The sequence below is a fragment of the Eretmochelys imbricata genome, chromosome 8, assembly GCF_965152235.1.
Source record: "Eretmochelys imbricata isolate rEreImb1 chromosome 8, rEreImb1.hap1, whole genome shotgun sequence".
NCBI classification, from domain to species: domain Eukaryota; kingdom Metazoa; phylum Chordata; order Testudines; family Cheloniidae; genus Eretmochelys; species Eretmochelys imbricata.
This window is the reverse complement of record NC_135579.1, coordinates 44,339,830-44,597,923: the sequence shown is the minus strand read 5'-3', so window position 1 is coordinate 44,597,923 and position 258,094 is coordinate 44,339,830. Positions and strand designations below refer to the sequence as shown.

The window sequence follows — 258,094 nt, the reverse complement described above, 5'->3', positions numbered from 1 at the left end:
GACTGCTGTTAACTTGCCACCAAAAGGGGGTGTGTCTGGAGTAGTGGGCACTGTCAGAGGGCAGTGTCCTGAAGCGGACACCGCTGAGTGGGGAGCAACGCAGGTCCCAGGGCAGCAGAACAGGCAAGACACCATGCGCTGAGGATGCTCTGCAGCAGACAGAGCTATTCCTGGAACAACCACTGGGAGGTGCCAGCGGTGGTGAGTCTTGGCCCTGTCACGCTACTATTCCTAGTTTGTTATTTATATCTCTATCAACTTCCCCCTTAGTCTGGGTGGGATTGGAGCACAGAGCAGTTTTGTGGGAGTTCTGAAAGGGATGCTAGCTCTGCAAGCTAGAGTGTGTCCTCTTCTCCCTGTCCAAGAGGAGTATGTCCATCTCAACTCCTTCTCCCCTAGTAAGGAAATAACCCACTCCTGTAACCCAGTCTCTTCTGGTCATTTGGAAGCCACAACACTGCTCATTGAGCTGGCACAGGCCAAAGGCACAAAAGGCTACAGGCTCCAGAGAAGATCAAAGAGCTCCGAGAGTTGAAGCTTCAGTCCCAACCAACCCATCAAATCACTCTCCACCCAGCAAGCTTCATGTGGATCCAGGAGGCACTTCAGTGCAAAACAGAGGCTGCACAGGGCTGTGAAGATGAGGCTCAGCATGGTTGGGACTCCTCAGAACCACTATTATATGCTTCCAGCAATGGATGATGCCAGAAAGCAACAGGAGCTCACAGAGATGCAAAGGGAATTGGGACAGACCTTGATGAGAGAAATAATACAAGGCCCTAAACAAATAATCTGAGCCAGCAGACAAAAGAGCAAGGTAAACATCACATTAACTGTCCTGTTTGCAATAGGAATAACAGGCTGGGTCTGCAGTCCCCCATGTTATCCAGCCCTTGCACCTGCAAAGTTCCTATCAACATCAGGACAAGTTTGGCCCCAGAGTGGGACTTACCTTCTCAAAATCTCGCAGGGTTTGGGTCTGCACTACAGGGCCCATCTCCAGGCCAGTGAGGACATGAGTCTGCATTAGAGGGCTCTTCTCAAGGCCTGGCGGAGTCTGAGCCGGCACTGGGTGACGGGCCGTCTCAAAGCCTCCCAACATAGGTGTCTGCCTCAGGGGATCCTCATCGGAGATGTCTAGGGTCCCCTGCTCTGGGGCATCGCAGAGAACAGCTGGAAAGGGAGCACAGAGGAAACGCAGGTGAAGTGTCTGTTTCATACACACGCTTAGCGAGCAAACTGGATCATACCTCCAGATAATAACTGCATCAAGCTGGAGTTAAAGCACCTATCAGTAATTTAAAAGTAAATACCCTCAGATGATGGCTAACATTGCCTTACAGGAATGCTGAAATTTTCCCACTTAATCATTGGAAATTCAGAGTCAAGGTTAAATTACAAAGCGAGGCTAATATATGAAATTATGGAAATGCACTAGTTAGGCACCCAAACAACCTTTACTCTTCCCTGGAGCGAGCCACAGATCTTAAGGTTAGAAGGGACCATTGCACTCATCCACTCTGACCTCCTCCATCATGCAGGCCAGAGAACCTCACCCTGGGATTCCTGCATCAGGAATGCCAGCCTCTAAACCTCCCTTGCTATATCCCTCACACATCTAGGCTTAGAGCTGGATTTGACACGCCATCATTCACGCCAGCAAGTGTTTGCAGCATCACATCGGTACAACATAAACTGGGTTATTTTGGGATCCAAGAGCTTTTCGTGTGGGCTGGGAGAAGTTCCTAGAGAACGGTCATGGCCATTTTAATTCTCTGAGGCTGGTGCACTGGTACAGGGGTCACGCCATGCCCATCTCCCAGTTACCCCATCAGTTTTTCATAAGGGCTTTACAAAGCCAACAGTCTGTTGCTGCAAAAACACCTACAATTTAGAGTAGACCCTGTCCTGGCACCTCCAATCTCTGTCACTCAACTAATCCCTTTATTCTCATCAAGCAAGTGCTATAATATCATGATTGGGGTCTGGGAGTATTGTCTCTGTAGATACAGTAAATACTGTGTATAACTGGTGCCTTAGTGAAGAACAGGGAATTACAGCCTGCAGGACTAATCAGGAATTTAGAAAGTCCAGCTTTTTCTGCACCCAGATTTTGCAAGCTGTACAACTAAGAGTAATTTGTTATGCTTGAGGATGTTGGTAGCTGCCAAAAAGCAGGTCTTTGATCTATGGACAGTCACAGACTTTGCGGAAGTTGATGGGTATGCTAGCTGTCCTCCATTCTGGCTAAATGGAAGAAGTATTTAAGCTTCTTTATGGAGAAAGATAGCTGAACTAGACACCACCCTGCAAAGCACTGGCCACATGGAAGACCTGAGCAAGAACTAACTCAGGGAATATAGGAGTTTCCCTGGGAACTGATGGCAAATGCCAAGGGCTGGGGCAGTAGCAGATTTAAAGTTCGAGGGGCCCTGTGTGCAACTTCAATCCCCCCCTCCAAGAAAAAGAACATTCTCTTTTATCTCCCCCTTACCCCCCATTTTTCATACTTTTATTTTCATTTACTTCCCATTACTTTATAATATAGAAGGATGAAGGAAAAAAAAAAAAAGGTACCTTATTGGGGCAGGGGGAGGCAGGCAGGGGGGCGGTGCTTACCTTGGGCAGCATGGCTCCCAAAGCGACCGGCACACCCCTCTGGCAGTGGCTCCTAGGCAGAGGGGGGCAGGGAGTCTCCATGCACCACTGCCCGCAGGCACTGCCCAGACAGCTCCCATTGGCCGCAGTTCCCGGCCAATGGGAGCTGCAGAGTCGGCGCTTGGGGTGGGGTCAGCGTGCAGAGACACCCGCCCCCACCCCCTCCAGGGGCTGCAGGAACATGCCGGCTGCTTCCAGGAGCGAAGCAGCACAGAGGAAGGGAGGCAGAGCAGGCAGGGAACCACCTTAGCCCTGCTGTGCTGCAGCTGCTTGCACATCTCTGCGCACCCCTTGGGGGGAGGGGGGCAGCAGGTCTCCATGCACTGCCCGGGGTAGGGGCAGAGCATGGAGCCACCTCCCCACCCCCGGCCCGGGGCACGCAGAGACCTGCTAGCAGCCGGCCGCTTCCAGGAGCAGTGTGGGGCCACAGCATGCAGGCATCCACCAGCTGGGACTCAGGGGCAGGCTGTCAGATATTTGTCCTGCATTTTGGGGGCTCCCCTGTCATTGGGGGCCCCGTGCCACTGCACGGTCTGTTTCATGGTAAATCCGCTCCTGGGCTGGGGCACTAATTGAATGGCAGAGATGAGTGTGAGAAGCCAGGAGAAAGTCAGAGAAGCAGGGGTCATGTGTCCCCGAAAGGAAGCCAAAAGAGCTTCTTTGGCACAGAGTGCTGGCTGGCAGCAGGCTTAGTATTGTCAGCCAGTAACTCCCTGCTGTTGGTTGGCCCCAAATACAAATTTGCATTCTTTGTAAATAAACAGGGTTGCACCAAGGAAACATTTGATTTGTATCATCAGTTTCTCCTCCTTAGGGAAACAACCCGACAAGACCCCATATATTGACTAACCACTCAAGCTTAAAGGGCCAATATTATCTAGCCTTTGTGCTCACCCAGGAGTTGAAATGCTTTGATGGATGGATAAGGTGGTCTCTGAGTTCCTGCGTGGTTTCTCAGGGCATCACTATAGGGGTCAGTTAAGGCTGTTTACTTGACCTTCTCTGGATTTCATGGGCTTGTTTTGTTTATAACTACAGTAAAGAACAGAATTACCGGACACGTAGATAAACACAATATGTTGGGGAAGAGACAGCATGGCTTTTGTAAAGGGAAATCATGCTTCACCAAACAAGCACATGGACAAGGGTGATCAGGAGGATATAGTGTACTTGGACTTTCAGAAAGCCTTTGACAAGGTCCTTCACCAAAGCCTCTTAAAGTAAGCAGTCATGGAATAAGAGGAAAGGTCCATTCATGGATCAGTAACTCGTCAAAAGATAGGAAACAAAGGGTAGGAATAAATGGAGAGAGGTAAATAGTTGGGTCCCCCAAGGATCCATACTGAGACCAGTGCTGTTCAACATACTCATAAGTGATTTGGAAAAGGGGGTGAGCAGTGAGGTGGCAAAATTGCAGATAATACAAAATTATTCAGAATAGTTAAGTTCAAAGATGACTGCAAAGAGTTATAAAGGGATCTCACAAAACTGGGTGACAAAATGGCAGATGCAATTCAGTGTTCAAAAGTGCAAAGTAATGCTCATTGGAAAAAATAAGCCCAATTATACATACAAAATGATGGGGTCTAAGTTAGCTGTTACCACTCAAGAAAAAGATCTTGGAGTTATTGTGAATACTTCTCAGAAAACATCCACTCAATCTGCAGCAGCAGTCAAAAAAGTGAACAGAATGTTGAAAATCCTTAAGAAAGGGATAGATAATAAAACAGAAAATTCATAATGCCAAAACTGAAATCCCTGGTATGCCCACACCTTGCATACTGCCTGCAGTTCTGGTCACCCCTTTCTCAAAAAAAGATATATTAGAACTGGAAAAGGTACAGAGAAGGGAAACAAATTTGATTAGGCGTATAGAACAGCTTTCTTCTGAGAAGAGATTAAAAAGACTGGAACTGTTCATCTTAGAAAAAAGAGATGCCTAAGGGGCAGATATGACAGATCTATAAAAATCATAAATGTTATGGAGAAAATGAATAGGGAAGTGTTATTTAGCACATCACAAACACAGGAACTAGGGGTCACCCGATGAAATTAATAGTCATCAAATTAAAAACATACATAAGGAAGTAGTTCTTCACAGAACACAGTTAACCTGTGGAACTCTTCATGGATGTTGTGAAGGCCAAAAGTATAACTTGTTCAAAAAAGAACTAGATAAGTTCATGGAGGATAGGTCCATCAATGGCTATTAGCCAAGATGGTCAGGGACATGACCCCATGCTCTGGGTGTCCCTAAACCTCTGACTGCCAGAAGCTGGGATTGGACAATGGGAGGGATCACTCCATAAATTGCCCTGTTCTGTTAACTCCCTCAGAAGCATCTGGCACCAGTCATTGTCAGAAGGCAGGATACTAGGCTAGCTGAACCATTGGTCAGACCCGCTATGGCCATTCTGATGTGATTACATTACAGCATTGTTTCAGGGTTTTTTATCCTGAGCTCACTGATAGTAACCCTCAGCTTTACCCAAAGCGTCAAGTATTTTGTCTGAAGTCATCCTTATGTCCTTGGCAGTTTGAATTGTCTGACATGTACCGGAAACAGATCAGCTTGGGGAGCCCCTGAGCTCTGCTATCCAATGGGACCAGCTGAGCCAGGCTGCTCTGCAAGTCACAGGTACCAGAGAGCCAGGAAGCACGGACACCTATGAAGCGTCAGAGGTTGGCATGGTACTCAGCCAGCTTCTTATTGCACGTCCCTGCTTCCTCAGGCGCCATACCTTGACTCCAGCCCCTGCCCCTGCAGCACCCCTGAAGCCCACAGGCCCTGCTGCAGGCCTCAGTGGGCCAGCAGGAACCATACGCACAACACAGACAGTACTAGGGTCCCCAGCAGCTCCTGGGGACTTTCAGGAGCCCACAGGGAAAGAAATCTGGGCCTGGGCCTGGAATCAAGGTCTGGACAGGGAGCCGGGAAGCAGGGGAAATGGTTGTGAGAAGTGCACTCGTTCCCAAGCCAAAGAAACAGAACATGGGCAAGAACTCTCTCTTATGTACCAGAGCACCTCACACTCGGATGTATTTCCCTGGGGGGAAGGGTGAAAATCCCCATTGTGCAGCTGGGAACCGAGACACAGAGACACTAAATGACTTGGCCAAGTCACACAGGAAGTCTTTGGTGGGGCAGGGTGGATCAAGGTCTCTCAAGCCTCCTGCTAGCACCCTAAACCACTGAGCCACCCTTGCTCTCCTATCTCATAAGGGTTATAATGGAAGATTGGTCACTATGCAGAGACAGAGTCTGCATGATCACATGACAACACATTAAGAGGAAAAGAGATCTAAAAACAGCTGGAGGGTAATGGAAGCATGAGTAATGTGCTGGAGTCTGTAACTAACTAGCTATCCCAGACCAACTGGATTGCTTTGCTGAGGGAATCACAAAGTTAGTGGATCAAGGTTACAGCGTACTCAAAAGAATAACATGAATTAGCTAGAATACATGTGCTGCCAGATGAGGTGGAAGCTGGCTGAACGACCACAGCGGAAGGGTCATTATAAATGGCCACGAATTGCGCTGGAGAGAGGTGACCAGTGGGGTACACCAAAGTTTGCTGCTAGACCTCCAGTGCTAACTGGGATGGGGGACACACAGCACATTCCTGACATTTACAAGGGTCTTGAGAGTGGGCGGAGCGAAGAACACAGACAGCAGGGCCATGCCCGACCTGGGAGCAGGCCAGCTCTTCAATACAGGGCAGTGCTCCTTACCTGTCAAGTGACTGGCTCCGGGCACCATCTCCTTCCCATCACCATCACAGCAAGCCCTGCGGAGAAGAACACATGGGGCGATGTCAATAGACAGCACTGCACAGCAGGGCTGGGTTCCCAAGGCAGAAAGCTTCCCTTCTTTTACTGACCGAGACCCCAATAATGACCTGTGGCACTGTCCCCTATCCACAGAAACCACCCCGCCGGCCACAGATCCAGAGAAATCCCGATACAAAATCCCAGCATCCCCATTCAGAGTGTCCCCAGCACCGTCCTCCCCAAGTATCTCCATACGGGGAGTTCCAAGCACTCAATGCATTCCCCATCCCACAGCACTATTAGAGCAGTTCTGTGCCCACAGTTCACTCTAGGGTTGTTCACGTCATGTTCAAGTAGTCCTGCTAGCAACACTGCCCAGTTGTTTATTTCTGACTTTGGTTTACTGTCTCATCGACGCTGGGAACTCTGGCATGGTACACTGACAACAGACTTATCAGCCACTTTCTCTCGGCCTGTCCCGAAGTGGGGCTTGGGGAAGCTCCAGCATGTGGCATAAATAGGATGTCTCCCCGAGGAGAGAAGCCTGACATCTCCTAAAGGGTGTAGGTGCTGTGACAGAAATGGAGTGATACACAATGTTGTGGACACCGTAGGAGCTGCAATGTACAAATCTTATAATATTTATACTTGGAGACATTCTGGGACCCACCAGACCACAGGGCTACGAACAGTTTCGAAGTGCTGTGATTACTCCAGAGAGGAGGCACTGTCAGCAGCTGTCTAGGCGTTCAAGCTGGCACAAAGGGATGCAAAGGTTACATCTGCACAGCAGTCGGAGGGGTGACTGCAGCCTAGGGCACACTTGTGCTAGCTTTGCTCTAGGTAGCATGGCTAAAAATGGTAGTGAAAACGTGGCAGCCTGGACCTCAGCAGAGGCTGCACAAGCCTCCCTGGAACTCCGGGTATGTACTCACATTGCCCCATGTAGTGATGGGCTAGACCCCCCATCTTCACTGCTGCTTTTAGCCATGCTAGCTAGATTCCAGCTCATGCAGGTGTGCCTACCCAAGCTGGAGTCACCCTGCTCCGAGCTGCAATGTGGACATATCCAGGCCCCATGGAATGGTGCTTTCCCAGTCAAGGGAATGGCAAGCATCAGGGGAAAACACCCATTGCATTGAGCTTGCTCCATTATTTTAAGATCTGTTCTCTCTCAAATGCTTTTGTTCTAAACAAATGCTAATTAAAGGAAGCTGTTGGGTCACTAATTCTCACTGTCCTGTCCTGGAGGGACAGAATTGCAGAGTCTGGGCATACACCAGACCTGCTGAGGTACTCACAGTGGGCTGAACCCAGCTCCTGCTCTGAGAGTGGCAGGATCGCCTGACCCCACCCTGAGAGGTGATGGCCAGAGCTCCCATGGGGTGCTCTCGGAGACACCAGGAGGGCTCAGAGGTGCAGTCCGCCTGATAACCGGGACAGGCACTACAATTAAGGTAAGAGCTGCTGCAGTTGAGGCTGTCATGCAAGAGGAAGAAATTCAGGTCCTGATCCCACACTGAGTGCTGTGCGAGCAGACCTCTGAGCCCATGCAGTGTTCACTGCAAAATGAGGGCCTTGGCACATGGGGCTGGGTCATGCATTATGAACTGGCTGCAATTCACGGAGATTCCTCCTCCATGAGCCGGCTGAACGCCCAGCGCTGCTGAGTTTGCAGCCTGCCTAGTCCTGTGCATGGCAAGAACCTTCTGTCTTCAGTTGCTTATAACTTTGCTAAACTGTAACCTTGGGGGCTGAAATGTACCACATTTCGGCTCTGCTGCAGCTTTCCATTTATTGCTGATACGTTTGATTTTCCAGCAGCTCTGCCAGTTTTGAGAACTGACATAGAGGGGCAGGCGGGAGGCAGCACTGCCAGTGTTTATAAAGGTTATCTGCAACCTTTCCTCAGAGCAGCTCAGGGTTTGACAGCAGGAAGTTAGAAACCTGGCAGGGGTAGGAGGACAGGTCTGGGATCAGAGCCGCCCGGACCTTTTGCTGCTCCAGGAAAGTCTGTCCAGACCTGGCCAAATTACAAGCCACAGAAAAGTGTTTGTGTGTGTGGTCCCTAATCCCATGAGGGGCCCTGTCTGGCGCCAGACAATAAGTGTAAGGACAGCGAAGCCATTGCAGGTGGATGGAAGAGTTGAGATGGAAATGGAGGTGCCCTCAGGACAGAGTCACTCTAGACCCATGAGCAGCTCAGATTCCCTCAACTCAGACTTGAGTGGGTCTATGTGAGCTTCTGGCAAAGAGAAGAGAAATCCAAGCCCCCCTTGGGAGGGGAGGGAGGAGGGCACAGAAGGCTCCTCCTGAGCAGGGCCGGCTCTAGGATTTTTGCCGCCCCAAGCGAAAAAATTTTTGGCAGCTCCCACTTTTTTTTTGTGCCCCCCTCCCAGCTCCACCCCAACTCCACCCCTTCCCAACCCCTTCCCCAAATCCCCGGCCCCACCTCCTCCCCCAGGCGTGCCACATTTCCCCCCCCCCATTGCTTCCTGCAGCTCCCCCCCCTGCAAGCCCCCGCCCTAGCTCACCTTCGCTCCGCCTCTTCCCCTGAACACGCCGCTGCTCCACTTCTCCCCCCTCCCTCTCAGGTGAGGGAGAGGCCGCGCGTTCAGGGGAGCAGGTGGAGAGGAGGTGAGCAAGGGTAGGGGGAGCACAGGAAGTAATGGGGGGGTAGAGGAACCGCTCCCCGCTCCAGATTGCCTCCGCTCCACCACAGTCACCTCCCCCGAGCTTGCCGCTGCTCAGCTTCTCCTCCCTCCCTCCCAGACTTGCAGCACGAAACAGCTGTTCCGCATGCAGCAAGCCTGGGAGGGAGCAGGGAGAAGCAGAGCGGTGGCAACGCGCTCAGGGGAGCGGGCGGAGGCGGAGCGGAGGCGAGCTGGGGCAGCGGGGGCACATTTCTAGGGGTGGCAGGGCCAGCGCCGGAATGACACCCCTAGAAATGTGCCGCCCCAAGCACCTGCTTGTTTTGCTGGTGCCTAGAGCCAGCCCTGCTCCTGAGCAGAAACTCCTGCTACCCATCGGACTCAGCCTTCTGCCTTTTCTGCACCACTGCATTAACCTCTTCTGGCAGCACGCCCCACCTGCATGGTGAGCTCTGCTCCTTCCTCATTTGAGGGGCCCTGCTCAGATGCTATGCGAGCAAACTAACACAGAGCACGGTGCTGGCCCAACCCCCCAGCAGGGCGCTTGTGCCCAAGGCAGTGGAGGTGCATATGTCCCGGTGAGCAGAGCTCATGCACCCAGGAGCATGAGGCTGGGCTTGTGGCCCGGCTTTGATACAGAACCAAACACTGCATTGGCAAACTTTTCTGCAGGAGGAATCTTCCAAAGAAAACATGGCAGGCTCCAGGCGGAGCTACCAGTGACCTGATGTCCCGGGACAGAGACACACGGGAGTCACTAACTTCCTGCCTGTTTGCGTATTCCTTTAATAAGCCCTGTGCCCCCAGGGCTGGGTGGGATCGCTGGGTGGGCAGTGGAAGGCGATGGTGTCTATTACAGCTGGAAGGGCAGCAGCTCCTCCTGGCGCTCAGGATTCCTGCCTCGGCCAGGCCGGTCATTGCATCAATAAGCAGTGAGTTACGGGATGGGAAGAATGAATACACTTGGGGGATGGATTTCTTGGGGGCAGTGAGGATTGGACAGCTGGGGACACAGGGGAACCCCCCCTCCCCAATTTATGGTGGGGGACACACAGAGCTGCTGCCTCCCCCATGGAAAGAGCTGGGGAGATCCCCCAACCATGCCCTACTCCCCAGTGGAGAGATAGGTCAGTAGATGCTGGGGAAGTGGGCCTGCTGCTCCCCCTGGAGACTGCAGGGTGCAAGAGAGAGAAATCTCAAGCCACTGGCCTCCCACCAAGAACAGGGCATGCCCCTTCATGCAGCCTCGCTCTGGATCTCCACTGCAGAAAGACAGACTGAGACCCAGGGCTAGAGACAGCAGCAACCTGCTTGGAACTGGGAGGGCGGAGCCCGAGTTGCAGGAGGGAAAGGTTAGGAGGAATCAGTCCGCGTGCACGTGGTTGGCAGGCTGGCTGCAGTTGCAGCACCTCTGTAAATAGATCTCTTGACGAAGAGCCAGTTTCATTTCAGAAACAAGGAGCCCTTTCATGCTATTGCCCAGTCGGCAGGACGTCAAAGAACGTCTGTACCTGCATGAGCCACAGACACACCCCACTCCCGGCTCGTCCCTACCTTTGACTGCTTTAACTTTGCAGCCCTCACAGTCTCCTAACACAGCGTCACCACATCTCTTGGGAAATGCCGTGATGTGGATTCATTGGCCCAGCCACCCCCAGACCGCCCTTCTCTACACAGGCTGAGCTCCCCTCCCATGAGGTCACCGTCCATGCCTATGCAAAGCCAACAAGGGACATGGCTCTGACCTGGTAGTGTCTTAACTTCCCTTTGCACAGGTGTAAGTGACTCTGCAAAATGCAGGGCAGTGGGGCCCGTTAGGAGCTGCCCTGTGTACCTCCGGAAGTCACAGGAGAGAGTTAGGAGCTACGAGGCAGGAGCTTACGCAGGGCACTGCTTCCCCTGTCAGACACACACACACACGCAGTGTGACCTTCCCCAGTTCATGTACAATTCATGAGCTGAGGAAGAAAGCTCCATACCAGAGGTACTGCACATGCACAACTCTTATAAATCCCACAGCAAGGGTATACACAGGAAATCAATGTAATCGATTATTTACCAATTAAATAAATACACACACACACCCCCCAACAGAGAGAAGGGAATGCTCATCACTTTACACAGCATTAGACAAGTACATAGGCAATGAGTTCCCTAAAGGAGAAACAGCATTACAATTTACTAAGCTAAAGCACATTAGTAGGGGAATAAAAGAGAAAAACTATCTGCCTGGCAGCTGCAGAAGGAAGAAATTCAAAATGAAACTAGGATGAAATTTACCCTCATGTCCAAGCAGCTGATCCATGCACCTCCTCTCAAGCCAGGGCTGATGCAGTGGGGTCCCTGAATTGGGGTGAACTGTCTTTCATTCACCACACACAAAGAGAAGTTAGCATATTTTATGTTTTTATGTTTCAGGAAGGTTTCCATGACTTCACTGCTTTGCATCCAGAAACTTAACACATAGGAACCAAAAACACAAAGAGACAAAGCAGGCTGCTCCCTAAGGCAGAGCGGCACAACTCACCCCCCTTGCTCTTTGCAGACTGCCTGCTGAAGGCCCAGATTACATGCTTCTCTACAGAGCCCCTTAGCCTGCAAGCAGGCCTGGGAAACACGCTTAAAGTGATAGCTAGTCATTTTAACCCGATTCTCAATACACCACAAACTGCACCCTTAATGAACTATTAGACGAATCAAGAAATTAACACCACATCCCCCTCACACGGTTTGAAACGTTTTATCACACTGTCCAAACTGTAACACAAGAACCTATACAGACGTAGAGAGCATACTTAGCTGAGACCAGTTCTCTTCCACTGTAAGAGAGGATAACTGGAACTAGGCAAAATGCTAACTGTAGCGGGGCAGTTACCCCGCTCCGGTGGAAAAAGCTAGGCTGAGTGGGGGAGCAGCCACAGCTGGGGCCATTCCCAATCAGGCCACAGCTGGCCCTATAAAAGGGCTGTGAACTAGGAGCTGGACTAGTCTCTCTCCAGCCTGGGAGGGAGAAGGACCTAGCTGCCTGGAATTAGGGTACGCAGAGCAGAGCAGAGCAGAGCAGAGGCAAGGCAAGGCAAGGCAAGGCAAGGCAAGGCAAGGCAAGGCAAGAGGAGCTGGGGAGCTCCACCCTGGCAACTCCCCAGGCTGTAGGCCTTGTTAAAGGCCAAAGGCAGGTACTGGGGCTAAAGAGGTGTAGCCCGGGGTTAGCCAGAGGCAGCTGCTCCAACCCCCTTGCCGACGATGAGTGGCCATTACAGACTGCAGTTTGTCCCAGTGAGAGGGGCTGGATGATGACTAGTAGTAGCCACTGAGGCAAGGTGGGTGTAGAGGGTTGGGGGTTCCCTTGGGAGGGGAGACCCAGAGTGTGGGGGCACTGCAGGGAGGCAGCACCCTGAGGTAAGGGACACCGGGGTCCGGGAGGGACATGGGGGCCTGAGGCAGGTGAGACATCGGCCAGAAGCAGGCGCTCCAAGGCTGGAAAGAGCTAATGCCCAGAACGGCCAGCAGGAGGTGCCACACCAGTGAGTCAAACAACCTGCTTCACTAACATTTGCATGTTTCCAAAGCTACATTCCTCTTCACTTGGGGAAGCTCCTGGGGAGCTAACCCAAACATTAGGAGGTTCCTAGATCACTCCTGCATTCACCAAAGCATCAAGCTCTGTGATTAAAACACCAGGAAGAAATGAAGCACACAAATCAAGAGATTTCAAGAGCTAAGCTGTGACAGCAATGTTCCATTTTTGGTACTTTTTATTCCTATTAGCCCTGCGGAGCCAATGCGCTGAGGGTCTGTCTTTGTGGCAAAAAAGGGTGTAACGTGTAGAGCTGGGGAGAGCTCAATTGCTGTGAAATCCTACTGGAGACAATTACCAGGCACAGGTAATTCTCAGCGTAGCTAGTTGCACTCAGCCTAACTCCTCCATGTGGCATTTATCTCAACTAGCTATGTCAAAGTAAGCACTACCAGTGCCTTATCTCCACTAGGATTTTACATGGAGTTAGGTTTTAGGGGCAGAGAAGACACAGGGTACATCAACACTGCAAGTTCAGGGTCCTATTTCCAGCTCAAGGAGACACACTCAGCTAGCCCTCATCGAGCTAGTGTGGTAAAAATACAGAGCAGCTACTGCAGCACAAGCAGTGGGAGCAGGTAGCCACCCTGTGGATGTACCTAGCGTCTCCGCTGGGCACACACTTGCCATCTGTGAGGATGTGACGCAGCAAGGAGGGGAGAGTGTTGACCTGGGAATGTGCCCTGGGGATGGGAGACCTGAGAGCCTGTAACCTGAGGGGGAGGGGGCAGTAACACCTCTGCCCAGGAATGTGAACAGAGGCTGCAGAAGGGAACCTGCTGGGGGGGTTTAGTTTCAGTTTGGTGCTGGGTGGAGGAACGCAGGGAACCCCAGGGCTGGGGTCTAAGCTCCCTGTCCCCCAGAAGGACTTGACTGAGGGGTCCTGGTTGTACCCACAAGCTCTGTTTTGGACTGTGTTCCTGTTGTCCAATAAACCTTCCATTTTACTGGCTGGCTGAGAGTTTCAGTGAATCCCAGGAAGACGGGTGCAGGGCCCGGACTCCCCCACACTCCGTGACACCATCTCACCGCTCGTGCTCCACAGCTACAGTCTAGTTTTAGCACCCGAGCTCCAGGAGAGTTAGCGTGATTCTGTCTCCTCACGGGGCATTGTCCACCCAGCTCCAAGGGTAGATACAGTGTATATCCATAGGTGCCAACTCCATGGGTGCTCCAAGGCTCAAGCACCCACTGAAAAAAATAGGGGGTGCTCAGCACCCACAGGGCCAGATTAATCTTTTGTGGGCCCCGTGCTCTGCCCCCAGGCCCTTCCCCCACTCAGCCTCTTTCCCCCAAGGCCCCGCCCACCACTCTGCCCCTAGACCCCACCCAAACTGTTCACCATATCTCCGTCAGACAACCCCACTGAGGGCACTGGGCCTCCGCAGGGAACTGATGGGCTCATTCAAAGACAGTGGGGTTGCACAGATGTCCCCGAGGGGCTGGCGTGGCGCTGCCGAGCTACACTTCACCTGGGATTCTGCTGAAGGAAGGAAGGATCCCATTCAGCTCACAGCCTTTGCTACATGGGGTCTTTCTGGTCAAACATTTCCCATCATTGCTGCCTTGGGCTCAGCTCCCTCCAATGGTCGCAACAGCGAGAGCTCCAGCGGTGACAAGGCAACAGAGGCTGGAGGGTGGAGACCTGCTCTAAGCAGGGTCAGACAAGGTAGGGAGAGATTCCCGACCGGGGCAGGAGAGAATTCCCCCAGTGCAGGAGCAGCACATGGCACGGGAGCCAGGAGGGCAGGGGCTAGTCAGCACAACTGATGTGGCTGGAGTGTTTCCACCCATCTTTTGCTCTAGGTGCAGTACAGAGCGCTGGACACAGAGGATGCAGCTGAGAGACACGCAAAAACAGCTTCCTCCCGCTCCATCCCCAGCGCCCCACCAACGCAAGCCTCCAGCCCAACTCCTCCCCCATTCTCTCTCCCATGCAAAGGCTAGCAGAACGGGGGGCTGGGACAAGCATGGTCTCAAGGTTACAATCAAGGCTCCAGTGAGGCCAGGTGGGAAGCCCGTTTGACAGCCATGCACCCCTCCCCAAGAACGCCCTGCACCAGGGGATTAAATGGGCGATGCTTAGCTTACCGTAGTGCAATTGTCTATGGCACTCAAGCTGAGGCACAACCAGACCTAAACATGACATGTCTGGTCTCATTTCCTCACGTCACCTTCACCCCTACAAATCCACCTTCTTAAGAGCCCTCTCCCCCGCAGCCTTCACGCCTGCTCCCACTCCTCCTGGGAGCACATAACGGATCAGTGCCAGCCTCGGACACTACATCAGTGCAATGCTACGGCTCTCACTGAAACACAGAATTAATGCTTTCCTGGGAACTTTCCCGTGCCCACCTTGTCTGCCTTGGAAAGGTCCCAAAACAGCTACGCCGGAATAAGAGTAAACCCACACAGGGCTTACAATGAAATAACTATTCCAGTCAATGCTCAAGCGTATGCCAGCGCTTAGAAACTAATCCACAAACTTTATACAAGGACGGCTACACCCACCACTGAACCAGCAGCCAGGGCTCTGATATGGAACCTGCCAGATGTCAGCCAGCCCAGCACTTCCTGAAGCATCTAGGTGTTCCTTCGGTCACCCATCCACCAGCTGAGAGCGCCCCCTTCCAACTACTGATCCCGACCAGCCCAGGTAGCCAGTGAGGTCTGGCAGCCTCACAGCTTCAAGTATGGCTTCAGGACACCAAGCACTACCTTATCTGACTTGTCTATGGATCGGCCTGGGGTAAAATGCTGCGTTAGCGGGAGAGGAGCTTTGCTGGTGACACAAATGGTTCTAACAGGCCTGCCGTGCTAGCCCTCTGTCCAGTGCACATGGACTAGAGCTAAGGTGCGCGTGAGCTACCATGGGGAGTGTGTGCTGCAGCCAGCAATGGGGCTCCCACCCACATGGCATGCTGTAGGGGGCAGCACAGCCCGGGATGGCAGGGTGAGGCAGAGAGGGATCCCAAGAGCCGCTCTGGGAGGCAGCCTGCATGGGGTTTGCACAGGAAAGTCACATTTACAGCCCGTCTGTGCTAAGTCAGCTTAGGAGGCGAGAGGGAGAAGCCAGACCCAACACTTACTTTTTCCTTGTCGCAGCCCCTTCCATCTTGCGGCCCCTCTGCTTGCTCCTGGGGACAGCACCTCACCGATCCGCATAGGGAGAAGGGCCCAGGTGTTTCTAGCTAAAAGCACAGCATCTCCCTGCAGAGGAGCCAGTCTCCTTCCTGCCTGGTTTGGCGCAGAGAGTCTCTATCCGAATCACAGAGCACAGGCTGTCCCAAAGCAGCACACCTTGGAGCAGGCAGGCCAGGAGAGCAGCTGAGCACAGAGGACTCACACAGACTCCCAGATGACTGGCTGGCACGGGTTTCTCAGCACAGGCTGAGCTGTCAGCTCTGCCGGAGGTGGAGCCTCGGACAGTCATCAAACAACTGCACTAGCGCCCTGTGTGCTGTGCACAGCTACTCCCCAACCAGCGTAGAGCAACAAGGATTCCATTGAAGGGGAGCAAGACCCGAGGCACCTGGAGCCCACGGCATTATGCAAGCTCCTGGGGTGGAAAGCACAGCCTCCAGCCCCACGAGTGCAGAGCTGCGAATGCTGCCACGCTGATGAGCAAGAGAGCCAGCCTGCTTTCTAAGCCCCCTGCCCACACACATCAGATGCCCAGAAAGGAGAATCTTGAGTCCCCCAGTGGGTCCCTGCTGGATCCGCCACCCTCCCAGCCTTTGTTCCCCCCTTGCCGTGCAGGATCCTGTCTGAAGACGCCATGCACCCGTGACATGTGCACACTAGGTTCTGGGGGTAAATGGACAGCATTACCCAGAGAAGCCCAGCTGATTATTACACCTGTGTCACAACTCCATGGAAACGGTCTCCAGTGGGGGGGTCACGTCTCAGCAGCGCGTTGTTTCGAAGCAGGCTGCCCCCCCTCAACACCCCATGCTGCACATTCCAGCACTCCGGGCAGGCTATTCTTGGTCTGGTCTCAGCCTGTGGTCTGGACAGGAACTGGGCCTGCAGTAGTCTGGAATTATCCGAAGGACGGCCACAAATCCTGCCGCCCACAGAGGGGGGACAGTGAAAACGCACTCCGAATGGTGGAGACGCAGAGAGCAAGACAGCCAGACGTCGGCTTTGTTACACAGCTGCTTTCTCTGCATCCCCAGCCTCCCTGCTGGTGCGTCGCTGGCTGCAAACGACAGAGGCTTCTGTCCAATGCCATCACCCCTGAACAAACGCAGCTCACTCTCCAAGTCAGCCGGACTGATTAGCAGGCTGTGGCGGCTGTACATTCCCATCCCGGGGCTACCAAGTCCATCTCCACAAGCAGTACATGCGGAAGAGATGCAGGCCTATGTCTGCACACTCGGGTTCCCAGAGTTCGGCACCTCAGCATCAGGGGCCCAGTGAGCAGAGATGCTGGCACCTGCAGCTCCCCCAGCTCAGATGGGAGCTGTGGGTCCCAGCATCTCGGAGATCACGCTGCTTCTGTTCTGATGCCTAAATGCAGGGCAAAGGGCCTAGGCTTAGCCCCCACATTTGAAAGGTCTTGGGGAAGTGACTTGTCCTAGGTCACTGTCAGAGGGCAGAGGAGCCCCCAGCCAGGTTCCTGGCCTCCAGCCCCAAGAGCACCAAGCTGTCTCCAGGGGGAAGAGGCAGGCCGCATAGCGCTGTGCCCCTGAACTAGTGGATCCCACCAGCCTGTCACTGGGTGCAAACCCCAAGGGCCTGGACTTGGGTCACCAAAGCATAGGAAGCCACGTGGCTGACTGAGCCCAAATAGAGGCCTGGGGAGCAGGCACCCTGGGACCCTTTTAACAGGGGCTGGGCCAGGAGAGTTGCACTCGCCTGGAGCATGGTGGCCAGAAAGAAACTAACCTCCTTTCCCCCAGCACAGCTGGGCCTGAGGAGGTGGCAAGAGAGGCCCAACGCCAGCAAGGAGCCAAGCAGAGAGGTGTCACAATGCTGCTGAAGGGAGGCTGGGTGGCCGGGCTGGGGGAACCCACCCAGCAGCTGTAAGGGGCAGACACGGGTCCAAGCGGGAGGTGGGAATTCAAGGCAGCCTGGCAATAGAAGCAGTGGGAGCAGTGGATGAGTCACTGCTGCAGAGAACCCAGGGAGGGGCTACCAGGGAACCGTGCCATTCTGTGACAGGCCAAGGGCAGCGCCCAGGCTCCGAGGGGCAGCTCCAGACATGGGTCACAGCAGGCAGCTGGGCAGCTGTGGGGCTGTAGCTCAGGGAATCAGGGGAAATCACCAGGAGGGGAAGGACTTGGGGGAGGCAGCCCAGCTGCTGCAACAGGAGAAGTCTGGTCCCCCAGATCCGTCTGGGGGAGTCAGGTCAGTGGCAGGGTAGCAGTGGCCTCTGCCATCAGCAGCTGCAGGGGGACCCTTGGGGGAAGCAGAAGAAGGAGCTGAGCAGCTACTGCGGGACCGAGTTTCAATACAAACCCCAGTGCAGCTGGCCTGAGCTTTTCACAGGGGGAGGGCAGCAGCGGGGGCTGGAGGAAGAGTTGGACTCATGTCCTCAAGGCGGGGAGAGATGAGAGGAGTTGGTCATGGAGTCAGCGCAGCTTGGAAGAACCTGTCTAGCAGGACAGGGTAGCCAGAGTCCCGTCTGGACAAGCCAGACATCATCATGTACGGCTGCCAGACAAGCTACTGAGCTACACATGTCCAGGATATCAGACAACCCTACTAGCCCCACAAGCCAGAAGATTTCTGCCCGCAGAGAGAGGCCCATGCTCTCTGTATAGGGGCAGCACAGGCCTGTAGGAAAAGCTCACCCTTATACCCACCATTGAACCTCTACTCAATAACCGGACTGGCATGTGTGTGACTCTGGTTCAGAGCCAGTTATACCTGTCAGCGAATCATAGAAGTGTAGGACTGGAAGGGACCTCGAGAGGTCATCTAGTCCAGTCCCTTGCACTCAAGGCAGGACTAAGTATTATCAGATTCTAGACCATTTCTGACAGGTGTTTGTCTACCCTGCTCTTAAAAATCTACCACTTTCCCACCCATCTACAAGGCTTGTTACCATGTCAAAGAAAGCTATTAGGTTGGTTTGACATGATTTGTTCTTGATAAATCCATGCTGACTGTTACTTATCTTCTTATTATCTTCTAGGTGTTTGCAAATTGATTGCTTTATCTTTCCGGGTACTGCAGTTAAGCTAAATTCCCTGGATTGTCCTTATTTCCCTTTTTATAGATGGGCACTATATTTGCCCTCTTCTAGTCCTTGGAAATCTCTCCCGTCTTCCATGATTTTTCAAAAATAATCACTAATGGGATATCTCCTCAGTCAGCTCCTTGAGTATTCTAGGCTGCATTTCATCAGGCCCTGCTGCCTTGAAAACATCTAATTTATCTAAGTAATTTTTAACATGTTCTTTCCCTATTTTAGCATCAGATCATACCTAATTTTCACTGACGTTCATTATGTTAATCGCTTCTAACCTTTTTGGTGAAAACTGAAACAAAAAAAGTCATTTAGCACTTCTGCCATTTCCACGTTTTCTGTTATTGTCTTCCCCCCTCATTGAATAATGGGCCTACCCTGACCTTTGTCTTCCTCTTGCTTCTAATGTATTTGTAGACAAATGTCTACAAATGTCTTTATGTCTCTAGCTAGTTTAATCTTGTGTTGTGTTTAGGCTTTCTAATGTTGTTCCTACATGATCGTGTTGTTTATTTATATTCATCCTTCAAAATTTGACCTAGTTCCCACTTTTTATAAAAGACTCTCTTTTTGAGTTTCAGATCACTGGAGATCTCCTGGTTAAGCCAGGGTATTCTCTTGCCATACTTCCTATCTTTCCTACGCAGTGGGCTAGTTTGCTCTTGTGCCTTTAATAAAGTCTCTTTGAAAAACTGCCAGCTTTCTTGAGCTGTTTTTCCCCTTTGACTTGCTTCCCATGGGATCTTACCTACCAACTCCCTGAGTTTGCTAAAGTCTGCCTTCTTGAAATCCATTATCTTTATTGGTCTGTTTTCCCTCCTACCATTCCTTAGAATCATGAACTCGATCATTTCATGATCACTTTCACCCAAGGTGCCTTCCACTTCCAAATTCTCAGCCAGTTCCTCCCCGTTTGTCAAAATTAAATATAGAACAAATTGACTCCAACACATTCCAAGAACTTGTTGGATAATCTGTGCCTTGCTGTATTATTTTCCCCAAGAGATGGCTGGGTAGCTGAAGTCCCCCATCTCCACCAAATCCTGTGCTTTGGATGATTTTATTAGTTGTTTAAAAGGAGCCTCATCCACCTTCTCTTCCTGGTTAGGTGGTCTGTAGTAGACCCCCCACCATGACATCACCCTTGTTTTTTACCCCTTTTATCCTTACCCAGAGACTTTCAGAGACTGTCCTAGCAGCCTGCCCCTAAGAAAAGCACCTGCATTGTAAGACCATGGGTACCACTACAAGGGCTTGCCTTGTTATCACGCCAGCTGTGGCAGGAGCCATGTACCCCGAGGGGGTTCCCAGAGGAGGGTATACACCACAGCACTGAGAGCAGCTTACGCCCCGAGGCCGGGGGCGTCACCGTCACTGAGCCTGTAAGGAACACTGGCATTCACCATTGGCCTGCTCCCATTGCCTCTCACGGCGAAGGATCGAGCCACATGTGCAGCTATGGGAGCAGAGAAAGAAAAGGCTGGCTGTGAGAGTGACCCCACCCACCTGCACTCCTCTGAGCAAGGAGGCCAACCACCGCAGAGATGGGTTCTCAAGGGCAGAACAAGGAAACCTTGCCAGTCCCAGCCTGAGCTCACTCACCCTTCACACACACCAGGAGAGCGCCTTGGCCAAGGAGGCATGGAATCAGGCAGGCAGTTTGGTCAGGAGCGGTACAGAAAGAACACCGGGCTCGTGGCACCAGCTCCAGTTATTGGCCCAGCTTACGTGGTATCCTGTCTGCAATGCTGTACATGGGTGCTGGGGGAGGAGAATCCCTCTCTGACCCCCACAAGGGGCAGCTGATGCATCGAGCTGTGCATAGGAAACGGTCCACCACAGAGTGAGAACCTAGTGCCAGCACTCTCCCTGCTTCCCAGCCGGGGAGAGTGATCTGCCAATGGCCTCAGAGCGGCAGCAGCTGCTTCGGCCTTTCTAGGTGCGGGTGACAGCCAGCGGCATGGAACTGGGTGCGTGTCAGAGATCAAATCCACTAGCAAACCCCATTGCAATGCAACCAGACAGGTGTTCCACACAGCCAGTCTTTGAGGAGCTCACCCCATCACCCTCAGAGACAGAGCTCTCCTCTCTAGGCTCAGCTCCATCATGTGTCAACTGCAGAGAGTCACAGAAAGAAGCCTGTGGTGCTAACACTGAGCCAGGTACTCTGCTTGTTTCCCTTATTCCAGTGACATTTCAACACATTGATTTTAAACATCCGTGAATCTCCTGAAACTATTTTCTTCAGTCTGGGCTTGACTCTGCTGTCAGGGAAACAGTCACAAAACACACAAAGCCTAAAGGAAATGGGCTCCGGAGTTTTGAAGCCAGGAGTGGTTGAAGTTGACATGCCAGTTGTCATGCTGGCCACGAAGGCACTGCAGACCTCTCTGTAGGCACGCACCTACTGACAGTGAAAAATGTACACCGCATGCTCCGTAAGTAACTTTCAGACTGTAACCAGGCCAGCTACCTCCCGTGTGCCTCCTCGTGGCACTGGGTCATGCTACAGGCAGCCTGCCTCAGTTTCCCCTCTTGGTCTGTTCAAATAAACTTCAATTGAGGCTTTTTCCTGGTCAAAAAATACCCCTCCTTGGAGACTGGGCTTATGAATACACAATAAACCATAAATAAAACTCAAAACACCAAAACCAAGTCCACGCATAGATCCATACAACCTAAGATGTCTCTTCCTCTTCCCAGGACTTTCTGTCTGGGGCTTCTGCAGCCTCCGCTCTGCTTGGTCAGGGTCTCTCCCAGGCCACTGTACCTAGAGAGCTTTCCTCCCTCTCCACAGGCTCTGCCACAGCTGCCAGGAGCTTTTTCCCCTTCAGTGCAACTTCCAGCTGCTTTTACATTGGAATCCCTGATTCCCCCCAGATGGGGCTCATCCTCCTTGTCAAGGCTGGCTCAGCCCCAGGCTCTCCAGCCCTGGGGAGGCCACCCTGTTGCACAGACCTTCAGCCAATGTTTTTTAAACCAAGCTAGTCTTCAACAGTGTCACATGTCATCTGTTTTTTCAGCATGCCCCTCCCTAAAGTGTGACTATTTTGAAACAGAAAAATGTTTTCTTCTCCCCCTCATTCAACTCAAAAACAGCAGAAGAGGAATTTTGCTCAAACTGTGCAGGAAAAAAAGAAGCAGCACTTTTGGCGAGAAATTGAGCATGACAATTTTCAGCCCCAAAAGGTGAATGTCTCCAAAAACGAAGCATGTAACAGCAGGGAGAATCGAACAGAGTCAAAACTCTTCTGTAACCTTAACTATAGCAAAGGCCACTGAGCACTCCCTGAAATCAGAACCATCCCTTTGCACCTCCTGACTTTGGGTGCAATAGAAATGCTCATCCTTCCTCTTACATTAGGAGATATAGCTAGACAGGCAAGTGTGGGAGCTGTGCTGGGGGGACAGGAGACAATCAACTAGGGCATGGGGAGTTGCTGTTCTCCCCTGCAACGTTTTGAGAGGCCAGGTGCAATCTGCTGCCTTTTAGAGGACCAAGGCATTTCAAAATACTAATGCTACGCAAATCAAAAGGCAGGATCTAATGCTCTGAGCTAGGGTAACTTGCCAGTGGCACGTTACGTCCTGTTAAACCCAGCAGCAAGCTTTGCACACCCCATCACAGGCCTTCAGAGGCCCTCATGCTTTCCCCAAAATACCCGCACACATTCAACTAGCCAACACAGGGGTGCTGGAGCCAATGCCCATGCCCCATTCACAAGCAGAGCGGTCTGAGGAACTTGAAGATGCACTCGCACCAGGAACTTGAAGCCCAGACAGAACGATGTTACCAATATTGCTTCCTCGGCAAAACCTTACAGCGTCTGACCCCAAGCCTATTCAGAGGGTGAGGGAGGGACTCTGCAGCAGGGACAGCGCTGACGGTTGCTGTAAGGAGGGAGGCAGGAGGAGGGTCCCTGTGAGTGGCAGTGGGCCACTGGGATCAGGAAGATGCAGCTGGCAGTTCTTGGAGGGCAGGTGGAGGAATCCCAGGAGCTGAGTGAGGTGGAGCAGGGCTCTGAGGTGGTGCAGCAATGAGGGAGGGAGGCAGGGTGCTGTGAACCACATGCTGCCCTAGCTGGCTGAGAAGAGAACCCACAGGTGGGTCCCAGCAGCAAAGGGCCCGCTTCTCTGCCTGCACACTATGCATCAATGAGCTCAGCTCCTGAGCTTCGGGGGCCAGCTGTGGGGAGGTCTGAGAGCGGTCACAGTGGCACTATGTTGGGGCACTTGGTTACAACACAGCAATCCCCTCCTGCCCAGCCGCTGAGACCAAGCCCCATCCCCACACCTTTGCAGGCTGCAGCCCAGTGGAGTGACATGGTGATCCCGCAGCGTGGGCTCGCACCGATAGGGGAGCAGGGAGATTGTGCTACAGCCGGCATAGCACCAGCCCCGCCGAGGACAGAGCGGGAATCCAAGGAGATACGGGTCAGCAGCTGCGGCACGAACTAGCCCCCTGCAGGGCAGGAGGCCTCAGAGGTGCAAAAAGGGACTTTGCCCTTATCCCAGCCTGCAGGGCAGCAGCAGAGGGCCCCAGTTTGTGCAGCCCCAGCACAGAGCACATCCCTGACAGTAAGAGCTGACACAGGGACTCGGGCCTCCCAACACAGCTGCCTAGGAAAGGGCCCAACGTGCAGAAAGGCTGGCTGGCTCTGCCTGCAGGAACCACAGCAGCATGGGATCCCCAGATCACACCCCCACTGGGAGCCAATAGTCCTTCTGTGGCTTCCTCCAGCATATCAGCTCTCTCCCATCTGCTGCAATGCCAGTCTGCTCCGGTCACCTCCAGCCTTGGCCCCAATTGCCGCCCGCCAGCCCCTCCGCTGGCTCCCTCTGGCCCTCCTTAAACTATGGCCCATCGCAGCCCCATCCTCATCTCTGGACCCTGGGCATCACTGCCCTGCTCCCCCACCAGTGATGCCAGCCTCTTGGTCGCCATCCCACCTTGGGCCACCCTTCCTGCCCCTGCTGAACCTTTTCCCCAGCTCCTGGAGGGCAGTGCCCCCACCCCTGTTAGTAGAGAGGGAGAGTAGGGGGAAGCAGACACCTGCAAACTAGACATCATCCTGACAGTGCACCCCCATACTGCCCCTCTGCCCCCATCCATGTCACCCTGCCCCCATCGCACTGACTGTCCCCCAGTCCGGATCACCCTGCCCCCCATTGCACTGACTGCCCCCCCAATCCAGATCACCCTGCCCCCCATCATACTGACTGCACCCCATCACACTGACTGCCCCCCAGTCCGGATCACCCTGGCCCCCATCGCACTGACCACCCCAATCCAGATCACCCTGCCCCCCATCGCACTGACTGCACCCCACCGCACTGACTGCCCCCCTATCCAGATCACTTTGCCCCCCATCACACTGACTGCCCCCCAGTCCGAATCAGCCCGAGCCCATAGCTCACCTGCGGCCCGGAGTCCACATCTCGGCTAGATCCAGCCCAGGCGCTTCCCGGGAGCAGCAGCAGCAGCAGCCGGGGCCACGCGAGGCAGGAGCCCAGGCTGTGCCGGCCCCGGCTGGGCTCCTCATGGGCTGCTCCGGGAGCCGGGCTCCGCTCGCGCGTCGGCTGGGAAGGCGGCTCCGCAGCCGGCGCCCTCGGCTCGGCCCAGCATCCTCCAGCCAGGCATCCCCCAGCATCCGCCCGGCATCCTCCAGCCGGCATCCCCTCCTCACCCCTCCCCCGGCAGCTCTCACCCGTTCCCCCGCCCCGCCAGCATCCCGCATCCCCCCGCCCCGGCCCAGCATCCCCCCTCCCCCTGCCTCCTACTCCCCAGGGTCCCTCTGCCCCCTCCTCCCCATCCCGCATCCCCCGGCTCCAGCCCAGCATCCCCCCTCCCCCTGCCTCCTACTCCCCAGGGTCCCTCTGCCCCCTCCTCCCCATCCCGCATCCCCCGGCTCCGGCCCAGCATCCCCCCTCCCCCTGCCTCCTACTCCCCAGGGTCCCTCTGCCCCCTCCTCCCCATCCCGCATCCCCCGGCTCTGGCCCAGCATCCCCCCTCCCCCTGCCTCCTACTCCCCAGGGTCCCTCTGCCCCCTCCTCCCCATCCCGCATCCCCCGGCTCCGGCCCAGCATCCCCCCTCCCCCTGCCTCCTACTCCCCAGGGTCCCTCTGCCCCCTCCTCCCCATCCCGCATCCCCCGGCTCTGGCCCAGCATCCCCTCCCCACCACATCCCTCTTCCCCCCTCTTCCCCCCAGCATCCCCCACTCCCACGGTCCCCAGAATCTTCTCCAACGCCTCTCCCTGCACCCCCCCCCCAGCATCCCCTTCCCCCACCCCTCTCCCCTGCACCCAGGCATCCCACATCCCCACTTCCCCTGGCCTCCCCAGCATCCTGCATCCTCCTGGCATCACCAACCCCTACCCCACCCAGGACCCTGCCTGCATGCCCCTTCCCCCACCCCCGGCATCCTGCATCCCCCCACTCCCTTCTCCCACCCTGTTCTAGCATCCCCCATCCCTTTCCCTCCCCCATCATCCCGCATCATCCTGTCCCTACTGTCTTCCCCTACCATCCCCCTCAGCATCCCCCACCACATCTTCATTTCTCTTACCATCCCCACCCAGCATCCCACCCTACCAGTCCCCCAGAACATCCTGGCCCCCGCATCCCCCTTCCCCATATGTCTTCCACCCCTCACAGCAACCCCTTCCATCCCCTGCCCAGCATACCTCCCCCTACCATCCTCTGCCCCCATCCCACCAGGCCCTCACTTCCCAGGCACACTGAGCCATGCATGGCCCAGGCCAGACCCCATTATAGGCGCCTGCACTGCGGCTCACAGAAGACACCACTCCCCTGGTCTTACAGCTTGGAAGGGATGGCAAGGGACAGCTCAGGGAAATGCCCAGCTTTCTGGCACCAGGTGCCTTAGGGGCATGGGAAGCTGCCTAGGCTCCTGCGGGGTCTGCACTGTGATGAGTCCCATGCAGCCCAGCCAAGGGCAGTGCTGAGCCTGCAGGATCCGCAGTTCTGCTAGTGACCCAGCCATCCCTGCCAGCTCCTGGCTATAGAACGGGGGTCCTTGCTCAGGGATGCTGAGGATGCCCTGGGTGAGGAGGCCTCATCCTCTCACATCACTTTCCCTTGTACAAGATGCTCCCAGAAGGCTGTGCAACGGGAAGGGCAGAGGTTTGGGGACTCACCATCTCTATCCTCTCCTGTGAAACCTAGGGAAGCCAAATTCTGTAATCTCCAGGCTTTTCCACCCCTGGCCAGAAAGGGGAGAGGATCTGCAGCAGTATGAACCGGGGTGACATCCGGAGTGGCCTGCTATTCCCCCAGCCCACAGAGGGTGGTGTGGAGTCAGGGCCTTTGCTCGCAGGCCATCCCAGTGGAAACTCTCCTCCAGGAGCAGGACAAGCAGCAATGATGGCATTCCCACCTGCATGTTAGTGATCTCTCTCTCTCTCTCTCTCTCTCCTTCTCTCTGATATTTCTGGGGCCTTTGGGCTCTACCATCTACTGGACTGAAATCCAAGCCCCCAGCCTCCAAAGCACTGTATTAGCCAGAGTGGCAAAGCAGACAGTTAAACAACATTTTCAGATGTGGTCTCTGGTTTTGGAGTGCCCAGTGCAAGATCCCCGAGGGCTGCTTTCCAGCAGTGTTGACCACCCCTCTTCTGTCCCGCACAGAATCACACACACCAGATGCCTCTGTTGCGAGCGTTGGCCTTCCAGCTGAATTGCACGGATGCGACTGAGGGTCTGGCCATGCTCCCTGCCATCCAGGGCTGCCCTGGGAGAGAGCGCCGCCGCATGGAGAGAGCACTCTTCCCTTCACTATGAGAGGGGAGGCTAGCTGAAACACAAGGGATGCGATTGTGTTTTGTTAGCGCTGGGTTAAATGCAGCATCCTAACAGTTTGAATGTGGCCAAATGCCAAGGGAATTGTACATTGTTATAGGGGCCAAAGACATTTCAGACCAACCCAGCATTTAAACAACAGGGACACAGCATAGCAAGCTATAAATCTCTGACCACATGCTAGTACAGTGCTATGCGACCACAATTTCAGCATGGGGCTCCCTAGCATGAGGTCTGCCCCACAGTGACATGACAGTCCCCACTCAGAACACACATCCATCAATCCAGTACTCTCCCCTACCCCAAAAGGCCCATCTGTCCTTCCAGCATCAGCCCCTTGGGGAAGTTCCCAGGCTGGGAGCCAGCAGAGGAGGTGTGTACAGATGCGACATCCCCCCGGGGGCAATAGGCAGATGATCGTGCAGCAACAGACGCAGCTGGGGACTGAGTCCTATGCCTGTGATGGGTCTGCAAAGCAGCCTGCAGGGTTATGGTGCTGTAGCCACATTGACATTAACTGCTGTGTAAGTGAGCTGATGTTTTGCTCTAGGAGCCTGACCTCAGCATCCGAGGCTGGTTAGAGTCTAGCACTGGTCAAGAAATGCCAAACCTTTTCCACGGGAAATTCATGTTCATCTACATTTCCAATGAAAACTGATCTTTTTTTCCAATGAAAACAAGGAAATAAAAAAGGAAAAATTGGGGGGTTGAAAATGATTTTCTTACAATTTGGGAAAAAAATTCAATAAAAACTTAACATAATAAAAATGAAATTTTATTGCATAAAAGGATGAATTTTCAAAGAAAAGCCAATGTACATTGCAGTTACATTTTGACAGAAAAACGTCAGCCAACTCCCACAGCGTCTGAGGGAGACCCTTGTAATAATAACATCCCGTCGCTCGTTTCAGCTGTAGATCTCCAAGCACTTCCCAGAGCAGGGGAGTACCATTAACTCCATTTTACAGATAGTGGCTGGCCCAGGGCCACGCAGCAGGCCAGTGACAGAGCAGGGACTAGCATCCAGATAACACCTAAGGCTAGCGTAAGCAGAGTCAGAATGAGCTCTACCCTGACATCTGGTGGTGAGCTGTGGAAAAGGACTTCAGGGGCTGATCTCGTTTGCATGGGCACACCCACAGTGCCTAGACTGCTTGCCCAAATGGTCACTTTGGCTGCTGTGGGATCCCCAGTTTCTCTGTTATTGGGGCAGGAGTAGTAAAGGGTTGTTATCCTGGTTATGTGAATCAAGGACAGTAGAACTGTACTTGGCATTTTATAACGGAGGGACTCACCCTCAACGAAGTAGCACTTGCTAGGCAAGGGACATGGGTTCCAAACCGCCAGAGAATTGAAAGAGGTTGGAAACAAGTATGTGTACCTGGTAGTCCTCTCCTTCTGAAAACCCTAAACACTATTTTAACCCCCTTTTTTCCTTTCTCTCTCCCCACAGCGTAATAACTAGAGCTAATTTTGGCTCTATTAGGAGTCTTGTTATATGCTACAGAGCTGAAATTGCTGATACTTAGGTCTAATCATTAGATTTACTTTGGGCGAGTGGTGCACTAGCACTGATAGTTCCCTATACTACCAGCTAAAATTCACTGAGAGCTGAACTCACTAAAGAGCTGAAGTTGCTGGGGCGGGGGTTGAAGATAAGTTGGTGACTGGATGGCTGGTGAGCAGAGTGGATAGCTGGGCAGCCGGTGGAGAGGCGTGACTGGCGGTGAAGACTACAGCAGAACCCCATGGAGAGGTGTGGCACTTGGCCGTTGACCCAAGAGCAGTGGAGCATGTAGGATGCCCCCCATACCTCCCTCCACTTCGACCCAGGCTGAGAGGTAAACTCTGCAAATGAACTTCTGAATTCTGGGGGAGCTGCACTGACCAAGGACAGAAACTGGGGTGGGGGGGAATTGGGTTGCTGGACTTAAGATCCTGAGGGGAAAAGGACACTGCCAAACTTACTTGGGGTGGGTCTTTTGCTCATGGTTGGTGTTATGAATCCTGTTTGTGGTGTTTCCCCAACATAATGCTGCATTGTTTCCCTCCTTTATTAAAAGGCTTTTGCTACACTCAGACTCTGTGCTTGCAAGAGGGGAAGTATTGCCTCTTAGAGGCACCCAGTGGGGTGGTATGTAATTGTCCCAGGTCATTGGGTGGGGGCTCGAGCCGGTTTTGCATTGTGTTATTGAAACAGAACCCCTAGATACTGAATGCAGCCCTTTTAGCTGCCAACTCTGACGGGCAGAAGGGTTACACTAGATTGCAGCACGTCTGACATCCCTGGCCAGGGAGAGTTCTCCAGATAACCCAGGGCCCAGGAAAACCCTGCTCCACCTACCCACAGAGCTGCACCCCTCCCCTTCTGCCTTTTCCCTTGCACCCAACGCAGATGCTACTGTGGAGGGAACAGGACCAAGTGGCACCCGTGTCCCCCAGAGTGAGGGAAGCATTCCCACCAGCGCTCCCTGCACAGGGGAATGAAGAGTGAGGAAGAAGATGCCTGCTCTATAATGTGCCCCACTATTGAGGGCACCTGCCCTCAGCTCAGCCGCTCCATCTCCCTTCTGGGCCCTTCAGTGCCACTGCCCATGTAGCTATGGCAACAAGGGACCCATGTCCCTCTGCTACCTGCCAGAAGGTGGCGCCCGGTCCTAGCAGACACAGACCCGGCCTCAGTGACCCATGCATGTGTACCTGAGCTCCGGGCACCCATTATGGCAACTCAGCTGCCCTAGGAATGAAGCCTCATGCCCCCAGCTAATCTGTCTAGCTACACAGAGATCCCCCCAGTGCTGCACTGCCTCCCGAGCTAGGGTAATCACAGCCCCCATGGACTTGGCACTAGCTCCCGGGCATCAGCTCTCCCTGCATGAGCATGACCTCCCCCAAATACTACCTCCCACCAGAACGATGCCACTAGCGGCCAGTGGGAGAGTCTGGCGCATGTGGGACACAGAGCAGTGGACTGTGGAAGTCACGGACACAAGAGAGAAGAGACCACAGGCCTCAATGCATACAGAACTAAATGCAACAGTCAGCTCTGAGTCTTAGCTCTCCACACTCTGCACCACAAATACACATACACACAAACCCATGAAACGAATCTACCTATTTCTGCTAGAGGTGGGGACGGCAGAGAAAGAGATTGTTGTTGTTATTTCTGGTTTATAAGGCTTGAGCGGTGTCCCGTACTATGTGGGGGTGGGGGGGGATCGTGGCAGACAGACAGAGGGATAGACAGACATTTAATCCACAAGCACTGGCCAGTGAATGCAGTCAGGGGCCTGGGCAGCCATACAGGGCCAAAGCAGGAACTGCCCAAGAGGTACCTGTAACAATAATGTGGTTTTATGGCTGTAACGTTAAACCAAACAGTTATTTACCCTTCTAACTCCCACCCATGGGACTGCTGGTCTCAAAGTCCTGCACTGAACACATTCCCCTGTGGGCTGAGCAGCAGGGTCAACAAGAGAAGTTTAATATTAACCACTGCAGCCAGCTCCTGCACAAGTGTCCAAGGAGCTGTGTAATTTGGCTGGGGTATTCGTTCAAATGTCAGGCAAGAGGGAGCTGCTAGCTTGAGAAGCACAGCCCAGTGGTTAGGGCACGAGCCTGGGACATTGGAGTGCTGGGTTCAAGTCTCTGCTCTGCAATAGACTCTCTGGGTGACCTTGGGCAAGTCAATTAGCCTGTCTGTGCCTCAGTTTCCCCTCTGTACAATGCGGCTAATAGCACTGCCCTCCCTCTCAGAGGGGTTGTGTTGAGGATAAACACAGATACTATTCAGACACTACAGTGATGCAGGCCAGATAAATACCTAAAACAGAGCAGCAGTCTCAGGTTCTGTCCTGCAGATAGACTCCCCTGTCACTGGTCAGCGATGTGAAGGCACATCCTGGTGCTCAGGCTGAGATGCCTTAGCCCAGGGAGCTGTAACCCACATTAACCTGGTCTGTGCCCCCCTCTAGTGGCTAGACAACACAAAGCAGTGAGGTCACTACAGCCTCAGTGCTACCAGACCCGCTCCTATATCTGAGAGAAGTGGTAGATACACTGGCGGGTCGGGATAGGATACAGAGGGACCTAGAAAAATTAGAGGATTGGGCCAAAAGAAATGTGATGAGGTTCAACAAGGACAAGTGCAGAGTCCTGCACTTACGAAGGAAGAATCCCATGCACCCCTACAGACTAGGGACCGAATGGCTCAGCAGCAGTTCTGCAGAAAGGATCTAGGGGTGACAGTGGACAAGAAGCTGGATATGAGTCAGCAGTGTGCCCTTGTTGCCAAGAAGGCCAAAGGCATTTTGGGATGTATAAGTAGGGGCATTGCCTGCAGATCGAGGGACGTGATCGTTCCCCTCTATTTGGCATTGGTGAGGCCTCATCTGGAGTATTGCATCCAGTTTTGGGCCCCACACTACAAGAAGGGTGTGGAAAAATTGGAAAGAGTCCAGCGGAGGGCAACAAAAATGATCAGGGGGCTGGAGCACGTCTTACGAGGAGAGGCTGAGGGAACTGGGATTATTTAGTCTGCAGAAGAGAAGAGTGAGGGAGGATTTGATAGCTGCTTTCAACTACCTGAAAGGGGGTTCCAAAGAGGATGGATCGAGGCTGTTCTCAGTGGTAGCTGATGACAGAACAAGGAGTAATGGTCTCAAGTTGCAGGGGGGGAGGTTTAGGTTGGATATTAGGAAAAACTTTTTCACTAGGAGGGTGGTGAAGCACTGGGTTACCTAGGGAGGTGGTGGAATCTCCTTCCTTAGAAGTTTTTAAGCTCAGGCTTGACAAAGCCCTGGCTGGGATGATTTAGTTGGGGATTGGTCCTGCTTTGAGTAGGGGGTTGGACTAGATGACCTCCTGAGGTCCCTTCCAACCCTGATATTCTATGATTCTATGATCTCCTGCAGCAATACTAGCTTCTATTTGGAGACCCACAGCTGCTGCCATTCCAGCAAGGGAGGGGGGCAGAGCCCCCCTTGCCCCATCGATCAGGCCAGAGGGCAGCACCCAAACCCTGTGTGGATTGCCAGGACCATTTGCACAGAGGATCCCTGAAGTCTTCCTTTGCTGCTGCCAGGGAAGGCCCTGTTAAAGGGGCATTTCCCCATCCTGGGGCTGGTGGCAGGGCAACTTCCATCCTGACCCCCGCACCCCATCCCCAGCTCACAGCCCTGCAGGGCACTCTCTGCGGAAGGGGAGAGGGTAGGGAGATGCACTGCCCGCAGGGCGATTTCTTGTGGGATGGGGAGAGTGGTGCCATGGAGGTAGGTGACAAGAGGGATGGGGGAAGGATCCCATGTGGAAGGCCTCTTCCCCTGAAGGAGGCAAGAGTTACACCCTCTATGCGCTGTCCACCCTTTGCACAGCTGGGCTGGCTCACCTCACTGGTGCACCAGCATGAATTCAGTGCAAGGCTGTCTCCTGCTGTGGGCTTGCTCTGAGTTCACACACCTGGAGCACTGCAAACAGCATTGAACTAAGCAGGAGGCATAGAACCGCAAAGCCCCTGCTTTTTCACTACAGACCCTTGTGCTACTCACTGAGTACTGTCCTGCCTGCACCCTGGATGAGGCTGGCACCTGTGGAAACAATGGCATGAGATCCTCCAACTGGGCACTGGATCCTAATGCCCATAAGAAAGTGCAGAGTGAAGGCTGCGAGTGCCACCTTAACTGCAGCATTTCCTGGCTTGGCAGGCTTCCCCCCCCCCCCCCCGGATGTTCCTAACAGAGTCTTTTTTAAACATACTTTGCTTGCTTTTGCTTAAAAAACATTGACAGAGAAAGGAACGACATGTGCCATGACCTGCACTGGAGCAGAATTCACCCAATGCAGAAAGGCAACACCACACAAGGCCTCTGCACCTCCGGCATCCTGCTTCAGTCCATAGGACACTCACAGCCTTCAATGGGAGTTGGATCAGGTCTATAGTCCCTAGTGAGGACTGTGCCCAGGCCAGGATTCCAGCCTCAGTTTCACTTTTTGCAGGAGTCCTGTTGGAAAGGGATTGGTTAGAATTGTTTTCATCATTATAAAAGCAGATTCCCTTCCCCTGCCACCCCCCACACTCTCCCTTAAGTCAAAAGTGGGTCGAAGTCTAAAAACCAGTCCCTAGGGGTTGAGCCCTAGCATGGGAAATTACACCTTGAATGGTGAATTACTTGGAAAGCACAAATGTGGGGAAACAGGCATTTATCACTGGAACTGCTCTGCAGTTCTAACTGTGGCTGGCATGGTCTTCTTTTTATACCTAGTCACCTCCAGTGGTTGATTAAAACTCCTGGAGCCTTTCTTCACTGAGCGACTGAACTTTGGAGTCCACAGACAAGGGCCAAACTTTCCTTTCAGTTACTCCTGATTTCTACCATTAGGAGAGCACAATTTCCACAGCTCCCCCCACCCCCGCTCCTCAGCCAACAGATTGGAGCAGGAACTGAGGTTATTTCAGGCAAATCTGGGCTGGGTCTCCTCAGCAAGATATCTGAACTGGGCTTTAAAGTTAAACCTTCCCTGGATTAAAGGAGTACATCTTTGTTGTGTCTTCAGTGTTTCCAAGGAAAGGGCTAGGACAGAAGACACTTAAAAGCAGCAATCTCACTGCCAGACACAAATAGTTTAGTTTGGTTTCCCCACTCCCTCAGGAGCAGCTTCCTCCCCCACGTAGGTCAAGGGGTCAAGCCTCCTCTCACTGAGGGTAGCCAGCCCTAGCTGCTTCTGAGGTCAGGGAGGGAATAACCTGCCCAAAGGGTCAGTTTCCTCCTGACCCCTATCATCTAGTGGTTGGTTTATAGCCTGCACGGGAGGGTCTATGGCCCTGATGGTTTTGTCTCCTGGTCCGTGTAGCTGTGGATGTTCTCACTAGCCATATAAAAGTCTAAATCTATTTTGAATATTCCTAAGAGCTTGGTCTCAATGAGATCTAGTGGCAATGAGTTCCATAGACAATGCTTGGTGTAAAATGTATTTCCTTGTATCAATTTCACATTTGTTGCCTTTCAATTTCTTTGACTTTCCCCTTGTTCCTGGATTGTGAGTGTGGGTGATCAGGAGCATGTCATTTGCCTTCTCTGAGTTGCTCCGCACACCTCTAGCGTCTCCTCTGGAACCTGCATGGGGCCAGCCTTTTCAGTCTCTCCACAGGAAAGTCATTCCAGGCCTCTGTCCATTTTTGCCAGCTGCCTATGAACCCCTCTATTTCTGCTCTCTTCTTTTGGACAACAGGAGCTGAGTACTGTACTGCACTCGTGTCAAGGAGAGTGCGTCCCATTGGTTTCTATAATGGCATTGTTCTCGTCTCAGTCTTATTCTCCATCCCATTCATTCTGTGTTCATCCTGTTCTCCCTCCCAGCTGGGATACAGTCCAGCCCCAGATTGTACCGCTGCACCACATCCAAGAGAAGGCTGCGGAGGGACCTGATAACAGTCTTCAGACATGTTATAAAAGACAGTGATCAGCTGCTCTCCACGTCCACTGAAGGGAGGACAAGAAGTGATGGGCTTTATCTGCAGCCAGGGAGATTCAGGCTAGATAACAGGAAAAACCTCCTGATTTTAAGGATGTGTCATGGGGTGCTCCACTCACTGCTGGTCTGGTGCCTCCTCCTGGTCGCTCTGGGGATTAGCTCTCGAGGCAGACGCCCCCCCTGCGGTTTGGACATCATCACTCTGACTCAGGTCTGCGGCTCCTCTCACTCCAGGACCCTCAGCATCCTCTTTGTGATTTAGCCCTCTTGCTAGGTCACTCAGCGTTCCCCCTTCCAGGTTTCAGACCATCAGCAGTCCTAGGCAGTCAGCCCATTCACTGCCCCAGCGTCACTCCCTCAGTGGCTGGCCTGCTCCCTCCAGGTTCCGGTCCTGGGACCCTCAGCTCAGCAGTTCTGGGCTCTACCCTCTCTGCTCCTTCCCTGGACTGCTTCCTCCCACACCTGGTTCCCCTTCTCTCTGGGAGTACCAGCTCCAAGAATCCTCCTCCCAGCGAGGGACTGCCCTTTCTCTGCAGCCCGCTACCTGGCTTTATACGCCCTGCCTGTCCCTACACACCTGAGCCTGTTCTCTAAGTAGCTGTCTCCAGCCAAAAGCTCCCCTGTTTACAGCCTAATTAGCTGCTGGCCCCATCTGGCCCAATTCCTTCTTGGAGAGCCAGTGTGGGGATTTCACCCATCACAGGAAGGTTAAGATCTGGACTAGGCTCCCAAAGGAGATTGTGGAATCCCCATCATGGGAGGTTTTTAAGAACTAACAGCTGCCAGAGATGGTCTACGGCTAGGTTTACTCAGCCCTGCCTCAGCACAGGGGGCTGGACTTGATGACCTCTCGAGGTCCCTTCCATTTCTATGATTCTACAATACACCCAGCTAATCCCAGGTCCAATCCTGCTCCTGTTGGTGTCACAGGAGAAACCCCCATTGAGTTATCTGGGAGCAGGGGCAGGCCCCGTGTATTTAGACACTGGGAGTGGCTGCTGCATTGAGAATCTGACAGGGGGACCAGTCTGGCCTCTGCCATCATGACCCAAGTGTATAAACTACCAGGCACTGCTCAACAACATGTGTAGCTCACCAGCCCCACTCCACAGCCAGGTGAAGAATGCCACTGCAAGAGTCTTTATCCAAAGCTGACGTAACAGCCGCGGAGACTCAACAATTACCCCCGCTGCGGAAGCAAGTCAGTCTGCACCCAGGGATTACCCTTGGGATTAGCAACTAGTCCTGCCATGGTCCTGCCTTTACATACTTTCTAGCAGGCGCTAAAGGCTAGCTCACAGCAGCTTGCAGGTAGTTACACAGCAGGGGAAGGGAGCGGGGTGCAAGGCAAGTACAGCAGTAGGATCTCACGGCCGAGGCTGGTTCTGCAATTGTAGCTGTAAAGACACATTTTCTGGGAAGGGAAGGCAGAGCTGAAAGGGTTGCAAGACATTTCCTGGGCTTGCCCTGGGAAGCCATCTCCTCCAGTGCGCAGCACCCCTGCTCAGTGGGCAGGAGAGCTCCCGGGGAACAGTGGAGGGTGGCTGGCCCATTCTACCCTGCCCTTTGCTCAGCAGCTCTGCTCCTCGCAGCATTCCAGGGCAGCGCTGTTACACCAGTGTCCGAGACAGGCCAGCATTTTTAAACTCAACAGTCCAAAGTCCAGCTCCTCAGTCCACGTGCAGACACCTGGCTTAGTGGCCTAACTCCCATGGGGCTGCCAGTGACAGCAGCAGAAAGTGCTGCACTCAGCATTTCTGGAATCCCATCCGCATGGTCGGGTGCCCAAATACCCATGAGCTGAGCTTTAGGCACCTGCATCTGGCAGTGCTGGCCTCGTTTTGCACTCCTGTCAGCCCTTCAGCCCCATACAGCTCGGGGAGAGCAAACAGGACCCCTCACAGGGCCTGCATCAGTGACAGAATTGTTAACTCAGGCCACCTACGTGACCCCATTGTCGTCAACTCCTGCCCCCAGTTACACAGCTACACCCCCCTGGAGGCAAGGGGTTGCCCCTGTGTGCCTGGCAGCCGCCCATGAACTTAGATTGCAAATTCTTTGCCCCGATGCACAAGCTGCTGATGGCAAGAAAACAGAGGATGGGAACTGGGCAGTAGCTGGGTCACAGTTTGCTCTTGGAGGGGGGTGAGGGAGTGAGAGAACCTGGATTTGTGCAGGAAATGGCCTAACTTCATTATCATGCACATTGTGTAAAGAGTTGTCACTTTGGATGGGCTATCACCAGCAGGAGAGTGAATTTGTGGGGGGGGGGGTGGAGGGTGAGAAAACCTGGATTTGTGCTGGAAATGGCCTAACCTGAAGATTACTTTAGATAAGCTATTACCAGCAGGACAGTGGGGTGGGAGGAGGTATTGTTTCATATTCTCTGTGTATATATAAAGTCTGCTGCAGTTTCCACGGTATGCATCTGATGAAGTGAGCTGTAGCTCACGAAAGCTCATGCTCAAATAAATTGGTTAGTCTCTAAGGTGCCACAAGTACTCCTTTTCTTTTTGCGAATACAGACTAACACGGCTGTTACTCTGAAATCTAAACAAATGGTGACAACAGCTGCATCGGAACTTCTCACCCTACAACCAGGAAATGGGGCAGCAGAGTTGCCAACCCGAAACATTCAATAAATCATGAGCCAGGCTCAAAAGAATTGTGAGACTGGCTTAGAAAATCATGAGATTTGAAAGTAAATCTTTCTGTATTGGCCCTCTTGACATCTGAGCCCCTGGCATCACATTTGCAAGCTTCTCTCTGCAACCAGCAGGACCAGCAACTTTTTTGAAAAACGAAAGCCAAGATTCACTCGCGTGGCTGTGGGCTTTCAGACAAACACCAACTATTGTGTGAAACTTGTAATCAGATTCACAAGTCAGTAACACAGAACATCCCATCTAAATATGTTCCAATTAATATACATTAAAAAAAAGACACACAGTGAAGGTTTTACAATTAGGATCCAGATCTGATTGTTAGAAGTTGTATTGGGTAAAAAAGCCACATTGCAGCCATTCAGCAGGCAGATTTGAGCTCACTTTAAAAGCCATCAATGACCTACAGATGCTCCCCCCTGCCCCACTCCCAAAGTGTCACTTCCCAGTGAACCAGCCACAGGCTCTGATCCTTCAAATGCCTTATGCATGTGAGTAACTTTACACAGGTGAGCAATCCAACTGGAACAGGACTGTGCCCACTGACTTCAAATGGGACCCACTCAGTGCTTGCAGGATCAGGGCCTGGGCATCCGGATCTGCTCCCACTGAAGTCAGTAGGGCCCAGATCCTCCTGGGAATTACACACTCCAATGCTTTTGAGGATCTGAGCCTGGGTGTTTTACCACTGGTTTCCACTGGAGCAGGACTGGACCTGACATGTAAATATACCATGTAACTGGCTGCAGTCTGGTTAAAGAAACAGAAATTTGAATCCTAATGAATAATGTTCTTGTCTTTTCATAGATTCCAAGGCCAGAAGGGACCATTGTGATCAACTAGTCTGAGCTCCTGGGTAACAGTCTGTTGAAAACCCTCTTTCCTCCTGGCTAGCCCCGCATGGGCCATAGGGAAGCTTATGACCTGTAGATATCAAAGGGGGCTTTGTTTTTTCCTGAGTGGCCGGTGGGCATGACTGGCAGGTCATGTGGACGTCTAACTGGGGAGATTGGACTGTGCATGCCCTGCCCAATTGGAAGCTTGTGATGGGAGATATTAGAACCGGCCTTGATTTTACAAATGGGTCAGTGGTGGCCAATGGTGGGAGGGATGAATCATGTGGATCCTTATCTGGAAGGCAGCGTGTTTTCTTTGTGCAACTCACCCATCCTGGACAAGAGTTTCCTTTGCAATGGCAGAGATGATGGACAAATCACCTTTACTGGGGATTCCTTCTTGCCGTTCCTACTGTTCACAGCATTCGACCTTGTCACAAGCACGAGGAGCCAAGAATGATGACTCTTCTATGGCATGGAGGAGAAAATGGAGCTTTGGACAATCTACTCTGGTCCTTCAATTTTTAAGACGAGAGGCAGAGAAGGCCGTCCAGCCACAAAATAGAAATTCTTAACAGCATGCTTTGCCTCAAATCACAGCAAAAGTAATTGGGAGGAATACGAGTTCCTAATCTAGAGGGATCCTGATCTCAGTTACACCCACGTACTGCTGGAGGGACACTGGTGACCACAGTGGAGTGACTCCAGATTTACCCCAGCATCACTGAGGACAGAATCTGGCCCTGGTTGCCGACTGTCAGATGCTTGCCCTTCTCCTGAGCGGTTTTCCAACTCACTTTGCAAGAACGGGCAAGTGATGGGTGTGCTGCACTTGAAAGGGGGAGGGTTTCGCTAGTGTAAAGCTACACACCCACCCCAATGAGCTTTGCATAAGCCCAAATCCTGCCAGGACCTGAATCCCGACTGGCCTCCGGGGGCTGGTTTTCAGCCAGAGGAATCAAGTCCCAGAGGCCTTCAGTGAGACTGAGAGTAATAACACTCCTACCATAGCACTGATCTCACAGCCCTTCCATGGGAGGCTCTCTACACAGACAGGGGATGTGTAGGCCCCTGCCAGGGAGGGAGACCTTATTAACCCCACTTTGCAGACAGACCAACTGAGGCCTGGGGGAGCTGAGCTGCTGGCCGGGTCTCTCTTCCTCCACAGGGCACAGACCATCTCCAGGGGAAGGGCCCCTCCCCGTTGTCAGGAGGCAGAGCCTGGGTCCTGCTGTGCAGGGCAGCCCCAGCCCAGGTGCAGGGCAGGCAGCGGGCTCCTGTGCGCTCTTACGGGTCCCCGAACGCCTGCTCCCGGGCCCGGGCCGGGACGATGTGCCCGCGGCTGGCAGGGCAGCGCTGTCCCGCTTGCTGGGCTGGGGGAGGCAGGGGCGGGGGTGCTGCGGAGCCGGGGAGTGACAGACCGGGGCGGAGCTAGCCGGGTTTAGGGAGAGCTGCGAAGCTGGAGGCGCAGCTCCCGGATTGCCAAACGTGCAGCCGCCCGTCCCTGGCTGGTCGCAGCCGTTGCGCTCGCCATGGCCTTCGCCACGCTGAGCAAGGTGCTGCTCAGCGACAGCCTGGACCCCTGCTGCAAGCAGCTGCTGCAGGCCGGCGGCATCCAGGCGCTGGACAAGCCCAACCTCAGCCGGGAGCAGCTGCTGGCGGAGATCCAGGTGGGGGCTGCCGGGGAGCTGCCTTGCTCGGTGGGGTGCAGGCTGGGCAGAGGACGCGGGCTGCTCCCGGGTGCCAGCTGGCCCGTGCCCGGCACAGGGCCCCCGAGTCCTGGCTGGCTCGGGCTCCGTGCCGCGCTCCCCGCCCCGCGCCTGATGCAACAGCCGTGGGTTTTGCGCGGCGCGGGGACTGGAGGCCTGGGCCGGGGGGGGGGGCCGGGGCAGGAGCTGAGGCGACCGTCCAGCCAAGGGCTGCACGTGCGGGGTCGGGTCCAGCCTCTGCTGGGGAGCCCTGCCCCCCCCCCGCACCGCCCCAGCCAGAACCCCCCAGAGCCAGTGGGCCCCCCAGCTCCCGTGCCCGGGGTGGGGGCTAGGCACGCTCAGCGGGCATGGGCGGGGAGAGGGGCTCCAGGAGAGAGGCAGGGCGCCAGCTGGGGGCAGAGCAGAGGCTTTGGTGTGACCTGGGGCAGGAGGAACCAGGGCTCCTGCAGGCAGGACAGCCAAGGCTCCCCCCTGTTGGGACGTGTGGGTCTCTGCCCCTGGGGCAGCAAAACCCTGGGGGAGGGGGCAGAGTCAGACTGGAACCTCGCCCAGGGACGGGGTAGAGTCTCTGACACTTTGCACCCGGCTTGGGGCGTCTCTGTCTAAACCCCAGGCTCTGGGCTGGAACCCCTGGGGATGGCTCCTGGGGGCCTGCTATACTGGGGTCAGGCTGGCTAGGGGCCCTTCTGGCCTTAAGACCCACACTAGGGGGTGGGGGGAGCAGTGGTTTATGGAAGCGGGGGGAGGGCTCTGGCCTCCTCTTCCCATGCGCTCCAGCGCTCACTCCTTCAGGACTGCGATGGGCTCATCGTCCGCTCGGCGACCAAAGTAACCGCAGACATCATCCAGGCCGCTGAGAAGCTGCGGGTGATCGGTCGGGCCGGCACCGGTGTCGACAACGTGGATGTGGAGGCAGCTACGAGGAAGGGCATCCTGGTGATGAAGTAAGAGCAGTGTGACTCCAGGACAGAGCTGCTTCTTCCCGCACAATGGCTATGCTGGCCTTGGCAACGTGTGTCCAGTTTCTGGACACGTGTGTCCGAGGTCAGCGCTTGTGTGCATGGGAGGGGGGCAGCATCTGAGCAGATCCAGGGTGCATACCTGCAGATGTGTGGGCATGTGGTTCCCCTGCTGCCACGCCATTACTTAGAAAAGGCTCCAGGGACTAGACAGGAGTTGAAAGGGGCACAGTTCCATTCCCATTCTCTCTGAGCATGTCTCGTGGGGGGCACAGGGCTCTGGGTCAGGTCCCAGAGGTTTAGCAGCGCAGCTGGCTCTGAGGGTGCTCCTGGGTGGTCCGCCTAGGGCCACGTACCTTTTTTTTTGTACTTAGTTTTCTGCTGAAAATGCAGTTTGGGGCCAAATTCAGCAAATTGATTCAGCCAAAAATGGAGTGAAACTTTGAAAACATTTCGCTTTGACTTTTGCAATGGAGCCTTTTGACTTTCTGTTTTGAAACAACTTCTGAAATCCAGCTGAACTTGGTTAAAAAGCAAAAGTTAAAAAAACTCTGAATATTAAATGACGAATTCATTTTTGAGTCAAACAAAATGTTTTGTTTTTCTGGGTTTTTCATGTTGGCCACCAGACTGACAGATTGGTTATTCACTCATGCTCCAGCCCCCCCTTGCTCTGATGGGCCACTTGGGGGAGGGGGCAGTGTCCCCCAGGGCAGATCCCCCAATGTGAGTAGGTTGTGGCAGGCCCCCAAGAACCGATCCCAACTGCAGAGCCTATGCAGTGGGGCATGGGAACAAAACGAGATGCAGTTGGGGAAACACAGCTACCATGGGGATGGTGGGGGTTAGAATTGACCCAACCCAGCTGTTCAGCAGGAGGGAGAAAGTGGGGGGCAGCACGGCTGGAAGAGACTAGATGTCGCAGGCTGACGTGACAGCGGCAGACGGAGCCAGCGAAGCACTGAGTTCTGTGCCCGGAGGCCCCTGCCTTGGAGTGACAGTATAGTTAGTGCTGCCAGTTCAAAGCCATCATGGCTAGGAATGTTGGCAAGTCTCATTCAGGCTGAGTGTCCGCAAGCCCTGGGAAAGTGACTGCAAGGAGCACTCCCAGGCCTGCCCCGTGGGGCCCACCAGGGCTCCCCTGTCCCCGATGTCTGTGCTAACCCCAGTGTGCTCTGCTCTGCCCTCAGCACGCCCACCGGGAACAGCCTGAGCGCAGCGGAGCTCACCTGCGGGATGATCCTGAGCCTGGCTAGGTGAGCACGTCTGCCCCCCAGGGCAACCGTCACCCATCATCCCCTGTCACTGCTTGGGGATCTCAGGAATAGCACACAGCCCAAGTCCTCCACACATGCACTGTGCTTGGCTCATCTGTGCTCGGCCCCAGCATGTGCCTCTTCCCCATGGCCCCTTCCCTCAGCATCCAGCTCCCACCCCACCCCTGCCTCGGAGCCCTGGGACGTCCCCTCTGACCTGCCCCAGGCACAAAGCCAGAGCACCGACTCCCCATCTCCTCCACTGATCCATAAGCCCTGTCTCCCCATCACCCCTGCCAGCACGGAGCCTCCGGACCCACTGCCCCCAGCATAGGGCCCTGGGTACTCGGCTCCCACCCACTCCCTGGCACTGCCAGCCACCCTGCAGAGAGCACCAGACATCCAGAAGCCACTGGCTCCCCATCCCCAGCCATGTGGCTCTGAGCTCCACACCCAGCAGGGAGCCACGGGACCCTGCCTGTGTCCCACTGGCATGCTCCTCCCCACCACTGAAAGGCAGCTTCGAGTCCCTCTGCACTGCCCACTTCAGTCACGCTGGCATGCAGCCACCATTACCTGCTCCTCATCATTGCACCCACCCACCCCATCGCTGCACCTGTCTTCCCCCGCCAAGAGCCCCCAGGGCATCCACCCCCCCATCACTGCTCTTATCCCTCCCACACAGAGCCCCCAGGGCACCCCCTAGTCCCTACCATTGATTCAGCCCCTACCTAGAGCCCTGGCACCTGGCTGTTCCCTGCTCACAATCACTGCCACTGGCCCCCAACTCCAAACTACCCACCCATGTGCCCAGGTCCTTCCACAGCCCGCGACCCCCACACACCAGCTGGGGAAGGGTGGAAAGGAACAAAGCCACCGCCCTGTAGCCCTGCAGAGCATGGACCCTGGGGTGAGTCGACACCCACAAAGCACCTCTCGTCCCCCCCACACACCTCCCCCTGGGGCTCATATGCTCTGCAGGGCACTGACCCCACAGTGGGCATGCCCCATGCCGGGGGCACAGACACAAGAAGCGCCCCCTACCAGGCCCCACAGCCCCCTGGGGTGCTGGAAGCCCCCATGGAGTGTGGATTGCCCCGGGTGGCTCAGCCAGGGGCTGCAGGCTCTGCTGACCACGATGCTGTTGGTGTTTCAGGCAAATCCCCCAAGCAGCCGCCTCGATGAAGGAGGGGAAGTGGGACCGTAAGAAGGTAAGAGTCCGGTGCCATCTCCGTGGCACTGCTGGGGGGGTGGGTTGCCCTGGAGCCTCTAGTCACAGCCCTGTCTGCGTTCTTTGCTCTAGTTCATGGGAATGGAGCTTTATGGGAAAACCCTGGGCATCCTGGGCCTGGGCCGCATCGGGAGAGAAGTGGCCACCAGGATGCAGGCCTTCGGGATGAAGGTAAGGGTGGGAGCAGGGAAGGGAAAGGGTTAACCTGCCCAGAGGCTCGGTTGGGTTGGTGAGGCACAGGGCAGGTCGTGCCCAGGGAGGGGGAGAGCGAGGGTTAATGTGTCCCATGCTCCTCCCGCAGTACACACAGGTAGTGGGGGGAGGAGGGGATTAATTCTCCCTCCAGCCAGGGGAATGGAGGAGAAAGGGTTAATCTGCTTCTCCGTGCAGCTGCAGCCCCTGGGGGGCGCTAAGGAGGGGGCTGCTCTGTCTGTACCTGCCCGGAGCCTCTCTGGGGACATGGGCATCTCGTGTGCCTCAGACTGATGTGACTATGGAGCAGTGCCCAGCCAGGAAAGGCAATGGGGGAAGCTCCCCTTAACTCTGCCCCTTGCACTCCTACGCCACAGCGCATCCGTGGGGCCGTGGGCGGCTGGGAAGGCAGAGACTTGCCCTGTTAGCCAGCAGTGTGCGATGGGAAGGCTGGGAGCACGGTGCTGACGCTGTGGGGGAAGCTCCCTGTGCCTGGGTGCTGTGCGGATTCTCTGGCGAGAGCAAAGGGGCGTTAGTTACTACGCGGGGCGCGCGCCGCTTCAGGCAGCAAAGGCAGCCTCCAGCCAGGATGCAGCCATGGCCCAAGTTGGACTAGAGCCCAGCCAGCCGGGACAGGGCTCTGGGTCTGCTCAGTAAGGAGCGCCGGGTCAGGGCTGCCTCTTGCCCCCTGTGCATTGGTAGCTATTCCCCCTTCCGCCCCCAGGGGGCGCCCTACCGAGCCCCCTCCCCCCGGCCTTTTGCCCGCTGGGCTTTTTCCCTGCTGCACCTCGGAAAAGGCAGGGCAGCCCTCAGGACGGGCCCCCTACTGCCCAAGGTCCCCTCCCCCAGGGCTTGGGGGGCCTGTCACCCAAAGCTGAGGAGGTCAGCTTGGGCTGTGCGAGTGGCTGTGGCTGTGCTTAGACCATAGGGTACGATCCCATCATCACACCCGAGGACTCGGCTGCCTTCGGTGTGCAGCAGCTACCCTTGGAGCAGATCTGGCCCCTGTGCGACTTCATCACAGTACACACGCCGCTCCTGCCCTCCACCACAGGTAGGGGAGCAGGGCCCAGAGCAGCCACGCCAGCCTCTGCCTCTCCCCTCTGAAGGCCGTGGGATTAACAGGGCTTGGGGGCTGGAGGGGAAAACAGGCCTAGGGGGAGAGTCAGATACAACCCCATGCAGGACAAGATGAGGGCCCCATAGCAGGAGATCTGGATAACAGTGGTCATGGGAGCGGCGGGCTGGCAGAGCTGTGCCAGAGGGATGGGGGGCAGCAGTAAGGGGGCTGGCGCATTGGCAGAGCCATGCCAAGGGGCAGGGCTGGAATGGCAGGGGCAGCAGTCAGGAGGGTGGCAGGTTGGCAGAGCCATGGTAGCCCAGTGCACAAGCTCCCATCCTCCTTCTGCCAATAGCGGAGCCCAGGCAGGGTGAAGGGGGGTCCTGTCACGCTGACTGCGGGCTCACAGCTAGGCCCTCCAAGGAGAACGCCCCAGCAGTGAAGGGAGATGGAGGCAGGGGGATGCTGAGGCGGAGGATGGGATCGCAGAAGAGAGGACTCTAAGGGACACTCCCCTAGAGCACTCCCTCTGGCCTGGACTGGGGTGTGTCCCTCCCAGGGCTCAGGCCAGTAGATGTGTGCTCTGCTGCCAGCCGGGACCAGCTGCACACAGTTAACTGGGATTCCCTGGGGGGTGCGGGTGGGTCCAGGGCAGCCCACGCTGGGAGGAGAGCCAGGCTGGCTAGCTTGTTGTCAGACTCTACCCCCCTGCTATCTCTCCCCAGGGTTACTGAACGACAGCACCTTTGCCAAGTGCCGGCGGGGGGTGCAGGTGGTGAACTGTGCTCGAGGGGGCATTGTGGATGAGGGGGCGCTGCTCCGGGCGCTGCAGTCTGGCCAGTGTGGGGGAGCCGGCCTCGACGTCTTCACCGAGGTAGGTAAATGGGGCCTTGGGCGGAGGCGGGACCCAGAGCACATTCCCCCATGGAACTGCCACAGCAGATGGGGGCCCTGGCCCCAAGCCAAGGCCTGCTGTCCTAGGAGAGGGGTGGGCACAGAAACAGAGGGTCCGTCCCAGATGCATGACCTTGGGCCAGGCCTGAGAGGTGCAAAGGAGCCTGCCCCTTGTTCATCCCCACTCTGCTGCCCAGGGTGGGTTACTCCTGGCCCATGTAATGGTCTTGTAGCTCCTTGGGGGTAACGGGTGCAGAGCCCTGGCCCCATGCCCTGGCTCGTTCACTGGCCATGGGCTCCACTCCACCAGGGCTCAGGGCCCTGTGCCTGCTGTTGGGTTTGACACCAGGGTTCAGCTGCTTGGAGAGCATTACGTTCCAGCCCTCGCAGCCACCCTTGCTGTTGTAGCCCTGAGCCCAAGACCTGTAGGCCTGGGCTGACTCTGCTTCCCCCTACCCAGCTGTGACACTCACTTCCCTGGCCCCTGGCAGTCAGCCCCCACCATGCAGAAGCAGCCCGCCTGCTCATCTGCACCCGGCTCTGGGGAGGAGCTGGGGCCCAACCTTGCCAGGCCCTCAGAAATGGCCCAATGGAAACTCCGTAACATTCCCAAACCAGCCTTAATTCTGTGCTCTGCGTGGGAGCGAAGTCTCCCCCACCCTGTGCAGGCCATAGGGACGGGACACACCCCCCTCATGCTGGGTACTACACCCCTGCTGTGCGCCAGCTGTACCCTCCCCACCTGTATCAGCCGTTGGGACTGAAATGCCACTCAGGCTACTCAACCAGCCTGCAGCCCAGGAGCTGTGCCCACGTCTCCACCGTGCTTCGCTGCAATGCCCCTTCAGGCAGGGCTACTCACCTGGAGGGCGGCTCGGGCTAATGGGACAGGCTGTGTCTGCAGGAGCCGCCACAGGACCGCACCCTGGTGAACCATCCCAACGTGATCAGCTGCCCCCACCTGGGCGCCAGCACCCGGGAAGCACAGAGCCGCTGTGGCAAAGAAATCGCCCTTCAGTTTGTGGACCTGGCCCAGGGGAAGGTGCTGGCTGGCGTGGTGAGTGAGGGGGCACGGGGAGGGACGCAGGCTGGGGGCGAGGATGGGCGCTGCCTCAGCAGAGCTCTGAGCAAGCAGACAGCCCTGCCAACAGTTAACTGAGCATCTCATGCTGCCTCAGGTCCTGCCTCTGCTCCAGGACTCAGATTGTGTGTGGCCTAGTTGCTAGAGCACTGGACCGGGACTCAGGAGAACTGGGTTCAATTACTGGCTCTGCCAGCTGGCTGACCTTGGGCAAGTCACCGCCCTGCTGTGTGCCTCAGTTTCCCCATCTGTACAGTGGGGGTAATGCTATTGCCCTCCCCTGTAAAGTGCTGGCAGATCACTGGGTAAAAAGTGCTTTACAGGAGCTAGCGAGTGGCATTCTCCCTTCCCATCAGCCCACTATGTATTCAGCCCCCTTTCCTCTTCCTCCCCCTGCCCACAGGTAAACGGCCAGGCTCTCAGCAGTGCCTTGGAACCTCAGACTAAGCCCTGGATCGCCCTGGCTAAAGCCCTGGGTGTGCTGCTGCAGACATTGGCCAGCCCAGTGAAGGGAAGCGTGCAGGTCTCCACACTGGGTGAGCTCGCAGGGCTGGGTGGCAGAGCTGGGTTGCTCCTCTCAAGTGGTGGTGCTCTCCAAGAGCTGGGTGGGCAGCATGCTGGCCTTGTGTCTCTGCCCTTGTGCTGACACAGCAGTGCCGCAGAGAGGGGGTGCTGTGCAGTGCCAGGGCTGCCCTGGGCGGGGCAGGACAAGGCATGTGGCAGCTGAAGCTATGTCTACACTGCATTGTGGTCCCGGGCTTAGTGTTTCTAAGTCCATGCTTGAGCATCCAGTCCACCCTGTACTGTAAACCTGCATTTACAATTGCTGGAGCCAGGTCTCACCTGGCCATACTGCACTACACAAACCTTCTGGCTTGACCTGCGTCCTCACTGCAAAATGTCGGTTTTACAATGCAGTGTAGACATCCCCTAAGGGCCCAGGCCAGGGACTAACCAGCAATATCCTCTCTGCTCCCCCCCCACCCCCCCGTCTCCCCTTTGAGGGAGAAGAGGAGAGTGGGCTGGAAACTTTTCATCAACTCGTTTTGAGGGGGAAAATTCCACTTTTGTCTAAATTAAAATTTTTTTAAAATATCACTTTCAACAAGTTCTCACACGGGGAAAAATTTTCATTTTGTAACATTTCCAAATTTTGTTTGTTAACTTCAAAACCTCTTCGCACATTACTGGATGGGGTTTTTGATCGTTATATTTGTACATCGTGCACTACTGCTCCAGCCCCGTCGTGAAATGATGTACAAACGTAACAATCAAAAACCCCATCCAATAAAACTGGAAGAGGTTTGGAAGTCATGTTGTGAAATAATGCACAAACAAAACACTTCAAATTCCCCAGACACTCTTCCCAAACCTGTTTGAAATTCACATTTCACGGGAAATCTTGAAAACGTTTGTTTTCAGTCAGATTTGGAACACAAATACATTTAGAAATGTCAAAACTTCCTGCAAAATGGAAATTCTGAGTGTCCACCAGCTCTAGGAAGGAGCAGAGTGGGGTTTGGTGGGGGGCGGCTGGACCTGCCCTGGCTTCACACAGTGCGGTGGAGGAACAGCAGCAGGAAAGGGGAAGCCAAGCTGGGGAATAGTCTCCAGGGGAAATGGCAGACACCCACTTGCTCTGGAGTTATGAAACCAGGTTGGCCAAAACTCTGAAGCAGAGGCTCCCAAGCTGGAAGGCAGTGAGCGCGGGTGGACCTATGGTGCTGGCTGCTCATTTACATTTGTTACTCTGCTCCTGTCACTTCTCCAGGGGAGCAGCTGCTGGAGCTGATGGGATGGGAGGTGATGGCGATAGGCAGGGCTGGGCCACATGAGTGGGAGCGGGACAGCAGAGTCCTTGTATTAAAACGTGGCCTCTGGCAGGAAGCGGTGAGAGGAGCCTGGCATGGGGTGGGGATCTACTGCGGCTGGGGCTCTGCTAGCGTGTCTGTGTAACCCTCATGGCTCCCCGCACCTGCAGGAGTGCCCTTGCAGAAGGCCGGGAGTTACCTGAGCCCTGCTGTGGCTACTGGCCTGCTAGAAGGAGCAGCACAGAAGGATGTGAACCTGGTGAATGGGCTGCTGCTTGTCCAGGAGGCTGGACTGAAGGTACACGGCTTGCCTGGGACCCCAGTCACACAGCCAGGAGTCAGTGCACATGGAGTCTCCTCCCTAGGTCTCTTCACTGGGCCTGCCTGGTGTGGGGCAAACTCTCCACTGGCCCGTCTGCCAACACCAGAGCCCACCTCTATTTCGTCATATCCCCCAGCAGGCACTCCCTGCCCCTGCACTAGCGGGGCACCCTCCCACCTCACCCCTTACACGTAGGCAGGGACACCTGGCATCTGCTGGATGGTCTCCCCCTGTAGGACCCCTAGAGGGGGCCCTGACAAGCCCCAGCCCCTGGCTAGCACCAACTGGGTGTTCTCTGGCCTGCAGCCCCTTCAGATGGTGAGAGGGAAAGGATGGTCCAGGGCTAGGGCTTCAGAGACCTGGGTTCAATTCCCTGCACTGCCACAGATTCCCAGGGAGACCATGGGCAAGTCACTTTGCTGTACCCTGGGGATAGCTGTACCTCCTGGGGGCGTGGAAGTACCACCGCGATGACATGCGGCTGCTGAGCGGTCATCTCCCCTCTCCCCTTCAGGTCACAACCACTCACAGCAACGCAGTGCCGGAACTGTACACCGGTGACAGCCTCCTGCAGGTCACCTTACAGGGGACCCCCTCCAGTCTAGTGGGCTCAGTCCAAGGCAGCACCCCCGTCCTGCAGGAGCTCAACGGAGCCAACTTCAAGCAGCCGGTTCCTCTCACTGGCCACCTGCTGCTCTACAGAGCCAAAGCTGCCAACGCCAGCACGCTGCCTGCAGTGATCGGTGAGGAAGGAGCCTGCCTGTGCCACCCCCAGTCCATGAGTTACAGTTAGGCCCTGAATGTCCCACCTCACCAAGGGGAGGGGTAAGATCCCACCCTGACTGCTGCTGCCTCTCTGGGGCCAGCATTGTGCCGGGCTGAGTTAAGAGGCTGCAGGGCCGTCGGAGTTACCAGGGGGAGCGGTGTGCCCTGGCGGGGAGTCCTGGCTCAGACAAAGCCTCAGTCCTGAGAAGCAGGAATGTAGGGGGCTACAGGTCCATGATCCACCTGCACCAGTGATGGGCTCCCGGTCTCTTGGACCCCACCTTGTGCTCCTCATCCAAGGCATTCGGTTGGGAAGATACAGGGGAAAGGGTACAGTGGGGGGATTACAGGGGAGTTCCCGGCAGTCGTTTGGGAATGGGGAGGGGAGCGGAGCATGATGGGAACTGAGGGCCAGGGGTTGTGAGAAGGCAACCTACGGCTGTAATGAGGCCACCTGCCTCTGGCAGGCAACGGCTGCAGCAGGAGGTGGGGGAGTGACAGGGAAGGCAGGGGCCGGGTATTGCTTTGCCATTAAACATCCCCTGCTCCTGAAACAGGTTTGACAGACAATGGGCCTGGTGTCCCAGAGGACCTGTCTGCACCAGCCTGGGCTGCTTGGCCATGCTGGCCAGAGGGCGGGCTGAGTTTTCCATTGATTATGAGGGAAGGCTCAGGGGCTGCCAGCTCCATAGCCACAAGGGACTGCTGCTCTCAGCCTTGTCCTGCCCCCGCAGGAATGTTCAGTGGGGTGCTAAGTCACGGCAGGGCAGAGCCAAGGGCTGTGTTGCTGCTGGGTGCCCTTGCCCCAGCAGGCACACAGCATGAGCTCTCTGTGCTGTTCCCATCTGCAGGGCTGCTGGGGATGGCTCGGGTACAGCTCCAGTCCTACCACAGCTCCTGTGCTGTGGCGGGAGAAGAGTGGAGCATCTTGGGAATCTCTTCAGCAGTCGGGGCCCTCGGTGACGTGAAGCAGCATGTGACAGAGGCCTTCCAGCTCACACTCTAGCCCTTTACTGTGAGCTTGCAGCTGCTTCCCAGGGGAGCTGTTCTCCCAACAAAGCCAGGCCGGGTTCAAGACCAGCATGCAACCCCTCCCCTGGCAGCACTGTGCCAGCCAGCAAGCTCAGCTGGGGCCAGGCACAGCATTGGTTGTAGTTAGGAAATCCCAGCACAGTCAATACAGCATTTGGGAGGAGAGCGTGTGCTTGTGTCTTGTGTTCAGTGTCCTGCAGCGGCCCAGGGCGGGAGGGGAAGAGGTCACAGGGTATGCTGGGGGTGAAGCAGGAGTTTGCCCGCAGGGAGAATGTCTTTGCGCGCTCCTGTTCCCCTGGCAAGGTCACTGTTACACTGGCACCACAGCATGCCCACGGTGCAGGCTGGCACTTTACAGCCCTGCCCTGGCAGCACAGACTCCAGCCTCTCTCCAGCTGCTTAGATGCACCCAAAGGAGAGGGGCCAGGAACACCTCCAGACTTGGCCCCAGCCCCTGCTTGTGGGACTGTAAAAGGGGCAGCTGCCTCCCAAGTGACCCTTCATGGTCGCTATAGAGCGGCCCTGCATCCGTTTACCCGCTGCAGGGCTCCTTAAATAAACTCCAGACCTCAGCCCTTAATACATTCCCCTTGTGAGTCTCATTGGTTTATGTAGAATTCATACCACCACTCAACGCTGGGGCTTCCCAACCTTCTAGCTGCAGCCTAGTTCTTCCCTGCATTTGGCAGGCCCCTACTTGGGTGGAGTCTGACATCACACATGTTCCTGCAGCCTTCTGCTCTCTGCAGCTTCCTCTTCTGCTGCTGTAGACCCCAGGTGCCTTGTCTTAAGACCGACTGGACAGCAGGTAATCAGCCACAGGTGCACTGGACACCACCCCCACCCACTCTTAAAGGGACCAGTCAGCCTGTGACAAGGATTCAGCCACCAGTCCCAAACTGGAACAGATGCTTTGCTGGACTGACATGCCAACGTTCGCAACACCCCTGCCCTTGCCGAGTTTGGTTCAGACACTCTGTAAGTCAAACTCCTGTGCCAGTTTTCTTCAAAAGTGGTTTGGTTGGAGATGTGGTTGAAATTTAAAAACCAAGCCCTGCTTGAAGTCTAGGTGAAGCTGGCTAGAAGTGCTTGTTTATACTACAGGCTGAGCTAGTGCAAGTGCCAGAGTTAAGGTTACAGAAACTGTTTCTATTAGAATCCTATTTGCATGTCCTTGTGCTTTTTGCAATGCTCATGTTATGGGGCTGAACTATTCTAGACTTGACCTCAGGGCCATGCTTGATTGTAGGAGACTAACCTACATCTCTCCAGCCATATTCAAGTTAAGAAGGGGGGAGTTGGAAAAAAGTTTTGCCCATTTTTAACATGCTGAGAGGGCCTTGGCACCTCCTCTCTCTCCCTGAAAGAGAGATGGTGCAAAAACAACTGGCCCTTTCCATAGCAAATTTGTCACACAGCTCTTCCCTGTCAAGTTCACGCTTTGCTGGACTTTAGCATATTCTACTGTAAAATGAGAGTTCGGACCATTAGAAAACCTAGCGAGTGCATATACTGCAGAACACATGCATAAGGTGACCTGCAAGGGGGGCTGAGCCCTCGTTTTCTGGCTCCATAGAGAAGGCCTGACAGCGTTTCTGCCTCTCCCATCCCTAAAAAGGGGAGGCGTTCTGCAGCGGTACACCTTTTTGTGTATTAGACTGCAAGGAGGAGCAAGCCTGCACAAGCCCTAGAGCAAGGGTGGGCAAACTACAGCCTGAGGGCCAGATACAGCCTGCGAGCCGCACTACACTGCTCAGCCCCCTTGTGTCTGGGGGCTGGACCACTCGGCTCGGCCCCGCTCCAGCCGAGACGCTGGGTCGGGGGCCACAAAACGCGGCTCTCGGAAGCCACGACATGGCCCTACTCCAGCTCCTACGTGCTCCAATGGGAGCTGCAGTGGATGGGGCAGTGTGCAGAACCACCTGGCCGTACCTCTGTGTAGGAGCTGGAGAAGGGACTGCTCCGGGAGCTACTTGAGGTAAGCGCCGCTCGGAGCCTGCACCCCTCAGCCTCTCCCTATGCCCCAACTCCCTGCCCCAGTCCTGATCCTCCTCCCGCTCTCCACTATCCTCGATTCCAGCCCAAATCACCCTCCTGCACCCCAAATCCACCCCAGAGCCCGCACCCCCTCCTGCACCCCAACCCCAATTTTGTGAGTATTCATGGCCCACCATACAATTTGTATTGCCCAATCTGGCCCTCGGCCCAAAAAGTTTGCCCACCCTTGCCCTAGAGATTAAGCTGTGTAACGCTTTCCATTATACCTCTTGTTTTCATCTGTTTAGAATGTCATCAAACTAACCCCTCAGGCTGAAGTTTCCCCAGCTGGTCACTGCCACTGGTTATTTTTTTGAGGAAAAAATTAGGTCATCCTTTCAGAATTAGGTTTAAAAATCTTCTCATTTCCTCTTAATATATGTATAAGTTTTAAACCCATTTGAGCATCACCATCCTTGGCGCAGGAGCGTGACAATTTGGCCAGGGGCAAGTCATGCGCTCAGAGGTGCTGCTTCCTATCCTCATGGACAGCTGTGATCAAGTTAGAGGCTGCAGAAATTTACCATTTGCACGTGCTCAGTAGAACTTGCTAGACACTTGCTCTTAGTCTCCTGGGCATTCTAAGTGCACTGAGCTGGCTCCTAAGCCCCAGGCAGCCTCCTGCATCATTACCAAGCCGTTGCACAGACAAGCGCAGAATTATTTTTCCACCATCGAAGTATTCTTTGGCTAAGGGAAAGGTGGGCAAGGTTGCGAGCCTGGAGAAGACTGAGTTCTAATCACAGCTCTTCCAGTGACTGGAATTAGTTGTCTGCACTGCACAGCCTAGCCCTTATTACAGAGCAAGATCTCCTAGTGCTTGCTGAAGTGGCAGGGCAGGAACATTCTCCTCCATACCCATTTTGCAAGCCTGGGAAATCCAGATCTCAAATATGGCAGATCCCAGAATCCTTCACTTTGCCATACTGTCTCTCAGATGGAATGTGCCAAATCTGTGTGCTGGACTATGACGTCTACAATAAGACTGACTCCTGCACAGCCAGCATCACAAAATGCTGGAGGATGCAATAATGAATGGACACCATATAAATGCAAAGAATAATTAAACACAGCACTTAGCCGCCCCCATCTCCTTCCAGAGCCAGGAATAGAAGTCAGGAGTTCTGATTCCCAGCCTCCTACTGTCTAGCAAAGAGCTGTGCAGCCCACTGGTCCAGCCTGTTGCCTCCCCTTTAGGGGCTCACACACACAACCTGAGACTCCACAGCACTGTCTGAAGAACAGCCTCACCAGCATGACCAGATAATTGCACCACCTGGTGGCAGTAACGCTGTCACCCCCCCCCCACAGATGGGGGCCTCTCATTTAACTGTGGCTTTTGGTTTCCCTTCAGTGTGATGTCGCTGTGTTTGTCTCCGCTATTCATAATGGCTTTATTTCTGTATGCAATATAAAAGCATATGGAATACAAAGTAGTACAGCACTATGCAAAGTGACATCGTCTGAGCCATTCTTCGTAGGCCAGTTCAGCCAAAGGAAAGCTAGCACCACCCCTGGAGGGAGGAGCTAAGGGCCGCTAGGGGAAAGCTCTGAAGAAAGGAAGAGAACAAAAAATCTATTGAATTTTAAGCCACCCTAGAGGAGCATTTCAAACAAAACCTGCGGACAGGCTCTGGCTCTGTTCAGCCTAGATCAGCATTGCTCTGAAGGCTTATGGAATTTATTTCTTTTCAATAGCACCCTGTGGTTTGCTCCCATTGAGTCTATTGGAGCTGGCCAAAGGGCGGGGGGGCGATCCGCACACACCCAGGTTATCACCCTGCCACTGCAGAAATGTACTCCTCCAGCAAAGGGGTGCCAAACGGGAGGAACAGAATGAGCGCCTGGCATCAGAGAAAATCCTAAACCAGGCACTGACATGGTCGAATGGTGTGAAGCTCTCAGCCAGGCATGCAGGGCTGCATTAGCTCTATGGGGTCCTTCAGCCAGGTATGCAGTCCCTGGGAAAAGCAATCAGTCTTTCCGTTTGCGATAATGGAGCCAGGGTGTTTGCAGTTGGTGCGGTGGGAGCCTGTGGGCTCTGTGTTGGTGGTTTGGCCATTGCCTTGGGATCTGCTCTGACGAGGCTGGGCAGGTCTACAGGGACAGAGCAATAAGAGTGGATTAATTTGCTGTCTCTCTCCCACCCCTGATGGTAGCTCACAGCCTTGGTACAGACCCCAGCTCCCCACCTAGGACACCAGCCCAATAACTGGGGCGGGGGGGGGCGCTCTTTCCTCCTTCAGAACCCGTTCAACCCCAGCCACTTCAACAGACAGGAGCAGGCCCATGTTCTGGACACTTGACAGTTTGCTCCCCCCTTTGGGGAAGGCGTTAGCCCCTCCCACAGCTCACAGTGCACAGCAACAGTTTGTTTGTAGCACACTTGCTCCAGGAGAGCTAGCGCAGATATATCTCTTCCAGCTGGGAATCACCCCCCCAGCTCCAAGTGCAAATAGGCATGCAGCATATGCGGGTAGAGGGACCAGAGAACCAGAGTCCTGCTGCCCCAAAGTGCCAGCTAAGCCCCTCCCCCAGGGTCCGTCAGCCCCACCCAACTGCTAAGCCCCTCCCCCAGGGTCTGTCAGCCCCACCTAGCTGCTAAGCCTCTCCCTCTGAGGAGTTCTGTTGAGTCCTGGCACTGAGTCCTACCATCCTCCTAGAGCTGGCTGGGAATTTGTCTGCATGATTTTCCAATGGAAAATACAGTTCTGGAAACTTTTCAGTTTTCCCTTGTGAAAAATCTAAGCAAAATATTTCATTTCAGGTTGGTTCGAACCAAATCAGAATATTTCAGTTTTGAACTGACCCAAAATGTTTAATTCTGTAGCAGTTCAATAAAACATAAAGCTGTATTTACATGTCGTGGCACGTTGCCTTATGGGAGTGGTAGTTCTGGCCCCTTTCTCTCCCATGGGCTGGGCCCCTGGAGCACTACATCTCCCATAAGGCATGAATTTCACACTGACCAAGCTATGTGGTGGCTCATGGGAATCACATGCTGTTATGGGAGATGTAATCTGACCAGGGAGCCTGGCCCCCAGTGAGGACAGGTGACCCCCACAAGGCAATGTGCCACTGTAAGGAAATACAGTTTAATGTTGAAATGACTCAGAATAGAAGCATTTTGATGTGAGGAACGTTGAAAAGTTTTGCTTTATTCAATAACGCTGAAACGCAATGTTTAGACCAGGGTGGGCAAACTTTTTGGCCCGAGGGCCACATCTGGATGGGGAAATTGCAGGCAAGGCCATGAATGTAGGGCTGGGGCAGGGGGTGGGGTGCAGGAGGGAGTGCGAGATGTGGGAGGGGGTGCAGTGTGCAGGAAGGGGCTCAGGGCAAGGCGGTGCAGAGTGCGGGAGGGGGCTTAGGGGCTCAGGGCAGGAGATTGGGGTGCAGGAGGGGTGTGGCAGGGGGTTGGGGTGCAGGAGGGGTGTGGGGTGCGGCAGGGGGCTCGGCGCAGGAGGGGTGTGGCAGGGGGCTCAGGGCAGGGGGTTGAGGTGCAAGAGGGGTGCAGGGTGCTGCAGGAGGCTCAGGACATGGAGTTGGAGTGCAAGAGGGGTGCAGGGTGCGGCGGGGGCTCAAGGCAGGGGGTTGGAGTGCAGGGTGCAGGAGGGGTTTGAGCTGCGGGCTCCGGCCCAGCGCAGCTTACCTTACCTTGAGTGGCTCTGGGATGGCAGCAGCATGCAGCCTGCCTGCCCTGGCCCCACGCCACTCCCAATAGCGGCCGGCACCATGTCCCTGCAGCCCCTGCAGGAGGAGGGCGGGGGCAGAGGACTCCGCACGCTGCCCTCGCCTGCGGGTACCTCCCCCGAAGCTCCCATTGGCTGCCGTTCCCTGTTCCCGGCCAATGGGGGCTTCAGGGGGTGGTGCCTGTAGGAGAGGGCAGTGTGCAACCCTCTGTCCCCTCTCCCTCAGGGGCCGCAGGGACATGGTGCCGGCCGCTTCCGGAAGCTGGGCCAGGGCAGGCAGGGAGCCTGCCTTAGCCCCGCAGCACCACAGGGGTGGCAATCCCGCAAGCCAGATCCAAAGCCCTAATGGGTCAGATGCGGCCCGCGGGCCATAGTTTGCCCACTCCTGATTTAGACCTTGCTGTTCAATGGGAAATTCCAACCTTTTGTCCCATTTCAGGACCAAACAAAAGGTTGAAATGTCAAGATGGAAATTCCCAATTTCACTCAGCTCCCCTCTGTGAGCTCCTCTCTCCAAGGGCATTTTCCCCCTGCTAAACCCTGCCCAGATTTAGAACAGTGTTGCATGTTGCTGGGTAAGGAGTGAGAAACTCAGGCTCTATGCTGGCAGCAGCTGCTGGGTCACTAGCACTGAGTAAGGCAGCAGGTGGAGCTGCCCTCAAAGAGCAGGTGTAGACCGAGAGGTGTTAATGCACTGAAGTGTCTACACACACATGCAAGGAACATGTGAAACGAGGAAGAAGAACTAGAAGAGCTCAGACTGACCACCAGCCAGTCCCTTTTTGCATCTTGCCAAGGATTTCACAGAACTCAAAGAGGGACTAGACCTTTATCTGTCTATCAGGGGAATCCAGACATATGATCAGCAATGACAAACATTTGGGATGGGACACCAAACCTCCTGCCTACGGGCGTAAGCCAATCTCCAACTGCTGGAGACCAGGATGAGACCCAGTATGGTGGGGAGATTACATGACCTCTGCCTGTTGTGAGGTTCTTACACCTTCCTCTGAAGCAACTGGCTCTGGCCACTGTCCAAGACAGGAGATTGGGCTGGCTGGACCAGGGGTCTGGCCATTCCTAATGTTCTGATGAGCACCCCGCTGCTGGATGGTCCCAGACCTTCTCTGTTCCCACTGGAATCATCCTTGCCTTGTGGAAATCTCCAGAGTCCCTGTTCTTCCCATGCCCCAGGAGAAATGGACTCAGAAAGGAAGTTCCTCCAAGTACTGCCTTGATTCCCTGTTCCTCCACCCCATTCGCCCAACTCCCCATCTGCCTTTGTTTGTCTTGCAATCACCAGGCCCCCAAGGAGGATTCAGACCCACCTGGCAGCCTGTCCCCCCTAGAGTGGCCTCCTGGCATACTGCCGGCGGTGTTTGTCATCAACTCGCTCCAGGTACCAGGTGCCAGGGAACAGGTCATCCTTAGAGCCCTGGGGAGTGTGGCTTACTGCAGAGAGAGGAACGGGATTGAAGCGTGGCTGCTCCAGGGTGCTGCAACTGTGGGGCAGGATCCCCTGGTGCTGGGGCTGTAAACAACCTGGCAGCATTGCCACGGGGAGAGGGGCAGCTGCTGGAGGCGTGACCCTGAGGTCTGGATCTCCCTGCAGGCTCCCAGCGCAGTTCTGGCTGGGCAGCCCTGGCAGGGATGAGATGATATGAATGCTACAACTGGGAACAGCTGCCAGGTCTCCTGACTTCCAGTCCTGGGCTCCAGCTACTGGCCCCCGCTGCCTGCAAATACACTACTTGGGAGCCGGAAGGCGCTCTGGCCAGACTGGCTTCAGAAAGCTCCAGCCAGCCAGCTCTCCAGCACAGACACTAGATGATGGATGCAGCACATCTGAGCTTAGTAAGGCTCCTGGCAGGTGAGGGCCTCAAATGATCCTCCAAAGCCTTGGCCTGCACCTCCACTCAGAGGCTGCGGGAGAGAGGGGGGTCCCATGCTTCCCCAGCAGGGAAGAAGGGTACTTAGGGCAGAAGAGACCTTGTTTCCCTGGACTTAGTTTGTACAGAATCAAAAGAAAAAGGAGGGCCAGTGGTAAGGGAGCATTGCCAGGTAATTAACGAAGGGATGTGTGTGTCCAGCTGTTCATGGTGGTTTAGCAAGGGGGCCAGTGTCTATTGCAGGATTAGGATGTCAGTAGGAATTTCTCCATCGTGCCTGGGACACTGAATCTAAGGCCAGCCTGGGTGAAGAGACACCTGCCCTTTTTCTGTTACCCCAAGGGTTTTCAGGCATGTCCCTAGAGGGGACCATGTGCGGTTCCATGTGTATTGTCTGCCAGTGACTTGCAGCTGCCGGAGTTCACTGATATGCACTGATGTTTCCTGGATGGCCATCACGCAGACTCCACTCGGATTCAGCCCCCCCAAGCAGCAGCAGGGGCTTCCCAGTAATAGTCGCCATGGGCAGGGGTCGCAGGCCTGAACCTGCACCCTCCTCCACTCCCACCCACCCTTTGAGAGGAGCTGGAGGTGCTCAGCATGACTGAAAATCAGGCTCCTTCCTGAGGATTTAGAGGCCCAACATTAGGAAGTCCAGCCCCACTGAGGTGTCAGCACCAGAGTGCTGGCTGCAGCTGGGCCCTCTGACTGTGCTTCCTCACCCAGGTGATGGGTTTCCTCTCTCTGCTTCATGATTTCTGCAAACTCCTCTGGGGGGACCTGCTTCCGGGCATCCAGGCGAGTCTGCAGGTCAGAGAGGCTGGAGAGCAGCTTGTCCAGGGGGGAACCTGGCAAAGAGAGAGTCTCCTGGTGAGAGAGCGAGCAAATCAGGGCTAGGGAAGCCGAGAGTACCCAAGGAATCCATAACCAATGAACACTGCCCCATTAGGTCGCAGATCCCCTGCAGGGGACGGGTGTCCAGATAATTCCCCCTGCAGACCAAGGCTGTCCCCACAGGCCCTGTACACCATCTGTCTCCTTCCCCAGGTGGGCAAAGCCATTCAGAAGCCGACAAAGAATCCCTAATGAATCTCACCTCACCACACTGTGTGGTGGCCTGAGCTCCGATCCCAGCACCCAGCTCGGGATGAGGGTGGAAGCCCAGCTGGGACAGTGTCCCTCCCTAGGGCTTTCTGAAGTCACACTGTGAGTCAGGTCACATTCCAATCTTAGCCAGCTGCTGAGGGGCCTGCCCACACCCACACCACGGACAAGCAACCCCTTAACTGCCCCCCGGGTTTGTGCACCTGCCTCTGGAGCAGTGGGTGCTGGCCGCTATATCAGTCAAGAGTGGCTGGATTCTGGATCAGGTTTGCTGTGGCAGTTCCAGGGTCCCCCTTTACTGCTGCCCACTGGAAGGCAACCCCCCCCAAAACCTGTTCAACACGGGGGTCGTCCAGGCCCACTCTCCGGCCCCCACCCTGCACTATCTGCTCCTGCACTCAGGATATTTACAACCATGTCCGGGCTGGGGACTCAGGAGCTCCCCAGGCTTAGGGCTGGGCTGGGAACCGAAGCCTCATCCCCAGGCCAGAGCAGGCAGGATGACCCTCCACAGCCATCACTGCCACCTAAGGCGTCCGATGACAAGCGAGGGGAGGAAATAGGAAGGGACTCACCCGGGGCAGCATCCTGCGAGACACGCATGGAAAACAAGCTTGCAGCCAATCCCGAGCCATAGGAGAAGGCCCCGATCCTGGAGCCAGCCAGCTGCTGAGCAGAGTATCTGTGGCAATTCAAACCAAGCTGTCAGTGGAGAACATCCGTGCTAAAGGGCAGACGCCTCAAATCCTGGGCGCTACCCACACGGCCTGGCAAGCTGACGTCCCAGGGGGCAGTGTGCGGGCTGTAGGTGAGCTACTCTGACCCAGGACATGCTGGAAATCAGAGATTTTATTTTAAATCAGTGGGGGGCAACCAGAAACGGCCCCCGGGCTGAACCTAGGCTGTACCTCCATAAAATAGAAAAGATCCCCCTGCATGACAGCAGGTAACCCCAGGAAGCGGGCAGAGAAGGGCAGAAGAGTTTTGCCTCCTGCTCCTGTCACTGGCGTTAAGGACTGTGGGATCCAGGCGAGGAGCAGAAGCAGGTTTTGGAGTTGCAAGTGGGCACCGCTGTGGGCTGATTTGGTGATGACGAGTGAGGTAAGGGAGCGTCACCTGCATCTGAGCCACCAGGAAACCAGATCTGCAGTTACTGCAGGGAGAAACTGTCTCCAGGCTTTCCATACCAGCAGGCTCCCTGAAGTGGGGCCTAGAAGGATCAGGTTCAGACATGCCTCAAGACAGCAGCTGGGAGAGCATGCATGAGGAGCCAAGATACCCTGGTGATGGGTGTGATATAAAAACCAGAGGCTAGACGAGCAGCACTGCGGGGAGCATTAGTGTGCATGGCAGTCACTACTGAGAGCAGGGAGAGCAGGGGACGCTGCTGTGTCTTGGGCAGAACTAGGAGCTGTGGGGGAGAGAGTGCGCTAAGGGCCAGGCGCAGGCAGGCTCTGTAAAGCACAGTTAGCACCATCATCCTTGAAGTGCACGATTGCCAACCTGCAGGAGCAGGGTCTACCCCACCCTCAGAGGGGCTGAGTCTTTTCTTTCCCCTCTGCCTCTGACACACACGGGGTCTGGTTAAACGGCACCGATAACTTGGATTTAATTGAAATTCCTGTGGCTGCCCTCGCTGCTGGGAGAGAAAGCCTCTGCTCTCTGAGGGGGGCAGGGAGCAAGCAGATGGAGCCACCCATCTAGCTCCATGAAGCCCACCCAAGGAGGGTGTCTCTGGGGCGTGGTCTCCCTCCCCTGACAGGTGCACAGAGCTGGGCATGCAGTTCCAGGCAACTCTATGCAAGGAATGAAATAAAAAGACCTTTAAAGTTGCAGAGTGAAGCACTGAAAGGGAAAAACCCACAGACAGGTCATGGCAGGGAAAAGGTCACTGTGCAACCCTGCAATGTGCCCCCTTCTCGGGCCGAGCTCTCCTGATGGGGAGTAACTGCAAGTCAGGAGAAGGTTGCAAGAACAAATATTTTATAATGGCAAACCGCGCCCCCCCGCCCCACACCTGCTCATGTGTGCACACATACCCATTCTCACACACATGCATGCACTCAAGCATCTGCCCACTCACACGCACGCACGTGAACGACTGAGCACACGTACCCCGCTGCTCTCAAACACGCACATGCTCGCACGCCTGCCTGCTCGCACGCCTGCACGCACGCACACACAGCTTTGGTACTCAAATGGCTGAGTCATTTTTGCTCCAGTTTTTAAAAAAACGTAACCCCAGGCAGAGACCTGGAAAAATCACAGCTCTTCTTTCAGTCTTCCCTGCGTTGCGGCTCAGTAGCTGAGAAAGACCCTTTGGACGAGGAGTAACTGCTGCTCAGCACAAAGGCTGCAGGCTCAGACCCCAACTGAGTGTCGGCTTTGTGCCCAACCCTTTGGCTTGTTCTCTGCCGGGCTGTGGGAGTCCCAAGGCCTGGGGACGCAGGGGTGGGGCAGGGCTCGGCGGAAAGGGAGGCTTGGAGCTGGCACTCACTGTGCGAGGAGGGAGGCGAGGCAGCCATACATAGACGGGGTGTACATGTTGCCATTGCGAGAGGAGAGGAGCAGCGAGGGCTTGGTTTTCTGGCTGAACATTTCCAAGCTAGCTTTCTGAAAGGCCTTCTCCACATCCTTGTCGGAGTAGGTGTCTTCCAGCTTCACCCCCCTGGGAAGAGGGAGGAGCAGGTTCACTCGTGGGTTCAGCAGCCAAGGGGACCAACTGCACTGAGAAAATGCACCAGCTGCCCAGCACGAATCCCCTCTGGCTATCCGTCTCCCCACAGCGGACTGTGTGGATAACAGCAAGGGTCGATGGCTGGCAGCTCTGCAAATATCGGCTACTGAAGTGCCGCCAGCCTGAAGTCCTGCAGCCCTGTCTACTCACATTGCACCCTGCTTGAATTTGCACAGTCCCTACTGGGGAATCGCTCCCCTTCCTGGACAGTCGCTGCCCCCGGAAGAGAATCTCACCTGCCTGATGGGCCATGGCACCAGCTAGGGAAATCTCACACTCCCCGGAGCCCGGCTAGAAAGTCTTGAGCCCCTCGAACAGCTGCTGCTCCCACACCCGCTTTGTGTTTCCATTTTTAGCAATCGAGCTGGGTGACATGATACTCATCATGCCTTTGCTGCCAGTGCAGACATAGACCTGCTGTGTTCAGCCTCATGCCAGTCACTCAGTAGGGATGCAGAGCAGCAAGGAGCACTCGGCATTATCTGGGGAGACGCCTGCAGCTGGCATTAGAGAAACCTCAATACCCCCGACACAGAACTGTCATTCACCAAACAGCTACCATCCCCCCATGGAAATCTGACCTGCTGCAAAAGCCCACGTGCCCTTTAGGGACACCTCTGTGCCCCACGTGGTCATGGCCTCCGTGGGAAATCTCACCTGCCGTAGCAGTAGTACAGCTCCCAGACAGCAAACAATTCCATCAAGGCTGGGAGTGCAGACCTGTTACTTGGGGTGAAATACAAGTGGGATGGTGGCGTTCTCCCAAACTCAGGAAATTCAGAAGGTAGGGTAAAGTCAAACAAATCCACACACGTTACAGTCTGGAAATGCAGCTAGGCACCCAAACAGCCTGAACTTTGCCCCGTCTTGGCCTCTCCCCAGACAGTGAACTCTTGGACACAGGGTGTACTTGAATGTGTTATTTTTAACAGCGGAACTAAATCTCTCTGCGGCAGCGAAAAGCTGAACTCTGCCCCATGCTGACAACACAAGAACCGTAGGTGACAGATGTGGCAATTACCTGTGTATCCTCACCAAGCTTGACTGAATCAGGTTGAAGCATTTTAGGAGTTCACTGTATTAAAAATGAAAATGTTCATGTATTCCTGGGGGGTTGTCTGGAATGTCTCTAGTAGGGAGCCGGGACAAATGCAAACCCTGGCAGTGTTCTGATCTTCAAGGGACTCTTTGAAACAATGGGCCTGTCATAAATATAAAGGGAAGGGTAACCACCTTTCTGTATACAGTGCTATAAAATCCCTCCTGGCCAGAGGCAAAACCCCTTCACCTGTAAAGGGTTAAGAAGCTAAGGTAACCTCACTGGCACCTGACCCAAAATGACCAATGAGGGGACAAGATATTTTCAAATCGGCGGGGGACAAAGGATCTGTCTGTGTGATGCTTTTGCCAGGAACAGATCAGGAATAAAGCCTTACAACTCCTGTTAAATTAGTAAGTAATCCAGCTAGAAATGTGTTAGATTTCCTTTTGTTTAATGGCTGGTAAAATAAGCTGTGCTGGATGGAATGTATATTCCTGTTTTTGTGTCTTTTTGTAACTTGAGGTTTTGCCTAGGGGGATTCTCTATGTTTTGAATCTGATTACGCTGTAAGGTATTTACCATCCTGATTTTACAGAGGTGATTCTTTTACTTTTTCTTTAATTAAAATTCTTCTTTTAAGAACCTGATTGCTTTTTCATTGTTCTTAAGATCCAAGGGTTTGGGTCTGTGTTCACCTATGCAAATTGGTGAGGATTTTTAATCAAGCCTTCCCCAGGAAAGGGGGTAAAGGGTTTGGGGGGATATTTTGGGGAAAGACGTCTCCAAGTGGGCTCTTTCCCTGTTCTTTGTTTAACACGCTTGGTGGTGGCAGCATAGGGTTCAAGGACAAGGCAAAGTTTGTACCTTGAGGAAGTTTTTAACCTAAGCTGGTAAGAATAAGCTTAGGGGGTCTTTCATGCAGGTCCCCACATCTGTACCCTAGAGTTCAGAGTGGGGAAGGAAACTTGACAGGGCCAGACAAGGCTGAACTTTTAGTTGAGTAGGTTTCCCAGGAAATACTTGTGGGGGGAGGCAACTTCTCATCTCTGGCCTTTCTCTTAACTGTGCCCTCAGGAGTAACCTATTGTCTGCAGCTCACCTGTTATAGGAGGACAAGATGAGAGGTCCCAGCTGGATAAAAGAGGGACTCACAGATTCACTGGTGGGCTTGCTCTCAGCCAAGGTGGTTATGGACCTATAACCACAGAAAAGCCACTTGGAGGGGCTTGAATGACTGTTTGCCTGCTAGAGCCCTTGCTAGAGACAGGGGGTGATCTCTGGTGAGCTTATTAGCTTGAGCATAGGTTCCTTTATTGTTTGCAGTGTTTTCTCTGTAACACTTTTATCTTAAGAATAAATGTTCTTGCTTAGAAAGAGCTAGGTGGTAACTCAGCTGTGAACAATTACACTGATCAGAGCCTTTGAGGAGAAAAACAAACCAGGTGTGTTTAGGCCACCTGACTTGCTGGGGGATTCACAGTGTAGGCAGGGAATGATGCAGCCAGAAAAGACAGGAGGGAGAGAAACACGTGTCTCTGCCCCAGAGAGGTGACGGCTGGGGAGCAAGAAGCCTGAGAGTGAGTGCCCTGGCTGGACCATGGAAGGGGAATACAGGTGCAATTGCCCTTAACTGTGAGATCGCACAAGTATGATTGAGGCTTTTTCATGTTTATTGACTCAGATAAGATTAAACTGATTTTAAAAGGCATATAGTGTCCTTGTAGCTGTGTCGGTCCCGGGATATCAGAGAGACAAGGTGGTTGAAGTCATATCTTTTATTGGACCAGCTTCCAAAAGATATTACCTCCCCCGCCTTGTCTCTTTAAAAGCCTTATTGTTGTTTTTCCCCCCATTTTTGGCATCCCTTATGTGGGATTGGGATGGTCTCAGCTGCATATACACACACCCTGCACAAACACACAAACGCCCTAGTTCCTGCCCCCGAAATCTGACCTTTCTGTTGAGTAGAGCTGATGCAATGGGCAGTTTTTAAAAAGCTATTTAGAGTGATGGCCATGTTTTGCCCCTATTTCTCATAACTGAAAGACTGTCACAAGGAATTTGCCCCATTTCGAAATGGCTCCCATCTCCCATTGTTCTCCATAGGACTGAAACTACAGCAGCACTCAGGGAAGATGGCGCTCCCCCAGGGTGTGCGGGGGCACTTCCGTCCTACTGAGGACAATAGGAGGTAGCAGCCATTTTGAAAAAGGGTAGTTCATGGACTTCTCTAGTAGACCACTAACCTTCAGCTAGGGTGGCCAGATATCCCAATTTTATAGGGACAGTTCCGATATTTGGGGCTTTGTCCCATATAGTTTCCTATTTCCTGCCCCCGGTCCTGATTTTTCACACGTGCTACCTGGTCACCCTACCTTCAGCCTCTGCAGAAGGAGAAACCTTCAGTTATGAAGAATGATGGGGTTGAAATTATCATGAATCCAATTATTTACCTTCCTCTGCAGCATGGGGCATGGGTCTCTTGCAGGTTTAAACTAGTGTAAATGGTGGATTCCCTGTAACCTGAAGTCTTTAAACCATGATTTGAGGACTTCAGTAACTCAGCCAGAGGTTAGGGATCTGTTACAGGAGTGGGTGGGCAAGGTTCTGTGGCCTGCCATGTGCAGGAGGTCAGACTAAATGATCACCATGGTCCCTCCTGGCCTTAAAGTCTATAAGCTGGAGCCTGTGCACAAGATTCCAGGGCGTTTTAACTCCATGGGAAGTTTGAAGAGTCAGTGTTATTCTGTTACTGAGATTATTAGGGGCAAAAAAAAGTCTGGTGTAAAATTAAAAATACCTCCTTTAAGAAATGCGATTCCTAAACTAATAGATTGCCTTGTAAATTCTCTGAAAGTTCATTCTGCTCTCAGAGAGCAGCTACTCCAGGGATGGGAGGAGCTGCTGTATTTTCATACATAACAAAGTGGTTGAATCCCTGCTTTCAGTGCACAGCTCCGCTCAGGCTTCATTACTGAGTTGCTACCAATGCTTCCTTGGCAAACGACAATCTGTAGCTCTTCGATAACAATCCTCATCTCTCAAGAGAAAAACGATTCTCCCAAAGAATCATTAGCCCCAATCCAGCCAGGATAGCCAATTTGCCACGATGCCTGCAAAACACCTGACGCAGCTAGGCAGTCGGTGTGCTGAGACCCCTGCTCATCACACTGACCAGCATTGTCTCACTGTTTCCTTCTGCTCCCCGACTGTATCCACCTCTTGTCCTTTGTCTCACACTTAGACTGGAACTCTTTGGAGCGGCTCTTTGTTCCGTGTCTGTGTGGCACCTAGCACAGTGGGGTCCTGGTCCATGACTGGGGATCTCTCGGTGCTGCTGCTACATTCCTGTCCACTGACTCTGGCTCTATGGTCACATGCACTCAGCGCTCCCCCAAACCTCAACACAGCAAATAGCAGAGAGCCACGTCCCACCTGACCGCAGGCATCCCTTGAGGTAGGAGCCCTACTCGTCCCAACATCCACTAGCTAGAGGACTCAGACCCCTCTGAATGTCTGCAGCTCCCGTGCGAGCCTTGCCCCCACCCCACCCTCCATGTGCCAGCCTCCCCAGCTTACAGAGTCGAGTGTCTGCAGACCCTCACACTGAAATGCTGCCTGCCATAATGCATCAGCCCCTGCCAGAGGAGCAAGACGTACTCTGACGCCCAACACCCTGCCAGGGCACCCTTTGCCTCCCCATCACCTGCTGCCCTCGCTAAGGAAATCACACACTCACCCCAAAAATCTTCCTGCAATAACCTCCCCGCTGAGCGTCCGCAGCGCCCCAAGGAAAAAACAGTTCCCACCAAGATGCTCCTAACATGGCCTAGTGGATGGAGCATGAGACTGGAACTCAGGGGACCAGGTTCTATTCCTGGCCCTGCCACTGGCCTGCTGGTTAAGTCACTTCCCCTCTCGGAGCCTCAGTTTCACCATCTGTAAAATTGGGAGAATGCTGCTGAACTGCTTTGTACAGCTCTGCAGATGACAAGTGCTAACTTAAAGCTGGGTATCGTTATCAACAGACATTGAAAAAGAATCTTTCCCTGCACAGTCCCTATGTGGGGATGTACCACAGATGTGTGGATCACACTCCAATTTTCTGCAGCCCCCACTAGCGGAATTGCCCCTCCATGGATGTCGGCAGCCCAGGGACTCCCACACCCCTGGCAGAGGCCACTCCTGCTCTGTAGCGCTCACCCACCTGAAGGCCTGCAGCCCTTTGTAGAGGCCGCTCTGTGTGTCGGGGTTGGGAGCTGCTAGGAAGTCGTTGAGCATCATTCGCCCCACAGACTTCTGCACCAGTTTGCAGAAGGGCGTGTGGAAGATCATGAACTGGAAGTCTTCCAGGGTAAAAGGTTTGTCCACCCCCACTGCAGCAGAACAGGAGACAGAAGCCACCCATTAGAGACCCATCAGTCCCACTCTGCACAGAGAGCCGCAGCACTTGCAGCAGGTACTGAAGGCAAAGACCCATAGACCTGCCCCACAGAAGGCAATCGGATGGGTGGGTGGGGAAGAGACCCACAGCCTTCCAATGCTGCATAAGGAGACACCAGCAACCCCATGGATGCCAGAAATGGGGACAATATGGGGAGATATATTCACCCTCATACTAAACTAGGGCAGGAGAGTTCCTCACAGCTCTCTGGCACAGAGTCTCACCCTTCCTGCTGCAGGAGCTGCCTTGAAAAGGGACTGGCCCCTGGAGCTGGAAGGGCTCTCTCGATCCAGCAAACTATGAGTGCTGCCGACTCAGCTACCACTACCTGGGCTCAGTCTAGGGGCCTGTTCTGTTCTGGGGCAGTGGGCTGGTTACAATGGCTATTCAGCACAAGCCCATGCAGCCAGGCGCTCACACTTTTGTCCGATGGGGAAGGCCCTCATGGCTCTGGCATGCTGCCGCCAGCGAGCTCCCCGGGCACAGAGCCCTGGATGGGTCACAGCAGGGAAACATGGGTTATAAACTCTCCTCAGATGGAGGAAACAGCACCCACCATTTCAACATGTGCTGTCTGTCTGATCACCCAGCCAGGCCTGGCCCCTGGCCTCGCATTAACTAGTTTCTTTCCAACCGCTCTCCCACCACTTTGTCTACCAGCCTGGTCAGAGGCTAACAAATTACAGGTTCATGGACTTCTGGTGTCTCCACTTCCTATCCCCACCAATGCATTCCCATCACTCTTGGCCCCTTCAGTCTCTGACCTCTTTGTCCTCTTACCCAGAAATCCACAGGCCCTACAACATGGGGTGGGGTGGGGGAGACAGACACAACGGGGGTGGTGGGGGAGACAGAGAGACATACTGTGAGCTCCACAGAGGCAGAGGAGCAGGTACCCCAGCTGACATGGAATAATAGAAATGTCCAGCAGGAAGGGACCTTGAGAGGCCATCTAATCCAGCCCCCTGCACTGAGACAGGACGAAGGAAACCTAGACCATCCCTTACAGGTGTTTGTCTAACCTGTCGCACACACAAGATTTCCCACTTCACTTGTAGGCTCTGTACCTTTCTGCCATTGGCTCTGGATTTTCTTGCGGTAGATAGAATAGCATTGATCCAGGGCCCGGAAATAGCACTGGATAGAGAGTTTCCCATCCACCATGGGATACTCTGAAGCCAGGTCTGGTTTGTAGAAATCATATACATGTTCCATGTGGGTTCCCCGAACACCTTGGAGGAGAGAAAACAGGCTCACCATTGCGTATTGGAGACAGCAGGGGAACAGAACCTCAAACCCTCTCCATACCAGCCCCCCACCTGCAACGAACCTCTCAGCCAAAACCCACCACAGCCCTTTACACACAAAATATTCATCCCGTAAAATTCACAAAATTATATTTCATGAGCCACTTTTCCACCTCCTCTTCCTGCTCTGACCTCATTCTATAGCCTGCATATTTGAGATCTTTTCTATGAAGAGAACCTTCTCTGGATACACTGGAAAGGTAGGTAGATTCTTCTACCATCCCTGTCAGTGTAGTATCTGAGCACCTTCCAGTTGTGCATAACGCAACACGACTAACATCTTGTGCGTGTGGCCCACTTTCTCTTAGCCTCCCTCTAAAGGGGAAATTCTGAGTGTGGCGGAGTGCTTGGAGTGTTTTTATATAAATATGTACGTGCTGCTCTGTGCTTATAACAGAGAAGACAGATCAAAGAAATGTGTTGGGCACTGGGAAGGGAAGGTGGTGAAGGATGGGATGGTCCTGGGTTCCTAGGGGAGTTCATTCCAGCCCAGCCCCCAAGAAAGCTCAGTCTCCAACACACACACGAGCTTTCCCTTATAGTAGGGAGGGAGGCCTGAGGTGCAAAGTTGTCGACCACAGTCCTCATCCTGGAGCTTTAAGCCTGGCCTCTTAGATACCCTGGGACAAAGCAGAGATTGAGCACCTGGAAGGTAAGGACTGAGGCAGTGTCATAAATATAAAAAGAAGGGTAACCACCTTTCTGTATATAGTGCTATAAAATCTCTCCTGGCCAGAGGCAAAACCCTTTCACCTGTAAAGGGTTAAGAAGCTAAGATAACCTCACTGGCACCTGACCAAAATGATCAATGAGGAGACAAGATACTTTTAAAGCTGGGGAGGGACAAAGGGTCTGGCTGTCTGTGTGATACTTTTTCCGGGAACAGATCAGGAATGCTCTTCATAACTCCTTAAGTTAGTAAGTAATCTAGCTAGAAATGCGTTATATTTCCTTTTGTTTAATGGCTGGTAAAATAGCTGTGCTGAATGGAATGTATATTCCTGTTTTTGTGTCTTTTTGTAACTTAAGGTTTTGCCTAGAGGGATTCTCTATGTTTTGGATCTGATTACCCTGTAAGGTATTTACCATCCTGATTTTACAGAGGTGATTCTTTTACTTTTTCTTTAATTAAAATTCTTCTTTTAAGAACCTGATTGCTTTTTCATTGTTCTTAAGATCCAAGGGTTTGGGTCTGTGTTCACCTATGCAAATTGGTGAGGATTTTTAATCAAGCCCTCCCCAGGAAAGGGGGTAAAGGGTTTGGGGGGATATTTTGGGGAAAGACGTCTCCAAGTGGGCTCTTTCCCTGTTCTTTGTTTAACACGCTTGGTGGTGGCAGCATAGGGTTCAAGGACAAGGCAAAGTTTGTACCTTGAGGAAGTTTTTAACCTAAGCTAGCAAGAATAACTTTAGGGGGTCTTTCATGAAGGTCCCCACATCTGTACCCTAGAGTTCAGAGTGGGGAAGGAACCTTGACATGGTGGCAGAGCGGTGGGATCATTTTGAGATTTTTTATTTTTTTTGAGAACATTTTGAACCAGAAGCACAGCAGGATTTTAAAAGGGTTTTGTAAAAGAGGATAGCAGCAAGCATAACAAAGGGATCTTCCTTTTGTGAGCTGGAGTTTTCTCTACCTAAAGGCAGGGTAGTTAACCTCCTGCAGGGAAATTCACAAGTTTTTCCCAGACCTGAAGAGGTTTTTTTTTTAGCTAAGAGCAGCTAGAGGATTTTTCTGTAAGCTGAGAATAGCTATCACAGAACATAGGTATCAGGTTACAGCACAACTAAATTTTACAAGCCAGGGGTTTTGTTTTTTTTTTAAACTCTCGGGTGTAAAGTTAGTTAAAAACAGAGAGGCTAAGATGACAGAACCCAAGGCAGAAAAAGCCAAAGAGGCTGCCCACAGGAGAGAAATGGAGGCAAAGGAAAATTAAATGGAGGCTGCCCACAGGAGAGCTATGGAGGTAAAGGAAAAAGAATGGAAGCATGCTGAAGAGGAAAAGGAAAAAGAATGGAAGCATGCTGAGGAGGAAAAGGAAAAAGAAAGGAAGCATGCACTGGAGATGGAAAAGGCAAAGGCTCAGCAGAATATACCAACAAACCCTAGCAATCCTTCTCCAGGTACCGCTTCACATCCCAGGAAGTTCCCCACCTACAAAGCAGGCAATGATACTGAGGCCTTCTTAGAAAACTTCGAAAGGGCCTGACTTGGGTACAGCATCTCTACAGACCAGTACATGGTAGAGCTGAGGCCGCAGCTCAGTGGACCCTTAGCAGAGATGGTGGCTGAAATGCCTAAGGAACACATGAACAAGTATGAACTGTTTAAAACCAAGGCGAGAATCAGAATGGGGCTAACATCCGAGCATTCCCGTTGGCGGTTCAGAGCCATAAGGTGGAAACCAGACCTCTCATTTACCCGACATGCCTACTACATTGGGAAACATTGGGATGTCTGGATATCAGGAGCAAGTGTTAAATCTCCAGAAGAGTTTCCCTTCCTAATGCAAATGGGGCAGTTCTTAGAGGGTGTTCCTGAGGAAATAGAAAGATACATCCTAGATGGGAAGCCCCAAACTGTAATCGAGGTGCGGGAGATTGGAGCCAAATGGGTGGAGATGGCAGAAAAGAAAAAAACTAGTAGCAGTTGCGGCGAATATCAGAAGGGGCAAACTGGAACAAAACGGGTGGAGGGAGGAGAGAGGAACAATCCTGGTCGCAGTTGGAGCGGAGACCAGAAGGGACAACCTCCGAACTCACCCTACTACCGGGGACAGCCCAAGACCCCAACTACACACCAAGGAATGCTCCAGACACCTTATCGTCCTGCCACACCGTTCTCCAGCAACCCACCTCGTCCCAATGACCCATCAATGATGTTTAAATGTAACGAGTCGGGGCATGTAAAGGCCAACTGCCCCAAGAACCCCAACAGATTACAGTTCATTGCACCGGAATCACACCAGAGGTCCTCAGGCCCAGATGCCTCCCAGATACCCTCGGAGCAGAGGGAAACTGTGAGTGTGGGTGGAAAGAAGGTCACTGCGTGGAGGGACACCGGAGCGCAAGTGTCGGCTATCCATGCTTCTTAGTGGACCCCAATTTAATCGACCCAGAGATCCAAGTGACAATTCAACCTTTCAAGTCCAACTCTTTCAATTTGCCTACAGCCAAGTTGCATGTCCAGTACAAGGGCTGGTCAGGAACATGGACTTTTGCTGTCTATGATGATTATCCCATCCCCATGCTGTTGGGGGAAGACTTGGCCAATCATGTGAAGCTAGCCAAGAGGGTGGGAATGGTCACCCGCAGCCAGGCTAAGCAAGCTGACATGCCTAGCTCTGTTCCAGAAACTTCTACCAGGACCCGGCCAGAGGTAATGGAACCGGACCCCATGCCAACGTCTGCAATGGCAGTAGTGGATCCAGTCCCAGAGACCCAGACAGAGCCAGTGCCAGAACCGGAACTGGTGGAACAACCAGCACCAGAACCATTGCCAGCACTGAATCCATTACTTGCAACCCCAACACCAGAGGGCCCCACCGAACCTGCACTGGCAGCAGCAGATAACCCTACACAAGAGGCTCAGCCAGAGCCTGAACCTCAATGTACCAGCGGAAAGTGGTTCACAGTCAATGGAAACAGCCCCATCCCCTACATCGCTTCCAGAGGTACCAAGCCCAAATCCACAATCCAATGAGGAATTGATGTCTCCAGCCTCAAGGGAACAGTTCCAGAGCAAACAGGAAGCAGATGAAAGCCTCCAAAGAGCTTGGACGATGGCACGGATCAACCCACCGCCTCTCAGCTCTTCTAATTGATCCAGGTTTGTTGTAGAAAGAGGATTTTTATGCAAGGAAACTCTTTCTGGTGGACACCAGGAAGACTGGCATTCTCAAAGACAGTTGGTAGTTCCAACTAAGTACTGGGTAAAGCTATTAAGCTTAGCCCACGATCATCCTAGTGACCTTGCCGGGGTGAACAGAACCAAAGACCACTTGGGAAAGTTGTTCCACTGGGAGGGAATGGGAAAGGATTTTTCTACCTATGTCCAGTCTTGTGAGGTGTGCCAAAGAGTGGGAAAACCCCAAGACCAGGTCAAAGCCCCTCTCCAGCCACTCCCCATCACTGAGGTTCCATTTCAGCAAGTAGCTGTGGATATTCTGGATCATTTTCTGAAAAAGACACCCAGAGGAAAGCAGCACATACTGACTTTCATAGATTTTGCCACCTGATCGCCGGAAGCAGTAGCTCTAAGCAACACTAGGGCTAAAAGTGTGTGCCAGGCACTAACAGACATTTTTGCCAGGGTAGGTTGGCCCTCCGACATCCTCACAGATGCAGGAACTAATTTCCTGGCAGGAACTATGGAAAGCCTTTGGGAAGCTCATGGGGTAAATCACTTGGTTGCCACTCCTTACCACCATCAAACAAATGGCATGGTGGAGAAGTTTAATGGAACTTTGGGGGCCATGATGAGTAAATTCGTAAATGAGCACTCCAGTGTTTGGGACCTAGTGTTGCAGCAGTTGCTCCTTGCCTACAGAGCTGTACCACATCCTAGTTTAGGGTTTTCACCATTTGAACTTGTATATGGCCGCGAGGTTAAGGGGCCATTACAATTGGTGAAGCAGCAATGGGAGGGGTTTACACCTTCTCCAGGAACTAACATTCTGGACTTTGTAACTAACATACAAAACACCCTCTGAACCTCTCTAGCCCTTGCTAAAGAAAACCTACAGGATGCTCAAAAAGAGCAAAAAGCCTGGTATGATAAACATGCCAGAGAGCATTCCTTCAAAGTAGGGGACCAGGTCATGGTCTTAAAGGCGCTCCTGGCCCATAAAATGGAAGCATCGTGGGAAGGGCCATTCATGGTCCAAGAGTGCTTGGGAGCTGTTAATTATCTCATAGCATTCCCCACCTCCAAACAAAAGCCTAAGGTGTACCATATTAATTCTCTAAAGCTCTTTTATTCCGGAGAATTAAAGGTTTGTTATTTTACATCCCAGGGAAGAGATGACGCTGAATGGCCTGAAGGCGTCTACTACAAAGGGAAAAGTGCTGGTGGCATGGAAGAGGTGAACCTCTCCATGACCCTTGGGCGTATGCAGCGACAGCAGATCAAGGAGCTGTGCACTAGCTATGCGCCGATGTTCTCAGCCACCCTGGGACTGACTGAACAGGCATACCACTCCATTGACACAGGTAATGCTCACCCAATTAAAGTCCAACCTTACCGGGTGTCTCCTCAAGCTAAAACTGCTATACAATGGGAGATCCAGGATATGTTACAGATGGGTGTAATCCGCCCCTCTGGCAGTGCATGGGTATCTCCAGTGGTTCTAGTTCCCAAACCAGATGGGGAGATACATTTTTGCGTGGACTACCATAAGCTAAATGCTGTAACTCGCCCAGACAACTATCCAATGCCACACACAGATGAACTATTAGAGAAACTGGGATGGGCCCAGTTCATCTCTACCTTGGACTTAACCAAGGGGTACTGGCAGGTACCGCTAGATGAATCCGCCAAGGAAAGGTCAGCCTTCACCACACATGTCGGGCTGTATGAATTTAATGTGCTCCCTTTCAGGCTGTGGAATGCACCCGCCACCTTCCAAAGACTTGTAGATGGTCTCCTAGCAGGACTGGGAGACTATGCAGTCGCCTGTCTTGACGATGTGGCCATATTTTCGGATTCCTGGGCAGAACACCTGGAACATCTACAAAAAGTCTTTAAGCGCAGAAGGGAGGCAGGACTAACTGTTAAGGCTAAGAAGTGTCAAATAGGCCTAAAAAGAGTGACTTACCTTGGACACCAAGTGGGTCAAGGAACTATCAACCCCCTTCAGGCCAAAGTTGATGCTATCCAAAAGTGGCCTGTCCCAAAGTCAAAGAAACAGGTCCAATCCTTCTTAGGCTTGGCCGGATATTACAGGTGATTTGTACCTCAATACAGTCAAATCACCGCCCCACTGACAGACCTAACCAAAAAGAAACAGCCAAATGCCATTCAGTGGACCGAAGAGTGTCAGAAGGCCTTTAACCAGCTTAAAGCGACACTCATGATTTAATTGGGGATTGGTCCTGCTTTTGAGCAGGGGGTTGGACTAGATGACCTCCTGAGGTCCCTTCCAACCCTGATATTCTATGATTCTATGATTCATGTCTGACCCTGTGCTAAGGGCCCCAGACTTTGACAAACCATTCCTAGTAATCACAGATGCATCCGAGCGTGGTGTGGGAGCAGTTTTAATGCAGGAAGGACCAGATCAAGTATCTATCCTGTCGTGTTTCTCAGCAAGAAGCTGTCTGAGAGGGAAAGCGACTGGTCAATCAGTGAAAAGGAATGTTATGCCACTGTCTACGCTCTGGAAAAGCTGCACCCATACGTTTGGGGATGGTGTTTCCACCTGCAAACTGACTATGCTGCGCTACAGTGGATTCAAACAGCCACAGGAAATAACAAAAAACTTATTCGGTGGAGTTTAGCTCTCCAAGATTTTGATTTTGACATGTAACACATCTCAGGAGCTTCTAACAAAGTGGCTGATGCACTCTCCCATGAAAGTTTCCCAGAATCAACTGGTTAAAATCGTCCTTGAGATGTGGAAAATATTGTTAGTCTTTATATACTTGGTAGTATATTTAGAGGTGCACGTGTCTTATTAACTCTGTTTTCTCCTAGAGCTCCAAGAAGAAATCACAGCCAGCATTTCACCATAGCTATGATTTGGGGGGCGTGTCATAAATATAAAGGGAAGGGTAACCACCTTTCTGTATACAGTGCTATAAAATCCCTCCTGGCCAGAGGCAAAACCCTTTCACCTGTAAAGGGTTAAGAAGCTAAGATAACCTCACTGGCACCTGACCAAAATGATCAATGAGGAGAAAAGATACTTTTAAAGCTGGGGGGGACAAAGGGTCTGGCTGTCTGTGTGATACTTTTTCCGGGAACAGATCAGGAATGCTCTTCATAACTCCTTAAGTTAGTAAGTAATCTAGCTAGTAATGCGTTAGATTTCCTTTTGTTTAATGGCTGGTAAAATAGCTGTGTTGAATGGAATGTATATTCCTGTTTTTGTGTCTTTTTGTAACTTAAGGTTTTGCCTAGAGGGATTCTCTATGTTTTGGATCTGATTACCCTGTAAGGTATTTACCATCCTGATTTTACAGAGGTGATTCTTTTACTTTTTCTTTAATTAAAATTCTTCTTTTAAGAACCTGATTGCTTTTTCATTGTTCTTAAGATCCAAGGGTTTGGGTCTGTGTTCACCTATGCAAATTGGTGAGGATTTTTAATCAAGCCTTCCCCAGGAAAGGGGGTAAAGGGTTCGGGGGGATATTTTGGGGAAAGACGTCTCCAAGTGGGCTCTTTCCCTGTTCTTTGTTTAACACGCTTGGTGGTGGCAGCATAGGGTTCAAGGACAAGGCAAAGTTTGTACCTTGAGAAAGTTTTTAACCTAAGCTGGCAAGAATAACTTTAGGGGGTCTTTCATGCAGGTCCCCACATCTGTACCCTAGAGTTCAGAGTGGGGAAGGAACCTTGACAGGCAGTGAACCTGATATTCTATGGGAAGCTGGCATAGGGGGCAGAGGATGGTTTGTTGGGCCCATGGCATCCCATGTTGCTGAGGAGATGTGATGCCCTATCCTATATTAGCTTGAGTTTACTAAGTGCTGCCGGTTTCATGGCCAGGTGTACCACACTGCTGCAGCCCATCCGAGAGGTGATGAAGGTGTGTACAACTGGGGCCAGGCTGTCATCTGCCAGCATGGGGCAGAGTTCCCCAGCCAGATGGAGATAGCAGAAAGTGTTTCTCATGGACACTGCCACATGAGAGCTCAGCGTCAGCAAGGAATTCAGGAGCTTCCTAAGCTATGGACTAAGCTCACCAGTTGTGCCACCATGGCTGCAAACTCCTCAAAGTGCTTCCTCTGGCCGCCAGCACTGGCCATCCTGGTGACAGTGGTGTGGTTGTATGTGGTGAAGGAGAGGCAGAGCGGTGTGTCATCTGCATATCGCTGCACTTGAGTCTATGTCCTCTGACCAATTCACCTAGGGGCTGCATGTAGATGCTGACTTAGGATCAGGGACTCCACCAGCGATGGGTTCAGAGGCAGCAGTGCAGTTTCCTATCACTGCTGCTTGAGTGTGTCCCTACCGGATGAATTTAAACCATTTTAGTGCGCTCCCTGGGACCTGTCACCTCTCAGAGGCAGGACAGCTGTACCTCACGGCTGACCGTGGGGAATGCTGCAGAGAAATCAAGGAGGCTGAGATTGGATGTCTGCCCTCTATCCACTGACAGCAGGAGTTCATCCAGCAGTGCCACTGAAGCACTTTCAGGCTCATATCCTGCCCCGAATCCAGATTATGCCAGGTCTGGAATATTAGCTTCAGTTAGATGGGCATATAGTTGGCCTTTGGTTAATGACTCTGCGAGGTTGCTCAGGAGTGGGAGATTGATACTAGACAGTGCCCAGCTAGAACCGATGTGTCCAGGGCAGGTTTCTTCAGTGCTGCTTGGACGGTTGCGTGTTTGAAGGGGGAAGGGAAGATTCCTTCCCTGAATGAGGCTGGTTGCTCAGGACTCTCCTTCACAAGCCAGGAAGGGCCTGGGGTGGATTCAAGCTGCTGTAGGGTTTCTAGCCTTCCCCGAGGAGTGAATGTGCTGAACTCCAGGAATGGGCTGCTAGTGGCTGGATACAGGCAGAGAGGGCCCTGTTTTGAAGCCTTCCTGAACGGGCATTAACATTTCAGTGCAGCAGGACAATGGTTCTTTGCAGTCCTTGGCGCTGGGCTCTGGTGCAGGCTGTAGGCCCTCAGGATTGAGGAAGCTGTTTACCATCCTGGACAGCTCCTTAAGGCAGCTACTATGGAGGCAGATAGGACAGTTCAGGGCCTGTAATACAGCCTCAGCTTAGGCCTGGGGCAGCTGTGTGTTTCAATCTGCTTCAGCCTTCATTTTCTGCCATCCACACTCGAGATTCCGATCCCCCATCCAGCTCAGAGTTGGGAACAGCTGGGTGACAGAGATGGAGGGGCTGTGGGGGTGGGGAGACAGTGTGTCAGAGGTCAAGGTGGAAGTACCAGGATGATGATTCACCGGTTCCTCGACTCCCCATTCTGTGCTGGGCGGGCGGCTGTGCTGGAATTCAACAGCATCTAAGAGGTTGTGTGATCAGGTCAGGCTCATGGGCCTTGTCAGAGCTCTCACAGCTCCCAGGTCGCTGCCTGACGGAGGTGAAGTTCCAGCCCAGCCAGCGACTGGGCTGTGATGTGATCAGCAGCGAATCGACTCCAAAGACCTAGGTGTGACCCACTGTGTGGGTTGGACCAGAGACAGCCTGTGAGATCCGAGGGCTGCAAGTGAGGACTTTAGGCTTTAGCATTGGAGGCCTTGTCAGCACGCATGTTAACGTCTCCCAGGACACCAAGTCTGGGGCATGCGCCAGCATTGTTAACAAGGGTCAGTGTAGTGAACCCGTAGTCTGTCTGTGAACGTGAGCTCTAGGTTAGCAATGGCTCCTGGTTCTAGCATCCGGTAAGACAAGGTCATCTAAAGCCATTCATCAGAGGTACCTCATTTGAACCTGACCTTTTCAGAGAAGACAAATGAAGTGCCACCTGGTTCCTGGCCCTGAGACAGGCTGGGGGAGACAGTGAGCCAGCTGTGATGAAGTGGGGATTCTCTTGGGTTTTTCTTGGTTTTTCAATGGTTTGCAATGCAGACAGGGTTGGACTCAGTTTCCCTGGGTGTTACTGGTTTAATGAGATGATGGGAGAGGGAGTTTGTTGTTACAGAGGACCAGCAACAGAACTTGGGACCCAAGCCAATGGCCTGGAGAACGGATACCCCAGCGACTGGTGACCAGGAGGCCCAGCTTGGGAATCTCAGCCAGTTCTAGCCAGTGGGAGGTCAATGGGCTGCAGAGAGAGAACCCCAGTGACCTGACCAGTCAGTTCCAGCCAGTGGGGAGCAAAGGACGGCTGAGAGGAGAGGAGGCCCAGGCCACATTGTTTACCACGACAGAAGACAAAGGACAGAGGCGGGACTTGGGGGAGGTGATATTGGATGCCCAGCTGGAAAGCACGGGGGCTCGGGACTGGAGGGAGAGAGCAGGCAGAGCCCACCTGGATGCAGGGGAGACTTAGATGTACTGTGCTGAGGGAGGGCCCTGAGAGTTTCCTATGCTGCATTCAGATGCTCAATAAACTCTCCTGTTTTACACTGGCTGAGAGTCGCTCTGGTCTAGAGAACAGAGTTGCATTATTCCCTCTGGGAGCGGAGGACCCGGGGGTCCAGAGCGAGTGGACTCCCTGAGGGGGCCCACGGTGAGAGACAGGCGTGCTAAGGCTCAGAGAGGTGTGATTCCAGGAGGGGGAGGGGTTTAACCCCGGAGAGAGAGTGGACCCCTGAGAACGGCTGTCACACTGAACGGGGTTCTCCCCAGGGACCGTACGGGGCCCAGCGTGGGCACGACCTGTGAGTCCGTGACACCAGCGCGCCCACCCAACCTGGTCTCTGTGACACAGGCGGTCTCTGGGACTACATCACTGACAAGGACATGTATTGTTTGCTGGCAGTGGATCTCACACAGATCAGCATCAGTCTGAGTTCATACAGCTTCGCGCTGCCTGCTTCAGGCCTGCGGCTAGGAAGCTTCCTGAGCTGTGCACAGGCAGCAGGAGTCTGATATCCGCGCTCTTAGATTGCTCTGTTTTCTTGTATGTTTTCTTGTGTGATTCATCCCAGCTTGGACAGTGACGGGTAAGACAGAGGGCTGTGTAGTGCCTGCTCCATTTGCCAAATGTCAGGGAAAAGGTGTGTTTGAACCATAACACACTTGAGTCCTGGGAATGGGCACAGCTAAAGTAGCCTGTTCCTGGATCAGTCATGTTGGCCAGATTATGGAAAGATCTCAGCTTCTCTGGATCTTTGTATTTATTTATTTTATATCTCTTGTATACTTCCAGTCCTTTGTTGTTAATTAGGTCAAGCCACATGTGTACTGGGCCTGGGACAGTTGTGTCCATGGTTTGTAATTTGGCAAGATCTTCCAAAAAACCCTTTATTTGTTTTTGCAAATTTAGTGTCTCTTAGTAAAATCCTTTGTTGCCTAAACCATATGCTCTGTTTCCATCAAAGCCCTTATGCTTATGACAAGTTTCACCACACTTATGCTAGCTGGATGGAAATGCACAGACACAGGGCCAGCGTCTCAGCTGGTGAAAGGTGACATAGCTACACTGCCCTCAGTGCAGCCAGGCCGATTCACACTTGACACATAGTTTCTCTGAGAATGCCACCATATATTTTTGAAGCTGGGGCTTCAATCAGTCTCTCTTTATTTAGCCAACCACGAGGCTGATGGCGGCTGTGGAAATTCAGCAATTCTTCGCAATTAGCTTTAAGACCATGTTACATGTTGCGTCATGTCATGGGGCGTGTAGATCCCATGTGGACCTGGCAACCAAGGAGTTACTAGAGGAACTGCTGATCAACCTTGATCAGCAGCCTCACAGCAGTTAGGAGAATAACAGAGCTAAAAAGCAGAGCGGTTGGTGGCTGCCAGAGAAGGCAAGCAGGCCAGGGACCGAGGGTCCTGCCAGGAAGCTAGTGAGAGGCTGCCCCAGAATGACAATGACCCAGAGACAAAATAGCCAGAGCCACAGGCTGCAGAAACCGACAGACCCAAGGGAGGTAGGAAGAAGCTCAGGGCACAGCAGGAGAATTGTGGAGGACTGATTCTGCCTGCCTGGATTCAGGGCCCTGAGTTGGACCCAGCGGACTGGGCGGGCTCGGGTTCCCACACCTACCCCTTAACAGCCAAAGGGGGTTCTCGGCCCCTTGAGGACAAGGCCCAGCTAACCCCGCCAAGCATAAGGGGAAGTCCATAAACCCCAGTAGGATGGAAATTAACGTCTTCGACCCCAGAACAGGACTACAGAGAGTCAGAGAAGAAGAGTGGACTGACCACCCCGCTGATCCAAGCGGACTTTGTGCAGTGCCCTGTCTGGCCAAAGGGAGGCACTGACGCACTGGGGCACCACTCCAAATGTCTCTTTCCATGAGGTTTAAGTAGTTCCGAGGAGCCAGACATCAGGCTTGTAAGATGACTGCACCTGAGAAGTTCTTTCCTCTTTTACATTTTATTTTCATGAAGGCCTCCTTTGCACAATTCACCTCTGCATGGAGGAGACTGCAGCAGCTTGGACTTGGTACTCGACAATTTTCTTTTCATACACAGACTTAGTGGCCAAGATTTTGAAAAAAGGAGCCTAGAATTAGGCTCTTAGGTGCCTACTTATGAATTAACCCAAGTTGAGTGGGTGCTGAGCACACAGCAGCTCCCACTGACTTCAGACCAAAACCATAGCCCTTACTCATTACTGATCATCTTATTAAGAGCCATGAAGTGCCCCATGTCCCTCCCTCATCCTGAAATATGAATTCCACAGGAGACCAATTGCTGCAAGGCTCAGGAAGGATTGATGTCCAGAGACACAACCTGGGACCATGTGTCTCCAGGGCTAAGCTGCCCCTGGACAGTGGCCTATTCCTAGAACCCTGGGCAGCTCTGGCCAAGCACCAAACACTCCTAGGAAAGACAAAGTCATTCTATTAACAGTACCAACCTCTCTCTAGCACCAGGGGGGCCTCTGGTCCAACCAGCATCGCTACAGCTCCTGCCCCTCCTGTGGGACGGGCATTGCCAGTGGCATAGACTGCAATGTCACCACAGACCACCACTGCATAGCGCCCTAGGATAGGATGAGAACACAGAATTGGTTAGGCATAAACATGAAAAAAATCACATACAAGTCTAAAACTCTGTTTATCCCTCTGCCAAAAGTTACACTGTGGTAAAGTTTGCATATATGTAAGGTGGAAAAATCCCTTGAGACTTGTAACCTGCAAGGGAAACAAAACTGAGCATGTACCCTTTTCACCACCACCGCCTTGCTTTGATGGATAGACCCTTTGATGGATAAAGGGGGCCTGACATGTTTAAGTTTTTTATTTAAAAAGGTTTCTTCCTCCTTGTTTGTATGTTACAAATTCAGAGCGGCCTAGCCAGGAAGGCTGGGATGCTGCCAGACAACTTGTGCAGTCAGGACATTACAAGACTCAAAAAAGTGGCACCCAAGGTGAGATGAAGGGTTTAGTCCATGTTTGCTTTTGTTAGCATCGACTTCACTTCAGCAAGTAACGTGTCGGGGGAAGGAAGCCTTTGCTAAATATGCAACATCCCTGCAAGAGAGAACAACAGACATCCTCTGAAATAGCCAAGAGGTCCTACAACCAAACCAGGGAAGCCCAGAGCCAGCACTGAGTCCGGATCCTTTTAAGGCAAGGACACAAGGATAACTTTAGAAGCCTTTCCAGCCCTCTTTACATCCTAAAAATCAAGAAAAGGGCACAAGTGCAATTTTGCGGGGGAAGAAAGCTTTAAAAGTCACCTTTAAAGTCCCAATCTGCCAAGCAGACGTTTACAGGGTCCCCTGTGCAGAAAGGGGCATGGCCAAACTGCCATGGTGACATGGTTTCAGATGTCGCCTGCTGCCTTACTGTCACAGATGTGCATCTACCTACCCCACAAAAAGGGGGCAGGGGTTAGGACTATGGAGACAGGACTGTGGAGCTCTGGGACTACAGAGGCCGGGCTGCTTGCCTGGCGCTTGGCCATGTTCCTCATTATGGGAGACAACAGGGCTCAACTCTTTCAGCCTGAGGGCTGAACATGCTTAAAAAACATCAAGTGGCCCCAACCAGCACAGAGCAGCCCATCCCCTGCTATTGCACTGCTTGGGATGTCTGCTCTGCATTAAAGCAACTAGAACTTGTACTGAACAACTCTGCTTCCATCTGACACTGATTTAACGGCAACAGAAGCCGGAGCCTCCTGTTCCCTACAGCACTCTCTGAGGCTGCAGGCCGAGCCGGCATCCCCGCCGCAAGACAGAGTTGGACCTTTGATCTCTGCAGACACTCCCCAAGTCCTTAGGTAATAGTAGCTGCTCCACACCCACGGAGCAGAAACCCTGGGCAAGCACCTTGCTGGTGATTCCCCGACCATGAGGAGGATTCCCCAGTGAGTGTAGCTAATTCCTGTGCCTCCCTCCTCGCAGCTCCTGGTGCAGCCAAGCTCCCAGCCTGCTCTCCCTGTAGCTCCAATGCAGCAATGGGATAGTCAGAGCTGTTTTCCTCCCTCCTGTGATACTGCAGGTAGCCAGCGGGGGAGCTGCTGAGCAGCTGCACCAGGCAAGGCCCAATGGCTGCTCAGGGGGCTCCCAGCAAGGCTGCAGTAAGAGAAGCCATGGGGAGACAGGGAGGCCAGCCACAGCACCAGACCTGATTCAGACACTTCAGTTCCAGTATAGCAGGTCCAGCCCAGAGAGCACACTGCCAGTTTGTAACCAAACTAGGGTTGCCAACTTTCTGATGGCAGAAACCAGAACAACCTTGCCCTGCCCCTTCCCTGAGGCCCTGCCCTTGCTCCACCCCTTCTCCAATGCCCACTCCCACTCACTCCATCACCCCTCCCTCTCCTCCTCCCTTGCTCACTCGCTCATTTTCACCCGGCTGGGGCAAGGCGTTGGGGTGCGGGAGGAAGTGAGGGCTCCAGCTGGGAGTGTGGGCTCTGGGGTGGGGCTAGGGATGAGGGGTTTGGGGTTCAGGAGGGGGTTCAGGGCTGGGGAGGGGGTTGGGGTGTAGGAAGGGATGAGGATCCAGCTGGGGGTACGGGCTCTGGGGTGGGGCCAGAAATGAGGGGTTCAGGGTGCAGGAGGAGGCTCCAGACTGAGGTGGGGGTTGGGGTGTGGGCTCTGGCTCAGGGTGCGAGCTTTGCAGTGGGGCCAGGGTTGAGGGGTTTGGGGTGCAGGAAGGGATGTGGGCTATGGGCTACGGCTGGGCAGGGCTTACCTCAGATGACTCCCTGAAGCGGCAGCATGTCTGGCAGCTGTGGAGCAGTGCTCGGGATGGGGGCAGCGCGCGGAGCCTCCCTCACCGCCCCTGCGCCTTGGGGTCAGACATGCCACCACTTCTGGGAGCCGCGCAGAGCCACGGCAGGCAGGGAGCCTGCCTTAGCCCCGCTGTGCCACCAACTGGACTTTTAACATTCCGGTCAAAAATCAGACACCTGGCAACCCTAAACCAAACCCCCACTATCTTCTAAACACTGTCTCCCTCAAGGCCTCAGTTCAGAGCCTGGAAGGCCACTAGTCTGGGGTATCAACCACTGTGAAGCTGGGGCAGCCATTCCCCCAAGAACCTGCCCTACTGCCACTGGCCATCTCTCACTGGCAGCCCTGGCTGGGCCCCGGGTGGCAGAGCAGTGGCATCTACACCCATGCTAGCTGGATGTCACTCACCGTCCCAGGAGCTGGACTCCACCCAGTCAGCAGAGTTGAAGAGGGAGGCTGTGCCTCCATAGCAGGCGTTGGTGGTGTCGATGCCTTCAACGTCCGTGTTCCCCGAGTCCTGGAAGAGCTGCATTAGGACAGTCTTGACGGCCTTGGACTTGTCAATGATGGTCTCTGTGCCGACCTCCAGCCGTCCAATGGAGTCCCAGGAGAGGCGGCTGCGTTCCACAAGGCGCTGCACCACGGTCAGGCATAGGGAGTTAATGTCCTCGTGGGCCGAGCAGAAGCCCATCTGCTTCTGGCCCAGGCCCAGGGTGTACTTCCCGGCTTCCACACCATCATACTTCTCCAGCTCCACTTGTTCTACGTACTGCGAAGGGAAGTAAACCTCCAGCGCGAGAATCCCCACGTCCTTTGGCCATGAATCCGACCGAGACAAGTGCTCCACAGAAGCAGTGGAGAAACTGAAAGAGAAGGAGAGTGCTGAGCGTCCTCCAACATGTGGTGGGAGGAGATCACAGACTCCCCAGGGGCACAGCCAGCTGCATGCGTGCACGCACAGACCTAGTGCAGGCCACGGAGGCCATACCAGACACCTGAGACTGTGACAGCATATAACACGCTGTCCCAAGACAGACCCCAGAGGAGACAGCAGACCCCTCACGAGCAGTGATATCTGGCTGCACACCCTCACCCAACACAGACTGGAGAGCCAAGAGAGGGCACAGCAGCCTCCTCGCAGGCAGCAATCTGTTAACTACACAGCCCGTCTCAGAGATGTCCCCATTTGCAGATGTCTGCAAAGCAGCAGCAGGGGCCCTCTCCACACATGCACAGAGCTGCTTTGATTCGTGCTCCAGAAGGGAATCTGCATGTTATAGAACTTGTCTTCCCCCCCCCCAGGCAGTGTTTGTTTTATTCCAAGACACCCCTTGTTTTCAGTTACAGCTAACTAGAGTTGCCAACCCTCCGGAATTGGCCTGGAGTCTCCAGGAATTAAAGATTATGTCATGCAATGAAATCTCCAGGAATACATCCAACCAAAATTGGCAACCCTATTACTAACAGCTCTGTTTGTTACTCTACTTGGAGAAGAACAAGCTTTTTTGCAGCTCTGAGTAGTCCGTTCCCCCAGCTGGTGAAGGATTGTTCCCTCCAGTCCTCTTGCCAGTCGTGTGTTAAATGGACAAACTCAGGGGGCTCCCTTCTGCTCCTTGGGGTGTTATTCCATGGCCTAACAGATCTCCTTATACTCCATTACATTGCCTTTACCTACATTCCCTACCACTACTCCCAGCTCTCTAGTCCTCTCCTGCTCTGTTGTTTACACCCTAATTAGTTCACGTATAAAAGGGATCAATTCATAGGCCATGGTCAATGGAGAGGCTCTCATTGTCTTCACTGGCTTGGCATCAGGCCCAAAGTGCTCTGTACAGTGAGTGCTCCATGTTACTATTCAAATCACGTCACTATTCAAATAATCTTCGCAGCTTTCCCTCAGCTCCAGCCTGTTGCTGCCCTTCTCTGAAATGCTTCCAAAAATTGTCATCCTTCTCTTTGGGGTCCAGCTGGATGCCCCTCTGCATGGATACTGCAGATGTAGCTGCACCACGGCTGCAGAGAGAGGCTCTCTCCCCGCTCTGATGTGGGACAGGGTGGCTTTGCATGTGCAGCCAACCCAGACTGCAAACTTGGGTCTAGTTAGCTGCCACCCTCCCGCCCAGGTCTTCCACCCGTCCTGGGTCCCAGCACTCTCCCTCCCCCTGCATACCTGCCTTTGGGATTATGTCCCTCCACTCTGTTATTGTCAAACCCCGGGCCCTTTGTATTACTGCTCTGTCCTCACCCTGCTCACATCCCCTCCTAATGCAGTACCAGCTTTGCACTGCGCTCCCTTCTCCCAGATCTCAGTGTGGCTGTTGTGTCAGACCCCCATTCCCTGGCAGTGCCAAAGCCTCCCTCATGCTGGAGTGCAGAGTACAGCAAGTCAGGTCAGTCCCCAGCAGAGAGCTATTCAAACACATTCCCAGCTGACTGGGACTGAGCTGTCAGGATTCCCAGAGCGTCCCAGAAGGGGCAAAGGAGAGTGCCCCATGTCCCGACCCTCAGGCCTAGCTCCCCAGTCTGCCCCTCACCTGGCCTGCTGTGCGGCAGCTGTGAGGTGTGCTGGCCGAAGAGGCCACTCCTGCCTCTTAAGCGCTCGCTTCACTTGCAAACAGCGCCTGGTTTGACTGAAGAGGCGGAACATTTTCCCCAGGCTGATGGGCAAGTAGCAGCAGCGAGGTCTCTTCCCTAGCCCCGCCAGCACTTATATAGATTCCCTGCAGCAGGGCCAGGCAAAGTCCCTCCCTGTACTTATCAAGGGAGCGAACTGTGTGTGCTTCACTCATTGCTCAACCAAAGGTCACCGCACACTGGCCAACACGACAAAACAGGAGCACCCTTTCCCCACAGCCCCCAGGCCCTCCTTCACCACTGCCTCCTGCACGGCCTTGCTCCCCTCCTCACCTCCTTTCCCAGCGCTGCATCTCCCTGCAGGGCTTGACTCCCTCGTCACCACCCCTGCCCACCCCACGCTCTGGGAGGAGGGAGGGCTGCTGAAGGTTCCAGTCTGCACCTGTTACCCCCCCCCCCAAAAAAAGCTCCCCCAGCACCTGAGATAGGGTCAGGTACCTCAGGGGATGGGACACGCCAGGGAAAGCTGCATGCTCCATGGTGTCCAACTCAAACTCATCCAGCTGAATGTTTGCCAGAGGGGCTCTTTCCCCAGCGTGTTCTCTGGCACGCGGAGAGGTCCAGGGGCAGCGGCTGGGGAACTGTCAGTGGAGAAAGACAAAGCTAGACACTTTTCCAGAAGGAAAAAATCTGTCCAATTTCTCCATCCCGGCTCTGAGAACCAGCTTGTCAAGTTTCCCCAGCCTACAGCTAAGCAGGGGCCTGTTACACAAGAAGGCAGTGCCTGTGTCAATTGGTTGTGTCTGAAACACTGTGGGTCTTTGCATGGAAACAGTCTTAGGTCTCCAGACCCCCTGACAGCTGAGTCATGGTCGCAGCTTGGCACGCCTTTGTACTGTACATGGCACCCTGCCTATGGCCCAGCCCCACAGGAGGATTCAGGCTCCTAATTCCTACTGATTCCAATGGGAGTTAAGAACCTGGATCCGGGCCTGTGTCCCCAGCCAAACTGAACCTGTCCCATCCAGGGCCCTGCATGGAGTGTAACTGTGCAGCCACCAAGATGGTCGCATCATTCCCGCCTCTTTGGAATTGCTGGTTAAGAGCCTCCTGGTCCTCTACACCAGGCTGGTGTTCTGTGACCTCCCACTCCAGCACCCTCACACCCTCTGGCTACCCAGGGTCTCTCTGCCCAGGGACTGGCTGAGGTGGGTGGGAGGCAAGGACATGTAAGAGATGAGAAGTTGCTTGCTCCAGGGTTCTCCCTAGAGCCCTCGGGTGGGTGGCCAGCCAGGGAGGCTGGGAAACCCAAGGGGCTGTGTGTGAAGTGGTAGCTGGGGTGATGTGCAGGGGAGGCAGGTGACCCTGTGGAGATCTGGCCCTGCAGATGGATAAGGGCTGGCCTGGGACTTAGCCACAGTTCTCATTTATTGTCTGTTATAGCAGTGCCCTGCAGCCTCCCGCTGCCCCCCCCCCGCCCCCCCCCGAGATCAGGGCTCCACTTAGGACATCTGTTTTATGATCCAGCAAGGGAGCACCACCTGCAGGGGGAGAAGCAGCCAGAGGGAGAGGGCAACAGATGGGCCAGCAGAGCGCCCCATCTGAGCACTAGCAATCACTGTAAACACGGAGTGACCGGTGCTTATGTCAGGGTGTGTGCGTGATTGTTAAACGACCCCTGTCTATGCTGGGAGTAGGGGAGGGGAGTTGCTTTTAGAATCTCAGCCTGTTTCAATTATTCTGGTTAACGTGCTTCCTCCCTTCCCTCCCCCCCGCACCCTTCCAGATCTCTGCCTGGGGCATTTCCAAGGCTTTGGCCCAGATATGGCCTGCTCTAGAGCTCCTTGAAGTCCAGGCGAGTCTTTCCATTGCCTTACAGGTGCCAGGTCCTCAGGGCAGAGGACTAAGCTCCCCTTTGTACTGCAGTGGGAGCCAGGCCGTAACTGCACTCCCCTGTCATGGTTGTAATTCTAGCTCTCACTGTGCATTAATCTGTAACCACGATAGCTGCTCTCCCAGGTCTTGTGCCCAGGTGATGACCCTTCCTATCACGGCAGCTTGTCTTCCTGCTACTTCTACGCTTGGGAGCTCCCGAGCCGTCGGCCACTCATCTTTGCTTCCTAGTTGGGGGGTTGGCAGGGAGGGGGCTGTGGGCACATGCAGCACGGGGCAGTGGTGCCCCGCAGGCCAGTCTGTGAGGGAAGCCTGCACACCCCCACGGCAGCGCTAACCGGCTCCGGGAGGGGAGGGGTTGTTTTGCTGCTGGGGGTTCTGTTGACAGCAGAGTTCAGGCCAAAGGTCTCCTTTTGTTGTCTCACAGTCCCCGGGTGGATGTTTACAACAGGCAGCCTCAGCGCTGGCATTTCTGAATTTCTGAGGGGATGGCTTTGCCACCGGCATGTTTCCTACCTCAGGCTGGTGGCTATAATGCGTTCGCATACACATCTCACAGCTGAAGAAACACGTGATTATGTTTGCAAAGCCAAGCATGCAAAAGTTAGGAAATGCCACAGTTACGGATACTTGTGCAACCTTAATTCAGCCCCTTTGTGCATATTCATTATGACACGGTCTTTAATTACATGACCACATGCCGTCTTCCCCACAGTCAGTAGATGGGCAGTTATTCAGTATTTCCTTATTCTCTCCTCAGACTTTATTTGCCACATACCATTCAAACCTTGCTCAGACAAAGAATTATTCATGTCCTTCCCAGTGCTCTCCCCACGGCATCTGAGTGCTTCAGAGTCAGCACTGGAGCTATCTTCACAACAGCCCTGTGAAGGGGTGGGGAGGGTGATATTACCCCACTGTACAAAAGGGGAACCGAGGCACAGAGAGAGTAAAGCCAAAATTGTCAAAAGTGGCCACTAATTTTGGGTGCCGACCTTGAGACGCTTTGGGCCTGATTTTCCAGGGGACTAGCTGTTTGAGAGCCCTTGATATGTTCAAAGTGCAACTGCCATTGATGTCATTGAGTGCTCAGCTATTCTGCAAACCTGGCCTCAGGGACCCACACCACTAGAAAGTGAAGAACACACACTGAGTGGACACCTGTGAACATTTTGGTTTAAATGACTTGCCCAGCATCACACAGGAACTCTGTGGCAGAGGCAGAGATAGACTCCAAATTTCCAGGGCAGCATTCGACTGCCTAACCCATGAAACAACCTGCAACCCCCTGCCTTGTGTGTGACACCCCTGCCAAATTCTGCAACAAATGAGGCAGGAGTGCTGCAGACAACAGCCCCCTTCACGACACAGCCCTGATTCATCCCCAGAGCAGGTCCATGCAGGAACAAGGCAGGGTTCCCTGGAAAAGATAGTATGTGATTCTGTAATTACAGACTGCATCAATATGCATATATACAAGAGGTCAAATTAAGGTCAAATGGGCAACCCTAATACTGGCATTCCCTGACTTTTGAGTGCTTGGGCTTTGCAACCTTAATAGTTTTTAATGTAGTCTCCTAATTTTAAAAGCCTGAAATTCAAACATGTCAAACCAGACTGACCCCCAGCTTAGGTCATCAGAGGGGTTCGGCCCTTTGGATCCACACCACAGATTTCTACCACTTGATCTAATGGAGTAATCAGCAGCAGTAGACTGTTATCCTCTCTAGGCATCAGGCAGTATAGGGGGATGACACACACTTTGCCAGGAGTTTCACAGATGTTTGAAAAGTAGTGTAGACACTCAGGGTTCCTGGGTTCAGTTCCAGGTTCTGGAGGAGAGTGTGCTTTAGTGGATAGACTCCCCTGCCCCTATCCTTCCCCACATCTCGCCTTCTGTCCTTCTATCTGCCCCCAACGTTCTCCTGCTCCATCCCTCTGCTCCTGTACTCCCGCTATCTGCCTATGTAGCCCCGAGATGCTGACTCCTCTCTTGGCTCCTATCCAATCCCCTGGCTCCTGCCCCTCTGCCGCCCCACTAGCTCCTGCTTCCTGCTGTTCTCCCCCAACCTTCCAGCCAGTGTCTCCCAGCCCCCTCTGGCTTTTGCAACCCCCTCTCCCCAGGTCATTCCACTCATTTCTCACCCTGCATTCTAAGTGAGACTGCACCCTCCCCGTCCTCACTGCTTTGGCACCAGTAGAGGGAAAGCACTGCACCCAGGAGAGAGTCTCCCTGCTTCCAGTTCTGGTGCTCAGCACCACAGCGGCTCTCAGCAGCAATTGCAGAGAAAGTCCTGCTCAGCCCATGCAACCCTGGGCTGGAGCGTGCTCAGTCGCTCTGTGGGGATAGCACCTGCGCAGCCTGGTCACACGTAGGAGCTATGAGGGGCTGGAGCATGCTCAGTGCAGATGGAACGTTCAGAGACTTCAGCTCCCAAGCGCAAACCAATCTCTGCTGAGCACGTGACCGAGACCTTGCTGATGTTGGCAACTTGGCCACATTTGGGCGGCTTTTCATGGGAAACCCAGATGGCACCTTCCAGACACACAGGCTACACCCTGCCAAGAAAAATCTCACTACCCATTTGCAGTTAACATGGGCAAAACAACATATTATCACCTCCTCTACCCCTTGGAAATGGCTGAACCTTCCCCAAACTATTCCGCTCGAGGCAGGCACCTGGCACAGGAAATATCACTTTAAAATTTGGTAAAGTTACAAGCCACTGAAAACCGAGGGTTTTAATAGGAAGTGTTGGGCAAACGAATAGCTAGGCGTTGCCGCCTGTGGCACCTAGAATATGGAACCCACTCTTACATTAACACTTCCTGGGGCACACCCGTGCCTGACAAATGGGCTGCGGAGCCTTGAACCTCTAAGTGACCAGTTTGGATCCAGTCAGGAGGGTGGGTGGCTGTCAACTCCAGCTCCCACATCACCAATTCACCGCCATGCTTAGCACCCATTGGCAGACCCAGCAGAGTGGCCAAGAACCGCATGGCCCATGGAGACTGAACTACTCCATTCCCAGGACAGCGGCTCAAACCAGGGACCAGGCCTGCTGGCAGGGCAGCATGTGGGGGATGGATGCTTGTTCTGTAGCTAAATCTCAGCTAGCTCCGCCAGTACAAACCTCTCTGCGCGTCCTTGTTTATGCTCAGGAATCAGCACCAGTACAGCTACAGGGATCCCTGACTTGGGGCTAATCTCCTGCCTTGGCAAGGCTGCGGCCGCAGAGAGGAATATCAGCATTCCATTCCACAGACTGCTCATCAGCAAGGGCTAGCAGAGCCACTGAGAAATAAACTGGCTTCACAGCACACACCACTGCACTCCAGTTTCCCGACACAAATCCAAAACTCTAGGCTCACATTATTATTGGCAGCACAAGAAACCCATTTTCAAAAGACATGCCCCGCTAGAAGGTGGAAGCATTTAGGATTCCTGAATACCACAGCTGTCCAGAGAGCAGATTTTACTGGAACTGAACAAAAGCAGATCAATTCTAGATATCTTACAGTTTGCTCCATTAAATGTATGGTTCAGGCTCACCTCAAGAAAGTAATGGATTATGGTGCCATTCCTTTTTGCAAAACATTTGTGATATTAAAGATGTCCACAGCTATTGCATATTGTGGTGTATTGAAAAGTGTGTTAAAATTACAAGCGATCACTTTGGGGTTTCCTGATCATGCTTGCTGGTGAGGGGGCTTTGTAGGGAAGCGAGCCACCTGGGTCTTCAGCAGACACTCTGCAAAGATTTCCAGGAAGGGCATGTTCAGCGAAAGGACAGCTGCCTGTGAAAGGGTACTGTGACAGGGTTCTGGAAACTGCTCCCTCCCTCCAGCCCCAGCTGCTAATGTTTCACTTCCCAGCAAACCTGGAGAAACGTTACTTTCACAGGGAGCTGTTTTCCCGAGGTCACAACTGCAGGCCAGCCCATGAATGTACAAGGGGAAAACACAAGGGCTCATTCTCCCACCAGTGAGCCAACAAGTTGCCATAGAAACCCAGGCAGGGCTCTGACGAAAGGCCACGCTGGCATGGCCCTGGAACCTTTGAAAGGTTCTTGTCTGGTTTGGAGTACTGCCGAGTTCCCTGAAAGGGAGTGCCCACTTTGCTGCTCACCCTCATGCACGGCCCCTCAGCCTTAGAACCACACTTACGCTCAGATGGATATATTTTGCATGCGTGCACACAACTACACCCACACCCACCCACCTCTCACTGAGGTGTACCAATCGTTTCACCCACAGGTTCCTATGCTCAGAAATGCAGAACCCTGGAGCCAAGGTTAGAGAGCTAGTTACAATCCCCAGCCTGGTCAGTTTCCTGATGAACAGATTGCATGCCTCCGTTTGGCTCCTTGTAAAATCACCCCACCTTTAGCCCTTTGCAGGTTGAACGCCATGAATGCCTGAGATCAGACTGGGATCTAACACTGGTAAAGCCAGCCTGATTCACTCCCAAACTCTACAGCCTAGCTGCTCCACAAGGGACTCCGTGCCCATTACAAATTTCAACAGCCAAACTTTCTTTGCAACCCCGTTCGGCGAAAGGACTGTGTGGATTTAACAAAACCAAAACCAAGGAAAGGGGCTTTCGCTTCCTAAGGCAGCAGACCCATTTCATTTCAAAGAGTGCCCTTCAGCCCATGACCCAGCAATTCCAGCCCAGAAGGGGCCTTGCTTGGAAAGCTCTGCGGCATTCATCATGGACCTAGCTGCTCATCATGGTTTGGTGCATACTAGGGACAAAGGGTCTCAGGCTTCTGGCCTGGTGGGTGGAGCCAAGTCCAAGCTCTGCGGCTGTGCTGGGACAATGCTGGAGAACGTGGTAGCAAACGCTTTCAGTAGCTTTTCCTGGGTAAATGCTGCCAGTGAGGCTTCCAGGAACATGTGCCCCGTTTCCAGAGTGACAGGCACAGCAGCACACATCAGCTGACATCTGAACATGCCTGGCTTCCCATCAGGGGAGGACCAAGGCCAGCACTGTTCCCGGCGTGGTGCAGTAGTCACGCATTGCTTCTTTGGCCAGGCGCACGCCTATAATCAAGCTCCTGTTCACTGGCTGCACCCAGCAATTCTGGGCCCAGCTTCTCCATGGCTGTTGAGATCTTTCAAGTTAAGCCAGGTGGCAAAATGCAACTCTGGGAGCCCTCCATCCCATTTCAACCCAGGTGAGAGACATACTGGGGAAAAGGACGTGATGGGAGACACATACACACCTGCATCTGCTCTGAAGGCCCCAGCATTCCTGGGTCACATATGCCACGGGGCTGACTTTTTCACCCTTACAATGACAGCACCAACACAACCATAGCAAAGGAATCTGATGAGGCTACAAAAAAAAGTGATCGGGAACAGTCAACATGGATTCACCAAGGGCAAGTCATGCCTGACCAACCTGATTGCCTTCTATGATGAGATAACTGGCTCTGTGGATATGGGGAAAGCGGTGGATGTGATAGATCTTGACTATAGCTAAGCTTTTGATACGGTCTCCCAAAGTATTCTTGCCAGCAAGTTAAAAAAGTATGGATTGGATGAATGGACTATAAGGTGGACAGAAAGCTGGCTAGATTGTCGGGCTCAATGGGTAATGACCTATGGCTCGATGTCTAGTTGGCAGACGGTATCAAGCAGAGTGCCCCACGGGTTGGTCCTGGGGCCGATTTTGTTCAACATCTTTATTAATGATCTAGATAATGGGATTAATTGCACCCTCAGCAAGTTTGCAGATGACACTAAGGTGAGGGGAGAGGTAGATACAATGAAGGGTAGGGATAGGGTCCAGAGCGACTTAGACAAATTGGAGGATTGGGCCAAAAGAAATCTGATGAGGTTCAACAAGGACAAGTGCAGAATTCTACACTTAGGAAGGAAGAATCCCATGCACTGCTACAGGCTGGGGACCGAATGGCTAAGCAGCAGTTCTGCAGAAAAGGACCTGGGGATTACAGTGGACGAGAAGCTGGATATGAGTCAGCAGTGTGCCCTTGTTGACAAGAAAGCTAACGGCATATTGGGCTGCATTAGTAGGAGCATTGCCAGCAGATCGAGGGAAGTGATTATTCCCCTCAATTCAGCACTGGTGAGGCCACACCTGGAGTACTGTGTCCAGTTTTGGGCCCCACACTACAAGAAGGATGTGGATAAATTGGAGAGAGTCCAGCGGAGGGCAACCAAAATGATTAGGGGGCTGGAGCACATGACTTATGAGGAGAGGCTGAAGGAACTTAGGTTATTTAGTCTGCTGACGAGAAGAGCAAGGGGGGATTTGATAGCAGCCTTCAATTACCTGAAGGGGGGTTCCAAAGAGGATGGAGCTCGGCTGTTCTCAGTGGTGGCAGATGACAGAACAAGGAGCAATGGTCTCAAGTTGCAGTGGGGGAGGTCTAGGTTGGATATTAGGAAACACTATTTCACTAGCAGGGTGGTGAAGCACTGGAATGGGTTATCTAGGGAGGTGGTAGAATTTTCATCTTTAGAGGTTTTTAAGGCCCGGTTTGACAAAGCCTTGGCTGGGATGATTTAGTTGGTGTTGGTCCTGCTTTGAGCAGGGGGTTGGACTAGATGACCTCCTGAGGTCTCTTCCAACCCTAATATTCTATGATTCTATGAAAATAGAGAGAACTAGAAAGAGCACGTGCAGTCCCTGCAAGAGTCCCATGGCCCATACCCCACAGGCTTAGACGGAAGCGCTAAGTGTCTGCATGTTGGTGCTGGTGCAGCCCAGAGGGTTGATCTGCAGGGTGAGGAGGAACCAGTCTGCGCAGCTCTGAGCCCTGTTGCAATGTAGGTGAGAGGCCACAGAGAAATGTGTGCAAAAGGGCAAGGCCTGAAGGAAAGACTCATAGAAAGCCTTGGAATTAAACTAAGCTGGGGCATGGAGGGTTCAGGGGATTTGGAAGGCAGGCAGGCTGCTGTAGGCATGGCGTTATGGAAGTTCACCCTAGCTCCAGCATGCAGACCCTGGCTCGACTGAAAGCAGGGAGAAAAGGCTGGCGTTAAGGTTTTCCTAGGAATATTGACTGAGTCATGTTGCACCTCTGGAGGATTTTCCAGCCCCCTCTGTCTTGTTACATGCAGTTTAATATATTTCTGTTTCTATTCTAGTAATAGGATTTTATGTTTGTATTTTGTATAATTTAGAATGAAGGATAAAGAATAATAATGTAGCATGTGTTTAATGTATTGGTGTATGATTTGACCATATCCCACCAGCAACCCTTTCTGAAAGCAGAAAGGAATGGCCTAATACACCATTGGTAGAGATGCATCAGCCAGAATCTGTGTCTGAGCTGATTTCAAGGCAGTGTCAGTCCTTTAAGGGTCACCACTTAGTTGTAGGTTTAGCATTTTCAAATAAATAAAAGAATGCAATGGTTGTTTATCTCTTGCATTGCAATTTGATGTTCCTGTTCAAATGTTCTGTGTAAATCAGTTCTGTTTTGTGTGTGAATGAGGAATGTGTGTGTTTAGAGATAAGTGTGAAGGCCATCACCAGACCAGATGTTCTAGGGAGGAACCGAAGACAGATGTAAAGGTGCCAGGAGGTTGCAAACGCCACTATTGAAATGTCAGAGGAGGGCAGATTAACGATTTTAAAGATGAGACAGGCACCTATCAATGGGGACAAGAGAGCTGTGATCAAAACCAGCATGGGGTAACTCCCTGGGAAACTTTATGAAAGAACGAGATAAAGGATGAGAAGAACAATTTAAGAAAACAAGCACTCGTTAAACTACAATTGATTACAGCATGACGGTGCAAAACTCACTGATCCCAGTGAAGGAAAATCACTATATAAACAGGGTACCTTGCCATGAAACTTTGGGTTCATCCTGCCAAGACTTCCCCGGACCATTGTGTCGCGACCAACAGAACCTGGCTCCCTCCTATCCGTGCATAGGCGCCAACTCCGTGGGTGCTCCGCGGCTGGAGCACCTACAGGGAAAAATTGGTGGGTGCTCTGCACCCACCGGCAACTCCTCGCCCCAGCTCACAGCTGCCTCCTCCCTTGAGCGCACCATCCCTGCCTCTCCTCCCAGTGCTTGCCACCACAAAACAGCATCACAAGCTGTGGGAGGGAGAGGGGAGGAGAGGGAAAATGGCACGCTCAGGGAAGGAGGTGGGGAAATGGCGGGGCCGGGGCGGGGATTTGGGGAAGGAGTCCAGTAGGGGCAAGGACGGGGCAGAGTTGGGGCGGGGACTTTGGGGAAGGGGTTGGAATGGGGGCGGGGCAGTGGGGGGAGGGGGCAGGGCAGGGTGGAGTTGGGGTTGGGCCAGGGGGATGCGAGTACCCACTGGCGCCAGAAGAAGTTGGTGCCTATGTACCTGTGATCAACCTAGCTGGCCACTAAATTAATCTGGACTCTGGACTGGTAACTATAACATTGACTGGCGGGACAGTGTGTATGTAATTGAATACATATGCTAATTGTTGTATCTTCAATAAATGCAGCGTATTGCCTTTTCCCCTGAAAAAGATCCTTTGTGCTTCTTATAAGCATAACATTTTTGGTGGAGAATTGCGAAAGGGGGAAGACATGCACTGTGATGGTTGAAAATACTGCTAAAAGGTATACCATATGTATAAAGTGATTGATCATTCTGGTGAGCGCACCCCCAGCTGTAGAGGTGCCAGACAATAGGGGAAGGATTAGAGTCCTTGCTCCGACCTGTCTGTCGGGGAAAACTATATATAAACTGTTTGTACAAACTCTCTAGGTTTATAAACTTCTGGTCGTAGAGAGGGAGGATTAGGTTTCTTTGCTCCTACCTGTCTGTTGGGGAAAAATAGCATGGGTGAATATACCCTCGGTTGTAGCAGGGTCGAGCCCAAAAGGTAGGGGGCTTAGCATTCCCCCTTCTGCTCTCTCAGGCAGAGTTTTTAGTGGGTATAGACTTTTTGTGTTGTCTAAGTCCCAGCACGAGCACGGGCATGGAAAAGAGATTCATAAAGAAAATATGTTCAAGTGGTATTTTCTACGTGAGACCCAACTTGGAAGGATATAGGAGTTATGGGCAAATACTTTTTGTGAGACCCTGAACTCTGAAGGATATAGGAGTGTGGGCAGATAGTGATAGCACCTGGGTACAAATGTTTAACAGGAAGCAATCCAAAGGCGAAACCTCCAAGGGAGGAGGACAAGGATCACTACCTTTTGTTCAAGAGATTGCTCCTTTTAAACAGATCTTGCTGTGTTAAACCAAACTCTGAAGGATATAGGAGTTTGGGTAGGGTAGGTTTAAGTAATATTGTTGTGATTTTACAATTTTAAGAAAAATGTTTAAGAAAAGGGACCAGGAGGTGCGGGGGCTAGTTGAGGAGCCCACCCTCCTTGCTAAATGGTTAGTGGGACAAAGCTTGTGACCATCCGAAGGGACGGTTCAGCGAGGAAAGCAGGATCGAGCCCAGACAAGCAGGCAGGCAACAGATAAAAAGATTGGAAAACAGGTTGGGAGCCCTGAGGGGCCTAGTGGCAGGAGTAAGTAAGTACAGGCATGAGGATTTAGATCCCTGGGACAATACTTGGAACTGATGTCTAGGCTGATGGAGGGGTCATTTTGGGAGCTAAGGAAGTGATTTAAGCAACGAGAGCAAGACATTAACTCTGCAGAGGCTGGAGGGAACTGAGCAGTTGTATGTTAAAAAAGAAAAGTGTTATAGGAAGAGAATTCTTGGTTTGTTTGCAGACATTCTGAAGAAAAAATGGGCCGGCCCTTTTCCGAAAAAATGTCTGTAAATAATTCAGGCAAAGAGACAGTCTGATTTAAATAATTTGACTATGGACAATTTAGTCAAATTCACTAAAAGAACATAAGGGGTTTCTATTGAAACTTAATTACCCCCAAATGTATACAAATGTAATCTATGTACAGCTATGTAAAAAATTAAAGCAGTGTAAGAAATGTTAAGCAAAAGAGTATGTATGCATCTCTCTGTGTGTGTATAAATATATTGTGTAAATATGTGAGGTTTTAAGAACCTAAATCAACACTCCTGGTTTCTAGCTTTAAAATAAATTGGTTTTGTTTTGTTTTGAAATAATACCACTAAAATCCATTTGAATCTTTCATTCAAGGTTGCAAAACTGAGAAATACTTTTTGCCAGACACAGGTAACCAGTGTTGTTTGGCTTTGGTATTTAGCATTTAACCCTTAAGGTACCTTAATGCTTTATAATGTTAAATATCTTTTTAAAGACCAAAGTCGTGGCTGCAGCAGGGCAGTAAAAACCAGAAGAATGGGAAAAAATTCTGGATTTGTTTTTTGGTAACGAAATAGCAGATAAGAGCTGAAGTAAAAGAATGACAAAATTTAAAAAAACAGTGTCCCTTTGGAACAACAGCAAGGGTGAAGTGCACACAAAAAAAGCAATGTTAGAAACACTGAGCCTTAAGGTGGCTCTGAGTAATCAGACTGTCACTTTAATAAAGGTACATAAAAACTCTGTGAGCACAAAAGAAACAGTTACACCTTATGTAAAAATTGATATGGCTAATATAATATTATGGAAGTTGAACTATGAAAGGAATGTGCACTTTTCCCAGGACATGTGCAGTGTATATTATAGAAGGGGTAAAATAAATGCAAACAAAATATGCTACTTAATTAAAATCCTCTTAGGGCTCCAAAGGGAGCCACAATAGGTTGTGTTTTCTTTTTCAGATCGCTGTGTGTTTTGGAAACAGGAGTTGAAAGTGGAAAGAAATCAAAACTCTGGTGGAAGTTGATTGTGTCCCCTTTAAGACAGAGTCTCTGAACTGCTGATGGCTTTAGATCCAAAAGCAAGCCAGAAAGCACCTGTGTTGATGCAAATTAACTAAACTGAGAGAATTGCCCATGAAGGGCAGCACAAAGGAGCAGCACATAAAGGACATACCTGCTCAGCAAACAAAGTACCTGAAACCAAAAGGCTCAAATTACTATCCTCCAAAGGAAGGTGGAAAAAGGAGTCAAACCTAAAAATAAGAGAGGGACAGGTTAACCCTAAATGTGTGTATATATATATACACACACATACATACACACACACTTTGTGTATGCAGTGCTAAAATCTGAAGACAGATACAAAAGGGGTCTGTTTATCTGCATGACACCCCTACCTTTTAATTCACCCAAAACCCAAGGCTATAATTAAATTTAAAAGCCTATGCAAAGATTTCAAGGGGACATTGAACACACTGGCTTCAAAAACAAATTGTCTCAATAAAAGGCATGGTATAACAAGATACTTTTAATAGATTTCTTGTTAATATTAAACATTAGTAAGCATAATACTATTACACAGGCACCACATCTGACCTACACCTGCCAGGCAGGCATGCTAACATTGCTACAAAACCCTGCACTTTTGCATCCTTTCCATTGAATATGCTGTTGCCACTGCACAGTTAAAATGTGACAGGGCTGGCCTGGAAACCCATATCTGAACCCCATACACACCATTTGGCTGAGTTCATCTTCACAGCTCAGCCCCATCTCCAGCACAATCACAGATCGTTGTGTGGGGGAAGGGGTTGCTCACAAGTAAAGTGTTATAACTTCGTTCCAGTTATACTTCAGTGAATGGGGTTAGGGACACAGGGTTTCCCACACTGCGCCCTGCCAACCAATAGCAGCAGTGGTTTACTGCAAAGCAGGATTAGCAACACATTGGTTTCTGCTGTGGGGTTGTCAATTATCTGTTTACAAGTCATGTGCTATTCAGCCACTAGAGCCCTATGCACTGTAGAGTTTCAAAAGCAGGACATGGTTCTTGGTAAACAAAAGGAAACAAAGCAGGAACTCAAGCTGTGTGGAAGCCTGTTTGTTTGCAGCTGTAGTAATTTTCCTCTAACTTCATCCCATATAAGGTGGGGCCTTGTCCACATATAAAAGTTGTACTACTTTAACTATAGTGTGGACTCAGGCTATGTCTATGCTACAGACCTTTTGCCACCTTACCTCTGTCAGCTTAGCTATGTTGGCATAGCCCCCAGCATCAGTACAGCCTTTACCGCCAGGAGTTTTTCTGATGATGTGCATCTGAAGAAGTGGGGTTTTTACCCATGAAAGCTTATGCTCAAATAAATATGTTGGTCTTTAAGGTGCCACCGGACTCCTTGTTGTTTTTTTGGATACAGACTAACATGGCTACCTCCTGATATCTGATGATGTAGGAACCCTCCTTCCCCGAACGATGTTAGCTATGTTTATAGAAGCACTCTTTTGCTGACATAGCTCCATCTACAGTGGGGCTTTTGCCAGCATAACTGTGTCACTAAGGGATGTGTATTTTCACCCCCTGACTGTCACAGAGTCCCTGGGTGATGCTCTGGAACTGCTCCCTATGAAGCCAGTCAGGACTCTGGGGAAGTCTCCTTTCTGTGAGCAGACTGTCTTCAAGACACCCAGCTCACACAACTTCCACGTTCCTGGGTCTGACCTCGGAGCATTCAGCATCCTCTGCCCCTCTGTGCGCTTCCTACAGCGAGTCCACCCAGGCGGGCTCCTGGGGAAACCAGAGGGTCCTGCACCCCAACTTCACAGTCAGACTTGACTCTCAGCCAGCCAGTAAAACAGAAGATTTATTAGACGACAGGAACACGGTCTAAAACAGAGCTTGTAGGTGCAGAGAGCATGACCCCTCAGCTGGGTCCATTTTGGGGGGCAGTGAGCTCTCCTCCTCTGGGCTTTGTCCCTTTCCCTGACCAGGAGATCACCTGATTCCTTTGTTCTCCAACCCTTTAGCTACCACCTTGCAGGGGGGAAGGGCCAGGCCATCAGTTGCCAGGAAACAGGGTGTCGGCCATTCTCTGTGTCCAGACCCCTGCACACACCTGCCCTCTAGGGCTCTGCAACGATCATACACCCTTATCCCACCACCTAGATACTTAAGAACTGCATAGGGGAAACTGAGGCACCCCCACACTATTCAGAGGAAGCATTAAGAACAGTCCCGCTTCGTCACACTGACCAACAGAGCTATGCCAGTACCAGTTTTACAGTGTAGCCCAAGCTTCAGTTATATCAGTATACGGGTGCTTTATAACAGTATAGCTATTCCTTTATAGAAAAGCAAATGAGCCAGCATGGCATAAATGTGTCCACATTAGAGCTGTTACTAGCATATTTCAGGGGGGAGGTGGGGAATTACCCTCTTAATGCCCTTTGATGGACTGATCCCAGCTGTCACAATGAGGGCTGTATCTTTGCAGCCCTTTTTAGTTTTTTTAAATGAGAGCTCAGAATTTGCAGAGCGTCATTAAAATTGCAGACGTGATTTTTTTGTAATTCCTCCAATTCTCTCTCCCCCTGCTGCTATTTTGTTGCAGAGGAGTCTGCAACTGCGTGTTTCAATGTGACATTGACAATCTCCTTCCTGCGAACTCTCTCAGCAGCAGCTCACAGAGGGAATATGTAGGGACAGGGAAAATATGTGGGGGTGTGACTGAAAGATCCAGAGCAAAAGCCTCTACGTAAAGAGGACTGACCTCTGGAAAAAAAGCCAGGGTATACAGAAAACCAATCACCGGCTCAGCCCTGGCTAATCCAGCTCACACCTTGGTGGGGGAGAAGGGTGGATTGAAATTGTTGGAGCTGATGAAAACATTTCCAGTGGAATATTGTTCCAGTGGAAATGATGTTCTGTGTATTTGTCTTGGGAATGCATCAGTTTCATTTAGCTAAAATGAAAAGAGCATTCCGATTGGGGCAAAACTTCCCGTTTTGACAGTTTTGAAACAGAATGGTTTGACTTTTTATTTCAAAAAGACTGCTCATTTTGCAATTTATTTTATATTATAAAATATGTATTTGATGTGGAAATCAAATCTAAATATGAAATGAATCAAACACCATTTTGGGGAAATTTTATTTCACAAGAAATTTTGAAATTCTTTGGTTTTGTTCCAGATTTGGAACTAAACACATTTTGAAATCCTTGAATTGCCCATGAAATGGAAATTCCAGTTCCTGCCCTGCTCTATTTCTGTATTTACCCAGAAGAGAGAATTCCAGGTGCAGCAACGTTTTACTGCTTAAAATCCATTGTACCCAGGTCCGCAGGGGACGAACAGCCCTATGGTCTGGCAGTCAGTTGGAATATGGGAGCTTGTACCCCGGAGGCAGACCCATGGGGTGCTGGTCACCCAAATCAACTCTGCAGTGACAACACAGCCTTAGAACATTTCCTCAAAGAGCCCCACCTGGACCTCTGCAGCAATGACGGACTCCATTTACTTTTCCAAGCTACTCTACGTACCACCCAGCAGGACGCTGGGCCCTATCCCTCTGCTCCAGGGACACAGGGGGTACCGCTGCAATGCCCAGGCTCTTTGGTCTGAGCCACACGGTGCCTCCCACAGCCCACCCCAGATAAATTTGGTCCTAACAGTTATCAAATAGGCCATGCACACCCAACCATTGGTGAAAGCCAAAGTTTCCCCCCTGCTACCTGACCACCTCACCCCCACACCAGACCCAAAGCAGTATGCCTCCCGGCTAGCCCTGACACTGGCTGACCCACAGCTCCTCCCTCACTCTGATCCACCCCAGCCGTTAGGGGGCTTATTCCTTCACCCACTTACTTCCCTGGTCCTTCTCGCATGAACAGAGAACAACAATACCCGAAGTCCAAAGGTGCAAACAATTCAATGTTTATTGGGGTGAACTTCCAGCAAGCATGATTCCAGTTTCCGTCCTTAGTGTTCCCCTTCCCAGCTCTGACACCACAGAAGCTTACCTGTGTCCCTGTTCCCATTTCCCCCTTTAGCTAAACATGATTCCAATTTCCTCACCCCCATTCCCTGTTCCCATTTTCCCCACCCACTTCCTGATTGACTGCAGACCATATAGTAAAACTTGAGTTCTGCTTAGCTATACCTTAACCAATCATTTTCCTGAAATTTAACTAACCAATCCTAACATACTGTAAAATGATTATTTAACCAGTTATATCCAACCACCTTAATTAGTTTACACCCAGCAAAATTAATTATACAGCAGACAGAAACAATCACAGAACTAGACAGAGATTATGTAGACAAACAATAGGGAAATGGGGACTACAATGATAGAACAAACACAGAAATGAGGATTTCACATCCCAGCTATCGATAGGTGAGTTCTTGCCAGACAGGAGGATGCTATCAAACTAAGTTTCCTTTTACATCTTCTAGGCTCTTCCCTTTCTCTGGAGCCGATAGGCACTATCAGGACAGGACTGTATTCCTAACAGCCCAATAGCACCTTATTTCAATGTGACTAGGTTGGAATGTGAGGATGTGACCGGTCGCTTCCCAGCTTATGGCTGCCTCTGTTGCTTAGCCAAAGGCTTTAGCCTAAGAACAGGGCCTCAGACTGTCACAGTAAGAGAAGGCCCTTACACCAGCAGACAGTGATTTTAATTCTTTCTTTTATACCTTTAACTAGCCAAGTGATAAGAATACATCTAATTTCTTAGAGTGTAGACCTTTACAGACAGGCCTGAATATCTATATCCTAACACTCCACCCCTTTTTTTCCCTTTTTCTTTTGGGATCCTCCTGCCCATGTATCCCTGGAAAAGCATAGGACATATGGCGACACATTTCCTGATAGGGCCAAGCATCAAGGTGCAAGGTGTCGATATTCCATTTGTCCCACTGCCCCTTGTGTAGTATAGTGCCCTGGACCTTCTCTCATACGGGCATACCACACCTATTCCAATTAATGTTCCAGACTTCCCATTACAGTGGGCCCGAGAAGGTTGGGTCCAGGTTGTCTAGTACAGCGTAGGGTTTGGAGGGCTTATTACTTATAGGTTATCTCCATATGCAACGTTAACACAAGCACAGTTAACAATACAAAATCCACAGCAACACCGAGTCCTGACCACTGCAGTATGGTCCAACATCCGAGACACCCCCAAAACACTGCCTCTCCTCCTTTGACAGGGTCATGATCTTATGTGTCCAGTTGCTGGCAGTTGCAACAAGCTGTCCCTACAGGTTTTGCTTGCTTTTGTCCATATCATAAGTCCATTGAATGTTCACAGAGAAATGGGATATTGTCCAAACCAGCTTGACCACTTGGTATGGAATCAGGCCGTATGCCCTGGTTTAATTATTCACAGCAATAAGATTCACAGATTCATTTGTGCACCAAAGTCCAGAGAGCAGCGTATAGATGGGTGTATTTTGGTTATGGGCTGGTGTAATTGTGCCCCCAGTAATATGTACATTCCCGGCAAAACACCTGATACACAGTACACCCAATTGTCCACCCCTTGCATAGGCCATTGATCCTGCTCCTCCATAGTCATAGGAAAGGGGCACATCCAAACATCTCCTGTTGATTTACACTATTTTATACACCCCTCCATTGATTCCCAGTGAGCTCCTCCCCTTCTCATTATTTCCATAGGGCTTGTGGGGGCCACCTTAGTTGCCGTTCCATTTCCAGGTCCCATGGTAGCTATTACACAGGTGCTGGCCTCCTAGTTGAGCATTTTGCATTCCCATACACATCTCCCCCCCAGGGTCAGTCTTTTGAAGCCATCCCCCACCCATGTCATGAGGTTTTCTGTTCATTAAAACACAACAATGCTAGCAACAAGACAAATACAAAACACAGATCAATGGTATTCTGGGTTATTTTTCCCGCTGGCGCCAGCTTGCTTGTAGTGTGTCTGAAAAACAAAAGAAATAATTTCCATCCCCCTGGTGGGGACAGATTATTGCTTAATAATAATAATACCACCACTTTCTTTTACAAATTTCCTTGCTAATTGCAGGAAAAACAGAAGAATCACCTCCAGGCTGTCCTTATTTTGTTCTATAGTCAGGCTAGTGAATTACCCCACTTACTGCTACCTGGTCATTTATGAAATTCATGAGGTGGTGTACCTCAGTTTCCTCTCTTGTACAACAGACCATGTTTGTAATAGTTTCTCTGCTGTACCCAGCTTTCAGTTTATTCTCAGGTAATAGCTGAGACACAGCTTCAGATTTTAGCACTGTACGTACACACACACACCCCCCTTAAGGTTAACCTGTCCTTATTTTCAGGCTTGACTTGTTTTTTCACCTCCCTTTCCTGGAGGGCCATAATCTGAGTCTTCTAGTAGCTTGTTTGCTGACCAGATGTATTCATTATTTGCAGCTCCTTTGTGCCCATCAGCTAGGTAATCTGCATTTACACAGAGACTTACTAGCTTGCTTTTGGATCCAAAGCTATTAGCAGCTCAGAGACTGTCTTAAAAGTGAAACATTCCACTTCCACTAGAGTTCTGATTACTTTCCACTTTTATCTCCTGATCCAAAACACACAGAGATCCGAAAAAGAAAGCACAACCTATTGTGGCCCCTTTTGGAGCCCTAATAGGATTTTAATGAAGTACCATGTTTTGTTTGCATTTCTTTTACCCCCTTCTCCAATATACACTGCATATGTCCTGGGAAAATGCACATTTCTTCCATATAGTTTAACCTCCATAACATTATATTAGCCATATTAATTTTACACAAGGTGTAACAGTCTCCCCCATGCCCACAGAGTTTTCATGCACACCCACCAAAGCAACAATCTGATCCCCCAGAGCCACCCCAAGGCTCAGTGTTCCCATCATTCCTCCCCTTTTCCTTTTCTTTTTCCTGTGCACACACACAAAGTTCTCTTTTGCCTAACATCCCTTGCACTGTGATTACCAAAAGCCAAAGTTCCCCCTCTGCTACCTGACCACCTCACCCCCACACCAGACCCAAAGCAGTATGCCTCCCGGCTAGCCCTGACACTGGCTGACCCACAACTCCTCCCTCACTCTGATCCACCCCAGCCACCAGAGGGGCTCCCCTCCAGCTTCAGAAACCCTCTGCAGCAGGGACTGGCACATTTGCCGGACCAGCTGCCAGCTAACCCTGATTTCAGATCGAGCACCCACAGCTGCAGAAAGTGTCCCCACCTTCCGGAGCCGAGGGGCCCAACACACACAGCCGCAGTCAGAACTGAGGGGACTCAGGGCTGGCTCTCACACTGCTGGCAGCCTGGGGCTCTCAAACCCTTCAGGGCTCTGCGTGGAGCTCTGCCTCCTGCAAGCCTGAGCTGCCCAGTGCCTGCCTTTCAGCAGCTGCTGGGCCCGGGTGCCCGCCCCTGTGTGGAAGGGTGTCTGCTGCCATCTCATGGGCACCCTCAAGATTTTGTGGGATATTATTTCTAGGACAAGACAGCCCGGGGGCCAGGGGAGGTCCAGACACCCAGCACGTCTGCAGCATTCTGCACATGGCACATCATGTTCAGGGAACACCTCTGGCCACAGTGCCATACGGGAGGTCAGCCGAGATAGCCCAGTGGCCCCTTCTGGCTTTGGAATCTAGGAATCTGTAAGTTGGGCAGCCAAAACTTGAGGCCCCTGAAAATCAGTAGCTACTTTTGGAAACCTGGCTTTTATTTTTGAAAGAGCTTGGTGAGTGATTATTCCCCGGCCTTCCTCACAGAACCAGGAGCGCAAACGCTGCTCCCTCCCAGGGCTTCTGGCTGTGGACTGGCTAGGTCACAAGCAATAGCCAGAAAAACTCTTGGAACAATTCTAGGAAAAGTTAGGATCTAGGTAAGAGCCTGCAGTGAAACCAGACCCCCCAGGCTCCGTCCTTCAGAGCCCAAGCAACACCTGCAATATCCAGTGTCTGCACCGCTCTGTTCAGTGCGTGAACCCGAGTCTGTCGAGCCAGGCTGGGTGGCTCGCTCCCGCTGGCTCCAAAGCTTTCGAAAAATGTGCAAGCCTGTGGCGGAGGTCATAAGTAACTGAAAAAAACAGGGGCTTACAATGGGAAGTGCCAGGCCACATCGAGAGGAGACCATTCCACTAGCACTGCCTATCATTAGCCAGAATAATTCCCTCCCCGCATGTATTTGAAGCCAGGGAAGTCTGTGCAAATCTAACCCACATCCTGCACCACAGGTGCTCTGATATGAGAGCCATGGACACAGCATAGAGTCCTGGATTTGGGGAACGGACTGTTCTGGGACACCGGGTGGGATCCCCCCTCAGGCACATGTGGGATGTGACTGAATTGGGATGCTCTTCTGGGTCTATTGATAGTGGGATGGCCAGTGGGACCTTGCCGGAGTAGCTGCCCTTAGATGGAGAGAGTCCTTACCTCAGCGCCAGCCCACCTCCGGAGCACCCGGATGTATGTGTAGCAGCTGGACTTTTGGGAGACCCATCCGGCAGGACAGTCAGTTAAGTGTACAGCTTCTGCGTACGAAAACAGCAATAGAGGGTTACCCATGGCAACTGCATCCTCCCGCTCACTGAGCATGCTGTGTGTGGCGGAGTTAATCGCCAAGTGTCAACCTGAGCAAAGCAGAGCTGGACGTCAGGCCCCCACTCCTGGATTACATCTATGCTCTGCTCTACAGTTACACACTGAAAGGAGCGCTGCAGAACTTGCTTCCTCCAACAAGCCCCAACGACTGACACTATATACCCCCCTCTCAAATTCAAGTAGCTCCTGACTCCGATAGCCATTGAAGCATTAACTGATGCCCACCCTGCAGCAGTGGCCACAAATACTTCCTAGCTCAGCTGGCCAGAAACCCAAGCCCATTCCTCTTGGATGCAGACTTGGCCACGGAGACCCATGCTTGTGTCACCTCTGGATACCCCTGAAGGCTATCCAGACAAGGCAGCCTGTTTACTGTCCATTACTTCAGATCCAGGAAGCGTTCACGATTCTGGGCCTTTATCTTCAAAACCGACAAGGGCTGAGCTCTGTCAAAACTCAGCTCTCCCTACCCTTCTCCACAGCAGCTGTGCCTCTTGGGAAGACAATGGCTGGGGGAGCCCAGCCACCATGAGAGGGATGGCAAAGGGCATTGTTTGTGGCTTGCACCATGCTGTGGAGCGAACTCCCATCCAAGGACAGGCATAGTAAATCTGTACTGCGGGGCATGATTAGACTCTATTGGGCGACATTCCTTTAACAGGAAGTGGGAAAGACTCTGCAACCTGCCTCTTGGGCAGTAGGGTTTATGTGGTGTATTCCAGGACACTCTGCTTAGAAGCATGGGGAAGGGAGCAGGAGTTTGAACACGAGCTCTCCACTGTAGGACTGTTGTGGTTTCTTTGTCAACCTTGCTCCGGAAATGTGCAATAACTCAATTTGATGATGTGATCTCTTGTTGCCTATAATGACCAGGAATGTTCTCCCCTGAGTACCCCATTAAGGAGGCACTCCATGAATTTTGCATAGTTCCTTTTCCAGGAAATACAGAGCTGTGCAATAACTCAATCACTCATTAACTGTAAGGCTTGGAGCAGATCTCCAAATATTTTAATATTAACTCGTGTCTTGTTACTCTGTTTTGGAGTAATTCCCACTTCCCCTCTAGATGAACTAGCCCATTTTCCTAGATGAACCTTGACCATGTATGGAGTGTATGGTTATTGACAAGATCTGGTTCCATCGAGTACCTCAGATAAAGCTTCCTCCCCTAATTCAGAGCTTTGCCATGAGGGGGAACTAGCTGACAAGGCCAACTCCTGCCCCCAAGTGGAATGGGTCAGAGTGCTGGAGTGCTCTGCATGGGGCTAAGGGAAGGACTCTTCTACCCTGAGCCATGGTCCCATCTGTGACAGTTGCAGCCTGGGCCAGCAGCATTCCCTACAGCTGCTGCACTCTGCAGGGCAGTGGAGCGGGGACTGTGTCCTTGTATATTCACCAGCCCAGGACACCCTACCCCATCCCCAAATCCACCCTCTTACTGCAGGCAGAAAGCCTCCTACCCCAGCACTGTGGGCCTCATTCCCCTTCAGATCACGGCGCTTTATCCTCTCCCAGATCTATCCTCCCTCCACTGCACAAACCCCCATCCTCTCCCATGGGTCGCACAGCTCAGATCTTCTCTTGCTCTAGAGGAATGTGCAGGAAGCAGCTTGTTCTCGTTGGGGGGACCTCACCACTCTGAGGCCAGATCTACACTAAAGAGCCTATGCCAGAAGAGCCCTTTGGTGGAGAGGGGATTCACAGGGAGTGGAGTGCGGGCCGCTCAACAGGAGACTGAGACCCAGGCCCCAGAAGCTGCGGAGCAGCCCCATCAGGTACCAGTGGGTAGTAGCCCAGGGAAAAGAAACACTGGTCCTGTTGTGTTGCCAGGAGGTGAGGCAGTGACCCCACATTTCCCCGCCAATCCTGTGACGGGATCACCTGTCATGTCTAGGGCCCGGGCTGGGACACAGTGGAGCAGGGTGGGCCTAGGTCCTCCTGCTCCCGGCCCTGCACGAGCGCTAGCCCCTTAGGCCAGAAAGCCTGGGCCGCTACTCAGCCGTCTTTGCTCAGCCCTCAGCCAAGAGGCCTGAGCTACTACTTGTTCAGTTGTCCAGCCACAAGCCAGGATGCTCGATAGAATAACCCAGCGTGAGCGCTGATTCCCTGATGCCGCAAAAGGGGGAGCCCCTGGCTCTGTGACCCTGGAACTTTACAGAGATCTGAACCGATCAGGGGACCAACATGTTGTCAAAACTGATGAAGGCGCTATAGACCTTAAAGACATCATTCTATCACCCTCAGATGGACAGGCTAGTGGAGTGCTTCAATAAAACCCTAAAAGGGATGCTGCAGAAGTTCGACGCTGAGAACTCGTGGCATTGGGATCGGTTGCTCCCACCCCTCCTTTCTGCTTTCTGTGAGGTGCTGCAAGCCTCCACGGGGTTCTCACCATTTGAGCTTCTGCACAGGAGACAACCCTGGGGGTGAAGGACATCCTCTGGGAGATGTGGGAAGAGCAGCTACCCCTTAAGCCCAATGTGGTCCAGTTTGTAATCCACCTGTGAGAGGATGTGGACAGGCTAGGGACATTTGCCCAGGCAAACTTGCTGCAGGCCCAACAGAACCAAGAACGAACCTAAAACAGAAGGGCCCAGATGAGAGAGTTCAGGCCTGGGGATAGGATTCTGTAGCTTCTTCCGACCTTGGAGTTGAAACTGATGATTTGATGGCAAGGCCCATTTGAGGTAGTGAGGAAGGTAGGGGCAGTTAATTATCAGCTACACCAGTCGGAAAATGAAGGAAGACATAAATTTATTACTTCAACCTGCTAAAAGCCTAGTGTGAGCAGGAGGGACTCCTCACATCTCTACCTGAGTCAGAATTTGGCCCACCCATGCCCCCAGGACAAGACCCTGGACCAGTTCCACTGGAAGAGAACCTCCAGCTGGAGAAAGAGTGCCAGTCGCAGCTGCTGACAGAAGTCTATCCCTGGGCATTCACTGTGCTGAACGTTCACCTGAGAACGCCCAGCCCCTGCTGAGGAAGATGTGGGAGGTGGTCCGCCAGGAACTACAGACTATGTTGAAGATGGGGGTAGTCAAGGAGTCCCGTAACGAGTGGTCAATCCACTTCTGCATTGATTTCCGGAGGGTGAACACTATATCAAAGTTTGACATGTACCCTATGCTCCAGGTCAATGAGCTACTAGCCAGACTGGGGGACACCAAGTATATATCTACCCTTGACGTAACAAAAGGTTACTGGCAGATTCCCCTAACTCCCAAGTTGCAAGAAAAGACTCTCTTCTCCATGGTGATTCCAATTTAAGACCATGCCCTTCAGCCTACATGAGGCTATGGCCACCTTTCAGTGCCTAATGGATAAAGTGCTCCACCTGCATGTCACATACACTGACAATATCATCATTTACAGTCGGAACTGGAATGGCCACCTAAGGCACATGATGGTGATATTACAGGCCCTCCAGGAGGCAGAGCTAATACCTAACCTGGTCAAATGCAAGCTGGCCAGTTGGGAGGTGACATACATAGGCTACCGAGTGGGGGGCGGGCATCAAAGACTGCTAGTCAGTGAAGTACAGGCCCAAAAGCAATGTGCCACAATAAAGCAGGTGCATCACTTCGTAGGCCTTGCCAAACACTACAGATTCTTTGTGCCCAATTTTACCACCATTGTAGCACCCCTGACTGATGTAATAAAGGACACCAGCCCAAAGCAGATCAGGTTGTCCACAGTCAGTGATAAGGCATTCCGGGAGCTAAAAGAGCATCCTGAGCTCACCAAGAGGTTCACACTACATATGGATGCCTCCGATATCGACGGAGAGGAGCACCCTGTACTGTATATCAGTCGGAAGCTGTTCCCATGAGAAACAACCTATTCAGTCACTGAGAAGGAGGCTGTCAAGGTTCCTTCCCCACTCTAAACTCTAGGGTTCAGATGTGGGGACACTCATGAAAGACCCCCTAAGCTTATTTCTACCAGCTTAAGTTAAAACTTCCCCAAGACACAAAGTCTTTGCCCTTGGATTAGGTAAAACGCTGCCACCATCAAGTGTTTTAGACAAAACAGGGAAAGGACCACTTGGTCCTATTCCCCCAAAATATTCCCCCAAGCTCTACACCCCCTTTCCTGGGGAAGGCTTGATAATAATATTCTCACAAATTGGTACAGGTGAACACAGACCCAAACCCTTGGATTTTAAGAACAATGAAAAATTAATCAGGTTCTTAAAAGAAGAAATTTATTTAAAGAAAAGGTAAAAGAACCACCTCTGTAAAATCAGGATGGTAAATACTTTACAGGGTAATCGGATTTAAAACATAGAGAATCCCTCTAGGCAAAACCTTAAGTTACAAAAACACACAAAAACAGGAATATACATTCCCTCCAGCACAGTGAATTTACAAGCCAAAACAAAGAAAAACCTAACGCATTTTCTAGCTAGATTACTTACTAACTTTACAGGAGTTGAAGGGCCTGCATTCTTGATCTGTTCCTGGCAAAGGTATCACACAGACAGACAAAAACCTTTGTCCCCCCACCTCCAGATTTGAAAGTATCTTGTCCCCTCATTGGCCATTTTGGGTCAGGTGCCAGCGAGGTTACCTTAGCTTCTTAACCCTTTACAGATTAAAGGGTTTTGCCTCTGGCCAGGAGGGATTTTATAGCACTGTATACAGAAAGCTAGTTACCCTTCCCTTTATATTTATGAGCAGCGAACAGCAGAGAGGCTAACAGAGGGAGTTTGCCTGGGATCTGTCTGAGAGGAGGTATGCTAAGGGCTGCATTAAGGAGACTGTGTTAGTGAGTATCTGAGTGTCTGTTATGGGGACAATTTGACAGTTTTACCGTGTGCTTCATTGGTTGTTTGAAAAGTGTGAATTGGGAGTGCTTTGTTCCAGGTGAGCCTTGAGTGAGCCTGACTGTTATAAAAAGCCAGTCAGCTGTGAACCAGCTGAGCAGTGAACAGCAGAGAGGCTAACAGAGGGAGTTTGCCTGGGGAGAGCCCACTGAGGCTTACATCTTGCCGGCTTCTCTGAGTAGTTACTACAACTTCTGAGGAAGCTCGTAGAAGGAAGGTAATATGGATGGGGAGTGTTCAGCTGTTGTGACCTGCACTGGATGTGCCATGTTTGTCTTTCTTCCACAGGACAGAAGTGACTTTGTCTGTACAAAATGCAAGCTGGTCTCCATATTGGAAGAGAAAGTTCAAGGTCTGGAGCAACAGGTATCGACCCTGTGTTGCATAAGAGAAACTGAAGATTTCCTGGACAGATGTCAGGATATATTTCTACGGACACAATGTTCTGAAGATTCAGAGCAGGCTGCACTGCAGGGACAGGAGGAGGGTGAAGAAATTTGGCTGCATGTGACCTCCAGAAGAAGAAAGGGGAGCGTCCATGTACCAGCAACGCAGATACAGGTAAGTAACCGTTTTCATGTTCTCTCCACAGGTACTAATGCGGAGAGTGGACTAGATGATATATCTGAGGGAAGGGAACAGAAGGAGACACCGCTGACTGGAAGGCATGAGATGCACTGTCCTAGGGTTGGGGGTTCCACGACCACCGCTCCCAAGAGAAGGAGGCGGGTGGTGGTGGTGGTCAGGGACTCTCTCCTCAGGGGGACTGAGTCATCTATCTGCCGTCCCAACTGGGAAAGCCGAGAAGTCTGCTGCTTGCCAGGAGCTAGGATTCACGATGTGATGGAGAGACTGCCGAGACTCACCAAGCCCTTGGATCGCTACCCCTTCCTGCTTCTCCACGTGGGCACCAATGATACTGCCAAGAATGACCTTGAGCGGATCACTGCAGACTACGTAGCTCTGGGAAGAAGGATAAAGGAGTTTGAGGAGCAAGTGGTCTTCTCGTCCATCCTCCCCGTGGAAGGAAAAGGCCTGGGTAGAGACCGTCGAATTGTGGAAGTCAACGAATGGCTATACAGGTGGTGTCGGAGAGAAGGCTTTGGATTCTTTGACCATGGGATGGTGTTCCAAGAAGGAGGAGTGCTAGGCAGAGACGGGCTCCACCTAACGAAGAGAGGGCAGAGCATCTTCGCAAACAGGCTGGCTAACCTAGTGAGGAGAGCTTTAAACTAGGTTCACCGGGGGAAGGAGACCAAAGCCCTGAGGTAAGTGGGGAAGTGGGATACCGGGAGGAAGCACGAGCAGAAGCGCGCGAGAGGGGAGGGCTCCTGCCTCAGACTGAGAAAAAGGGACAATCAGCGAGTTATCTCAAGTGCCTATACACAAATGCAAGAAGCCTGGGAAACAAGCAGGGAGAACTGGAAGTCCTGGCACAGTCAAGGAATTATGATGTGATTGGAATAACAGAGATTTGGTGGGATAACTCACATGACTGGAGTACTGTCATGAATGGATATAAGCTGTTCAGGAAGGATGGGCAGGGCAGAAAAGGTGGGGGAGTTGCATTGTATGTAAGGGGGCAGTATGTCTGCTCAGAGCTCTGGTATGAAACTGCAGAAAAACCTGAGAGTCTCTTGATTAAGTTTAGAAGTGTAAGCAACAAGGGTGATGTCGTGGTGGGAGTCTGCTATAGACCACCGGACCAGGGGGATGAGGTGGACGAGGCTTTCTTCCAGCAACTAACGGAAGTTACTAGATCGCAGGACCTGGTTCTCATTGGAGACTTCAATCACCCTGATATCTGCTGGGAGAGCAATACAGCGGTGCACAGACAATCCAGGAAGTTTTTGGAAAGTATAGGGGACAATTTCCTGGTGCAAGTGCTGGAGGAACCAACCAGGGGCAGAGCTCTTCTTGACCTGCTGCTCACAAACAGGGAAGAATTAGTAGGGGAAGCAAAAGTGGATGGGAACCTGGGAGGCAGTGACCATGAGATGGTCAAATTCAGGATTCTGACACAGGGAAGAAAGGAGAGCAGCAGAATACGGACTCTGGACTTCAAAAAAGCAGATTTTGACTCCCTCAGGGAACTGATGGGCAGGATCCCCTGGGAGAATAACATGAGGGGGAAAGGAGTCCAGGAGAGCTGGCTGTATTTTAAAGAATCCTTATTGAGGTTACAGGGACAAACCATCCCGATGTGTAGAAAGAATAGTAAATATGGCATGCGACCAGCTTGGCTTAACAGTGAAATCCTTGCTGATCTTAAACACAAAAAAGAAGCTCACACAAGAAGTGGAAGATTGGACAAATGACCAGGGAGGAGTATAAAAATATTGCTCGGGCATGCAGGAGTGAAATCAGGAAGGCCAAATCACACCTGGAGTTGCAGCTAGCAAGAGATGTTAAGAGTAACAAGAAGGGTTGCTTCAGGTATGTTAGCAACAAGAAGAAAGCCAAGGAAAGTGTGGGCCCCTTACTGGATGAGGGCGGCAACCTAGTGACAGAGGATGTGGAAAAAGCTAATGTACCTAATGCTTTTTTTGCCTCTGTCTTCACGAACAAGGTCAGCTCCCAGACTACTGCAATGAGCAGCACAGCATGGGGAGGAGGTGACCAGGCCTCTGTGGAGAAAGAAGTGGTTTGGGACTATTTAGAAAAACTGGACAAGCACAAGTCCATGAGGCCAGATGCGCTACATCCGAGAGTGCTAAAGGAGTTGGTGGATGTGATTGCAGAGCCATTGGCCATTATCTTTGAAAACTCATGGCGATCGGGGGAAGTCCCGGATGACTGGAAAAAGGCTAATGTAGTGCCCATCTTTAAAAAAGGGAAGGAGGAGGATCCTGGGAACTACAGGCCAGTCAGCCTCACCTCAGTTCCTGGAAAAATCATGGAGCAGGTCCTCAAGGAATCAATTCTGATACACTTAGAGGAGAGGAAAGTGATCAGGAACAGTCAGCATGGATTCACCAAGGGCAAGTCATGCCTGACTAATCTAATTGCCTTCTATGACGAGATAACTGGCTCTGTGGATGAGGGGAAAGCAGTGGACGTGTTGCTCCTTGACTTTAGCAAAGCTTTTGACACGGTCTCCCACAGTATTCTTGTCAGCAAGTTAAAGTAGTATGGGCTGGATGAATGGACTATAAGGTGGATAGAAAGTTGGCTAGATTGTCGGGCTCAACGGATAGTGACCAATGGCTCCATGTCTAGCTGGCAGCCAGTATCAAGTGGAGTGCCCCAAGGGTCGGTCCTTGGGCCGGTTTTGTTCAATATCTTCATAAATGATCTGGAGGATGGTGTGGATTGCACCCTCAGCAAGTTTGCAGATGACACTAAACTGGGAGGAGAGGTAGATACGCTGGAGGGTAGGGATTTTTTAGGATACAGAGGGACCTAGACAAATTAGAGGATTGGGCTAAAAGATATCTGATGAGGTTCAACAAGGAGAAGTGCAGAGTCCTCCACTTAGGACGGAAGAATCCCGTGCACAGCTACAGACTAGGGACCGAATGGCTAGGCAGCAGTTCTGCAGAAAAGGACCTAGGGGTTACAGTGGACGAGAAGCTGGATATGAGTCAACAGTGTGCCCTTGTTGCCAAGAAGGCCAATGGCATTTTGGGCTGTATAAGTAGGGGCATTGCCAGCAGATCGAGGGACATGATTGTTCCCCTCTATTTGACATTGGTGAGGCCTCATCTGGAGTACTGTGTCCAGTTTTGGGCCCCACACTACAAGAAGGATGTGGAAAAATTGGAAAGCGTCCAGCAGAGGGCAACAAAAGATTAGGGGACTGGAACACGTGAGTTATGAGGAGAGGCTGAGGGAACTGGGATTGTTTAGTCTGCGGAAGAGAAGAATGAGGGGGGATTTGATAGCTGCTTTCAACTACCTGAAAGGGGGTTCCAAAGAGGATGGCTCTAGACTGTTCTCAGTGGTGGCAGATGACAGAACAAGGAGTAATGGTCTCAAGTTGCAATGGGGGAGGTTTAGGTTGGATATTAGGAAAAACTTTTTCACTAGGAGGGTGGTGAAACACTGGAATGCGTTACCTAGGGAGGTGGTGGAATCTCCTTCCTTAGAAGTTTTTAAGGTCAGGCTTGACAAAGCCCTGGCTGGGATGATTTAGTTGGGGTTGGTCCTGCTTTGAGCAGGGGGTTGGACTAGATGACCTCCTGAGGTCCCTTCCAACCCTGATATTCTATGACAGAGGCTCTGACAGTAAAATGGGCTGTGGATGCCTTAAAATATTATTTGTGGGGGAACCCCTTTCTCTTAGTGGCAGACCATGCACCATTACAGTGATTACATTCTATCAAGGATACCAACCCCAGGATCATGTATAGGTACCTCTGCTTGCTACCTTGCAGCTTCCAGACATGTCACAGGGCTGTGAAGAACCATAAAAACAGACTTTTTTTTGAGAGCCGGGGGTGGTGGTAGTGCAAGGACCACAAGGCAATGCCCCGGCACCTGATCTGAGGAGGAGGGTCTTCGATGGGGTGTATAATCTCCTCTTGGACAACAGAAGGTTAAAAAGCAGCTCTGAGCTCAGGAGGCCCTACCCTTCCGAACCCTTCTGAGCACACTCCAGTTGGAGGCAAGATTTAAAAGGGAGCCGGCCGACTCAGTTTTGGGTGGATAGAACAGGGAGAAGAACCTGCTCTGAGAGCTCCGGAGGGGGACATAGACAGATTCAGATCAGAAAAAGGAGCACTGGTGTGTAGCAGCTCTCACAGGTCTAAGACGGATAGTCCACCTGCAAGGTAGTGCTTGCAGGGACAAATTGCACCACACTATGGGGAAGCGGGAGATACGAAGTGGCCCAGGGAGGCTGACTTGAGGCACTGCAAGGTGAAAGATGCTGGCCAGGCCTCACAGGGCACAAGGTCAGAACCTGGTGGAACGGGAGGGCCCAGGTTCCCTATCCCTCCTAGGTGACTACTAGGCAGAGTGACCACCAGCGGCGGCGAACACTAGGTGGCAGACAGCAGACTCGTTCACACTGCCCTTTAACTATCTGGTGGCAATCACCTTTATGTATATTCCACACTTTAGCTTCCTCTCAGAGCTAAAGAGTCAATAGGCCCGTCCCAACAGGTGAGACATCTTGTCTGGTGAGCATTTATTAAGCTAAGGCTAAAACACACCATTCCCAGGAAAGGAAGGCTCTGATGCTTGATAAGGAAATTTTCCAACTATTGTTAGTTTCTCAATCCAAACTCCCATAATTCATGGATGAATTTATAGCTAAGGAGAACCCCTGCTGGGTGACAGACTAGAGTAACTTCACCTAGCCACACTTGCCCTTTGGTCTCCTTTATGCTAATTAAGAGCCAGAGGAGAGAGAAAACAAAATGTGTGTTTAAAGCACTTCGGAGTAACTTGCTCGTGACCCAAGAACCTGAAACTTCCAGAGGTCAAACATCCAGATACCTCAGGAAGCCTAAATATATAAAATCTTTCACCCCAGCTTAGAAACTGTACATTTGTTTGCTGTGTGACTCAGATCTATGTCCCTCTGTGAAAAATCTGTCATGTTCCTCTTCTAATGTAATGTCTCATATCCGATGCTAAACCTTGAAAGATGTGAAGTGAAGAGTGTTAGATATAATCAAACAACATATGCACCATGTCCACTAGACTTACAAGACTATAAGGGGGTTTACTTGTTTTCCTTGTAAATGACTTTGGCACCTAAAAAATGATGCAAATTGTATTGCACAAACAGGAAGGTTGAAAGATATAATCACTTCACCAGAGTATAACTTTTGGATTTTAAGAGAAATCGCTTAGAAAGGGGGATCCAATTGATAGTCAGGGCTAATAATGAAATACAATCCATGAAATGAATCAAACCCTCAAACTAATGAAGAAATTTGTTATACACTGATGCCGTCTACTGGATATTGCCAGAAGCAGCAGAGGAAGTAAGGAAGCTGAAAGACAAGAGCCATTTGGTTAATGGCCAATAGGAATCAGAGGGTTGCCCCCAGCAAGCTCTGAAATCAAGGAATTTACAGCTGAGGTCAACTTGTGGAACCCCAGAGCCTGCTGAGTTCCCATGCGGGAAGGACTCGCCCTCTTCCAGGGTCACAGAACTAAGCAGAGCTCGCTGAGCCCTGTGTGGAAAGAACTCTCCCCCATTCCAGGGTTACAGGATAAGAAGTGCTGAGATTTCATTTCAGACTGTACTTCTTCTGCTATTCTTTAACATAAATAAGTGAAGTTACCTGATTAGTCTACACTATCTAATGAACATCAAGTAGCTGTACAGTATTTTAGATTGTAACTAATGCTGTATGAACATTTTCCTTTATAAGTCCAAGCAAATTGGCCAAACAGAGATCTGAACCAAAACTTTAACCAATCGCTTTTAATAGTCTAAATTTGTCCCTTTCAGAGCAAACCATTAACATGTTGCACTGTCTCCCAGCTTCAACAACAAAGCTGCTGCTGTCTTTTTTTGTAGCATCTGTACTTTCCAGCATCAGGCAGTCAACAGAGTGACACTAGCAGAGGGAGCAGAAGACAAAAGCCAAGTATGGGTAAGATCAGAACCATGTTTTCAAATTACAGATGAGCGGAGTGTACAGGATGGAATCATATTTCGAGGACACAGAGCTGTTGTCCCTGCCTCACTACATAGGGATATTATGCAAACAGTACATGCCTCACACCTGGGCATCGATAGCCTGCTGACACAAGCTCTAGAGTAGGTTTACTGTCCAGGAATGAATACACAGCTCCGTCCCTTGGTAGACACCTGCCGGTAGTGTGAGAACCACCAGCAGAAAGAGACTGTTACCACAGGAGCTGCACCCCCGACCATGGGAAAAGGTGGGAGCCAACTTATTGCCCTTCAAGGAAAAGCAGTCCTTGATTACAGTGGACTACAGTTCTGATTTTTGGGAGGATGATGTCTTGTCTGATACAAGAAGTAAGTCAATGACTGGCAAATGGAAGTCCACTTTGTGAGAGGCCTGTATTCACCGACAATGGACCTCAGTTTGCCTCAGAAGCAGTCAGGGAAATTGGACTCAAAGGGGTGTTTGACCACCACACCTCCCTCCCTCCCCAGCTACCTGTGGACTAATGGGAAGGTGGAATCTTCTGTGAAAATAGCCACAAGACTATTTGTTACACAAGGCTGTTTCTTCTGGTTCAGTCATCTGGCTAGCATTGTTGGCACACAGGAATACCCCATCACAGGGTGCCAACACAGTCCAGAGCAGGCAGAGATGGGTCAATGGACCAAAACCCTCCTACCAATGAGGAGAGGCCTGTTGTAGCTAGAAGGATGAGGATACTGCTGTGATGGCCAATAATCAGAGCATGCAGGTGCTAGAGTACGACAGGTCAGCCAAGGACCTACCGGCCCTGGAGACAGGCACTTGTGTGAGGATCCAGCCATTAGAGAGACACCAGAAGGAGAAGCCTGAAGGAGCTGTGAGGGATGCAGTGGCACCCAGGTCATATGAGGGGACTACACCAGAAGGAGTCCTCTGAAGGAATGGGAGACATTAGCCATCAGACACAGTTCCCAGAGACTGCCTCCAGAGACCATACCAGAATGGAGAGCCAATACCCTCCGGATGCCAGCCACGCAGGGAGGGAGGAGACTCCACAGAAACAAAGTTTGCTAGACTTGGAGACAGACGACAGAGACAGGTCACTGCTGGTGTGGTCACCGGTTGAGGAGCTCACATTCTCTGAAAGACTATGTAACCAGCTGAGTCTGTGGCAAAGATGAGACTCCAACTTGGCTCTGTGTTAGGAACCTCTGGCTAAAGCCACATGGGGGGTGGGCATCACTTATTTGTGTTTAATGTTTATATTAAAATGGTTGTAACCAGTGAACTGGAGTCAGAGGGCCTTTGCTCCCTGGAGGGGCTGTTATTGATGGGACAAAAAGTGGAACAGGGAAGCAATTTAGCCACATGGATGGAGCAGGGGACGGGTTTAATAAAGTTTAATTTGCTCAACCTAACCTGCGTTTAGTGTTCAGCTTCAGCTCTGCGAATTCCCATACAGACGTCCCCTTCCTGCAGGGAGCTTAGAAGCGCTAGGACTGGCTCTCTGGTCTCCCTCCAGGGACAGCAGCCTGCTCAGGGCAAGGCCAATACTTGATGACACAGGACAAACACCTATGAACTGTTTAATACACTCACGAGCCCAACCAGGAAGTGGTGCCTGGCAATTCCGCACATTCACACATTTTATTGGGGTGGCTGGAAACTCAGCCAGCCTGCCACCCTCAAGAGAGAGGACCTGACAGACTAGCATCCTGTGACTGGCGTTTGTGAAGGTCTGAGAGAGCCAGGAACAAAGACCCACTACACGTGATACAACACCACAACACTAGCAGAGATTAAGAACAGTCAGAACAGCAGCTCTGTTTAACACTGGGGCCACTTTAGAGGGACTGGATTTGGACACCTGGCATCTTTTTACAGTTGGAAGAATCAATGCAGCTGAGGTTCTCCGGGGCAGCCTTCAGAAGCCTGCAGGCCGGGGCCCTGTGACAGAAGAAGCTGGCCAGTCTTCCCATTGTGTGTTTCTACAACGCCTAGTACAGTGCGGTCCTGGTCCATGGCGGGGCTCCAAGACGGTGCCACCATACCAACACATCTGGCTGAAGAGACCTGCACTTCAGCTCTCCAGTGCTTAGAGATTTAGGCACATGGCCATTTACAGGCTGAAGTAGCGGGGCCAGAAATCCCACAAAGTGCTGTCTTGCTGAGTACATAGCCTTAACTCTCTGATTGCAACAGCTGGCTACTGTTGAGTCAAGTCCTTATTAACTTCTCACAGTAAGTGTGACAAGTGTCTGGGGAACGGGATTGCAAAGGGCTGAACAGAACCTGATCGCTCAGGCACACAGGAAGCTGGCGGAATGAGCTTGGAGGGAATGTGTCAGCAAGCCGGATGGGGAAGCTCAGGGAGTTAAGTGGTTTGTATGGGAAAAGTTCACAGCAGATCACAGACCTTTGCAAGCAGAAAGTTACACAAACTGTGCAGGGAGAACTAGGTAAGTGTCAGAGAATCAAACAGTCATGGCGGAAATTCACAGTTCTCTTCAATAAACTCTAATGTCAATAAGGGAAATGGATACTTGAGGGCTCTCTTCCCTTGACCCTCAAGGGCTATGCCAAAGTAGTTTGCCTTAGTGCTGGGGCTCCAATCACCAACCAGTGCCCCAGTGGACTAAGGAGCCTAATGAAAATGGTGATATTTGCACAGTGGGGCCTGGCCCACGATTAGGGCTCTGAGACGCTATGATAATACAAATAATTAATAATAATACCCTGCTTTAAATGATATATTTCTAGATATTCCAGAAATATCCAATTCCATGGGGCTTTTAAAATCAGCAATCTCCTCCTTTCCTTGGGCCAGCCGTACCATTATGTACAAAACTGTGAATATCTGGGGAATCTGTACATGTGCAATTTATGAACTCTGTGGGAGATCATGAACTCTGTATCTTTACCCAAACTGCAAACTCCATTTTAATATGCAGTTTAAATTGTATTCTCTGTTCTCTTACCTCCATGGTGGGCTGAAATACCAAGGGGTGGTGACCCTGCTAGCAAGGAAGGGTCACATTTTCCAGAGCTCTAAGAAAATTTTAACTTAAATTCCATGTGCACAAAAATACAAAACAACACGAGACTCTGTCTCTGATAAACAAGCCATTTCAAATGTCAGAAAAAAGCACAACAGCCACAGATAGGCTCTGGCAAGACGTAGTGAAACTGGCTCAGCTTTGATAGGATGCCACCAAATCCAGCCCTTTTGGATCAAAGTTTCCTCTTTCATCCCAGCACTAGCTATGCTATGGAAACCTGCAGCCTCTCCACTAGTATCACCAGTCACAGTGTTATAGAGCGTCACTGATTTCTCAGCGGCTGGTGGCTGCAGAGCAGATTGCAGAAGCCCACTGGAGAGTGAACAGTCCAGAGTCCATCTGGATGGCCAGAATATGGAACACACGAGTAATGGAAAAATTGACACGTGAAGAAAAGGAGCCTTCCTTGAAATGTGCCCCCCTTTCTTAGAATGCTCTGCAAAGGAATTCTCACTTACCTCCAGGCCACAGAGACTGCGCTACATACTACATATAGAAACTGAAGGGGGAAATGGGTGTTAGTAAAATAAGTTTTAACAGTGAGTTCATCTTTTCAAGTGGGCTGTCCTCAGGATTTGGTTCCACAAACTGCTGAGCGGCTGCAATTCACCACCACAGGAGCTGCAGGTGCTGTCTCAGCATTTGGCCCAAGGAGGGTACAACTGAAAAGGCTGAGATGCTGTAACAGCCTTCATAGAAAAACAATGAGACTCTAGCATGAGGGCCAGCTCTGAGAGAACACAAAGTCTGCCTGCTGAGCACTGCCCATGCATCAGCTGGGAGAGGGATGAATCCTTTAGATTACTGCCTGGGTGGGACCAGAACTTGTGGTGGCTCTGTTCCATTTCCAGACCACACAGACTGGACCGTGTGTGTGTATATTGTGGGGCTGCCGGAGTGCTGCACAAGTGGATGAATTCCCAGCCCTTCCTTACCTTGCCTCTTCTCCCTCCTTTGTCTATCTCCAAGGAGGAAAGGAAGTAGTGGGGGAAAGAGGGGATGGGTTGTCTTGGGTCACTAATTCCAAGTCCCAGGAGATTTCTCTGCAGCTCTAAGTTGCAAGGAGCCAGCTAGACTCAAGATCTAGCTTACAGGGAAGGAAAAGGAAGATGGCTTCCATACTTTGCTTAGAGGCAGAGAATTCCAAGGAAGTCCAAAGTCCCAGAGCCCAGAACTGGTTCTGCATTCCAAGGGGGAAGAGAGTCCTGGACACCCAAAGATCTAGAGCAAACAGCAAGTTACGCTTTCTTTAAAGGGGTCTGCTTCATTGACTGCTTGTGGCTGGAATACTAAGACTTACTGTACTTAAGTTGGAAACTCTAAACTCTCCATGTGTTGAGTCCCCACAGAATTACTAACGCGGTGGGGAACTTGCCAGGGTTTAGGATTTGAAGAGTCACACATTGTATTAGTATTAAAAGGCCTCTCAGACAACAAAGTGAGGAGGCTGCTTCCAAGTCCACCAAAGAGCCCTCCACCTATGAGCCGGGAGGACTAACAAATACAACGAGGGGAACGCGGAGGCACTTTTGAAAACACACCTATGTTCAAAAACAAAATGAAACCTTTGGGTTTGTTTTTGCCACAAAAGAAGTGTGTGAAATCTTAGTGGAGACCGGCAAAGGGAGCTCTTACCTTTACTGGGGATGAAGCAGACGTACTCACTCTGACATGAGGTTCTCCGTGAGGAAGCAGGGGAGGCAGCACCATAGGAAGCAGTCATTGCTGTGGGCCAAGTCCGTGCTCTGTTGAACTTATTGGGGCCACTAATACTGTTCATCAAAGTGAGGAAGGGTCATGCAACCTGGCTTTGTACCGCTGGATTCAAGACAGGTAATGGCTCAGAGAAAAGGAAGCCATGAAACCATGGGTGGTTACACTGGAGAGGGATGGTCTACAGTGGAAAACTGATTACTTCCAGGAATTTCATAGCTGAAATATGGGAGAAATACAGCACCTGGAGGATTCCTGGAAACCTCTCAGAGGAGTGGTTGGTTAGTTGTCTCTTCTAGAAGATAACACTGCTGTTTTGTTTGACTATTAAACCCTGACCATGACTCCTATCACCCTTATCACTGTGGGGTGATATTACATGGTTACCAGTTTCAGCATGTCACGATAAGCTGATTTCCTTTGTTTTCTTTCTCAGCTCTTCCCTGGAGGGAGGGTGAAAGGGCTTGAGGTAACCCACAGGAAGGAATTCCCAAGTGCGCCTTCCTGGGTTCTCAAAAGGGGGGGAGTGGGTTTGCACTGGAGTGGTGGCAGCATCTACCCATCCAAGGTCAGAGAGAAGCTGTGACTTTGGGAGTTTAATACCAGCCTGGAGTGGCCAGTATTAATTTTTAGAATACTTGTGTGCCCTCACCTTCTGCACTCCAAGTGCCAGAGTGGGGAATCAGCCTTGACACTGCTCCAGCCCATCGTAACTAATGTCTTCTCTTGTCACCAAAAAGGACCATTATTACCACCTTCGATACCATCTAAAAGACTGTCAAACAAAGGGTTTTTCCCCTTCTAAAAACTCTATCAAGCTGAAGGGCACAAAGGATGCTGTTAAAATGAAAGCCTTATTTAATCCTTTACATTTCAAATGCTTTAGCTCTTTTCTCTTCCTTTCTGTATCTTTAATAAAAGGATTTGTAATGGTGTGTTTGCCATGGTACTAAGCAGGCTGAGGTCTGTGTATAAAGCCCCAAACCTTGTTTAAAACTGTTTAATGCTGGACAGTGACTGGATTATGTTAACACCTTTGACCCAGATAGTCCATCTAAATTAATACAACAGTAGCAACTAATACAAGTAGACCCACCAACATCCGTGATTCTACTCAGGATAAGACGCCACGCAACAGGAGTAAGGCTGGAAAAACCAGGCCTTGAATATCAATATATCCTTCAATTTTCAGGTCTTCTCTTCAGCTTACTTGCTCTGAATGGAAAAGGAACATACATTTTTTTGAAGAGCACAAGACACACCAGGATAAAAGACAACCCCAGAGGTGAACAAAATGGTACTGTAGGAGGCAGATGGCCTGCTGGTGACAGCACAGGCATGGGCATCACTAGACTCACAGAACCCCTATTTTATGAACTGATTGAGGAGTTAATAAAATTGAAAAGTTCATAAAATCCAACATTTCAAAATGACAGTAGTTATGTTGCATAAATTGCAGAACAGTGCACCGCGTCGCTTTCTTCTTGTTCTTCAAACCACAGCAAAGCAACTTGTAATGCACTGAGGCACGAGACTGCAAAGGAACATTGGCTTGCTCTTCATCGACATCACTTTCATTACGTGATTGTCCCCACCGTCCGGGGATAATTTCTTCATATAACTGGTTGTTGGTGAGATCGAGCTTCTCCTGCACTATCCCCTCTGCCACAGGCTTCTTCTGAACCAGGGCAAGTTAGTTCGCCACTCACTGCCTCAGTTTCCTCACCTGTATGGTGGGAATGATAATTCTTGCCTCTCTCACCTGGGGATGAGATGCTCTGATATTCTCAACTGGAAGGAGCTGTCTAAAGTACAAATCATTATGGGCCCAGATGTACCTCCTACATCCATGCATGTAGTCCCTCTGCACTACTTTTTCCGTCATGAAGATCGCACTGGGTTGGCTGGTGGATGCACATCATCTCCTCACCATCCCCACTGTCTTTTTGGTCTGTGTTTGTACAGCGCCTAGCACAATGGGCTCCTGGTCTGTGACTAGGGCTCCTATGCACTATAGTAATGGAAATAAGAACACTACTACAACTACCTGGGTAAAAGATATTATAACATGGGACGGTGTGATCCAAGGACTGGATGCCTCTGGATGCCAACTGGCAAAGGGCATGGGGTACACAGATCCTCTGGGTCCCCCAAAAGAATACCATGTAAGGTATCTAATGAAAGCCTGTGTCACACTGATCATCATAATCATTGCGAGATGTATGGATGGAAAATGGGAGTTATGGATATACACTGAAAGCTATAATCTCGAGGCCTTGTAGTTAAAGGTAGGTCATTCAAAGGTATTGTGCCCAGTGATAAACTTCTCCAGACAGGAGGTGGGAGATGCTTACCTCCCCTGTGCACTATTGTGTCTTACAAGAAGTCTATTAGCATACTGAGTTACATGCTAATGAAGAGCTGGCAGAAAGAGGTAAACAGTGGAGGGGGGGACACTTTTTTCAGGTGAAGCTCAAAGGTCTGGTATATCTGGGTGTATAGAAACATACCCTCACATCCTTCTCTCTGCAAAGACAGGCTGCCAGTGAGCTTAATCTTATGAAAGGGAGATCTCAGCCATCCTAGTTGAAAATGCTGGGAAAAGGAGTTGGGGTAAACGATCCCACCGGAGGCAGGGGAATGTCTTGAGAGTTACGTTTAGGCTTTAGAAAGCATATTATAATTGTGTTTTATATGTAGTCATTTGTTTCCAATATTCTTACCTACGTTCACTTGACTCTCTGTCTGTTGATGATAAACTGATTCTTGTTTTCACTAGAGAGAGAGACCACGCGCGCGAGAGAGACAGAGAGCAAGCTGTGTGTTAAGCAGAGCGGGGATCCTGAGTTGAATCTAGTAAGCTGGTGTGTGCTGTTCCTTTGGGAGGAGAGAATCAGAGCTCTGTGTATGTTCAGTGAATCGGGGGCTGGGCACCGCAGAGGGATGCTTGGGGATGGCGTGTACCTATCGCTAACCTGTACAGAGAGCGAGGCCTGCAGAGGCCTGGCAGGCAGTGCTGGTGCTGCCAGAGGCTGGCGTTTTCAGGGAGCTGATCCACAGTAGGCATAGACATGATGCCCTCATGCCAAGGGCAGGTGGTGGTGAGGTGCCTCACAACTCTGGGTACCCCTGAGACGCGTCATAGGACACCCCATCCAGGACAGAAGCCCTTTTTTAAGGGGGATCCCAAGTGCAGCTGACACCAGGGTGGTTGGGAATGGATGGGCCTAGTTTCCTGCCAATCCCTGGCTGGGGATCTGTGGGGTTTGGGTATAGGCCACAGGGTCTGTTGTGCAGTGATGGTGGTGCCCTTCCTAACACCAGTCTGGGAGAAGTCTGACGGGAACCTTGGAGATTTCCTCCCCCTTAGAAGGGGATAAGGGTTTCATCAGGGGAGGAGTGAACACTGAATACTGTGTGGGCTCTTTGTGCCCTGGCCCGAGATGGAGGTGCAGGGGACACCATGCAGAATTGGCCAAGTGAGACCATGTATAAGTTCGGGCAGAGTGGCAGCTCACAGCTATGGCAACGAGTGAAAACACCGGTACGCAGACACTGGACATATACTCTTTATTTTGGGGATAAAAAATGCTTATACATTTTGTAGCAATTATTTTCATAATAGACTTTTTTTTTAAATGTAAAAATAAGCACATATTTTCCTGTTATTACTGTAGGAAAATGCTGCTGTGTGAATGGTTACTGCTTATGAGATAAAATACCACCTTAAGGAGATCTCAGCTTTACCAGAAGTATAAAAGAGGCAGAAAGGGACATCGTTCGAACACACCAGATGCAAAGAACATACCTGTCTTGAAATGGCTGCCAAAGTTTAAAAGGCACTTGGGGTTATTTAGGGCTAAAAGGCAAAAGCCCTTGGTTTCTTTGGCATTTATTTAAGCAATCCTTGATTATTTCAGTCCCAAGCCCCCAAAAGGCTGAGTTCTATCTCCTTCACAGTACACACCTCAGTGTGGGCGGGGAAGAGAGGCTGTGTGCGTCAAAAAGCATTAAACAAAAGAATCAGCAACTTCAGCCCAGAAAGGTGGCCCACGGAATGATTCCTGCCAGGGCCCTGCCTTCATGTACCTTTGAGTCAAAAATCAAAAGAAAATGCATTGTGCTCCTAACTTTACTAGGACAAAAGTATCACTCGAAATACTGTACCTGGTAAAATGTGCAGTAACTGCTGCTCAGAGAGGAGCAGACTCCCTATCTTTTGTTGGCAGCAAAATAGTGCTCAAAAATCTCCTTGGAATGTTCATTTGCAGGGATCTCCTGAAGAGGTAGAATTAATGCGACTTCTAGGAATTTACACTTCTACCCTTGACTTGTCCAGAACCCTGCAGGGAAGTGTTCTCACAGGGCAGTACAGAGATCTGGACAAGAGGAGAAGCAGCTCTGTTGTCCAGTTAAGGCTCGATGAAAGCTGGGTTTTGTAAATCCACTAAAAATTTAGAGGAAGCTGCAGTATAATTCCTACTTGTCTTGTGGGATCACATGGGCAACAGCATCACAAGTGTGCAGTTTTGGTATGTGCTGAAGCATATTGCAGAATCAATGAATCCATCTGCTCAGATGCTTCAGATGATGGTTTCTGAACTATTTGGTCTCCAACTTAACCAACTTCCAATTTTAGATGAGGTGCAACTAACTAAAGCCTAGGAAGAAGACTCTAGCATTCTTGCCTTCTAGTGGACAGCACTATATTAGGCTGTTCTGATCACCTCCAAAGGGCATAAAAGGGTCAATATGCCCTATCCCCAGGATTGAGGGTCACATTAACACAGGTGAATGGTACAAAAGGACAAAAATGCTGCATATACATGATTACAACCTAGCCACCTCATGATACAGCACAGAGAGACACAGCACCCAACCTGCAGGACTCGAGAGCACCACAGTCAAACACATTTGACTCTTAGCTGTGATACTGTGTAATGGGATCAGGAATTTGTGGTGTGGCGTCAGGAAACTTCCTCATGCTTAAGCTGAGGGTTTTCCTGAACTACGGCTTCTTTTCTGGGCAGTTTCCTCTTTGAGAAAAGGTGCCTCTGTGGGCCGGCCCTGAGCCCTGGCATTCACGGCAGAGTAGTGTGAAGGAGGGGTCTGACTTGTCTGTGGAAGGTGGGAGCGTGGAGGGTAGAAGCTGAGGTAGAAGTCTGACCAGGTACTCGGAGGAGGAGAATGCCATGTAGACTTGTCTGAGAATAAGTCAGGGGCTGCCTGCTGGAAGAGTCAACATTGTACAAGCACTCATGTAGGCGAGGGTTCAGGAGGGCCTAGGCACTGCATTAGGGAAGAGCTAGGCAGTGGCGGGAGGTGGTTCTAGACAGTTGTCCTCATGTCTATGGCGGCGATTTGGTTAATGGACAGGGGGAGTTCAGGACATTGGTCTAGGGGAGCCATGGGAGGGTGACAGCTCAGATCACAGTCAGAACCAGTAGTTGTGGGGAAAAGGGAAGAATCTGGGATGGTACCAAGGGGGTGTCAGAAGAGCAATAGGGTAAAATTACAGTTATTTGAGGTTGACTATGAGGAAGCTGTAACCAGAAGAAGGATTAAGCTGAGCAACAGTCTCTCAAAGAAAGTGGCGGAATAAGTTTAAAAGCAGACTGGACAAAGTCTAGAGAATATCATATAGAGAGCAATCACGCACTAGTCCCTGGGGAACTGGCTAGAGGTGGGCCAACACATCTTCCCCATCCCCAGCTTCTCTGATTCGGGAAGCGTAAAACCTACAGCAATCACAGTTCTTCCAACGGAAGGCGGGTGGTGGATGGGCGCATTCAGACTTTTGAACACTAAAATGGTTCTTCATTTCCATCCTGGGTGACTGTCATGGGAACCGCAGTCAGCTCAGCTTCAGCAGCCATTTTAACCTCTTCAGGCATAAACCTGCATGTTGCTCCGCTGCTGCTCTGACATATGTGCTGCAGGCCCTCGCTGGTTGCTGCCGAGGCTAGGGCTGGTGGCCACATCAGACCAATCTGAGGCAGAGTGTGGGGACGAGCTTGACCATTGATCAGGTGACTCAGGTGATGGAGTCAGATATGGGTGTTCCCCTGGCAAGTGCCTGGTATGGCTGGGAGTCCTCTCTGTGGCAGAGGAGGAGTAGCTGTGCTGAGATGGCGGAGTGGGGTACTTTCCCACTGAGCTCTGAAACTGGTGATAGGCTGGGAGGTTTGTCTGAGCTACTTGTCCATCCTGCTGAGGGATCACTGCCATGGGAAAGGAGGCACTTGGCAACTGAGCTAGATCTGGTACCTGGTACATGGAACTAAGAGGACCAGCTATATTCTGAGCACAGTTTACCTGTGCCTGCTGGGGCATTGCCTGCTGGTTTATGCCACCTTTGGGAACCAGCTGGAAAGTCATAATAGGTGGCAGTGACACTCTGGAGACTCCGCCGTGCTTCACATCGGTTTGAATCATGCCACTCTGCTGAGGCATGCTGGGGTGAGAATGCACTACCTGGGGGACCATGCCAAACATCTCATTATACTGTGATTCATTCATTTCCATACGACTCATCCATTCAGCAGAAATGTTAACCGGCCTGAGCCGATCGAGCCCACAGTTTGGAGGGGTGATTCTGTGCTGAGAAAGCAGCTGGCTGACTGAAGGAAGCATAGTGCTGGATCCACATCCCAGGGGCTGCTGCTCATGGAGGTTGGAGAAGGACATGGTGTGTGCAGCCTGTACTGATGTGGCAGTGTGCTGCGTGTGTGGGGACGAAGGTAAAACCCCTGGTGATGGCATCACGGGAGACGGTGTTGGTTCAGATACAAAAGCATGGGGGGATTCCAGGGAATCAACTGGTGAGAGGGTCACTGAGCTCTCAGAAAACTGCCCCTTGCTTTCACTCACAGATTTCTTCCCCTTCCTCTTTGCATCCTTGGAGAGATTGGTGGGCACCAGGCCCTTGGCACTTGGTTTTCTTGGCTTCTTGCTTAAGGAAGCATGTTTCAAATTGAGGAAGGATCTATTTGGGCCACAGATCACTGGCGAGAGGGCTGAGCTCAGCATGGTGCCAGGATGCCCAGAAGGGCTATGGGTCAGGTTGTACTCATTCAGAAGGTGCACAATGTCATGGTGCATCCGGTCCTGTGCCACATCTCGGGGAAGGCGATCCATGTGGTCTGTGATGTCTCGATTGGCAAAATGGTCCAACAGGATTTTAGCTGCTTCAAAACTCCCTTCCCGTGCTGCCAGGAAAAGCGGTGTCTCCTCCTGAAAACACAAAGAGGAGACATCTCAACAGCTTTTGTGATTACTGTGGATCTAGGGGAAACAATGTCGACTGAGCAAGGGGCAATAGGAGGAACTGCAATCTGTGAGTGGGGAACAGAGTTGGAATACTCCACACACAAAATTCACTACAATTCCACTGAGAGGAACTAGCCAGCACGGCTTCAGGAGGGACTGCTCAGTGAACTATGGGAGAAAAACTCCCTGCATTGGAAACAGGGGAGTGAGAAGGGAACCAAACAAGAATACAGTCAGCAAAGGCTTGTGTGGGAAAGAAATGAGCCCCCAGCTGAAAGAATGGCCTGTCGTTAGACACTACTGGAATGTGGGAGACCTGGGCTCACCTGTGAAACAGTCTGAGTCCTGGCTAAGGGGGAGTGAGAAGTGGGACTTGAGGTCAATAAGAGCTTCTGGGTACCTGGCACTTTTGAAGAGTCAGGTCACTTAATTCCTAAGTGTAGATTTAGAAGCTTTGCTTCAAGCACCTAGTTTTGAAAAATCTTGGCCTAAATCATTTCCAACGGCAACGGCCCAGCTGCAAAGCATGGAGCTAGTTGGAGAGAGACGGGGCTGAGTGACCAGCGGTGCGGACCATGTGTGAAGGGACACCCCTACTGAGCATACACAGCTGTACCTTGTTGTCCTGCATGTCTCTGTTGGCTCCGTTTTTCAGCAGCACTAATGTTGCCTCCACATTGTTAACAGCAGCAGCCCAGTGAAGAGCAGATTTACCTATGGGGAAATTCAGTCCCTTCAGCAATAAACCAATGAGCAAAGTGGGAGAGGTGTAATACAGCATGCCCAGGGAACAGCCGAGCCTGGCAACCTACAAATCTTCCCAGTACAGTAGTCAGCCCTGCAGCCTCCATGATGTGCTACACCTTGGTATGACCACCTGTGATACACCCATCTGTCCCCACAAAGCTGCAGAAAGTCCTAGCAGGCTCCCTCCATGACACCCAGAACCACCAGGCGTGTTGCAGAAAGTCTCAGTCCAACCTCCCATGAGACTCCATCTCACTACATGCAATGGGACAGTCTCTCTAGGAGTCTCATGTTCTGTACGCTTGTGAGATGCTGCAGAAAGTCTCAGCACAACCGTCACCACTGTCCCCCCGCACAACTCTCCTCCATACATTTCAGGCATCTCCAAACAACCCACCCTATGTTGGCCAGTCATTCTGCAGTGTGCTGCACTTAATCACTACAAAACCCACCTGTACAGGATACCCTCTACCCTGTTTATTCTTCTAGCTCCAGTGTTATCAACAGTGCAGGTTTTAGCGCTTTGTTCCCATTCTACACCCTGAGAAATGGTCTGAATACAGAAGCCCTCAACCCCCAAGGCCCCGCAATACCATGATCATCCACTGCATTGACATCAGCCTGACAGTTGATCAGCTCGGCCACCATTCCTTCCACAGCCAGTCGGGCAGCCAGAATTAGTGGGGTTGTGCCATCGTTCATCCGCACATCCAGGTCCGTCACTCTGTTACGGATCAGGATCTGAGGCACAGGGGAAGGGTGATTTTTCAATTCCATTAAGAAACAAGACTGAGAATTAATGAGAAACTTCAGAGAAATGTTGTATTCATGTAGCAATATCAGGGCTGAAATATGAGGACTCAGAATAGGCAAGATATTAACAAAAAAGCAAGTGAAAACTGAATAATTACGTGCAACATAATTACGTGTGTGTGGAATCCTGAGTTACTAATATCAGAAAAAACTAGACCTACAAAGAACCTTCATCCTTTTACCCTTGGTCCAATGCATTGCTCACAGTCTGAGAGCAGCATGGCCAAGGACACAGTACATGCCCAGATGCATCCTTCTGGGTGGGCAGGCAGATGTGCCATGCATTGCAGTTGCCTAACGCCACTATCTCAGCTAGTGTCCTAAAAGGGATTCCTTAAATGGTTTACCTGGAAGACACCCTGTGCATCAGCTGCCACAGCTGCATGAAGGGGAGACCGGCCCATGTTGTCTCGTGCATTAGCATCAGCACCAGCGTCTAGTAAGCGTTTTGCTGCATCTGCTCTTGAATAGCGGGCTGCTAAATGCAGTGCCATCTCCCCAGTACGGTCTGTTTGGGCTTGCAGGTTGGCACCTTGATAAATCAAGTCTGTTATTATATTTGCTGAAGAATCTTCCATTTCTTCATCTTCGTCAGAGCTGCCCACACGGAGAGATGCCAACATGAGTGGAGTGCACCCATCTGCAACAGAAGAGAAGTTTGAATGGTAACACCTGCATAACAGCAAAGGAAAGCAGATTGTGCCTGTTCCTAGCACCATATATCCTCTCCTTTTGTGCACTTGCACTGGGCCAGTGACAATCCCTTCCTTCCACGTCAGTGCATGCAGCTCCCTTTTACCTGTTCGCGCTGTGTTATGCTGTTCACATTTGGAAGGCTTTCTTCCCAACCACAGGGCTAGGAACTTAGTTCAAATGAAAGCTTAGAGACTGCAGAATCTGATTGTTTAGGCCCCATGCTCACCAAGGAAACTTTCCTGCTCATAACTGTTTCCCACTTAGTAGCTATCACGGGGGTCAGAAAGGAAATATGATGATGTTACAACAGCAATAAAATAAGGGGGATCCAATAATCATTACAATTGATGAAAAGATTTCCACACATTTGGATGAGAAAACTGGACCAGGCCCTGAGTAAGAACGTCCCAGAACATGCTGCAGATATTACAGTATACGAATGAAAATGATCTTTAGTGCTGTACTAACCAGAATAAAAGTCAGAGCCAATTCTCTTGCTCCCAGGAATCACTTCAGCATAGAACAGATCACACAGGGCCATGCAAGCTGATGAGAGAGCTTCAACTAACCACTTCAAAGGCCAGCAGAACACTCCCAGTGCATCTAGTCAACCGGGAAATACTGGAGCATAAGGGGAAAGTTTCTTCCTAAACTTAAGTGATCACTTGATGCTCTAGTTAGGAGACTGCAGGTAACAGAAAAGATGAAAGTCACAAGGGCTGTCTGAGTTATGGTGACCAAAACTGATCTCAGTACTCAAGGTGAGGACATATCAGAGAACATAAGACCACTACAGTATCAGCTGTAATATTATTCCTCTGTCCCTAGGAGACAGCAGAATGTCATATACACACAGCTGACCAAGGCTGCTTGTTAAGTAGATGTCTTCTTGTTTGTGCAGATTAATGGTATAAACTCATGCTCTAATGTCAGAAGGAAATCCTCCCCCCAACTTCTATGCAGACTACATGCTCTTGTGGAGTATAACCCTGCTCAACTGCCTCTCAGCAACTGCTGGCACAGATCAGTGCAGTAACACCGCTACCAGACTAGATGAGCTCTTGGTCATAGGCGCAGAAACTAGGGGTGCAGGGGATGCTACAGCACCCCCAGGTGTTACGCGGGGCCAGTAGCCCCACACCCAGGCCTCCACTCCCCAGCCCAGGGCTTGGGTCCCGGCTGCCAGCCCTGCTTCCCGGCTGCTGGCCATGTGCTGGGGGTCCCCCTCCCAGGGCTCTGCTCTTGGGGTGCTGGCCCCGCTCCCTGGCCACTGGCCCTGTGCCCACGCACATAGCTCCTGGGGCTCTGCTCCCAGGGTCCTGGCCGCTGACCCCACAGCTGGGGCTCTGCTACTGGCCCCACATGCAGGGTCCTGGCTGCAGGCCCCATGCCCAGGGCTCCACTCCTGGCCCTGTGCCCGTCCCCAGCCTTTGCCCCCTTACCGCTGTCCGGGTCCCCCACCTCCTGGAGACACGGCACTGCTCCCAGCCCCAGCTGGGGAGAGCACGCCGACAGGGGTAAGGGGGCTGGCTTTTAGCACCCCCACTATTAAAGGGTTCCAGCGCCACCACTCTTGGTTATTTCCAGGATAGCAATTCATCCTTCATCTCTGCTGCCATGGTACCTTGACCACCACCTCTGGGAGTTTTAGTGCCTAATGGGCTTCCTAGACTGTCTTTATGTATTGTTCCTTGTCCTACCATTTTCTGATACTGTGAATTCCCTTCCTTTATTTCACGCTATACTCCAAGCAATGCAGACCACGAGTGTCTTCCCGGAGTCTTTTTTCTAGACTGCATAGTAGGTCTCTCTCTCTAGCCTTAGCTCTTGGTCAAACTTTGTGTAATTTTGCTGGTGTCTCTGCATGTTCTGCATCTTTACCCTGCATGAGGACTACAAGTTCTCACTGTTTTAGGTGTGGTTGTTCTAATGTTGGGAGAAGCTGGCAGGAGCCCTGGGGAGAGTTCTCTTTTCATAGTGCTACAGTTTACTCCAGACTGACCTGGACCTCTGACATTGACATCCAGCCCATCCACTTCCTGATCCTCCTGCGGTGGTGTAAGGGCTAGAGATGGGGTCCTACAGATGTCAGCTGCTTCTAGATGTTGCTGTGTCCACTGGCGCTGATCTACCTGCTCCTCTCCATCTGACAGCAAAGCTTGGTCTTCAGCCTGCACAGGGAAAATAAAAGTTTATTTCAAAACCCAGTCAAATAGCAGCAGACACTTTCAACACTGGTTTTTAAAACAAGCGTCTCCATTTACACAGCGTGGCATTCTTGAAGTTGAAGTTCCCACTGTGCAAGAACTGACCTGGATTTACAAAGAGATTAGCATTGCCAAAGCTTCTCTTTTCTCCTTTAGAGTCTGGAGGTCTGTACAGGAAGGGGCTCTGGCATGAAGTGATTTTGTTCCTGTTCTGCACTGGAGCAGTTACCCTGATTTTAAGATTTGCGGTTTGGACAGTGTTAACTTTTAGAAGGTTTTTAGATGTTCAGGATTAAGGGGGTATTTTGGGGGAGGGGCATGTTACAGAAGTACCAAACCTTATCCCAGGTAGAACAAGAAGAGTCTCAGTGGTTAGAAGGCAGTGTTCAATGCCTAGCACCTCTTACCTTTGCTCTCTTAGGCAGAGGTCCTCCATTGCCAGTCCAGTGCTCGCTGGGACTGCAGTCAGTCAAATTACCCTCTGTAGCTTGAACAGACAGATTCCTAAATAAATGGGAGAATGTGTGTCACATTGCAGACTGACAAAGTGAGAGCGGGATCACTAACACTCTAAATTTAACTAGTTGTGTGTATGTGTGATGGGGCATCTGCCTCACACTGGCTGGTAAGGGGTTAATGAAGCCCTAGGGAGGCTGTGTGGAAAGCAGACAATAGGAGAGGGGCTGTTCAGAAAGCAGCCAATCAGGGCCGGATAGGCCCATATAAGAAGAGCTCAGGGCAGAAAGCAAGTTCAGTTGCTCCCTGGAGCTCAAGGAGGGAGAATTGGCTGCCTTGCAGGAGGAAAAAAAGCTAGCACTTTGGACAAGATAAGGGGAGTGAGAGCAAGCTCCTGGCTGACTGCTAGCCTGCTGAGGCCCTGAGGTAAGGACGAAGATAGTGCTGGGCTGCGGGGAAGTGGCAGGGAAGTAGACTAAGAGGTTGGAAGGGATGCAGCATGTGACTGCCATCTATAGGGTCCCTGGGTGGGGAATTGGAGTAGTGGGTCCCTCCCCCACTCGCCACTGAGGAAGTGGCTGGACAGTCAAACTGCGGTACTGTCCCCCAGAAGGGGGAGCACAGTGTATGGCACAACCGGAGGGCTGTGTCCTGAAGAGGATGCCGTGGTCCTTGGAGCGACATGGGTCCAGAAGCAGAAGTGACAGTGTGTGAGGCACCACCGAAAGAGGGCCCACTGGCTAGCAGTGCTGATCCCTGGGACGGCCAGCAGGCGGTGTCAGACTGGTGAGTCACACCCTGTCACACGTGGTGGAGAATGTGGGCAGATGGTCACCCCCGACGTAAGGGAAGGATAGAGGCTGCGGGGACAATTGCCCATCACAGAGATTGCAGAGACTATTTGAGAGACGGTGGAGGTGGAGACGCAATGGAGATGCAATATGTGGAAGCATGTTTTGCTGAGGGCTTATATACCCTCCCAGACTGGACTTCAAAGTCCATGCCCCTGCGAAAAGGGGCCAAAAAGCAGCAAGGGCAGCTTCAAGTCCTGCTGCTCCAGGTACTCGAAACCCAACAGAGACAATGGGAGGCACAAGAGTACCTGCAGACCTATGACCCAGTTAGCAGAGCAGCAGCTGAACCTATTCAAGTTGCTGCGAAGGGGAGTCCATAGAAACTGCACGGAGCAAGAGGGGATGCAAGGCACCTGGAACAGGAGGCTAGGAGGATGCTATGCCTGTGGGCAACAAGTACACTGGAAGGCAGAGTGCCCCTACAGGGATAGGGGACCGAAACCTCACCCAGAGAACAGGAGGAAGGTAGGACCCAGGAGAGCCCCACCTGTGGGGAGAACAGGGAAGGGATGGGCGTGTTGGGCCTGTGAGCAACAGGTGCACCTGTGAAGGGAGTGTCCGGACCTCAGCTGTGACATCAAGACTGGCCCCGGGGAAGCGGCTAAGCAAGGGAAGGAACATGGGAGGCCCATGGCCAAAAGAAGGCAAAGGGCTTCCTGTTGATGCCATGAGGAGGGCTGTGTAAGAAGATATTACCCCCTTAGGAGAAGGTGGATTGAAAAGGACTGTGTCAGAGACTGCCCAGATGGATGAGGCAGGGAGGACTGTGGACCTGGTAGTATGGAGAATAACATGACTGGGACAGAGGGAGCCTGACCTGTTAAGTGGGAAATACTCTCCTAGATAAACTTTAAACACTCTTTACATCTGATTTAATCACCCTTGCAAAGGTGGCATCCATAGCCTTGCATAACAGACTTCCATTGAACTGGAGACTGGTAAAGGCTTTTTGCCATCTAGCCAGGGATGAGATCTCAGAAATTGTCCTGCAGCAAGCAGGCTGGAGACCTGGTGGAATCCAGAGTGGCCCTTATGAGGGGTAGGATGTAAAATGGGATGAATGCAGATTTAACTTCAGATCTGAAGGTGGTGCAGGTCTCCTGCAGCAGTGTGAACTACCCTGCTGTTAGACTGAGCTCTTATGAGCCATTTGCCCAGATATGGATACTCCTGCAACAGATGAGTCACAATCGCTTCCACGCACCATGTCAATACCCAGTGTGCAGGGAAGGATCTTGCACTGTTCATTTCTTGCCCACCGAGAACGTGACATGTTTCTTCCATTTTGGGAGGTAAAAGCAAGCACTTTTAAGGCCGAGGGCCTAAAACCCACATGGGGCTTGTAAGCAGGGATTATGGTGCACAGAGAAGCCACACAGAATGAGACTTTCCTCAGTTATTCATGCCATTTGGAGAAGGCCAGAATAGGGGCTAGGCTATGATTTTTTTTGTTGATGCACAATCACGCTTCATGATTTAAAATTCACAGAGTCAGACACCAACCCTGATAGGTAACATCTAGTTTATCCCCTAGAGTGTAGTGCAAGACTGTTACCTACAATGGGTTTTCTGGTGCTTTATGCAATCTAGTTTTAAATTTATCCATGGGCTGGGACTTCCATCTGTGACATTATATGAGTTATCAAATGAAAGACCATCTCACCTGAACATCTGAACAGAGAAAAAGCATGAGAAATTTTAGACTGACATGTAAATTCACCCCACCCCCCAAAGTTTTAAGTACCTTTAATTAGGGACTTATGCACTACATGGTGGTTTGGTTGGCTCCCAAAAACCTAGCATGCATTAGCATAAAGGCATTCAATGACCCAGTAGAGACTTACTTCAGTCCAACTGCATCTTCCCCAACTGGCTCTCTGCGCTTGTGGTTACTGGGGTCCCGGCGTAGAACAAAACCCTCCGGAAGCCAGAGGGAGCCATGTTTGCGCTTTCTCTTTGCCACAAGCACACCCAACAACAGGATGAAAAGGATGATCACAGCTGCCACAGCAAGTAGGTAAAGCAACTGGGTTTTCTTTGGTAGCCATGGTTCACCTAAAAATCCCAATTAAAATACAGCAAGGTAAGTGCTTTTTTGGAGAGCAGTCTTCAATCCTCCTTTGCTCTTTTAGTACATAGGGTTTCCCTCTTCATGAAGGCAGTGATTTTTCTCTACTTCACAGTGGGTTTAGAACAAAGGACGCCAAGGCCTTAGGAAGTTCAGACTTTGGCTATGCACAGTAAGTTCTGACAAGCCAGTATAACTGTACAATGAACACAGCACTTTCATTCTATCGTCTAGCCTTTGTTATATGTTTTTCAGAGTGCGTTTTAAAAGGTTGTAGGGCTGCAGAAAGCAAATTCTGAAGAAGTGTAACACTGCTTGGAGTTCCTGAACAAGCTGCACACGGCTTCATGAACAAGATCTTTAATGGTGCACTCAGTTGTTTTGACGAAGATCCTGTTCTTTTTAAAAAGATCCTGTTCTTTGCTCATCTGGTTCAAGATATCCATTCCCAAATCAAGTTTGAGAGATCAGATTTTAAAGTCACAACACTACTAGGTATAAAGAAGTTGTTTCTGGTCAAGTGCTGAATCTTGTAACTAGGGCTCAGGTTCTGGTGGAATCTAGGGAAATTCTGATTTGGAGAAGAGGAAATTTCTGGCAGGCTGAATTTTTATTAAAGGCGCCTATTTAAATATCAGCTCAGGGGGGTTGGAATGTTTGAATGAGTTCTAGCAGACAGATGTGATGGTCAAAGGTGTGTGACAAATCTCTCACATGGCTCTGCAACTTATCACCTCCACATATGCATTTTACAACTCGTTTTACACTCCACACTATAAAATGTAAAAAAAATTCATCACATGAAGCGTACCACACATGCACATAATGGCCACACATACCTGTAAGGGGGGGTCAGTAAATTAGCCCGCAATATGACTAAGTTTTTTGCAGGATTCAAGAAGCTGTATTTGAACAGTAAGGTGCAGGCAGGTGTTGAAGTGCTAATCAACAATTAAAACATGCCATTTCATACATTAAATCAAGCATTTACTTCTTTCATGAGCCAGACATATCCCCCATCTCTTCCAACGTTACTTACTTTGGACAGACACAAAGGGGTAGGGCAGCATGCCCTTGATGGCCTGAGCTGCTAAGAGAGCTGCAGCGGCTTCTGTGCTCTTAAAGCACTGGTCTGAATCTTCAATACATTGGCGGTTGTCAATTTCCAGGAACACCTTTGTGCTGCAGGAACAGAATTAAAGTGCAGAGAAGTAAGCAAAGGAAGAGAGAATTGGTCCTTCTAAATGGTGCATCCCTAAGTTAAAATTTAGTCTCCCAGGTTAATTCTTCCAGCCTAGCATTGTATTTAGATCTCCAACAATCTCCATAGTTTTATACTTCTCCTGTGGCAGAACATAGACATATTTTAGGCCACAAATACTGCATACATCTGAGCACACCTCACACCCACAGTACCTATCAATACAGTCTCACTAGTGATGCACAAAGGAATTCACTCACCCAATGACCTCCTGTTCAAGTTCTCTGGGCTTGCGAGTGCCCGAGAGCGATCGCCGACTCCGTGATGCCAGGCTCTCCCCATAGTACGGGTACACCATGGGGTTTCCCTGCGAGTCCAGTTTTATTCTCAGGTTGGTATGAAGAAGGGATCCTAAAGTCCGCAGGAAACTGCGGGCATCACTGAGCAGCTCATCGGGGGGCATCAATACCACAATAATAAGGGTCCCTTCTGCCAGTTTCTCAGCTTTGTCACCAGCGCAGTCCAGGCCATCCCAGCCACACTCCTCACTGTTACAGCCCTGGTCACAGCGCCTGTCTGCATAGTGATCTGCACAGTACTTATCATACCTAGGAGAGGGGCATGGGGTTACAAACAGCAGCACACCAGTGTTTCATTATACCTCTAGTCTGGGGCCTGCAGAACAGGATACAAACCTTTCCCCACTAGCTAATCAGTGCCAGTCTGGGTTCAGATTGAGGAGAAGACTGGAGGGGCTGTGGCATATCGGGTGAGGTATTTCACCTCTGGGGTGAAGCTGGCCCCAACTCTGGTTCTGAGTGGGTGGAGGAGACGTAATACCTGTAGGTCATCTGGTTTCGTTAAAGGGAGAGAATTGCTCAGTCCAGTAAACGGTCCTGCACCCAGCATGGGGATCAAGCGACTGGTTACCATGGTGAAGCTGCAGCACCTGCTGCCTGCTAGTGATTAGAAAGGAGCACCCCAGGAGTTCAGCTGTGGGTCTCACTCCTGTGCCAAGTTTGTATGGGGTAGGAGTCAGAACACGAAAAGACACCTATAAGTTCATTTTCCCCAGGACCTCAAGAAACACTCTGCTCTGGTTGGAGGGGTTTGCTCTAGTTTGAGTTTCTTTGGGAAGTAGGAGAGAGGTGCAGACTTTGCACTACGTTCAGTAAGCTGCTTTGCATGCGGTGTCACTGAGCAGACTATGTAACTTTGCCCGTAAACACACATCTTCCAAAAGTTATTTCCAAAGAAAGCTGAAAAACAGATGAGAGAGGGAGAGTTCTTTGATGCGGGGGGCCTAGCGAGGGTGCAGAGAACACGCGCCCTTCCCAGGGCTGCGGGGGGAGAGGCAGCACAGGCCAAGCATTCAAGCTGTTAGAAGCACTAGCGAGAACTTTGTGTTAGTTACAGAGATCTCAGCAGTCAGGAGCAGGCCTTACTTGCATAGCTTGCTATTCTGCTGACACTTGAAGTTGTCGAAAAGGCACTCGGGTGTGTTACAGAGCTCGTCGCACTGGCCATTGAAGTGCTGCCAGCAGTTCAGCGAGGAAGAGCATTTGGCCCAGGGATCCTCCACTGTCAGGGAACAGTCACCTCCATCCCACTGGCAGGCGTGCGTGTTACAGTCCTCGTCGCAGTAGCCATCTTTTGCTCTTTCTGCACAGTGTTGGCCCAGACAGCCCAGCGGCTGTTGGCTGGGGCGCACTGAGTGTTCACACTGGCTGCCTTCAGACTGATCTGGACACTGGCAGTAGTAGTAAGGTGGCTGAGTCCTGGGATAGCAGCTTCCACCATTCTGGCACGGCGCACTGGCACAGCCTGTACCAGTCTGGCATGCCGTGCCAGCTGAGAGCTTTGGGCAGTAACATCGGGGCCCAGAGGATGTCTGGATGCATTGCTCCCCTTTCTTGCATTTCACTTGCCCACAGGCACTGTGGCTGCCAAACTCACATTTAAACCCAGAATAACCCTATGAGAAAAGTGGGGAGATCAGACTGATTAATGTTCTTAGGGCTGGTGAAGAGATTTTGGTTATGTCATGCACAAGGGTGCACAAACATGAGTTTATCTATTTCACAGACCCAACCCCCATGTCAACTCCTGTATCCCTACCCCAGGAACTTGTGGAGCTTTCCTAGATCTAACCACAGACACACTGGTTCCTGGAACCTCCAGGACTTTGAGCAGAAAGCCCACTAAGGAACTGGTCCCTACACCAAGAAGCTTATCTATCTGGCCTTGCCTTACAAGTCCATAGTGCACCCTTGAAGTGCATGTGCTATAGTTAAGGTTGCAAGACAATCTCCATCAGAATCTCATTTTCTCACAAGATGATAATTGTCAAGAATTTTCACACCTTTGGGGCTGACATTTCCCAGGATTGATCACTGAATGGAGTTGCGGGTGTACCTGGTTTTGACAAGCTGGAATACATTTTCTTTTGTTTTTTATTCATGAAAAGGGCTCAGTGGAGTTCTGTGTAAACAAGTACTCAACGGAGCAGCAAAAAACCTAACATTAAATGTCTAAAACTATCTTTAGGACAGAGAAGTTGGCTAAGCTTTCTCAGAAGGGTACTACTTGGGATGGGAATGGCAAATCTCAGCTTACCACCTGTGGCATCCAGAAGGAACTGACTGGTGGGTGGGGCTGCACGCCTATGCTCAGCTGGGAGGCACATGGATACTAGTGCAGCTCCAATGGACACAGCTTCCCACAAAGTTCAGAGGGTGCACACTTCCCCTACAGCAGGGATCAGTGCTCGCCATACTCAAAGAATAAGCAGTTTGATGGATGCTTTGAGGATCTTTGCGCTGCTCATGAGCGGACGCTAACTGACGGGGCTCACTACCTGTTGCCACCGGGACTTACTGTACAATAAAGCCAGAAAATGTGGGGATGTCTGAGCTAAAACATGCCGTGTAAGGGCATGGCACTTACTGGAGGACACTGGCAGATGAACCCATCAGGCACGTGACTGGCAACAGCACAAGTACCACCATTCTGACAAGGCTGCTGGGGACACACATCTGTTACGGTCTCACAGCGACGACCTGAGAAGCAGACACACAAGGGAAGGAGAGCACACACAGTTAAAATCAAATGGCTGCTCAATCCTCCCTTTATTTTTCAAGAAGAGACACTGACAAAAGATCCTCCACCAATCCGCAAGCGTCATTCACACTGTGATTCTAAGTGTCCCTGAACTGTGGCACCTGGGGTGGAGCTGCAGAACGCCCTCTGGACAGTACCTAGCGGTACAACGTAGCTCGTGTTCCACATTCAATTCTGGCCATATCACCAAAATGGTATCAAAGAATTGGAAGCAGTCAAGAAAAGGACAAAAAATTTGATCATGGATTTGGATGGAGCGATTTATGGAGAAAGTTAAATATGTATGGCTTGTTTAAGATGGCAGTGTGCAGAGAAGTAGAAATGAGAGTTGTGCACCCCTCAGATAACTGTAAACACTAAGGAGGGAAAGGATTTAGGGTAATGAATTGGGAAAAACTAGGAATATGAGATTAGGATAGATGAGATGAATATCAGGAAAGATGAATATCAGGAAAGAACTTCCTGGCAGTGAAGTGTATCAGGCTGTGGAATTCTCTCCAGCGGTATTTACGGAAGTCCCATTGCTCTAAGATCTTAAAACCAGACTGGCTAAAACAGCAGAAGTCTGTGGGGTGAACAATCATGGATTGTCATGGAAATGGACCGGATAACCTATCAACTCCTAGAGAAGGGCAGGACAATAAGGATAATGTTTTGATCAAGTCAATGGGAAACTGGGATAGCATTTCCAGATACTCACCAGTGAAGGCACTGCGGCATACGCATGTATAATCATTGACCAGCTGAATGCAGTCTAGGCTACCATGAGGGCTACAAGGGTTGGAAAGGCACTCATTAATATCCCCCTCGCAGCGCTCGCCTGCAAAGCCTGGGAGACAGTGGCACCTGTAGCCCCCAATTTGATCAATGCATTGTCCTCCATTAAAGCAAAGGGGTCCTCCCAGATCTGAAGCACAGTCATCAATGTTCTCCTCACAAAGATGGCCTGTTAAAACAAGTGAGAGAAACCAAACCCTCAGGCATCACGGCCTCATTTCTTATAGTTAATTAAATTACCAAAGTCGACCTTCCATTTAATACCAGATTCACCTCGGTTAGGATCCCTGCCCAATGCATTTACTTCAGCCTCAGATCATCCCCAATGAATGTGTGGGTTAGATCGAGCCAGGTCTCAGTGGCTTTCGTTTAATTTAGGGTATATATATTTTTTAGAAAATTTGATTTAGTCCTATGGTTGAGGAATTATCTTTCAAAGCGATTGTTTGCTGAAACTGCCAGACAGGTCTGTATTGTCACTTGAAAGGCTAAAAACTACCAATATTAATTTAGTTTGATGGTAACCCTTAAACCTGATGACGAGAGTTTGGATCAACATACTTCAAATCATCAGCAATGGAACAAGTTGACAGAAGTGTCTGTGGATAGAATACAGACTCACGACTGGCAGGGCACCACTGCTGGGCATCTAGGACAAGCCTTGGACATTGCTAGGGATGGTAGTTCCACAAGTTCCCCTCAGCAGCTTGTTCTGTTTAACCTATTCTATCTGAGGGTCAGATACTGTAGGGAAAGTGTACTAAATCCATTACTGGTTCTGCCTCAGATAATAAGATATAGGATTCAGTTGAAGAACCAACCTGTAACTAATCCAGTTGAACCATATTTTCCTCATGCTTTACACAGAATACTCCAATTTATGTAACTCACTAGAATATTTGCTCTTTTGTAACACCCTGATATTACTGACTCATTTGTTATCCACTATAAGACCCAAAGGCCAGCCAGCATCCCAGTTTTTATTTGGGAATTTGGCTATTCCTTCCAACATGGACCATTTTACTCATATAACTAGCATGCATGCCCCGCTTTTATCCATTAAACTTGTGACCCTAGCAAAAAGCTGGTTGGACATGATGTATTAGTACCTGTTGCAAGAGGCATGAAAGGATGAGAGAACGAACAGTGGTGATGAAGGAAGCCAAAGAGCCTAGGTGAAAGAAACTGTGATAGGAACACAAACAAACAGAATCCACAAGAATTCTTTCCTCCCTAGCACTTCAACAATGTAGTTAATGCTGCATACCCTTCACAGGGGAAGAAGTTAATGGGGCAAGAAATGTCTGCTCTCATATGCAAGCTTGTATTGAAAGCTATGTTTTGAAAAACAGGTGACAAAGAAGAAGCCAGAACGGAAGTAGTATGTTGTTAAACCTTAACTCTACTATAATGCGATTTTGTTTAAGAATTTCCTTTAGGGAAGTTCAATATATGAAGACTTTAAAAAAAAAAAAGAAAAAAGAGAGAGAAAAAAAAAAAAGAATTCTACCATGTACTCTCTAATGGGTTCAGTAGTAGCAACCTTACATTTTTTTCCATTTAACTTTTGGGGATAGATTCAGTTACAGCAGCAGATTTGAGCCCCACTGGAGCAGTGAAAAGTAGCTGCAGTGTATTGGTCAAATAACAGAAAGCAGCTGCAAATCTGACTTATCAGAACAGCACAAAGAAGCCAGAGTGCACTGCTGCACTGGGCCCTTAATTTGCAATTAAACTGTAAATGAGGGTCGCCGGAAGATGCCCAGAGCGCTCTGCGAAGCCCAAAAGCTCGTGCCTGGGACTGTCTCTAACGCAAACCTGGTGGACCAGACCTCAGTGGATCTGTAAAAGATCCTCACAAAGGGGGCTGTCTCTGCATGGCATCGCTCAACAAACAGCCTGCCTGGGTCTAAGGTTGTGTGCCTCTGAACTCATTCCTTTGAACTCAGAACTCATTTTCCTTTGGACATTTTCCTCAGGATTAGCCACTCAGCAGCATCTGCAAGTTAAAGAACTCCAGGAGAATGTGTATGAACTCAGATACACAATGTCCAAAAAGCAAGGCTTGAAAACAGCTGGCATCTATACATACGTTGTACCAGCAACTCTGAATGAAAGCTGAGCTTCTGACGATAAAGGGCAGGTCTGCACTAAAGAATTATTTCAGTATAAGGAAGGAGGGTGATGCTCTCCCGCCAACATAGTGCTGTGCACACGAATGCTTATGTTGGTGCACCCCCGAGTGACAAATTTTGCTGACATAAGTGCTCATGTGGCCTGAGTACCTTTCCCAGACCTGAAGAAGAGCTCTGTGTAGCTCAAAAACATCTCTCTTTCTCCAACAGAAGTTGGTCCAATCAAAGATATTATCTCCCCCACCTTGTCTCTCTAAGTATCTAGACAGGCAGACAAAGGCCATGTCTATATGTACAGAGCTGTAGCAGCGATACAGCTGCACCGCTGTAGCACATCTGTCAAGGTTCCCTCCCCACTCTAAACTCTAGGGTACAGATGTGGGGACCTGCATGAAAAACCCCCCTAAGCTTATTTCTACCAGCTTAGGTTAAAAACTTCCCCAACTTCCACAAATCTCGGTTTGTCTTTGGACTGAGGTATGCTGCCACCACCAAGTGATTTAGACAAAGAATCAGGGAAAGGACCACTTGGAGTTCCTATTCGTACAAAATATCCTCCCAAGCCTACACCCCTTTTCTTGGGGAGGCTTGAAAAATAAACAAGGTGAGCACAAACCAGACCCTTAGATTTATAGGACACTAAAAACCCAATCAGATTCTTAAAAAACAGAACTTTATTATAAAGAAAAAAAAGTAAAAGAAGCACCTCTGTAAAATCGGGATGGAAGGTAATTTTACAGGGTAATAAGATTTAAAAAAACAGAGGATTTCCCTGTAGGCAAAACTTAAAAGTTACAAAAACCAGGGATAAACCTCCCTCTAGCACAGGAAAAATTCACAAGCTAAAACAAAAAATAAACTAACGCATTTCCTTGCTTTACTTACAATTTTTGTAATCTAGATGCTTAGTTCAAGTAGGGCTTTGGGAGATGTATTTTCCCTGTCCTGATTCCTCGCTGACCGGATAGAACCAACAAAGAGAACAAAGCAAAAACCTTCCCCCACAGATCTGAAAGTATCTTCTCCCCTTATTGGTCCTTTTGGTCAGGTGCCAACCAGGTTACCTGAGCTTCTTAACCCTTTACAGGTAAGGAGGGATTTTATGATACCCTTAGCTGTATGTTTATGACAACATCTGATGAAGATGCTCTCTGCCAATGGTAGAGAGTTCTCCCATCAGCAGAATAAAACCACTTCCACGAGCAGCAGAACTCTTTCGCCGACACAGTGCCGTGTAAATGATTGCTTATGTCGGTGTAACTTATGTCACGCGTGGGGGGGAGGGTGTTTTTTCACACCCCTGAGCGACATAAGTTATGCCAACATAGCCTAATACTTAGGTGTATAGGATTGAAATTCAAAATGATCTTTGAACTGGAGTAATGGGCTGAAAACAATAAATGGAATTAAATAAAAATATAAAGTGGTTCACATAGGAATAAGTGATTATCTAGACTGGGGATCCTTGCTGGGCACTCATACTAGTGTGTGATCTGAGTTGGAGTAGAGTTTAATAACACACAGCAAGTGGTTTATGTAGTTATATAATCCTGTTTAAGGTCTGAGTCATCTATTCAGCTCTACCTGGCACAAATTTGGCCTTACCTGGAGAACTGTGCTCCAGTAAGGGCATCACATTTCAGAAAAGAAACTGAAGAAGATTCAGAGGAAGATAAAAAGTTTAAAACTGGTTTGGGAAACAAAATCTATGCAGAAAAGCTGAATGAACTGGGCATGTTTAGTTTGGAAAATGACTAAGCGAGATAAATATTTGCTGACTAGTGAAAACATTTGATCCCATGTGCACTTTATAACACCTTTATCTATATCTACTATGGCAAAACTAACAGTAGTAGCTTAATGTACAGCAGGGAAAATGGAGATTAAATTGAGCAAACGTTATATCAAACACGCTATCAATGGAGGTTATGGAATCACCATCACTGAAATATACAAGCTTGCCAACTATTAGATGACTATGGGGTAATCAAAATCAGTCTGGCTGCAGTGGAACAAGTTAGACCAGTTTTGTTCAAACTTCCTTCCCAAAAAAGGATTCCGCGACTGAGGTTAAGTGGAGGCTGAAATCTTAAGAACTTGAAGAAGAAAGGACACTGGAGTTATGCAAGCACTAAACACACTTTTTATACAGCTAATACCATCCTGGTTAAAATAGTCCTGATGTTATAATTTATCCAGTTCCTTTTTTAAAGGTAACAGGGAAGATGTGTGTCTCTCTCAGGCACTCAGAGCGCTTGACTTGACAGCCCTCTTCAGGAGGAAGTACAATAAGCCCTGGGGACTCTATGGCATTAAAGCCAGTCTACCAGAACAGAAAGTGACTCTTTTACATAATTGCTGAGTTTCCTACCCCGAGTTCCTGGTGGACAAGAGCACATGAAATGATTGACAAGATCAATGCAGGTTCCTCCATTCTGGCAGGGCTGAAACTGGCATTCATCCACTTCATACTCACAGTTGACTCCTTGGTATCCTGGCGCACACTATCGGTATAAAAACCAAACAAGTGTAAATAATCTTCACCCAGAATGAACACAGTAGCATACTCTGAGACTGACATACCCTAGGCCAAAACAGGACAAAATACTCTGTGGGCCAAATGCTGCCCTCATCTGTTGCTGTGCAACATCAATGATTTCAGTGGGACAGCAGAGATAACCAAGCACAGAATGTGACCAAGGAACTATTGAACTCCCCACTGAATGTCTGAAAGCGAATGATCTTGTTCCTGTGGACAGCTTACAGAATGCACATGAGAGAGGCAAGGTAGGTGAGGCGATATCTTTTATTGGACCAGCTTCCGTTGGTGAGAGAGACAAGCTTTTGAGAGCTCTTCTTCAGGTCCAATAAAAGATATTACCTCCCACACCTTGTCTCTCTAATATCCAGGGTCTGACACTGCTACAACTACATTGCATACAAGAATCTCACATGACACCCATGGAACTCCTGATTAGATTCAGCTGCTGTAGAAGTTGACTTGTGTTTTAAGTGTTATGCAAATGCAAACCCCTCAGGAAACATGCCTCCAAGATCCTGCATGTACCACCATTCTCAAGGGCCTGGGAATGAGGGTTGGACACAATAACCTCTGGAATCAATCTACACAGCCCTGTATATTGGCCATAGAGGTCAGGGAGAGCACTTGGAGGCACTTCCCAACCTGGGAAGCAAGTGAACCCCACTTCCCTAGCAAGATGAGTATAGGCAATTTCGTAATATGTTCTAGTTTCTTTTCATGTAATCACAAAAGTTAGGGATGGGAGAGGTGAAGAAATCCATGCCCCTGGGGGCATAACATTTTAGTAACTAGCTACCATATCACCTTATACTGAATACTGCCGGAAGGTCCTTCTGAAGTGTTGCCTCCCTCCCTGCCAGTATCCAAGTTTCAACTTATTTTCAGATGTATTAGCTGTGTTTTTCCCCACATCAAACCTTGTTTTGCTGTTTGACCACATTTCTAATAGCTTTAGAGCTCTTTGGACTTTGATTAACTGGTACATAGAACTCTTCCCGTTAAATATAATCAGAAAATGTCATTAACATGGCACTTACTCTCCCCTAGAAGGAGAAAGAGCCCAACACCTTCCTCTACCCTATGAGGGGACACACACTGCTCTTTAATTGCTTATAGTTCAGGTAATTGTCTTGGGTATGTCTTGTGCATACCAAACACAACTTGAGTAAGGGTATGTCTACACTTGCAAAGTTTTTGCACTGTAAGTTTCACTGGTGATAGGGAACCGGTGAAAGTAAAGCACTGGTTTGTGTACTCACTTAATTCCTCAGGCATCAGAGAGCATTTACATTAGCAGCACTTCCATCGCTGATGAGAGCTGCACTCTAGGGCAGCTATCCGCAGTGCGGCTCTCTCCAGTTTGATGATGGGTCTTGTGGGAAGGGGGGCGGGGGTGTGATTGCGGGACATGCTGGATCCCTGCACAGTCTCCTCTCCCCAAACACTGATCAGCTCCAGCAGCTCAGCATGGCTCCAGGCAGGGGATCCTTTGCTCTCTGGAGCAGGCATTGTCACCTGGCCAGATAAGTGAGCACTTGCCAAGAAAACAGGAAGGGGAGTTTCAAAGTTCCCGGGGCTTTACAGGAGGGGTGGATGTCTGTTTACCTAGCAGCAGAGCTACTGGCCAGAGTGGTCACCTAGGCACTGTGGGATATCTTCTGGAGGCTAAAAGCTGTGCAAACAGGAAGAATGTGTCTTCACTTGCACATCACCACAAAAACATCACCGATAAGAGCTGTACACCTCTCCTGGAGGTGGTTTTCTTTTTGTGGTGAAACTTCTGAGTTTCACTGCAAAAAGTCACTGGCAAGTGTAGATGCTCTCATGGTTTTTGAGCAAAAAAGGGACTTTTGCCACTTTAAATGGCAAGTGTAGACATGCCCCAGGTCTCAGTGTTGTTTGAAAAATGATCAGATACACTTGCAAAGGACCTGGTAACCATTATGGGAAACAGATCACAGTAAAAATGATAGGATGTGAGTGAAGATTTGTACAATGAAAATGGAGGCGAGTAAGAGCTAAGCATCTTCCTTTTGTCCCTTGTGCATCATCCAGCTTTACCTCACACCGATATCCCCCGAGATAGTCACTGCAGGTGGCACCATTCTGGCATGGATTGGAGGTGCATTCGTCCAACTGCTCTTCACAGTAACTGCCAGCGTAGCCCATGCGGCACTGGCAGCGATGACTGTTTCCCACATTAAAGCAAATGCCGGAATGCTGACACAATTGGTCTACAGGGACTCCTAGAATAAAAATTAATTAAGCAAAGTAAGCAGCCATCTCAAAGTAACATTTCAGAAAAAAAGCTCCCAAGTGCCCACATAGTCGCGAGTTCACCTGGGAATACTTACAGCTAGACCCAACCTACACAAAACTTCTATACCAGGAACTATTCTTTAAAACAAGACTGTTCACCCTGACAAAGAATCACCCAGATTCTGGACAGGACACTGCCACTAGCCCCATGGCAGACAATGACTAACAATGCCAGCTTGGATACTTTTATTCATATCACTAGATAATTTACCACTTGGTGAGTCTCTGCATCTGAAATGTACATAAACCTAAGTTTGCAAAGACTGGTTTCCACCCCATCCTCATCACCTGCTGGAGAAGCCCTTCTCACCCCTTGTATTGAGAATGCCTCTTCCAGACATTCTTGGACCCCCGCCTTGGATTTGTTCCAAAAAGACTCTTCTAGGAAGACTCTGCAGCACATTCCATTTACATGAGGTTTTTTCCATCTGCATCATTTGAATTCGGTAATGGAGTATGGGCCCAAAAGTTGTAGGCAGATGAAGCATCTACTGACCAATATCACTTAACCACATATTTAAGGCATCAGATGTGTAACAGACCTCTCATCTGCAAGGAGGGCAGGGTTTCAACTTGGTCTTTTGGGGATTCACCAGAAGGGCACAAAAACAAATTAGCCCGACAGCATTCAAAGGAGCAGCCCTTATGGAACAGAGATTACTGAAACCCTGAACGCAGACTTAGAGTAGTGTGAGCTGTTGTAGCTTTCCCTGAGAACTAGTCCCTAACTAGGGAGAAGAAAAGTGTTCAGTAAACAAACTGAAGGAATCAGAGGGAGTTTGGACTTAATGCTTCAATGGGTGGAAGGGACAGAGGGTGTCTGGGGGCCATATCTCCTTATAAAACCTCACACAGAGCCTTCCTCAGCTTAATACTGCTTCTCTGTGGCCTGATAAGGGCCAACAAGTCCCAGATTCCAAATGCATCTCAGGAGGGGAGATCCGCAATGACAATACTTTGAGAACTACTGTTTGCTACAAGCACAGAAGAGCACTACTTACCCCTCTGTGAAGCAGCCACCTGACAGGAGACGTTGGGCACGTCACAATAGGCACCAGTCCAACCAGATGGACAGATGCATTGAGACTGAGTTCCCCTCTGGATGCATGTGCCTTTGTTCTTACAGGGAGACTTGTTGCACAGATCCTTGAGTGTCTGAAAAAACAGATCAAACAACTGAGAAGTACAAAAAGAGTATTCAAAGCAGTAGGTTGGAGAAGGCACTGCAAAGGAAATTCTCCAGCCAGCTAGCCAACTCCTTGATAGGACCAGTCTCTACGTCCCTGAATCCAAACGTGTGCAATGTCAGTTTTTCAACTTCGTCCCTCTATGCCAGACTGGGACAGTGTCACCTGCCTGAGTCTTCCTCTCGATGAAACCTGAGAGATACCTTGCCCCAAGAGGGTACTCTAATCTCAGCTACATGCTTCCTTTGTCCAGGATGCTCCAGGCACTGAGAAAGGAAGCATGCTGCCCACTTTTGAGCTCTCCCCCAGGACCCTCCCTGACGGAACCAAGGTGATATGTGCCATCAGCAAAGTGAGCAGGCGGACAGAGAAGTAACATTACCAATGGAAGTATGAAGATTTAATTTCAATGATGATTTGCTCCAATGTTTCTCACATACAACCCCTTGGAGAATCATTTTTGCCTCTTCCCAGGCTCCCACCTTCACATTAACAGGAAGCCTCAGTAAGTCAACAATCCCAGAATCCACATTTTTCACTGAATCCCAGCCCCACAGTTTCCTCCTTTTCCAGGAGGGAAGTGAGATGTGGAAGTCATTTATGCTCTTTGCCTCCACCACCTGCCTCGTTAGCTTCTCCTGCCTATTTATTTCCCCCTTTGCAAGAGCTCATTCTTTCTGAATTCTCCTACTTTCCTGCAGTTTAGTTTAAATTTCCCCACCATTCCAAACTCTTGGTAAAAGGATCAAAGAATACCGGGCCTATTGATTTCTTAAACATAAACAAGGAATGCATTGTTCAAAAGAAAGAATTTGCAATTTTGTATGAAAGACACAAAACAACTGAGTTCCCACTCAACTAATTAGGCTTACCACTCCACCATATCTGTCCCGAGATAACAATAGAGACAAGGTGGGTGAGAGACAAGGTGGGTGAGGTAATATCTTTTATTGGACCAACTTCTATTCGTAAAAGAGACAAGCTTTGGAGCTACACAGAGCTCTGCTGGGACCAACACGGCTAAACCACCACTCCAAACAACAATCTGAGACGACTATACACCTTTACCAGCTTATTTGCTTTCTCAGCACCTAGATGTGAATTATGTCAGCCTCCTTCTCAGATAGATTTGGGAGAGAAATCTGGATCGTCGAGTATTAAAGAAAGGAATGAACTCAGGATTATATCCCCCCATCCGTGTTTTAGCCCTTTCTTTTCTGGGCTTAATCTGTGACCTTTGCACTTGTAATGAGTTATTGGTTACTTAACATACTGGTTTCTATAGCTTCTCATTCCTTTTATTTAGTCTTTGCTGTTCCAGCTCTTCGTTAATTATATCAAACCTACTTTCCATAGAGACAAACTATAATGTCTGCAACCTGTAGACATTATATCCCCTTGGAGAATCATTTTTCTCCACTATACTCTTCAATGGAGTTAGTAAATTCAGGGAGTCTAGAGTTCCTTGTCATATACAATGCATGTTATGATATGATCAAACTCCTCCTTGTGTTCATTGTGGAAACAGAAATTTCCTCAGAGGTCTACCCAGTAACATTAGGAAGCAGGAACATTAAGTATTTTTCCAACCAATCACAAGGTACATGATGGCAGCAGAGGAACTACTGAACTTTACAGTATTTTGGGACTATCTTTAATGCTAGGCTTCTTGGTGAGGTTTTAAGTAGCGTGCAGAGACTCCATACACCAGGTGTTCAGACTGAGAAGTTCTCATCTTTTACATGTTATTTTCATGGCCTCTGTAAATGGCAAAGGCTTTACTGTCATACTTCTCTGCATTATTGGACACCATGTTGTGTTTTCTTTTTCAAACGTACAAACAGTATTGCGTATTTTCCTGTGTGCGTGCTTGTAGCCATCATTGGGTTATTTCTCATGTCTGACTAAATATCTTGCATCAATCAGTTGTTGTTGGGGTTTTGTTTTGTTTTTTATTAATTGGCAGCATCTTGCAGCCAACCTGCTAGGTTAAGTGTCAAGCAGTATACCTAATACTAAGTTCCAAAAATTGCTCATGGTGTTACAAAGCCATGTAAGCATAAGGGAAACTTGCAAAATTCTCATGAAGTTGCAGTCTTTGCCTGGCAGTTTTTATGGCACACTCAGATTGTCTATAAATGACAGAGCTCAGCAGCCTTCTCTTGAATGAAGCCAATGCTGAAGCTCACTGTTGCAAGGCTGGAACAGAGACCTAAGGCATCATGGCTATGTTTCAGTTACAGTAGCATCACAAATATCTTACCGGCAGAATGTAACTTAGTGCTCTACGTCCATGTCAATAAGCTAAGTTTCATTCAATGACACATTTGATTTTGAACTAATACAAATAGATTTTCTGCACTTAAAAGAACTGAGTGGCAAGACTGAGATAAGCACAAATCCTTTTGGAAGTAAAATTCAAACACTGTTTGAATGTTAACAGCGTGATCAGTTTTGATTAATTCAGTTCAATTGCTTGCTTCCTACCACTTCCTTAAACTTCAGTCACGTTAAATCAAATTCATGCAGAGATGTTTGGTAATCACTGCTGAATCTTTTGCAGAACAGAGCAGCAGCTTTGACATTTATTACAGGTACTGTACAATGGGAAACCCCACTTACTGAATACAAAACTGCTTCATTGTGCTATTTTAGTCTTACTGAATCTAACGTACTGGATGATCATGTCAGTTATTCCCGTACAAGAGTTCCTTTGATTGTTTGTGATCCAGAGAGGATGTTTGTTTCAATTACCTTGATTGGCTCTTTGTGGAAAAATTTAGTTTGTTTGGGATCTCACAACTGCATCTATCATAGGGCTTGTCTACACTTACAGTGCTGCAGCGGCGCAAATGCCCATGAAAATGCTACCTATGGCGAATGAAGAGCGTAGGTAATCCACCTCCCCGAGAGGCAGTAGCTGTGTCGACGTGAGAAGCCCTCCCGTTGACACAGCACTGTCTACACCAGGCGTTAGGTGGGTATACCTCACGCAGGGGTGTGGAAAATCCATGCTCCTGAGTGACATAGTTATACCAATATAAGTTTGCAGTGTAGACTAGGGCATAGTTACCAGGAAAGTTACTACAGCTAATTGTGGGCTTTGTTACCCAAAAAGTACTAGACACAGTGAGCTGTGTCTACACCAGCTGTACACTTTTTCTGCTGTGTAACAGTTCAAATGAAAATGTTAAGTGAAAACGGACCAGACAAAATAATTGCTGTAACAGTCTGAACTCAATGCCACTTACTTGGCAGTCTTTCCCAGTGTAACCCAAGGGACAGATGCATTGGTAGGTCCCCAGGCTATCCACACAAGTCCCTTTGTTCAAACAAGGATGGGAATCACATTCATTAATTTCCATCAGGCAGAAGGCCCCAGTGAACCCCACCGGGCACTGGCAGGAAAAGGAGTTGATCCCATCCACACAAGTGGCTCCATTGAAACAAGAACTGAAAAACAAATAAGCATGAAAACAAAACTCAGCTACAACAAAATGCATGTTAACCGACAGCCAAAGATTTTGTATAGGATACAGACAATAGAGAGATAAAGAGCTGGATTGGATCATCTGCTCTGTCCCTTGGCGGGCCTACAGCATACTTACTATGGCTTTGTCAGTCCACTCCACTGTTTGCCATACTGTGAATTTTGTGCTGTGCTAGAGCCACTAGCCTAGTTCTCCAGAGGCTAGGGTTCAGTGTGGGCAGAAGCATTCCATACCAATGTGTAACCATGTGACCAAAATACAGAGGAACGAGTGCTATTTAGGCAGAGGAGAGTTCTCATGGTGGTGGGGTTAGAGTTGGTGAAATTCTATGGCCTGTGTTACACAGCAGGTCAGACTAGATGATTATAATGGTTGGTCTCTTCTGGCCTTACTCTCTGCAACTTTGACCAAGTGATTCCTGCATCAAGCCCATGACTTCTGGCTGAGCTAGAAGCATTTCTCTGGAGAGACACCCAATCTCAATTTAAAGACAAAGTTATGGAGAATCCACTATATCCCTGGATAAATTGTTCCTGGTTAATTACCCTCACTTTAAACGGTGCATCTTATTTCCAGTTTGAATTTATCTAGCTTCTGCTTCCAAGCAACTGGCTCTTGTTCGCCCTTTGTTCGAATTCTCCTCTCCATGTAGATCACAGTGTATAAGTACCAAGTCACCTTTTAGACTGAAGCTCAGTCTATTTTGTTGATCAAAGACAAGTTTGTGAGGCAGGTTTCTCAGACCAGAGAGCACCATGTGCGCTTTGGGGAGCGAGGACACCAAATCATATTTTGCTCCCTGAGTCTGCAATATCTGGCTATGGACCCCAGAACACACAGGAGTGACCCCTGCTTTACATTTGCAGAACAAAGCCCTGGCCTCTGAAGTTTTAAATAACCCAAGCAATAAGGATTCCATTGCTTGTCTAGAAAGACTATTCAAGAAGGTTAAATCTCTTATTAGCCTAAATTTTCCTCATCTATATTTGATTCTATTACTCCTCAGTAATACCTCTGCTTCCCAGGTGTACACAGCTTTCGGTTGTGTTTTGTAGACAGAGTCACTTTTATTGCACCTAGCCAAGTTTTACATATGTAATTCCTTTAAACTTTCCTCAAATCAATGCCTTTTGCCTATCTACCCTATTACTAGTTTTGCTGCTTTTCTCTAAATTCCCTCCAATGCCTCCAATTTTTTTTGATTGAATCACGTTTGAATCAGAAAAGAATTAAAGAATTAAATTAAAGAATTAAAGAATTCTTGTTTTTTGAATCTCTATCAAGATGTTGAATGGTAGAAGAAATTTAACAAACTGAATGAGTTTATCATAGCAAATGGTGTAGAGTGGCAAAATTGCATTTGTGTGCTCTGACAGACCTTACGCCCTGACTGGGAAATTTGGTCACGGTGCTTTGGCAAAAATTCAACTGGCACCTAATGCTAAGTTCACTTGCTGCTGTATTCATTGTGAGGCACTACTTGCTAAAACTGCCTGTCAATCTGATAGTGATTCTGGATCAGGCTTTAAAGGTTTTATTAAAACCTGAGTGTTGAACTCATGCTTATTTTCAGTTAGGAGAAAAGAATTGGGAAGCGATCATCAAAAACTTCTCCACAAAATTCATCCTGACCTCTCTCCTGAGATCAGAGACAAATGCCTGAATTTGGTCACCTAGTTTAATGAAAACTCTCCCACCAGTGTAACAAGTGAGAAATGGATCTGGGACCCATTTTCAATACAAGACAATACCCTGTCAGGTGGCTTCTCAGCAAAGGGAAAGGAAGAGGTGATTGTCATGTAATGGTGCATTCAAACTCAAATTCAACAAAGTGCAGCTCTGTGACTTTTGGTTGAGAAAGAGGGTATGTCTACACTGCACAGTTGTTGCCAAAACTTTTGTCTTTCACGGGTACTTAAAAAAGCCCTCCGCGAAAGACAAAAGTTTTGCCGACGCAAGTGGCAGTGTGAACGTGGCTTTGTCGGCAGGAGCGCTGGAAGTATTTTGTCGGCAAAAGTGCCGACAAAATACTCCTGAAGAGCATTCACACATGCTGACTTTTAGTGACTTTGTCGCTAAAAGCTGCGTAGTGTAGACAAGCCCGGAGAGAGGCACTTTGCTCTGGCAGAGCTTTGAAATTTTGTTATGCCCTTCAGCACTATGTATCTATGTGAGACTTTTTTCTACCTTTATCACTATTAACACCAAGTATAGGATGAACCTCAGTGTAGCACCAGAACTTCGGCTGAAGCTCACAATTCTCCCCTGACAAAGCAGCTATGTTCCGTGAGGCAAGCACACCCTTTACTTTTTTGTCTTCTCTGAGAACTACTCAACATGTTTTGTAATTTTTCTTGATTTAAATTTTGTAAAAGGGAAGCAAAATGAATTTTGGCCCATATCCAACAATAATCCATATAAACTTCCAACTTAAATTATACAGTTAAAAAATCAAGTCATTGATGTAGTTCAGTAGCACACCAAAATATATCAATATGACAAATATGTGTTGATTGTTTCTTGCAATTTCAGTAACACAAAAGAGAAATAATAATAATAATCATGGCGGATTGTAATAATAATGGCTGCTTCATTGTGTTTCTTTTTGATTCGCTGTCTAACAACCTGAAGGGCTTGAAAATGATGTCATAATAGAACATTTTAGGCTTCCCTAGACATTTATTTTACTACACAGTCTGGAAATACTAAAGTCACACTTATGAAGAGCTAAAATAAATGTCCACAAAATGGAAAAATCTGCATGTGGTACTTCAAACGTAAGTTTGTTTGTTTTTAAAAAAGATGGCATTGTGACGCTCTGTACCTCGGGGGAACACCCAGCACCCCCATGTTCATCCTTGTAAAATGATTGTGTGGTATCCAATGCAAAGTTTGTCATGTTGGCTGTCTTCAGAAGTTTCATGATGCACTGAGCATTGCTGTTACCGTAATGTTATAGTAAGTTTATAGGTTATAATTTCATGTACGTAGTTATGAGGCTGAAAATGTATCCTTATGGCTTAAAATAAGCCCAGGCAAAAACTCTCCAAGAGCAGAGAGGCAGTTCACACCTCATCAGGGCAGGTATGGGACAAACCCAGTCCAGCCTCACAGGAACAAAGGACCCTGGCCTAGGCAGCAACAGAAGAATCTGTTGGACTCTCGAGTGGGTCACCCCCCTTCCTTTAGCCAGTTTGGGACTGCAATGAGGTAATGCTCACCTGACTCTGAAGGGGGGTGGGGACAAAGCCAAGAGGGAAGAAAGAACATGATAAAAGGGTGAGACATTTGCCATGCTCTCTCTTTCTTCCACCTACATCTACAGACACTATACTAAGTGACTGAAGCGCTGATCAAAGGGGAGAGCCTGGCTGAAGGGCAACCAGCCAGCCTGTAGTGAGAAGCACCTAAGTTTGTAAGGGCACTGAAAGTGTTACGATCAGCTTAGAATGCATTTTGCTTTTATTTCATTTGCCCAAATCCAACTTGTTATGCTTTGACTTATAATCACTTAAAATTTATCTTTCATAGTTAATACATTTGTTTGTTTATTCTACCTAAAGCAGTGCATTTGGTTTGAAGCATGTCGGAGACTCCTCTTGGGATAAGAAGCCTGGTATATGTCAATTTATTTGTTAAATTGATGAACTCATATAAGCTTGCAGTGTCCAGTGAGCATAACTGGATACTGCAAGACGGAGGTTCCTAGGGTTGTGTCTGAGGCCAGAGATATTGGCTAGTGTCATTCGGTTGCACAATCCAAGGAGCAGCTTACATGCCAGAGGCTGTGTGTGAACAGCCCAGGAGTGGGGGGTTCTCACAGCAGAGCAGGGTAAGGCTGGCTCCCAGAGTCAAGGATTGGAGTGACCTAGCAGATCACTGGTCCAGATAACACCAGAGGAGAATGTCACATGTATATGAACCAATAAAGTTTGGGAGCTGCTGACTAATACATCTTTCAGGAAGATTTTCCCCCAGTTTAAGTTCTCTTAATTTTGGTCCCATTACTCCAAGTTAGTTCTACTCAGTTCCTCTCCTTGATGCTTACACCCTTCCAGATACAACATTTGAGGAGTTATGTCCCAAGCCTCCTAGTTGCCTCTTCATAAGCTCTTAATAGTGCCTCTATTTTTTAATTAGCTTCCACTGTTTTCAGTCCGTAACCTTGAGTTCTCTAGTTCAGTCTGTATTTTCCCTGTCTTCCTCAGTATCGGCAACTCCTTTTTAGCTCCATCTGCACATTTCAATAGTGGTAAACTCCCTCTTCACAATCACAACTCACAAACTCCCTCCTCACAAACATGCCTGTATTATCCCACCAGTAACCCTCCCCGCCCCACAGCTTGGTACAGGGTTAATCAATCTCATTTGTTTAGTCTTAACTTTTCAATCCATAGAACAGTGATCCTATCCAAGACAATATGAATAAATTTTTCAGATTACACTGAGACAGTGGCAAATACTTTATTTTACATCTATGACATTCCTTTTATCCACTAATTTAGTAATTCTATCAATAAAGCAATCCTAACCAAAAAAAACCCAGTCACATGTGGCAATCTTATGCATAAACCTCCATTGTAAATGTAAACTCATTTGCTTTCCAGACTGCTGGTACCTTCCCAGTAGCCCATTGTATTTCAAAAATATGAAGTGGATGGTTCAATAAGTTTTAGCCAATTCCCTTAATATACTAGGATGCATGCTTCTCAGCTGAGTACAAGAGAGACAAGATTAACTAAATGCAACAGCACTGGAAGTGTGTCTCCCTGTGGAACCGGGTCACCAACCAAAGCTCCTTTGCTGAGCGGAATCAAGCAGGAACTGATCACAAAATGGAAGGGAGCAATATTCATACCCACATGCACGAGGCGCACAGCCTACTGGTAACTGGTAACAGTGGGCCAAAACTTCTGAACTATGGGATTTGCCACCTGGACTTGCACAATAAGCACAGACCCAGACGTGTAGTTCTATATGAGCTGGTACCTTTGGAGAGCATAGCCTTCTTGCAAGCACAAGCTAGGCAAGCATCCGTGGTCTTTGAGGCTCAAGCTTGTCCCAGCACCACCACGCAGGAAAACAGCAGTCCCCAGGGTTGTTCCTGAACACGACTGCCTTAAGCCACTGGACAGCATTCTGTCTCTATTCTCTCCCTCCCTCCATATTTAAACATATACTTACCTCTCGGTACACTCATCAATGTTGTTCTCACAGTGGGTCCCCTCAAACCCTGCCTGACACTTGCAGGTGTAGCTGTTGACGTAGTCCGTGCAGGTGCCTCCATTCTTGCATGGTTCACTCAGACATTCATTTATGTCTGTCTGACACTTATCCCCCTGAAACCCAGGCAGACAGGTGCATAAGAAAGAGTTCACCCCATCCACACACGAAGCTCCATTCTGGCAGGGATCTGCAATAACAACACACTATGTATTACAATGGATATATAAATACCGTGGCAGGGCCAGGTTCAGCTGCACTTATGCAAAAGGGCTACAAAATTTCAAAAACAAGTGCCTTTTTACACACTTTTTTGACACAATCTATATCAGGGACATAATTTGAATTCATAGAATCGTAGAATCTCAGGGTTGGGAGGGACCTCAGGAGGTCATCTAGTCCAACTCCCTGCTCAAAGCAGGAAAAATCCCCAACTAAATCGTCCCAGCCAGGGCTTTGTCAAGCCTGAGTTTAAAAACCTTTAAGGAAGGAAAATCCACCACCTCCCTAGGTAGCCCATTCCAGTGCTTCACCACCCTCCTAGTGAAAAAGTTTTTCCTGATATCCAACCTAGACCTCCCCCACTGCAACTTGAGACCATTACTCCTTGTTCTGTTATCTGGTACCACTGAGAACAGTCTAGATCCATCCTCTTTGGAACCCCCTTTCAGGTAGTTGAAAGCAGCTATCAAATCCCCCCTCGTTCTTCTCTTCTGCAGACTAAACAATCCCAGTTCCCTCAGCCTCTCCTCATAAGTCATGTGCTCCAGCCCCCTAATCATTTTTGTTTCCCTCTGCTGGACTCCTTCCAATTTTTCCACATCCCTCTTGTGTCTGGACACAGTACTCCAGATTAGGCCTCACCAATGCCGAATAGAAGGGAATGATCACGTCCCTCAATCTGCTGGCAATGCTCCTACTTATACAGCCCAAAATGCTGTTAGCCTTCTTGGTCACAAGGGCACACTGTTGACTCATATCCAGCTTCTCGTCCACTGTAACCCCTACGTCCTTTTCTGCAGAACTGTTGCCTAGCCACTCAGTCCCTAGTCTGTAGCGGTGCATGGGATTCTTCCATCCTAAGTGCAGGACTCTGCACTTGTCCTTGTTAAACCTCATCAGATTTCTTTTGGCCCAATCCTCTAATTTTTCTAGGTCCCTCTGTATCCTATCCCTACCCTCCAGCATATCTACCACTCCTCCCAGTTTAGTGTCATCTGCGAACTTGCTGAGGGTGCAATCCACGCCATCCTCCAGATCATTAATTCTATAGGATTATCCCATAAAGGGCGAAACTTTACACGAGGCTCTGATCAAGAAAATACTTCTGGGAATTTAGGTTTATTTTACAAGGTTCTCATTCACCCAAAACAAAATCAATGCCCAAGCTCTGGTCCTATTCCCTTCATGAGCACTAAATCTCAACCCTACCCCCTCACAACCCAAACTTCTATAAACAGACAACACAGCCAAAGGTAGCTTCTCTGTCCCGATAGCGCTCTGTCCAGGCTTCTAGACAACAAAACCCCTTCCTCAGACACTGTGATTCTGAATACATCTGTGCTGAGATTTGATCCAGCATAACCCATGCTGCTGTCTAGTGCGGTAAGGCTGCCCTCAGAAGCAGCACTGAGGCAGGGTGCTCCCCATAGGGGCACTGAAAGACCCACACACCTCCCTGTCACTCAGATCCATAACCTAGGTGTGTTCTTCAACTCAACCCTTTCCTATCCATCAGAATAGCTAAAAGTCTTGTCCAGGTACTCATTCCCTACAACCTTCTCTTATCCAGCCTGGACAATCCCCCCCTTCTGTCCATTCACAGTGCTGCTGCTGCAAAGACCATTTTCCTAAATCAGTTGCTCTGACCTTTTCATCCCTCTATTTGTCTCCCTCCCACTGGCTCAACCTTTTCCATTGCAAGCAAACTGCTGATCATCACTTTCAAGGCCTAACCCTAGCCAACCTTTCATCTCTCATGCCATTGAGATGTCAGCTCCCACCTCCACTCTGCCAAAGATGCCAGCCTTCCCAACACTTCTTACAATTTCAATCAAGCACCTTCGTTCTTCCTTCCATGCAGCCCCTGACATATGGCCGGAGCTTCCCATAGCCACCTGCAAAGCTACCTCATCATCCTTCAAGTCCCTCCTTGGCATTATTCCTAAGAAAAAATGTAACGGCTAGACAGCTGTTGTGCTGAGATCACAGCCTGTCATGCTCACTGTTTTCTTGTGCTCCCCTACCTGCATCCACCTGTTGCCTTATATTTAGGCTGTAAGATCTTTGGGGCAAGGAACTTCTTTGTTACATTTGGAGAGCACCTAGCACAACAGGGAATTGATCTATGCTGCCACAATACCCATTTCAAAAATGAAAAGCAAAATTAAGGCTGCACAGTTAGAAACTCTAGTGAAGAAATACTAAACATCAGTACAATTTGTATTCTGTCTTCTTGTGCAGGTGCATCAAGACAGAGGCTTTAATTATGGAATTAAAGATTACACAATATGCATCCAAGGATTCACCATTTGAGAATTATCTTCATATCTTTAAAGTCTGCAGTGTAAGAGGGAGCACCTGCACCCATTTAAAGCTCATCGGACTATTGCAGAGACAAGGACATAAAAGCCAGACCCTTAGCAGCTATAAAGGACTGTGCCTATGGCAGCCAGCCTTTTATGACTGCAGCTGAAAGCTAGACATTTCAGTTGTCTGCTCAGCATATCTACAAACAAGTTCAGGGGACTCAGCTCATCACTTTGGCTCCACTATTGGATAGGTTATTTGGTTCTGGGGTTAAAAACACTATTGGCCCCACAGGAGGAAAGTTTTCATTACTACCATAGCCCACTTCATTTGGAGAAGTTTGCAAAGTCTCTTAATTTCTTGCTGGGTGTGTTTTAATGAATAGGGATACGTGTTAGACAAATCTCCTGACTTTACCATGAGACAGGGAAGAATACTTAAGAATTGAGAGAAATTTTATAACTATCAAAACAGGCAAGACAAATACATTTTTAAATGTAGCATATACAAGTGTCATTTTACATTGGCGTCCAGGACAGGGACAGAGCTAACTATCTAAAGCCATCATTCCAGTAGACAAGTCTACAAGATCGGTACACCAAATCAAAATAACATTTTATTAATACTGACTCTTTTCTATCTCTTTGTTCAGAAGAAGGCATTCAAAAGAAGAGGCTGAACCAGAGATGCTAAATCTGTCTCTGCAACAGCATTTAAGAGATGGATCTGGAGAATCACTAATCTCCCTTGGGTGAATATTACTACCATACATGCTTAGAACTCTATCTGGAAACTTCATACATTTAAATCATTTCCCCGAAAGCTTAGCTCTTTGCTAGTTGTCTGAGTTATTTCTGCAAAAAATGAAACTTTCTTAAAAGGACATTGTCAATTTTTAAAATAATTCACTAATTTAAGAAAATTCAGTTTATGATACAGCTCTGTAAAGCTGTAAAACGTGAACTTTTAAACACAAATCTTCCCGAAAAACATTAAGTGTTTTTCTGTTCCTCTGTCGTTTATAAAGGATGGGTTCAGGAAGAGAAAAATCTGACGGTATAGTTAGTTTCTTTACTTCTGGCTATCTAAGACGTTACTTTCACTTCAGTAGGCACAACATTTTCAGACAGATGTGAATCTCAATTTGATGGTGTCCCTCATGAATGTGTGTAGAACATTTTTACACTTTTAAATTCAAAACTTGAGCATAATTCCTACTGTTTTAAATACTACAGCCAGCTTCCATCAGAGAGCAAGCAAAGGGCATTTCAGCTCCAAAAATGGAAGTTTCACAAAGTTGAACATGTTTGAAATAAAGGATAACAACAGAAACTGTTAAGTGCATCTACCAATAGCAGTCATCAGTACCACAGCAAAGTTGTTTCTAGGGCAAATAGGAAATTGCCTGTTTCAGAGAACTAGCCATTTTGCACTCACTTGAAAGGCAGTCATTAATGTTGCTATCACAGTCTCCTCCAGTGAAGCCTGGGCGGCATTCACACAAGTAACTGCCTTGAGTGTTATGGCACACAGCATGATTCTTGCAAGGCTTTGACACACACTCATCTATATCCACTGTACATCTCTGACCTGAAACAAGAAAGGTTTTAGAACAAGACCTTGGAGGTTAAGATTCCAGTGATGCAACTGCAGTCATGCTGCTGCTTAAACTCAGAATGGAACAGTGTCCCTCCCCATCCCATTACCTTCCCAGCCAGCAACACACTGGCAGGTGTAGCCCTCTGAGTCAGGAGATTCTTGGCAGATTCCAGAGTTCTCACATGGATCAGGAGAGCAGGGAGACAGCACAAGCTGGCAGTTCACTCCTACAAGAGGAAACCAGAGGGGAAAATTGTTAAGGGCTTATTATACCTAAGAAGGAAAAATGAAGAGATTATAATCCAAAGGATTATCCAGAGGGAAGTGGACTGTAATCCATGCTGGAGGAGGGGAAGATCACTGCTGTTCTACCTGGTGTTGGCTACAAGAGGTGGTTAAATCACTGTGACCCAAATAGTCTGAGGTATTTTGGGGGAAGGAGAGAGGACAGGAGGCTACAGCAGTCAGTCACCCAGGGCGATGGGTCTGGAGCAGATAGCAGGTTTAGAGAGGAACCTCTGGGTGACCTAGACAGGCTGTGAGCAGCTTAGTAGTGGAGAGATGGCAGCATTTAAAAGAGAGAGGTAGAGTCTGTCTGTTTCACTCAGACAGACCCCATACTCATGATGCTGGGGGTTAGGGAAAGTTTTAGTATTTTGCTCTCCTGTTATTATTCCCTTACTTCCCATCCTTTTACTTCCTCCTCTGCTAGCATTACGTTCCTGCTACACTTTTCAGTTCTGACATTTTCATTTTCCTCTTTTCTCACCCTTTTGATGTTTGGCCAGGTCTGTGTATGTGACATGATTGTCAGAAGAAACTAACCAAGCCAAGTCACATGCAGACTCTTAAAAGCTGTTCACTTTTGTGTGCAACACACTGAACGTTTAAGTGAAAGTTTAGCTTTCATAGCAATGCGTCCGATGAAGTGAGCTGTAGCTCACGAAAGCTTATGCTCAAATAAATTTGTTAGTCTCTAAGGTGCCACATGTACTCCCTTTCTTTTTGCGAATACAGACTAACATGGCTGCTACTCTGAAACATAGCAAGGGATGCGTTTCTGTGGCAAATGCCACTGCTGCGGAATGGTAAAAATATCTGGTGCTCAGAATGCAAGCTCCTGTGATTGATTGAGTCTGCACACCATATTCAGAGAAATGTGGGGCTGGAAGGGACTCCAAAAGGTCAGCTAGTCCAGCCCGCTATGCTGAGGCTGCTTCTGACTCTGGTTGGATCTACAGCTGCCCTTTGACAGCACCAGTGGTCACAGGGTGATCAGACAGCAAGTGTAAAAAATCGGGACACTTTTGTTTTTCAGGGGCTGGGTGATATAGTTGCCTATATAAGACAAAGCCCCTAATAGCAGGGCGGTCCCAATATTATCGGGACGTCTGGTCACTCTAAATGGTCAGGAGTGCTTTCATTTGCCTCAGCAAGAACATTATGACTTTTCCAGATATCACCATCTCCACAAGTATCTTTGCCTTTGTCACAGGAAGACTGTATTTTGCAATGTTCTCCACACTGGGCTACTCCTGAAAACCACTATAAAACTTCATCGGGTACAGAATGAGACCATCTGCTTACTGAGTGCTCTGTACATAGAACATGTGCTCTGTAGTCTGCATTAAATTTCTATGCATTTCCTTGTGGTTCAAGTGTTTTTGACATAGTCCTAAATTATTTGGGCTTTGGTTACCTTCAAAGTCAACTGTCGGACACGCCATTTTTATGTTCCTAATTCACCAGTCACATACTCTGGTTAAAAAACCAGTCCAGTGCGTTAAACCTTGTCAAGACCTATTCAATTAAGTTAATTAGCCACTTTTAAGACAAGAGATGTGGAAATAGTTAATAGGTGTTAATGTGGTGAAAATTCTTATGAGTCTCATTGCTCAAGAGTTAATTGTGTCAACCACCTCCAATGTGGGAAAAATGCCTGAGGAGGCCATAGGTCAGACCTCTAATGTCTGCAGTGGAAAGGGCTTTTAATTTAGAGGGAGTGCCAAAATTGGTGCTCTAATAGAGAACAAGTCTGAACCATAATTACGGAGAAACTCCCTGCTCTTTGTAATAGACTTACAAACACTATTTTTCGACAGGAATTACATCTATAATTGTATCATGCCTATATTATCAGATTGTTTTCAATTCAAATATCACTCGAATTTTAAATTTCAGAGGATGGTATTGAGATTATCCCTCATGTTTCATTTAGTTTAGTAAGAAGATTGTTGCACTAAGATGCAATAAAATGGAAGACAACAGAGCTCAAAAAGTCATCCTTCAAGTTCACCTTTGAATCCTTTCCTGCAGGTACATCTGTATCCATTCACCAGACTGTCACAAATTCCTCCATTCTGGCATGGGTTTGACAGACATGCGTTCTCTTCTACTTCACAGTCTGTTCCAACCCAACCAATGTCACAGAGACATATGTATCTGAAAGAAAATAGCATGTTTCAGTACTATTCTGAAGCAGCTGTTCTATCCACAAGACTAGGCAGGTAGATAACCTGAAAGGGGAGGGACATGGAGATGATTTTTCGTTAGAAAGATTCATGAATCATTTTTACCTTAGTCACACCAGTGATACAATTTCCTTAATATTAAAACCAACCAAATCTTTAAAGCTACATGCCCAGTATTAGTTATCTTAATAAAATACAGCTTTTTTCCACATCACGCTTTTCTTGGCAAGCCATCTCAAAATGTTTAGTAGAAGCTAAAGAAATGACAAGGTACAAGCAAGGAAGAAAGATGGCTTTCAAATCCAAATAGAGAGAGCTGATGAAGTGAAGCGATTCCACATGAAAGCAGCCAAGAGAAGTGGCAATCCACTCCATCAAATTCCAAAGCTTAATAAAGGACAGCAGCACTCCATTCACAGGACAAGGAATCAAGGATCTGGTGAATCATTATCTTTCTACTCTAGCCTCAACCACTGACACAATGCCCCTCCCCTCACATCACCCACACAGATCTCCTTGGTTTTCTGGCATCCTGTGCCAAATGAAGAGGGGCAGAAACTCAAGAGATGATGGCAGAAAATTAAGGTTGAGAGAAAGAATTTCTTTAAGCCTAGGCTGAGGCTGCATTACAGATCAAGAGAATCTTCCTATGAGCTTCCATAGTAGCTGCCCTAAGGAGCTATCCAGGGTGGTAAACAGGTTAATCAATTCTGAGTGCTTACAGCCTGCACCAGAGCCCAGAACTAAGTGCTGCAAAGAACCATCATCCTGCTGTGCTACAAAGATCACTCACATTTGAATGGTGTTGTCAGATGCCACTGGTGTGGTGCTCTGCTCTGTCCAATGTGGATAACAGTCAGCTATGTGCATGTGTTCCCTCTGTGTGCTGCCCCAGCTCTGCGCAGATAGCTGACACAGCAGACCCCGAGAGAACCCCCAATGACCACAGACTCCGATAAGGTACGAAGGCACCCAGCCAAGTTTATTGTTAAACAAAACACAGTCTTTAGCTCCCCGGATCAGATGTCTACAGTTCTGCTAGTACATATGTGCTCCCTGACAATGGACACTCCATTGCCCCCTAGGCCGGACAAAGACACTGCCCCAGGGATGTACAAACAAGTTACACATCACTCCTGACATATTGAGGTGCAACCCCTCTACTTAACAAGGTACAACCCCTCTACGTAGCAAGGTGCTGCCTCTCACCTTGTACATGTTGTTTCGAACAAAACAACTCTATCCATCATATAACCCTTTTGCCCCTGTCTTTAGGATGGGTCAGCTTGTTCCTTGTTATATATGTGGAATGTGAAAGTATTGGAGTGTTCTGATATCTAGTGTCCAGTACCTTTTAGGTATCTTCTTGCAGCATCAGCCCTTTCCTTGCCAGTTTCTGTGAGCAGGGCCTGCCTCTGGCTCACAGCTTAACTTTGCTTTATGTTAGCGAAGTCTTGACCATTACTTTAGCTCAGGCTTTAGACCTTATACTGGGCCTCTGATACAAGGGCTTATGTTTCAGGGCCTCATCTTACTATAAACAGCTTCTCAAACAACATGGGCCCTCTCCACCTGTACCCAACCAACAACAGCCTGCCTGCATTCTGGGAGTGAAGCAGATTCACTCCTTAAGGAAGACTGGAAACCCTGAAGGAGCTTGAACCCACCCCAGGCTTATGAAAGAGACTCATGGTGCCACTCCTGACCAAAATACCCAATGACTCAGTCAGAGAAGGAATCTTCCTTTCCTCCTTTAAGCATGCAATAGTGTGACCAGTACTGAAGAAACCTGCCCTGGACACATTGGTTCTAGCTGGGCACTGTCTAGTATCAATCTCCCACTCCTGAGCAAGCTCGTAGCGTCGCTAGCCACAGGCCATCTAACCGAAGCTAATATTCCAGACCTGGCACAATCTGGATTCGGGGCAGGATATGGGTCTGAAATTGCTTCAGTGGCACTGCTGGATGAACTCCTGCTGTCAGTGGATAGAGGGCAGACATCCAATCTCAGCCTCCTGGGTCTCTCTGCAGCATTCCCCATGGCCAGCCATGAGATACCGCAGTTCTGCCTAAGAGACATGATGGGTCCAGGGGAGCACTCTAAAATGGTTTAAATCCATCCGGTAGGGACATAAACAGTAACAGGAAACTGCACTGCTGCATCTACAGAAGTTCCAAAAGGATCAATTCACTCTCTAGTCTTATTTAACACCTATACGGAGCCATCTGAACAGATAAAGAGGACATAGATTCTTGTGCCAGTAATATGCCGACAACACAGTTCTATTTATCCTTCACCATACACCAGTACCACCAAGATGGCCCAGTGCTTGGATGAGATCAGCTCATGGATGAAGAACAGCTGGCTGAAACTGAACCCAAGCAAGACAGAGGTGATGTTAGGAGCAGAGAAAAGCATTCTGAAGAGCTTTCAGCCACAATGCAGTCTCCTCTGATTGAAGGTTCACAATTATTTGATTCAGTCTGTTTAGGAGGGCTCTTATGTTCTTCCCGGACCCTAGGCTCTTACCTAGCAGCATATGCAAGTAATGCTTTGTGTCACCATCTCTGGTTGGCTAGGAGACTCTGCCCCATCTTGGCAGATGATGACCTCGCCCCTATTGTACATGCTTTTACCACCCCTTGGCTGGACTGCAACAATGTGACATATCTGGGCATAAAGCTCTCAGCCCCTATGAAACTCCAGCTAGTACAGAACACTGCAGTGCCTCTCAACAATACGGGATACCGCAAGACCACTAAATCTGTCCTCTGCTTTCTATGCTGACTTCCCCTAGAATATCCAGTTCTCATCTTTATCTTAAAGGTGCACAAGGGCTCAGAACCAGAATATCGAAAAGACGACCTAAAGATCCAGGATGAAAACCGGGGTCAACAACTTTACTCCTCAGGCACAACAAAACACTTTACAATTGAGGTAAAGTTTGTCTGTGTGCCAGGCAGAACTTTCTCAAGGGCCAGTCTAAGAGTTTGGAAAGAAATCCCGCAGGAACTAAGGACCATCCCAGACCACTCCAAGGGTGAGTCACACTTCACCTGTATTCTCTAATATAAACACACAGCCACATGTACAATAAAAACCCTACCAAAACTAAGCACTGCACTGCACACGCAATTTTTCTCCGGGGGAGAGATGAGAGAACAAAGCACATATGAGGCACAGCACTTAATGTACTACTAGAAGGTGCTCAGATACTATGATGATAAGCATGGCATAAGAATCTATAAAGAATGGCAGGGGCAAGACTGTATGACCAGCCAGAGGCTCTGTGTTAGAATAGCACAGAAAACTACCTGGGATGAGCTGCAGCTAGCCCCTGGTGACTGTGATGTGGCCATGATAAGCTGCAATATAAACAAGTTTGGACAGTTGTCTAATTAAGAAATAAACTGGGGAGAACCAGAATCTTCACAGCAGACGATATTTAGGGTATTTATTGAAAAACTGTCATTCAAAGGTGTTTAGAGAAGCTGGGACTGCTCATTAACAATAAGCCCAATGGGCAACCAACCAATAAGAGAACCAAGCAGGAACAAAAAGGTCAATTTTCTTCATTGCAAATGACACATTTAGCATATGGCACTCCAGATGCAAGGAAGAAATCCCATCAAAACCAACTACTTTCAAGCACAGAAACACTCCATATGTGTCAGTGCCCTCCTGCTCTTATCACTCAACAGTGGTCAAGGCCTGAGGCAGATTTTTCCATAAAAAACATTGGAGAGAAGTGTTTAGAAACTGGTCTTAAAAATAAAGATTTTATAGTCAAAAAGCCCAAACCTACTGAATACTTCGCATGTATATAGCATTTTGTACACGAGGATCTCAAAGCACTAAACACGATGCTAGAACTCACCCACTGACATCATTTGTGCAGTTTCCATGTACACAAGGGTCACTAAGACATTCATCAGCTTGTGAGTGACAGCTGGGTTGATGGAAGCCTTCAGGACACAGACACCGAAATCCATTCATTTCATTTACACATGTTCCACCATTATGACAGGGACTGGAGATGCATTCATCAATATCAATATTACACCTTGGACCTGAAAAGAATATTACTTGTTAACGAGTATTTCTCACACACAACTTTACCATGCATACACACAGAAACATTTGTCAAGATTCAGTGACTCATCATCAATACAAAGTCAACATACGGCAAGGTACGACAGCTTTGACTCAGGTTTAAGACTATGGGAGTTTAAAGCATTCAACATTTTTGAAAGATAGGGGTGTTGGTATCAGGAGCAGAGCATCTACATCTCATAAGCCTTCTGGAACAGTTAAAGAGCTACAACAGAATTGCCACAGGAACAAAATTATATACATTCTTTAGGAGGATTGAAAATTACGTAATTGTACTTTGCCTGGTGGCATCTTAAAGACTAACAGATTTATTCGTTACTAACAGATTACTAACAGCCGTGTTAGTCTGTATCCACAAAAACAACAAACAGTCCAGTGGCACCTTAAAGACTAACAGATTTATTTGTTAAATAAATCTGCTAGTCTTTAAGGTGCCACTGGACTGTTCGTTGTTTTTGTGGATACAGACTAACACGGCTACCCCCTGATACTTGTACTATGGCTGGTGCAACCTTCCTGGGTTTATCAGATAGGCAGTTACCGTTTCCACATTTCAGTATTTCTTGAATCCCCACCCATTCCTGCCATAATGCCTGCAGTGCATCTAGATCTTGTGTATATTAAATAAAAGAGTATACTGCTTCTTATTTTCCCTAACCCCTGCCTACTTGCCATCTATGCTTAGACTGCAAGTTCCTCAAGGGTCTGTTCCTTCCTGTGAGTCTGCAAAGTGACTGGCATAGATTGGGCACTACAATAAGTTTAAAAAAACCCAACGTTCCAGGCCTTAAAAAGTGAATCATCTATTTCACACTCCAGCTCGTGCCCTTGACCTGAAGGAAACTGCAGGTCCTGAATACTGGAATATTCTGATTCACAAGTGTGCTGAAGTATTTTAACAGCACAACAGCAGGAAGGTCAATGGGCGGCTAACATGGCACCCAAAGCTAGAGTAGGTCCAAAGGCAAGAGTGGTCAGGAACAAGAAATATGGGCTGGATGAATGGACTATAAGGTGGAGAGAAAGCTGGCTAGATTGTTGGGCTCAATGGGTAGTGATCAATGGCTGCATGTCTAGTTGGCAGCCGGTATCAAGGGGAGTGCCCCAAGGGTCGGTCCTGGGGCCGTTTTTTTCATTAATGAACTGGAGGATGGCGTGGATTGCATCCTCAGCAAGTTTGCAAATGACACTAAACTGGGAGGAGAGGTAGATACACTGGAGAGTAGGGATAAGATACAGAGGGACCTAGACAAATTAGAGGATTGGGCCAAAAGAAATCTGATGAGGTTCAACAAGGACAAGTGCAGAGCCCTGCACTTAGGATGGAAGAATCCCATGCACAGCTACAGACTAGGGATCGAATGGCTAGGCAGCAGTTCTGCAGAAAAGGACCTGGGGTTACAGTGGACGCGAAGCTGGATATGAGTCAACAGTGTGCCCTTGTTGCGATGTATAAATAGGGGCATTGCCAGCAGATCGAGGGATGTGATCGTTCCCCTCTGTTCGACATTGGTGAGGCCTCATCTGGAGTACTGTGTCCAGTTTTGGGCCCCACACTACAAGAAGGATGTGGAAAAATTGGAACGCATCCAGCGGAAGGCAACAAAAATGATTAGGGGACTGGAACACATGACTTATGAGGAGAGGCTGAGGGAACTGGAATTGTTTAGTCTGCAGAAGAGAAGAACGAGGGGGGATTTGATAGCTGCTTTCAACTACCTGAAAGGGGGTTCCAAAGAGGATGGATCTAGACTGTTCTCAGTGGTACCAGATAACAGAACAAGGAGTAATGGTCTCAAGTTGCAGTGGGGGAGGTCTAGGTTGGATATCAGGAAAAACTTTTTCACTAGGAGGGTGGTGAAGCACTGGAATGGACTACCTAGGGAGGTGGTGGATTCTCCTTCCTTAAAGGTTTTTAAACTCAGGCTTGACAAAGCCCTGGCTGGGATGATTTAGTTGGGGATTTTTCCTGCTTTGAGCAGGGGGCTGGACTAGATGACCTCCTGAGGTCCCTTCCAACCCTGAGATTCTATGATACCTCATTCCCTTTGGGCTTAGTTATGCCTCCATATTTTTTTTTAAGTGAATTTCCTTCCTTCAGGTGGAAGTTAAAGAAGATTTGTCAATAGAAATGCATAAAATTAGTAATATCTTTTTGGGGCTATTTCTGAGAAGAGATTTTGGATTAGTTCTGATTAGAATCTTTCAGTAAAAATAGTGACATATTAGCTGAAGGGATTGTTTTAACAGGACATTCAGCATGTTCCCTCATGTGCATTAATTTTATGAATCCATTATGCAGTCTGGCTCACAGCAGGCAAAGCATGTATTGACCTTTTAGACAAAGACCATAGGACCTGAAGAAGAGCTCTGTGTAAGCTCAAAGGCTTATCTCTCACCAGCAGAAGCTAGTCCAATAAAATATATTACCTTACCCACCTTGCCTCTCTAATATCATGGGACTAACCCAGCTACAACATTGCATAAAATATTAGGAGCATTGGGGCTGGTCTGCTGTGATGTTTAGTTCAGATCACTAAAACAATGGGCCAAAAATATTTCTTTCAATTAGCACATTTGCAGGATACAAATGATTTTAATACAAACAGAACAATTTAAACCATGAAATAAACTCCATCCAAGTAGGCTGGCTGATGGGGACTTTTGTACCAATACTAGCTGGATAGTAGCTGTGCACATTATAAAACTAACGGAATGTTTCATATTTGCAGAAGGAAAGGGAAACATTTAATTTGTATACAAGTTGGCCCAATTTTCCAAGTTCTGTTCAAACAGAGACCCCTTGCTATGATGTACAACTTTATTGTTCCAATAAAGAAACTGTAAGTAAACCCACTGACTGGGACTTTGGATCATTATTTCTTATGAAGCTGAGTCATGTGAATTGGACTAAATAACCTCAAAAGAATTACAATTCATGGCACCAAGCTAGGACATTTCTTTAGCCAATGGGCAGAATGTGCGCTGAAATTAAGAGATACTGAGACTCATTAAGAATATTAATTATTTCTTGAGACATCAAATAGGCCATTTGCTATCAATGAACAAAGAATTTCTCTTAGAACAGGTGTTCCCAAACTTGGTTCGCGGCTTGTTCAGGGTAAGCCCCTGGTGCGCCACGAGACGCTTTGTTTACCTGAGCATCTACAGTATGGCCGCTTGCAGCTCTCAGTGGCTGCAGTTCGCTGTTCCTGGCCAATGGGAGCTGCGGAAAGCAGTGCAGGCCAGGCCACCACTTCAGCTACCGTTTTCAGGTAAACAAAGTGTCTCGTGGCCCGCCAGGGGCTTACCCTGAACAAGCCATGAACCAAGTTTGGGAACCCCTGCCTTAGAAGGAAGAGACCATCCTCCTAGGGGAGAGATGATTATCTTCAAGGCAAAACTGAGGACAAATATCAGTTAAATGAAAGGTTTCAGAGTAACAGCCGTGTTAGTCTGTATTCGCAAAAAGAAAAGGAGTACTTGTGGCACCTTAGAGACTAACCAATTTATTTGAGCATAAGCTTTCGTGAGCTACAGCTCACTTGAAGTGTCACAAAAGCTTATGCTCAAATAAATTGGTTAGTCTCTAAGGTGCCACAAGTACTCTTTTCTTTTAGTTAAATGAAAGTACATTTTACCTGTAACTCCAGGCTTGCAGACACAATCGTAGCGATTAATGCCATCGATACAGACTCCATAAATGCAGGGGTTACTTGCACAGTCATCCAAGTTATTCTCACAGTTCACTCCTGCAAATAAATGTGATGAAATTCAAGTGAAAACCAGACCGACCCTAACATACAAACAACAATGCTATAAGTTTCCTGAAAACAGCCAAATTCAAATTGCAGTAGTCAAATTGCTTAGGCATGACAAGGGGATGCATATGATTAGATATCAGCACGTGGTGCTCTGAGTCCTCATCTATTAGTGTGGTGAAACTCCATTAAGGTGAATAGAGTCAATGAGTAACAGGAGAATTTGTTTCCTTGTATCTAATCAGCAGCCTTCCAGCATAAGAATCAGCCATTTTGGACACAAGAAAAATATTTTTGCTGTTTTACCTGTGTACAGTCTGAGAGGGACTGCCTCAATTCTGAGGATGGAGAAGAAGTGAATTAGTTGTAAGAGAGAATACTGCCCAAGTTAAGTATACAGAGTACAACAAACACTACTTGTATTGTTACAGCAAAAACTGTAGCAAGAACAGTGGAGAGAAAAGTGTAGCTCTAACTAAATGTGCAAGTAAAGCTTTCAACAGCATCAAGTCTGATGCTGCAATATCTTGGATGTGTTATGGTGTACATTCCAGTTTGTTAATGTATGAAAGGCTAAACTCTTAACACTGAAATAAAAGTTGTTTCAAAGTGGCAGATTTCATGCCATTAAAGTCTGTAATTAAAAAAAAGAAAAGAATTTTAGCAATGTAGTCCCATTGACTTCAATAGGATCATTTGTGAGAGTGACATTATATTACTGCCTAAGTGTTTGCAGGATCAGGGCCCTTTAATTCTCAATATTTTATTTTTTTCCCTATAGCAATTTTCCCAAACAGAATGCCCTTACTAATACTTAGATTAAAAAGGATGGGTCAAAGCCTTGTAGCATCCTTGACTCACAGATGTTCAATCCATTAGACAGTGGTGCTGGTTGCAAACACAGCATGAGCTATTTGTTTATCAATTTTATGTTTGTCTTCTCACTGTAAGGATGCTAATGAGGCCCTGGACTTGCACTTTGCAGCACAGATGAGCATTTTAAGTGTGAAATTTCTTAGTATTTCATATTTTACACTGATACTTCCTGCTAACAATTATCTAACTAAAGTACAAAAGACCCACTTTAGAAATTTAAGATTATAAAAAGGGAAGTAAATGACTAGCTACATGAAGATAAAAAATGATCATTTCTGATAAGAGTGTGACTTTTTTTAAAGTCTTGAGTTTTATCTGCCCTGCCATCTTATGCTTTATGTACCTGAAGTGCCCAGGAGACAGTTGCACTGATAGCCATTCACCAAGTCAATGCAGCGTCCTTCATTGAGGCAGGGGTTACTCTGGCATTCATCTACCTGCTCACTGCATATGGCACCCATGTACCCAGAATTGCAGACACAAGTGTACGAATCAATTCCATCCTGGCATTCACCATGGTGGCAAGGGTCAGGGTCACAGTTGTTGATATTCTCTTCACACAAAGTGCCAGTAAAACCTAAGAGAAAAATGAAGAGCAGTGATTAAGATGCTTAGAGATATATTATATGATGTCCTCTGCACTGAATATCAAACACAATAACACAGTGTTTGTCATAAACATAACGGAAGGGTAAACACCTTTAATACCTCCTGGCCAGAGGAAAAACCCCTTTCACCTGTAAAGGGTTAAGAAGCTAAGATAACCTCGCAGGCACCTGACCAAAATGACCAATGAGGAGACAAGATACTTTCAAAGCTGCGCAGGGGAAGGGGGGTGACGAAGGGTTCTCTCGGTCTGTGTGATGCATTTGCCGGGACCAGAGCAGGAATGCAGGTCAGAACTCCTGTAAAAAGTCAGTAAGCAATCTAGTTAGATATGTGTTAGATTCTGTTTTGTTTAAATGGCTGATAAAATAAGTTGTGCTGAATGGAATGTATATTCCTGTTTTTGTATCATCTTGTAACTTAAGGTTTTGCCTAGAGGGACTCTCTATGTTTTGAATCTGATTACCCTGTAAGGTATTTACCATCCTGATTTTACAGAGGTAATTCTTTTACTTTTTCTTTAATTAAAATTCTTCTTTTAAGAACCTGATTACTTTTCATTGTTCTTAAGATCCAGGGGTTTGGGTCTGTGTTTACCTATGCATATTGGTGAGGATTTTTATCAAGCCTTCCCCAGGAAAGGGGATATAGTGCTTGGGGGGATATTTGGGGAGGGGGGGGGGAGACGTTTCCAAGTGGGCACTTCCCCTGCTCTTTGTGTAACACTTTGGTGGTGGCAGCGTTTAACCTAAGCTGGTATGAATAAGCTTAGGGGGTCTTTCATGCAGGTCCCCACATCTGTACCCTACAGTTCAGAGTGGGGAAGGAACCTTGACAGTGTTCATCATAACAAATTAGCAAAATTGTATTCAGAATATACAGAACTGTTTGGGCACCTAACCTGTAACCCATCTCCCAACCCCAGAGAAGCCAACAGACCCTGTATGGTGCACAAAGCACAGTGTGCCACAGAAAAAGCTGCATAGATAATCTTTGCAACAGAGACTGATACCTAGAATGCATTCAAATCTGAGCAATTATGGAGGAAAATATTCAAATTACTATCAGAACTGTTTATTGACATCCATATGAAACAAACTGAAGACAATCACTACAAGAAGGATGTGGATAAATTGGAGAGAGTCCAGCGAAGGGCAACAAAAATGATTAGGGGTCTGGAACACATGACTTATGAGGAGAGGCTGAGGGAGCTGGGATTGTTTAGCCTGCAGAAGAGAAGAATGAGGGGGGATTTGATAGCTGCTTTCAACTACCTGAAAGGGGGTTCCAAAGAGGATGGCTCTAGACTGTTCTCAATGGTAGCAGATGACAGAACGAGGAGTAATGGCCTCAAGTTGCAGTGGGGGAGGTTTAGATTAGATATTAGGAAAAACTTTTTCACTAAGAGGGTGGTGAAACACTGGAATGCGTTGCCTAGGGAGGTGGTGGAATCTCCTTCCTTGGAAGTTTTTAAGGTCAGGCTTGACAAAGCCCTGGCTGGGATGATTTAACTGGGAATTGGTCCTGCTTCGAGCAGGGGGTTGGACTAGATGACCTTCAGGGGTCCCTTCCAACCCTGATATTCTATGATTCTATGATTCTATGATTCAATCCCTTCTCTTACTAGACTACGAGTAATAATACTAGATATTTCCACTATCCAGCAGCCCAGAGGACTTAACTCTTGTCAATACAAGAAATTAATGCACAGGCCTTGAAAAAATTGACTTTTTCACTGAAGCTTTCCTGGAGGTCTGCAGAAAAGGTAAGTTTTAGCTCAGAAATCTTTTAGTCCTCATGGCTGGCAAGAACCTTTAAACGCTCCAACCATGAGCCAACTGTAAGGTGATACACTGCTGTCTGCTAAAGGCTGCAGACATGCACCTCCTGTGCCTCTGCGCAGTAGAGAGTTCTCCATATTTAAATTTATTAATTAGAAAGCTGACTGAAAATATTATTACAATACTACAGCTATTAAATTTAATTACTATAAAGTGTCATACCCCACTGATTCATTCCTTTAAACTGAAGGAGGCAGGACAAGCATTTTTCACCCTGGCTTAGAACGATTTAGTCCTAGGTCTAGGAATTGCCAGGTACATTTTTCAGGCCCTGTTAATGCACTATTATAATATGGGTGCCCTATAATTTGAGACATTTGGAATTACAGCAGACAAAGCCCTGGAGAACATAGTCGGGGATGATCCTTCACATGGAGCAGAATAGAGGAGTCCTGGTACAAAATCTTTTTTTCTATCTATAATGAATGATGCCATGCAAGACACTTGCTCTCAGTGTCTCCATCACAGAAATGGAGGGAAAGAGGAAGCCAGGGACGTAGCAGTTCTTTAAACAGACACGCTAGTATTTCAACTGCATGGCCATTCACAGTTGCTTTCAGTCTCATTTCCTCAAAACTGCCCATGTTCATTGTACCCCATGTCTTTTTTCCTTTTCTGGGAAATCCAAAGTCTCTCTAGTGAAACAGGCCCCAGCCTGTGTGCCCAAAATCAGCACCTGCTTTTCAAGGTCCTGCATGTCCTCAATCTAGTTAGCACTCTGATCTGGTGTTGCCTTTTCCTGGCACTCCTTGAGCAGCCCACCCTTCTCGTATTGCCGCTCCTCCTGGCACCCCTCGAGTCAGGTAGCCCTGTATTATATATGGCTGCAAACCCCTCTTTCCCCTCCCAGCAGCCTTTGCTAAAGATTAATAACTAAGGCTCCCCTTCACACTGAGTGAAAATCAGCTGGACCACGCCCTATCTTGAGTTAGGCACAGACTTTCCACAGCTGCTTGCAAGTCCAGAAAAGGTTTGGAATTTTTGTTTTCCTAGTGACATTTATTCTGTCACAATCAGTATTCAAAAGAGAATTCATGTGGTAACAACGCCTCTTCTCTGGCCTAGAGCCATTGCATTCTGATATTTCTGAAACTTTCCCTCTTGCATCTATTGCATTCCCTGTGGAATTAGCTATTAAGAGGTATCACGTTGCTTTAAAACTGCAAGCCATCGTAGAGACACACAGTTTACAAGTTGCTACCATACCCATTCACAATGTTCTGACAAGAGTCTCGAAGAGGGTTTCTTAATCCCTGGAATTACACACAAAATAAATGCTACTTCCAGAATTTTCATAGAAATGCTTAACACGGTCAAAAGATGGAATAAGAGAGATTTATGGAGGCAGAGATACAGTCTAGTCTCAGGAACCTGATACATCATTCTGTAACTGGGATGACGTGGTCTGTGCGTGCCAGGTTCATTTTAGAGGAACAGTATCAAAACACATCCTCCTGCATATTCTTTCAAACTCATTAAACAGAGAAAACTGATTTTTTCTTTACCAGGAACCACAAGCTCTAGAGCTCCCATTTCTAGCGGTTGTTCTATAGCAATTCGGTCTTCTTTTGAGATACTGATGTCTGAACAAAATCTGGAGTAAAACTATGGCATAGTCTGCAGTGTGATATCTTGTCATATCGTATGTTGCAGAGCCATTTCTGAATAAAGAGTGATGCTTCCCAGTCAGCCATTGGCTTGTGTTGGATTCATAGATTTTAAGGCCAGAACGACTTTTCATGATCATTTGCCCTGAACTCCTATGTAACAAGCCATGCAATTTCACCTAGCAATTCCTATGTCAAGTCCAATAACTTGTAGTTGAACTAGAGAAAGTCTTTTAGAATAACAGCTAGTCTTGATAATAAGGACTTCATGTGATTGTAAATTTACACAACTCTTGATAATTTGTTCCACTATTTTAGGACTGTTCTGCTGTTTCTTGCATAGTCTTCCTCTTCCAAAACTGTTGTGAACCTGTCCCGATAAAGCCAAATGCCATTTTGGTAAATTCTGTTGTTTCTAGTAGAGCCAACGTGTTAGGTGCTGTAAAAACATAATGGAAGGCAAGGCTCCTGTCCCAAACAGCTTAGTGTCTACTCATTCCCTGTGTAGCATTATTAGACTATTCCTGGCACCCTTTGCCACTTCCCTTCTTTGGGGAAGAGGACTTGCCCAACATAAAATGAGGACCAAAAAAAAGGAAGGAATGTTTTATTTAAGTCTGATCTAAAGTTAGGGGTTCAGTTCTCTGGTACTTTTAGGATGTCTCGGGGCAAGTCTGTCTCTGTGGATTCTGTACAGAGCAGAGTACGTTATTGCTGCTAAACAACTTATCTTACCTTAGCCGCTTTTTAAATAGAATTTGACACTTGGGATGGATTCACTGATAATAAGCCAAAATGAATCCATCCAGACTAAGAGTGCCTGTCTGAGACAGTGGCAGCTGCAGGGGCCTCTTTCCTTGTACCACAGTTTCTAGAGCCTCAAGAGCCCCGGTGATGTGGGTTTATAGCATCAGATGTTACAAAGTGGGAAACTGAGGAACAGGGGTAGGAAACTTGTTCAACACCTTTGGAAATAAGTGGCCAAGATCAGTCCAGAATAAGAGTCTAATTGACCCAGTCCTAAATGAAGCCTCACCCAGCAGTTTCTGCTCAGAGCTGAAGAGTTAAGGCTGGTCTTAGACAGCTCTAAGGCACCTGCAACCTTCTGTTTGAACTGACGTCTTGTAATTTTTATAGCTATATCAGGCCCATTAAAAAGCTATGTTAAAAACGTTTAGGCTGGAAAGTCATGTACTTAAGTTAGGAACTGTCACATTTGAGGTTGCAAATGCAACCTATGAGCTGAATGTCACCCAGAAGAAGATGGTTTTATCCTTGGCTCTGCCATGGAGTTCCTATGTGACCCTGGGCAAACCACTTAAATCAGACTTTTTGGCAGGTGGCTACTAACTGTGTACCACATTTCCTGGGTGTTCAACTTTTAAGGCACCATGTACGCTCATAGCCCATTCCTCACAGTTATATTAAGTAGTTTGGAAGCAGACAAGCAGGAAGCAATACAGTGTAGCATTGCTCTACCCATCTTTCTTGGTCTCAGGCAGTTTTCAGTTGGGCCCATCCTGAAGTCCCAAAGAAAGCATTCCATGCTGGGGAATCCCCGAATGGAAAAACACCAATAAATAGGGACTCTTCATATGGAAAAAGTGATGACACTGAAAAGGGAAGCTAGACTTCCTTCCAGGCAACTGTGAATCCTTTGGTGTTACAAACCAGGGGACTTCTGTCCCTAAGAGACACTCAGTGCTGCCCTCTGCTGCAGAGAGGTAGGCAGCAAAGATTCCTGGAAAAAAGACCTTCAGAGACAGCACAGACCTAATGCTTCACTGCCCATCTCTGCTCACTACATAGGCTGCACATTCTAGTTTCTATTCAAGGGGCTCTAGCCACTGCGCTGAATGTGAGAAGATGTGACAAGGCTAACCTGTGGCACACTGGCATTCGTAGCCATTTGGATAATCAATGCACTTGGCTCCATTTAGACAAGGTGTGCTGGAGCAATCATCAATGTCGATCTGGCACACAGCTCCAGTGAAACCTGAAAGGCAAGAGGAAAGTGAGAATCCTGAAGCTATTCAGAGTAGAATCCATCCCCTGTCCCTTCCTGCTCCTCAAACAGGCCCACCTGAAGAACTGGCCAATTTGCAGCTTTTCAACCAGACAGTTTTTCTCCTTGTGACTGCCATTTTGGCTCCATAATTTAAGCTCTCATTTGTTAGATCTTTAGATTTTATGGTTAAGAAGAAGAGTGTTGAATGTTAACAAAGAAATGGATACTGACCACCTGCCAGAGTCTGCAGACAGCCTGAAATTGATTCTGGAGAAGTGTGAACTCTTCTCATTAACCGTAATGAGTTGTTAACTCTGAATCCTAATGATACTTTCAATGTCATATTGTTAGCTACTTACCTCAAAGTAAGGAGGACAATCATTATGATTAGGCTTAGAAGAATTCAATTTTTTAAATAATGTCAACAGTTAGTATTGATGTTCATTTTTAAGCATTTTTTCTATTTTTATCAATTTAAATTTTCAAAGTTGCAGGAAATTATGGAGGGGTCAGACAATAATTATTTAATGAAAGTAGACATTTTGAGAGTCAAAAAGGTAAAGCTTTATTAACATTAAAACATTGTCAACATCACGTCAAAATATACAAAGTAAATATTCTTAAATAAAAGAAGAAGTTTTCAGGAAATATAAGAAAATGCTGCTTATCTGTGAATTTTGATTATCGTCAATGGAAATACTTTTGCTGTGAAATCAACATTTACCTACATTTACTGACAAAAATCAAATCCTTCAATGCCTAAATATGATCTCTGAAACATCTCACTTTGAAACGAACAAGCTTGGACTTGAGTGGAGCTTTAGAGAGTACCACCACTTTTCTCCCCATTAAATCTCTGAGCACAGCGTCAGTTGCATCAAAGAGTAGGCAGACTTTGGCAGATGTATTGCTCAGGATTAATTCTTAGCAAATCTTTAAAACTGCTCACATATAGTTTGGTAGATCCAAACTGTGTTTCATCATTAGCCCGCACCCCTCCCTGGATTAACTGGTTCCTGGTCCAGCAAAACACCCTGCCAAGAGGTAACTTCTATCCTCCAAGTCAAAAGGACAGGAACAATCTTTGTGATACTCAGGATATGTCACACTGCAAGTGAAGGTATGCTTATAGTGTTCATCTGACTGGCACAGGTAACAATGGCAATGAGGACGTGTTGGCACAGGTTAGCTGGCCCAGTTTCAGCTCACCTGAGACTCTGGGTACCTACTTAGGTTGCTGGCCTATGCCACAGGCAATGCCTCCACATCTTCACTGCTATTGTTATCCACCCTAGCTAGATTAAAGCAAACATGAGCTTGCATATCTGTACTTTAGTAATACTGTAACTTGCAAAGCAAAAAGAAAAGGAGTACCTGTGGCACCTGACTAACAAATTCATTTGAGCATAAGCTTTCATGAGTAAAGCAATACATCTTCATTTGCAGTGCAGACATGTCAGAATAGGGCTGGCATGGAACAACAAGAACAAAGCAAAGGGAGGACCCTCCACAGTGGTATGCTTGGGAAACAGAGGATGCCATCAACAAAACAACAAATGGAGGAGACTTCGGGCAGTCAAAGTGAGGAACTCCACATGAAGAAATAATTCATCTATTTCTAACGCATCCCCTTAGCCACAATTACAGCTAAGGCTAACACAGCAGTATGGGATGCACTGTACAGCACAGGACAAGATGTCCCCATGCCTTACAACACTTTGTTATTGATAACGCCTATCAACAAGGTAGTAGATTGTGTCAGTTATGGTGATGCAGTGGCACCAGGAGAAGGGAAGAGAGGACTCAAGGGACTACTTCTGGGGGGAAGGGACTGAAGGAAAGTGGAGATTTCCCTGGGCTGGCCCAGGAAAAAAAGCATTTAATTCTCCCCCGGTTGGCTTACAAGACATTGGACCTTAACCTGGTGACCTTGAACCTGGTGCTGGTCCCTTAGATGAGCAGCAGCCCCTTTCTGCAGAGAATTCTGACTCCCTGTACTGTGCTAGCGACTTATCCAAGTTGTGTTGCTGAGCAAAGGCTCTCACCTAAAACCTTGAGGAAGCCAAAAAAAAATTATGTGGAGGATGAAAACTGGTTCAAATTAAAATAGATTTAAAATATAATCTCTACAGACTTTGGTCTGTAATTCACCATGACATTCTTAACAAGTGAAGTCATGGCTGTAGCTGCTGTGTAAAGCTACATGTTCACTCTTAACATTTGTCCAGTTAAATGCACAGTGTTAATGTTGCATCAGGGTAGTTGCATATGAAATTTATTTAGCAAGTATTACAGCTAATCATTTCTGTTCTCCTTTAAAGGAATTCTAACTTGGGCATGAGCACTCTGCAGGGAAGGCACATCCTGAGCAGATTTGCATTCGCTCCATTCCAACAGTCTGTTGTGCCCTTTGTAAGCAGAAGTAGAGGTGGTGCAGGAGAGGAACCCTTACCAGGTGGGCAGACACACTGGAAGCGATTGACTTTATCCAGACATTCTCCATTGTTCACACAGGGATTACTCTGGCATTCGTTAATCTCCAGTTCACAGTGCACACCTTTAAACCCTGGAAAGGATAACAAGGAATGGCAGAAAGGCTTTAGAAAGTGCTGGGATGTTGGCTACACCTTATTCCAGGACTGAAAATCAAAACTAGATTTAACTGAAGTAGAGATTCCAGTTTGTATTGTCATTTTTGATGTAAAGAGACCATACTTTAAAGGCATAAATACAAGAGTTACAGTGGAGTTTTCAACTTGAACATTACATTTTCAGAGCTGCATGCATGATCTCCCAATATCACATTAAAGACAGAAATCTGAATTAAAATGTACCATTTTCTTCTGCATGCTGAAAAGAGACAGAGACAATTATGTTTTTAATGATTTGGGAGGTGACCAAATACACTGGTGCCCATCAACAGAGTCACTGACAATAAAAGGAGATAATTTACAAAACAAAATAAAACTTTAACTCAGCAGGTAGTCACTCTGAAATTCACTCCCACGGGAGGGCAGGGTCAAAATACTGTATGTGGATTTTGGAAAGAGTGGAGCAACGCCTTCATTTGTTACTAGACTTACTGAGTAAGACTTACTAAGTCTGGTTAAATTCACTTTATGTTTCAGCGTGTCAGCTCATTACCTAGTGGAGTCATGAAGGAATGGTTTTTCTGTATTTGCATATCACTGCACAATTGGCCAAGGGCATACTGGTTTTTTCCCTTTTCCCTGAAGCACTGGGCATTGGTCACTACTAAAGGGAAGTTAATAGGTTGGACAGAGCATTGGTGTACTTGATGTGGTAAACGCTATAGAGTAAAGATTTCAAACATGTCAGAAAATATTTTTAATACTGATATCTATCAGTCTATAGAATAGCTTCCCAATCTACTGGGAACTGCATCACTTGCAACATTGAAAACCTAGACTTGACAAAGCCCGGGAAATTATCCAAAACCAAAAGTTAAGATACAAAGAAGGTTAAGAAGTAACCAATTTGTGTGCTTGTATTTAATTTAACAAGCTAGGCCTTGCTCACTAACAAATTACAGACTAGTTTCTCTTTCTGCTTCACACCACCCTGCTTTCTCCTCCCCTCACACACCAGCAAGACTTCACAACCATCTGCCCAGAGCAAATGATCTCCAGTGACTTCATTCAGCACAGATCTTGGGCACTCCCATTACACTCTGGCACAGTGGACAACCCTCCTCTTCCTCACACTTCTGAGCTTTTCTATCTTTGCTAGAAGCCCCATCCCAGCTTGGAAAGTGTCCCCTTACCTGGCATGCACAGACATGTGAACCCTCCAATTTTATCCAGGCAAGTGGCATCATTCTGACATGGTTCGGAAAGACATTCATTAATGTCCAGTTCACAGCGAGGCCCTGTGTACCCCTTCAGACATTCACAGTGGAAGGAGCCTTCTGTATTCACACATTTCCCGGCATGCTCACATGGGTTGCTGTTTGCTGCAATAGACATATATTTATATATCAGAATCTACTTTTCTGGTCATGACAGCCTCAGCACCATCTCCAGTCAGGCCCTTCTCGTGCCATTGCCTCCTGACAAGAAGCGTAGGGCAGAAAGGACTCTTCTTTCTACTGTGAGGTGCCTGCTGCCTTTTCTGCACCTGAGGAAAGATTCAATGGCATCCTGTTTTCAGATAGGAAGAGATTTCCCAGCCTTATCAACAGGTCAAGAAGAGCATTCTGGTCTGTACCACTGCTCCTCTCCTCACTCCCATGGAGCTGAAGATGGCATTGACAGAGGCACCCAACCGGGGATTAGGGCACTCAAGCCTCTTTGAAGGCCTCATATCCAAATCACCTCTTCAACTTGCCCACCCACTTCAGGACTGAGGCCTTCAGGATGCTCCTGAGCCCAGGTGACAGCCAGGCCTTTGCTACCTATCTCAGTCAGACTAGCCTTTAGGGCCCTCTCCTAGAGGAGCTTCACACAGCATTCTTGTCCAAGGTAGGGTAGAGGAGTAAAACTCACTCAAGGAATTGCCCTCTCCAGAAGACACCAGCACCAGGTATGCTGGTTAGTGATGGTCTTCAAGAGGTACAATGGGCAGTGGGCACACACAAAAATCTCAGTGTCAAGGTTGAAAATGTGTTAGACAAGCCCCAAAATATTAGCTGTGCAAAAATTGCAACTTCTAAACAAATGGTAAGAAGTCTGGAAATGTAATTAAAGAATCTAGCTGCTTCCTTGCTGTTAGACATAACATCATTAACCTCTACCACATGAAGGACTGAAACAGCTGCCATATAAACTCTGAGGCATTATCCTCAAAATAGATTTGACACAGAGATGGTCCAAAACAACCAAACAGGGAAAAACAAGATCTCATATAAATGGAAAGGTTATATCTGTTTGCTCAGGAAACAGGTACACTGACCCTAAAGTGCTACAGCAACAACCTGAACTGGATGGAGAATCAGACATCTGAGATAAAAAAAAAAGTACCAGTAGCAAAGAGAAAAGTGGTTCTTGAGAGAGCACTAAGTGGTCTAAGTAACCAAGCATCAACATAACTGATGAGCCCAAGTGACCAAGAGCCACCAGGAGCAAGTGGGCCTTTGTCAGGGTCATTCTTCTGCACACTGGGAGCTGCAATGGAAAAGCTGCTTCTGTTATCTAGTCCATCCCTCCATGTCCTGGTGCAGACTCAGTGGCTGATGACTTCATTGGCATGTAGACCCAACTTTGGGGTCCACTTTGGAAAGAACAAACCTACACTGGGTGAGTGAGCCAATCAGCAATCCATTTTACTCCTCCTGCCAGATAAATGAGCTTAATCCCAGGGAACAGCTGCCGTTGGGGCAGAAGTAACTGGATCACTGCCTTTCCTTATTTCTCCCAGCAGCGAAATGAGACTGTTATCACAAACAGTCCACTGGTATCTGAACCACCAGGAATAAACTGGAGAGGTGGCAACAACACTATAAAGATTGCACATTAGGCTGTATTGGGAAAAACTGTGATTGCCAGTAATAAAAAGGTCATACTGGGTCAGACCAAAGGTCCATCTACCCCAGTACAGTATTCTGTCTTTTGACAGTGGCCAATGCCAGGTGCCCCAGAGGGAATGAACAAAACAGGTAATCACCAAGTGATCCCTCCCCTGTTGCCCATTCCCAGATTCTGGCAAACACAGGCTAGGGAAACCATCCCTATCCATCCTGGCTAATAGCCACTGATGGACCTATCCTCCATGAACTTATCTAGTTCTTTTTTGAACCCTGTTATAGTCTTGGCCTTCACAACATCCCCTGGCAAGGAATTCCACAGGTTAACTGTACATTGTGTGAAAAAATACTTCCTTTTGTTGGTTTTAAACTTGCTGCCTATTAATTTAATGTGGTGACCCTTAGTTGTTGTGTTATGAGAAGGAGTAACTAACACTTCCTTATTTACTTTCTCCACACCAGTCATGATTTTATAGACCTCTATCGTATTCCCCCTTAGTCGTCTCTTTTCCAAGCTGAAAAGCCCCTGTCTTTTTAATCTCTCCTCATATGGCAGTCGTTCCATACCCCTAATAATTTTTGTTGCCCTTTTCTGAACCTTTTCCAATTCCAATCTATATTTTTTGAGCTGTGGCGACCACATCTGCACACAGTATTCAAGGATTTATGTAGAGATAATACAATATTTTCTTATTATCTATTCCTTTCTTAAGGATTCCCAACATTCTGTTACCATTTTTGACTGCCACTGCACATTGAGTGGATGTTTTCAGAGAACTATCCACAATGACTCCCAGATCTCTTTCTTGAGTGGTAACAGCTAACTTAGACCCCGTCATTTTATATGTATAGTTGGGATTATGTTTTCCAATGTGCATGACTGTATTTATCAACACTGAATTTAATCTGCCATTTTGTTGCCCAGTCACCCAGTTTTGGGAGATCCTTTTGTAGCTCTTCGCAGTCTGCCTGGAACTTAACTATCTTGAGCAATTTTGTATCATCTGCAAATTTTGCCACCTCACTGTTTACTCCTTTTTCCAGATCATTTATGAATATGTTGAATAGGACTGGGCCCACTACAGTCCCCTGGAGGCAGGGGTGAAAGTAACTTAAAGGACTTACCGGCATGCCGGAGTCCTGAGCGGAGGCGTGGCCTCAACCAGAAGAGGCGGGGCCTTTAAAGATTTAAAGGCCCCAGGGCTCCAGCTGGGAGCTCCAGGGCCTTTAAATCACCCCCGGAGCTCCCAGCTGCAGAGACTCTGGGTCCTTTAAATCACTGCCCGAGCCCGGCTGCCTGAGCCCTGGGGTAGCAACGGCAGGGCTCAGGTGGCGCTTTGAAGGGACTGGGGCTCCCCGCAGCGGCTGGAGCCCTGGGCCCTTTAAATCACCGCCGGAGCCCTGCCACTGCTACCCCAGGGCTCCGGCAGCAGGGCTCGGGAGGCGGTTTAAAGGGCCCGGGGCTCCAGCTGCTGCAGGGAGCCCTGGGCCTTTTAAATCGCCAGCGTGGGGAACCCGGTCCAGTCCAGCACGGCGTACTGGCTCTTGCCAGTACGCCGTACTGGACCGGACTGGCTTACTTTCACCTCTGCCTGGGGGACACCACTATTTACCTCTCTCCATTCGGAAAACTGACCATTTATTCCTACCCTTTGTTTCCCATCTTCTAACCAGTTACCAATCCAAGAGAGGACCTTCTCTCTTATCCCATGACAGTTTATTTAACTTAAGAGCCTTTGGTAAGGGACCTTGTCAAAGGCTTTCTGAAAATTTAAGTACACTATATCCACTGGATCCCTTTTGTCCACATGCTTGTTGACCCCTCCCTCAAAGATTTCTAGTAGGTTGGTGAGGCATGATTTCCCTGTACAAAAACCATGTTGACTATTCCCCAACAAATTATTTTCATCTATGTGTCTGACAAGTTTGTTCTTTACTATAGTTTCAACCAGTTTGCCCGTACTGAACTCAGGCTTACCAGCCTGTAATTGCTGAGATCACCTCCGGAGCCCTTTTAAAAAATTGGTCTCACATTAGCTATCCTCCAGTCATTTAGTACAGAAGCTGATTTCAATGATAGGCTACAGACTACAGTTAGTAATTCTACAATTTCACATTTGAGTTCCTTCAGAACTCTTGGGTGTATACCATCTGGTCCTGGTGACTTATTACCGTTGAGTTTATAAATTTGTTCCAAAACCTCCTCTAATGACACCTCAATCTGGGACAGTTTCTCAGATTTGTCACTTAAAAAGAATGGTTCATGTTTGGGAATCTCCCTCACATCCTCAACCGTGAAGACCGATGTAAAGAATTCATTTAGTTTCTCCACAATGGACTTATCCTCCTTGAGCGCTCCTTTAGCATCTTGATCGTCCAGTGGCTGCACTGGTTGTTTAGCAGGCTTCCTGCTTCTGATGTACTTAAAACATCTGTTGAAATTACTTTTTGAGTCTTTGGCTAGCTGTTCTTCAAATTCGTTTCTGGCCCTCCTAATTATATTTTTTACATGTCATTTGCCAGAGTTTATGTGCCTTTCTATTTTCCTCACTCGGATTTAACTTCCACTTTTTAAAGGCTGCCTTTTTGCCTTTCACTGCTCCTTTGACTTTGTTGTTTAGCCACGGTGGCACTTTCTGGTTCTCTATGATTTTTTAATTTCGGGTATACAGTTAAGTTGAGCTTCTATTATGGTGTCTTTAAAAAGTTTCCGTGCAGCTTGCAGGGATTTAACTTTTGGGGCAGTACCTTTTAATTTCTGTTTAACTAACTTCCTCATTTTTGTGTAGTTCTCCTTTCTGAAATTAAATGCTACTGTGCTGGGCTGCTGTGGTGTCTTCCCCGCCATAGGGATGTTAAATTTAATTATATTATGGTCAATATTACCAAGAAGTCCAGCTATATTCACCTCTTGGACCAGATCCTGTGCTCCACTTAGGACTAAATCAAGAATTGTCTCTTCTCTTGTGGATTCCAGGACTAGCTGCTCCAAGAAGCAGTCATTTAAGGTGCCAAGAAACTTTATCTCTGCATCCCGTCCTGAGGTGACATGTACCCAGTCAATATCGGGATAGTTGAAATCCCCCATTATTATTAATTTTTTAAATTTTAATAACCTCTCTAATCTCCCTGAGTATTTCACAGTCATTGTCACCATCCTGGTCAGGTGGTCAGCAATATATCCCTACTGCTATATCTTATTATTAGAGCATGGAATTCCTATCCATCGAGATTCTATGGTACTGTTTGGTTCATTTAAGATTTTTACTTCATTTGATTCTACACTTTCTTTCACATATAGCTCCACTCCCCCACCAGTGTGACCTGTTCTGTCCTTCCGATATATTTTGTACCCTGGTATTACTGTGTCCCATTGATTATCCTCATTCCACCAAGTTTCTGTGATGCTATTATATTAATATCCTCATTTAAAATGAGGCACTCTAGTTCACCCATCTTATTATTTAGACTTTTAGCATTGGTGTATAAGCACTTTAAAAACTTGTCACTTTTTAGCTGTCTATTACATGATGTAACTGAATGGGAATTTTCTTCATTTGACTGTTTCTCATCAGATCCTACCTGTATTTGATCATCTTCCATCCTCTCCTCCTTACTAGGTCATAGAGAATCTCCATTAGTAGATCCTCCCCAAGGGATGTCACTGTCCGAACCATGTGCTCCTCCACACCTGCCGGCTTTCCCCCAGCCCTTAGTTTAAAAACTGCTCAATGACCTTTTTAATTTTAAGTGCCAGCAATCTGGTTCCATTTTGGTTTAGGTGGAGCCCATCCTTCCTGTATAGGCTCCCTCTTTCCCAAAAGTTTCCCCAGTTCCTAATAAATCTAAACCCCTCCTCCCTACACCATCGTCTCATCCACACATTGAGACCCTGCAGTTCTGCCTGTCTAACCGGCCCTGCGTGTAGAACTGGAAGCATTTCAGAGAATGCCACCATGGAGGTCCTGGACTTCAATCTCTTTCCTAGCAGCCTAAATTTGGCCTTCAGGACCTCTCTTCTACCCTTCCCTATGTCACTGTTACCTACATGTACCACGACCACCGGCTCCCCACCAGCACTACACATAAGTCTATATAGAAATTTAGGTTCTATAATTATATGAGCCAAGCAAAGGTCCTAATGGAGAATCAATCCTATTGAGACTCCCTGAAGAGAGTATGAACCATAGAATTTAAGGCCAGAGGGGCCATCAGATCATCTGGTGGGGTTTATTAGATATGCAGAAGGAATGGGATAGAAAATATGGAAATCATGCCATTATATAAATCAATGGCATGCCCCCAACTGGAATATGGTACAGTATTACTGATTTCAGTACATCAGAAAGAATTGGAAGGGGTTCTGAGATGGATAAGAATTATTAGGGACATAGAAAAACTTCTATGAAGACAATGGCTTGGGAGCAGACAGATAAGATATACAAAATAAATACATACATGTATACAAAATATACAGAGAAGATTCATTGGGATCTTAACCCTGTCTCATAACACAAAACCAGAGTCATTCAGTGACATTTAAAGGTGGTATATACAAAATGGTTAAGAGGAAACATTTTCCAATTAACATAATTAGCTATGGAACTCATTACCACAAGATGTAATTGAGGCCATAAGCTCATCAGGTTTAATAAGGATTAGAGATATTATATGGATGACATGAATATCCAGAGCTATAGCAGTAAGTATGGGAAGAGTTATGGAAGGAATACAAGCTCTCTTGCTTCAACCTCTAAGTATTGGGGATTAATTGGAAACTTCTGTGAGGGCAAGTATCCCATAACTGACTACGCAGGGCTTCTTGCACCTTTCTCTGAAGCAGCCAATACTACCCACTCTCAGAGACCGGCTTCTGACTAGATGGATCTCTGGAAGTCTGGTACTTCTGAGTTCTGATCTCAGTGACAGACTCCAACATCTGGGCAGTCATTTAATTTCTATTTCAGCTTCCCATAGAGAAGTGTTTCAGAGTAGCAGCCGTGTTAGTCTGTATCCGCAAAAAGAAAAAGAGTACTTGTGGCACCTTAGAGACTAACAAATTTATTTGAGCATAAGCTTTCGTGAGCTACAGCTCACTTCATCGCATGCATGCATCCGATGAAGTGAGCTGTAGCTCACAAAAACTTATGCTCAAATAAATTTGTTAGTCTCTAAGGTGCCACAAGTACTCCTTTTCATAGAGGAGTGGTCATTCTAGCCTACCTTTCAGAGCTGGAGAGAGGTTACAGTGTTTGTAAAGTGCTGTGAGGATCAAAAGTACGACGCAAGTCTTAAATTGTTGATGGAACAATGCAAGACTGTATCCTGGGCCTTTGTATCACATAGATCACGTACTTCACCAAGCTGTTCCTCCATCAGTTTCTCAAGTAGAACATCCACAAACCTACCTATTAGCAAAAGCACAAAGAGCAGATGGGAACTCACCCATAGCACACTCATCCACGTCGTCAGTACAGTCTGCTCCTTTATAGCCTTGGGGACAGGTGCAGATGTAGTGTCCATTCAGAGGGTTGGTATCACACAGAGCTCCCATCAGGCATGGGTTGCTAACACATGCATCATCCAAGTGGCACAGGAGACCTACAGAAGCAAAGGAGGTCACACTAAGCAGTTCATTGAAAAGAATAAAATCTCTTCATCAGGTTGCACTACACATTTAGCATTCTCCACACTGATTTTTTAATTTAGGTCCCATTTCCCATGCCAAGAGGCGACTGGAACCATGACAGAAGATGATGTCTTCTGCAGACATTTGCCATTGGAATCTGACCATGTACTGTACAGCATAATAAAATGGCATGTCATACTGCTGTGGTTTCAAAGCGTTTGTCAGTACTCCTTGTATGCTATAATGGTTTAGTGTTTAAAGCATCAGCTGGGAGCACCTCTTCCTCTTTCTCTCCCCTCCCCAGCTAGCATGGTACATCTTCTGGTGAACACACCAATGCAGCTCCCTTCCTCAGTCCTCAACCTGCTCAGGAGCTATTGCATAGCCTCCAGACTGCCAGTGCAGCTCCCTTGGTATGTCAATGCTCTTAGCTTCTTATCTACACCTGCAGGGGATTCCCCACCAGGCCAGGTAAGGCAGCTTTAAAGCACCACTCCTCCTGTACGAAGCCACGTCCCAGTTCCCCACTTTAGTTGTATGGGTGTGTTATCTCAGAGGCACAGGAGCTCCAAAATCCAGTCCCCCCATTCCTGGGCTCTGGTTTTATAGACAAGCTGTATTCCAGTTCTTGCACAGGGCCCCATCCAACCATACCTTCTCAGGATGTACAGCCCTCACAGGGTCTGCAAGTAATTCTTCCTCCCTTAAATAAGGGATCACAATGGTCTTTCCCCTTGGTGTGTGCAGGGTGGCCAGTTTATCCTGCCCTTGGTCACAGGTCACAGAGGAGTCCCTTACCACCCACAGGGTGCCATCAGAGAGCATTCGGGCCCCACACAGTGATGCAGCTGCCTGCCCTGAAGTCCAAACTGCCCCAGTTTCTCCTTGTCCAAGGCCACTTCCTCCACACTGCCTGAATGTGCCAGGGGGCCTGGGTGTGAGCCAGGATCTATCCCTGTGCCATGTGCACACACAAGGACAGTTAGGGTTGTCCTGTTAGCCTTCATTTATGCTTTTAAGCATTTCTATTGGAAGCCTCAACGTTAAACAATTATAATCTTACTGTTCACAATTTATCCTGTGACAGGCCAGATGCTGGCTGGTCTTTGCACAGGTGAGGAGGGTGCAGAGAGTATAAGAAACCTTCCCTTTCACTTGTGCTCCTGCATGCATGGCTAGGAACATTCCCAAGAGAGGGTCCTCTTCCACACAAGTGGTGGATGGTCACAAAGAGGAGGGTGCATTACACCCTCTCACCGAATAGGGGAGCTGCTCCTGCAGTGTGAGCTCCCTGAGCCAGAAATGAGTAACACTTTTTAAAGTTTTTTAAAAGGCACATTTTAGTTTACTTTAGAAATGGTACCCTACACCTCTAGCTGTCCGCCGGCAGCACAGAACAGCAATCCCAGAGCTATGCACATTTCTCATCCTTACCTGTCTTTCCTTCTGGACAGATACATGTAAATGAAGCCACACGATCAATGCAAGTGGACCCGGCAGCACAGGGAGTATTGAAACAGTCGTCAATGTTCTTACTGCAGTCCTCCCCGCTCCAGCCATTGACACAGACACAGCTGTGGCCTCCATTGTGGTTGGTGCAGGTCCCTCCGTTCTGACAGGCGTTGGGCTGGAGCTGACATTCATCCACATCCTCAGTACAAAACTGACCTGGCAAGACAAGAGGATGAGTTTAACAGAATTCCAGGGAAGCCTTCCACAAGACGCCATTCCACTAACTGAGGGAGAGTCAGAAATCCTGAATACGGGACAGTTTGTGGAATAGAAAATGACAGTCTTGGGAGTACTTCTAAGAAAAACATAATTGATTAAACACACCCAGGTACCCACTATTGCTTTAACCTCTAAATGGAGGTGACCCATGCATTGCCAAGTGAAAACAGATATACTTGCAACAAATAAGTCCTTTGGGCCAACAAACAACTTCATCAGCTTACCAGTGCCCTGTCTGAACAGTTAGTGTCCCAATCCAGTCCTTAGCAGGCATAGCTATTAACACAACTATCATGTTCACAGCCTCAACAGAAAGGCTCCTGGCCATTTAGTTATTGTGACAATGAATTTTCCTCCAGCCCTAGAAGGGGAGGCACACTGCACGTCAAAGGGGAGGCACACTGCCTTGGAAGAACATATCGTGACAAAGTTCCTCCTCTACCTTGGTGGGTCTTGCGCATATTGGCGGATTTGCTCACCTTGGAGCTTCACGGCAGCCCTCAATTTGGCCGTTTTCGTGAACCCACAGTCCAGGTCAACTCCTCCTGTGTCTGACCAGGAGTTAGGAGGTTTGGGGGGAACCCGGGCCTGCCCTCTACTCTGGGTTCCAGCCCAGGGCCCTGTGGAACGCAGCTGTCTAGAGTGCCTCCTGGAACAGCTGTGCAACAGCTACAACTCCCTGGGCTACTTCCCCATGGCCTCCTCCCAACACCTTCTTTATCCTCACCATAGGACCTTCCTCCTGGTGTCTGACAATGCTTGTGCTCCTCAGTCCTCCAGCAGTATGCCTTCTCACTCTCAGCTCCTAGTGCCTCTTGCTCCCAGCTCCTCACACGCACACCACAAACTGAAGTGAGCTCCTTTTTAAACCCAGGTGCTCTGATTAGCCTGCCTTAATTGATTCTAACAGCTTCTTGATTGGCTGCAGGTGTTCTAATCAGCCTGTGTGTCTTAATTGTCTCCAGATGGTTCCTGATTGTTCTGGAACCTTCCCTGTTATCTTACCCAGGGAAAAGGAACCTACTTAACCTGGGGCTAATATATCTGCCTTCTATTACTCTCCTGTAGCCATCTGGCTCGACCCTGTCACAATATACATGGGGATATGAGCAAGGAGTAGTTTTGCAGATACCTATCCTAGGGGTATCTGCATCATGTCTCTGGACATGACCAGTATAAACTAGATGTTGCTAGAAGCCTGAGCAGACTCAGAGTATGTCTACACAGGAAAACTGCACAAGACTAGCTTACCCAAGCAAGCTTGAATCCAGCTAACACAAGTACCAATAGTAAGGGCAACAGAAGTGTGGGTTTCAAAGCAGGCTAGTAAGCCGAGTACATATCCAAGTCTGTGCTGGGCCTATATTACCTGTTCTGAACCCCGTGTTGCATGTCTTCACTGCTATTGTTACTTGTACAGGCTGGATTCAAGATAGAACAAATAGGCTAACCTGTGCAGAACTTTTACTGTGTAAACATACCCTCAGTCTAAAGTGCATGCTCCTGGAGTTAAAGATCCATTAAAGATGCTGTGTCTCTCTTGCCTTCTGAGTGTTAACTTATATCCAGTCAAAGAATGACTGATTATTTTCTCCTCTAAGTCCACTGAATTTGCAAAGAAAAGTCTCAAGAAAATGGCAACAGCTTTAGCCATGCTTTGAAATTTTTCTCAACAGCTTGCGGGCTGCAGTGAAAGCACCAGAAGTGCAAATGGCCTTTTTTGTCTGATAGGCTTAGCATCAATCCAGGTGTATAATGCCTGTCGTGACACCATGCAGTAAGAATGAAGGCATTGACTGTGGTCCTGGAGTAGATTAAACTGATTTTTAAAGATCTATATCAAATGTATATACATATTTTTCCCATCATGGGGACACTACTTTGCAGAGTTAAGGTTGTTTGGGTGATTTAACTGTGCATTTCCAGACTAACATGCCTGCTAGTTTAACCTTCGCTCTGAATTTCCTGGATCCATAATGCTAATTTGTGGGATAACTACAGTCCACTAATAAATACTCTAAATTATTGACGTGCTCAACTGTAGCTCCATGTTAATGTAGTTTGTCACAGCAGTTCCATATTTAAATTATAAATATGAGCCATAAACAAGAAACCAAGAGAACACTACCATGTTTTACAACAGAACACTAACAATTTGAAGATATGTAGTGTTCATCCTGAATTTTTTTTTCAAATTATAACTTTCAGTTCCAGATTCAGTTAGGTTCTGGCCACTTCACACTGATTTAGAGCCACACAAGGCAACTGGAGAGCACTGCCCAGTTAAGCTGGGTTTACAGCTGCTTTGAATCACCAGAGCCTTGGTGTCTCTCTCCTTCCTGCTCACCACATTTTCCTCCCCCCAACACGCAAATTTCCTTTTCCTCCTGCACCCACTTATATCTTCCTGCACATCTTTCCATGGTTTCCCCTCCAGGCTGAGTAATGCATCAGGCCGTTTTTGAGGAGACAGTTCAAATTAATCACTGCTGCCAACTCTTGGGATTTTATCTTATCTTGCGATATTTAGTGTTTTTTAAAGCCGCAACTCCTGGACTTGTGTGAATACATAAGAATTTCAGTTCTCATTTTAAAAAGTTTCCAACCCTCCTGATTAAGGAAGAAAAGCTTGAAATCATGCCCCAAGCATAACCCTAGAGGTTCAAAAACCAGAAGGTAAATCAAAACCCAACACGTATTTTTAAAAGCCTTATGGTTTTTAAATGCTTGGTTTTGGCACTACTGGATTAGTGGTCATTTTTCTAGTTACTCTTCATGACTGGAAGCTATTCTCTCAGAAGTTGGCATGTCTTCAGAGAAACTCAAGGACTGCCCTCTTTCAAAGTGGTAATCATCATCTATTGTTCTTAATGGGACTGAGGACACGGGTTGCCTTTAGAAAAGATGGTCACTGCCTCCCATTGTTCTCAATGGAAATATAACCCCATGTCCTCAGGGAAGATCCTGGCCCCTGAGCTACCAGAATGGGGAAGAGGAACACTGTGAGGAGGTGATGATGGATGGAAGCTGTGCCTAAAGAAACCTGTGGCTTCGGTCCCAGTGAATCCTATTCTTGGGAGTTTCTCTGAAGATTAATCTTCAGCCTCTGCTGACAAGTCTTTAGTTAAGAATAATGGGGAAAGTAACATTAACCCTAAATGTCTTTTAAAAACTGTTTTAAAAAAAAATCTATCCCTTGCACAAGATATACTCAAATTTTACCTCTGAAAATTTGCATAGACAGACTAAGCCTGAGCAGAGATTGTGAGGGACAAAAAAAAGCTCTGAAATAAGGAACAAGTCTAAAATACTTAGTCAATGGAGTTTCTCCAGATGTACCTGTAACATAGTGTGACAAAGCTCTGTCCTTGCCTCTGTGGGTCCCATGTTTCCTGGTAGATTTCGCTAGCCTCAGAGGCTTACTGTGACCCTGCACATAACCCTTCTGTCTCTAGAGACAAGGGTCACAGTCTACTGAGCCATTTTCATCAGAAGCCAGTGAGGGAGGTGAGGAGAAGTTATCCTTCCTTGCACAATCGCTGTTGTCTCCCAGTCTCAAGTGATTAATCAGGGGACAAAGGTGGGTGGGGGGAGCCCGAGCCCACCCTCTACTCCGGGCTCCAGCCCAGGGACCCTAATAGTATCAGCTATGGTAGCTGACCTTTAAGAAACATGACATGTACAATTCCCTGGGCTACTTCCCCCACAGCAGCCTTCACTTCCTCAAGCTCCACTTCACCCTTACCTCAGGGCCTCCTTCCTTGTGCCTGATATGGTGCGTACTACTCAGCCTCTCCAACAGCGCAACTTCCTCCCACAGCTCCTGACATGCACACCCACCTGACTAACTGAGAGGCTTTTAACTAGTTTCAGCCAGCCCCTGATTGGCTTCAGGTGTCCCAATCAACCTAGCATTCTCCCTGCCTTCTGGAAAGTTCTTAATTGGCCCCAGGTGTCTTAATTGACCTGGAGCAGCTGCCATTTCACTTATCCTGGTACCAGGGATTTGTTTAGCCTGGAGCTAATATATCTATCTCCCACTACTTTTCTATAGGTTTCAGAGAAACAGCCGTGTTAGTCTGTATTTGCAAAAAGAAAAGGAGTACTTGTGGCACCTTAGAGACTAACCAATTTATTTGAGCATAAGCTTTCGTGAGCTACAGCTCACTTCATCGGATGCAACATTCTATAGCCATCTGGCCTTGCCCCATCACAATAGACTGGAATCTGGACCAGTGCAACCTGTAAGAGGCATTTGTTGTATATTTGCAGTTATGCACAATATGAATTGGTGAAGTGTTGTTGGACAATGCTTTAAGCACAAACATGCTATGAGCAGGGGGTTGGACGAGATGACCTCCTGATGTCTCTTCCAACCCTAATCCTCTATGCTTCTATGCAAATTTGGGGAACTATGCAACTCCTTAATAAAAGGAAAGCTCATACACGGAATATAAAATGAGCAGGGGATGCACAAGTGTCAAGGTTCCCTCCCCACTCTGAACTCTGGGGTGCAGATGTGGGGACCCGCATGAAAGACCCCCTAAGCTTATTTCTACCAGCTTAGGTTAAGAACTTCTGCAAGGCACAAATTCTTCCTTGTCCTTGAACATCATTGCTGCCACCACCAAGTGAGTTAGACAAAGATTCAGGAAAAGGACCACTGGGAGTTCCTGTTTCCCCAAAATATCCCCTCAAGTCCCTTCACCCCCTTTCCTGGGGAGGATTGAGAATAATATACCAACCAAATAGGTAAACAAGGTGAGCACAGACCAGACCCTTGGGTTTTTAGGACACTAAAAACCAATCAGGTTCTTAAAAGCAGAACTTCATTATAAAGAAAAAAGTAAAAGAAGCACCTCTGTAAAATCAGGATGGAAGGTAATTTTACAGGGTAATAAGATTTAAAACACAGAGGATTCCCCTCTAGGCAAAACTTTAAGGTTACAAAAAACAGGACTAAACCTCCCACTTAGCATAGGGAAAATTCACAAGCTAAAACAAAAGATAATCTAACGTATTTCCTTGCTTTACTTACAATTTTTGTAATCTTAGATGCTTATTTCAGGTAGGGTTTTAGGAGAAGGTTTCTTCCTGCCTGGTCCCTCTCTCTGTCCTGAGAGAGCACAAACAAAGAGAGCACAAACAAAACCTCCCCCCACAGATTTGAAAGGATCTTCTTCACTTATTGGTCCTTTTGGTCAGGTGCCAACCAGGTTATTTGAGCTTCTTAACCCCTTACAGGTAAAGGAGGGATTTTATGCTGTATGTTTATGACAACAAGTTTCTCCAAGAAACCACTTCAATCTTATTCTGACCCACATATTTGCAGAGCCAGAGAAATCAGGGAAATGAAGACTGGCTCTAACTGACCTTGTACAGAGTAAGCACCTAGTCCATGTAGTATTTCAAAACAGAAAACAGACAGAATAAGACAACAACCTTCAGTGCTAAATGTTTATTGACTATGAAACAGAGGTACTTTCTGTGCTTTTGTTTCTTGGAAGTCATCAGGGATTAAGTTCTCCAAGAGCAACTATACAGAATAGGATACTTTAGATGTACATTATTTCTATGGCTCCCATTTGCAGAGCAAACACTTTTCCGATATCTCTGATGGGATTTTTGAAAAGGGCAGCTTTTGATCAGCACAAAGAAGTTTTATATATGGCCATAATGGCCAGGTAGCTGGCAGCTCTCAAATTTAAGGACACCAAGGAATATTTTTTTCTTTCCAGCACATTTAATCATGTAGGCTGTTTTCAGGGGTTGAAGACATGTTCCCAACTTTATGCACCTCTTTCACAGCAGAGTCTACAAGGTCAGCCTAGTGCAAGATGGAGAAAAATTAGAAACTCTTCCTGGGAACCTGGTATCAGTGCTCAGATTTCCTTGGTACAGAAGGAAGAGAGAGTCAGGGTGATTCCAGACTTCCTTACCTAGCACCACCAAGCCCTCATTGATATCTCCATACCTCTCTCTAGGAGCTCCAGGATGCCAAAAAACTGTATGGCTTCATTAGCAAGGCAGCTGCAGAGATAGAACCACAGCCACTGTGCACACTAAGTTCTGAAAAACTGAGGCATTACCTGGAGATGAGGAAGCAGCCGAGAAACATTCAGAGAAACAGTAGCAGATGTACCTCCAGAAAGCATGTCCCATTGGCTCTTCTCCCTCCACCAAGAATCCCACTCCACATCAGTAGCAACATTTTCAATTTTCTTCACACAAAGCTATTTACTGAATTCTACCCAAATTCATGAACAGTTTTGGTGCCCCCAAAAATGCATTTTTCAGTGAATTTACTGTTTACCGAAAAACCCCCACCCAGCTCAAGTCAACACCCCTCTCCCCACTAATAATACCCATTTAGATTTAGCGCTTGTCTTCACTACCGGGGTAAGTCGACCTAAGTTACGCTACTCCAGCTATGTGAATAATGTAGCTGGAGTTGACGTAGCTTAGGTCGATTTATCCTAGTGTCTTCATTGTGCTGCGTCGATGGGAGATGCTCTCCCACGAACTTACCTTAATCTTCTTGGGGAGCTGGAGTATCGAGGTCGATCGGAAAGTGCTCTGCTGTCGATTTCGCAGGTCGTCACGAGACCTGCTAAATCGACCCCGCTGCATCAATTGCAGCAACACCGATCTCCCGTAGTGAAGACCAGACCTTATTTTAGTGTTGAAGACATTTAATAGGACAGAGGCTCTCAAGAACTTCCTGGGCTCACCCAGACTCCCTTTGGAGTTCATTTGTGATCAAGTATACCAATGCCCATTTTCCTTAGAAGCAAGTTCACCAAAGCACTAAGCTCAGATCTAACTGGTATTGAGCACCCTTCAAATAGATAGACTAGATAGACCTGTACAAAGCCTTCCACAACACCAGACCTCATCCAACACTGCAGAGAGGAAGACTGCTTTGGAGGGAATATTAGAGAACCTGATACCACATATCCTAAGGAAGAGTAGTGGTGGATCAGTGCAGAACATGATTCCAGGTCATATGACATCATCTACAAGCTCAGAGTGTCTCACGGGGGCTTTGCCAAGTGGATCAGATAGAAAGTCCAATGCAGGAGACAGATCCCATCAGCCCAGGTGTGGAGGCCCTATTCTCGAGGGATGATCTGGGGAATTACAAATCAGTAAATCTCACATTTGTATCTAGTGAATTGGTTGAATGGATCCTTTAAACTAGAATAAAAACATCTGAAAGATATGACAGGGAAAGGAAAGTTGTCTTTCGCCAATTAGACTTGCATGCATGTGAAAGCAGGGGACAAATGAGAACCAGGTGATGTAATTTACATTTTCAAAAACACTTTCACATGATCCCTCACAAGAGGCTGTTAAAGAAACTAAGTAGTGATGGGGTGAGAGACAAAGTGCTGTCATGGCTCAAAAACTGGCAGACACAAGAAAATAGTAAGAATAAGTGGTCAATTTTCATCATGATAAAAGGTTAACAGCACAATGTCTCAAGGATCTCCATTAGGTCCAGTGTTTAACATCTTGTTAATGATCTGGAAAGGTGGGCGGAGCAGTGAGGTAACAAACTTTCCATATGACAAAGTTATTTATGTTAGAGAAACCTAACCAAGTTAGGTGAACAGACAACACAAAGGCAAGTGAAATTCAATGCTGATAAATGCAAGGTAATGTATATTGAAGGGGAAAGTCAATGAAGACCTCTGTTCAATGGGCAAGTGCAGATGAAAAAGCTAACAATTTAGTATAATGCAGAATATATATATATGTAAATCAATGATGAAGCCTCATCTGGAACACTGTGTACAGTACTTCCCACCTCGAAAAGGGTATTGAAATAGAGAGGTTTCAGACACTGATAAGAAGACTGATTGGTGCATGGAAAACTCCTGTGGCAATAGTTTGAAGAAATGGATTGATTACCATTGAAAGGAGAGAAAGAAGGGACATGATAAAAACATATAACGTAATGGATGGTCTAGCGAAGGTAGATCAAGACATTCTGTTCTCCGTGCCTCATAACACAAGAACAAGGGGACATTCAATGAAATTGATAGGTGGGAAATTCAAAATGTGTCAGAGGAAATATTCCCATCACATGCATAATTAAACTCTGGAATTTATTGCCACAGAATGTCACTGAAGTCAAGAATCTTGAATCTGGCTAAGAGGGATGGGTGTTTTATGTAGGTTTAATGCAATCTCTGTAAGGGATTGAGAGCTTCATGGTGGTGCAGATTACCCCACAACTGCCTACGTGGGGCATCTTGCCCCTTCCTCTGAAGCATCCAGTGTCTGCCACCATCGGCGAATAAATAATGGGGCTGATGGACCATGGGTCTGTTCTAACATGGCAATCCTGTGTTTCAATGTCAGAGTCTTTTCTCAGACTCTCCTAGGGCTCAGGATCAGATCTCATGGATCCAATACATCAGATGAACGCCGATTCTGAGACCCTAGAACTCATTTCAATAATTCTCCACCAGGCACCATAGCCACGACTACCCCTCTCAGCCTGGGGGAGGCTTAGTGAACACATTATTTACATCTGGGGAGGCTTTTCAAGAAGAGGTCTCCTCAACTCATGCACCACCACAACACCTTGCTGGACCCATGTCTTTTGGTCTTTCTGAAGAATTTGTAGGCATCGCAAGCACAGCCACTGGCAGCAGAGTGGTTCTTCCCCAAGGCATAAAAAGCACCTTTTAGGCCTATCTGAAACAAAGAACTTACCCGGGTAATTAGGAATGGCTCCTAAATGCAAGGTTTTTTGATGATCTGCCATCTTGGGCAAAGCTGGAGGCAACCCAAGATAGCAAAAACTACCAGTGTGTATCTATTATCAAATATAAGACCTGACTCTGAATTGCATCCCTGATTTAGGTTAGATATAAACTACAATCATTTTAAGATAACATGATGGAAAACAAGGATAATTTCATGACCACTCCATGAGGCAGACAGAGAAACCGTGGTACTGTTAGAGGGGATTTTAAGCCTTCTGACTTAAAATGTTGGGCTTTAGTGAATTGTACATGCCCCTAACCGCCAACTATTGCCCGAAAACAGTTCCATGATCTAGTGGTTGCACATGCAGCTCCTCCTGGGGGCCTCTTTGGAGGCACTAATATAAATGAGAAAAATGAATGATGTGGAAAGTCACTGGTGGTATGAAATGATTGGGTGCTCTGACAGGGTGGTGGCTGGTGAAGTGCTTTGGGATGGGATGGTGATGGAGAAGTGGTCGAAAGGAGATACATCACCACATTAAACCACTCTTCATCTTGTCCATCCCCTCTCTCTTCACCTTCTCTAGAAAACACAGTAAACTTGGAAAAGACCTAGTAAGTGAAGAGATCTGTAAGACAAAATACAAAAGTCACAAAAATGCTCCATGTTCTCAAGCTAATACAGCAATGTATTTTTAGTAATTACCTAAAGATATTAATCACCTCATTATAAGGTCTGGTCTTCACTTGAAGGGGTTTCCTGGTATAGCTGTACCAGCAACCTGCCCCAGTGGAGAGACAGCTTATACCAGTTCCCCAAACAGACTACATTATATGAGCAAAACAACATTTTTGCTGGTATAACAACATCTAAGTAGGGCTTCCTCATAGCTATGTCAGAGGGGAGGGAGAATGGTCAACACAGCTATGAAAGCCAAACTTATAAGTGTAGACCAGGTCTTAGTAGGAGAAAATGACCAAAGATGATGTCAGCAGGAGTTAGAACAACTGTCTTATCTGTTAGTCTCATCTCACCCACCAATCCAGACTCAGTACTGGCAGTCCAGCCCTCTTCATCTTGGAGACAAGTTTATGCAAATGTCATTCAGTGCCACTGTACAAGCCCCTCAAGAGACTGCTTGGCACATTCAAAGAGTACTTCCAAAGCTGAAAGATCACTACGAACATGAGGGAACAAGAGGAACATGTGTTCTGGATTGGCAGATGTTCATTCTACCAGAGATCATCTAACATATTAAAGTTGTACTGTTTCCTTAGTGGTCATTTGCTAATCCAGACTCATTATTGGGAATTAGCAAGCAGCGCAGAATGATACTGAAGATCTGATCGATAATTCATACTCAATGCAATCTTAGCTAAAGCAGGAATTTAAATCCCTTTGATTCCAGACTTCCTTACCTAGCATGAATTTACCCTCAAACTGTGGATGAAGCTGAATGTGGATGGCAGACTCCAGGATGAATTGTGGTCAAGTACGTGGGAATCCTTTCTGGGATCTCCCAGAATTTGCATCCCTGAGCTGCAGCTCTGCCACCTTTGCAGGGTGCAGTGTGCCCTCCCCCAACAATGGCTAGCTCTGCCAATTTGTGCAGGGAGTAGAAGAGAGAAAAGGGATCATAATCCAACCTTTCCCCCTCCCATCCCTGCCCCCTTTTTAACAGCTAACCCCCAATGGAGATGCTACAGGGAATAAGACTGCACTCTCCCATAGCTTCTTACCAGCTTCTGTACATTTTAGTGCAAGGGTGATCATTGCTTCTTGCACTCCCATGGAAGGGCCTGCCAGCATCACAAAGATTATACCACTCACTGTTGGGTAAGGATTTAAAATTTCTGAAAAGTTAGAAGCAAATATATTCAGCAGTTTAGGGCTCAGTGAGCTGATTACTTTGAGATTTCAGGGCCAGTATCACCTTTCTAACTGGGTTAATTTAAAGGCTTTGTTTTATCACTTGAAATGTTATGGAGAAGTACTATGGTGCTGAAAATTATCCTGTGCATAGTCCGTTTTTTGCTCCCACAAAATGAGTATTACTTGTTACTGTATCTATTTCTGCAACAGAAACTGAAGAAAGTGGTTTCTGTGAAAAGAGTAAATTTAAACATGAGAAATGAGAGCACAAGATCTTACAGCAATTTTTTCACTCTAGCTCTTTTATATTTGTCAGCCTTCTTGGCAGAGAAAAGTCATGCCACTTCAGGCTCACTTGACCAAAATTCCTCTCGGAGGCTGCCAGCCACACTGTGGCACTTTCATTCACCAGTACACAGGGCAGGCTCATGCTCACGGGGATTAAAAGGTGCCCAAATCCCACTGTAATTATATAGGAGCTGGGATGCTTAACCCTGTGGGTTCTTTTGAAAAATCCTGCCTAAAGCTCTGCTCCCTGGTGCAACAGATGAGAAGCACAGGACCAGAGTCACAACAATTGAAGTAAGAAAGCATCGACCCCCCATGCCTGAAGAGAAGCTTAAAGTAAAACGGTTTGACAGAGACAAATCCACTTCTTGAGTACAATCCAAGCTGAAGTTAACCAGTGGATTCAGCTGCCCTGGCCCCATATGGTTGTACATACACTTCACTTGAATGTAGATGCCCCTTAGATAAACAGGTGCACTCTCCACCTTAAAAACCATGGATTGCTTTGTCCATGAACAAAGGGCTATGGTAAAGCCCTGATGACATCTAAAAACAATGGCCACTGTGGTTGTCTACTAGCCTTTTACACTTCCTCTTCCTGTCCCGCCCCTCTGCTTCCAGGATGTGGGGCCTGGCCCTCCTGGCTCCACCCACCAGACGGCTTGCGGCATTCCCTCCGTGTCTGCCTCTGAGGGTTTCCTTGTTACAGAAACCTAGAGATGATTTTGGGGGAGCTTCACCAAGAACCACCTGAGAAAGTTTGCCAATGACAAATGCAGGAAGTTGCCTGACATCAGGGTTTACCTGCAATGACAGGTAGACCACAGTTGAGCTTCTTGAAGGTGAGAGCAGCTGATCATTACTGACGACAACAGTTTCTGGACATCGTGCAATGAAAGCATGATTGACTCCTCAGAGAAGAGGAGTAAAGGAGAGGAAAAACCAAGAGCATTCCCCAGCAAAGTGGGGAGTCTCCACAGATTGTTAGCTTTGCTGCAGGGGCAGGAAGACTAGGCTGAAAGTACCAAACAGCTTCCAAGGGCTGAATTTGGGCACCAACAGAGAAATTCATATTTGCAATGTGAGGTGGGCCAGACTACAAAGAATTGCGCCTGGCAGATGGCTTCTTCAACAAGTAGGGGCTTTGATACTACACAGTCCTGTTCTTCCCAGGATGCAGCACAGATTACATTAGGTATCCACAATACTGCTCCACACAGGACATGGCACAGAGATTAAGAGTGATTTGCTATAAAGGAGAAATTCAAATTGCAAACAAACAGTTTAAATTGGACTCAGCTTGACAACCAAACTCTACAAGAGGAGGCTGTGGAACAACACTACGAAGGCTTAGCACTTACATCCTCCAACCATTTCACAAAATGTAACATCTCTATAGGCCAAGCATAGTAATAAGCTTGCCTACACATACATAAATTGTGACCACACTTTTTCCCAAAAAAGCGATAAGTGGAGCGGCACTGCATCAATTCAAGATCATCCCACAGGATTTTGGCTTCCAAAGCAGTGCCTACCTTTACTGAATCATAAGAGACCAGCAGTATGAGCTGTCACTTTCAAAAGAGACTCCATGAAACAGTTTTTGCTTCCCAGCCCATCTCAGTTAAAAATTAGCAAAGCTCTACTCTACAGCCGTAAACAGTTGAAAATTAGTTTGGCTACACAAGAGATGCTCCATGCCTCACCAAAACACTCATGCAAGACATGTAAAGATCTGTTCCTGCAGCTCCATATCTGGTTATTTTAAGAAATCCCAACCACAGAAGTATCCAAACCCTGCAGGGTTGATAGCAATAATACTTGCATTTACCCAACATTATTCACTTGGATTTGAGGCACAATTTAATTCTGAGGATGTCTCAGTGGGCTTGTAATAGTAGCATCCTCTCTGAATGTTTATGTGATAACCATACTAGATTATGGTGAAGTAGTAGTAACATTAAACAAAGGATGACCCCCAGCTGTGTTGGATGGGCATGGAATATTGGCAACATGTCACATTACCATGCAAAGATTCAAGACAGAAAGATACATCCTGGTGGGAAACTCATGCTACACCATTTAGATGACTCTCTAAAGAGTAGCAACCATGTCTTTTGTCCGAAGTGCCCAGTGCACTTTGGACACAATATAAAATAATATTTATCTAATTTAATTTGACATGGGAGAATGACATGGATATAAAAAGTGAAGATTCCCTTAGCATGAAAAGTAGTTTGCTACATTCATGGGAGATGCCAGGTAAAGACTAACATTTCCAAACAAATTCTGTTGTGAAAATGAAGCTAAGGTTCCAGGAAAGTATCATTGGATTGAATGTATATTCCTTTAAATGAACATTATGAGTTAAAAATTAGAAACGCAAAAGTTCAGAGTCAAGGTTAACCTAAAAGAAATCCAAATCACTGGAAGTGTGAACATTCAATGTTAAAGCAACTCTGCCCTCATAGGTCTTAAAAGTTTGTGCACCATAAAGCATTGAAAATGTGTGCCAGAGAACGTTAATCTTTTGTGTTTTGTACACATGCTCGTCCAATACCACCTGTGCTGTTTGATCACCATACTAACCTTTGACAGGTTTCAGAGTAACAGTCGTGTTAGTCTGTATTCGCAAAAAGAAAAGGAGTACTTGTGGCACCTTAGAGACTAACCAATTTATTTGAGCATAAGCTTTCGTGAGCTACAGCTTACTTCATCGGATGCATACTGTGGAAAATACAGAAGATGTTTGTTTTTATACACACAAATCATGAAAAAATGGGTGTTTATCACTGCTAAAGGTTTTCTCTCCCCCCACCCCACTTTCCTGCTGGTAATAGCTTATGTAAAGAGATCACTCTCCTTACAATGTGTATGATAATCAAGGTGGGCCATTTTCAGCACAAATCCAGGGTTTAACAAGAACGTCTGGGGGGGGGGGTTAGGAAAAAACAAGGGGAAATAGGTTACCTTGCATAATGACTTAGCCACTCCCAGTCTCTGTTCAAGCCTAAGTTAATTGTATCCAATTTGCAAATGAATTCCAATTCAGCAGTCTCTCGCTGGAGTCTGGATTTGAAGTTTTTTTGTTGTAATATCATAACTTTCATGTCTGTAATCACGTGACCAGAGAGATTGAAGTGTTCTCCGACTGGTTTATGAATGTTATAATTCTTGACATCTGATTTGTGTACATTTATTCTTTTACGTAGAGACTGTCCAGTTTGACCAGTGTACATGGCAGAGGGGCATTGCTGGCACATGATGGCATATATCATATTGGTGGATGTGCAGGTGAACGAGCCTGATAGTGTGGCTGATGTGATTAGGCCCTATGATGGTGTCCCCTGAATAGATATGTGGACACAGTTGGCAACGGGCTTTGTTGCAAGGATAGGTTCCTGGGTTAGTGGTTCTGTTGTGTGGTATGTGGTTGTTGGTGAGTATTCGCTTCAGGTTGGGGGGCTGTCTGTAAGCAAGGACTGGCCTGTCTCCCAAGATTTGTGAGAGTGTTGGGTCATCCTTCAGGATAGGTTGTAGATCCTTGATAATGCGTTGGAGGGGTTTTAGTTGGGGGGTGGGGGGGAAAAAACCTGGACTTGTGCTGAAAATGTCCCACCCCGATCACCACACACATTGCAAGGAGAGCGATCACTCCACACAAGCTACCACCAGCAGGACAGTGGGGTGGGGGGAGAGAAAACCCCCTGCAGTGACAAACACACATCCCCCAATGACCCGCGTGTACAAAAACAAACATCCCTTGCATTCTCCACAGCATGCACCCGACGAAGCGAGCTGCTAACCTTTGCTCTTTCAATGTAAGTGCTACAGTTACAAGATCTGGCCACATTTTAGCTGTTGTCCAGTGACACTGATAACTGATCGCCACCTGCCATATGACCTGTTTCAGTAAGGTGCCAATACCTCATGCAAGGCACTTAATGTCCTCAGCGCTTCACAGAATCGAGCCCTCAGTTCAGAGTAGAGATAGCAGTGAAAATGCTGAGGTATTGCTGAAGGTGGAACTGCTTGTTATGGATAAAGCAGTTTGGGTTGTATACATTCATATACATTCAGCTTTAATTCTGAATTCTCATAGCGTCTAAAGTCTGCAGGGTCTAAAATGCCAGTGTTCTTGAAAGGTAACGTACACAAAGCTCTGATGTGCCCACAACCTTAACTTTACCTTAAAATGAAGGTAATTCCCACACAAACCTTTTCTGTAAAATTTTAGCCTGGTTCTAGAGAGCAAAGGGGATAAGGTATGCAGCATTCCTTTCCTTCCCTTTGCTTTTGCAGAAGGGGAGCCTTGTTAATGCACATGTAAGATCCTCCAGAGAATACCCATCTCCTGCAGACCTTAGGATGTACACAGGAGGAGGGCTCTGCCTGGGTAAACGCTTCTGCCCCTTAAGGGCCTTCGAAGGATCATGAAAAACTTCCTGAGCCTAGCAGCCCACAGCCCAAGGTGCTCACTGTTGGGAACTCCAGCCTTTGCCTCTGAAAGCCTTGAGAATTTAACCATAGCCCCAACCTTCCCACAAGCCTTAGCAAGCTCATGGCCTATCAGGAACCTCTCCCTCACGTGAACTGTAGGATGGGCTAGTCAGCAGCCCCTGCCAACAAACCTGTATGCCTAGCTAAGCTCATGATGCCCCAACAAGGCAGAGTGGCCTCTTCAGTGGACTATTACTAAGTGTCATGAGAGGGGTCAAAAGGATACCCCATAAATCTAAGGCTCAGGAGGACCCCCAAATCAGCTTAAAGCTTGCAGATGCTATAGGTCAAAACAAATCTTTTAAGGTCTGCAGCGTGGGGCAAGCATGAGAGCTCAAAAGGTTCACTCGCGTTCTCCCACTAAGTGCCTCCCTCATGCCCTCCAAGGCCCCTGCTCTCTCCAGTTCTGTGCTCTGCAGGTCTCCTGCAGGTTAGGGCTAGGAGAGGCAGCCACTCTTCAAACATGAATTATTTTCCTCCACTCTTTTCGTAAGCTTGGACATAGAGAAAAGTGTTACAAGTCACGCTGTGGGACACCTCACTCGCTGATGTGTTTTCACTTAAAAACAAATTTTCTGATTAAGTTCAATTTTGGTGGAAAGTTATTTGCCATTTACAAGCCTCCTTTATGACTGTTTACAATGAGGCTGATTATCTGTACCAGGAAAAAAGCTAGAAAGATTTTATGAAACCTTCAGTCTCCAGCAGCCAAATTCCCTACCTTACGCTTGCCTGAGCTGCTGATCCAGAGATTTTCGTATTTAAAAAACTTTAATATGGCCTAATCTAGTGTACAGCTTTGAAGATTACTAGATCTCATAGGAAAGTACAATTAAGCTTTGTTTGTTTGTTTTTTAAGGAGCAAATCGCATTAGAGGTCCACAAGAGTACAAGAAGCCTGTGTTTAGGGTCATAATTCATGGACAATTTGTAGGAAAAATTCTACATTGGCTCCAGATGTAGTCTACTAGTTTTGCAGCTGTTTCTTTACTGGTGGATTTTGAAGTGGGGGCAAAATTACATTTAATTAAAAGTCAGTTGCAAACTAAGGAGTGGCTGGTACCGCACCATAATCACACTGATGCATTTACCTAGCCCTGGTCTACACTACGAGTTTAGGTCAGATTTAGCAGCATTAGATCGGTTTAGCCCTGCACCCGTCCACACTACGAAGCCATTTTTTCCGACTTTAAGGGATCTTAAAACCGGTTTCTGTACTCCTCCACGACGAGTGGATAAACGCTGAAATCAACCTCGCTGGGTCGAATTTGGGGTAGTGTGGACGCAATTTGACAGTATTGGCCTCTGGGAGCTATCCCAGAGTGCTCCATTGTGACTGCTCTGGACAGCACTCTCAACTCAGATGCACTGGCCAGGTAGAAAGGAAAAGCCCAGTGAACTTTTGAATTTCATTTCCTGTTTGGCCAGTGTGGTGAGCTCATCAGCAGAGGTGACTATGCAGAGCTCTTCAGCACAGGTGACCATGGAGTCCCAAAATCGCAAAAGAGCTCCACCATGGACCAAACGGGAGGTACTGGATCTGATCGCTGTATGGGGAGATGAATCCGTGCTATCAAAACTCTGTTCCAAAAGACGAAATACCAAAATATTTGAAAAAATCTCCAAGGGCACAAGGACAGAGGCTATCACAGGGACCCGCAGCAGTGCCGAGTGAAACTTAAGGAGCTTAGGCAAGCCTACCAAAAAACCCAAGAGGCAAATGCCCGCTTGGGGTCAGAACCCCAGACATGCCACTTCTATGATGAGCTGCATGCAATTCTAGAGGGTGCCCCTACCACTGCCCCACCCCTGTACTTGGACTCCTGCAAGGGGAGAGTCTCACGCAACAGGGATGAGGATTTTGGGGACGAGGAAAATGACGAGGAGCGGGAGGTTGAAGATAGCGCACACCAGACAAGCGGAGAAACCATTCTCCCTGACAGCCAGGAATTGTTTATCACCTTGGAGCCAATATCCTCCCAACCCGGGCTCCTAAACCTTGAAGGCAGAGAAGGCAGCTCGGGTGAGTGTACCTTTGTAAATATAATACACGGTTTAAAAGCAAGCGTGTTTAATGATTAATTTGCCCTGAAGACTTGGGATGCATTCGCAGCCAGTACAGCTATTGGAAAAGTCTGTTAACGTGTATGGGGATGGAGTGGAAATCCTCCAGGGACATCTCAATGAAGCTCTCCTGGATGGATTCCCAAAGCCTTTGCAAAAGGTTTCTGGGGAGGGCAGCTTTATTCCATCCTCCACGGTAGGACACTTTACCACGGCAGGCCAGCAGCACGTAGTCTGGAATTATTGCATAACAAAGCATGGCAGCGTATGGTCCCAGTGTTTGCTGGCCTTTCTGCAACATCCGTTCTCTGTGTTATCCTCAGGAGAATGATCTCATTCATGGTCACCTGGCTGAAATAGGGGAATTTTATTAAGAGGACATTCAGAGGTGGCCGTTCCTGCTGGGCTGTTTGCCTGTGGCTGAACAGAAATCATCCCCGCTGTTAGCCACGCGGTGGGGGGATGGGTGAAGCAATCATCCCAGAGAATTCAGTGTGTGTGGGGTAAGGGGGCGGGCAGTAGTTGGGTTTGTGCTGCAAGTTAACCAGAAAACCGCAGCCCCTTCTTTTAAATGGCCAAGCCATTTTAAAGGGCAAACCCAATGGGTGCTTGGTATGTGAAATTAGGGTGCTGCTGTTTGAAACTGTTCCCACATGTTAGGAAAGTTAAAGAAGCCAAAAGACTGTGGCTTACCATGTCTGCCTGCAAGCCAAATTCTGTTGCCCGCCAGCCCTGCGTGTGTGATCTCACACCATACCGGCAGGACCTCGATATAAGAGGCAAAATTCGACCTTGTAAAGAAACCACACATGCTATGTAATGTTAACAGCTTGGTTCACCATGAAAGAATCCACCCATTGTTCTCTAAAATCTCTTTTAAAGTCTCTTTTTAAAGATGACTAATCTCCCTTTTTTCCCCACCCGCAGCTGCAAATGTTTCAACGCTCCCCCTATCATCTCAGTCCCAGAGGGTATCAAAGATTAGAAGTAAAGAAAAAAACACACACACAATGAAATGTTCTCTGAGCTCATGCAGGCCTCCCACACTGGAAGAGCCCAGCACAATGCGTTGCGGGAGACAATATCAGAGTCCAGGAAAGCACAAAATGAATGCAAGGACAGGAGGGATGAGCAAGAGGAGAGGAGGGATGAGCGAGAGGAGAGGAGGCGTCAGCATGATGAAAGGAGGCAGGATGCAATGCTGAGGCTACTGGAGGATCAAACTGATATGTTCCGGCATATGGTTGAGGTGGAGGAAAGGCAGCAGGAGCACAGACCACCGCTGCAGCCCCTGTGTAACCAACCACCTTCCTCCCCAAGTTCCATAGCCTCCTCACCCAGATACCCAAGAATGCGGTGGGGGGGACCTCTAGGCACCCAACCACTCCACCGCAGAGGACTGCCCAAGCAACAGAAAGCTGGCATTCAATAAGTTTTGAAGTGCAGTGTGGCCTTGTCCTTCCCTCCTCTTCCCGGTGCTTCCCTCGTCCCCCACCCCTCCCGGGCTACCTTGGCAGTTATCTCCCCATTTGTGTGATGAATTAATAAAGAATGCATGAATTTGAAACAATGACGACTTTATTGCCTCTGCAAGTGCTGATCAAAGGAGGGAGGGGAGGGCAGTTGGCTTACAGAGAAGTAGAGTGAACCAAGGGGGCGGGTTTTCATCAAGAAACAAACAGAACTTTCACACCGTAGCCTGGCCAGTCACGAAACTGGTTTTCAAAGCTTCTCTGATGCGCAGCACACCTGCTGTGCTCTTCTAACCGCCCTGGTGTCTGGCTATGTGTAATCAGCGGCCAGGCGATTTGCCTTAACCTCCCACGCCGCCATAAACGTCTCCCACTTTACTCTCACAGAGATTGTGGAGCACACAGCAAGCAGTAATAACAATGGGAATATTGGTTTCACGGAGATCTGAGTCCGTAAACTGCGCCAGCGCGCTTTTAAACATCCAAATGCACACTCTACCACCATTCTGCACTTGCTCAGCCTATAGTTGAACAGCTCCTGACTACTGTCCAGGGTGCTTGTGTATGGCTTCATGAGCCAGGGCAAAAAGGGGTAGCCTGGGTCCCCAAGGATAACTATAGGCATTTCAACATCCTCAACAGTTATTTTCTGGTCTGGAAAGTAAGTCCCTTGCTGCAGCCGTTCCCACAGACCAGAGTTCCTAAAGACGTGAGCGTCATGTACCTTTCCCAGCCATCCCACGTCCCTTGTGATCTACCAGTGCTTGCAGCACCATTGAAAAGTACCCCTTGCGGTTTAAGTACTGGTTGCCTTGGTGGTCTGGTCCCAAGATAGGGATATGCGTTCCGTCTATCGCCCCACTGCAGTTAGGGAATCCCATTGCAACAAAGCTATCCACTATGACCTGCACATTTCCCAGAGTCACTACCCTTGATAGCAGCAGCTCAGTGATCGCGTTGGCTACTTGCATCACAGCAGCCCCCACAGTAGACTTGTCCACTCCAAATTGATTCCCGACTGACCGGTAGCTGTCTGGCGTTGCAAGCTTCCACAGGGCTACCGCCACTTGCTTGTGAACTGTGAGGTCTGCTCTCATCTTGGTATTCTGGCACTTCAGGGCAGGGGAAAGCAAGTCACAAAGTTCCATGAAAGTGCCCTTACGCATACGAAAGTTTCGCAGCCATTGGGAATCGTCCCAGACCTGCAACACTATGCGGTCCCACCAGTCTGTGCTTGTTTCCAGGGCCCAGAATCGGCATTCCACAGCATGAGCCTGCCCCAATGCCACCAGGATGGCCACACTGCTGGGGCCCGTACTTTGAGAGAAGTCTGTGTCCATGTCCTCATCACTCTCCTCACCGCGCTACCGTCGCCTACTCACCTGCTTTTGCAGGTTCTGGTTCTGCATATACTGCTGGATAACGCGCGTGGTGTTTAGAGCGGTCACAACTGCTGCGGTGATCTGAGCGAGCTCCATGCTTGCCGTGGTATGGTGTGAGCAGGAGAGCAGAGTGCCAGCAGAAGCGGCGGGTGCATGACAATGCTGACAGCAATATGGCGCCCGCACGGAAAAAGGCGCGAAACGATTGTCGGCTGTTGCTTTCACGTAGGGAGGGAGGGGTAGGCTGGCAGCAGACGGTGCTGCTGGCTGGGAGAGCTATCCCTCTGGCAATATTCCAGGTAGGACTGAATCTCCATTAGACAAAACTTAAAGAAGAGAATGACCTGAGTCACTCCCATTTATGTGCAGGCGCCCCGACAGACTTTACCGAGGTCCGCTGGGGCACCCATGTCCGCCCAGGTGCCCCCGACACACCTCATTGAGATCTGCCAGGAGCACCCATGTCTGCCCAGGTGCCCCGACTGACCTGACCAAGGCTGGCCAGAGCACCCAGGAGACGATGAGGACGGCTACTAGTCACACTACACTATCTGCTGCCACAAGGCAATGAGCTGCTGCTGTGTAGCAATGCAGTCCCACGTCTGCCAGCACCCAGGAGACATATGGTGATGGTGAGCTGAGCGGGTTCCATGCTTGCCATGGTATGGCACCTGCACGGGTAACCTATGAAAAAAAGGCACGAAACGATTGTCTGCCGTTGCTTTCACGGAGGGAAGGAGGGAATGGGGGCCTGACGACATATACCCATACCACCCGCGACAGTGTTTTTTGCCCCATCAGGCATTGGGATCTCAAGCCAGAATTCCAATGGGCAGTGGAGACTGCGGGAACTGTGGGATAGCTACCCACAGTGCAACACTCCGGAAGTTGAAACTAGCCTCAGTACTGTGGACGAACTCTGCTGACTTAATAGTCTTAATGGTTTTAAGTGGAAACACACACAATCGACTGTATAAAATCACTTTCTAAAAATTCGACTTCTATAAATTCAACCTAATTTCGTAGTGTAGACATACCCTTAGTTTTGCTCTTTATGAAGGCCAGAATCATCCTACCATTCAACAAGACAGCATGTCCTGTAGGCTGCTCTCTTACATCTTGTACAATATTTTCCTGACCACCACACAACTTTGTACACGGTACAGTTGCATTTTTATGCAGCTGTGGAATGTGTGCTATAGCTGTACAGTGACAGCATCCTGCAGCAGTCACACAGGCACAATCCAAGTGAAGATTCAGTCACATGTATTTGGTGCAATTATTTTTTTGTTTTATATTTATTTAATGCTTGTGAAAGTCTCAATGGGTGTCAAGCCATAGAAAAGAAATGGCATAGCAGGAGTAACATACGATTCCTATATATTCTCTCTCTCTTTCCCCTCACCAATATACCTTATCCCTGATCTGTTGGGACCACCACCCAGTGGTAAAATGGGAACTAATCCTCCATTGTTGAGGTGGCTTTGATGTGGTCACCATCCGCTAAGAATGTCACTGACACTCACCATCACAGGCTACTCAGCAGGTGTTAACAGCTTTCAGACACTCCCACCCTAAACTAGATTTAAACTGGTGAGTAAAAGCTTTTGCATCGCAGTCCTATGAGCCACTGAGCCCCAACAGAAATATGTTACACAGTACCTACCTGTCCACTGTGGGAGGCAGTGGCAGTTGTAAGTGTTCACACCATCCACACAAATCCCACCGTTCTGGCAATTATGATTTGGGCAGTCATCAATATTCTGCTCGCAGGTGCTTCCTTCAAAGCCTGGCCAAATTTGAAACATATGAGACTGAAATTATTTTCAGGGGTCCGTTAAAGAGGATTACCTGTCTGTGTGAACTGGTGTTTAACATGCTTTTCCTGTTGGTCTAGCTCCCTGCTGCACAATGGAGCAGCAGTCTGAACCAAGACTTGTCAGTAACAATATTCTGCCATTACTGAGCCCAAAGGGCTTGGACAGGTAGGTTGGCTTGTACAGGTAGGTTGGCTTGGGGGAAATGGGCCGGACCAAGCAACAAGAACATATCCCAGGAGTTATGAACATCAGCAGTTTAACTGGCCCCATTCTAGGCAGTACCTGGTGGCTGGTCCCCTGCTATCTTTCTCTGTTCTTTTTATAGACTTCCCTGTTGCCTTAATGGAAACATGCTGCAGCAGCTGTTAGTGCCTCTTGATAATACCCGGCTCCCAGGTGTGTCTACTTGGATTAGCTTCATCTCACCCAACCTATAAACTAAATCCTGAAAGAAGAACTACTCCTCAATAAAAACTCAGGTAGCCTCTTAAAGTCTGCAACCACCTTCCCAACCCTTGCCCCCTCTGGTCTTTACAGTTATAGGGCTCGCAGCTGGCCTCTGCAAACAACAATACTTACGTAACATGGCATGCACATGAATGGCTTGTTCTCTTCATTTTTATAAACCTTTCCTGTTTTCCATTTTAGTTTCTCTCACTAGCTATTCCCTTTCCTTTTGGCTGGTTTGGCTCATTCTTCCTCCCTTCCCCTATATTTAGTTGCTTTTTATGTTCCAGGCCAGTGCAGAATAGCCTTCCTGCTTGCGGACTCCTTCCTGCTTGTATTCTCTCCCCAGTCTTACCCACCTGTACCCTCCTCAATTTGATTTTCATGCCCTGACCACTTAGGGTGCCTGAAGAACCCAAGGCACTTCTCATAGGAAGCTATCCTTGTACCCCGGCCAAACTCCAACTCACTTACATCACGCCTCCTTAAAATCACCCTGCAGTTTCTGTTGGATAAGGCATTCTTCACTTCTTGTACTAAAGGAGGCTGCATTTCAATGTGGTTGGAGTGAACAATTCCAGAATATATAGCTTGTAAATCAGATTAGTCTCTGAGGATTTTTGGATTATTACAATGACACAACTCCTTCATCCAGAGCATGAACTCTTCCCCTCGAGTGTCAGTGTTCTGTTGTGGACACCTCAGAGCTAGATTAGAGAGGTGTAGCTCTGATGCCAGCTCTGCAGCAGTGCCTCCCTGTATCTGATAGAAGGCTCCCAAGAAGTGATGGTCATGGGCTCCCCCACCTCACAGACTTCAGAGCATGGTGAACATTAGATCAAATAAATCCCAAAACTGAACAGGTTTCACAAGTGTACTCACAGGACCAGGCATCTAAGACACATTGGAACAGGGGCGGCCAACCTGTGGCTCCGGAGCTGCATGCAGCTCTTCAGAGGTTAATATGTGGCTCCTTGCCTAGGCACTGATTTCGGGGCTGAAGATATACATGCTAACTTCCAATGTGCTGGGGGGTGCTCACTGCTCAACCCCCTACTCTGCCCCAAGCCCTGCCCCCACTCCACCCCTTCCCCCAAGGCCCCTGCTCCTTCCCCTGAGCCTGCCATGCCCTTGCTCCTTCCCCCTCCCCCATCCTGCACACGTGAAACAGCTGATTGTGGTGGGTGGGGGGAGGAGGCGCTGATTGGGGGGGGCTGTCGGCAGGGAGGAGGGGCTGGGGAGCGGATGGGGCACTGCTGACATATTACTGAGGCTCTTTGGCAATGTACATTGGTAAATTCTGGCTCCTCAGGCTCAGGTTGGCCACCTCTGCATTGGAGAGTCAGGACAACCTGCTTTTGAGTTCGAGGTCGCACAGAAATTAGGCTGTTTGGAAAAGTTTTCCAACCCCTGATTTTTCCAGTTGTCTCATCTCATAAATACTGAGTGCACCCCCAAACTTCCCCAGGTAAAATTATTTTGTAAGAAGACAAGATCATTGTGCACATGCTGCACTCATGCAACCAACATGAGCAGCAAACACGCCCAGGACCATCAGCTCCAAAAGCTAAAGTGCCAGCCCCCAGAGCTAATGAGGAACTTTCATTGGCTTTGGTGACATTAGGACTTTCCCCGTTCTCTAACAGGCAAGGCCCAGAGGAGAACTGTACATTTAGCAATTCCACTGTACCTCATATGAATTTCAGGTGCTTTGATGTGTGTGTAAAATTAAAGAGTAAAAAACACAGAAACAGAAGAAAGCTATTAAATCATGGAGCACGTCCCATGTTTGAATCCTACACTACATTTACTGTTTAGTCCTCTGGGAAATCTTGTGAGGGGAATAAATCACTATTTCCATTATACAGATAGGCAAAATGAAACCAAGGTTGAGAGTTGTATTGTAGTCCAGGGTTTCTCAATCCGTGGGTCCCAGAATGTTTCAAAGGGCTGCGTGGCAGCTCCTGTGGCTCCTTGTCCCAAGGGGCTGGCTGGGCTCACTCCCTGCTCCAGGCACTGCAACCTCTGGGGTCCCAACTCCACTCTGGTTTGGCCCAGTCGTCATGACAATGGGAGTCCGGGTAGGCAAGATTTGAGTCAGTGGCCCTGCAATCCCATGAACCAGGTCACAACTCCACTCACACAAATTTGGTCCTGTCAGCGGGGCGGGGCCAAACCTGAGCAGTGCTGCAACCCCAGAGGTTGCAACACCTGGAGCAGAGAGCCAAACCCAGCCAGCCTCACAGCACAGGAGCTGCAGGAGCCCGGACTATGGGTGGGGTGAGTGCCGGGCAGGACCCAACTCTGCCAGTGGATAGAATACAACTGAAACCACCCCAAGGCCTCCACCTCCAGACTATTTACTGGGTTGTGACAGGCCATAAACATTTACAAATGGGTCCTGAGCCAAAAAAGGTTGAGAACCACTGATCTAGCAGATTAGAAATCTATCTAGCAAACAGATAGCAGCCTCAGAAGCAATTTAAGCAGGTATTGCTACACTCGGATAAAATGGGGCCCAACCAAGTCCCATTCACCCCAGCACTTTCCAGGCCAAACCTATGTAGGGGAAACCCTGCTTTGGGGGCACTAGGACAATGTGGCAACTCCTCTCCCCAGGGCCACATGGCTGTGGGGAAGAAAGTGCAGGGAGGAGCCAGCTACAGACCAAAGCCAGTAGAGCAGCTGCAGAAGCAGGGGACATCAGACATAGAGGTCTATTTTCTACAGGATTGACTGGACATTGCTGTGCAGACTGGCTGTTCGCTCCAATCCCCTCTTCCTTCGTCTTTTCATCTCAGCCTGTCTCCACTCCTGCCCTTCATATCTCCCCACCTCTTTTTGTTTAGCAAATCTCCTCACTAAACCTCAACCCCAAAAAAGTTAAAAGAAAAACTGTGGAAGTAACCGGATGTTTGCAGGCCACCACACTGATCACTATGCTTGTATGTTATCCTCTCCCCCCACCCTTTGTCTGGTCTATGGAGATGGTAAATGCTTCAGGGCAGAGATTGTGTACTATTGCTGTCTGTACAGTGCCTAGGACAATGGGGCCCTGTCCTTGGCTGGCCCTTGGCACTACCACAATTAACAGTGACCCTAGTTCTCATAGTTGACTTGCCAAAGGCAACGCTGCAAGTGACTTCTGTGCTTCAGTTTCTTCATAGGAAAATACTGATATCCACATCTGCCTGACTTGCAGAGGGTTTGTGAGGTCTAAGTAAATAACACCTGCAGAATACTACTAAGAGCAGCCAGTGGAAGAGGAAAAAGAATAATTTACCAACTACTGGGTTCTGTCCTTGCATTTATTTGTTGATGCCAGCAACACAGGACAACAATCATTAGGGAAGCTGCATGTCAGTTAGATCAATACAGCAACTCAGCATAAAACGAAAGTACTGTGTGCACTTTATGAAGCTTGTGCCAACTTCAAACAGGCATTACAAGCAGTGCATAGCATCCTAAATATTTTTAAAGCACACATCTCCTGGTACACATTTCCTAAAGCACGCACATGTCAGGTACTGTTTTGAGCAATGCAGTGCGTAAAAAGTGTATGGAAATGGCTTTGAATAGAAACCACCAGCCTCAACCACCAAGCTTAGTCAAAAGCCCCAGGCACCTTACCAAGGACAGCAGATCAAAATGAATGTGAAGCATGAAGGGTCACACTCTTGTGGAGTTCCAGCTCCAAAAATGCAAGTGGTCAAGTTTTTTGGTAACTTCTGATCTCCCAAATGCCCCATCCAATTTTCTTTATTTCAATCCTTATAAAATTCAGCTGAAACTTTAGTAGTGTGATTTTTATGCCTATTTCAGGCTGTATACACTCAGCAATACTGTGGCTGAATTTGTAGCGGAACTCACCTCTTGCTGCAGAATTGTCCTAAAGTTCAGCTTTAATTGTTAAAAGGTTGCACACCCCGTTCTAGCACAAGGCACTGATTTCTAGCCCTTCTGGTCAAGGTGCATGTTTGAAGTTCTCAGCTTGTAAAACAATGCATTTATGCCTGCCTGAGTCTGCCACAAGTCTGAATTAATGCAGAGGAGCAAACTGCCCCCATTCATGTCATTCAGGGCCCCATGGACTGACAATGCAGCTACAACACTTAGTATTTTTCCAAGATGCCACAGAATTCATTATTTTGCTGCATCCAGACACCTGATGTTTTCTGTCTCCCTGCTCTGTTGGGACCAGCCTGCAGCTGGGTACATACTCAGGTGGCTAGCCAAAGCCACTTCCCATGCTGCTGCTGCCACACTGCTATCTTTCACATGCTAGCTTGAGTGGAGCTAGCCCGTCTGTCTACTCTCACTGGGAAGTATGTTCCCAACGGCTGTGTAAACATACCTTTAGAGAGATTAGTGTCTACCAATACCATAAGAAAAGCCCTGCATCACACCAGGCAGGATAGACCATTCTATTTAATATGCCTTTTCTATCACATTTCTAGGATGTTCTGGTTTAAATAAAGAGCAGTTTGAGGCCACAGTTGTATGACATGGTACGAAGCGCTAACAAACCCATGAAGTTATTTCCTCTTTCTACAAGGTATTCCAGTTCTCACACACAGTCTGTTCTAGTCTGACAGATTCTTTCCTGGACAAGCTCTTGGAATTCCCTAGGGTTCTTATCTTAGTAAATTGGTAATTATTGTGATGGATAACAATGAATAGTCACTTTCCCAGCCACGAACTTCCTCTATTGACTTGTTTAACATTCTGTTGCCAAGTCAACTCCTTATTTGTCAGATATTTACAGCTATAAAACTCATTCTCACCACAATTAAAAGGAGTTTAAAATGCTGCAAGTTAAACATCTCTCATAAGTGTAATTTACTAAAACTGACTGACCTGAGAAACTTTCCATCTGTTTAGAATTAGGGATTGTCTACACAGCTTTTATACCAATTTGACTAAAACTGGAGAAGAACTTACTTAGTTAAACTGGTACAACCTCTGGTGTGGATGAAATTATACCAGTATAAGAAGTGTTTACACTGGCATAGCTTTTGGTAAATTTACCTCTAGAATGCAGGAATTTCCCTTGATTTCAGCTATGTGACTTAAGTAATTGCAACATTTGGATTATATAAACACACACACATGAGTTGGGAACCTAAAAGTTTTACAATCAACTATACTGTGCATTCAGAGTAGCTGCATCACTGAAGAGAATACTATTGACACCACTGTAACTGCTCAGCCATTACTCCTTGTTTTCAAGCCTTTCTAGCTTCTCCCTCAATTCTCCATTGGTGCCTCACACTCTTCTGCTGGCCCCTTTCCCTCCCGCTCCTCCCACCAGAAGGGGTCAGAATTCAGGCCACCAGGAATCATCTCCCAAAACATCAGGACGTTTCTTGGTGCCTTAGTTGCACTGGGGTGAGGAATGCCGGGATGCTTTTGCCTTCACCTGGGCAGTCAGTGGAAGTACCCTGGCTCACCAACCTTTTTTTCCCTTTTGATTTTTTTTAAATGGGAAGTTTTGTAAACCAAGTTACAACAACACAACACTGCCAATTTAGACATGAATGTCAGTCAGGACATACAAAGGAAAGGCTCTCAGAGCAACAAGAACTCACCCACACTGTACATGTTGTGTAATGAGACACATTAACAGTAACTATCAAAATGATATGTGGGTGCACTACTCTGGTAACTATGTTGTCATTTCCTGACTATATTTAAGGTCCAGATTTTAACCAGAGAACACTGGTCTGCAGGGAAAAGGTGCAAGGCGCTCCCATCCAACCTTGCGTCCCTGCAAGAAAGGGTAACTTCACTCATGTGAGCAGAGCAGTCCCATTGGTTTTGCAGGATCAGGGCCTTAGAACTTCTTGTTCTCTGTTTTCCTCTGCAATGGTTCTATCACAGAGGTGGGCAAACTACGGCCCGTGGGACCATCTTGCCCGCCCTTGAGCTCCCAGCTGGGGAGGCTAGCCCCCAGCCCCTCCCCTGCTGTCCCCTCTCTCCCGCAGCCTCAGCTCGCCGCGCCGCCAGCGCTCTGGCCCACTGCTCCTGCCAGGCAGCGCAGCTGGCTTTGGCCAGGCGGCAGGGCTGCGAGCTCCTGCTGCTCTGAGCTGCATGGTAAGGGGCGGGGAGCGGGGGTAGGACAAGGGGCAGAGGGTCCCGGGGGGCAGTCAGGGGACGGAGAGCAGGGGGCGGTTAGATGGGGCGGAGGTTCTGGGGGGGCAGTCACGGGACTCGGAACGGTGTGGGGGTTGGATAGGCATGGGAGCCCTGAGGGGCCTGTCAGGGGGTGTGTGTGTGGATAGGGGTCGGGGCAGTCAGGGGACAGGGAGGGGGGAGGGGGATTGGATAAGGGTCCGGGGGGGGGCAGTTAGGGATGGGGGATCCCAGGAGGGGGCGGTCAGGGGACAAGGAGCGGGGGAGGGTGTTGGATGGGTCAGGGGTTCTGAGAGGGGCAGTCAGGGGCGGGAAGTGGGAGGGGGAAGATAGGGGGTGGGCACCAGGCTGTTTGGGGAGGCACAGCCTTCCCTACCTATCCCTCCATACAGTTTTGCAACCCTCATGAGGCCCTCGGGCCAAAAAGTTTGCTCACCCCTATTCTAGCACAAGGCATAACAAAACATTGGGCACCACAGAGGTCAAATAGCTCCAGTTCAAGGAACTGAAGCTTCACTGATGAAGCCTGCAGAGCCTGCTAACCATAAACGAAATCTTTCTTTAAAAAAAGAGGGAAATTAAAAGGCAATAGGTTAACATGAAAGCAACACTAGGCTGAGAAATCAAGCTGTCTCAGACGTCGGTAAATTTGAGCAATTTTTTTCTTCAATAATATTAACTGACATATTCAGCCTTTTCACCTGGGCCCCAGAACCCACCCATGTTTTCTTACCATGACCCTTCCAGTCCTGTGATCTTTAACCCCTTTCTCCTTCCCTATCACTAGGAGACTCCTCCCCTTTCATATTAGGAAACAGTGAGCCCACGCAACTAAGCCTTCATCTCAGCTCCCTTCCTTATCCAAACTTATGTTCCTTTTGTCCTAGCCCCCACATCACTCCAATATTGTAGGAGGACCATATATCAGAAATAACCAAAACTTAAGTGCTTGATTTCCCAGCTTCACCACTGCATTCCAGCTGGGTTTTGGGAAGGACTAAGTATTTACCTGGCAGACAGTTACACTCATAGGTAAAGTCATTGGTTTGATGACATGTCCCTCCATTCATACATGGCGATGGTGAACATGGCACATAGGTGCTCTCACAGCGATGTCCTCTAAAGCCTGGCTTGCACTGGCATTGGTAAGAACCGAGCAAATTGTGACAAGTTCCACCGTGTTGGCATTGTCCTGGTATGGCACATTCATTTACATCCATCTCACACTTTGGGCCAATATAGCCTGCTGGGCAGGTGCAGGAGAACCCACTTCCAGATGTGATGCACGTACTTCCATTGGCACATGGCTGAGACACACAAGCATCAATCCACTGGCAGTCCTTTCCTGTAGGACCAAGACATGTGTGAACTTCTGTCAATCAGAAATTGTTTGGATGGAAGATGTAGACTTCTCTCCCTCCATCCCCATGACACCCCAAAGCTGAGATGTCTTTCTGCACACACCAGCTGTGTACTCTACCATGTTACAGTTAGATCTAAAATACAAGCATTTCCCATTGCAACCACCAATTTGATTTAGTTCTAACCTGTTTAGGTGGGAGCTGCAAGATAGAGAACCCTACGATTTATGAGAAGTAATCAATGAGCTGGAATGATACTGCACTGCTGACATTTACTCTCCTCTCCCACCTGGTCTTCAAGGATAAAAACAGGATTCTGAATCTCCCCTTGACACAGAATTAAGCTTCCCTACAGAAAGCTGTTGCTGACTAAAGTTGCTCATTTAGCTGTTCTTGGAGCTTGCCTACATGGGGCAGTTATTCTGGAATAAGATACAGCATGAATTTAAAGTGCAATAGCTATTCTGGAATAACTCCTGATATACACAATCTCTTCCAGAATAGCTGTTGAGGTCAGTTTCCCCACTTGACAAGCCCTAAGAGATTAAAATACATTCGTATTTTTAAAGTGTTGCTACGAAGGATGAGAGGCCCAAAATTTGGCTTTTAAAAAAAAAACACCAAAATCTTTTCATGCTATATCTCCTAGCTCTCATTTCCAGTGCAGAAGCTATTAGTTTGACAGCATATTAGGGCAACACTAGAACATTTTTAAGAGGGTACATCCAGCTTAAAGGTACTTCAAATGGGAGGGGGGATGACTAAGGACACAATTACAAAGTCCCACCTGTGTAACCTGGTGGACAGACACACTCATATGTGTCCTGGAGAAGCAGTTGGCAGGTCCCTCCATTTAAGCAGGGGTGAGACACAAAGCAGATGTGCGATTCAGAGTATCTGCAGTCCTCTCCTGTGAATCCTAGAGCACATTTACAAGTGGCTTTTCCGACCACAGATGTGATTTCACAAGTTCCTCCATTCTGACAGGTATGGCTTTCACAAGGGTTTCTGTACTGACAGTAGTCTCCAAGAAAACCCTCTGGACACCTACAAGAGAATGGAAATCATGATTAGCAGTGTGTTCACACTGATCCTCACAATGCAAGCTACTACTGTGAAAGGTCCCAGTACTGGCACTATTAACACCCAAAGTCTTTCCTACCTAGACAGCAACATTACAGACCCTAATGCATAGACCGTATTTGTTATTTATGGAAAGCCCTTTTGTTATTTATGACTGTCCAAACTGAGCATCCTGAAAGTATAAGGTCATAACATTAATTCATATATAAAACTTAATGAAACTCCAATTACATTTAATGAGGGGCAAAAACATTCTGTCCCACCCTCCCCGCCCCTCCATACGACTGATGGACAGACAGATACTGTCTCCCCATCCCTTCAATATTTTTAAACTTGAGTATTAGTTAATTCCATTTTGCTATACCTAATAATGTCCTCTGCAGAAGTAAACAACCAATCTGAATAACAGATATTATCCATCTCAAAACCTTTAGTGTACTTTTCCCCTTACAACACCACTGTGAAGTAGGAAAGTGCTGTTATCCCCACTACACAGATAGGGAGCTGAGGCTGTGACTTGTCAAAAGTTGAACACGAAGCCTCTAGCAACACAGGAACTGAACCTGGGTCTCCCAAGTCTCAGGCCATAGGCACCGGCTTCCTCCTTTCGCCAGGGGTGCTCAACCCCTGCCCAGCCTCAGGCCCCGTCCCACTCACTCCTTCCCCCAAGACTTCACCCCCAGCCTGCCTCTTCCAGCCCAGTTCCACCCCCACCCCCGAGCACACCCCATCCCCGCTCCCCCCCTTCAACTGGCTGCCAGTGGGTGTGAAGCGCACCCACAGAGTTCATAGAAGGTGTTCATAGAATATCAGGGTTGGAAGGGACCCCTCAGGAGGTCATCTAGTCTAACCCCCTGCTCAAAGCAGGACCAATCCCCAGCGCCTATGTCCCAGGCTAACATTTTAACCCAGGGGTAGGCAAACTACGGCCCAAGGGCCAGATATGGCCCCTCAGGGCTTTGGATCCAGCCCACAGGATGGCCACCCCTGTGGCGCTGCGGGCCCCACGCCACTCCCAGAAGCGGCCAGCACCATGTCCCTGCAGCCCCTGCGGGAGTAGGGGGCGCAGAGGGCTCCACGCGCTGCCCTCACCCGTGAGTTCCACACCCGAAGCTCTCATTGACCACGGTTCCCCATTCCCGGCCAATGGGAGCTTCGGGTGTGGAACCCACAGGTGAGGGCAGCGCGTGGAGCCCCCTGCGCCCCGCCCTCCCAGGGGTCACAGGGATGTGGTGCCGGCCACTTCAGGAAGAAGCGCGGGGCTAGAGCAGGCAGGGAGCCTGCCTTAGCGGTGCAGCACCGCTGCCACCCCGGAGCCACTCCAGCTAAGTGGCGCTGGGCCGGAACCCGCACCCCAACCCCCTGCCCTGAGCCCCCTGCCGCAGCCCTCCTGCACGCCAACCCCCTGCCCTGAGCCCCCTGCCGCAGCCCTCCTGCACCCCAACCCCCTGCCCTGAGCCCCCTCCTGTACCCCAACCCCCTGCCCTGAGCCCCCTCCTGTACCCCAACCCCCTGCCCTGAGCCCCCTGCCACACACCCCTGCATCCCAACCCCCTGCCCTAAACCCACACCACACCCCGCACCCCAATCCACTACCTTGATCCCCCTCCTGCACCCCGCATCCCTGCCCTGAGCCCCCTGCCACACCCCTCCTGCACCCCAACTCCCTACCCTGATCCCCCTGCCACACCCTGCACCCCAACCCTCTGCCCTGATCCCCCTCCTGTACCCCGAACCCTTGCCCTGAGCCCCCGCCGCACCCCTCCTGCACCCCAACCCCCTGCCCTGATACCCCTCCTGCACCCTGAAGCCCTGCCCTGAGCCCCCTGCCGCAGCCCACACCCCTCCTGCACCTCAACTCCCTACCCTGATCCCCCTCCTGCACCCCAACCCCCCACCACACCCCGCACCCCAACCCCCTGCCCTGAGCCCCCAGTACTGAGCCCCCTCCCACACTCCGCACCCCTCCCTGCACCCCAACCCCCTGCTCTGAGCCCCCTCCTGCACTCCAAACCCCCTCCTCCACCCCAACCCCTTGCCCTGAGACCCTTCCTGCACACTGCACCCTCTCCCACACCACACACTCCCTCCCGCACCCCAACCCCCTGCCCCAGCCCTACATTCATGGCCCTGCATGCAGTTTCCACATCAAAATGTGACCCTCGCGCCAAAAAGTTTGCCCACCCATGCTTTAACCACTAGACCAGGGGTTCTCAAACTGGGGGTCGGGACCCCTCAGGGGATCACGAGATTATTACATGGGGGGGTCACAAGCTGTCAGCCTTCATACCAAATCCTACTTTGCCTCCAGCATTTATAATGATGTTAAATATATTAAAAAGTGTTATAAATTTAAAACAGGGGGTCGCACTCAGAGGCTAGCTATGTGAAAGGGGTCACCAGTGCAAAAGTTTGAGAACCACTGTGCTAGACCATCTTTCTTCCATCTCTAAGAAATACAAAAATAAACTGGTACATTTAATGATAATTGGGGCAATATTATAAAGATTTATATGTGCAGAATCACTATTTCTCACTAAGCAAGACTTGTGTAAACACAGTGCTGTCAGTGCTGTAATCCATCTGCTGACTGACCTTTGGACTAGGAATTTTCAATCCATTTTGAAGCACTGAGCAGAAACTGCCATTTATTTCCTTCAGCTAAAGGAGCAACCTGCAAAATGTACATCAAATAAGCCAAAATATCAAAAACGCAGAGAAAAATGGACAGTCAATCTGCAGATTTTTCTATATTCTAGATGGTTTGATGAGGAATCAGAATATGTACATCTTGTTTAAGAGGCAACTAGGGGCATCAGACATGACACACAATACAAATATTTTAGGGATGAACTCCAGATGCTCCATTTTCCCCACTCCAGGATATGAGTAATTCCAAATTAAGTCAGCGATAGTTACTCAGATCCAGGGGAGGGAGATTCTGAGTCCAAGAAGAGTGATTAGTTCTCTAGTGAGGTTCAAGGCAAAGTATCTAGCGGCAACAGAACTGAAATCAACTGTTTACTAATTTGTTTAAAATGCACACATCTGATGGATTAAAAACTGTCTGGTCTCCAAATGCAACTGTAACCAGGGAATCATCTTCAAGCAGGTATGTTTCTGGTGTGGTTCCACATGGATCCCAGTGGCTGAAAGTTGAAGCTAGACAAATTCTGACTAGAAATAAGGGCACATTTTTTTAAATGAGAGTAATTAGCCATTGGAACAATTTACCGCGGGTCATGGTGGATTCTCCATCACCAACAATTTTTACATTAAGATTGATGTTTTTCTAAAAGTTCTGCTCCAATTCAAACATGAATTAACTCAGGGTTAACCTGTGGCCTGTGTTACACAGGAGGTCAGACTTAATTACCACAATGGTCTCTTCTTGTCTTATCATCTGTGAAAAAGCTTTGGATACATGTACAAAGAGGAACAGTTCCATGTACTATAAATAAGCAGCATTGTCCTAAACTGAAGATCTTCTCCATCCATCCCCCCAAACTAGAATTCTCCCATAACCCTCTTTAATCTACTCCTACCCTTCCACACCAGAAAAAGTCTGGGAGAACACAAAAGATTTGCAGGGTGACCCAAGGTTAACAAGTTTGGGGAAGCAAATTCTGAAATTGAGGCTCCTTCTCTGAAAATACTCTGCTTCCTTTGGGGCTGATGGCTCAAGCTCCTCAGTTGATCTGAACTGCTGTAGATGCCTAGACTTTAAGGTCTGAAGGGACTATTACGATCATCTAGCCTGATCTGCACATCACGGGCTACAGAATCCATTCCTATAATAGACCCATAGCCTCTGTCTAACTCACTGAAGTCCTCAAATCTTGACTATAAAACTTCAAGTTACAAAGAATCCACCATTTACTCTAATTCAAACCAGCAAGTGACTTGTGCCCCATGCTTCACAGGAAGGCAAAAAAATAAAATGGTCTACTCCCTGCCAACTTGACCTGGTGGAAAATTCATTCCCGACCCCAAAGATGGTGATCAGTTAGACCCTGAGCAAGTGGGTGAGACCCACCAGCCAGACACCAGGACTGCAACCAGGCTAGGTATAAATAAGTATGGAAGTAAGGAAGGTATAGAGAATGCTGATTTACTGCATAAGCATTATGAGACAATATACTCTGAGAAACAGAAGACCCTGCACACATGCCCCATCATGTCACTAGAAATGTGGATCAGTTTATGCCTGGCAACTCTGAGGACTACAGTCAAGCTGATTTGAATGCTTCTAATCCACCAGCCACTGCTGTAAATTTGGATCAGTTTCCGTGGTAATGAGGCACAGAAAGATTTGCTTTTTCAAGTTCTTTACATAAAAAGCCACTTGTCCAGAGAACAGCTTAAAATTATAGCAGCTTGTGTCAGCTCCAAAATGACAGGCTCAGAACAGGAAATAATACCCTTTCCAAACAAAAGCCACTGTTTCTCCTCAGTTTTCCATCTAACCCTCAGGAACAGTGATGGGAGCATGAAGTTGGTCCTGGCACTTTCTAGAAGCACAGGAGCTTTCTTTGTCTACTTCTGCAAGAATTTAATCATTTACTTAAGAACAAGTTTCACACATAGGCTATTTCCAATTATGATTTTTGAAAGCTACAAAGAATTTGAAGTGGAAAAATGTGTTATGGGCTGCATCAGCCCTGCAGCTGTTTATAATTAAAGCTTCTCCTTTACTCTCTCTGGGCTACTTTCCAGCACAAATACTTTAGTCAGAACTTAGTCCAACCCACTTTTTTCCTTCACAGCTCCAGTCTGCAATTGCCTACAGTGCCTTAGTGCAGGCTCTCAAAAAGTTTCACAATAGATGTTCCCCTCGCTAAACACTCTAAAGATAGTTATTCAAAAAAAAAAAAAAAAACAGCTGGAAATCCAAGGAGTTGGATTCAAACAATGCTGTCAATGCCAAAGAAACAGAACCAGCAGAACACATGGAGGCCGCTGATGCAGTTGTGCTACCAAAGTTGCTGTTTCTCCCCAATGTTGTGTTTATCCCTTCTGTGGGGTCCTTTGAAAGAAACGTCCTTTCAGTTTGAATGGCTGTTCTTCGCCAGACAGTACTACATCCATTTTTGGTACATTCACCAGCTCAGTCTATCTGACTGCAGATTACTTTAGCTAATCTTTCCAGATGTTTGGTTTTCATGGGAGTTTCCCATTCAGGCCTAAGGATATCATCTGGGGCTGCACAGGAGGAAGCATATAGTTCTAATTTGGTATGTGAAGGGAGGAATTTCCTAGAATGCTTGCACCCACTTGACACCCCCTTTGTTTTGATTGGAGGATCACTGGAGGGAAAACGCAGGCCCCACGACAAAGTTGACCCAGTTTGCAAATATTCTGGGACAGATTTTACTCGGTCTTTTCCTTTTGACTCCCATACAGACTCAGGAGGAAAAACAGGATTCTCTGGCTAGTTTATCCCTCTCTTCTTACTATTTATCTTATAAGCACTTTAGGGCAGGGACTGTCTTTTTGTTGTGTGTCTGTGCGATGTCTAGCACAGTGGGGTCCTGGTGCATGACTTGGACTCCTAGGTGCTACTGCAATACCAATAAACAAACAACAAAGGACCAGAAGTCTCTATGGTGAGACTCAGCTTTGTGTTTCCTGCCCACTTGGGCCATGGGCAGCTTTTTGTCCCCATAGCCCAACTCCAGAGAACGTTGGGAGACTAGGGAATATAGTGCCAGCTTCTTCCCCTGGATTCTAGATGGAAAGAGTGAGCACTTCTCCTTTTGAGGAGCTCCTCCCTTTCCTTCAGCCTTTAGGATTTCCTTCCAATCCCTAAAGGGATGGGGATGGGGGTAGATCAAAAATCTCATCCTGAGAGGGAAAGGCCACCCCCTATTCTGAATTCAAGTTTTAAGCGGATGTTTTCCGCTGATTGATCTGGGACTGACCCTGGCCCCTGAAAGCAGGTCCTGTGAAGACATCCACTTCAGTTCATGGAGCTCTTCTTTGTAGGCTGGGCCCTGCAGGCAGTCTGGGGCACTCTCTCTCAACCCAGGTGGTCCCTGCAGCTGGAATCTGATTGAGAAGAGCCAGCTAAGAAGGGCCTACTTGAAATAAGAGCTGGCCAAAGTGCTGGAGAAGAGGATGGGCTAAATGAATTCAGATTGGCCTGGAAACCCCTTACCACCATCCTGTTGCTCCACAGGACCCAAGCTGCTTTTAAGTCCTTCCACTGAGCTTGAAGGCAGGAGGCAGTGCAGCTTCTATCCAAGTTTTTGATTTGCATATAACCACAGAATTCAGCTTATGGTCAACATACCATCCCGCCCCAAGCAGAGGCAGGGGTAGGACATGGCATTGCACAAAACTTGGCAGCTGTGTTGGGGAGGTACCTGGCATTTGCTCAGGGCCTGGGGCTGCTGGGGAGGTTACTGTGGTGAACAGTGTGATGGCGAGCCTGTGGCTATTGTTGCATTTTTGATCTTGTGGGTTTGGCAAAAGTCAGAATTCAAAAGAGACAGAAATTGGCTAAAAGTCTTTAAAAGTTTTTTTTGGTCTATCCTCTGGTTTATGAACATGCACACCCCAACCCTCTGCCTACCCCTAAGTGCATACAAAGTGTACAAAAATGCAGGCCATTGCACAAGGCCCTGTACAAATTTAGCAAGATGCCCCCTTCTTCCACAGCATTTCTAACAGCTGCATTCATTTCACTGTCTGTTCTGAAAACTCAGGTCAGTGATACCCTGAACAATACTTTATAATTTAGGCTGTAGGCCTCTTTAGTGGAGTTCTTTGCTGTCTAGGCAAGTGCATTACTACTTTTTACAGCTTCTTTGATTTCTAACTGTGTCAATAAAATCCATTTGAGAAAAGTATTTCAGTATTTAAGAAAAGACACCTCAGAAAGAAAATTAATTCTGACCTCAGGATAGACAGAAACAGGAGGGAGGAATTTGCCTAACTACAAAGTCAAGGATAAAGGAGATTAGAAGCACCATCAAACAGTGCCATAAGAAAACTGGCACAGTGGGAACGGAGCTACCCAAAGCATATATAAACCAGTCACAAGAGCCGTATGCTTTAACAGAACATACAGGATCCAACACGGCTTTAACATCAGGCGCAAGATCTCCATCCCCACCCTGAAAGAATTAACCGCCAGAAGTTGGCCACGTTAGAGAAGACTTTTTCTAACCTAAATCCAGGTCTCTTTTTAAGCAGGACATGGACAGTACAGAATTACCATTCTGATGACAGTGGTTTCAATACTAAGCTGTCATTTTCTAGCTGCTTTGCCAAGCATTTAGACTAGTTATTTTGCTTATGAACATTTTAGTCGAACCCAATTTTTATTCAGTGTATATCTACCTATGATGTACGGGGCTTTTACTTCATCTGTCCATTTGTTCCTCACGGATAGTAATTTAAAGCTGTGGTTGTTTGCAATACATCTGGCTGGTGGTGGCTTTAACCATTTATTTGAAAAAAAAATGTATGATTTAAAGCTGTATATAACTCTTGCTATTGCCTTTCTTCTTTCTGGGAAAAGTCCACTGCAGGCCCTAAATCTTCCCCTACTCCCAGCCTTAACAAGTTAGTCTGATAACACACTGGAACAAACAACTCTGTGGAGAGAAGAAAGAGGAAGACAGCCTCTCATTAACTTATTGCCAAACAGAGGAAGTACTGCAGCAAACTCAGAAAACACAACCAAGTGGGAGGGGTGGGGATTTAGCTAACTAGTGAGTGACACTGGAGAGCTCACAGTCAGCCCACTTGCCCTGGTCTGAAAGCTCAGCTTCCTGAACACAATGTTTCTACTCTTGCAGCTATAAAAATATTTCAGAAAATAGTTTAGGTTGCCCCAGCAGATGGGAAGTTCCCCTATTAAAAGTTCCCCATAGTTATTGCAAAGGAAAACAGGATGCTAACAGCCAACATGGAAATTCCACCTTAAAGGACTGAGTTTGAGTTTTCTGTTACATTTCCTTCCTCTCTGCAAAAAACAAACCATTCAACCAGAACTGGAAATTTGGTGCAAGGTCATACAGGTGTCAGAACTTGCACGGCATGTCTTCAGTTTTCATTGGTGCCTTTAGAAGGATTGAGCTGTGAGACTGGGAGTAAGGAACGATTGGGCCTGCATTAGACTTTTACCAGAAAAGAAGGCAGGCAGCAGCAAGAGTTACAAACACCTCTAAATCATACATTTTTGTCAAACGATTAAAGCTACCACCAGCCAGAAGTATTGCCAGCAATCGTAGCTTTAAATTACTTGGGTGTCCCTCTTGACACATATGCTTGACAGTGAAGTGAGCAACAGTTGGATTTAGTAGAACAACCAACAGCGTCAAAATCTTAAATGAGAAATTTAAAGTAGCTAAGTTACCAGGTGTATTGAAAACTGTCATATAGTCAAGAACACGATAGGACTATATCAAGATGGAGACGTTTGTAACAAGGTACAACAGGGACCAGTGTTGGAATCAGTTTTATTTAACACCTTTATTATGATCTACACACCTCGACAGACACCTGATTAATAAATTTACAAGTGGTGCTGATTGGGAGCAATTGCAACACCAGTCACAAGACAGAAACAAAGTTATTTAACAGATAAGGAGAGAAAGTAAGCTTTAGCTTTAAAAAATGTCACTCATACATCTAGGGCAAATAATCGAAAGCATGGAAAGAGAGGTGAAAGTAAGCCGGTACGCCCCAGTACGGCATACCGGCAAGAGCCAGTGCACCGTACTGGGGCAGCCCGGTTTCCCCAGGGGGCAATTTAAAGGGCCTGGGGCTCCATGGGGCTCCCAGCAGTGGCTGGAGCCCCAGGCCCTTTAAATTGCCTCCAGAGCCCCGCTGCTGGAGCCCTGGGGTAGCGGCGGTGGGGTTCCAACAGCTATTTAAAGGGCCCGGGGCTCCCCTGCTTCTACCGCCCCGGCCCTTTAAATAGCCTCCGGAGCCCTGCCGCCTCTACTCCAGGGCTCCAGAGGCTATTTAAAGGACCAGGGCGGTAGAAGCAGGGGAGCCCCAGGCCCTTTAAATAGCTATCGGAGCCCCAGGCTGCTGCTGCTGCTACCCCGGTGGGGGAGGGGGAGCACTTATTTTACAGGGTGGGCTGGGGCTGGCTCTGACCCCCCCCTCAGCCCCTCCCCTTCTGCCTTAGGCCCTGCCCCTTCCGGGGGCCAGAGCTGGCCCCAGCGTACCGGTAAATCACTCAACTTACTTTCACCCTTGGATGGAAAGGAGAAACTTGGAAAGCAATAAGGGTGAAAAACCTAAGAGGCGATAGAGGACAGCAAGTGTTAGCATGCAGTGCATAATGGCTGCAAAAAAACCCCCATCAATTTGTAACTGAAAAGGCATCCCAGTATAGGGAGATTAGGATTTTCCCTCTACACATCTCAGGTGCAATTTCACAAAATACCGCTTTCAGTTTTGGGCACCCTATCAGAAGAAAGATACTGACAAGTTGACGGGACTTTAGAGATGGGTTACAAACATTCAGGGGCAGGAGGGACTGATTTATGAAGAAAATGTTGAAAAGAGCTAAATACGAATAGCTGGTTACTTAGCCAGCCTAAGTAGGTGGGATGAAATCTACAAATATTTGAAGAATGTAAGCACCAAGAAGAGAGGATTTCAATGTGCTACAAAATGGTACTACTAACATTAATGAAGTAAGCAAGGCTTGAAAAATCCATTTACCACAGGCAAATGGGAAGCTGACTTTAGCAAATGAGGATGACCAACACCATCAACTGCTGCAGAGGTGAAGCTTGCTTTTAAAAAATGTCCATCCTTGTAGTTGCAAAGTTAACCTACCAAAAGTGAGTTGTGTTCAAACAGGTACAATGTCATTTTCCAGAAACTACAGATGGCTCCAGTGCACCTGTTGCAGTTTTGAGATTTTCCATACAGCAGCAAAAAGCAAAGTCACATTTATAACAAGGCTGCATGAATTTGCCAGGAAACCAACCCTATGAGCTAGGAAATACTAGGTGGGTTCCTGTGACCCAGTGCTGAATGGGGCTTTTTACTCCCACTCAGATAAAGAGGTGACAGAACCTATGGTGGTTGGCACCAGAGTTCAGAGGAACCCTGCAAATAGCTAAGTTTGGCCTGGATTTTGAGCTGTGAGTTCCTTTTGTAAATAAAGCCAAGCTGCTGGAAGAGGAGTGAGTTCTCACTTGCTACAAGTTACAGATGTTTTGGAGCAGGATAGGGAAATCTGCCCATAAGGTTCATCACTTTCACAGCCTCTATTCCTAACTTAATGTAAAGAAGTCAAACTATCAAGGCCCAGTCTAAGAACCTGGACAAAAACTAACAGGTTTTTAAGTTAAACCTTAAGTTAAGGGTAAACTGTTAGCCAGAAAGTCCCAAGCTACGCTTTAGAACAGTGGTCCCCAAACAGTGGGGCACGCCCTGGAGGAACGTTCAGGAGCGTGTATAGCAGGGCCTGGGCCAGCTCCCATGGCGGGGTGTGGAGGGAGCGCCACTCAGTCCTGCTCCACCCCAGCCCAGCTCTGCCCCCAGCCCAGCTCTGCCCTGGCTCCTCTCTGCCCCCAGCCCAGATCTGCCTTTATTCCCTGTCCGGCTCCAGGCCAGATCTGCCTCTAGCCCCAGTTCTGCCCCCAGCCCAACGTCCTCTGCTGAGCCAACTGTGGAGTAATGGGGAGGAGGGGCACGGCCAGATTCATAATTGGTAAGGGGGCAGGGGGAGATAGGAAAAGTTTGGGCACCATGGCTTTAGAGACATGCATCACCCAAGTATGAGGACACATTCAGACAGTGCTCAAAGGAGAACCAGAGTAATGCAAGGAACTATTTTCAAGAGCTCGGTAACAAGTCTTGCCATCTCTAATCTCTGTTTTTCTGTTCTTCCACAGGTACACAGCCTACAATCCAAAGGCAACCATGGGTTTAAAGATTCTTCATGTCAATCAAAAATTCACACTAAGCCTGAACCTGGCCACAGCCTTTGGGTTGTTTTCTTTATGTGTTAGAACTGGATTGAAAAGCAGAGGAGAGGACAGGATTAAAGTAAAGCTTACTTACTTGCAGTATCCTGTGCCATTGCGATAGGAGATGCATTTTCCTTCATTGATACAAGGTTTAAAATCATCTAGGCACTGTAAAGCTGAAAGAAAAGCAATGGAGAGTTAAGCCAGTAATCATCATACATCATAGCAGTATTAAAACACTGAAGTGTTTAATATTTAAAACTTCAAAAGTAGCCCAAGGGATTGCAAAAAGAATCAAATTCACAATGCTTGCGTAGTGGAGCAACATAGGGGGAACTAAAAACATCTAGTTTCTCTTAACAGACAGACTTTCAAAACAAAGCACAGTAACTTTAGCAAACAACAAAGACAGTAGCATTACTTCAAAGTATAGGACACAGTGGTTTCAAACTTTACACCTTGGGTTTGGAGCCACCCTTAAATAAAACAGCTCCTGATGAACTTTCTACTTAGAATATCCTGCACCACACTCTTTTTCCATCCCTTCTTTCCAATCTCTAGGGACATATGCATTAAAAGAGAGGCATATGTTCCTCTGTTCCTCAATATCTCACATACATTTGCTACTCTCCAAATTAATCCAGAAATTGCTAAAACATCACAGTTAATGTGGCAATTATGATTGATCAGAAGATTATGGCTGGGAGATAAACAGGAGCAGATTAGCTCTTAAGAAACAAAGATTTGTATAACAGAATCTACATACTGAGAAGGAAAGACATTCTGTAGACTGAATTTAGAGACTTTTTAGCGAGGCATCAAGCATGGTCTAGTGCAGGTATCTCAAACTCAAATCACCACGAGGGCCACATAAGGACTAGTACATTGGCCTGAGGGCCGCATCACTGAAACCTTTTCATACAATAATACAAAAGCATAGTAAAAAATGAAGAGTAATATAGTATGATATTAAAAGTCAATGTATTAACTTTTTTAAACTGTAATGTGAAGAGGGGTTTTAATAAAATATAAACACCTGTAACTATTCCTTACGTGGTCAGTAACACTGATGACGATCAACATAGCTGCAATGGCAGGAACTTTTAAAAGTACCTATGCATACAGAATACATTGCCACTTTTAACAAAAATTCTTCCCAACTACTCACAGCAAAGAATCATACATGCTGAACTTCATACCTCAGGCTACTCGTCTAGTCCCTGAGGCTCCGCCCCTGCCCCGCCTCTTCCCACCCCAATTCCAACCCCTTCCCCAAATCCTCGCCCCAGCACCGCCTCCTCCCTTGAGCGCGCCGCATCCCCCCTCCCGCTAGGGAGGGGGGAGGAGGGAGCTTGGCTGCTGGTGGAGTAGGCGACTATGGCGGGCCACAGGAAATAACTCCACAGGCTGCCTGCGGACCGTGTGTTTGAGACCCCTGGTCTAGTGGATAAGGCACTAACAGAATAAGGAGACCTAGGTTCTACTCCTGGTTTTGTCACTTGCCTGCTAGATGGTCTTGAACAAGTCACTCCACCTCTGTGCCTTTTTTACCCCCACTTGTCCCCAAGACCTTTGTCTGCAGTGTCTATTTAGACTGTCAGCTTAAGGATACTGTGTGTTTGTAAAGCACTAAACATCATTGATCTTGGTTGAGGCCTCTAGGAGCTTCAGTAATATATTGCCCCGTCTCGCACTGCTATTCTAATCTACAGACCCATGTGTTCCACATGCTGCAGGACAGGCAGCCCCTTATTTCAGTTTTGCTTTTGTTGATTTGTATCAAATCCTGAACATTTAACTTCAGCTTCTGTATTTGGATTACTTGTTGTTGAGTGAAGCAGACACCTATATTCAGGAGTAATTTGATAAAACAGAAGTGGAGGGGGAGTCCTTGTCCAACCAGCCCTTAGGGTCTGAATTCTGGACACGAATTTCTCCAACAAGGAACGGAGCTACTGGGCTGCCCCAGACACAAAGCAACAGAGGCAGAGGTATCAGGCCTACTAAAGTTTCTCAGCATCCAGTTCCAGTTACATCTGCAAACCAGACAAACTCAGAAAGGACTGCAGTTACTATATCAGGCTTGAAATGTTATTTCTCAACAATCCTTGAGCGTGTAAATAATTCATATACCCTATGAGGTGTGTAGGAACACTGTACACTTGCAGCCCCAAGAAAATAAAATAAAATTAAGTCCAATATCTAAAGCTACAGCAATTCTATTCCTCACAAAATGTGAATGCCTGTTTCTTATTAACTTGATTTCAGAAAATGAGGCACTTAGAGACAGTACAGCCTCTGCTCAGTAGTCAGGAAATGAACAAAATTCCTCTCTGAGCCCCTTACGATAACCTATTAGGTCAGGGTTACTAGGCAACAAGAGCTTTAACACAGATTTACAACAATTATTTTCCAGCAACTGTCAAAAAAGTTCAGTCCGATTACAATTTGCACCCATGACCTACTCTTCCTCCAATTACCAGCAACATCCATAGCTCCTACATAGTAAATGGCCACATAACCCACACCCCACAGTTATATTTACAACTGTATCTCTAATATTACTGGTGCAGCAGCCTAACTGCTCCCACAGCAAATGTTAAGTTTGGGCCAGTATGGTTTTTAATTGTAAAGGGTCTGGGCATTTAAGATTTAGCAACTTCACCCTCTACGGTCCTCCATTATCCCCTGAGTAGGACAAGAAATAAAGTGACCATTAGCAAATATTAATGGACTGGCCCCAGGAGACAGAGGTGTGTGTTCATCATGTGTCTCTACCTCAGAGTGCTTGAATTTTCAACCTACCCACACGAGAAGGCCAAGACAATGACAACCAGAAGATTTGGTTTATTTCTTCTTCACCAGTACTTGCAAACAGATTTCCACATTCACTTTGAAGCCTTGTCACTACAATGAAAACTGACTATTTGACTTTTTGTAACCCACTCAAAAGTGTAACTAACATTTGGCCACCAATATAGACTTAACTTTCAATAGCATCTTGGCATGGCCAAGAATAAGGAAATAAGAGCTTGACTGCATTCAGCTTTTCTATAAAGACCCTGCAGACCCGTGAAGCAAAGTAGAGCAGCACAGGCAAAGAAGAGTAGATTCTTACAGTAGGAAGAAGTATGTGCAGCCTCTGTCCCAGTTTATCAGCCCAAAGACTGGTACAGAAGGAAAATGATTAAGTCCCTCTGTTTTCTCAACAAAATAGCATCACCTTGAACTGCTGCCTAGCAGATCATTAAACCACTGAGGGTTATGTTGTCAGATTCAATAGTTGTACAAATTGGACAGTACAAATCAAGCATTTAACTGTAGTACATGATAGTGCATGATAACCCAATACTCACTAAACAGAAGTGAAAGCGACTACTTTGTGTACTTCCTTCAGCTTGGACAATTAAAATAGACTATACAAAAAGATTAAACAAAAACAATCAAATGTAAATAAGATTAAAATTGTTCCAATTACATTACAAATATCTAAAATTATTGAAAGAGGTACTCAATTAAAAAGCTAAAATAATTTAACCTGAAAACATTCTTTTAAATGCACAAGGGAAATTAGAGTCTATGGCTCCCCTAGCAAAATTAGCTTCTTCTCTGTGCAAGCACTGCTAAAATTACCATGAAATGCAGGAAGACAATTTAAATAATGAACACAAAGAAATAAGCAACTTCAGTTACTTTGTTTACATCAAAAGCCATATCTAGGCTACCTTACCAAGCTATGCACAAGAGTCAGAAAATAAAAGTAAAGCTTCCAATAAACATTATATTAAGGTTATGCTAAACATTGAGTTAACTGAAAATTTACTGTATGCTCAACATGAAGGAAGAGGGTATTACTGGAAAGACAAAATAGACTGACCAGACCTTTCTTCTAAAGTTGCACACGGACCAAGTGGATCAAACAAGGTTTTTGAGTCATGTTGTCACTGATTCTTACCCCTTGTCTCACAAGATCCCTCCTGCCTTCATTAATCATTAGGTTAGTATATAACTGATCTGCCTCTTCAGCCTGAAAGAGCTTGCAACTTATCCAAGGAGGCTGCTATGACTTCATCTACTTTTCTTTTGTCAGAAAATCTGTTTTCTTAGAGTACATCTTCATGGCAGCATTCACTTGGGTGATAGGCGGCTGGGTGTGAGCAGCCACAGTACAAAGCCACATCTGAATTACTGTGTCCTCACTGGTGCTGTGCTTACCCCTGTGTGTTGCTAGGACTGCCGGGCACATCCCTAAGAGAATTAGAGTATGGCTATTAAGGGAAGGCTTTCAGCGGGCATCTAAATGCCATACTTGGAGACAACTGAAAAGGCACTCATAGCTGGCTGAAACAGAGGTATCATGATGGGGTAATAAGATCAATAAACTCATAAGAACAGCCATACAGTGTCAGACCAATGGTCCAAATAGCCCACTATCCTGTCTTCCGACAGTGGCCAATGCCAGCTACTTCAGAGGGAATAAACAGAACAGGTAATCATCAAGTGATCCATCCCCTATTGCCCATTCCCAGCTTCTGGCAAACAGAGGCTAAGGATACTTCAGAGCCTGGTTTGCATCCCTGCCCATCCTGGCTAATAGCCATTGATGGACCTAGTCTCCATGAACTTATTTAGCTCTTTTTTGAGCCCTGTTATACTCTTGGCCTTCACAACATCCTCTGGCAAAGAGCTCCACAGGCTGACTATAGATTAAAAAAGGGACAAGTCAAATACAAACATAAAATGTAAAAGAGTAGTGAAATGTAAAACTGTTAAAGATTGCTGAATTCAGGCAATCAAAATCTTTATGCGTCCAACTATAAGGCACCTTGGGGGAAATTATAGAATATGTTGAGGCTATCATGGCAAGGTTAACTCAGGAATAGTTGATAGACATAGAAAGACCAATAAAGAAAGGTGGTCACAGAAGCTATTAAAATCAAAGCCAACACAAAAATCCCAGGACAAGAGTGGTTTTCAGTAGAGTTTTATATGATGACAGATATTAGATATCACTACAGGTAAGCCAACCATGCTAATGATTTCTTAGAGTAAGGAAACTCCCACTATAATGAAAGATGGTATAAGAAATAACAACAAAGCTGCAAAGACAAACTACTACACATGATTCATTTAAACCAATTTTGGTTCTTAATGTACAAAATATTTTCAAAGACTGGCCAGAATAGAAACAGTCCTGCCTCAATTAATACACACTGATCAAACAGGTTTCATCCATAACATACAACTGAGTGATAACAGACAAGTCATAAGAGTAATTCATGATAGGCAGAACGGAACAACCCAAATAAAGGTCTGCTGTTAACCTTAGATGCTGAGGTGTCCTTTGATAAAGTAGAGTGGCCTTTCCTAGAAACATTGTTATCAAGGATGAGTTCTGGAAGCAATATGAAGACATGGATAAATATGACTCCCCTTCTACTGGGACAAAAGTTAATAGGGTACACTCCCAAGAACTCGAACTACAAACAGGAACCAGACAACGCTATCCTCCTTCTTTATGGAACTCCTGGCACAAAGTATATGGCAGAATAGCAGCATAACAGGGGTTAACAATTAATAAAACAGAACATAAAATTGTGCTGCATGCAGACAATGTGATACTAATAGTTTCCAATTTTAGTGCCACCTATGGCTTACATTCTGAAAAATTAATGAATTAAGGGATATATCAGGCTATACAATTATTATACACACACACACACACACACACACAGATAGAAGAATCTATGATGAGAAAGCTACAAGATGTATTTGAGTTTGTTATCTAAACAAAATATTTAATAGTCAATCTCTCTCCTATCCTCAATCAGCATATGAATTTTTCCTTACATTATTTCAATCTGAAAAATATACATGTCTTGGATACATACCAGCCATTACAATTAATTATGCCATAATGAAATTTCCCACTTAAGGCTCTAACCAATATGGATACCAAAAAGAACGTGAGTAACGATAATAAATATCTCCCTCTTGTCTAGTGTTTTTCATCAGCAGATCTCTAAGCACTTCACAAAGGAGATCAGTAACATTATTACATTTATAGATAGGGAAACTAAGGCACAGAGAGAAGACGACACCTGCCCAAGGTCATCCAGCAGGCAGAGACAAAAATAGACCCTCGGTCTTCTAAGTCCCAGGCCACACTGCTGCTTTGTATGGTCCAATAAGTTACCCAGAAAAAAACAAGAAAAAACTCTATAGACCCACTCGAAGAGAGACTGGCAGTACCAAATTTATTAAAATACCATTGAACAGCTAAATTAAAGTTATCAGCGTTGTACCATGGTGACCCCAGTAAACATGGGGTGGAAATCAAACAGGACTTTAAAAATAAATGTAGTGCATTGATTTTTTACCTGAGAAATAGAGACTAACACAAAAAGAAAAATATCCACGTCCCATGGTGACAACTGTGGATACGGAATTTGATATAAACAGGTAGACCCTGCCGTCCCCACTTACAGCCATCAGAAACAATCTAGAATTTCAAGGATTATGTAATCCAATAGATAATAAATAGGAGGGAAAAGGGTACACACAACCATCAGAGAGCTATTCTATAATAAAATTATGGATATTAATACCATTGAAGAACTCATGGGGAATATTATTATACCAGTCTGGGCTTATTTGTTACTAAGGCATTACATGAAATTCTATTTAGGAAGCCCAAGTTTCAGGAGACCATTAGCAAGGATAGAAACACTGATTTTGGGAAAAGACCTCTGAAACGGCCTGGGATAACACAAAAGGTATAATGCTGGTTATCTCCACATGGTATAAGGAAAAATTACTGATGGATCTAGAACAGTGGTTTTCAACCTTTGGTCCACGGACAACTGGTTGTTCACAGACTATGCCTAGGATTTCCAAAGGGGTCCATGCCTCCATTTGAAAATTTTTAGGGGTCTGCAAATGAAAAAAGGTTGAAAACCTCTGATCTAGAAGATAAGACTACCTCTACAGAAAAATGGAAAGAGCATCTAAAATAAATATCACTTTGGAAGAAAGGGAAAATATCTGGAGAAAGGATCAATACCTTATCTATTTGTGTATACAAAATATTTTACCAATGGTACATCACTCCATTTAAGTTAAGGAAAATATATAAAAAAGGAGCCAAATGCTGAAAAAGATATGAACGAATGGGACCTCTCTGCATAAAGGGTGGGAATGCCCTAAAATTTAGAGAAAAAAACAGAAATAGAATTTAAGTTAACTAGTTAGGCTATCCACAAAACCCATGGTAAATCTATCAGATTACAGTACAAAGAAGAGTATTGACTCTGGGAAGGACCCATCGATAAACAGAATTATTACTAGCAGCCAGATGGTGAGATAGTTCACTTTTGGAAAAGGACAGCTCCTCCAACAGTAGTGGCATGGAGAAATAAAGTACAGAAAATTCTTTTAATGAGAAAATGATAGCCTTATATCAGGATGAAGTCGATTTTATAATTACTGGTTACCATTTTGGGAATCTGAATAAGCAAAATACAGGTAAGGTGTTGCCAAAATGCAAATGAGTCTTTAAAGGCAGCAGACATTGGTTATGATAAGATTTGTTAATACTTGTATGAAAAGTTCATGTATGTTAATAATGACAATAAAAAGTTTTTGAAGAGGGGAAGGCCTTTTAAATCAAACTGATTAAACTTTGTTTTGCTTCTGTAGAGACTTATTTAACTTCAGTGATTAAAAAAGGATTAATTCACTCAAAACGTTAAATATTCCACATCTTCAAATAAGGTATTAAGAGCTCACAACGTCCCCTAGACCTCCCACTAATCCTCCAACAAAACCAGGAAGATTAGACTTTATACTCCTGATAGTTCTATGGAAAAACAAGCAGAATGCTAATTAAGAAGCCATTCCAGGCATTTTTATACCCTAAAGCAATAAAAAGACCACAAGCCCAGTATTTTCAAATTTTTTCATCTCACTTAACATAGCAGAATGCGACTTCCTCCCACTGTGTTGATCTTCCATGCTTCTTATGTTACTGTGGGTGTAAGGTTTTAACACCTTTAGATATATCCACAGCTTATCTAGCTAAGACCAAGAGGAAACCATGAATCAGACAAGAGAAGTACTCAGATCCTTGCATGGAAATTTGTAAAGCCCCAGCAACTTTCTTCACTATAGGTGGTTTGAACAGAAGGATAAACTAAAGATCCTCAGCAGGGCACTAAGTCCTCATTTCTAGAGAAAGCTACTATGGTGAGATTCTGTACATGGGAAAAAAAAGCTTGCAATACAAGACACTCCCAAGGTATAAGCTTCCACAACACTGGAGAAAACTCCATGAAACTAACTGTTCTCAGATATGTTGAAACCACTGCCCATGGACATCAGGAGCAATATCTCACAGTGAAGTTTCCTCTACACTGTTCATCCCCTTGATCACTATCAGGCTTCAGCAAGTTCATCTGGATGTCCTTACAAAGAGCAATACTATTCCCGCACCCACACCAACATTACATGAGACTGATCAATAAGGAAGGGGTGTAGCTACAGGTGGGCTGGAATTAGCACCGAGGCCCACCCAATCCGAGCCTGAGGTATGTCGGAGGCATACTCATGCTAGCTCAATGAAAAAAATAAAACAGAATACAGCCACGGAAGTGGTAGGAGGGACTGGTCACCATAAGTCCATGCCCGTTTGAGACACTGGGTACATACCTGGGGTAGCTAGCCTCGCCTGCTGCTCATGATGCCTTGGCTACACGTCTGTTTTTAGGCACTGGCCCAAGCAAAGCTAGTGCAGTTACATCTATGCAAGCTCGGAATCAAACCCCCAGCTTGAATGTAACCAGACTTTATTGGTATGTCGACACCACGTTCATGCTTCCAACTGCAATAGATGGACTTGAACTAGCATGCTAAAATAGCTGGCCCTGAGTCCAGGTAGGTTTGTACTTGGTGGTTAGTTAAAGTATAGCTAGTGAGTGTCTGTTTAGTTCAGCTGGTAAGCAGAAGCATGCTCCCAGCTGCAGCACAGACATACCCCAGGGCTCCCTTCCCATCCCAGGACTCTCCCTTGGTCGACGAGCCTGGCTGGGCTGAGGGGGGCTCCACAGTGCGACTGGCAGAGAAGATGCAGAGCCAGGGCAGGAAGGAGCCTCTATCTGACTTCAGGGACAAGGACAGATGGACAATTCCTACCCACAGGCATTGGGGTTGGCGGGGAGGGGCGCAGCATCCATTTATCAGTAAAGTGCGAGGTGAAGACTGGCTGGGGCTTTGGTCTCCAACCCTCCAACAGGGCAGGGATTTATGGTGGGGAAGGCATTTCCCAGCTGGCTACAGGCACAGCAACACAGCCCAGGGCACTTCCCTTCCCCGTCCTCTCTCTACCCACCTTTCTCTCCCCAACCCCTGGCCACCTTCCCAGACCCACCCATGGCTACACCCTGGGGCAAACAGGAGACACACACCCCACCATGAAGGAAAGTGGAAATTCAGTCTCCAAACCTGCAGGCTTGCCCTGAGGACAGATCATTGTCCAGCCACCGTAAGTTGAGCCCACCCTATCTACACCCTTGCAGTAAGGTACTGAAAGACCATGAGTCCAGTGTAAATACTCTGATGACATTCAGCTGTGAGTTTCCTTCATCAATGCAGCCCATGCCATCACCATAATTTTTCCAAGCACTAGGAAGGTCAGTGAAGAGCAGCTGGCTCAAACGGAACATGGGAAAGACAGAAATGTTACCAGAGAGCGGTAAGAAATTTGAGGAACACGAGAGAACATCAATTCTTCCTTGAACCAAGGAATCCGAACAGTGCTCCTCAAGGTAGCCCTGGGACCCTGCTGGATTTCCCACTGCTCTGAGGCACTCATTGCATTAGAGGCAAGGAACACTTTCTACCATCTGGAGTGTGTTGAGCAGCAAAACTACAGCTGCAGAACACCTTATTAGCGGAGATCAGACAGAGACCAGCCTTGCCCATGTTTAAGTAAAAAGCAAGGTTTACCTCTTTGATAAAAAAGGCATTTGTGACGTTGTACTCCATATGTTTATGGAAATATGCTTATGAGTGTAACTATAATGTAACTGGAATATGCTTTATGCAAAAAGTCTCTTGTAAGGTATCATTACAAAGCTTCTGATCTACTGAGTGTGTTCATACTATTTGTATCAATGTATCATTCTTGTATCTAAAACTAGAAATATGAAGCATTACTCTGAGGTCCTATTGTAATTATGCAACGTGTGGGCCATTAATGGTGGCTTGGGATCTTGATGGCTCTCATTAACTAGAACAACTGGTTGTAAATGGCTCTGTTTACTTGTAAGCCTCCCTGTGTTGTGAGAGCCAGGCCGGAAAGAATGGAGGCTTGGGGTCTCACAGGACATGTGACCATGTTACCCGGTACTGAAATCCATCTTAAACCTGGTGCTTTTCCATTTAGAAGGAGGGGTGGGGAACCAGAGACACAAAAGATTCCCACCTTGTGCCAAAGCTATAAAAGGGGGTGGAACAGAACAAAGGGGGCTGCAGTCATGAGAAATCCTCTAGTTACCACCTGAGCTGGAACTAACAAGAACTGTAGCAGGGGAAAGGATTGGGCCCAGACGAAGAAGGAGTCTGGTCTGTGAAAGAAGCTTATTGGAACGTCTCTGAGGGTGAGATTTACCTGTATTCAGTTTCTTAAAATGTATTAGGCTTAGACTTGCGTGTTTTGTTTTATTTTGCTTGGTAACTTATTTTGTTCTGTCTGTTATTACTTGAAACAACTTAAATCCTACTTTTTATACTTAATAAAATCCCTTTTGTTTATTAGTAAACCCAGAGTAAGTGATTAATACCTGGGGGAGCAAACAGTTGTGCATATCTCTCTATCAATGTTATAGAGGGTGGACAATTTATGAGTTTACCCTGTATAAGCTTTATACAGAGTAAAACAGATTTATTTGGGGTTTGGATCCCATTGGGAACTGGGTGTCTGGATGCTGGAGATCGGTGACTTGCTGAGTAGTTTTTGGTTAAAGTCTGTAGCTTTGGGGGCGTGGACCAGACATGGGTCTGTGTTGCAGCAGACTAGCGTGTCTGGCTCAACAAGGCAGGGTTCTGGAGTCCCAAGCTGGCAGTGGAAAACAGGCTCAGAGGTAATTACAGCTCATCAGGTGACAGCCTCAAGGGGGTCCCTGTGACCGAACCCGTCACAACATTCTTGCAGTAACAGTAGCTTCCCAGGGTGACAAACTGGGGAGAACAAAGAAGAAAACAGCAAAAGAACAATCACGCATCCCAGGAACATGGGAAGTTGAGAGAAAATTGCCCTTTCTCCAATGTACAGTTACCAATGATAGTAGACATTTTACAAAAGCCTAAAATAGATTACGTAAAGGTTTGCCAACTGAAATGTTGAAAGAACTCCAGAGGGATGGAACAGTACAGAGCTGATGCCACAGACTTTCTAAAGAGAAGAGAGATAATTTAGAATTTTCAGGTGGCCTCTTAAAGAAAAATTCTTGACTTCATAGGAAAAGAGCAACAACACTATGGACTTTGCCTATAGTGCATCAAAGGCAAAATTGCTAAAGGACCTTTAAAAGAACCATACTGAGAAAAGAAAAGAACTTGCAGAGGCAGAAATCCTGGTTAGGCCTCATAGATTCAAGAGTCTAAGGGATGAACCTCTGACTACATCTAATGAAGCAAAGGCTTGTCCCACAAGCTCTCAGACTCAAGACCTTAGGTCCTGCAATAATCCCTCTTCAGCCTTCCTCTCAGTCAGAGCCTGGATAATCAGATGCTGGTGAAGACCTATCTTTTTGCCTTCCCAAGTGCAGAACTGGAGACTAATGCCCAAATTCCAGAACTGGAATTAAGGAATTTTTGTTCCCAATTCAGACAGTTCAGTCACTGCCCATGGCATCACTTTAATGATTAAGCTCAAATTAGATATTTTTCATTACTAATCAGAGTACTCATGCCTCATGAAAAACTCAGATCAGAAGAAATGTGATTTGGACCCAGACAGTCACTCCCTCAGTTGTATGAACGACAAACCCCAGAAAGAGCCCCTCCCAAGCCCCTTCCCCCTGCAGCAAAAAACACGTGTCCTAACAAAACACCATTCCTACCATCAGATGTAGAACTTCACAAAATGTCCTGCCTGGACCAGACTGAAACTAGGGACCTAGAGGTGAGGAACTCCATACCCAGATACCAATTCCATCATGCAGTCATCCTTAGATATTTTAGAATTTATATACCATGACTGAACTGTTAGGACAAGATTTGCTTTTATCATGATGACTGCTTCCCTGAATGGTTTCTTTTGTTAAGAATGCAACCCTTTATTAGCTATAAAGAATTAACTATAAAGGTAAAGTTAGAATACACAATGAACTAGGGAGTGAGTTATATGACTACGGTTTCTTTATCAATAGATCCTGTCCTATTGCTGTATCATCCTTACAGCCATTGCTTCCTGCATTCCCATAATTTTCAGACTGAAAGAAGTTCTTCTAATACACAAAGCCAAAACACTATTTAAAAACTTAACAACCAAAGTTACAACACAATGTATTTGGTTAAAACAGAAAAGCTTTAATAAAGTACCCTCATTTAGTAACTAACATTTTAGTTAATACAATTAAAGATCTAAAGAGAAACTGACGTCTCTATGGAAACTTTGAAAAACGTTTGATATAGAAATAATTATGCTTATGTTGTTCTCTCTAAAATTGTCTGTCATTCTTTAGTGCTAATGTTAAAAAGGATTTATAAGAGTTTCTACCCTTCCAGAAAGCATAATCTGATGCTTGTCATCAGCATTATTTCCATAACAACTACCAGTGATGTCGCACATATAGGACTAAGATATCCCGCATGGAAGAAATAGCAGAAGCTAATATACTACCGAGATACAAAGCTCCATTTTCATCCTTATACTCTTAGAGGGCATATGCTCTAGAAATAGAGTATTTTCCAAATAGAATGTTTGATTTTTTTCTGGAGATCTCAGAGGACTGTGTGTTAAGTATGACACAGTCATTGTTCCTTCCAGAGGGGCTTTGACAAGATGCTGCCCTCATGTTGACTTGACTCTAGTTGGCACGATGACCTTTGAATGAGCTCATAGAAACTAAGACTACGTAACTACAAAGGGCTTTTTAACATAGATGCTTTGAAAAGTAGGCTCCCGTTTTCCAGCCTGGGTGACATGCCCTGAGGAGGAGTGTGCAATGCCTCAAAGTTAATGGTCATCACTCCCCACATTCCTTAGATCCATGAATCCTAGCCAACAAGACAAACTTGAAATACAAGGGATTGAAGTGACATGCATCTAAAAATTATGTCCACTGGGTATTTTAGATAAAATTTCCTATTCCAAAAGAAACAAGTGTTCTAAACTCGACTGTTCTCCTTTCACTGCCTCATAACTTGATAAACAATGTACATCCAAATTCCAGCCTCTCAAGATCAATATAACTATGACAACATAGGTTACAGTGCAACACCTTTTAACAAGCAAATTCAGCAAGACCATTCACAAGACACAACTGTACTGCTCCCTTTCACAATATGAACATTTTTCTGAAAATAGGATGTTCCAATCCTATGCAACGTCTATGAAAGAAAAGTATCAGTTGATTTATAGTGTTAGTGATTTAAAGACAGCACAAATAAACTACAAAACTGATTAAGTTGACAAGAACTTCCTTATCTAACTAAAGAGATTCAAAAGCCAAAGGCCATCTTCCAAAAACAAGCATAACTTACCTCTTTAGCCTTCCCATGCCCCCTCCAAACTTATGTCAAGAGTTCAAGTCTTGGGATTGTTAGCAAGAGCATTCCAGCGGATATTAAATGCTTAGATGATGCATAATGAGAGAAAGGTATAAGGTAGCTAGGCTCAAATAATGAAGGGTTTTGTAAATCTAAATCATACCTTGAATTGCATCTGGAAATAAATGGATAGCTAATGAAGTCCACAAAAGTGCAAGGATACTACTTAGGCACACCACTCCTAAGTAAGCAGGCCACTAACTCCTGCAATAGCAGAAATTTCCAAATGCCTTCCAGAGAAGCCCCATGGAGAATGCATTGCAACAGTTCAATCTAGCAGTAACAAAGGTGTTGAGAACTGTAGCATGGTCTGCATCCAAGAGATAAGGATGCAATCTCCCACACAGGAAAAATAAAAATGCCTATGTTCGCCTATTACTTGCAGCTGTTTGATCAAAAAAGGCCCCCAAACTGTGAACATCAGTAACAATCATCAGATATATTCTCTCACTAGAAAGAGCAGATGTTCCTGACATCACCTCCATCTCCCAGAACCTACCATCACTTCAATCTTTTATAGATTGCGCTTCAGCTCAGCCACTCATTCAAGCAGGAAAAGCAAGTCACTACACCACCTGCATTGCATGAAAAGACAGAGCTGAGTAGTCCAGATCATAACATCTATTTCATTCTGCATTAAGCAAAAAGGCTGGCATCAGAAACTTGTGGCTCCTTGCACAAGAACCCTCAAGGCAGTTAAATACCCATCCAAAAATACTTTTTGAGTGGCTCCATTCTTTCCCCACAGTAGTTCCAATTACTTCACTCCCAAGGACCACAAGTGGGTCAACGTTAGAGTTGGTTGGGAATCTGACAAAAAAGCTGATTTGTCAAAACCGAAACATTTGCAGGAAAAGGTCAGTTTTGACAATTTTTTTACTCCATTTTTTTGAAAATTAAATTTTGAAATTGTCAAAACGTTTTGTTTGGACATATTCAAAAAAATCCTGATTATTTTTCAGTTCAAAATAGCTTTTCACTTTGAAGTTTAATAGTAAAAATAAAACACAGAAAACAGTTTATATCAAAGTGACCTGAACCAAAAAAAAATTTCAAATATTCGGTTTGTGAACATTTTTGAAATGTTGACTTTTCAGCCCAAGTTGGGAAAATTTGTACCTAGAAATTTTTCATAGGCTGGGAAAAGTATTTCTTGCCCAACACTGGTGAATATCATCTTATGACCAATGGTATCACTGAAAGATCAGCATCAACAACTAACCTTTATCTATCACTAGGAAGAGCTTCGACCAATAATGCAAGCTCAGTCTGCATACTACATCCAGATCTAAAACTGACTGAGAAATCTAGAAAGTCAGATGACATCAGATGATGCCAGAGTTATTTTTCCCCTCAGCCTTCTTCAACCTTTTCCAGACAGTGAGGTCTAGAGACAACAGTAGTTGGAGAAGTTTAGTGTCAAGAGAGTTTCTTAAGCAAAGGTGGAAGAATCATTAGTTTGAGCAAAGCCAGCATCTTGCAGCCCCACAAGGAGGCATTAGCTATCTCTGCAAATAATGGTCCCAACATCCACCACAGGTTTACAACCAAGGACACTGATCCTTTCAAGGCTGTAATCTCACCTCTCCAATCACTACTGAGAAAAACTGGCCAAAACATACTAAGGAAATAATTTTTTCCTCTGAACATAGCTCTACCATCATAGAGGAAGATAACCCAGTCCAAAATCAGACTAATCCTATCCACAAAGTAAATGGAACATTTCTCCCAGCAGGCAAGTGTTGACTGTTTCCAGGTGTGGGTAAAAAGAAAAGGAGTACATGTGGCACCTTAGAGACTAAGCAATTTATTTGAGCATAAGCTTTCGTGAGCTACAGCTCACTTCATCGGATGCATACTGTGGAAAGTGCAGAAGATCTTTTTATACACACAAAGCATGAAAAAATACCTCCCCCCACCCCACTCTCCTGCTGGTAATAGCTTATCTAAAGTGATCACTCTCCTTACAATGTGTATGATAATCAAGTTGGGCCATTTCCAGCACAAATGGAGGGGTGGGGGAGAGAAAACCTGGATTTGTGCTGGAAATGGCCCAACTTGATTATCATACACATTGTAAGGAGAGTGATCACTTTAGATAAGCTATTACCAGCAGGAGAGTGGGGTGGGGGGAGGTATTTTTTCATGCTTTGTGTGTATAAAAAGATCTTCTGCACTTTCCACAGTATGCATCCGATGAAGTGAGCTGTAGCTCACAAAAGCTTATGCTCAAATAAATTGGTTAGTCTCTAAGGTGCCACAAGTACTCCTTTTCTTTTTGCGAATACAGACTAACACGGCTGTTACTCTGAAACCTCTCAGGTGTGGGTAGTTTATATTAATCAGACTACTCAGGGCCCAAAAGTGAAGATGCAAATCTTCACTCTTCACCACACCGTGGCATAAAATTGCTCAAGTTCTCGCTTTCCATGCCACAACTGCTCAAACCCCAAGCACAATTTCCACCCCCAGTGTATTAATTTCTTCCGTCCACTTCTTTTGTCATGTCATCTGTACAACAAGGTCTTGCTTACAACGCTCCTGCTAATACATCCCAGAATGATGTTTGCTTTTTTGCAACAGTGTTACACTGTTGACTCATATCTAGCTTTGTGATCCACCATGACCCTCTGATTCCTTTCTGCAGTACTCCTTCCTAGACAGTCATTTCCCATTTAGTACGAGTGCAATTAATTGTTCCTTCCTAAGTGGAGTACTTTGCCTTTGTCCTTATTGAATTTTATTCTATTTTCTTCAGACCATTTCTCCAGTTTGTCCAGATCATCTTGAATTTTAATCCTATCCTCTAAAGCACTTGTAACCATTCCCAGCTTGGTATCGTCCTCAAACTTTATAAGTGTACGCTCTATGCCTTTATCAAAATCATTGATGAAGATATTGAACAGAACGGGACCCAGAACTGACCCCTGCAGCATAGGCACTGACTCCAGGGGTGCTCCGGGGCTGGAGCACCTATGGGGAAAATATAGTGGGTGCTCCAGCCCTGGGATCAGTGCCTCTCCCTCCCCTACAGCGCCTCTCACCTGCCAGCAGACCGCACTGATCAGCTCCTCCCCTCCGCCATGATCAGCTGTTCAGCAGTATGCAGGAGGCACTGGGGGCAGAGGGGGAGGAGCAGGGACAGGAAGAAGCGGGAGGCAGAACGGGGTAGGAATGGGCAGAGGCAGGAACAGATAGGTGGGGGTGAGAGACTGGGGGAAGGAGTGGAGTGGGGGCAGGGCCTGGGGCAGAGCAGGGATAGAGCATACCCCACCCCAGGAACAGAGGCAGTCAGCACCTTTGCCCTGCAGGACCCCACTTGACAAGAGCAATGGTCTTAAATTGCAGTAAGGGTGATCTAGGTTGGACATTAGGGAAAAACTGACCTGTCAGAGTTGTTAAGCACTGGAATAAATTGCCTAAGGAGGTTGTGGAAATCTCCATCATTGGAAATTTTTAAGAGCAGGTTAGACAAACGCCCACCAGGGATAGTCTAGATAATACTTAGTCCTGCCATGAGTGCAGGAGACTGGACTAAATGATCTCTCAAGGTCCCTTTCAGTCCTACGATTCTATGATTCTAAGGCAGGTATCGGCAACCTTTGGCATGTGGCCCGTCAGAGTAAGCCCCTGAAGGGCCAGGCCGGTTTGTTTACCTGCTGTGCTGTGTCTGCAGGTTTGGCCAACTGCAACTCCCACTGGCCCTGGTTGGCTGAACCAGGCCAATGGGGGCTGCAGGGAGCAGCACAGGCCAAGGGATGTGCTAGCCACCCTTCCAGCAGCCACCATTGGCCTGGGACGGTGAACCGCGGCCAGTGGGAGCTGCGATCGGCCGAACCTGTGGACGCAGCAGGTAAACAAACTGGCCCAGCCCACCAGGGGCTTTCCCTGGTGGGCCGCGGGCCAAAGGCTGCTGATCCCTGTTGTAAGGCAACCTGTGAGGATGGCATAAACGAATGAGAAATTTAGAATTCGTTGTATTGATAATAAAGAACAAAAGACTGATTAGTGTACTGAAGGCCATCAACAAATTAATCTACCAAAAAGATTGCTTCTCAGAGAGGTATGAAATCCAACAGCAACTGTCACTCTCAAGACAACGTGAGCTATATTCTCCGTCTGGACCAGAACACAGGTGCAACCTGACCTCTCCCAACAGTCTCAAGAAAGTAATAGTGAAATGATGAAAAAATAGTGTGATCTTCAGCTCTACAGACCTGTTCACATTATTCATACCTTAAATATTTACTAAACACATAGTTAAAAAGAGTCAAAGTAATTTTAAGAAGTCTGTGTGTCTCCAAGTAGCTAGAGCTACTGTCTCAATGTGCTGTAATATTTATACTGCTTACTATATTTTTCACTCCATGCATCTGATGAAGTGGGTTTTAGCCCACGAAAGCTTATGCCCAAATAAATTTGTTAGTCTCTAAGGTGCCACAAGGACTCCTCGTTGTTTTTGTCTCAATAGGGGCCTTCAATTTAATAACTGAAGAAACTGTGCTTCTCAAAACCTAGTTCTTTTTGCTCTAGTTTTTTCCTTTAGAAAGCAATGGAAATTACAGCATTTCAGTTGTTTTGTTTTTATTTTGCTAATTTATCAGGTTTTCTTATTTTTAGAGAACCTAACCATTTTCAACTGATTTTCCAATGTTTCCAAATTAAACTAAAGCTCAACCTTTAAATCATTCCTTTAAACAATATATGTTCAAAAAGCAGGGGCTTCCAGATTATTTATTCATTATGTGTTTAAGACACTTAGTGAAATGAAATTACTAGTCTTGTTACTCAAGAGTTTCCTTTAACAAGTTCAACATTCACAGTATTGTACACCAAGCTATGCTCTTAAATACTTTAGGTTTAACCTTATTGTGACATAGACATGCCCAGGCAGGTATATTACACCTGTGTCTAACCATCTTCTCGATAATTCGTCGTAGGGGGTTGTGCATGGTCTCTGCCAAAAACTAAGAACTAGCTGATTGTCATAGTTATTGCGCATTGTATGGGAAATATTTTAAGAGAGATGTAAAATGTGAACAATTCTGTTCCAAAACTGTATGAGATGAAGCATGTCACTTGAGGAGAGGTGGGTCTCAGAACTAACTCAATCAAGAGTTTCAGAGTAACAGCCGTGTTAGTTTGTATTCGCAAAAAGAAAAGGAGTACTTGTGGCACCTTAGAGACTAACCAATTTATTTGAGCATAAGCTTTCGTGAGCTGTAGCTCATGAAAGCTTATGCTCAAATAAATTGGTTAGTCTCTAAGGTGCCACAAGTACTCCTTTTCTTCAATCAAGAGTGAGAGCAGTCAACAACTTTCAACCTGATCTAACACAGCCCTGTATTTACAGGCTGGACCAAATGCAGACTTGAGCATTTACAAAGGAAAAAGAACCCCAAGATGAGACTGAATAAGGGATCCTCAGGGCTCAGCTGAAGTTAATGAAACACTCTGATTCTGAACAGGGACAAAAGTCTGGAACCGTATCAGAGACAAAGAAAAGGCACAAGACATTATCCATTACAGAGGCAACACTCTGCCAGCGTGAGTGTTTCCTGAAAAGTAGATCCCAACTCTCTAGATTGGACAAGTGCTGTAAGGACTGAACACTTGGAAGAAATACCTTATTAGATGGGAACAGAACTTGTTAAAAATTATAGGCTCGAGATTTGCATTTCATGTAAATCTTGTGTTTCCAATCCTTTTACTTATATCTATTTTGGATCTTTATCTTAGTGTTGTTAAATAAACTTCTATCTGGATTTATTATAGACATGACTTGCCTTGCACTAAAGAAAGTGTTGAACTGAGGTGAAGCTAGTGAACTGGGGGGCACTGCTTCCATGGAGGCAGTGGAATAGTGTACATTGTGCGGGTATCCGGAAGATAAGGAACTGGGCACTTGAGCGTATCAAGGTGGGACACGCTAATTACCAGCCACTAGAGCGAAAGAGTGGGATTCATGAAGCCTGGAGCATTTGTCCTCCCAGTGGTTGGCAGATTTGAGAGAATTTTTCCCATTGGGCACAGACAAGGTTGTCTCATGCTGTAAGCAGGTGGTAGTGATTCATCCTGCTTACACTCCCAATAGTGTCACAACTACAACACGCTAAACACACTAAAGTAAATGAGAACTGAGGGTGCTCAGCACCTCCCAGGACAAACTCCGCCAGAACTGGTTATCTTTGGCCCTCAAGTGGTACTCTGCTCTTCTTCAAGGAGCACCTTAAAGTCAAAATGATTATTTTAATTCCCTGTGTTGCTACCATGAACACCTTAAATTAACAATGGATTAAATTGTTTTAATGGAGCTTTCATTATTTACTCTGCACTTCCCTAGCCAAAATAAGAGACTAGAGTTTTTCCACTTTAGTTTCTGGTCAGATATGCTGCCTGGCTCTCATGCACTGGCATTAAGCAGTTGTGTTTGCTAAGTAAACACTACAGGGACCCAGCCTAGCATCCCAACACAAAGCTGCCCCTATTGATTTTTAGAGTTTCATTAACACATCCCTATTTGTATGGAGGCAGGCTGGCCGTCTTTCTCCCTGCCCCCAGTCTGAAGGGCTGGCAGAGGCAGTGGGTGCTCTCCTCTTTCCGTGAGCATCCCCGCAGGCAGGATGCGGGGACTAGCCTGGGGAGTTTCAGGGATGTTGGTGAAGCCCCATCATACAGTTTCCAGGCCTGGCAGCAACCCCTGGGGCAGGGAGGAGAAGAGGTCAGATTCCAAGGACACAAAGCAGGGGGCTCAAGATGATTGGGGAGGAGTGAGCTCCCCAGAGACCCCCAAACCAAAGAGACCCCAAAGCAATGGGACAAGATTGAGTCCCCCATAAAGACCGTCCCATAGCAGGGGGGCTACAAAACACCGGGCGGCGATAGTCCCTAGAGACCCCTGCACCAAAGGGACCCAAAGGCAATGGGGCTGACCCCCCACACTGAGGGGACCCCAGGACACTGGGGAAAGGCTGAGACCCCGCACCGAGGAGAACCCCAGACACTGGAGCAGGGACAGTCCGCTGGGGAGACCCCCACGCTGAGGGGACCCCAGGACACGAGGGCAGGGCAGAGAGACGCCCGCGCCGCGGAGCCCGGCACGGGACAGGCTCAGCCCCCACCACCAGAGACCCCCGTCCCCGGGCAGGGCAGGGCAGCCGCCCCGTCCCCTCAGCGCGCCCCCTAGCGGAGGCAGCCCCCGCCCCGCACTCACCCGCCGCCGGCTCCCCGCGGCTCAACAACAGCAGCAGCATCAGGAGCGCCCCGAGCGCCGGGCCCGGCTCCCGCATCGCCCCCCGAGCCCGCGCCGGAGCCCGCCCGGCAGCGAAGCGGCGGCTCGGGGCCGCGCGGAGGGATCTTTCAGCAGCGCCGCGCGGAGGAACTCGGCTTCGCAGGGACTGGCATTCGGCCCTCCCCCGCTTCCTGCGCGGTCGGGCGGCTCCGGCGGCGGGGATCGCGGCGCAGCCCGCCGGGAGCGGCCGCTAGGGGGCTCCGGGCCGGGAGTCGCAGACCCGTGGGCACCCGGCAGGGCGCCCTGTGTGGGGAACTAGACCCCCTCTCCAGCCACGGAGCCCTGTGGGGGAGCGGCGGGACCAGGCGACCCCCCCTCTTTCAGCCACGGGGCCCTGTGGGGGAGCGGCGGGACCAGGCGACCCCCCTTCCTTCAGCCACGGGGCCCTGTGGGGGGGACGGACCA

The 258,094-nt window shown here is 48.2% G+C and overlaps 3 protein-coding genes across 3 annotated transcripts; 1 reads left to right on the top strand and 2 right to left on the bottom strand.

The window, feature by feature from the left end:
* Positions 1-39,174: 39,174 nt before the first annotated feature.
* Positions 39,175-49,928, top strand: PHGDH (phosphoglycerate dehydrogenase). Its single transcript, XM_077824682.1, has 12 exons — positions 39,175-39,312; positions 40,144-40,295; positions 41,501-41,566; positions 42,723-42,777; positions 42,870-42,968; positions 43,911-44,043; positions 44,775-44,923; positions 45,848-46,000; positions 46,428-46,560; positions 48,006-48,133; positions 48,672-48,900; positions 49,774-49,928. Exons 1-12 carry the CDS (start codon positions 39,175-39,177, stop codon positions 49,926-49,928), a joined length of 1,590 nt encoding a protein of 529 aa, XP_077680808.1.
* A 7,100-nt stretch (positions 49,929-57,028) lies between these two features.
* HMGCS2 (3-hydroxy-3-methylglutaryl-CoA synthase 2) lies at positions 57,029-85,827 on the bottom strand. The gene is made up of 9 exons (XM_077824708.1): positions 85,715-85,827; positions 83,589-84,043; positions 80,853-80,978; positions 67,967-68,131; positions 66,663-66,831; positions 61,174-61,344; positions 59,252-59,358; positions 58,295-58,420; positions 57,029-57,135 (listed from the first exon to the last, which is right to left on the bottom strand). Exons 1-9 carry the CDS (start codon positions 85,825-85,827, stop codon positions 57,029-57,031), a joined length of 1,539 nt encoding a protein of 512 aa, XP_077680834.1.
* A 40,849-nt stretch (positions 85,828-126,676) lies between these two features.
* NOTCH2 (notch receptor 2) lies at positions 126,677-257,744 on the bottom strand. Its single transcript, XM_077823724.1, has 33 exons — positions 257,612-257,744; positions 236,663-236,744; positions 225,327-225,586; positions 224,188-224,523; positions 216,446-216,568; positions 194,184-194,417; positions 192,566-192,721; positions 185,423-185,611; positions 184,091-184,204; positions 181,513-181,626; positions 175,920-176,153; positions 174,581-174,691; positions 170,704-170,896; positions 166,651-166,796; positions 164,462-164,581; positions 164,193-164,345; positions 160,188-160,416; positions 154,764-154,965; positions 151,327-151,480; positions 150,068-150,252; positions 147,836-147,968; positions 143,253-143,498; positions 142,379-142,491; positions 140,878-141,407; positions 139,693-140,040; positions 139,271-139,413; positions 138,008-138,218; positions 135,261-135,357; positions 134,649-134,817; positions 132,298-132,590; positions 131,731-131,878; positions 131,007-131,104; positions 126,677-130,354 (listed from the first exon to the last, which is right to left on the bottom strand). The coding sequence occupies exons 1-33, from the start codon at positions 257,685-257,687 to the stop codon at positions 129,008-129,010; spliced, it is 7,287 nt and encodes a 2,428-aa protein (XP_077679850.1). The 5' UTR covers positions 257,688-257,744; the 3' UTR covers positions 126,677-129,007.
* Positions 257,745-258,094: the final 350 nt, after the last annotated feature.

Excerpts from the sequence above, each read along its gene's own strand:
- HMGCS2 (XM_077824708.1), bottom strand. The coding sequence starts at position 85,827 with ATGTTCCGCCTCTTCAGTCAAACCAGGCGCTGTTTGCAAGTGAAGCGA. Across the intron at positions 59,359-61,173 it reads CTCGCCTCCCTCCTCGCACA|ATACTCTGCTCAGCAGCTGG; the intron begins GTGAGTGCCAGC and ends GAATTGCCACAG. Across the intron at positions 57,136-58,294 it reads AGAGGAAACCCATCACCTGG|TAAGCCACACTCCCCAGGGC; the intron begins GTGAGGAAGCAC and ends CTCTCTCTGCAG.
- NOTCH2 (XM_077823724.1), bottom strand. The coding sequence starts at position 257,687 with ATGCGGGAGCCGGGCCCGGCGCTCGGGGCGCTCCTGATGCTGCTGCTG. Across the intron at positions 154,966-160,187 it reads ATTGATGAGTGTACCGAGAG|TTCTTGTTTCAATGGAGCCA; the intron begins GTAAGTATATGT and ends TTTGTTTTTCAG. Across the intron at positions 151,481-154,763 it reads ACACTGGGAAAGACTGCCAA|ACACTCAAGGATCTGTGCAA; the intron begins GTAAGTGGCATT and ends CTGTTTTTTCAG.
- PHGDH (XM_077824682.1), top strand. The coding sequence starts at position 39,175 with ATGGCCTTCGCCACGCTGAGCAAGGTGCTGCTCAGCGACAGCCTGGAC. Across the intron at positions 40,296-41,500 it reads AAGGGCATCCTGGTGATGAA|CACGCCCACCGGGAACAGCC; the intron begins GTAAGAGCAGTG and ends CTCTGCCCTCAG. Across the intron at positions 46,001-46,427 it reads GGAAGGTGCTGGCTGGCGTG|GTAAACGGCCAGGCTCTCAG; the intron begins GTGAGTGAGGGG and ends CCCTGCCCACAG.